General features: G+C 39.3%; 3 protein-coding genes across 5 annotated transcripts; 1 reads left to right on the top strand and 2 right to left on the bottom strand.

Moving 5' to 3' along the window:
• Positions 1-100,471: 100,471 nt before the first annotated feature.
• On the bottom strand, positions 100,472-101,814 carry FANCF (FA complementation group F). Its single transcript, XM_005155181.3, has one exon. The coding sequence runs from the start codon at positions 101,812-101,814 to the stop codon at positions 100,711-100,713; it is 1,104 nt and encodes a 367-aa protein (XP_005155238.3). The 3' UTR covers positions 100,472-100,710.
• A 16,902-nt stretch (positions 101,815-118,716) lies between these two features.
• Positions 118,717-211,183, top strand: GAS2 (growth arrest specific 2). The gene is made up of 8 exons (XM_005150574.3): positions 118,717-118,838; positions 128,219-128,380; positions 135,823-135,947; positions 153,905-154,046; positions 162,952-163,015; positions 167,569-167,713; positions 169,958-170,065; positions 209,918-211,183. The coding sequence occupies exons 2-8, from the start codon at positions 128,239-128,241 to the stop codon at positions 210,134-210,136; spliced, it is 945 nt and encodes a 314-aa protein (XP_005150631.1). The 5' UTR covers positions 118,717-118,838; positions 128,219-128,238; the 3' UTR covers positions 210,137-211,183.
• A 4,236-nt stretch (positions 211,184-215,419) lies between these two features.
• SVIP (small VCP interacting protein) lies at positions 215,420-221,545 on the bottom strand. 3 transcript variants are annotated; one of them, XR_004080810.2, is made up of 5 exons: positions 221,396-221,545; positions 220,163-220,213; positions 218,091-218,204; positions 216,056-216,909; positions 215,420-215,671 (listed from the first exon to the last, which is right to left on the bottom strand). XR_004080810.2 is itself a non-coding variant. In XM_005150575.3 (4 exons), exons 1-4 carry the CDS (start codon positions 221,456-221,458, stop codon positions 216,895-216,897), a joined length of 243 nt encoding a protein of 80 aa, XP_005150632.1. In that variant the 5' UTR covers positions 221,459-221,545; the 3' UTR covers positions 215,420-216,894. The 3 variants fall into 3 exon arrangements, 1 of the variants encoding a protein (XP_005150632.1); XR_004080811.2 differs by having other exon boundaries at positions 215,420-215,668; XM_005150575.3 differs by having other exon boundaries at positions 215,420-216,909.
• Between the last annotated feature and the right edge of the window lie 49,710 nt (positions 221,546-271,255).

The raw sequence follows: 271,255 nt of genomic DNA, 5'->3' as shown, positions 1-271,255 counted from the left end.
AACCCAGCACTGTGGCTACTATATTAGATAACAACAAAAGAAGAGCTGGTAACACAAAGTGCAGGAGGTCAAATGCTCAAAGTGGAGTGGCATACTTCTGGCTGTTCCTACTTCTGACATGTGTCACATCCTTCATTTATGATTCCTGGGAGCTGCCAATCTACCCACTCTATGTCAAGTTGATCAGATACAGAATCAAATACACTAAGGATGGGAGCTTGGTATGACAGCTATGATTTTCCTTCAGCAAGCTGAATTCCTTTCAAGATTTTCAGATAGACTACACTGGTATGAAGAGAAATAATACCCTGACCTAAACCTTTAAACACAACAAAACATCAAATATGGACGATGTGTGGAGTTTCACTTGTATTTTGTCACAAGCACATGTTCCCCTTGTATCCTAAAAGCTTATTAAATCAATTATTTCTCCCTTTTCTCCATTTCAAAACCTTACTGTCAGGACTCTGGCATAAAAAGATCTTGCAAATCCATAGCAACCTAATTTTTTATTTGCACCACCAAAAATAAGAGCTCACACGTGGCTGCCTCCCCCTTCCCCCCCTCAGTCATCTGCTCCACCAACAAGCCTAGCATTTGGAGGGGAAAGGATTAGTCACTGGAGCAGCAAGGGAGAACTAAGGATTCCTTATAAAAGAAGTGCCTGCTACTCATCACTCCCATCACAGGAGAATTCAAAAATACTTGGCATAGTTTATGGTAAGTTGCCTTTTTAAAATAAAATGATAATAAAGGGACCCCTCTGACAGCTGCCCTGTGGTTTGGACTATGAATATGGGTCCCAGTGGAGGCAGAGTAGAGGCAAAAGTGCAGATGAAATGGGGAGAGGTGAAAGGTCATTGGCTTGGGATGTGTCTCCAAAATGTAGATCTTCACCATGCAGCAATACTGTCAGATTTACATTGCTATTTTAGTTATGGTTGAGTGCCTTTTAAAATGGAGTATATATAAAAATATAGATTACAGAGTCACTATATACCTGAAACAGCATGTAGCAATCTTTAGAAAATATTATGAATCATAATCAAAAAGAGAACTTTATGATTATTATGCTTTATAATTAGTTAAGGCATTCATTACACAAAGAGGAAATCTTCAGACCAATTATTTTTCTTTCATTCATGAATTATTTTCCTATTTCCACAAAACATGTCCTACTACCAAATCATCATTTTTCTGCTTTAATTTTTGCCATTCAGGAGGAAAACCTGACAACTACCAGTAGTAATTAGTCAACTTATTTTACTACATGGACAGTCTAGGAATAGGTAGGCACTATCTCCCCAGCAGCATCAGATATCGTACAGAGAAGCTGTGGAAACAGCTGGTAGCAGCTGCTGAGACTGTGAAATGAGATTTGCCACTAGAGTATCAAGAAGCATTTATCTTGTTGCCTCATCTGATGTAGCCCATGGGCAAAGCGGCTCAATTCTTACCTAGTCCAGCAGAACACAGTTCCTTTATGAAGAAAAAGCAAGCTGAGCATCTCTTCGTTCAGGCTGAGCCCCTCTTAGGATAACAACAGAGAGTACATAAAATCATAGAACCAACCAGGTTGGAAAAGACTTTTAAGATCATCAAGCTGCCCAGCACCACCAAGGCCACCACTAAACCATGGCACTGAGGGCCTCGTCTACACAGTTTGTGAACACTTCCAGGGACAGTGACTCCACCACTGCCCTGGGCAGCCTTCCAATGCCTCACTTCTGGGGAAGAGATTGTTGCTAATATCCAGTTGACACCTCTCCTGGCACACCTTGAGGCCATTTCCTCTTGTCCTGTCACTTGTTCCTTGCTACTTGTTAGAGCTACCATAAAAGTTTTAGTGGCAGCTCCATACTGTCTAAGGATTTAAAAACCACTGACACTGCAATGAGAGGTCTGCTAAAACCTCACATAATATCATCTAAGTTTATTTTTTTCATTTGAAAGATACCTAATACTAAGTAAATAGATACAAAATTATTCTCAAAAGAGTATTCTAATTAAGCACTTGACATCTGGGAAATGCATAAGCTCTAGAGAGAAATTTTAATCTCTGATCTTTCTGTGCATGTACAGCAACATTTTTTAAGGATTTGACACATTTTGCATTCATTTTGCACATACACAATGTACACAAGGACACTGCTAAGAGCTCTAAAGCTATTTTAAAGGTTGTTTTTCAAACAGTTTAAGTCCTAATTTATTTGTTACTTAACGGCATGCTTTTAATACAGTTTTGCATGAGTTTTTGTGATATTTTCCACTGATATTCAGTAAAAGCTTTTACATCCAGAGAAACAGTCTTTTATCTCCCTGAACATGCCAAGAGGTCCCTGCAGCACACAGAGAATGATCGATACTGTCAGAAACATCAGACACATCCAATTTCCTTTTCTCCTTAAAGCAACAGCATGTAGCATATGCAACTTGATGTTCAAAACTGTGGCAAAATATCATGTCCCCCCACAATTCAGCATCATATCTGGCAACTTTCAAAAGCTATAGGAAATGCTACTTGAGGGGGAGAAGATTAATATTAATAGCTCAATAGCAATATCTGTTTCTCTAAACAAAATTCAGAGCAAGTTTGGACAAAGAAGTATATTTTGGTATTAGACACACTTAAGTAGAGCCAGTTACTGTGTACAGCAGGCACTGTCAATGTAACTCATTTAATCACTGGAACCAGCTCAATTAAAAACTCAGTTAATTGTGGTCTTATATAAGGAGTGACATCAGTCCATGTCTCAGTACTGGAAAATAATGCAGCTTTGTGAGGCTTTTAAATCTGTCAGGTGGCAGACTGAGGTTGAAAAGGAGAAAGACTAGAAGCAAGAGCTACTTTGTATTTGAAGCCTGAATGCTCCATTAAAGTCAGGAGAGATATGATATATATATATATTTTTCTGTTTCTTTGCCCTCTGCCAGTTTGGACCTTACATGGAGGCAGTTATTCCAGGTTGCAGTGTGGCAGCTCTGGAACTAAGATAATTTAAATGTTATTATTATAATTTTTATAAAGCTGCAGATTCGAAATTGTGGATTATCAAAGAATCCCAGACTGGTTTGGGTTGAAAGGGACCTTAAAGCTCATCCAGTTCCAACCCCCTGCCATGGGCAGGGACACCTTTCATTAGAGCAGGTTGCTCCAAGCCCTATCCAACCTGGCCTTGAACACTGCCAGGGATGGGGCAGCGACAGCTTCTCTGGGCAACCTGAGCCAGGGCCTCACCACCCTCACAGGGAAGAACTTCTTCCTAATATAAAACACTAATACAAGCACAAATCGCTGTGAAGCATTTTCCCTCAAAGGAATATTCAAGAAAAATATAAGTAGTCTTTATTTCTTTATACTGGTTTATGTACTGGGAGATGAGTAAAGGTCCTGGTCCCAAAGACTCACTTCTGTGACCATCAAGAATGGGTGACTCACTTGTCTGGGTCCATGACAGTGGGAAGAAGAGCAGATAGCAAACAAGAAAGATGTGGCTACAGTACGACTGATGTAATATTTTGTTTCATGAAAACAACAGCAAGGCTACTGATTATTTATATGTTGCCAGAGTGGTCTCAAAGAGATCTTCACAGATAAAAAAAAAGTGTTATGCTCTCTTACATGTAGCGAAATCCAGGTGCCACAAACTGAAAAGACTAGGACGCATTTACCCAGTAGGCTAGTAGTCAAGCTAGAAATCAAACCCAGTTTCCAGCTGTAACGTACTATTGAACTATACGTTTTGGTGAAGAAGAAAAAAGTAGACACAACTTGAATTAATTGGATTGGACTTTGATTAACTTCAGCACAACTTAATACTTGATTCCAGCAGAGCAGTGACTCATCAGAATCTGAAATTGTGGCTGAAGTGCTGGGAATGACACTTAACAATTCTTTACTCTCATTTCTGTAAAGGAGAATTCTGTAATATCAGGCTGTGGGCACAGATGTGTTTTTCCACTTCTAAAAATTCCATTGTTCTCCTTTAAGCAGTGAATTGCAAGAAACCAAATTTTATGGGGCACTTCAATAAACCATTTTGAGCTTCCTGGCTTTGCAGGCATACAATGAAGGAGTAACAAATGCTCCTGGAAGGATCAGAGCAATTGCCAGTGAATAACATTACATGCCATATCCACTCACACATAGTAACTCTAGCGGAAGATATTAGAACTATGTTATTGGGGCATATACATTTCTAAATTCAACTATTATCTCCTCAAAGCCAATATCTGCATTTCAGGTTCTACACCTCTTAATGTAGCATTTGAAAGAAAATGTGTGAGAAGCACAGCAATCTCATGTGAAGAAATTCAATTTGACTGAATTTTCTGCAATCATATTTCTGAGAAAGCTTTATATATCTTCCTCAAGGAATAGCAGCCTGAATTTCTTTCTTTGAGAAATGTGTTCATTTCTGCACTGATGTAACAGAAGCATACAGAATGCCTAATAGTTTATCATTGAGATAAAGGAGTGAAAGGCTCTTTTCTTTCTCATTTTTAAGCATATGCAAGTATATTTCTCTGTGCCATAAATCACAAATACACAAGAAGTCTAAGCAATTTTCCAAGAAAATATGACTCCTTTGGATTTAATGGATAAAATATATGAATTCTATCCTAAGACAATGACAATGCTTTTATCACAGTGAGTGACTGAGTTACACAAACCAAGGGCAGCTGTAACTTGTCTTGCCCCAACAACTTCTGCAGCTTTTCTTGCCTTTTCCTCTTGCTGTGCAGTAAAAAATTCATACAGGTAGTTACCATGGTAATTCCTGCTTCACATGGTAGCCAGAAGCTGTTGCAGATATATAGAGCATCTTCTTAAAGAAGCATGCATAGGTAGCAGATAATAAATGTAGATAATTCCTCTTGTTCAGCACATCTTAAATTAGCACAGGTGTAAAAACCTTAGCATGGAGAAGATCATGTCATGACTTTACAAGCCATACAACTATAACAGTAAAAACACATCTGCTTGAAACTTGTTCAATGGGCACAAATGATCAATAAGATTTTATAACCTTAGGCAAAAGTTGAATTACTTTCTTGTACAGTACAAACAATATTACATATACTTTGTACATAATCATAACAAAAATAGGGGATTCTTTGCTTTGTAGTATAATCCTGAAAGCACTTGACAGATACGCTAAGAGCTCTATATTCATTACACTCATGCAGTCACACAGAAACAGCAAAATTAATCTGATTTTGAAATACTGTTTTGTTTGCTTCTGGTGGGTTTTTCCTTTTCAAATATGGAAGCAACAGCTTCCATAAGTTCATAGAAGCATAGAAGCCCAAACTGGTTTGAGTTGGAAGGGACCTTAAAGCTCACCAGTTCCTACCCCCTGTCGCAGGCAGGGACACCTTCCACTACACCAGGTTGATCCAAATGCCATTCAACTTCATGTGTTTTAGTCTTTGTTCACAACCTAAACACCAATTCCTGAAGAAAATATCCCAGTTATTCAAACAGAAGAAAAAGTATGCCCTTGTCTCACCTTCTACACCTGAAAAAAGAGCTCTTGCTTTTGATGCTGCTTGTCTTTAACTGTGAAGCAATCTCTCTCTCGGCAGAGAACTCTCTTGTCCAAAATTCTCACTGAATTTGATCTAAAGCAATAACTGGTGTGTGACTAGGGAAGGACATGAAAGGATGGATGAAACACAAAATGCTTCATTAAAAGATGCTTGCTTACATATGTGGGGGTAACAAGAAGAGGAGATGGAGGAAGTAGTTTATCTGTCTCATCACTTTTCCTGTTCTGGCAATGCAACTACTGACTGTTCGCATGGCAAACAGGGCTTCTTCATTTTTCTATTTCACATCAGTTACAACTTGTGGTGATTTCTCAGAATCTCTCTGCACATTGGGCCAGATGTACAATAAAGAACAGAAAGATGAGCTTGGTGCAAAAGGCTTGCCTCTTTTCCATTGCCAACCATACAGAAATAACACCAAAAAGCTAACGTGATATTACCACTACTGTCTACCAGCAGAATTTATCACAAATTTGGAAGTACTGAAAATGGAAGTAATCTGGTGGACTTCTCCTGATGAGCCAGGAGTTGCTTCTGAATCCCAAAGACATTGGCTCCTCAGCTGAATTAAATAAATTTATCTCATGCCTCTACAACTGATGTTTGAATCTATCTGGGAAATCACACTAGAGTTCTCAAGGTCTAGCAGAATTTCTATAGCAATTTTGAATGTATTTTATAATGGAAAATTATTAAAATGATATTTAAAGCTACTAAAATCTTACAATCACATTACTGCACACTGCATTTGTGCATTCCACCTGAATTCTGCTTTTGGCAGTACTTACCCCAGTCCCTGGTTAAGAACAATTGTGATGAAATCTCACCACCATAAAAGACTAGGAAAACTTGGAGTTTCTCTCTGAGTGGAACCAAAATTACATAACTATTCTGCTAAACAGCCTGCTTTTGACTCTTTAAGGCCACATAAGTAAAAGTTAGCATCTTGATCTATTACAGCAGTAACAGGTTTAGTATGAGAGCACTGCTGAGTAACTTTTTCCTTCATTTTTCCTCAATTTTTAGGTGATTTTAAGAAAAAAAAACCAACGTACAAAATGGGTTCTAGATATAGCAATGGGGTATGACTGAGAGACTGTGGGTAATTTCTAACTGATACTTTTTGACAAGTGAAGGTAGAGGAAAATAAACCAGCTCTAATTAGGGATAAAAATTAATGACACTTGATTCTGTTTACAATGAATGGAGAACTTCAGCTTCTACCAGCATCTGAAGACAAAGAGGGAAATCATAAGCACTTCACAAATGCTTTTTCCATCTTTTGAAACGTTTTTTTTTTCATATTTTCTTTGTCTACATTCCACATCAGAACATACCCTATTTCTCTTGTTCATTGCCATAAGCTACTTACATAAGCTAATGAAACAGTCTCAGGCAAATGTCAAATATAATGAAAAAGAAAGCAGAAAAGTTGTGAAAGAGAGAAAGTTGGCAACAAATTCTCCTATGGGTCACATTCTCACAGGTTTGGCAAGTTCTTCTGTTTCATTCACTAAAAACCATGCTACCACCTCGGCTGCTTCTGCTGCTGCCATTGCTGCTCTGGTTTGTGTCACCAGGGTATTGTCTATAAAAAGAACACCTCCTGAAGCACTGCATAATGTCAGTGCTTGTTGACAAGGTGGAAAAACACGTTGACCCTTAAAAAACACCAAACATGAACCACTGTGAGTTTCCCCCTTTTCTTTTTTTACCATGAATCAGACTGTGAAAGACATGGAGAGCAATGATGTTGACGAAGAAAGAATAAGCTGTTTATTATCATAATGTGATATCCAAGGATATTTTTGATAATATTAGAATTCATGATGGATCCGAGCCCTGAGTAGAGTCTAGAAAAGGTTTTGAGGTCCTCTAATAGGAACTTCAACACTGAAAACTCTGGAGAAAGAGGAAATGCCACTGATTTGTCAGTCAGATGTAATCAGTACATTGGATTTTGTTCTAGCTCTAGTAAAGACAGAGAGACATGATTTACTAGAGTAAAAATTAATTATGTTTCAACTAGGAGCTAGTGGGCAAATATAATAAAAAATAAGAGAAGGTGTGTCAGAAAGTTTGAAATACTTCTTGTTAAATTGCCTGTTCATCCTGTATGTTGACAGCAATTGGTTTACACCTTGAGCAAAATGAATTCTTAACAGAAAGGAGAAAATCACCTATCAATCAGCCAGACCCCTACAGAGATACATCTGAGAATCTGCACAGAGGTTCCAAAGACTTGGGGGATTATAACTATCACAATGAGACTTTCAAATAAGCTACAGTCATCATTAAGGTACTAATGACCATGGGAAGAAAGTGGTGAAATATTTCTCTTAAAGATGATGTAAATGGAACCCACAATCCATCACTCACTCATGTTTATTAATATATCCTATAGTTGCAGAAATTTGCAAATATTACTTATCTTGATATCCTTCAGTGACAGCAGGACTCTGGGAGTGCCTGAAGCCTGTGACCATGTAAGATAGGGACTAAAGTACAAACTCATAATTTATAAAACTTAGGATATCAATTGTCTAACCATCTGACCAATGAAATCCTGGAATATCTTTCTGCATCGATGCTGAGAGAAGAAAACTTAGTACTTTTAAGATGAAGCTTGCTCATTTTATGTAAGTGTGCATGCAATGTAGTCTGAATAGCAGCGGAGTACACGCACAAGTTATTTGCTAGTCCTTGTAAAATGTAAGATTATTTTTAAAGACCAAAAAAATCCCCTCAGGAAATATTCTTAATGTGGGTGTCTCAACATCACTTCACATCCACAACATGATGCTATTATTTTATTTTAAAGAAATGGAATTCAGTTATAGAGCAGTGTCCTGGGTTCAGCAGTAGCAGTCATTCTTAGTAGCTGGTGCAGTGTTGTGTATTTTGACTTTCAGCCTGGGAACAACACTGATAACATCGATGGTTTTAGTTGTTCCTCAGTAATGTTTACTCTGATCAAGGACTTTTTGAGTCTCATGCTCTGCCAGGGAGGAGGGGAAGCTGCCAGGAAGCAGAGACAGGACACCTGACCCAAAAAAGCCAAAGGGGTATTCCATACCACAGCATGTCATGCCCATTATATAAACTGGGGGCAGTTACCTGGAGGGGTTAGATCACTGCTCAGGTCAGGCTGGGTATCGGTCGGCGGGTGGTGAGTGGTTGTATTCTCTTCCCTTGTTATTTCCCTTATCATTATTATTATTGGTAATAGCAGTAGGGGGTTTGTGTTACACCTTAGTTACTGGACTCTTCTTATCTCAACCCATGGGAGTTATATTCTTTCGACTCTCCTCCCATCCCTCCGGGAGTGGTGCGAGGAAGAATGGGGGGAGTGAGTGAGCAGCTACGTAGTTTTGAGTTACCAGCTGGGCTTAAACCACGACAGGATATTAGTCTTTGGTTTTCTTTTACAATAAATCATATCATATCAGTAGTGTCATACCATATCATATCATATCTAGAATGGTTTGGGTTGGAAGGGACCTTAAAGCTCATCTAGTTCCAGTCCCTGCTACAGGCAGGGACACCTTCCACTAGAACAGATTGCTCCAAACCCTGTCCAGCCTGGCTTTCAACACAGTCAGGGATGGGGCAGCCAGAGCTTCTCTGGAAAACCTGTGCAACCGCCTCACCACCCTCCCAGGGAAGAGCTTCTTCCTAACATTTCATCTAAATCTCCCCTCTTTTACCTTAAAGCCATATTCCTGAGACAGTATTGCTGATAATTAATCATTGAGCTGCATAAAGGTTGCTCCAAACATTACTGACTAAGTGGTTATTACAATGTTTTTAACTGGGTCTGCTAGTGCTTTAAAGTTAACACATATGTCTCAATTTGGCTTTCAGGTCTAGACCAAGTGTGGCAGCATCCGGCAGTTTTCCATAACTGCTCTTGCAGACTGACAGGTACAACATTATCTGTTCTCTTATTACCCCATATGTCTTCCGGTTGTGAAAAAAACATGTTTTCATTCTCTAAATAACCAAATGCATCTTCTAACTTTCAAGAATATCAGAAAGTCAGTGAGGATCAAGATGAATCATTTGACATACACATATTTCAATGAAGATGTGGGTGGACACCTGAATGTTTTATCCCGACTGCTGTTGACTTTCAGACTACAGAATTATCGGATATCAAAATTATATCATCGATTCCACAGAATCTTCACTAGCAAAACCTGACAGCTGATGACTAAAGAACTATTCTGAGATTGCAAAGATTTAAATTGATCCCCATGTTAGGATATAGGCTTCCTGTAGAATCTCGTGCATGGTAGGAAAGTCACTCAAGTATGATGCAGAAAATCTATTCTTTCTCCACTGAGTGAAGGGATTTGTTTCCAGTGGAAATTCTAAGGTTTGGGCACAATCTTTTAACTCATCTCAACTGCTGAAGCACTTCCACATGCAAGGAAGGATTACAGAACACAGGAATTGTCACACTTGCTCAGACAACAACTTACTGCTTTGCCTCCACCAATATGTAGAAGTGGGCACCTATGGCAGGGTACGAATACGGCAGGTGTATGCAGTATTTCCACCTGTTAATACTCTCCCAGTCTCCAACAATTACCAGCTTGGAAAATATCCTCAAAATACCAAAGCCTGCTGGTATCTGTCTATTAAGTAATGCTTGACGAGTCTCTCTTACAAATACTTATTAATCCCCTCTTGACACAATATACTTTGTAATCCAAAATGTCCTAAAGTAAAGAACTTCACAGATCTAACAGGACTTCTTGGTTTGTTTGGTTTGGGGTTTCATTTTGGTGTGGTTTTTCTTCTTTATTTGTCTGTGAGTTGTTAGATGTTTTTTTTTACTGCCCTGATCTGATGGTCTTGATTTCTTGTACTGGAAAAGACAAAAATGACAGCATATCATGCTACTCATCATTTTTAAGGCTTCTGTCTTGACTAAGTTCGATGTTGAAGATCATAGAATCATAGAATAGTTAGGATTGGAAAGGACCTCAAGATCATCTAGCTCCAACCCCCCTGCCATGGGCAGGGACACCTCACACTAAACCATATCACCCAAGGCTTCATCCAACCTGGTCTTGAACACTGCCAGGGATGGAACATTCACAACCTCCCTGGGCAACCCATTCCAGTACCTCACCACCCTCACAGGAAAGAATTTCTTCCTTATATCCAATCTAAACCTCTGCTGTTTAAGTTTCAACCCGTTACCCCTTGTCCTATCACTACAGTCCCTAATCAAGAGTCCCTCACCAGCATCCCTGTAGGCCCCCTTCAGATACTGGAAGGCTGCTATGAGGTCTCCACGCAGCCTTCTCTTCTCCAGGCTGAACAGCCCCAACTTTCTCAGCCTGTCTTCATATGGGAGGTGCTCCAGTCCCCTGATCATCCTCGTGGCCCTCCTCTGGACTTGTTCCAACAGTTCCATGTCCTTTTTATGCTGAGGACACCAGAACTGCACACAATACTCCAAGTGAGGTCTCACAAGAGCAGAGTAGAGGGGCAGGATCACCTCCTTTGACCTGCTGCTCACGCTCCTCTTGATGCAGCCCAGGATATGGTTGGCTTTCTGGGCTGTGAGTGCACACTGCTGGCTCATGTTCATTTTCTCATTGACTAACACCCCCAAGTCCTTCTCCGCAGGACTACCATGAATTTCCTTTTTGCCCAACCTGTAGCTGTGCCTGGGATTGCTCCAACCCAGCTGTAGGACCTTGCACTTGGCATGGTTAAACTTCATGAGGTTGGCATCAGCCCACCTCCCAAGTGCGTCAAGGTCCCTCTGAATGGCATTTCTTCCCTCTAGTGTATCAACAGAACCACACAGCTTGGTGTCATCAGCAAACTTGCTGAGGGCACACTCAATCCCATTGTCCATGTCAGTGACAAAAATATTAAACAAGACCGGTCCCAACACCGATCCCTTAGGGACACCACTCGTTACTGGTCTCCAGCAGGACATTGAACTGTTGACCACAGCTATTTGAGTGCGACCATCCAGCCAGTTCTTTATCCACCGAGTGGTCCACCTATCAAATTGATGACACTCCAATTTAGAGACAAGGATGTCATGTGGGACAGTGTCGAACGCTTTGCACAAGTCCAAGGTCTAGGTTTTCACAGTCCCTGTGTCTGCCTTCCAAGTCTCGGATGCTGCGGTCAGAGGCTTTGCCAGTGAAGACCGAGGCCAAGAAGTCATTCAGAACCTCAGCCTTCTCCAAGTCCTGTGTAGCCAGTTCTCTCGAAAGTTTCCGGAGGGGGCCTACATTGTCCTTAGTCTGTTTTTTAGCTGCTTGTCGTGGTTTAAACCAAGTCCCCCAACTCCTGGAGAGTTAGGAAGGAGAATCCAAAGAATGTAGCCCCCACAGATTGAGATAAAAATGGTTTAATTGCTAAGGCATAACACAAATCACTACTGCCATTACTACTACAAATAATAATGATAAAGCCAATAACAAGCAAAAAGAATACAACACCCCACCAGCCACCGACCCATAACTCACTCCACCCTGCCCAACCGAGCACCGCGTGCTCCCTCCTCCATTTTCCTCCAGCGCTCCACCCTTCCAGCTCTCTCTCCCAGTTGCATCCTGGGCATCACGTGCTATGGTATGGGATACCTCATTGGCTAGCCTGGGTCAGGTGTCCCGTCTCTCCTTCCTCCCGGCCTCCCCTCCTCCCCGGCAGAGCATGTGCTCAGAAAAGGCCTTGAACAAAAACACCCTCAAAACATGCTCGCTATCAAGTAACTATTCCCAGCCCAGAAGTCAAAACACAGCACTGCACCAGCTACAAGAAGGAGAAAAAATGACTGCTACTGCTGAACCCATGACACCGCTACATACCCATAAAATCCCTTCCTGTTATCTTTAATATCCCTTGCCAAGTTTAGCTCCAATTGGGCCTTAGCTTTCCTAACTTGGTCCCTAACTACCCTGACAACATCCCTGTATTCATCCCAGGTCACCTGTCCTTGTTTCCACCTTTTATAAGCCTCTTTTTTCTTGTGAATTTTTCTCAGCAGCTCCTTATCCATCCAAGGAGGTCTCCTGGCCCTTCTGCTGCACTTCCTTCTAGTTGGGATGCAACACTCCTGAGCCTGTAGCAGGTGATCCTTGAATATTAACCAAGAGTCTTGGGCCCCCCTGCCCTCTAGGGCTATATCCCATGGAACCTTGCTAAGCAGGTTCCTGAAGAGCCCAAAGTCTGCTCTCTTGAAGTCTAGGGCAGTGAGCTTACTGCATGCTCTTCTCATTGTCTTGAGGACCTCGTATTCGACCATCTCGTGATCACTGCATCCAAGACTTCCCTGGAGAGTCACATTTCCAACGAGCCCTTCCCTGTTGGTGAGCACGAGGTCAAGCAGGGCACCTCTCCTCGTCGGCTCCTTTATTTCTTGCAGAAGGAAGTTGTCTTCCACACAATCGAGAAACCTCCTGGATTGCTTGTGCTGGGCCGTACCGTCGCCCCAACAGATGTCAGGGTGGTTGAAGTCCTCCATGAGGACAAGGGCCTGTGAGCGTGAGGCTTTTCCTATTTGTCTGTAGAGTTCTTCATCCACAGGTTCCTCTTGATCAGGCGGTCTGTAACATATCCCCACAGTAGTGTGTCCTGTCACCGATTTCCCCTTAACCCTGACCCACAAAGTTTCTGTTAACTGATCACCTGTCCCCAGACAGAGTTCCACACTCTCCAGCCTATCCCTAAGATAAAGGGCAACTCCCCCTCCCCTCCTACCGGGCTTGCCTTTTCTAAAAAGCCTATAACCCTCCATTCCAACCCTCCAGTCAAAGGAGCCATCCCACCATGTTTCGGTGATACCTATTATATCATAGCCTTGTAGATGTGCCTACATCTCTAATTCCTCTTGTTTATTCCCCATGCTACGGGCATTTGTATAGAGGCATCTGATCCGAGCTCCAAATGAAGCCGGCTCAGTGGCTGGAGCGGCTAGAATATTACTACATTGCTCAGAGTATTTATTATAGGTGCTGGCAACTGACTGGGTGTGTTGGGATGGAATGATGCCCCCCTCCCCCAACACAACTAGTTTAAAGCATCCTTGACAAGTCTGGCAAGCCTCCCAGCAAAGCCACTCTTCCCTTTCTTTATCAGACCAGTTCCACCAGCCCCCAGTAGGCCTGGCCTACAAATGTGGGCCCCATGTCCAAGACACCCAAACCCTTGACTATGACACCACCCTTTTAACCATTTATTAACCTGTCCAATCCTCCTTGCCTTTGGAAGGTTCTCCCCTGTGTCCTGGAGAACTGTCGAAAAGACTATCTGAGCTCCAGAACCCCTGACCACCTCTCCCAGAGCTCTGTAGTGCTTCTTTATACTCCTCAGGCTACTACTGTCTATATCCCTAGCACCCACATGTATCACTAGAAGCGGGTAATAGTCCGTGGGACTTACTAGAGCAGGCAGCCTCTCCACAACATCCCTGATCCGTGCCCCAGGTAGGCAACACACTTCCCTTGCGACCGGGTCAGGCCGACAGATGAGCGCTTCTGTCCCTTTCAAGGCAGAGTCCCCTACTACTACAACCCGCCACTTTTTCCTGGTGACACCAGTAGAGATCTTCTGTACCAGTGCACCAGCCGACTGTTTCTGATGCAAGTGCATTTCCTCATCAGCCCCTGCAGGACAGCAATGCGATTCAGTGTGGGTACAGCAGATTTAGGAGGAAGCCCCTTGCTTTTAATTGCTCTCTTCCTCCTTTTGTTGTTTTTTTTTTTTTTTTTGTTACTAATTCCCAGCTTCCCTGATCAACAGCCTCCTTCTCTCCTCCATGAGTTAGAGGGGAATCTTGAGGCCCCTGTGCTGTTTGGTCCTGGAGCAAGCAGTCCTGCTTCCTCTCAGCTTCCCTGACATCTTGCAGCTTACTGACAGCATCCTGCAGCTCAGCCACCTGCTGCAGGAGGACCTCCATCAGGGAGCAGCGAGTGCAGCCCTGCCCATTCTGCACCTTTCCCTCACCAGACCAGTGCAGGCACTCTCTACACTCCGAGCTCTGCACCGCAACCTCCCCACTTACCGCCTCTGTCTGGGTGCCTACGCTGGGCACCACCGGGGCGGTTGGGGCAGAGCTCCCAGACCGGACCCTGGTCATACGGTGAGTGCTCACCATCCCTCTCGCCTGCCCACGCAAACGACCCGCTCTGTTTGCCTGCTCTGTTCACCGCGCTCCTGGTCGCCGCGCTCCCTGGGCAGATTTTTAACCACTCACAGTTGGTGCCCCTCCTCCTGTCTCCAACCCCGGTGAGTCACCTCCTCGCGGTAGCTGAGCTCTTTGAAAGTCCTGTCAAGGACTTGAGGCTCCCTCCTCAGTGGCTCTTGTCGCTCTGTGGTGAGGTTTCTGGACGCTGATCTCCCCCGGCTCCGCTCCGGTGCCACAGGTGTCCTTTCTCAAGATCACTAATCTGTGCAGTCATCTTCTGTGTGGAAGCCATTCTATTCTTTTGAATTCCTTCTCTCTGGAACATTGGTTGTAGTATATATTTTGGGAGGTCAGAGGACCATACCTGTCAGTGATATTTCTGGTGTCAGCAAACCATTGATGGTTTTAGTGGTTTAATGCAGTTTTCTCTTCATTATCTTATCCTGTTCTAGTCATTCCTAATGATTGATTTTATTTTTTTTTATCTTTGATGAGCACTGGGCCTAACATGTGCCTCTATAATATGATTCCAATGCCTTGTTCCTAAATAGTAACTGTCATCTCAGAGTCCATCATATTACAGATGAAGGTAGGACAGTCTTCCCCCTATGTAACACATTACAGATAAATAAACCCAAATTGTCTTACATAATTTATATATAAATAATTTACTCCAGAAATAGTAACACAATCAATGTCACATGGAAAAGAGAGATCAGATTCCTAATACCTACTCCACTAAATAATTAATTTTTTTATATTACTTATTGATTGGGAACAAGAAGCAAATCTCACCCTTCCTAACTTAATGCTATCACTGTGCTGTAGATTCTCTGCCTTGTCTCAAACCTGCCTTCTCTCCCTTGCAGACCTCTATAAATATTTAATTATCAAAGGCAGTCTGGGACAGCTTCAGGCAGGATGGACTGACAATGTATCATTTGGCAGTATTTTACTGGCTGATGGCTAAAACCAGAAGGAAGGGAGGGAGGGAGAGAGAAATGGAAGGGGGTGGGAGGGGAGAAGAGGAAGTGAGGGAAAAAGAGAGGGAAAAGAAAAGAAAGAACTTTTGCTAGAGGAAAGGGAATTGAAATCAAGTCTGTAGCCCACATTAGTCCTTGTCCTACTGGGTTATTAGATGAATTTTCTAGCATACTTTGAAAGAAGATTAGTCTTACCTCAGAAAAAAGCAGAAATGTTTAATTCCTAAGGAAAGTCAGAACTGAACTGATGAAAGTAACTAATCCATATGCCTGACAGCCTTTTAATTCCTGAAAGGAGATGAGTTCAAGCTATGCCTTTCTCATCGTGATTTCCTCCTTCTATTCCACAGTTCCTTGGTCAGTCCTCTAGCTGTTGTACAATATGTTTAGACTAAGCCTGATTTTTCTTGTGTTGTGACGTAGGCTGTGGTTTCCATGCAGTGGAGAGCAAAGTAGTTGGGATATAACTGGTGTGGCATTATGAGACCTAAGGCCCCTAACCATCATAGTCTCTATGCCTAACTGAAAATCAAACGGGTTTAGGTTCAACAGGGTCTGAAGCCTGATCTTCAAAGTTATTAGATTCCTATTCAATAGAAATAAAATGGTTAACTATTTTTTTAAGATCTCAGAGTAAATAATTGTTTAACATGACACTGAAATTCCCAAATGAGGTAGACAGATACTGATATGAGGGATAAAGCCATAACAGGATATTCTTAATATGTAGCACTTCAAGAGCCCCCATACCAGTTCATTCAATTTCCCATGTGTAAGGTTATATGGAAATGCTTTCATTCAGGCTTCATTTCCATGTGGATTTTATGGTTCTGGGGGAACGTGGATTATTTTCCCCTGTATGTACAATATCTAGTGCAGTGGGATTCTAACCACAGTTAAGAGCTATAGTAACTTTGGCAACAGAGTAACCATTTTTTGCATTTATATAGGAGCCTTTTTTAGTCACAGCTATCTGCTTTTATGATGTCTTACATGGAGAGAAAAATACTTTTAAAATCATGGTCACAGTCCACCACTGCTGGCATACTCACTTAAAATGTTGCCTTCACTAAATATGAAGAAGAAACCCAAATAACATCAGCAGTCCCTCAAGGTGCTTTGGAAAATCCAGGCCTATGGGATTTATGTGTTTATTTCCCATTGAAATAAAAAGGAAATAGTCCAATACCCTGTGCAACTCTGAAACCATCTCTTAAGATTTATGGCAATGCTTAAAAAGCTAAAAAGGAAATTCTTTCCCCAGCAAGAATATATATTATTGATTTCTGTATTTAGCTGTATTCTTATTCTTCAGGAAAAAAAAAAAGAAAATATTGGTAAGACTACTGATTTTGGGTTTTAGTATTCCTGCAAATTTATTTCATTACTGGCCAAACTACTTTTGCTAGGCTCTGCACTGTGCATTCTATGCTAAGCTACAATGCAGTCTAAAAACTTTTCTTTGGTATGAAAAATAGCTTATTATTGCTTACAGTTACACACAACCAGGTTTAGTTGAGGAAATATGGCTGGATTTAGAGGGCACAAACCCTCAAAAGACCTAAAAATAATGAATTCTTTAGGGGGTTCTGGAGCTTTTAAAGATGTTTCCTCAGTACAGAAATCTGATGTGGATTATAAAAAGAAAACAGTGAACTCATAGCTTACAGTAGTATTTTACATCACATAAATGCAAAATTCAGTGTGTGCACTCCATAAGACAAGGCCAAAATCTTCCCTTCTATGCGTCCCCATTTAGTTTTAACATAAACTAAATAGCATAAGTACAATAGCATAAGTAAAGCTATTGTAAAAATTTTTAAGCTGGAACACACTTAACTGTAATGATCTATATAGTACTAGCCTATACTGTGCAACACAACAGAGTTTTAACATGGACCATGTCTACCTCTGACTCCAAAGGTGTAGAGACCTCCTCACAGTGAACCAGGGCAGCTCTACTAAATGAGGGATTGCTACACTGGAGAACTCAAGTTAAGAATCACTATATTGTAGTATAAATTTGGGCACATGGAATCTGAGGATCCAGAATGCATTATCTTATCTTTACCATTCACAAAGCATTAGTCAGGCCTTAAAACCAAACTGTTTAGGGGGAAAAAAAAAAAAATCATAATTTTCATGTGTTAAAATTTAGTTTAATCAGCCGTTTGCCTGGGTGGTTTTTTTTGTTTTTTTTTTTTGTTTTTTTTTTTTTCTTTTTGCTTTCGGAATCATAACAATATCATTGCATGAAAAAAGAAATTCTTCCCTGTGAGGGTGCTGAGGCACTGGCACAGGTTGCCCAGAGAAGCTGTGGCTGCTCCACCCCTGGCAGTGTTCAAGGCCAGGTTGGACGGGGCTTGGAGCAACCTGGTCTAACGAAAGGTGTCCCTGCCCATGGCAGGGGGTTGGAACTGGATGAGCTTTAAGGTCTCTTCCAACCCAAACCAATCTGTGATTCCATAATTATGCTGTCCATCTTTCCTCCGTAGGCACAAGGGCTCAAAATTGTTTTTTTCTTTTTTGATGAAAGTTTGTGTTTCCCACTGAACCCTGGATTAGGAGGCCAGTCCTTAGGCAAAACAGCTAAGCATGGATACACCTTTGCTAAAACAATGACAGTTCAATTAAAGATAGATTCCTCAATGATGCCTTTTGCAGTTTCACAAAGAGGATGGGCTCAGGCTGTATTGATTACACATATTAGGGTCTCACCTCTTCTCAATTACCTGACAGATAACTGAACCCCATCCAGTTTAGTAGTTCACAGAGCTGAGTCTAAAGAATGTAAAGATGTATTACCAAGTCTGCCACCAGTGTGGATGTCTGATACACTGTGATCTGTAGGAATGCCAGGACTGGTAAAATATTTTTACAAAGGAAAATTCACTGTTTGCAAAGAGTTATACACAGATGCTTCAGGACTACAGCATTGGGTATGCAGGGAAAAGGAAACAATACAGAGAAATTAATCCACTGAAAAAGCCTTCCATAGAGCTTTTCTGTGGAGTAACAGCCAAAGGCTTTTCAGTTATCTTCTAATAGCAGAGTCCTGCCATTAAAGAGAAGGGAAGTTTTTTGCAAGGAGAACTAAACTAAATAAAAATTAACCTGCTGCTTAGAAAATATTTAACTGACATATTTTGCATAACAATGCACTTCACCACCAAAAGCTGAACACTGATTTAACTGAAATGTCACGAATAAATCACCTTGGTTTGGCACTTCTGAACTGAAAGTCTGTAGTTTTTCTAACACAGAGAGTTGAAGAAAACAAACTGTTTCAAGATGTCTTCAACTTTTTTCTAAAATTTTCATTTTAGAAATTCCCAAATTTAGGTATTTTTCCTCTATTGGAACTAGATGAGCTTTAATGTCCCTTCCAATCCAAACCAGTCTGTGATTCTATAAAAGGAATAGGAATAAATGCTGAAATCTTATTTTTTCCCAGGCTGCATCTTCTCTGTAGCATTCAGAGTGTTCCACATTCATAGTAGAAAGAACAACTGCCTTTAGTCTACATCCTCATGGAACTGGTGAGAAGAAATTAAAAAACTGCATTATTGAGCTGTAATTTCTACTCCTGGAAGTGGAAAAAACTACAGTGCCATTTGAAGGCAGTACACATCCATGGTATGACTTTAAGTTTCACCAACAACCTCAATAATGCTTTCAAAAATGCTGTCACATAAGGCAGCATAACATCTGTGCTACATTATATTTGATGACTGTCTTGTTGTTCAGCACTCCCAAGCTCAGAGAATAAAACCAAACCAACCAACATCTTGAGATGTATTAAAATAACAAGACAGTCTCAGTAACCTGAATAAAATAACTGTAGCCTCACAGTAGTTTACTAGTTAGTTCTTGTGTGTCTTCAGCTCGCTCACATAATTAAGGGAAGGTAGCATAAGGTGATGAAAGGAAATCTCAGTGTACAAAGAAAACATTTTGATTACATATAAATTTATTCAACCAGCTTGTTTGACCACACCTATGAGTTCATTTATTTACTACCGATGTAAAACATACATAAGGAGAATAAAGATGTGTGGATGTGCACACACTGCATGGACATGGCTAATCAAAAGAGATTTGTGGTTAAATATAATTGCCACATATCCTTAAAAATAAGTGTAGATTATTCTACAAAGATATCCCACAAATTTTTAAATAACTGCAGGTCTCCCACATCTTATCACTTCCTAGGGAATCTGTTTACTAACTGGAACAATGCTAGCATAAAAAGGTAAATGAATGTTAAACAACCTTCTTGGTTTTGTGGAAAATCAAAAGAAGTTCTTTCCATTAGGCAGAGAAATTTTGGCAATATTTGCTTATCCTAAGTTTTCTGCTCCAGAGGGACAGGGGAGCTGCAATGTACTAGAGCCCTTAGAATTTATTCTCCTAAATAAAGTGATAGATGCTGGCAAGCGTGGCTTATTTGCTCTGCTTGGTTTCACAGTAGCTGTGAAACCCGTCTCCAAAGCCTGTGCACACCATTTATGCATATAAAGGGATGGCAAGAAGAGAAAGCTTTCAGAGGCAGAGCTGGCTGCTCCCATCTGGAGCTCTAAATGTGGAACTTTATCCTAACCCTGCCCCACAGGGGACACACACACCAGGGCAATAAGGTTTCTTATACATCTTGTTAAGCCAGCATTAGATTGAAAAATGCCAGTTTTCATCCACACACCACCATCTCCTGACACTCAAGCTTGTTCTCAGGTCTCATGAAATACTTGCTTCCGTCTGCTTCCACCAGTATCCCCTATAGTTTACCAGGAATTTAACTGTCTGCCAATTTTTATGTCTGCTTAAACTACAGGACCTTTAAATAATTTATACCCTAATTACTGCTCATAATTTTTTAACGGGAAGGCTCAATTGCATTCACACAAAAGAAAATTCAGGGGATTCATTCTGAGGAAATACTTTCAAGGAGCCATATAAAAATGGCAAGCATGATCATGCTTTTGAAAAATGAACTTAAATTTACTCTAATAAAATGTCATAAAAATATTAATCATTCCCTCCTGAAACGGAACATAGTCATTTTAGCACAGCTTCTATTAAATAAATTCATAGTTCATGTGAAATGTAATGCCTCAGATTTCTGGGAGATTTTATTTATTGATCATCTCATTCAGGATTACCATTTTGCTTGCAATTTATATTCTTATATTCTTCAAGCAGCAGGATTAAACCCAACTGATGTTTCAATCAATCTCAACTAATACATCCTGAGGCTATCAAATTCATCTATTGTAATTCGGAGCAGAAGCCTGCAATGCCTCTGGGCCACAGTTCAGAATGAAACTTCTCTTTTTCAGAAGGGAGAGTGATTTTTTTCCCAGGACTACAGTATTTTCAGGTACAAACAAGTAATGCTTCAAGCTGCTCTATGATTTGCAGAAGGGCATCTCAGGGAGAGGGGAAATCATTCTAATGGAGTGTTATAACTTTCTGGAGTTCAACAAGTTAATGGAAGACATATGTCTAGAATGATTTTGCTGTTAGCATTTTGTCTGAGAAATATACACAAAGGAAAAACAGAAGATGAAATTATAGGACAAGGGTAGACTAAAGGCTTTTGAAGTTTTACTGTCGCTACCAGGAATACCTGTAACTCTTTTACAGGTTTATGGTATTTCTGTTAAGCATATCCTGGCCAATACTTGAAAAAGCTGATTGTGTAGCCATGCATGACTGCTTCTTTGCTTTTGCCCAACTGGGCCTATTTAAGAGAGCAGGGGCCCAGAATTCCAATGGTCTCTGCATCCAGAAGCTCCAGTAATGAATTCCTTGTGAATTTGAAATAGACATGATTATGCAGACAAAATTAGGAGTTACAGGAGACATTGGTTATTAAAATATTTACTTAAGGAAATAAATTTGTTAAGTATCGACCACTGTGGCAAAAACAAGAACAAAACTGACATGACTGCTCAGACATGGTTTATGCATAACTTCAATGAGTAAATTTGTCAATATGTGGATGTCCAGCCCCTGGACAATCTATTGGCATTGCACTTTGCTCAAAAAGGTCAGGTAGACCTGGAATAGTTGGGAAAAAAGACAAAATCTTCAGGTGAATCCACCCAGTTGTGATCAGAAGTTACATAGGAGATAAAAAGCTTTCCACCTAATTTTCTGTACACCTTCTGGAGTAAAGGTGCTATGCAAAACAAAATCCCCAAAGCCCAGTACGTATTTCCATGTTTAGCTTACAGAAGCAATTTCTCAGGTGCCCACATTTATCTTGTTTTACTTGAACAGCTCATTGCATCTAAGCTTTGGCTAGCTTAGACTCAGGAATCAGAGCTAAGTTTTCTACCTAATACTGAAAAGGGTGACAAAAACTTCTGATCTGACTTTCTTCCCCAGCTTCCTCCAAAGGCCTAGCAGATATTTTACTTTTTCCCTTCAGAGGGGAAATACATGTAGAAATAATACAGGGCAGATCTTACTCCTTATGCTCTCACAAACCTGATTGTTCAGGCAGTGAAAATATTTCTTGACACAAGTGCTCTCAGCCACTATGTTCTTGTTAAAGCAGTTAGCTGCTTTCAGGGTAGAGAGAATAAATACAGTGACCCACACTGTGGCATGACAGATCCATCTCTCCCTGTATCACCAGTTGCGGCATACCATGCCTCTGTTGGTGTCTGTCAAGAAACCAGCATACAGTTGCCGGCAGTGGCTCAATAGAGTGCACATTCTTCACACTGAGTGACGCTGAAGTCTTTTAAAGATAGCTTAATGCTTTCCACTTGTTTGCAGAGAAATCTAAGTGTGTCAAAGGTACAATCAGAATCCCAATTTCATATCTTCTGCCCAAGCTTGGACATATCACACCTGTAGAAGAATATCTTGTATGACTTCAAAGACACAGTGGAATACTGGGGCAGTCCTTCAAGCTGAATAACGAGTTTCATACCCTGCTCAGATACACTTTTCTGATCTTTTGTCATTACTATTAGAAGGAAAGATCTTTGTTGTCAAATTGCTTCAAACAGAAGCATTTTGTTCTCACCATATCTCTGGTTCAAACTCAGATAGTTGTATTCAGTGCAGTCCTGTGGAGAAGGACTTGGGGGTGTTGGTCGATGAGAAAATGAACATGAGCCACCAGTGTGCTCTTGCAGCCCAGAAAGCCAACCATATCTTGGGATGCATCAAAAGGAGCGTGACCAGCAGGTCGAAGGAGGTGATCCTGCCCCTCTACTCTGCTCTCGTGAGACCTCACTTGGAGTATTGTGTGCAGTTCTGGTGTCCTCAACATAAAAAGGACATGGAACTGTTGGAACAAGTCCAGAGGAGGGCCACGAGGATGATCAGGGGACTGGAGCACCTCCCATATGAAGACAGGGTGAGAAAGTTGTGTCTGTTCAGCCTGGAGAAGAGAAGGCTGCGTGGAGACCTCATAGCAGCCTTCCAGTATCTAAAGGGAGCCTACAGGGATGCTGGTGAGGGACTCTTGATTAGGGACTGTAGTGATAGGACAAGGGGTAACGGGTTGAAACTTAAACAGCAGAGGTTTAGACTGGATATAAGGAAGAAATTCTTTCCTGTGAGGGTGGTGTGGTACTGGAATGGGTTGCCCAGGGAGGTAGTGAATGCTCCATCCCTGGCAGTGTTGAAGACCAGGTTGGATGAAGCCTTGGGTGATATGGTTTAGTGTGAGGTGTCCCTGCCCATGGCAGGGGTGCTGGAACTAGATGATCTTGAGGTCCTTTCCAACCCTAACTATTCTATGATTCTATGATTCTATTCATTACTGGAAACATTGATGGGAATTCATAAAGTGAAAGTGACTAGGGGTCCAACAAAGATGCTGGAGAGGGATTCTTTATCAGGGATTGTAGTGATAGGACAAGGGGTACTGAGTTCAAACTTAGACAGGGGAAGTTCAGGTAGGATATAAGGAAAAAGTTCTTTATTGTGAGGGTGGCGAGGCCCTGGAACAGGTTGCCCAAGGAAGTGGTAAATGTTCCATTCCTGGCAGTGTTGAAGACCAGGTTGGACAGCGACTTTGGGCGACATGGTCTGATGTGAGGTGTCCCTGACAATGGCAGGGGGGTTGGAACTTGATCTTAAAGTCCTTTCCAACCCAAACTATTCTATGATTCTATGTGCAACCTGATTAACAATGCTGATACTGCTTTGCCAAATGTTTCATTCCAATAATTTTTGTATCAATAAGGGAACTTCAGAGAATGATGCTGTAATAAAAGATTTTTCTTGAGAGGGATTAGAGTGCTCTGATGGTGCCCCATGTTTTGTAATAACCCTGGGCTGCAATAGTTTCATCATGCTGTGGTTTCCTTCGTTGATTTGTTGCTTAGTTAGTGATCTTTAGAGGGGAGACTTGCTAAACATTTTCATTCACTCCACATCCAGTTCAACACAGATAGCATTATGTGCACCATCACGTTGTGAACTTCTAACAGCCCAAAAGACTGACCAAGTTGCAGGCCTCATTCACAAGGAAATCATCAATATCTAAGGTGAGGATCCTGTTCAGACAGAGGGATCCCCATCATGATACATGGCTTGTGTCTCTTAAGGAGACAGACCTTAAAAATCACTTAGCTTTGGTTTACAGTACATAAGATTACACACCATTCCTCACACAGAAACAACAACAAACATCTAGCTACCTTGTTAAAAAAGAGGAACCTTCTATTGATTATAACTTAAAAACAGGATGGAAAAAATCAGTTACCTACTTTATTGTGCCTACCAAATCTTTTCTTTTTCAACAGAATTGGTCACGGAATGTTAGCTGCAGAATCTTGATTTCTGTGAATAAAAGAAAAAAAAACAACAAACCAAAATAGATATGTACTTTACACTAAAAAAACTGTTGTGCCTTGAAAAAAAAAATTGTCAATTCATGCAACACATCTAAGGAAAGGGGTTTTCATTTTCCTCAGGTGAGTTGTCTTTAATCACTAACTAAAAAACACTTCTTGGCTGTTGGAACACAAGCTGGCTTGTGTTCAGCTCTGTCAATCAGCACCTTAGGTCCTTTTCCATGAAGCAGCTTTCCAGCCACTCTTCACCAAGCCTGGAACATTGCATGGGGTTGTTGTGGCCCAAGTGCAAGACCCAGCACTTTACCTGTTTGAACTTCATACACTGGCCACAGTCCACCGATCCAGCCCATCCAGATCCCTCTGCAGAGTCTTCCTATCCTTCAGCTGATCCACACTCCCACTCAACTTGGTGTCACAGAACTATAGAATGGTTTGGGTTGGAAGGGACCTTAGGGCTCATCCAGTTTCAATTCCCTGCCACAAGCAGAGACACCTTCCATTAGACCAGGTTACTCCTTGTCACTTGACCATGTTCACTCCTTGGCCTCTTCACTTCTGTCATACACTAAATACCCAAAAGTCTTATGCATTTTATGAGGTTAATGGGTAGAATATATTCTTGCCCTGAATACTCTCTGCTTATACTATAGAAGAATCCTAAGATGTTTGTCATGCAAGATTGTGCAAGTACACAAATGGAACTGGCAGCTATTTATGACCATGAAGTTTCAAAAGTACAAGAGATCAGAATGGTACCAGCCCATAGTCAATAGCAGCAGAATTCAAGAGCTGGACCAAGATAAAATAACGAACATTGAAATAGTCCTTACACATCTCATGAACTCCTTAGTGAAATAGCAGTGTGCTATGTGTTGGAAACTTCTTAATAGATTTCCATTTTTGTCCTCAAAATTGCAAAGTTTTGGTAATTGCAAAGGTAATGGAAATCACAAACTTTCTCTTTTTTTTTTTACTGAATTGTCCCTATTTTAAGAGAGAATATACTTTCAAAACCCTGTTAAAATTTCACGAGAGATGTCACAGGCATCCAACTACCCCCTTAAAACATTACCTTCTTCAGCTGAATACCAAAGGACAATAACACATTTTTCTTACAGTTTTCATGCTTTCATAAATGGATGCACCTGGGGGTGCTAGTCGATGAGAAAATGAACATGAGCCGGCTTCAGTGTGCACTCGCAGCCCTGAAAGCCAACTGTATCCTGAGCTGCATTAAGAGGAGTGTGACCAGCAGGTCAAAGGAGGTGATCCTGCCCCTCTACTCTGCTCTCGTGAGACCTCACTTGGAGTATTGTGTGCAGTTCTGATGTCCTCAACATAAAAAGGACATGGAACTGTTGGAACAAGTCCAGAGGAGGGCCACGAGGATGATCAGGGGACTGGAGCACCTCCCGTATGAAGACAGGCTGAGAAAGTTGTGTCTGTTCAGCCTGGAGAAGAGAAGGCTGCGTGGAGACCTCATAGCAGCCTTCCAGTATCTGAAGGGGACCTACAGGGTTGCTGGTGAGGGACTCTTGATTAGGGACTGTAGTGACAGGACAAGGGGTAACGGGTTAAAACTTAAACAGGAGAAGTTTAGACTGGATATAAGAAAGAAATTCTTTCATGTAAGGGTGGTGAGGTACTGGGAAGTTCTGAATGCTCCATCCCTGGCGCTGTTCAAGGTCAAGTTGAACAGAGCCTTGAGTGACATGATTTAGTGTGAAGTATCTCTGCCCGTGGCAGGGGGGCTGGAATTAGATGATTTTAAGGCCCTTTCTAACCCATACTATTCTATGATTCTATGAAAATTAACAAAGGGTGAACAGCAAAATCCAGTTGTCAGCTGTGTACACAAGAGCAACTCACTATGCTAAGTGCTAATATGGCACAGATCCTAGTAGCTTCCCTTGGGTATATGCTATTTTGTGCCCTAAATACGAAAGAATTTGTCAAACTTAGATTTGTGGCTTTATTTTTAAAACCAATCTTTCACTATTAGAGGAGGGACATTCTTACAAGTGATCATGAATTCAGTGATACAACTGTTGTGAATAAATACTAACAAGTATGATGTTGCCCTGTAGAAAGGAAGAAAATATATAGACTTGTAGTGATATAGATTTCAGTTTCAAGTTAACAAAAAGGTAATTTTGCTGATGTGCATGAATCTGTCTGCAAATAGCTCAAAAAATCCATTGCCTTTAAAGGGCACCCAGACCCAATGACCACTGATTGAAACAAATTTGGCTTCACTAAATGCACTGGGTTACACTCTAAGTTTCACAAGGAAATCCTGCATTTTATCTAGCTACTCAGATTTTAAAGAAAATACTGAAACCCCTAAACCAAATAGTGAGAGTAGGCAACAGCACAACCACTACATGTGACACATTTGAAAACTCTCATAGAAGTTGCTGTTATTAGAAACTGAGTAATGAGGATTTAAACATCTATTTTATCAACTATTTGTCTCCACTGAGGGAAAAACAGCATCACACCATTCAGATGTTCTAACCTACTTTGCAGGATAAATCACACTGGAATTATATTTAGGTCGACGAGATAGACATCTTTATTCCCATTCATTTCAAGTAAAGGGTACAGAAGACTAAAGGGACTACTGGGAATTCTGAGCATGATCAAAATGATGTTAGTAGGGCACATTTGTTGTCATTAATGCACATAACTATATGTGCATAACTATATGCACTATATGCATAACTATTATGCACATAACTATATGTGCATAATGTCATTATGCACATAACTATTGCTGCATATGACATAAAAAAACCCTCTTGTACATTTAATCTAAGAATGACAGGAAGAATGCTGAGAGAAAGACACGAGCTGCGTAATTCCTAATTATAAAGAAAATACAACAGAATTAAAGAGCACATCTAAAAAATAAAAATGAGATACTGATCTTTTCTGCTAGAAATCAGTTATATATCTTTTGGGGATTTTCCCCAAGAAAATCAGTGAGTGAAAAATTATTTAGCTTGCAGGTCTTGCTCTGCTACAAAAGTAGGCACAGACCCAAACACTAACCATATATCTAAACTTCAAAATACCCATCTAGTAACAATTTCTGATTGTTTTTCCTTGTCATGCAAACCAACCTCGTGAATTTGCAACTCGTTTTGCCCAGCGGTACAGAAAGAACATTATCCCTTTACACAGATGAAATGAAATGAAGCAAAGGACAAAAAGTGGAACATTTTATTGCTCAAAAGGTATTTCATAATTGTCTGAGGCATTCAAATTTAATCAAACCCACCGAATGTTGTTGCTAGCCTCAACCCGTGTTGTTTTAATCAAACTGATATGGAGCAGCTGAAATCAGGGTCTGGTTCAAGTAGCTTCTTCAACTATAATTTATTTTCCTGAAAGCTGGACATATTAATTTTCCAGACTTTGACACTTCTGATAATGAAAACATCAATAGCTTGGTACAGTTGTAATGAACAAGAATGAATAAAAGCCACAAGATCAGCCTTTCCATCTGTTACAGGTACCCGGGAAGACTGGGCCACTTTTGAGTGGGACACAGGAATCTGATGCCAACGCAAAGTTATACTGCTCGGATGGAATATCCCAAGGTGATCTAGGTTGGCCCCTACTGGCTAGAAAGGACATTTGCAAATTGAGAGATGGGGGTTCTGGTGGACAAACATGATGTGAACTGGCCGTGTGCTCATTCAGCAACACAGGCCAATGACATTGGGTTGTGTTAGCAAGAGGGGAGCCAGAAAGCTGAAGGAAGGGATTTCCCCCTCTCTTCCCCATTTATTAGATGGCATCTGGAATAGTGTCTGATTTTGGATTTCCCAGTATAAGAAAGATGATGACATACTTGATCAAGCCTAGTGGAGAACCATCTATATGGGCAGTGGACTGAAATATGTTGTGTACTAGAAGAAGTTGGATGTATTCAGAAAAATGGGTTTGGGAAAAGGCTAAGGGTGGATCTTGTTGCTCTCTTCAAGTGCCTATTGGGAGGCTAGAGTCAGAGCCTTAGGAGTGTACAATGGTGGGACTAGAGGCAACGGGAAGGGTTGTAAGAATGGAAATTGCCATCATATATTGAGAAATTTTATTGCACCACAGAGCTAGTTAAATACTGGGAGAAGTTTCTCAGAGAGCCTGTGAAATCTGTCTTTGGGGATATTCACAGCTTGACTGGACAACCTTCTTCAGCAGCCAGAGCCAGGTCTAAAGTGACCCTGTTCTGAGGGCAGTGGGGTTGCACTCAGCAATCTCCAAAACTCCCTTCCAGTTTTGGATTCTTCTGTTTCTATGATTGCAGTGGATTACATCTCTAGTTCAGTGTTTGGTTCTATTGCAGATATGTGATATGACCATCAGCTTTATTTCAATCATTGTTTTCACAGAAACAGTAAAGAGCACTACTTTTTCTGTCAGTTTTGTCTCACATTGTATGTTTGATGTATGGATTTCTCTGAGTTTAAATTTGGGGATTACTAACTAGAACAGTGTTGAAATAATGATTTAAGATTTTCTACACATCACAAAATTTTATTTGGACCCAAAAGAACTATCAAGATAAAAGAACAATAACAGATGATTGACTTCTTAACTGTTCCATTCAGCTAGGTGTCTATGACGTATCTAAAGTATTTCCATTTTGGTTGTAATATTTGTTTTGAAATAACCATGATCAATATGTTAGGAAAATCATGCATTTGTTGTTTGTTTGGTTTTGTTTTTTTTTTTTTTTTATAGAGTCAATGAGGAAGGAGTAAGGTAAGACAATAGCTAAAAGGAACAACTGATTGAGGAAAGTTCCTCTAGAAAGATGCAATAGGAGCAATGGCCAATAATATCAACTGAGTTTAGCCTCTTCAGTTCATGGAATATTTTCAGGAAGGTTTTGATATTCTAAAAATACTTTTTTTTTTTTACCTGATCTAAAATTCACTGAAGTTAATAGAAAGACTTATATTAACAGGAACACCATGACTGTTTGGGAGGTAGTTTTGGTGCTAGGAATTGGACTGACATATCTGCAAATAATAGAATTTATAAAAAAGAATGGAAGGTTTATCTTCTAAGATGACATTTATTACTGCCTGTGTCCATGCATATCAAATCAAAACAAATACTACTAATTTATACTAACACACAGTCTTTTTTCCTGGAGATAAGGGGTATATTCCATATGTCATGCTACATTCTATGCTTGTTATGCTCTTTTGTTTTTTGTTTAGTTGGGTTTTTTTTTATTGTGGCACAAATGCTGCCTTGTAGAATTTTAAACTTCAGTTTCTACTATATAATATCAAGAGTCTGAAAAATCTTGTGCCAATAAAGCTCTGTTCTGTAAAGTTGCTCCAAAAGGTATATGAGCTTGGTTAAATGTATTCATTTAAAGACCAGAGAGGACATTTACATGAAGAGCTTTTACACTGTTATCATTCTACCCATTCTTATTTGGATCTCTTACATATGACAAAAGAGTGTACAGTAAATCTGTAAGAATGTTAACTACTTTCAGTAACATATGTTCATCTTGAGTGTTTCTTCAGCCTGAAATACAACATTCAGAAAGATGCTTTGGGTGAGAGTACTCAGTAGTACCAGAAGTAAAAGTCATCTTCAAGAACTGGTGACAGGAAGGCAAACGTTAGCTCTCTGTTCTTCATGATGTGATGCACAGCATTGGGCAGGGGTAACTCATCAGGCCAACCAAGCCAAGGCCACCTCTAAAGGGAGGAACACAATCTAATGCTGTAGAGGTGAAGCCAGCTGTGCCAAATAATGTCTTTGTCACCTCCAAAGGAAGAGGGCTTCCTTTTTGATGAGCTCTCCAAAGGGAATGTCTTTATTTTACTGAGAACTCATCTGCTAAATAATGCTTGAACACACTAATTTCAGTACAAATGAAAATAATCATCTTTACTAATCAAGTAAAACACTACTTTTACAAGTGAGCTATCAGTGAGCACTGCTCTAAAAGTTTCAAATGAAATATTCATCAGAATTTAACATTACAGTAAAATTGGAACAGTAATATTGACTAGCCACAACTGAACACTAATTGCTTGTCACATTGTGATGGATGTTTTTCGCTATATACATAATTATATATATATAATATGCTCTTGTACTACTGTTCTGTAATGAATCTGCAGTGAAGAGTGATTTTCTGGTGTAATACGTTTATAGCTTAACAGTATGAAACTCCAAAGTATTGATTATTTTAAAATTGCAGCAGAATTCTCCCCTGTGACTAATTGTGAATTCTGATGTTCTTCCAGACTTCCATCCCTCTGCAGAGCTCCCATGAATCTTTAATTCCCTTCTAGCTCAGTGATGCCAGAATCCCTTTTCATCATCATACTCACTCAGCTGAATTCAATGATCTCCACAAAACAGTATCAAAATAGATTTCTGAGATTGATTGCTTCACAAGTTATGGGCTAAAATAAAAAGAATATTCAGTTTCACTACCCCACACATCCTGTTTAGAGGGTTTTCAAACAATATTTCCTCTGATTATTTCACATGCTTGTGCTTATAGCAAGATGGGAAAATAAAGGACCTTTCAACATCAAAACAGATCCTTTGGAAAAATCCTTTCTATGGAACTGATAATTTTCAATATGTTCTTTCACCTTAGAAGTATTACACTAAAATTGTAAAAGGACAGGTTTTTATACATTACATTTCCCCCTCACCCCCACCTTTGATCAGCTTTATCTTCTGCTGGTCATAACCCTTCATTTATTATTTAGTTCTGCAGCTTTTTCTCCACTATTTTTGTGGCATTTTTAGCACTGTGCTACATTTATATCTTAATGTTAATGCATCATGTCTATGCAGTTAATTTCTGCTTTCTGACGAACTTCACTGCCGTTTTTCTCAGCCTGCATTGCTTGTTCCTTCTTCATGTTGGAGAGAAGTGAAAGACAGATGCAATTTTAGTTTCTGTATTTTGCTATGTCATTGAAACCAATCACTTTTAAAATTAAATTTTTCATTTTCCTCATACTATATTGGTTTCTTAAGCATCTTCTATTGGAAATGAAAGTATTTAAGTTTTAAAAATCTAGAGGTTTTGCAATTATTTTAAATAATCATAATGTATTAGAATGTTTATATATATTTCTACTACTGATAGAAAACAAACTATACCAAATTATGGAAAATAGATACTGTATACATTGTGCATTTTATTTTATATAGAATCATAGAATAGTGAGGGTTGAAAAGGACCTTGAGATCATCTAGTTCAACCCCCCTGCCATGGGCAGGGACACCTCACACTAAACCATATCACCCAAGGCTCTGTCCAGCCTGGCCTTGAGACTCACCAGGGATGGAGCATTCCAAGGACTGGCTGAGAAAGTTGTGGCTGTTCAGCCTGGAGAAGAGAAGGCTGCGTGGAAATCTCATAGGAGCCTTCCAGTATCTGAAGAGGGGCTGTAGGGATGCTGGGGATGGACTAGTCATTAGGGAATATAGTGATAGGACAAGGGGTAATGGGTTAAAACTTAAACAGGGGAAGTTTAGATTGGATATAAGGAAGAAATTCTTTACTGTTAGGGTGGTGAGGCACTGGAATGGGTTGCCCAGGGAGATTGTGAATGCTCCATCTCTAGCGGTGTTCATCCCTGGTCCTTTCCAACCCTAGAAAGTCTCTTTTTTTCCCTCTAAGTTTCCTCAGTAGCTCCTTATCCATCCAAGGAGGTCTCCTGGCCCTCCTGCTGCACTTCCTTCTAGTCGGGATGCAACACTCCTGAGCCTGTAGCAGGTGATCCTTGAATATCAACCAACAGTCTTGGGTCCCCCTTCCCTCTAGGGCTATATCCCATGGAACGTTACTAAACAGGTTTCTGACGAGCCCAAAGTCTGCTCTCTTGAAGTCCAGGGCAGTGAGCTTACTGCACGCTCTTCTCACTGTCCTGAGGACCTCGAATTCGACCATCTCATGATCACTGCATCCAAGGCTGCCCTGGAGCGTCACATTTCCAACAAGCCCCTCCCTATGGGTGAGCACGAGGTCAAGCATATATTAAAAATACATAGACATAACTAGCCCCCAATGATTATTCTTTCCTCTTCATGTTATTTCTACTTAAACCTCTTATTTACCACTTTGATTGCTACAGCATGACCACTGACTGTAAGGCAGTACATGATAGTTGCCCTCACAAGTTAAAATTTATTGTCAGGTCTTGGTACTGGTTTTGGAAATGGTAAAGCTGAGGAAATGCAGCTTTGCTGAGTGATCTAATACAGTCGGTGGAACCCTTCTTCTGAGAGGCAGCAGGAAAAACAGAAGAATAATAAAGGAAAAACAAACCAGCAACTTCACTGTGAAGTGATAACTTGATTCCAGCAGGTCTGTAGGAAGTGAGGGACAGCACAAAACCTCACTGAACCTGGGAGAATTACTCCTGAGTTCATGATTCCCCTCTACCACCTGCCATCCATCTCCTAGTGGCAAGGCAAGCAGCATATTCCTTCCACAGTGGCTCTCTGCACTTGACCCACATGGGATACGGGAGCAGTTGAGCCCAGTTCCTCCCCTCTTGTGCTACAAACTATGTACACATCAAAATATGTACATCAATAAGCAATAGAGACTAGCTTACAGTATGCTGAATGCTTCTTTTGCAAGGTAGCCTGCTCTCATTACTGTCTACTATTTTCTTAACCCCCTTCAGCTCATTTTTTCTTGGATATCTACAGAAATTACTGAAAATATTTTTTGTATCACACAAAAGTAGCACTCTACTGAACTATGCCATACATGAGATTAAAACCAGAAATAAATCCCAACGTTTCTTCATCTTCAACATTTCCTGAGATATTTTTATTGGAGTTGCAGCTAATAAACAAATTTTTCAATATGGGGCAGTGGACCCTGAAAGCATGGCCTGACCAGATGGGTACAAGCATACAGACAAATAAATAATTCAAAATAAATGAGGCTTCACGGCCCCTGCAGGAAAGGAGTGACAGATCTCATGCTCAGAGCATTAACATGACATGAATTCAAAAGGCTTGAAATTTATGTGGACCATTAACACTGCACACATGTGCACAAACACATGCAATTTCTTAATCAGTCCTGGCTCTGTTTTCATGTACCAGCCCCAGGTCAGAAAGGGTGAATGCTTCCAATCAATATCCAGTTGTTAGAGTAACAGCCATGTCCGTTCTGGATGGCTGAGTGGGTGAAAACATGTTTGTTCTACTTAATGTGACACAGTCCTGTCAAATTAACAACCACGACAGCAGAAGCAGGCTTGCTTAATGGGCTGAAGTCAGTTCCACAGAGAATTTACTATCAACACTCAACCAATAGATCTGAAATCTCATTACTAAAGGTTTATTTGCAGATAATAACTAAAGGCACACTTTATGTACATAGGGGTTGTCTGATTTTAAAGATAAAGCATGCTACACTACTTAATAAATGGATTGTCTTTAAATTGACATAACCTCAAGGTAACATCTGTATGTTAAGTTAGTGGTAGAGTTGTTTAGTCAAGCCCTTTTTGGGCTTGTAGCACCTACAATAGGTACTGACATTGGAAATGCAAAGAATCTCTTTTTCCTTCTGTGTGAGCCTCAGGCAAGGTCTGAACCACAGATTTTGGCTTCCCTGTATGTTGCCACACTGAACCCACTGAGAGCTTCAGTCTGGACCAGCTCTTTGCCACAGACAGCAGAACTCCTTGGCACACAGTGGTAAAAGTTTGATAATCACATTACTGGATTCACCTTCCTTTTCCAGTCCTGTGAGAATGATGTCTAGGGGAAACAGACAGGAGAGTCAATCACAGTCATTCACAAAAACTCCTTTTAACAAGATATGACTGGAATTTGTCTTACTTGAAAGTGCTTGACGCTCAGCTATGAGAGAATAAACTGTAGGTAGCTTCTCAGTTAATCTGCTTGTACATAGGAAAGGATTTTTCTTTACCTGACTCAAACAGTGGATAGAAAATTTTGGATAGGAATTTCATACTTTGAACCACAGAATCACAGAATCAGCCAGGTTGGAAAAGACCTTTAAGATCACCAAGTCCAACCATTCCCCAGCACTGCCAAGGCCACCACTAAACCACATCACTGAGGGCCTCATCTACACAGTTTGTGAACACTTCCAGAGACAGTGATTCCACCACTGCCCTAGGAAGCCTGTTCCAATACCAGAACACCCTCTCAGGAAAGAAACTGTTCCTAATATCCAGCCTAAACCTTCCCTGGTGTAGCTTGAGTCTGTTTCCTCTTCTTTCACTTACTCAGTATTACAGAGTCTATATTGCATGAGAAATATTTTTTTGCCAAGTTTTCTGTTTCCCGAAATCAGTATTCCTTCTCATCTGGAAAGCAGTGTGCTGTGGAAGCAGCAATGGGGTGGATGAAGGTCTTGTCAGGGTGGTAGAAGGACCTTACAGTGCTAAAAGAACCCATGCCCATGATCTCAGGATAATCCCAGCACAGGCTGTGTGGCATCTGCAGAGCTGAATTCTGCTGCCGTAATAATGTGGGCAATGCAGCTCAGATACTTCCACTATGCAAAAGAAAGAGGAAGAAGAAAGACAGAGCTCTAGAGCTGGGTTTACTTTTCCTATGGAAATAGAAAGGCAAAGATGACAACTGATATTAGAGGGGGAATTTTTTTCTTCTCAAAGGGGAGAAGCCTGGTTTTCCTCTGCTCTCAGAATTTTGCTCTCCTTCTCCTTAGCTATCTGCCACCACAGCCAAACCTTTACTTTGCCTTCATGTAGAACTAACCCTGAGCATTCCCTTGTGCAAACGACAATTTTACATAGTTCATAGCCTTGACCATTCCTGGTTGATTTCCACTGGGAAATCAAAATTCAGCAGATTGAAAGATTAATTCCCTGCCACATTTCAAAAACCCATACTGTTAGCAACAGAAAGGCTTAGAAATTCATATGGGAAATCTTACTATAAGTGTACCTCCCCCTGACATTGCTCTCAGTAGTTCTCATTTTTGCTTCTAAAAATTGTAGATTGAATTAGTAATTCAACACTAAAAAATCAACCAGAATGAAATTTCAATGGAATAACTTGTTTATGAGAAGATCTAATAAAGGAAAATTTTAGGCCCCCATATTAAATTCCCCTGTACATAGGTTTGAAGAAAGTGTTTCATGAAAATTATCCAGTAGAAAACCATCCAAGTCGTTCCACAGTAGGTTTTATTTTCAATTATTTTTATTATTATTATTCTATCAAAAGGGTCAGCTTTCTACAGAGAGCTCAGAATTGTAGCTGAAAGGAAAACCTCAGATGCTCAAAACAAGAAATATTTTGGCTGCAGCTGAACATTCTTTGATGCTGTCACCTACGAATGAAGAGATTTGGAGTGCAGGTGTTTGTTTTGTGTGGCAGTAAGTAGGATGAGACAGAAAGACAGAGATGATAGTTACTTAGTGATCTCTGTACTTAAACAGGAAGAGCACAGATGACCAAAGGGCCTGTAAGAAGTCTATGGTTATTCCAATTTCTTTATGTATTGGAACAAAACTGCTAAAATGTTGCAGTTCTGCAAAGTATGCTAAAGCAGGCATCATTTTGAAATCGCAAAAAATAAGGTGTGAGAGGGTTTAACCCACCTGCGTCTTACCAGCATGGTTTGTGTTTCCATCACATAATTTGTTTAAAATACAATTATAATAAAACAAATTAATCTTACTATCAATCATTCAAATTAATCAGTCAAAGCTTTGGCAGCATCTTGAATTTACCCCTAAGAATAATGAAGAATAGCAAATTAAGCTTTATTTAAGAAATAAAAATAATTATTCTAACATTTGGCAGAACTCTCCAAGGGTTTTTTTCCTTAAATTTTGCTGTTAAAGTTCTTATATCTCCTAAATCACAATTTAATTATCTCTCTGCTTGCCAGACCTTGGAAGACATACTCGAGTCTGTTTTATTCAATTTATAGTTGCCTTTGAGTCTTTTCAGCAACACCCCCCTGCAGTATGTGTCCACTGGGGAGCTATGAATACTGCCCATTGAATTCAAACAGAAGGCAGACAGGAAAAAAAAAGAAAAAGAAATGAAAAAAAATCCAAACCTTAATCTCCCTGATTTGGGACTTACTGTGTGAACATACGGAGGTGGGCACAGTTCATGTCTGCATTTTACAGCTAGCTTTCATCACTGAAGGGTAATCCACATCCAACAATTTACAGTGTTCCGTGTCTCATGCTAACCTTCCAGCTCACCAAAACCTCTTTTATATGGATTTAAGATTTAAGAAGGTGAACACAGAAAAACATAATGGAGTTGGGGAAAAATCCTGTCCCATGAACTCAGATTTTGTTGACTTGGTGCAGAAACAGAATCTCATCCATTCTTGTCTGCTGTTTTCTCTTGCTACAGCCTCAGACGCACCCCTTTTCAGGCATCACAGCAACAACCCCCCACAATCAGAAATTGTTGAATACAATGGAGAGCTTCAAATAGTGTAGCCAACAGGATAAAAAAATAACACCTTGGGATTTCATCACAAAAATGAATGATGAAGCACAAAGAACTATGAAATGGGCCAGGAGGGTGTCTAATTTGGAGACAAGTGTGCAAAAGAGCTTGCTGTTCTGTGACATCTGTCAGTCAAAAAGGAGGACTTTTTTAAAGGGATGACAGATGCTTGGATAAAGCTGCTTGGTAATAAAATCCTCTAAATCTATCAGCACTGACAGCTCAGCTGGAAACAAGATGGAATCTTCTTTTGGAATCTAGCACCTTCTCCTTAAAAAGAAGGCATAGGGAAATGTATAAGAAAAGCATTTGTAGGGTAAGAGAATAAAAAGCATCAAATTAATGTGTTTTACTAGTTAGCAGTTTTGCATATTTTCCTTATACATTTAGTAAACTATTTCCTGATGAGATGTCTAAACTGGTATTTCATTCTAAGATTGGTTGCATTATGAGGAGTGTCACCAGCAGGCCAAAGGAGGTGACTCTTCCCCTCTGCTCAGCACTGGTGAGACACAACTTGAGTGCTGGGTCCAAATCCAGGCTCCCCAGTACAAAAGATATGGGCATAACTGGTGTGAATCCCGTGAAGGGCCACAAACACGACTGAGGGATCGAAGTGTCCTTCACATGAGGAAAGCTGAGATCTGGGGTTGTCCAGGCTGGCAAATGTTCTTGGGGGTTCTCATCAATATGTGCTGAGTGATCGGGAGGGGAGGGGGGAAATGCAGTCAGGTGTAACCCAGTACTGCCCAGTGGCAAGAGAAGAGTTGATGGAAACAAATAAAACCACAGGAAATTAAACATAAGAAAAACCCCTGTTTGCTATGAGGGTGGTCAAGCACTGCGACAGATTACTCAAGAAGGTTGTGGAGCCTCCATCACTGGAGATATTCAAACTGCAGCTGAAAAGTTCCTGCTGTAGAGAAGGTTGGGCTAGATGATTTCCAGCAGTCCCTTCCCACCCAGCCATTCTGTGACAGTGATTTGTAGGGTGTTTATAACCACCTTTTGTGTAACTGCTGTTGCTGGAAGGAGGCATGGACTAGACACAGACTGAATTTAGATGATCCCAGGTTCAGCGTCTCCAGTCAGATGGAAGAAGTTGTCTGCTCCTTAACTAGATGGAGACACAGAAACTCCTGCTGTGCAGAGGATGTTAAAGCAGCACAAAAGAAAGTTGGATGAAGTAAAATTGCTGACACCAGGATAGAAGACCTAGGAAGCACATTCAACTAATTTAATTTTAATACAGAAAAGAACTGCCACTGATTCTGATTTACAGGTTATAATCATTTATTTATTTGTTCTTTTATATATACATCTAAAAGCTGGTTTCCTCTCTTGGCTGCTTCATATCAAAAGGTCACGAAAGCCTCAGCTGCTTCTGAGTACACAGGGCACAGGTGTGTATCAGTTTTAGCAGTCACACAGGACAATTCCCTGGCCCAGAATATGTGGATTCATTATATGTTGGCAGGAGATTGAAAGGGGAAAGGAAGGATGTACATATCTACAAGAGGGTACTTGGAACATACATCTGCCATCCTGATACAGATGAACAGCATCAGAGAAAAACAAGACAATGTGATATATCTTCAGACATTCGTGCTTAAGAGAAGGAGCTCTTGAGAACCCCATCTGCAGCTCTGAATATAAATTGTTTTCTAGAAAAAAATAACCACTCTTTGCCTTCCCTAACATCACAACTTATCCCTTGGAGAGGTGAAAAGCAAGGGCTGTAGCCAAGCAACAACAAGACTCCTTCTCTCTTCAAAGCAAAACAGAGCCTCAACCCACACCACCCCATCCGTTCTTCATCAACATACAGCACAGCCTGCAGACAAACAAGCCTATGTGCTGCTTTGTTTCTCCAAAATAAATAAACAAGATTTACAAACAGATTAAGCTCTTTTAATATATTTGGAAATCTTTTTATCAGAATCTAGCAAGGCTGACAAGTGAACTGCTAGAAAACAGTCTGCTCACACTGAAAGCACTTCAGGCAAGCACAGACAAAACTGGTGCAGATTCACATGCAATTCTCCTGTGCAGTAAAATTAGGCCTGTACAATTGAGTTGCTGGTTTACTAAAAAGTAACAAGTTTTAATAAAAAAAAAAGATTAAATTCTCAAAACAGACAAAAGTCCTCACAGAGTGAGGACTTGTTAGATTTCAAGTCAATTAATTAAGTGAAACAACAAGACAAGACAGTCTTCGCAAAAGTCAGGTTGTTTCTCACCTTACCTTTTCTCTCCCTCTTTGGTTAAAAGACCTAAGCAAAACTACATGCGAAGACACAAAGCATTTCCAAATGCCCACTGGTAATTAAAAGAGATTAAATTTGCCCTAGAGCAGTTGTACTCTTCCCTATCCATGCAGGAATGCTTTGTTTTTCTAGCAGGCTCTAGTGCTGGCACTGTTCTAAGAAAAAAGTCTCACAGAAATACATTTCAGGGAGATTATGTAGCATTACCTGTTACGTCTTGCCTTGCCAAACACACGCACAAGATATTTCCCATTTAACTGTCTGCCCTAAACCATTAGTGCTGCTGGCAAGACATGTTCCCCCTTCTCCTTTCACTCCTTTCTCATTGGATAGCCTTAATAACATAACTGGCATTAATCCTTCAGAAAAAGATGGTCAGCAAGAAAATGTGGGTTTACCCAATGCTGCCAACTTGCAGCAGATGCTCAAGGTCAGAAGGCATGCTGCTTACCTCCTCTTGCCTCAGCTTCCTTACTTGGCACATGGAGGACAATAGAGATCTGAATTGGGAATGGTATTGAGAACTGTTGATGACAAAATTTTATATATAGATATATGTACTTATGTATGTGTGTGTGTGTATAAAAATCATGTCTTTAACAACAGTGGTCAACAGACCAGATGAGAGTGGGCTTTACAGCTAAATGTTCAAGTCTTCCTGCTGTACATGAAGAGGAGAATGCTGTGCACACAAAAACTAGTACAGACCTTGTTGGCAGAAGTGTATTTTGCCATCAAGGTTCTATGTAGAAAAATAAATAGCTAAACCACTTAAATAGCATTTTATGTATTTTTCCCAGATGCAAAAAGCTGCTATTTACCTTGCAAATCAGCTGTGCTTAAAGTGGAGGAAAGGTAGGACAAAAAGAAGGGAGGAAAGATTCAATTAATATTAATCTGCATAATAACTGCTTTGTTTATAACCTGCTGACTCTCAGATGGGTGCACAATAGCAGCTGCTTCCAAAGAACCACATTCCTACAACTGAATAAATTAATGCATCTAAGGAAAGAGAAAAGTGCACCCATTAGGTAGCTCACACACTAGAATCATTCTATTTCCACTGCAGTTGCTGAAACACTTCAGCTGATTTACTAGGTTTTGACATTCCCTGCTATATAATAAAGGAAGGATGTAAATCTATTCAATACATGAATAGATGTATCATAAATGATGATCAATACAGACTGCATTATATTTATTCAACAGTTTGCTATAATAACTCTATCAATTACTGAAGTGGCATTTTCCTCCTCCTACAATTTACTTCTAAGTAACACTGTATGTCACAACATACTGAGCGAGCAATTATAATGGGAACATCAAAAAACACCTAAGACAAATGTGTTATTCTCAGGGTTTCAGTATACCAAAATAAAAGTTGTTAGGAGAAATCTAACATGAAAGGCATTTTTTTGTTACTTAAATTCTCTCCCAAAGGACTGACACAACTTTTCACTGGCAGTGAGTAGAGCTGTTGTGACGAATGACAGGCCAACAACTTAATTTAACTAGAGACATAAATTTGTGATTGTCAGATATGTGCCTTTACCCAAGTCACTTCCAGCCCACACCTTATCTCAGTTAATCACTTGAATGATGTCTCAGGTGAAATATCTCTTAATCTTCAGAGAGAAGAGAAAATTACAACTAACATATACTGCAGATTTTTGCAGTGCAGGTTCCACAGGATATAACCTGCTTGCACTGTGTTTCAATCAATTTAAATTGATTTTATGAAAGCTGTGTGGCAAGCTGTTGGCATATGGCAATTCTCTTTGAGGAGATATATTCTACCCTGGTATACCCTCTTTTTCTTTTGCTGTTGCCTTTTTGTAACATTCTACAATCAGGAAATAATTAATGGCAAATAATAAACTTGGCAGATTTAGGCGATACAGAACCCACACAAGGGCATAGATTCTATCTTTTGGGAACAAACAGGAGAACTGGGGCTGAAATACAAACAGCAAATTTGTTCACAGACCTGTAAGCGTGCTCATTATTTGAAAGTATAGGCTGATGAATTTTCCTATGGCCATCTAAAAGTACAACATTGAAAAATGAAATACTTTCTAAGCCTGTTGAGGGTAATTATATCTATTCAAAAGAAATCATTCTTGTCCCTCAGGTAGATGGGTAGAACTTCAGAATCCAGGCTGGACTTTAAAAACTTGTGCAGCTCTACTTACATATATGTTGATGTCAAATGGGTGCTTAAGGATTTTGTAGGCAGACTTGTGCTAGATGTGAACTAAACACCCATGGCAATGTGACTGAGGAAGTGTTGAATGCAAAATGCATTGCAGCTCTGTGTAGTACATGATTCACCCAAGTCTGGCTGTGTGTGTGATAGGGTCTTCCTACCACAGCATTCAATCCAGAACATCTGAAATTGTTGCTCATCGTGTGAGCATGCTCTTAGAATTTATCCGAGGAACACAGCAGCTTCGTGAGAACAAAGAGGGTAAAGAACGTGAGTAGCTTTTCACACTCCCTAATGAGGGTTTTTTTCTGGATGGTAAAATAAAACTCAAACTAGAAGGCAATTTTCTGTGGTTGCTGTGCTTCCCTGCCCACACTGCCTCAGGCGGTATCTGTGGGAGATAGCACTGACTCATTCCCTCATTCCCTGCAACGAGAAGAGGGAGTTCTTTTGCATGACTAATGTAGCAGAAATATAATAATTTGAAAACAGTATCACAGGAGATCTTCCACCCCAAATGTTAGCTTTAGTTATGTATGTGCAGGAACTCCAAAATCTCGATCTGGTGACTGCAACAGATGCTTTTAAAGCCGATTTTAGATTCAGAAGATATTACCTGCTTGAACTTAAGCATCAGTGGATATGTGAGCTTTACACTTTAGTTCACCAACCAAACCCACATTCACCTATATTGTCTTTCCTATAAGCAAGAATGATACTCAGTGATTGCAGTCTAAATAAGCTTATAGGCTCTTTAAAAGTGGTATGATGTTACTGTTGAGTAAGGGTGTGTCAGTTTGAAAATCATTTATGTAGGTATTCATGCACCAGAAACTAAATGAGTATTCTAAAGACAGAGAGAAGAGGCCACAGCACACTTCCCTAATTCTGGGTCCAAGATGGGGAGGAAAGGACCTGTGTAAAGGGGCTCATGGGGAGAAGACTGGAAGAGGGGATAAAATGGAATAAAACAGAAAAATAATCCTTAGCTCGTTAATATTCTATACCATCTTTTTTGCTTTGGTTACAAATTTCATTTTGTAGGTGTGAAGATGACTAATATGCATCCAGTTAAGCGTAACAGATGGTACAGATTTTGCACAAGGTGTCTTAAAAAGATGATAGTGATCCTGAAAATAAGATGACTAAATGTTTTGGGACACAAATCACCAGATAATGGTCTCCACAGGAATCAAGATACATGAAAATTCAGAAGCGATACATGCATTTTGTCACCAGATACTTACTCTCATGGAAGATCTTATGCCTTTATTTAGGCACTGTAGATATGTAAAATAAGACAATTCTTCAGGTTATACTTGGTTCTAGTGAAGAAGCAGCTACCTTCAGAGAAATGTGGTATACTGGGGGATGCCTGTCACTGGCTATACAGAGCATCTAGAGAGCACCAGAAGCTTCTTGCCTTCTAAGGAGGGCTTAGCCACAGTGCCTGTCAGACGTTGTTCCTTCCTGGATTTCCCAGAACTTTCCAATATCAGTAGAAAGAAGACTCACATGACTACACAATCATAATTTGCCAAGAAAATTAATGCCCCAGACTTAGGGCCAAAAAATACCTACAAATACTGAGAACGTATCTAAATGCTCTAACACCTCTGGAAGCAAAGCTACATAAGAAAAGCACCTAATTATCTTTGGTCCTCACAGCTCATTTCTGCTCCCCAAACCAAGACAGTTTCTGCAAGGATTTGCAAGACTGAGTTCTGAACTAGATCTGTGAAGTGATCCAGGTTTAAAGAAGGAAAAGTAAAAGAGTGGGAGGACATATAGAATAACATGATTTTGTGAATAGGACACTGACTTAGGACTCAACTATCTATTTTTTTGGGCCTTGCCAGTGGCCTGTCTTGTGAATTTTGGCAATTTGCTTCCTCTAGGTCTCAATTTTCTGTCTGCACAATATTGAGAATTACTGTGTTTTGTTTCTTTTTTTTGTAAAATGCTTCAAAATCTATACCTGAATGCTTTCTGAAATCCCAGATCCCATTTTCATGTATTTAACTTATACTTAGTGTTTCTTCTAAACTATTTCAGAGGACATTTCAAAATAATTAATGCCAATGTTTAATTATTTATTTTAACTGATGTAAGTTCTCAAATAGATTTCTTTTTTCTTTCCATAGTATAGAAGGAATTTTTTTTCCTACATATGTTAGGTACACAGAAGAAAGTTCTATTATTCCTAATTTTCAGGATAATGAAACCAGCCAACCAGTAACTAATCGATAAACTTTTTGAGATTGAAACCCATGTTTTTTTCTGTATTGCAGCAAACTAAATAGAGCCATGATCTCAACTGGGAGCTTTGTCACTTTATTAAATAGTAATGAATTACATGCATAATAGCTAATTTAATATTCTATTTGGCTATCAGGGAAAGAACATCTTAGTTTTAATTAGCTTTTATTTTGATGTCTTGAGGTAGAAATGACTATTCTTTTCTAAGAGATGTTAGCATAAATGTAATAATGTAGTGTTGGGAAGAAAATGTATTTTTAATCCCTTCGAATTCAAATTCAATAATTCCTGACCAATATATTCCAGTGGGTAAAAAAATACAGGAGAAAAAGAGCAAAGAAAATGGGATATGAAACAGAGTAAGTCCTGAAACAAATTGCAGTGTTTAAGCTAACTATAAAACTTACAAAGCAGAGTTATGAAAAAGTCCCCATCTTACAAAATCTTATTTATGCATAAAACTTTGACTATATGAGTAGTTTCATTCCTGACTGAAATTAGATAACTTTAGGTGAAATCCACCCTGAATGCTCTGCACATTGCCCTTCTGAAAACCAGAATTATTATTAGGCAATGCGTGCAAAACATGTGCATTCATTTGTTGAACATATCACAGACTGGTTTGGGTTGGAAGAGACATTAAAGCTCATCCAGTTCCACCCCCACTGCCATGGACAGGGACACCTGCCACTAGGCTAGGTTGCTTATATCACGGAAACTACAAAATCATTAAGTTCTTGGTAGTTAGACAAGACAAGAGATACCTAACTCTAAGTATAGCATGGAACTGTTTGCAGAATTTTAAAAGTAGATATTTTTCACATCAAACAAGCAGAGACAGAAAAGGGAAACAATTCATGATAAAGCTATATGAAATTTGACTTGTGGGAAGTGCCTGCTCTGCTGCTCAAAAAAATTGAAAAAATGCTGCAAACCCAATAAAAACCTGATTTGGAACCCCCCATTCTAAATCTCACTTAGGACTTTCTTTTCTGCCTGATCCTGATTCCTTATTCATAATTGCTTGGAATGGATGGACTGGCTAATCAAAAGCCAGTTTAAGAAGCATGAAAGGGAAGTATTTCAGTATTCTAATTTCCATTCACACAATCACTCACCAAAAAAAAGCAAATTAAAGAGAGATAGATGTGCATTATTTGGCATTGTCTTTTATTTTTCCATTTTTTGAAAAAGACAGTTGTTCAAGAGAAGAAAAAATGTCTTAAATTACTACTTCTATACCACTAATAACAGATTGTCAAACAGCAAATTCTCACAGGCTGTAAGTCAAATTTATTCTGTGTATATTATAATGGTCAGGATGTGCTCAGTGAGAATAACTTACAAACAATATACTAAAAACATAATGTAGATAGTATCTCTATCTGATAACTACTAGCAGGTGAGAGTCCACTGAAGCTGAAATCAGTTCACAAAATCTATGTTAAAAACCAAACAGGCAAAGATGACAGGAGGCATTATTCCAAATTAATCACTCAAACAGATGTACTTGAAACTAATATTCAGATCAAAAAACCATACCAAGTGCTGCACTGACTGCCTTAAATGTGCTAAGGGCAAAACCTGCTACCAGTGACAGTTGGTTGAATAAATTTAAGAAGCAATATAAGAAGAGAATTACAGAGAGAAAATCCATTCAGGAACCTTTCAAGGAATACAGAGGAACACTGTGCAGAACTGCTGTGATGATATATTCTTATTTATACAAGTGTAGGACCAAGTCCAGCCTGAAACAATTAGCTGTCAAAGGTGGAGAAATGCAACAGTTTTGCTGTTCATATTTCTCCCCAAATTGCATCATGTTTTCTCAATTTAAAAGTAAACAAACAAAAGCAAACCTAAAACTGTTTCCCCTAAGTACTAGGAGCTAATGAAATTTTGAGAGACCTTGCGATGCTTTAAGGGAATGGAGAAAATATTTGTCTTCTCCATTTAAGCATACCTCAATGGATAAGTTGCTAACTTAAAAATCATAAAATCACAGAACAGTTTGGGTTGGAAAGGACCTTCAGATCATGCAGTTCCAACCCTCTGCCACGAGCAGGGTCACTTCCCACTAGACAAGGTTGCTTCAAGCCCTGTCGAACCTGGTCTTGAACACCGCTAAGGATGAGGCAGCCACAGCTTCACTGGGCAACCTGTGCCACTGTCTCACCACCCTCATAGTAAAGAACTTCCTTATAAATAATCTGAACTTCCCCTGTTTGAGCTTAAACCCATTACTCCCTGGCCTGTGACTAAAATGTCATGTCTATGGTGCTCTCAGGCCTTTTATGAACTTTAAAGCAAAGTGAGAGAATGTAAACTCTGGTCCTTGCCATAAGCATTCATGCTATTGGACCAACAAGAGGTATCATGTTTGAATAAACAACTTTCTGCAGGCTGAGAAGAGGATTTTGACAGTCAAGACCATTGGCAAAAGTTCCTACCAGCTCCCCTTCGATGTCCTGTAGAAGAGAACATGAGCAGAAGAGAAACACAACATCACATCTCAGAAAACACAAAGATTGAACATGCCACTGCACAGAGCAACTGCACACAAAAGGAATAGATGCCATGTTGGGTGATGCACGGAGACAAAAACAGAGAGGGGAGCAGTGAGCCTGTGTGTTCACTGCATTCTGTGATTTGGGGTGTCTGCCAAGAGTATGAATAAACTTGAAGGCCAACACCATTAAGCCATTTCTTGGAAAGCATTACTGTGGTTTGCTGTAGTAAGCCAAGTTTAGACTGTGCTGCGTTTGTGAGCACATGTGTTGTAGTAATCTTTCAGAGTAATGCATTGGCAGCAGCGGGAGACATTTTATTTTTATAATTGGTGGTGCAGTAGAAGCACAGTCATCTGCACTTAAATACACTTTATGGTTATTCACATTAGGGGCAAATTTTCAAAGAAATGCTAAGGTTTTTGGCCAGGTATGCCACTAGTTTTATTGGGAGCTGCATGTATTAAACTGAGCAATGTGCTTTGAAAAACACGCATACACTTTCTTCCTCTGAACATTCAGGAATATCTGACTTTCTTCCCCTAAATTATTAAGGCAGTTGGTATGACTGACAGTTTGAAACATGCTGGCAGAACCTTGTTTCTCTGGTACGGCTGAGAAGAGCTCTGTGCCACCTGAGGATCCTCTCCAGCCTGGGGAATCCTCTTGTGGGGTGGTGCGGAGGCCACCTGGCATCGCTGAAGCAGTGTGAAAGCCGACCAAAGGGTCAAAGAGCCAGGTCAGAGATGTGTTGAAGATTAACATGTTATCCTTTCCCCTTCCCTTTCTCCAAGCACGATGTTTTCCCCCAAAATACTAATTATTTCAGAGCGTTTTCTTTTCTAATTTGTATGCCTGAGAAGAATTCTAAGGCAATATTAAAATATCCAAGCTGGATGGCCCATCAGCAGCAAAGAAAAAAGTATATATTTCATGCAGAGCCTTCAGTGCTCCTGTTGGCTTGGGTCCTGCAGAAACCTGTCAACTCCAATATCCTGTCAGTTCACAACAGCAGTGCTAGCCAGGGAAGCAGAAGGACTGGAGCAGGGATTGTATCCTCTTGAACCACATATGGCAAAACAGCAGCCACCACACGTTCAGAATCCTTATTTTGCTGCCCAGGACCTACAGGTTACCTAGATTATGGGCATGTTTTGTGTCAAAGGAATATCAGATCTTGTGACTTCTCCTACAACAGTGCTTAGAAAATGTTTTAATACATAACAATTAGAAGAGTGATAAAAGCATAATGGATGTTATTATTTCAGTCTATAATTCAATACACATTCTGCAATCTGGAATTCAAATTGGCCTCCTTAAGATGTAAAAGTCTACTTAAGATATAAAAAGTGTTTGCCAGAAGATGTTTAAAATATATTTTTATACTTTTAGAAAGAATGTACTCATTGCTTGACATATTAAGACAACAGCTGTATTTGCAGAAAAAGGAAGGTAGTCACTATAAATTGTCCAAGGTGCTAACCCCACATTTTAATTACTTTTTAATGTGGATACAGATGTTGCTCTGGGCAATTTTCATCCAGCATTTGGAGGAAAAGTTCAGTTTTAATCAGAATTAAATGAGACATTATGTAAAACTGCTCTACAGCAACCATACCCTTCACTCAGTACACATGCAGGTGCTAGTATTACAAACAGAATAGGACGCGGGTAAGAATCTACTAAGCTTAGAAAATTACTTTTCTCACCAAAACCTAAAATGGCAGCAGAGAGTGAACAGGTTCCAAAGAAGCAGCAAAGAAGTCAATGCACTTTTTGTCAGCTTTGCCTTTTGATATGAATCAAGATTTTATCCACATAAGAATAGGGTGGAGCAAAGACCATTCTTTCAACAAGTGTTTCAGTTTAATGGGAAGATGGAAGAAATTAATTATCCTGTCACTGAGCTCAGAAAATATGCCAACCTGAGGCAACTCTGAAAGCTCTCCAGGAGAGCAGAATAAATGGGTTTTTTTCTTCCTCAAAAAAAAAGATTAAAATGAAAGCTACAGGGGCAGTCACCTGCAAAGGCCATTGATTCAATACAGAAAGACAAAAGTAGCTGAATTTACTGACTCATTTTTTTCCTGTTAAGGTAGTGATTCCTGGTTTAAGTAGATATAACTTAGCTCAAAGCACAGACAGAAGAGGCAGTTGAAGATTTTTGAAGTCTGAATTTGTAACAATCACATGATGCTAACATTTTGGATATTTTCTATCAGCCTGTAAAAACAGCATCAATATAACTAAGACATATGATACAAAGTACCCATATGCACTCATCTGAAGGATTCAGCAGTTCAGTTTTATGCTGTTGGCATATTTTAAATTAGCACTTAACCATTAAGAACTAAAAATAAGGTCAGATGAGCTTTGTAACCTTATCATGATGCTGAGACAGTAAATTTTGACAAACCTGCTGCTGTTAGCCAGTCAAGAGTCTCAAACAAAAGGTAGCAGTTTTCTATAGTGCAAGAACACAAATCCTATAATACTGTAAAGTGGGTTTGTTGCTGGAAAGCCAGATGATAGTGCTGAAAATATCAATAGCCAGCAATCTCATATAGCTGGACTAGCGGAAAAAAATAAATGGACATATCCTACTGCAAAAAGGCATTGCCATAAAGAAATATCATGGATTTCAGAAGACCATAAATCCGTATTCAGCTAAAAAAAGACACCTTTCCCAAGCAGCAGCAGTCTGCTGGCACTAGATGTGATCTATGCTCTAGTCGTGAGAAGGCAGCAGTGGTACAGAATAAGCTGCCACAATCTGAAAGAAAAGATTCTTGGCATATTTTAAATGCCCTTTCCTGCCAGCATTTCTGGCCTGTAACAGCTGAAAACTGTCAGCTATTGCGATCAGTACCTGGGTTTTATACACCTCCCCACTTTCCTAATTATACAGTTCATTATCTAGAATAATAAAACTTGTACCATGCCATATATGTTTCTGAGCAACCTAAACCTTCTCACCAAACCTACTTCAGCAGGTTAAGTTCAATTAGGAACATTCTTTATGGTTCATTTATGGTCTCTGGAGATAAAATTATGTGTTGTAAAGTTGTTTTAGATGAAGCTTTGAAGAAGGCTGGAAAGGTGACTGGTAGATCTGAATGCCTTCCAGAAATTTTGAAAGATTCAATCTATTTAAAGAGTTACGTTATACTGAGATCAGCATCAGAATCTGGTAATATAAGGATCCACACACACGTGACCTTGGTGCTAGTAGGCTTCATTTCTTTTGCACCTGAACTCTTCTTTTTGGACGTATTTTTGTATGCCCTTTGGTTTATCTTTTGGATTTAACTGGAGTGCTGTATTGAACATTTCTACACAGCATTGCATGATTTGTTGATTCAAGGTCTGTTTCTGTGTTGCTTTCTCTAGTTCTGAATTCCTTATTCATGTAGGCAGTGCTTTCTCTGAGCTGAGTGGCAGAATCCCACCACTTCCCTCTGACATCTGCTTCTGTTCCCCATGTATACAAGACCCAGCAACAAAAGGTGGTGCCTATTTCTTCACCTTTTTACCTGGCAGAATACTGCAGTGCTGGAGGGGCTCGAGCTCTGCCCTGCGCAGCAAAGAAACAAAACATGTTTTCTTCCAGGAACAGACTGGTGTTGAGATGAAGAGGGAAAGATTCGCCTGCACTTTGCATTTGTTGTGAAGGTAGTATTGCTTACTTCAAAAACACAGAAGGGCTTTTGTGAGCAGCTCTGGTTACAGCCAGGATGTCTGCCAGGATACAGAATACCAGAATTGGCTGAGTATGTAACTAACAGAAAAATATTTCCTTTTGTTTTTTTTTTTTTATTTGTTTTGGGGTTTTGGTTTGGGTTTTTTGTTGTTGTTTCCTTTTTTTTTCTCTTTGCTAAGGTAATGTATTTTTTCAGATACCATTTCTTAATAGCTAAAGCATTCTGATTGATTTAAACTGACAGATACACCCTGCACCCAAGCAGTGACTCAAACTGCCTATAGTTATGATATACCTGCAATAATAAAGCAACTGGCTGTAAATAAATAACATGGAGACTTTAAAAACAGCTTCAGCTTGAATGCTCTTGTCATATTTCATCCCCTCATTTTAATTCAATAGTAAGCAAAGCATGGAAATGTTTACCTTTGTCTGATCTTTAATTCCCTAAATTTATGTGGAATCATGCACAGATGCTCTGGAAACCAGCCTGGAAAAGCCTGGCATTTTAATTGATCCCAGAACCTCTTTCCTTGCAGCTCCTGCTGCTCCCAAGCCTGCTCCTCGCTCCAGAGGGGCTATGCGGTTGCCTAGCCACGGCGGGCGGCCAGGGAGGGGGGCAAGCTAGGGGGGAAGGAGCCAATCCATTCCTGCATTTCCCTGTGGAAACAGCAGCAAACCAAGCTGGGTTCTGAAAGCTCATTAGTGGGAAGTGAGATGCATAGTGTGCATTTTAACATGTGTATTAACTGGATGCAGTGGCTTGCAGACAGAAATTATAAACCATTGGGTATGTTTCACAAAGCTGATTTCAGAAGACAATCTGAATAAAAATAAAATAACATTTTCTTTTTATCATTACTCACTTATTATTACTATTATTCTTTTTATCATTATTATCTCTTAAGTTTTAATGTTTTCTTATATTGTGAGAAACATACTTTATATCAGAAAGGCTAAATATGGGCAGAGTTAAGAGGGTGAGATGCAGGACCAAATCCTGACCTCAGGAAGATATATATGCTTGTCCTTAAAGATTTTCAATTAGGGTTAGCCTGGCACACAAGTAAAAACAAGTGCAAATTTACCAGTGCCTTATTTGCAAGTCAGTGAGCTGTGCAACCTCCTGCTTAGCAGGATGGTTTGGGATTGGGTTTTGGTGTGTAGTACCTGGGAGGCTTATTCTTCTATGTCATTACAGAGATTTTTCAAGGTATTCATGTCTCCTGCTGTATCACCACACTAACTTCCATGGAGGAAGGATCAATGGGTATTTGAAAATACCAAGTTCTTCCTTGTGAGGGTGGTGAGGCCCTGGCACAGGTTGTCCAGAGGAGCTGTGGCTGCCCCATCCTTGGCAGTGTTCAAGGCCAGATTGGACGGGGTTTGGAACAACCTGGTCTAGTGGAAGGTGTCCCTGCTGACAGCACGGTGTTCAAAAAAGATGAGCATTAAGGTCCCTTCCAACCCAATCCATTCTATGAGTCTATGATTCTAAGATCTAATCCTTATACTGTCTAACTCCAGAGTTACTCAAAATGGAAACTAAACCATTCTGGCCATTTGTACACCCTGCCAGAGTGATGCAGAATGGTTATCTCTGAACACTACTGCATTTCAAATTCTTATTATTCTTATTAAGAACAGATAGAATATAGAATCATAGAATCATAGAATAGTTAGGATTGGAAAGGACATTAAGATCATCTAGTTCCAAGCCCTCTGCCATGGGCAGGGACACCTCACACTAAACCATATCACCCTAGGCTTCATCCAGCCTGGCCTTGAACACTGCCAGGGATGGAGCATTCACTACCTCCCTGGGCAACCCATTCCAGTACCTCACCACCCTCACAGGAAAGAATTTTTTCCTTATATCCGGTCTAAACCTCTGCTGTTTAAGTTTCAACCCGTTACCCCTTGTCCTATCACTACAGTCCCTAATGAATAGTCCCTCCCCAGCATCCCTGTAGGCCCCCTTCAGATACTGGAAGGCTGCTATGAGGTCTCCACGCAGCCTTCTCTTCTCCAGGCTGAACAGCCCCAACTTTCTCAGCCTGTCTTCATATGGGAGGTGCTCCAGTCCCCTGATCACCTTCGTGGCCTCCTCTGGACTTGTTCCAACAGTTCCATGTCCTTTTTATGTTGAGGGCACCAGAACTGCACACAATACTCCAAGTGAGGTCTCACGAGAGCAGAGTAGAGGGGCAGGATCACCTCCTTTGACCTGCTGGTCACGCTCCTCTTAATGCAGCCCAGGATACGGTTGGCTTTCAGGGCTGAGAGTGCACACTGCTGGCTCATGTTCATTTTCTCATTGACCAAAACTTTTGAATGCCCTTATTCACTTTTGTGAACTTCTTGATGAATTGTCTTTCTACAGACATCAGAAGCAAACTTAGTTTGAAGACTGGCAATAAGAAAAGATGATTGGAGAAAGGGCCAGAGCAAACTTTTCTGAAGCACTAAGAATACCATCCCCTTTCCTTACCCCCATTCAAGCTCACATATTGATTGTATCTTCTCTAGTGATTTCACTTCACACTCCATCACAAACCTGACTGCAGATATCTCCAGATAAAGAAACGACTAATGAGCCAGCAAGAATTCAAACAATTCCAGGACCCAAGCGTGAATGCGGAAGTTGAGACACAAAGCAAGTCAGGTGTTTCTGCGTATCTGGAAGATCTGGTTTATTAATATCCAATGCTAGCCAAAAACATGAGGTCTACAAGTGCTCCAGGAGTAAGAAGACTAGATGATCAAAATACAAATGAAAAGAATTTCTAAAAATGCCATTCATAGGGTGTGAACTTGAACTGAAAAAACCTGTCTGAAAACTGACGTATTAAAAGCCCTAAACTACTTGTTCAGACATTCAGGGGAAAAGTTCTGGATTCCAACACAGTGAAATAAAACCCAACAGACTGGAACTAGTCCTTGGCATTTATGGTCCTACATTCCATGTCCTGAAACCCTAAGACCTTTTAGAGGATTTAGGGATTTGGACAGAATTTACCTGCTCTTTTTAGATTTGAGCTTATCTAATGGCCAGCCCAATCCACGCCTCTTTTTCCAACAGGTGTGACACTGACAAAACTGAATTTGTTCATTTCGCTTACTGAAATAAAAGCCAGAGGAAAATTCACAGTGGATTATGGAGAACTTGTTACCCTTCATGTTGGCTTGTTGAAGTTGACTGGCAAATTCAGAACAACTTCCCAAATATTGAACAGACCCATGTCAAACTGTACAGCAAAGAATTCCTTCCATGGCCATCTCCACACTGCTTTGCTATTGCCCCATTTTGCCATGTAGGGAAGCTCACTCATGTTATTATGAGCTACTTGAAAACTGTTTTAAAGACCTTGAACAAGCCTTTGACAGAGCAATATTTTGTATTGAAAGTAGTGGTCTGAGTGAGCTAAAATTATCATAATAATTTAATCTATTCTTGATAATGAAATAACGAGAGACGAATAGCAAAAAGTGTATTATTTAGAGGCTGACATTATATTTACTTCTGTCTATTTTCATTGGAAAAAGTGAAGCACATTCAAATAATAGTAGGTGAATAAAGAGGGGGCATAGGGGTTGTTGGCTGTTTGAAGAGTTTTTTGTTTTTTTCTTTTGTTTCCTTCAGCAAAAATGCTTTTTGTTGTGTTAGGTCTTTAGATAAAATTGACATTATTTGCATGTAATGTAAGATGAAATCAATGAACCTAAGTAAACTTCCCATGGAAGGAAAAAGAAACAAATTTTTAAAGTATCAGATACAATCAGCAAAATCCTTTTGTTTATATTATTAGACTTGATTCACCCTTAAGGCATAACTTAAAACCATTACTTCCATAAACACAGACATTTTCACATCCCTATATCTCAGTCACTGCTTGGAGATTATAATGGATGTATAGGAAATAACACGAAAAGAAAGCTTCATTCTCCACAGGCTATTGTGTCCTTGGCTGCTTTGTTGTAGCCTCCAGATTGCCAACTATGAGACAAAATGATAATAATTTTCTCTCATAGATGAAAATCCAATAGGGGAAAATAGGCTGACTTGTAAGACTTACGACTTCTTGATTCTTCAATCACTATCAACTTAAACTGACATTCAATGTATAAGCCAGGTGAGCACAGTGTCACAAGGACACAGGAAAACTATTTTTAGTTTGTCAAGTAGATTTTCAGAACAATGGAGATATTTTTAAAATTAAAATCAAAACTTTAGGTTGAAACTGATTTGAAATAGATGAAGTAGCCACACTGGCTCTTAGTTTTTGCTTGAAAGTATTACTTTATACTGAATGAAAAAGGGGATAAAAATATCTTTCACTCAGAGATCACATGGATGTCACAGTTCAGGCATCTATTTTATCATCTTTTAAACAGCACAAAAACCTCTGATGTCTTTGATCAGTTCTAAGACTTGCAGTCCAACAACCGGTAAGAATCTTAAAACAGACAATTCATTTTAAAAGACTGGGGGTTTGGCACATTCATCTCATAAGGTCTGAGGCGCTATAATGAGGAGTAAAAACAAAACCAATTTTCTTAGGAATCAAAACTGCAGCAGTTTGAGTTTCTCTCTTTCTTATTACGAGACCAGCAATCAAATATTTCTTCTCTTCCACAACTCTTCACATCACTTTCCCAAATGGATTTTCCACTTCTTTACCTTTTCGTCCCTATTTAAAAGTTAATTTTCCTCCCATTTCATTGTGTGCAACCAGAGAGGTGAAATAATTGCGGATGTGCCCCTTTTTTCATTGTGGTAAATAGGATGACTCTTTTCATTCTGACAACATACTCACAAAAAGCTGGACCTGACTTCTTTTAGCAGACATTTGCTTTTTAAAACTCTCAGAGGGATTGACCATATGTTCAGCTCACATTTATACAGCCTGGTTAATTTAACCCATTAGAGTCTCATAACCGACTTGAGAAAGAGTATTTCATATGTATACCAGGCTTGTAATGTGATTCTATAAAACACAAATACATTTTTAGTGTTAGGACACTCAATCTGGGCTTTGTTTGAAATACCTTTTGTTTTATAGAAATAGCATAAAGTTTCAGGCCAGAAACAAAGAAGAAATCCATTTAAGCTATCTCAGAAACATTAGAGATCCTGTCCAGGCTTGACATGGTGACAGTGAAAAATAGATTCTCAAAGTATTTATACTGATCTTTTGGTAAATGTTGCTTTTCTCATAATGAGATATCTGATCAGGTTTTGCAGATGTGAAAAAGTGGCTTTTCTCGTGCCTTTACCACATCATTTCCATGGTCCAAGGCAGCTAGAGTCTCCAGAGACTGCAAAGGAAAGTGTTGATTCCTCCCCAGCACTGCTAAAAATATTTCTTCAGAGCAGAGGAAACGATGGTACTAAAGTTGTCCCTATTCTAGTAGTTTTGAGACAAAGTAAGAATGCTGCCAGAAAAGGATTCTGAAATATTTAGTGATTCCTGAACCTCCCTTTTCTATATGCAAAACCTTTTGGACTCCACTTAATGAAGAAATGAAAGTTCCTAGGCTAAGGAAGCCGAAAATAATGCAGAACGTCTAAGTCAGCTCCAGTGCAGACTGAATTAAACATTACAAGTCCTTCCTTGTGCACGGCTGTCATCATCCCAAAAGCAGGATTCTCCACTCCTAAGCTTATGTTGAAGGAAGCAGCCTACTATACTGGATCTCGTTTATCATAGTGAGGTTGAGATTTTCCAAAATGTGCAGTACTGGCCTTTACTTCTTTCCATATACTAAGTGGAAAGAGAATTCACTAACACCAAGTGCTTTAACCCTCTATTGATTTAGTTATTCATATAAGAATATGACTTTGTCAGGTAAAATTAAAGATAATGATGACTTGTTACTAGTTCCAGTAACTCCTGCAAATACTGGAAGCTCTATAAGATGGAGGGAAAGAACCATTCTTCCCTGGAAGGGTTACAGGGCAAGCAGGTGGAGGATAGGCCAGAGCATCTCTGACAAGATTCATTTTCTCACTCTGCTAGCAGTTAGGTAACAAACCTTAGGGCCACGTTCAGGTTACATTTCTTCTTACACATTCCTTATCCACTGACTTAGCCCTCAAAGCAGTTCTGCAAGCAGGAAAATATATTCTATCTTTCCAATGTATTTTCTCAGTAACAGCAGAAATACATGACAAGGATCTAATCCTAGCCACTCAAAGCAAATTCCAAATGTTTTAATTACACTAGTTCTTTTTTCTAGCTACAGGAGAAATGAGATGAGACATGTCATTTAGGTAGCATTCACACCACATGATTTTGAAGAACTGACTGCCTGTACTCCTAAGTGTAAAGATACATACTCATTCTAGAATCAATCAACTCAGTAGTTCTCATTTCCTCACTGGTGATATAAAAGCTCATGGAAGGTGCAGTTCCTAAGTGTGACAGCTGCATGCAGCTTCTTGAAACTTGGTAGCAGGGGCATTACCCCCACCAGATTCTTCCCAGGGACAGGAGCTGGCAGGAATCCTTTGCTTCCAGCCACAGATGCGAAGCACAGCACTCAGGATGCACAGCAGAAAGGCAAAGTGTGGGAAAACAAATGGGAACAAAATGATTCACCACTCAACATTTCCGTATGGATTTCTGGATATGTGAACATAATGGAATATAGATACTGTCTCTGATTTGGTCAAGATAGCCAAAAGGGACAAGGATGTTTTCGGAATGCCTTCAGAATCCAGGAGGAATTAAACTGTTTTCATTTTCACTTGTTGCAATATATAGTTATTTTTCTATTTAAACCAAAAAACCCTTATCCTTGCTGGTCATTCTGTTCACTGTGATCACTCTTTAATCCCGTAACAGAGAGAGAAGCACCATGTTGCACAAGAAGAGCTATGACTGGTAGCTACAAAGTCTGCTCCTTTGTTACTTGAGTGCAGTGGGTTATCTCCCCACTGAGTTAGGTACCATAATATCCCACAGCACTTAAACATTACTTATGGCCTAAATGTAACAGAAGTGATTCAACAGCCTGTTTTAAATCTGCCTTTCTAAATGCAGGTCACAGCTGAAATTCAATTCTACAAATACAACAATTGCATGCAAATCTTGACAGCTGCACTTTAAAGATTGCTTAGGAAATTTAAAATTAAAACTCTAATTCTGTCATAACACCTCCCAGTGACTTCAGCAAAGAAGGGTCAGCCCTTCAATACACACAGAAATAAACAATAAATCTACAACTGATTTTCTGATTAGCAGTCTTCATATGATATATACTGGCCTTTGTCAGAGAAAGCTTTAATGGGTTACATGTGTGCAACATTCTTATACATTACCTCTAATCTCTAGTCTACCTTTCGTGGGTGTTTTCATCAGGCCAGTTTTGCCAGCCATGCCAGAGAATGCTTTTGGCATCAGCAACCACTGTCATTCAAAAGCGAGAAGGTGACTCGCCTGCCTGAATCAAAACCCTGGGAAATGGCTTTGCTGATGAAACTTTTCCATGAAATTCGACTACAAATGAGCATCAGAGTCTATAAATCTAAAAAAGTGAAAAGTAAGGCAAAATCAGCTAGGCAAAAGTCACTAATTTGGAAAACGTTGAAAAATACAGGATAATTTCAGTACTAAAGTTTTGTACCCCTTTGAGATAAATTTTGCCCGCTGATAAAATAATGTATTTAGTGCAAGTCATAGGATGCCATTTCTTGAGTCAGTTGGTATGTTCTATTTGGAATAAAGTTTGGGCATTCTTTATTAATGGAGCAAAGATTAGTTTGAGACAACTTTTTATTCTTTGATAGTTTACATGTTGAGTATTTTAAATCACTGATGAAGAAGCAGGTGCAGGTAGGAAGCAATTCCACAAAGCCATCAGTAAATTAAATGTTAAACAGAGAAGCCTCAAAGCCTGATCAGACATACAAAGGCAATTCCAAATAAATGCATAACCATCACACCAACACCATTTCTAACTTTTCTAAAAAGTAAAAGGAAATCATCCATTCACTTATAATAACTTCCAACAAAGAAGTATTTGAAGAATATGTATCTTTAAACTTTCTTTTTCCTTTTGGAAGCCTTCTAAAATACAGTAGCGACTAGTATTTGCAGCAGAGGTCACCTTAAGTTAATACTATTTTTTACCTAAGATTGATGAAGCAAAATGAGAATATGTGGACTCCAACATCAATTTGGTTGATGGCAGTAGCATTGTTTGTTTATTTTTACAGATTCTAAAGATGATTTTGTATGTATTTGAAGTATTGAGTAAATTGGCAGTAGGTCTCCATAAACACCTAAAACAAGCACCACTGTATCTACCACTAAGGGTGGTAATACCATGCACTGGGGGGGCATGGCTAGAAAGGTGATGGAGGTCTCCCTCCTTGGAAATACTCAGACACTGTCTGGACATAGTCCTGGGCAGTGGATCTAGATGACCCTCCTTGAGGAAGGCCCACATGGCCTTCCCAACCTCAACCTTTCTGCAATTCTGTGTTTCCAGTTAGCAGAACAGGAGTAAATCCTGGTAGGATGCCTCCTCACCATTGCTCATGTTAGGGTATCATTACACCTGGGATTGTGAGAAGAGTTACAGCACTATTGCCCCCAAGTGAGAATCCTATCATGAACAAATGTCATAAAAACATGCTCCTTCCCAAGTGGCATCCATATTGCAATGCTCGGAATAGAGCAGGTCTGATCCCTCACTTGACAAAGGGATTCTACTTCTCCCTGAAGCTGAACTCCTTTCCAGCTTGTGGCAGGAGCTTGCTGGAAGCTCCTTGAATACTCAGCAGATTTTCTGCATTATTTATGAACTAAGCTTGCAAACCTAAATTGAGCATAAAACACATTAGCATTTTTTAAATTAAAATAAAAATTGAAATTCTGATACCAACACATGCTTTAGGGAATCAAGACCCAAGGTACAGGATTAGTGCATCTGTACATTAATTTGCTGCCTCTGCTTTGGCCCTTCTGTTAGTTAACAATGAGATTTTGCAATTCTTGCTGAAGGAAAATTCATTTGCTTAGATGAGTAAAAATTTCATCTGAAAGATACGTCTAAGGTAGAATGAAAATAGTTTTGGCATTACAATCTAATAATATTTAATAATCATGGACACACGACAGCAATTTCTACATTTGCCACTGTCTAGCAAAAATTTCAGATAATATTACAAGCAAAATTATGTATAACAAAATGTTCCATGCTTCAGAACTGTATCATCTTCCTCCAACATCTTCTGCAAGTGATTTAACATATATAGTTAAATTCTGATCCTCAGATCATGTTTTGTTTTTTTTTTCTGCAAAAAAAAACAGTAGCAAAAACTGCTAATGCAGACTGATTTTGGGGCACATAGTAATAAAGACTTTGGGATGGATACAAATTGTTGTCACAAAATGCACTTCTAAAACCAGTGTTCCTGCATGTTTGTGCAAATGTCAAACTATGGCATCATTAACATCGTGTAGTGTTCAATAATTCTGTTCTCCCCATGGACAAGAACTGTGCAGAAATAATTACTAGGCCATCACATGCACTTCATCACTTCCAAATTAGATTGCAGTAATCCACCGCTTTATTTCCAGAGTAATCAAATTACTACAATAGAGTTTCCTTCACTTTTTTTTCTTTTCTTTCATTTGAAATTTATTCCCACAGATGCAAACTGTGAGTTAAGCACAGTCAAGAGAAACATGTTTAGGGAAAAACACTTAGATAATGTGTTTTAAAACATAAATGGAAATGATCCATTAAATCTTCTCTATTCCAATGTAAACATATTCAGTAAATCAGTGGTCTTAAAAAAAACAAACAAACAACTAAAAAGTACTCGGAAGTAATTGAGATTTGGAGCAAACAACCCAAACTTTGATCACACAGCAATTCCTCTTTCACTTCAAACATTACTCCTGCAATGGAATTCTATGAAAAATTTAATTTAATCACCCTGGAAAACTCTGGGTGTCCAGAGAAGTGCAACAGAGCTGGTGAAAGGCCTGGAACTGATGAGGAATGGCTGAGAGACCTGAGGAAGCTTAGTCTGGAGAGAAGTCTCAGAGGGACCTTATCACTCTCTACAACTACCTGAAAGGAAGATTGGGCCAGGAGGTGCGGGTTGGTCTCTTTTCCCAAGTAAAAAGAAATAGGATGAGTGGAAATGGCCTCAAGTTGCATCAGGAGAGGTTTAGATTGGATATTAGGTAAAACTCTTTCACCTAAAGGGTTGTCAGGCATTGGCACAGGCTGCTCAGGGAAGTAGAGTCACCATCCTTGAAGGTATTTAAAAGATGTGTAGATGTGACACTTAGGGACATGGTTTAGAGGTGGGCCTGGAGCAGTGCCAGGTTAAGGGTTGGACAACATGATCTTGAAGATCTTTTCCAACCTAAATGACTGTGATTCTGTGATTTTGCTGCTGCAGTACCATCAGAAAAAGATCAAACCCATTTTTTTCTGCTAACAAATAATTGGCATGTGAGAATTTGAGCTTTTTCTGGAGTCTGGATGACTCTAGATGAGGCAAATGGCCCACTTTTATCAGGTCATGTCTATTCATCACAGTATTTAATCAAGGGCTTAAATTTAAGCACACAAGTCTCCTGCTATTGAAGGACATCAAAGAAGATGCTTACATAAAAAAATTATATTTAATAGATTTGCTTAAGCAGATTTATTTGAGTATATTTTACATGCTCAAGTGTTTTCATAATTTTTGTTCTTTATTTTCTGGATGAGGAATTGTTGCTGAATCCAACCTATTGAAACTTACACTTAGGTATACTTAGGTCTTACAGAGCCTCATGGTCCATGCAACAAGCTGATGCTTATTTCTATATTTTTGGTTCCTCTTTTTATGGGTCCTAAGACACATTTTTTTACAGACATTGTTAATCTTTATTTATTTCTTTCTAGCAAGGGTAGGTAGATTTAAAATCCAACAGGATCATCTATTGATTATTTGTTCTATTACCACTGATTATATCAGACCTTTAGGCAAATAGGTACCTGGATTTCACTAAAGTTTCACTATGCCTTTTAGGGATTACTTGAATTACTTGAATCTTGTAACACTCAGGACAAGTGTTTGAGTTCTAAAAAATAAAAAGCACTGTTATTCTTGATATACTTGCCATTAGAAGGCAGGTAGATGAAAATATTACTGTTTAAAGAGACTTAAAACCCCATAACATTATCTAGAAGCAGAGTTCTCTGTTGCTTGCTGCTGTGATATTAATGCATTGAAATATTATTGCAACTTTACTTGTGAATGTATAGATAGAAGTACCAAGGTCAAAGAAATTCCAAAAATCTGTATTTTTGATAGACTAATAGCCTGGGTCTTTATTTCTACAGTAATCCAAACCCAATGTTTAAAATTATAATTACAGGCCACTGGTATAGCAGAACTCACAAGTCTCTCTTTCACCACTCTAAAAGTCAAGAATATTTCTTCAGGGAATCGGTATCCCCAAAGTTTCACAAGTCAGGATTGGGCAAACAACCACATTTCACATTACTCTCCCCCAGTTTCACTGCATTTTTAGTCTACTGTCTTGCACATCCTCTGCCACACAAGGGCATTGTCTGGGATCCTTTGATTTAGGTTACTTACAAAGGGGATTTTCAGGCACTCTTAGGGGCTCAGCTTCCTCTAGTTCTAGATACCTACATGGTGGGGATCTGGAGAACCTTTCTGAATAGCAACGAAAAGATACGTCTCCTTTTGAAGCATAAGCTCCCTCCCCACACCATTACCTTTGTGTGAAAAATATTTCTTCTCCCTGACACCGAGGATAAAATCCTGACTCCACTAAATCAGCGTAAGTTTTGCTGTTGCTCTAAGTGGGGATACAACTGCATTTTGTCATGTGTTCTCTTATTTACAAACATAACTAGGTCAACATTTCCATTCAAACCTAGCAAAACAAAGCAGCAAGCAAGCAAAGGAGTCCCTACCTGAAACTTGCCCAAACCTTCATGTTTTATTAATGAGTATTTTTTGGCAGGAATAATCATGATCAGATTTTCATCTCTCAACTCAAACTCTGACACAATCACAGTAATAGTGATTTTGAACTAGGAAAACTGTCAGAATTGTGTCTCTAATCATACTTTGTGTTTTCCGCTTCATCCTTGTTCAGTCAAATTGTGTTAGACTGAAGAGCTCAAAATGTCTGTTAGCAGAATTAGCAAGTTCCTTTACTTTTTGTGGCACAAACTGCAGAACTCATTTTTAACTATTGAAAGCCTGAACTTCAAGTTACATCTTCAGCAACCATATACTTAGAAACAGGGTTTTTTTCTCATTTATATTGTAATTGGGTTAAAATCATGCAGACATTTTAGTAGAGCATAAAATAACAGTATTTTAAGGCAAAGGAAGTTACTGCAATCAGTCCATTTCAACCAAACCTTCTGGTGCACTCTAGTGGCAGAACATCAAGACGTACAGGAGCTTTGCTATTCATTTGCTTTGTAAAACCCTGCAAAAGACAGATTTATTTATTTTTTTCATTTGGGATATACAGGTAAGTAAAGGTTCCTGTCCTGTGTATAACTAATATTCTCACATGAGAGATATGTGAAGCTTTCCTGAGTGCTAGTAAGAGACAGATAATCCTTAGTAACTGATTTCCTGTAAAGCCAACAGGCTTCAGATTTAAGGCTTAATCCCAACACAAGCAAGGAACCACTTATATCCAAATCACATGGATTTGGACTTCAGATCTTTGTCCCCCGACTTGGAGCTTATGACCTCTCACTTTCAGAGTTCTATGACTGATGACAGCTACTGCACAGCTGATGCACCCTCATATACAGGCATACATGCACAGTTGTCCTGTGGAAGGAAAAATACTATACCAGCCGAAGGACTGGGACATGGGAAGAGAAAATAAGCTGGGAATGTACTCTGCCCAAAAATAACCCAAACATTTAGAAACTAAACAAGACAAAAACTTGGGAAAGAAAAAGAGGAAGCCAAAAAGGAAGACTTAAGATACACTCATTTTATATCTGCTCAAAAAGCAGCAAAACCAAATGCTGGTGTGATAATCTGAAGCTTAAAAATTAAAAAGCAGTGACAAAAATACACTAAAATATTATACATGCAGGAGTGTCATTGTTAATAGAATATAATTATTTTTACTAAAAAGGCACTTATTTCTCTTTAATGGCTAAATAGAATCATAGAATCACAGAATACTTAGGGTTGGAAAGGACCTCAAGATCATCTAGTTCCAACACCCCTGCCATGGGCAGGGACACCTCACACTAAACCATATCACCCAAGGCTTCATCCAACCTGGCCTTGAACACTGCCAGGGATGAAGCATTCACTACCTCCCTGGGCAACCCATTCCAGTACCTCACCACCCTTACAGGAAAGAATTTCTTTCTTACATCAAATCTAAACATCCACTGTTTAAGTTTCAACCCGTTACCCCTTGTCCTATCACTACAGTCCCTAATGAAGAGTCCCTCCCCAGCATCCCTGTAGGCCCCCTTCAGATACTGGAAGGCTGCTATGAGGTCTCCACGCAGCCTTCTCTTCTCCAGGCTGAACAGACACAACTTTCTCACCCTGCCTTCATATGGGAGGTGCTCCAGTCCCCTGATCATCCTCGTGGCCCTCCTCTGGACTTGTTCCAACAGTTCCATGTCCTTTTTATGTTGAGGACACCAGAACTGCACACAATACTCCAAGTGAGGTCTCGCAAGAGCAGAGTAGAGGGGCAGGATCACCTCCTTCGACCTGCTGGTCACGCTCCTCTTGATGCAGCCCAGGATATGGTTGGCTTTCTGGGCTGTGAGTGCACACTGCAGCCGACTCATGTTCATTTTCTCATTGACCAACACCCCCAAGTCCTTCTCCACAGGACTACCATGAATTTCCTTTTTGCCCCACCTGTAGCTGTGCCTGGGATTGCTCCGACCCAGGTGTAGGACCTTGCACTTCTCATGGTTAAACTTCATGAGGTTGGCATCAGCCCACCTCACAAGTGCGTCAATGTCCCTCTGGATGGCATTCCTTCCGTCCAGCGCATCAACAGAACCACACAGCTTGGTGTCATCAGCAAAGTTGCTGAGGGTGTACTCAATCTCACTGTCCATGTTACTGACAAAGATGTTGAACAAGACCGGTCCCAACACCGATCCCTGAGGGACACCACTCGTTACTGGTCTCCAGCAGGACATTGAGCCATTGACCACAACTCTTTGAGTGCGACCATCCAGCCAGTTCTTTATCCACCGAGTGCTCCACCTATCAAATTGATGTCTCTCCAATTTAGAAACAAGGATGTCATGTGGGACAGTGTCGAACACTTTGCACAAGTCCAGCAAATATGAAGTTATTAGGAAGAAATCTTAACTATTCTGGGGAGGGAGGAAATTCTACCCCACAAGGAAAACTAAATGCAATTTCTTAGCTCAAAGCACCTCACAGAGGTAGTCCTAGACCACTAGTACACACACACACACACACACACTGAGATGCACAAAGCATCTTGCCCACATTCATTTCACTGCCTCATGGAAAAGCTGAATTAAATCTCCAGTCTCTTGATCTCTTGTGTGCTTATCCCATAAAGAATCCCCCTTAGTAAAAATGTATATCTTTGCTTGAAATATAATGGAAAGGTGCTTGCTTTAGTGGAAACTACAGTTACTAGAATCACCCCAGTGCAGGTGACTTCTCTACATGATTCTGATATGAACTCTTGTTTTCAAACTGCTATATAGCACAAGATAGATGCTGGTGATTAAGGATATTATATATATATATACACACACACATACATATACACATACATATGTATTAACATATTTCCTCAGGAAAGTAGTTGCATTAACGATAATAATAATAATATAATTATGAATAAACTGTCACTCACCCTCAATATTAGAGAATCATTACACAACTTTTTCTCTCAAATACCAAGACCTGATGTTCTTTTCACTTCAGTAGCCTCTGAACTTCTATGGAGTTATTTCAAAGAATACAGGCTTCTCCCTGAAACTTACTGACAACTGTCTATGTATATAACTGGTGATTCCAAATAATTAAGCCAGAACACAGGACAAGAACTAAACAAAGATTCTCCACTTTTCTCCACCTGCAGGACAGCATAAAATTAATGACTTGCATACACAGAAGACATGCTAGGAATTTCAGGAGCAAACAGAAGCATTGCCACTTGTAGACCGTTACTTCTACAGATTATGTCTACTTTGTAGTACAGAAACACAACTAGAACTTCTGTTGGTGTATGTAGATTAGCTTTAAACTAGCCAATTTGTACAGATAAGAAGAATGTCAGTTGTTCCTGCCTGGGACCTAAGGTCTGTATTCCCTAATGAAAGCCCATGCCACAGCCTCGGCAGTGCTACAAGGAACCAGATTACCCTGTAAAGGTCTCTATCAGATTCAGCCAAATCTTTAGACTATAAAGTAGGTATTATCTTCACTCAACTTCAGATCCTTCCTGATTTAAAGTAATAATTTGCATTTACCCAGAAGTAGTTAGTTTCTGGCACCCCAAACATCACAAATGCTATCCTGCACCACAAACAAATCCACTGAAATCAAAGTGATTCCTCAAGCCATAGGAAGGTATACCATGTTTAATTTTAGGCCAACTAAAGGAATTTCATGTTTTTGTGCTGATAAACTAAGAGACAAGGTAAGTTTGTCATCACTGTTTCTTCACAGCATCATCATCTAACACATCAAGTTCCAAGTCTGAAAAGGGAAAAAATCTTCGTCAGTGAAGTTGCTTATCACCTGTGAGTCAGAAGGCTCAGACTCATGCATTTAGTCTATTAAACTGCAGTTCCTACAAATTGCTTGTCTGTCCCAGATTATCAAAAGGTATGAAGAGACAGAGTTTCAAGACAGTTTGATTCTTGAATATTTTTAAAAAATAACATGAAATCTGGAATCAGCAACTTCAAATCTTCTTAATATAAATTGCTATTCATACAGTTCCTGACCATGAAACCTATTGTGCTTTTTGCTGAGTAAAAAGAGCAAAAAACCAGATGTTTTCATTTCATACTCTCACTTTGTCCTACAGTAGTAATGTATTGTCCCCCATCTTCCATACAGTTTTGAAAGGGGGAGCAGAACAAGCTGTTTGTACAACTAGCCTCACATACCATTACCAAACCAATATCTTGGTGTCATCTGGACAGATTGGTGGCTCTCCAGACTGATGGGAGGAAGTCAAGCGCTGGTGCTGTACTAGGGGTTGTATGAGACAAGCTCTAAGTGCTTCATGCACAGAGAATTAACTATATATTAAGCCCCAAATCATCTGCTTTTAGGGAACGGGTTTCCCAAGCTGCACTGTAGGCTCTGAGAGAACTCATACACCAATCATCTGCCAGCCATAAAGACACAGGATTATGTCCTGCTCATGAGGGACAAACATCTTCACCTTAAAGTATCGAAAAGCAATCAGCTCACAGAATGTACCAGGAAAATTTGAAACACCAGAGAACGAAGAGGCTTTCCAGTTGTACCTGAGAAAATTAAGAACTTGCCTAGTCTTATTCAACAAAGTATTTGTGTTCATAGCTATAACTGTTTCAAACTATATTTAAGCACATTTGACCCTGGTTTGAGATTAAGCAGAAGAAAGGAGTAAATAGCCAGCCCAAGCTCTATTACCATAACTGGTTTTAACATAATTTCAGGGTGGGGAATGTCCACAGGATGTTAATCTGCAAGAGATGAAAGAGGGAGCTAGCAATTCCACTATGCAAGGGAAATCTGTCATTGCGTTACAATGGAACAGCACTGAAGAGAAATAGTAACCAGCATGGACAGCCTTTGGATGTGTGCCCTACTCAAAAACCTCAAGCCTTGAGTTTCTCCTGCACTGAAAATGTCTCACCCTCCAGCCAGGACAGTAGATGAAAGTAAAAATGAGAAAAAGGATTCTCTTGACTCAGCTCCTCTAAGGCTCTGAGGTGTGGGAAGGGAAATCTGAAGACCACTGATACCAGTTTTTACTCTCTGAAGTGGTTTCAAAAAGGAAATAAATGCCAAAAGTCAGCATATTTACTAAATTGATGAATAAACAAAGTCTTTCCCCCCCCCCTCCACTAAAGCACAGAAATTATTTCATTTAAATATACTGGGAGCATGAGGCTTGGGCCTTGGTGACAGATCCAGTGTTTCAGATACATCAAATCCGCTAGCACCTAATGTGAAAAAACAACTCAGGAAAAACAGAGATGCAAACTTTTAATGAGCAATCACATCCCTAAATAAAAGGTGCCAGATGGTTACACTTGTCTTGGAATATTGAAGCAGAATAAAAATAAAATGAAGTTTTTCTTTTTTTTCCTTCTTTTAATGAGAACCAAAATAAACTTTTAAAGATACCACCTCCACCCCCAACAAAATAATTTAAATAAATGCATACGCTATGAACATTCACAATACTGCTTACAATTTTATCACGAGTTGGAACATGCCTATTACATGGTGATGCTGGAGAAGTTTTTTCTTCCCTTTTCAGACATGAATTCAGTGGAGGTGTGAACTCTGTTCAGACAAGGTAATGCCACTTGGCACACCTGGGGGTTGGAACTACATGATCTTAAGGTCCTCTCCAACCCAAACCATTCTAGGATTTGATGATGTCTGGTTCAGTAACCATTGCTTCAATCCACTCCCAGAAAATTTTTAGGTTACATTAGTTTTTACTTCATCACCTTGGGCAACACGGTCTTGTGTGAGGCACCCCTGCCCACAGCAGGGTGCTGGAACTAGGTGATCTTAAGGTCCTTTCCAACCCAAACCAGTCTGTGATTCTATTATGATGCTGTCTTTTAACTGGTCACTCTTTCAATTCCAAAATGCTTTGCTGTTGGGGTTTTAAGTCACAAATCTATTATCCAGCACAGTTGCTATTGCAGGTGCTTGTAATAGAATCCTACAGGCTCCATACAGCCTAATTTAATTGTGCTGGACAGGTAATCCAAGAGTGGCTGGAGCAGAGAGTGACTGCAGTCTGAGGAGCTGCAGGAGAAGGGAAGCCAACCTGTGGAGAAACCAGAGGGAGCTGCCAATCCCTGTTGGCAGCACCAGGCAGGCCAAAGATCAAGTGAACTGAGCCTTTTTGAGGTTTTCTGCCTAGGCTTATTGTACCATCTTCCCAAAGAGAGGGGGGAAAAAGTACCAGATATAGTATAGAATGATTTCTTGGCAATTCTGGATTAATTTTGACTGAAAACCAAGGCCAGGCTGAACAGAGCCTTGGGCAACATGGTCTAGTGTCAGGAGTTCCTGCCCATGGCAGGGGGATTGGAACTGGATCTTAAGGTACTTTCGTACTTTCCAACCCTAACTATTCTATGATTCTATGAAAACAAAAAATATATTACATGAAAATATCCTTATATTTATGATGCAGTCCAATTTATTTAATTACGAAATACTTTGGAATGCTTCACCCACTTGTGTCCTCTTACTAGAATGATAAGATATGTAGTACTTAGAAATAGCCAGGCAGAAAGAGACAGTAAGAAGTACAAAATCTAAAAGGAATATTAAATAAAACAATATAAAACAAAGCTCTCGGAAGTTTGGAGCTTAATGCCCATACAATTATGGCTTCTTTCTACTACTTCTTTCTCTTCCTTCTCCCACTCCACTAAGAATGAGCAGGATTTTGCTGGAACTTCTCAAAAACATTCACCCTGGGGAAGATACCCAGAAAGAACAGTTCAGATTTTTTACAGCTCAAAACACTTCAGATTTATTTGTGTTTTTAATGGGAAGTGTAAGACGAGTGCAAGCTGCAAAGAGCAATACAGCGACTCACATTCCCTGGATACAAGAGTGCAATTATCATCTGACACAAAAAGCAGGGAACATTGTTCAGACTGGTACTGATCTGACAAAACATTCCAAATAATTTTAAAATAAGGGAGGATGATCTGGAGCTAGAAAAGAATGCTGAAGGGCATAAACTCTACCAAATAACGCTATGTTTGATCTAGATCAAATATTTTGGATCATTTAATTGGATTATACACTTTTCAGGTTTCAAAAAACTATACCAAGATCCAGACTTTGTAATTTGAGATATGTAATAATCAGCCAGTCCAGAACTTTGAATCCAGACAGTCATATTTTACTAGGAAATTTACTAGGAAATATGGATTTAAATCTGGACTTATACATTGGAAGCCCTCTTAAGTTTGTGAAAGGCTTTGAGAACAACAGTGAAAGGTATTAAAAACAAAGTCCCTGGAAGATCTTCCCCACCACTGTGCTGCGTTTTCATGTTTCCAGCTGGGGCAGCTATGACAGCAAACTTAGATTTTGTTGCTTTCCTAGTTTAACTATAGATACTGGCACTTTCACCCATACGGGCTGGTGTTTTCCTCCTCTCTTGGCTTTAACACCAACAGCTCTGCTCAGCTTCAGCACATGGAGCCACAAGCAAGATGCCAGTGGGTAAGCAGAGGGTAGCAATTCATGTAAACCTGGACCCCTAAATATACAAACCCTTCACCAGAATATATTTTTCTGATGGATATCTAAGACTTGAAGCTTTAAAATCTATAAAATCTCTGGAGATGTTAATTTTCTCTGCCCTTTTGGTCTGCTCCCCTCATGCCCTCCATTCTTCTCCCCCATCTCAATTTCCCAACTTCCATGCAAGTATTCTTACTTTTGCTTTCTCTGATACATATTCTAAATTCCATGAAGTAATTTGTGCTGTGCTTATCATTGGTATTTCATGGGATAGATGTCATTTGTTTATTTCCATGTTCATAGTTGAACTTCTCTGCTTTGGATTCCCAGAGTCCTGTTTTTCAGATCTTTCCCTTTTGAATCCTGTTCAGCAATACAGTATGTCTGCCATTTGCAGTCTTTGAAAATGTTTTCAGCTACTAAACTCAAAAGTTAGATCTTTTCAGCAACTGAAGTAAAGCTTGTTTGCAACGTCTTCTTTGTCTTTGTGAATTATTCCATTTTCTATTTTAACAGATATGTCTTATGGGAAACTAATAGCTGAATCTTAACTTGTATTTTAGATAATCAGCTCCTCATTAAGGATTCCTATTGAGACTTGTTTCATATATTCAACAAAAACCTATGTGCTGAAATCTGAATCTGTTGATCACAGAAGTGACATTCATTTTCAATGCCATGATGATGATGATGTTCCCAAAACTGAGTTCTCTGCAGTTTCATATTCAATTTTCAAATCCCATATCCTGCAATAGTCTCTTAAGATTTCCTGTGTTAGTGAATAGTTATGTCATTAAATAGGGTTCCCACAATGTTTATGTCATTAAATAGGGTTCCCACAATAATGCCAGAAAATGGGAGCAGAAGGCAAATCTAATAAGATGAGTTGACTTTGATAGCTGAAATAATACAGTAATTGTTTCTGTCATTTGCATGTGGCTGAGTAAAAACATTTGTGCCCTGAACTATGAATAATGCTAGTATCCTTAAACTAGAAAACAAAGCAATGTGCATTAGAAATATGACCCAGTGGCTTATTTATACATAACAACATGCAACTTTGTTCAGAAAAAGTAAAAAGTGAACAGAGTTGAAGATATCACCAAAAGTTCTCTTTGACACCCACACAAAACTGTATAATTCTAAACATTAACTATTGAAAAGCAAGGCTTTAATCTCAGGCTAAAATACAACTAATAGCTAACTGTAAGAAAGGGAAGTCACAATAAAGTCTAAATGGTCTTCCAAATTCAAAATTTAATGTATATTAATCAAAGCCAGAGAGAATAAACCTATCTTGGTTTTGTGCTGGGTAGCTTCTTTAAAATTGCCAGAACTAAATGCAGACCATGTTTTCACACCATTCAAAATAGTTTTACAAGCAAATATTTGCAGTGAAGATTATGAGCTTTTAATTTTTTTTAAATCCTTTTTTTTAAATCCTTTTAAATTGCACCATTATACCAATCAATTAGTACCCACACACTTGGTTATTGCAAACTGAACTGAAAACCAGTGCAACTGAAAGAGTTGAAAGGTATAACTTATAAACTCTAAATTGAAAGAATTTCAGACAGCTCCTATTTTGCAGCAAAGTGGTCTATTCATATTTTATCACAACATCATGAAGCTATTACCATTGCTATTACAGCATCAAGACAAAAATATATTCTGTAAGTAACATATAGACATGTGCTATAGCCAATTTTCAAACTGAAACATCAGAGCAGCTTCAAGGCTTTAAAGACTATCTTCTGAGAGGAGTGCTGCTTGCAAAAACCTAAGGTTTCTTTAAGAAGCAAGGGAATGTTGGCAAAAAAAAGTCACACAGGACTGTCTTTAAATTACCTTTCCACACTGCTCAGTAACTAGAATATAAGATATTAAAACCATTTGGGACTTGAACTTAATGCCTTTGTGCTGAAAAGCTGACTAGTAAAGTTTTAAGCTCATACAATCTGAAGCAGCTGGGGTAAGATTCTCACAAAATCAGGTTTCGTAATGAGAGAAGCATCTCAGTCCCCATTATGAGTGGCATTTCTAGAGAAGCAATTGTTTTTCAAGGTGTCTGTGGTCTGACCACAGAAATGACTTTCCTGAAAGTCCTACATAGACTTTGAAAGACTGACCTCATCTGAAAATCCTGGCACAAGTTCTACGCAACCTGATGTAGATGAAGATGTGCCTGCTCCTTGCAAGGGGGTTGGACTGGATGCCTTTGGAAGTCCCTTCAAAGGTCCCTTCCAACCCAAACTATGCTACGATTCTGCACATAGACACACACTCCAGCTCTGATGACATTAAATAAAAGCCCTTGCTCAGTATTTTCAACCAAAATGCTGTTTCTCTCAGTCACACAGAACAGTCCCTTACTGCTTTCTAATATCTCTTTTTGAAATCTCCTTAGATTCAGAGCTCTATTAGTGGAGTAAGCTTGACAGTTGGGAAAAATAGCTTCCTCTGTTCCCAGCTCCTGCAGGACAACATTTGCTCTGTGTCTATATTGCAGCGGAAGGGTGTAATCCATTAAAGAAAGGTTCACTAGCTTACAGTAGTACTAAGTTATGCTGAACTTCCACTATACAGAATGATCAGGAAACCCTGACACTGTCAAGAACTCTGATGTCCCCAGTCCCAAGGACCCACTCTACGGTGGATGGGGAGCTTAGAATGAGCCCAGGACAGCACTGAGCATGGAGGCTGCTTCACGCCACAAAGAGACACTTATTGCTAGAAAGCACTCATCGCAAAGTGGAACGAAGTCCCAGTGCCCACTGATGCACATCCAAGAGATTTCTACCATTTGTATCAGTCAACAAGTCACAGAATTCATCAGAAAACAGAAGCAAGTGAGGTATACCTTCAAAATACACTACATGCGTACAAACCATCATGGAGATCATCATTATGCCAAGTGCATAATGATCCATGCCAAGTGCAAAGTCCTACAGCTGGGTCGGAGCAATCCCAGGCACAGCTACAGGTTGGGCAGAGAAGGACTTGGGGGTGTTGGTCAATGAGAAAATGAACATGACCCAGCTTCAGTGTGCGCTCGCAGCCCTGAAAGCCAACCATATCCTGGGCTGCATAAAAGGAGCGTGACCAGCAGGTCAAAGGAGGTGATCCTGCCCCTCTACTCTGCTCTTGTGAGACCTCACTTGGAGTATTGTGTGCAGTTCTGGTGTCCTCAACATAAAAAGGACATGGAACTGCTGGAACAAGTCCAGAGGAGGGCCATGAGGATGATCAGGGGACTGGAGCACCTCCCATATGAAGACAGGCTGAGAAAGTTGGGGCTGTTCAGCCTGGAGAAGAGAAGGCTGCGTGGAGACCTCATAGCAGCCTTCCAGTATCTGAAGGGGGCCTATAGGGATGCTGGAGAGGGACTCTTCATCAGGGACTGTAGTGATAGGACAAGGGGTAACGGGTTGAAACTTAAACAGCAGATGTTTAGATTGGATATAAGAAATTCTTTCCTGTAAGGATGGTGAGGCACTGGAGTGGATTGCCCAAGGAAGCTGTGAGTGTTCCACCCCTGGCAGTGTTCAAGGCCAAGTTGGACATCAGTGACATGGTTTAGTGTGAGGTGTCCCTGCCCATGGCAGTGGTGTTGGAACTGGATGATCTTAATGTCCTTTCCAACCCTAACTGTTCTACGATTCTATGATTATCATGGAGGACTCCTCTAGGCAGGCATTATGCACAGGTTTGAGGAAGTGTCCTGTCATCAATGTACACATGCCTTGATAGGCTGCAATAGCACTTATGGCAGCTTCTCCAGCAGGAACTACCATCACAGGGAGCCCAGAACTATTCCCTTGCTTTTTGCTTCATGCTATACCCGTGTTTAGCAAAGCAGCAGTGCTGTGCTCAACAGTAGCACTTCAAATTCCCACCTGCCACCACACATCAAAACATCAGCGGATTTCAAAGGGACAAAGACAGATGTGGTCCCACTATAAGACTATAAATGAACAGGACAGCACAAATACAACTTTGCACCTCGAAAAAAAAATGGAGAGGGGTTTTTAACAAGAGCCTGCTCTTGTTTAGGTTTGTCAGGTTTTAACCTGGCAAATGAGAGATTTCGGTTAGATATATAGGAGACGTTCTTCCCTGTAAGGGTAGTTAGGCCCTGGCACAGGGTGCCCAGAGAAGCTGTGGCTGCCCCATCCCTGGCAGTGTTCAAGGCCAGGTTGGACGGGGCTTAGGGCAACCTGGGCTAATGCAAGGTGTCACTGCCCATGGCAGGGGGGTTGGAACTAGATGATCTTAAGGTCCTTTCCAACCCTAACTATTTTATGATTCTAAGTCCCAATACAGAATAATTAGTGAGCCTAAAACAGATGCTATCTCATTTTTAGCTATAGGCAAAATGCCAAATGACATGACTAAATAGAAAAAAAAACCCTATAGTATTGCATTTTTGTGTGTAGTGAGTATGGAGACTGAAAGGCAGAAACATTTTTAATAACTTTTCTTTGACAAGCCTAATGCCATTTAATGCTGAAGCCTGTCCTCGACATAAAGCCGAGAGAATAGGATTCTAGAGAAAGCTCACTGCTGCACAGCTTCACCTCCCAACAAAACACATTATGCAGCAAAGCCACATAATACTTACTTTCCATTAAAAAAAAAAGCAACAAAAAAAACAGGCCCTTACCGGTTATCACAGCAGTGACCTTTCAATCCAGGCTTCTACAGTATTTATTGGCTGAAAAGTTGTTTCTATGAATAGCAATTGTGTGGCTTAGAACTGAAAATCTCGTCTGTTGCAGGAAACAGCATTTGTAAAGGCAATGGAGTCCCATGAAAAAGCAAAAGGTACCTAAAGGTAATCATAAGCCATGTACCAAGTGGCTCCTACAAACAACTACACATACTTGCACTGGTTTTGTAGCCACAGCAATTTTCATTGGAGGACCTTAAAGTAATTCCGAATACCGAGGTTCTCCACATGAAACCATTCCACGAAGGTTTCACAACACTTTTGACAAATAGTTACATGACATATGGGTAAATTAATTAAATGGAAAATTAAAATTGGAATTCTCAGCAATTCTGCCTCAGGAATTGGGCTTTAAAATGAAACGGGGGAGATTGAGATGAGCTCTTAGGCAGAAGTTCTTCCCTGTGAGGGTGCTGAGGCACTGGCACAGGTTGCCCAGAGAAACTGTGGCTGCCCCATCCCTGGCAGTGTTCAAAGCAGGGCTGGATGGGACTTGGAGCAACCTGGTCTAGTGGAAGGTGTCCGTGCCTGTGGCAGAGGGTTGGAACTGGATGAGCTTTAGGATCCCTTCCAACCCAAACCAGTCTGGGATTCTACAAAAGAGCAGGCCAGACTCTGAACTTCATTCTAGCCCATTTGTGTCTCCTTTGACAGTCAGAAGAGGCCAAAAAGCAGCTCAATCTTTCCACCTAGGATCCACCTGGCACTCGGAAGTATCCAGCTGGCCTAATTGGCACCTACTTAATGCTCACCTGGCACTGGTAATCAATGGGAAACCCAAATACCCACCCCTCTGCCCATCCCAAAGGGAAATTCTGCAGAAAAGTTACCAGTTTTTTTCACAGTGTTGTCTCAGCTGTACATGATAATAAAAGGCAACACATTTCACTTTTCAATATGAAAAGGATTTAAAATACCATTAGACATCAAGGCAGCAGAGCTTCACTTTAATGTGAGCATATATAAAAAAAATATGTTGTAATCAAATAGTTTTTCCACTTCAGTATATGTTATTGATCACTTTTCCCCTCACCTGCTGTAGTGGAAACTGTAGAAAATTTTCTAATTCAAATGACGATGCTTTATTCTGTTACTACTAATTCGCCTTTGATTCATTAAATTACATATGCATACATATGCATTGCACAGAGTCACTTTCAGAAGAGCTCTTTAAAGATCTTTAAACCATCTTTTGTCTTTCAAAATATAAAATAAGTTTAATAATGAGTAGCATTTGTTTTTTCCAAAAAAATACTATGACATGAATGTTTATGATGTACTTACATTTCTCAATATTATTAATGGTATAAATTAATATATTAGTGGCTACATTGTCTTGTGATTGAGAAATTGCTTTGTCTTTATAGATCCACAGAATGATATGGGTTGGAAAGGACTTCTACACATTTTGTCCCAGCAACTTGCCATGGGCAGGAACAACTTTCACTAGGCCACGTTGCTCAATAAACATAATGCAACTGGAAACTAATGGCAAAATGTGTCCTCTTTAACTTCATTTTGGGTAAGGTAAGCTTCATAATACACAGAATAAATAGTCTTACTCCAGTGGTGGAACATGAGAACAAATTGTGGCATTTGTGACCAAAAATGTATCAGACAGTACCCTCATTGCTGCTCATGGTATTCTGGCATGCACAGAACTGGCTGTCTCACTTCAGACCTGTTATTACCTCTGCTCCAAAGAGCATTCATTTTAACTTAGAATGCTGTTCCAGAAAGCTAACTAGCTTCATGTAGCCTTCTTTTTGGAGACAGCAGTTCCACTAGTTCTTACTTAAATACAATGGGAGGCTTTATTACAGAGAAATTGCGTAATAACTGGTTACCTGATGGGCACAGCAGCTCCCTTAAAAGATTTACTTTCTCAATAGTTCTTCACAGGTGAGAATATCAGCCTCTCTACATCTTTATGGTTTTAGACCAAGTGGTTTGAAGGTTTGCTTTTCCATGTCTTTCCATTCTAAGCTTGCTTGCAACCTCTACCACCTTTACAGCAGAGTAAACCCTGCTAAGATTTAACTGTAGGATATTCCCAATCATAGTAGGAAAATTTAAGAAAAATCATGTACCTGGAAGCCTTAAAAAAAAACCCAAACAAAAATATCTGAAATAAAAATTCTTGTAGGTAGCAGACCTGGCAAGAACATGAAGGGGTGCACAGTTCTTGCCAGCAATCACATGAACAGTAGTTTTTAGAGAAAGAGTAAGAAGAAACAGTACGAAAGATGGGCCAGGCTTCCACCCACCCGAGACTGATGAAATGACACAGCAAATAAGAGAAAGCATGACACAAGCTCTGCAAATACTTTAATGCTTGAATACAGGAACTGAAAGGAGTAATTTTGGCTTGCAGGCACTCCCACTTCTGTGTGACCCTTTCATCCATCCTTCAACAGTGGAAGAGGATAACAGGGACAAAATCCTGCCTCTGATGCCATGAATATTACAACAATAAAGAGATTAGCCCAGCATTTTATCTAATTTTCTACATCTTGAGTATTCAAAAGAAAAATTACCCTGTGTTAAAGGTATTGCAATTATCTATTTTTTCTTGTGTAACATTCTAGATGATTTATTTTCCTGTTATTTAAATGTCTCCACTTGGCCAGACTGAACTTCTAAAGTTACAAATGAAGCTTTTTAAGTACATTTTCCCCCCCTTTCTTCTTGAAAATGTAAAGGATTGTCAAATTCTTTTAATCCTTTGGGGTAGTTTTGCTTTTCAGATACGTAAAATCTGCTGGCTCTGTATTGCAGGGCTAATACAGTACAACAAAGCAAAGGCTGGCAAACAGAGGTTTTTAAGAAGGTACTTCACCTAGCCTAAGATTTTGGAGGCCCCAAAAATTTCCACTGGAGAACTGAACAATACCTAAGTGTCTTCTGGAATAGGAATTCAGGGTAAATATCTTGATATTGCCGAATAATGATAAACCTTTTCTATCTCCTGGTTTTCTGTATTATTTGTTTGCTTTCAAAAACAGCCACCATAAGCTTACACTGTCTCGGATAATTCCTGGTGGAAAAGAGCTGCAGTGACATGAGTTCTACTCTCTACCTCCTGGAATATAAATCTGCATTAAAAGTTCATCTAGCCTGTTCACTTAAAGTATAAGGTATACGACAAAGTACTCAGCAACCAATCTGGTAATTGTATTAGACAGCTGATATTCCCTCAAAATGGCTTATTTACCAGTGTAACTGGTAATCAATCTTTGAGTGATAAAACACAGAGCTAGATTCCAGCCAAGTGTGAACATCATGTTTATTCATCATGTTTGATTATAAATTGTACTAAAAAAGTTAAAAGGTTAAGAAGCTCAAACACAAAATTTAAATCCAGTCTTTCTTTGCTGAAAAAGTACAGGACTTAATTCAGATGTACCCAACCTTTTCCCACATTGAGCTTTCTCCCCTGAACTTCTGACCTACAGTTCCATTCTTTATAGAAACTTGTTCTTCCTTTCCCTGAAAAAGTTGAATAATTGCATTTTTAGTCACCTGTCTGTTTTTCTATTGTGAAAGAATTGAATATGCCTTTAGCTTAACCAAGACACAATATAAATCAGATTAGTAATGCCTACAAATACCTTTACTTGTCACTGAACACCCTTGCCACACTAAGTTGGTTTTGCTATGAATTCTTACACAAATATGGAAGTTCAAGGTCTCACAACAAGAAAGAGCTGTGTGTATGAAACCTCTCTTACCAACCACAGGTAATAAATTGCTCCGAACCCACGAGGGCACAGCATGAACAGAAAATGTACAGGTGTGGAACAGATTTGAGCACAGAGGGAGAATCAAACAAGTGGTGAGTGGAATTTTCTCTGCATTTGGCAGAATGTTTATAGAGAAAACACCATGAAAAGTGAGAAATATTCAGAATACTGAATGTATTTTCCAAGTACCTGTGCCAAAAGTAGTAAAAATTTTGATTATTTACTGCATAAATGCTTGTCATATATACAAGATGTATTGCAGGTCTGGATTTTAAGGATTACTATGCTGCAAGAAGGAATCATTATTCTTTCCTGTTTATTTCAATCTAATAAATAGTTCATCTCAAATATAATAAATAGAAACAAACTTACTGATAGACCACTCAATGAAATTAATGAATACATCAATAAATTGCTACATTTACTTATAAATATATGGATATATATACAAAGCAGCTCAAACTACTTCTTTTAAAATACACAAACAGCACTTTTTCAAACTGAAAGCTAAAAAATTAAAGCTAACTGAACAACTTGTTAAATCTGTTTTTCCTTATGTTTCCAAACCAAAAAGCAAATGATGAGAACTGCCTGTTTGCATTGTCTGAACCCAAAAGGTGCCCTATGAATAAGAAGAGACATGCTTGGTGATGAAGCCAGAAGAAAACAACTGCTTGCCAAAAGGCTGGGTTCTGCTAGTCACAAGTGGTGTTAGTCTACCCTTAGGCTTCCATAGGAAAATGAGACCAATACACTACCAACTAAATCAACCTCTACCTAAGTCAGAAGACTGACAGGCTGACACAAGATAGGGGTTTATATCTATATTGCCTGCAATTCATTTCTGTAATTCTGTGGCTCAGCATATTATCAATAACGAGAGTTATGAAGTAGTGCTAAACCCAGATATGAACATTACGCGAAAGAATGCCATTTGAGGGAGACAGGGAACCATAGTTTGCTAGCAGATATCTTGAGTCTCCCAGATGTCTGAGAAGGAAGAATACATAATCAGTCAAAACAAAAGCCGGTTCATGAACTGCTAAACCAGAAACTGACTGCTCTTGACTTCATGCCAGAGAGGATGCAGTTCATCACAGTTCCACATACTTAATCTCTATCATTGTGCTCAATACTATGAAACTTAAGAACAACTCTTCTGCCCCAAGGAGTTGAACATTAAAATTAACAAAAAGCAAGTCATGTAGACAATGCAGTTCAAAACTAACACACCATATTTTACCATAAACATACACTAAAATTGTAATTTGATATTCGAACTAAGCACTAAATTCTGAATCTGCAAAAGATGAATATTCTTTGATGTAGAAACATGCCAGCAGGTGGCTCCAAGGAAGTGATAATATGTAATTGCCATTGATTTTACCTAACTCACAGCTACTTTCAAGGTATCCATCCTTAAGGTGGTTTTGCTTTTTTAAGTGTTTAGCATTGTGCAAGAAGTCATGATCTTAGTGTGCACAGACCCTCTAGAAACAGGGTTCTGTACTCCCCAAGTAGGGTGTCACCACTGAAAAGTTCACTAGAGCATCCAGGAATAACACAAACATCATTTATTACAGCATTTTCTGTAACAGGCTACAGCTTGCTTTTTCTAGTTCCTCCATCACCTCCTGCTCTAAACAAGCAGGAAGTGTATGAGTTTATATGCTTGCTCTGTACAAAGGAGAGCACAGGATGACACACGATAACTATCTTGATACACAGATCTTGCATCACCAGCTATGAAGTGACAGGTATGTTAGAAATAGTGAAAACTAAATACGTCTCCAAGCCCTAACATCTTCACTTCCCTAACATTAGATTACTTCACTAAAAAGTTCTGATGCTATTTGCTTATTTTCCTTGGGTATAAACCATTTGTAAGTGTGCATTCACCCAGCTGCGTGTCAGTGAGCTCATAATTTAAGATGTTTGTTCAAGCACAGTACAGCTGGGAATCTTAAAGTATTTATAAAGCAGTTGAGATGAGAAGTTTTGCAGTTATTTGTGAAGCTGCAGCCTGCCCAGAAAGATGCCAGACAAACATCCCTTGATGACTGTGCCCTAGCTTAGTGGCAAAGAAGCAAGCACAGTGTTGGACTTCTGGAATATGGAAGGAATTATTCACCTCTTTCCAAAGTATTCCAACTTGAACAATGCAGTGTGGTAATAGCTAAATATTACATACATTTAAGGCTATTTTGTTCTTTAAATCAATGTGTTTATTATTTTATTCAAATAGAAACCTCAAAAAATAGGCTGAAGTTTTTCTTTTTCTATAATCTCAGACTCACATCAGGCCTGAATTTAGTCAGGAGACTTCAGAGGATTACTAAAACAGACATGACATTAGTCTACACAAAGAAGTTAATATGCACTGCCACACTTGTTTATAATATAATAGCATAGCTAGGAATTGAACTGTGAATGAGTCACATTTATACCAGATAGATACATACCAAACATCTGATACTTTCATAAGCTATTTCATATCACAAGTTATTAAAAAGGGGCATTAAAAGCTGGATTACACTGAATACTGTCCACATCACATCTTAATACTAATTTCTATCAGCCTTCTTCTGTGACACCTTATTTCTTACATAAATAACTATCCACTTTTTTGTTCCACTTTTCACCAAATGGCCCAAAAGCATGAGCTTGAAAGATACATAATGATTTCCTGGAAACAAAGAAATCCACAGCAGGTAAAAATGCAAGAGGATCGGGTCTGACAGGGACTGCATCACACTGCAACATGCTCCGGTAACTCCCACATGGGGATTGAGCTCAGCAAGCCCTTTCATTTTTCATTCCCACATGCCAAACTACGACAGAGAAACTAATTCACAGCTTCTCAATTTTGCCATTGTGAAACAGGGAAAATTTATTCATGAATCATGTAGGGACTAGGCTTCAAAATAAAATCTCTGAGCACCCATTGCCATAAAGCCCCACTCACAGATTTCTGTTTATACCCCTTTCAAAACCTGAGGCACTCAAACCACACCAGTTGCTCTCAAAAGTTTTTCCAACAGTTGCTCATGAATTGTAGCACCTACCATAACCTACTGATAGAACTCGTAGGTTGCAGTAAAAAATACACCTGTAGACAGTAAGACAGTAACATATGTGACAGTAACATGCCCCATCCCTGGCAGTGTTCAAGACCAGGCTCAACAGGGCTTGGAGCAACCTGGTCTAATGGAAGGTGTCCCTGCCTGTGGCAAGGGGGTTGGAACTGGATGAGCTTTTAAGGTCCCTTCCAACCCAAAACTTGCCAGGGTTCTATGAACATATCCCAATCCTAAAAATGCATTTCCTGCTATTGAAAAGTTTGGGATTGTGAGTTTATCTGCATAGCACTACCTGAGATTTTTCAAGATAAGGAGACAAGGGTATAGGATTTTCTTATTATAAGTGCCCACAGTTATCAACTATCTATACATAATAATTTTACCAAAGGGGTCACAGTGTTTCTGGCTGTGGTTGGATGGACAAGGTGGCTTGTCCATCACCACTCTTTGGGGTTATTCTGTAATTTTTATTTTCAATAGGCATTGACCTTTTTTCCATTTATTAAATCACTCCTCACAGTACAAAAAGTTCTCCCTTTTCTGACATTCATTAAAAAACTTGTTGCAGCAAGGGTTTTTGTTCTACAGGTGAAGACCTCTTCCTGTATGTGTAACATATGACTTGTCCCATAATGGTTTCCGGAGCAGACTTAAGCTACTGCTAAACTTAATTCATCTGCACTGAAGTAAGCTACATCTGCACAGCACGGCTCCTTGTGGCAACATGCATTCTATTATCAATATTGAAAGCATATAAAGTTCAATGCTCATTAGGTCTTTGTTTATAACATTCTTATGGACACATCTCTACTTCATATTAGCCTGGAAGCTCTCCAGTCATCTCACACTGGTTTGTGTCCCAGCAGGACAAAACCTTTCTGAAGCTCTCCAAAATACTGATCTCAATCCTATTTAAAACAGCTGCAAACTGCCAGAGCCTTCTCATCAAGACTGCCCATAAACTGAGCAGTGAAAACACTTCAGGAATACCCAAAAGACTTATTACATTATGGTACCCAGATACAAAGGAAGTAATTTAGAAAGAAAAATAAAAATGCAAAGAAATGAAAACCCTTTTCATTTTGCCAATATCAGGAGGAAGCTGAAAGATGCAATCAATATTGAGGATTTCTATACTTGATTTCTATTTTGTAGACTAGAAATAAATAACAGTGAGTACTACATACAAGTCCGAGTGGACATAATCCACAAGAACAGAATTCATAATGATCCAGCACTTAAACCTGTGAGGAATTAAAAAAGAAAAAAAACCCAAATAAAAAAATCCACAAACAAACCAAAACCCAACAAACAACATCCCACAAAAAAAAAAATCCACCCACAAACAAACCAAACACCAAAACCAAAAAATACCAACGTGTGCATTGAGAAGTCTGAGAACATGAAAACCGAACACCGATGGTTAAAAACATGCAAAGGATTCCTCTGGTCTACTCAGATGAATTAGCCACTCTGAACTAGTTCTCATTTTGCTCAGGAACTGGCCCAAAATACAACACATCAAGTCATAAAAAAATACAGAGGCCATTTGTGAAGATCACCAGGCATGCTGCTTTCCTCAACAGTACAGCAAAGCAGCTTCCCTGAGACAGCACCCAGAGCATAGCACTGAGGCCGCTAAATCTCTGCACAGCACAAAGCTGCTGCTGTCACCAAATTATATAGATTGCTTTAGGTTGGAAGCATTCTTGAAGCTCATCTAGCTCCAACCCCTGGCCATGGACAGGGACACCCTCCACTGGAGTAGGACACCTTCCTCCTTCCTCTTGCTAGCAAATCTCAGCCCCTCACAATAATATCAGCCATCCTGGGAACCAAATTCTCAGCATCCAAACTAATAATAGAATCAGCTAGGTTGGAAAAGATTTTTAAGATCGTTAAGTCCAACCAAGTGGTGTTCCAGCCCACAAGTTACCTGCAACAGGGCCCAGGAAATATAAAAGGCTGCATGAGCTTCAGCTTGCACATTAAGAAACTGTCTGCCCCTGATTTTTGTCAACTTGATTTCAAACATAATGAAATGCCATTTCATTATATTTGTACCTCTAATAGTTAAATAATCTTCGGATTTGAAAAATATTTTTTCAACTATTGAATGCTTAATAAAAATTTAATATAAAAATTATATATACTTCACTCTCTATGTAAATATGTGCAAAAATATTCTCTGAAATGCTACAGAATTAATAAGGAAAATATTATGAGTTTAATAAAAAGTGCACTTAAAATTGCATAACGCTGTCCCTGTAGGCAAGTAGGAATATGAGGCCCAGACTGCATGGTCCCTCCATTCTGCTCCAGGGATTCTCATGTTACACACAACATTCCAAAAGCCTCGGCCCCTCTGCCTCTTAACCACTGATGAATACCTCTTTGTTTTCCAGAGCCAGGAGAAGGGGATTCTTTTTTAAAGCACCTAAACTCTCAAAATTAGGGGATGCATCTTCATGAGCTCAAAGAACCGTAAGAATTTTTAAGAGCAGTGCTCCTCACTGCTACTCCATCTCTTTTGCAGAACACCCAGCTTTATCATTCTTCATCTGTTACTCATGATGGCAAAGCTTGGAAACTATTTCTTTTCTTCCTCCCCCTCTTGTTACATTACAGAGAACAGCATTCCATTACAAAATATTTTTTTAATCCCAATCTTACGATTCAAGTAGTATGATACCGTAGACCTGGCCACTGAAATAATTTCAGAGAACATCCTCAGAAGAGCCATAACTTTGCAAAGCTGAACCATAAGTCTTCAAAACTCAGGCAAAAGGTAATCAACTGTGTGTCATTTTAAAATAAGCAGAGAAGGAAATATTTTAATTCATCAACTTGAATGTTTGAATTCATCACGGGGCTTACAGAAAGCAAGGTAGGAAAAAAAGACAAATTACTGTTCCAAATAAAATCCCCAAGGAAATAAACAACATTTAACAGAGTTCAATTTTCATTTGTCATTGAAACAATGCATACTAAAATAATAATTAAATGCCGTAAAGATTTCTGTGGTAGCTGTTAATAACCATACCATGAACCATGTAGTAAATTTGTGCTTCAAGATTCCTTAGCTGTAGGTATGTTGGTTTGTTGGCCTGAAATAACCACAGTACAAACACACAGTTATTTTTCTGCTTGTATATCCGTTGTACATGGCTGCCTGCAGGATGACTTGAGGATCTGCTGCAGCTCTGAAACTGCAGTACCATCTGTCATTACCTTCAACTGCACAGTTTTCCTCTGCTGTGCAGGCCAAGCAACCCATGCAATCCCTGCAGCTAGCTTGGTGCCCAGACCAAGCTACTAAGCCCTACCAACACCTCTGGCTAAAGATCAGCCTGTCCTAACACAGGCCTTTTTCCACACTTGGGAGCACACAAAGACCAAACTTGTAGAAAATCATGACCAACACTCATAGCTGTGCAAGTGCTCCAATACCAGATGCTCATTGCATCTCTCCACATCACAACTGGGACTTTGAGGCTGGGTAAGAGCCAACAGCACTGTGGCAATACAAGTGACAGCAAAGGAAAGCTTAAAATATTGAGAGAGAGAAAATGAAAACCTAACCCAGCATTTTGCTGGCATCACCCTCCTGGCTTTTATGGGAGTGACAGAAATTTTTCCTTAGGATAGTTGCTGAGTTTCACCATCACTAATGATGCAGTTTTCTGCCATGGCATTTACCTTCAGTAAAATGACCGTCACTCATTCTTTAAGCTAAGTTAACATTATGCTCTTAAAGGTTGGAACAGAAATACTCCTTACGTGTTCTCAGCAGTGTAACTCAATTTTATTTTAAAGTTGCCTTGGAATAACTTTTTTGATAAATTAGTTTTCTTTTTTTCATCTGTAGCTGTGAAAAACTTATTGCTTAATCATAATGCACAGGTTTTGTATCTAATAGTTTTATGGAAAGCAATTAGGATGCTCTATTTAATACTATATTTTGTGCATATTAAGAATATTTGCATATATTCTCACCAAATACTGTGCCAATTACTGCTTTCTGCTTGAAGAGCAGAGCAAGAATAAATTGAAAGCATTTGAAGATGGGTTTATATGTTGATTTACTCTTCGTTTAAACAAATTCACCCTCGGAAGAAACAAAAAGGTAAGGAAAGAAAATAGAGATGGTACTGACTGTAGTAATATAAGGAATGACAAAAAGTCAACATAATAAAACAGAAGAAATCTTAGCTACAATGTTATAGCAGGATAGATTCAAATATATGACATAACCAAAATAATCCAAGAGTGGAATGTTAAGAACATATACAAAAGTCTGTCCATTTAGACATTCTCAAAAGTCCAGTTCAACACTAAGCTGCCACATTAGAGCTTATTTTAATTCTAGCTTAGATGTTTTAAGTAAGAAAAAGGTGTGAACAGACCTTATGTTGCCTTTAGCACAAGATGAATTTCAGCCTTACAGCAAAATGTGGAGAAACTGGCATTCTTTAAAATGTCATCCTGCTCATCCTGCTCGAGACAGCCACCACCTTCTGTTAGGAAAAAAAAAAAAAAAGGTGAAAGAAGCCAAAAAAACCCACCAAAAGCTACATCCAATTTTTGCAGGTTTTTATTCATGGGAGGAAAGGGAAGTGTAAATCAGTAGAGTAATTAAATATGTTAGAAAGAAAGGTAGTATAATGAGAATGGCATTCATCCCAAGTAGATGCTAAGTTGGGCTGTCTTGGAAATCCCTCTTTCTTCAGCCTGTGTTGTGGCAGGTCACCCACTCTCCCCTGGCTCAGCCTTTCATACCCCTGAGCTTCCCACTCCCTCAGCAGAATCAGTTCCATTTGCTAACTTTCTCCCCAGTAGTGGGGTAAAAGCTGGACTGAGAAAGTAGACACTACTCTTCATACACAGTTTCTTCCATGTACAAATAGCATCCATCTGAAATGCAATTAAATAATTCTGATAAAACTATCTAAACCCAAGTGTTCTGAGCAGCTTAGTTTACATAACATAACTGTTACCAATTACTTTCACTGGGGCATTGCAGAATTAGTAATCTCATTTTCCAGACCATACACCCCCTTCCCTCCCCCCACCCCATCCCCGGATTGTACAAAAAGAAATACTTGCTTTACTCTCTCCTGGATTCCTTTTGCACTTGCATCTGTGCACCCAGCAAACATTGCAAGGCCAGTCATGATATTTCAGAACAGAATTTGAAGCAGAAATGCATCTTGGCTCCAAATAATCTGACTTCACTGATAGTCTGACCTTTCTTATTTGATGTGGCAGAAAGAACAGGGTAGTGTCCCAAAATACAGAGCCTGGATAGAACAAACTGCAAAGGAATTCACGTTTAGATGACCCCCTCAGCAGTCTTATTCACAGAGAGCTACTCTGTGAAGTCTGTACCTTCCATTGTCAAAAGCGCACAGACGAGGAAATTTTGACCCTAAGTCAATAGATGCATTGCTGTGATTCAACAGTGTTGGGATTTCACTTACAATTTAGGTCTAGATGTAGTATTGTTTCTGACACACAATAACAAAATACATGAAATCTAATGAAAGCAGTTACTTGCCATTATTGGAGTGGGGAGAAGACTTCGACCTATCAAGTCTTTCCCATACTGGTCTATACCAGTAACAGCAGAAGAAATGGAGTTCCTGCTTAATATTTCTTTTCTTTGAAGCACATTCTACAAATGTCAATTTTGGAAATGGTACTATTACACATTACCTATAAAGACCTACAACACATGAGAAAGTGATGACCCTGCCTGCCGATTTCCGAAGCCATTGGGGTAGCACACATAGAGGCAGCATTCAGACACAATGAAAAACCTGAGGCCCTTTCTGTGCAGGAATACTCAAGAAATCAAGGCACAGAAATCAATGAGAAGACCCATCAAGTTCCCATGGTGATTTTCACACACATCAGTGAAATGGCATTAAATTCCTACAACTTTATTCTCTTTACATCTCCTACCGCCAAGAATTCTTTGTGTTAAGAAAACACGATAGGAAGGCAAAATGTGTCTGCACAGTCACAGACAATACTTGCAAAGTAATTTATCTATCCAGTCTATAAATTCATGTTCATATATTTCACGTAATCAGGTGGTATGACTTACGCAAATCAACATCATCTTAACACAACCTGGGTATTTAATATAATTTAAAAAAATAATCAAACCTACCTTTTACCCATTTTATTTGTGTGGAATTGATTTTCTTGGATTTTTTTTTCAGTACGATAGTTATTGCAGAAAGATCTAAAACCAATATGCTGTTGCTGACAGCAACCACCTACTTTTACAGCATGGAAAAGTTTTAAAACACAGTTACTTCAGAACTCCGCATGTGGGTGTGTTTGTTTAGGTGTGAGAGCACACGTGGTTCATCAGCTGCAAGTATATCAGCAAACACACCTGCTGCTATTAAATCCTGCTACACATTCAAATTAGCAGTAAAGGCAGGAAGACTTCACCTTCACCAGGCAACACCTATTTCAGTTATTGTAGCACAACAATGCTCAGAAATCAGGTTTTAAAATACTACTCTGAAACATAAGTTTTAGCAAGCATCAGTCCTAGAAGTCTTGAACAAATCTCGGACCAATGCCTTATGTCCCAGGCAGTTCCATTGCTCAGGTGTGAAAGAGGCAGACTCGTTCTCCACTTTTCTTTATTAGATCTGTATCTTTCTCTAGCAATCTCATCCAGTAAGAAGTATTGCTTCTAAATAGAAAAACAAGCAACTTGGCTTTCAAATTATGAAATTGAATTTTGAAAAAGGAAAAGGACTCAACACTATAAGCACAATCATGTACTTTTCAAAATATACTTAAGCTGATTCAAAAACCATAGTAAAGTTAGTTCAGACATAGTCACATCTGAAATGACTACATGAATAATCTAAGGCAGGCCAGTACTTTTGCTATGGAATAACATGAAAGAAAAAAAATCCATTCCTTTCTAATGCTTTTCACCTGATCAAAATACCTCCCATTTTCTAAACTGTTGGTTAGGAATAAAGAAAATACCAAAGGGCATACTCAAGGAAAGCATAACACACTAATGTAAAAGAAAAAGCTGCTGCAGATATCCCCTACCCCAGCCATATGTCCTCACATACGTGATAACCACCTTTGCTCTAGCGCACACACGCTCTCAAGACAGCTTCTGGCTGTTCTGATTTGGTTAAACTACAGCACTCACCACCTAACAACAGGACCATGTAAGTGCTTGGCCTTCGCCCAAGAGCCAGCAGGCCGGCCAGGCCACCTCCTTCAGCAGCAGCAAAGGCTCACAGAGCTGCAGAACCAAGGCACTGCTAGGCTGGAAGTGGAGCAGATGGAAAGCACCATTCTCCTGAGCAGAAGAGGAGCTGGGCTGCTCCGCAAGAGCACAGGAGGTTGCAGAGAACAGATACTAAAGATGCCACTGGGATACCATAGCTCAGCACCAATTCCCAGGTGGATGAGCAAGCTGTGCATCACTGTCCTCCTCAGTGTCTTGGCTCCAGCTCTCTAGGCCCAGAAGCAATCCCAATAAAATGGAAACAGTCAATCTTCTTGGCCTTTCATAAACTCCTGGAAAGATTTATTGGTCTTGATAAAATACTTCCAAGACCAATGCCAAACAGCAACTCTTCATCAGGGACTTCAGCGATAGGACAAGAGATGATGTATTTAAACAGGGGAAGTTCAGATTAGATATAATTAAGTTATTTATTGTAAGGGTGGTGAAGCACTGGCCAAAGAAGTGGCAAATGCTCCATTCCTGGCAGCGTTCAAAGCCAGGTTGGACAGAGCCTTGGGCAACAGGCCTAGTGTGAACTGTCCTTGCCCATGGCAGGGAGGTTGGAACTGGATGATCTTAAGGTCCTTTCCAACCCTAACTATTCTATGATTCTACGATTTTGTACCAGCAGAATGCCCTCAAAAAAGGAAGCAACTCCCCTCAAAACAAAGAAATAAAGCCCTAATGGAATGAAATGGGCCAGTAATAGGTTTGTAAGGAATTTGGAAAAATACAGGCTGCCATTACAGTAATAAATCCTGATGGAACAGTAAAATGCCATCTCAGAAAGTGTACTTAAAGTTTTCATCTTTATTCTCTTCTCTCAAAAAGCCTGATTCTAAGTGGGTTTAACTTGTCACAGCTCTGCAGCAATTCTATGTTAGCTGAAAATTCAGTCCTTGAATCCTAAAAATTCATGCCTGAGAAGGAGACAGTAGAATGGAATTCCATATATGCCTAAGATCACCAGCATTCTACAGAGCTGGTTTGTAATGCTGCATTTCATTAGTAAAGCTAAGGGAAAAAAATAAAACCCAGTGACTGCCCCATGAAAAATTAGGAGAGAAATATTTTATAAACCTTTGTTAGTTTAGCTGTTATGAGGCTATTGCATAAGTATCCCATACTAATTTTATTGGCTCACAGCATATATAATTTGAAAGTATTATGTTACCTGCATAAACCATACATATGGTTCACAATGTCAGCATAATCTGTCTGTGGGAACAGTAATGTATGGTTCTAGAATAGAGATGGTGTACATAAATTATTCAAGGTATTTTCTAATCCCCACAATATTTCAAGGAATGGGACAGCCATTATGTAACAAGAAATGTCTCCTACACCTTTCTGACAGATGGGACACGAACATTATTACTTTTCCCTGTCCCTTCAGGGCAGGTCACTCTCTCAGTTCACTACAGTAGTGTGCCACTAGTTCTACAGGTTCCATCATTCATTCAGATTTCAACATTTGACTGTGATGGAAAAGCTACCATTCTGCATTTGCTTCATGGGAACTTAATTACTTTTTACTATATAAGTGCCAAAGGAGTAAGAAAGTCACCTAGATGAAGCCTACAACAGTGCACATGATGAGCAATTTTGTTGGTAATATCAAATGGCTACTTGCTTTGTCTGAAAAGTTGCATTCAAACTGCTGTGAAACATTCAAAACATTTTGGTCTCCTAATTAAGCAAAGACACATTTGTGAGAAGACACAGAAATATAAATAGCTGCATCGAGCAGCCAAATGCCACAAGCTCCTCTACCACTCTGCACAAGTCATTTAATTTCTCTGTAACTCAAGTTCTCCCTTCACGGACTGATAAGGCCACTGTTTACTTTCTCTAGAACTTAATTCGTTTGGAAGATACAACTTTTGGCTGATAACTTTCAAGTGAGTGTGCTTTACATTTAAATCTAATTCACCATCTAGAAACACAATTCTCAGTGAAAATGCTGTAACACTCTTCTTTTTCCTTTAACAACATTTGTATGTCCAGAAGTATAGGCAGGCTTATGGACTGAGATTTGGTAAAAATAGATTTTGAAAGTATAGCAAACAGCATGGCAATAAGAATATGAAAATCCAATTTTTACCATTACACTTCAAGAAGCCTCTTCTTGAGACCAGCTGCTCAAGTAGGGCCAAACCATTTTAGTTATGCTGTATTATTGCATAACTCAGGCTCAAAACGGGACACAAAAGAACCACCATTGTTACCTTTGCAGTGACAATTCACACTACAAAATATGCAGAGAAATAAAAACCTAAGATCTCTTCTAACCTTGTTGGGAAAAAAAGTCCTTCCAGACCTTAGTAAGTAGCTGAACTTTTTCACTCAAGTACATGTATAGTGTTCACCAAACACTAAAGTCATGATGTGTACCACAAAGAGGGAAATGCCACTGTGCCTGAAGCTTTTGTAGTGACAAGGATTCATGATCATACAATCGTGCGTCACAGCTGCCAAGATTACGAAAAACCTTTGCATTTTAAGAGGCTCTGTATTTTAAATTTATTTGGATATGCCTTCATAAAAGCTGAAGGAGGAAAAACTTAATCCAACATATGAGTTATTTTTCTGTGACTAAAAGACAGCAAAAATATTTTACCTTTTATGGTTTTTATCAATTACTTTTAATTACTGATGGAAGAAAATTAAAATATGAACATAAGGACATAATCCCCACCAACACACACGAATTCTAATTAGCTTCTGAGAATCAGAACACATTTAAAGCTGTCTCTTCTGCTAACTATGACATTGTGTTAAAATAACAATTTCTGGTTCAGCTAACCCATTTCTTGGGGGAGCTGTATGTAATAAAGGTTTTTCATCCCCACCACAGGTATCTTCTAAAGGGTGATTTGTTCATTTGTATTCATCATTCTCAAAGAGTGATAGAGAGATAACAATCATGCTATCATTTCTTCCAGTTTATAAAGCAGAAGTCAAATTATGCTTTCTATCAGTCAGGGTCTTGTTTTGCTGTTGTTTATCATTTGCTGAGTCTCCTCAGTCATCACAAATCAGCCATAACCTTAGTTATGCAGTTATGCCATGTATTTCTGGTATTATACCTTTGCAAAGCAAATGTAAAAAGAACTGAACAAAGCTCATGCCAAAAGGCAACTGGATTCCATGAGCTCAAAGAGTTTAAGAGATCATCATATCAGTTAAACCGTGGTAGAACAAAACCACATGCAAGTGTTTAGAAGCCGTGATCGAATACAAAGCACACATACACAGAAAAGAGGGCCAGTTCACTGAAGCATTACAAATCAAAATGCAATCACTTTCTTGTGCTTAAAGTGCTCTATGATGAACGGAAAGGTTAATGAGCAAGGTGGTTTTAATTGCCTTTTTTTCTACATACCTGGCCTATAAACTGAACACAACTGCCTTTAAAAGCCCTGTATTCAAAAATTTCTATAGTAAATGTTCTTCTGTTGGAATTTTCTATTCGTGGAACTGGACTATAAATAGGGATATAATATCTTTAATAGGTTGCAGACACTATACTCTTTTCAAATATCCTGACTTTGCTACAGGCTATAATGACAGCAGCAAAATAGCTTAGATACCACTGGGAGCAATTTGTCAGTGCACTGCACAGGGTCCAGGTTTTCCTGCTGTAATTAGTGGCTAGTGCATTCTCACAGTTACCTGAAGTTACTGCAGTAATTCCAGATGCAACCAGATGTCCACTGACGACTGAAGTGTGCCCATGTCTATGGTTGGATAATGCACCTTCTGTAAATTGCTCCTGTTAGTCCTTTGCAATCTATTTCATGTTTCCAACAACAGTCTTGAACTGGCAGTGTCAGCAACACATGGTTTTGACATTACTGAGAACACAGGCAAGGAATGATTTATGCCATTTTTCCCCTTCACAAAATGAACAGGTATAAAAACTGTCATATGTAGAAACTTAAAAGACAGGGAGAAAGTTTTAGAAAACTCAACTGAGATAGAAGGTGTGAAAATAAGGTTTATGTTACCAGAGCTAATACCTTAGGAATCATTCCTCAGTTACTTAAAAGAAACAACCATTTGTTCACAGTATAAATTCCTTATCTTGGAACCCCTGCCCTACATGTTCGTATGGTCTTTCAAACACAACTGCAGCATTACCTTCTGCTTTGGTGGCAATGCCTGTTACATTTCACATCAAAATTCATACTTTACCTTGCTCAATCACAGTCAGCCACAGAAATCCAATGACATTCCAAAGGAAGCACTATTAAACCTGATCTAGATAGAACTTCTTTTCTCACTTTTACTGGATGGATTCCAATAGTCCTAAAGAAATGATCGCTTCAAAACGTTACAATAAATTTCATCTTGAGGAGCAATGTGCTCTATGCTACACTCAGCGCTTAGAGAAGATCAGGGCCACGAGGTGCAACGAGCAGCAAGTGCAGAATTCCGGGGCATGCACTAGTACAGCACCCAACCACTTATTTGGGTGAGATGTTCTGCTGTGCAGATAAACGCAGGCTTTTTGTCAAATCACAAAGACTGCTGTGGAACAACAGTGGGTGAAGGCAAGATGACAGCAGCTTGCACTCAATAGTACTGCCACAACTCTGTGAATTCAAAGCAAAAAACTCACACATCACACACTGTCCTATCACATGCTTCAGCATTTGTTTACTCTGAAATGAAGAGCAGGACATTGTCTCCAGGAATAGCAGCAGAGCTCCTCTGGCAATATAAACCATTTCTCTAGCTGTACCTATCTCCTTGGGCATTTAAGGTAAATACCATTTGCAAGAAAAATGATGACGTGCCCAGTTTAGACCTGCCCTCTGCACCACCTGTGGAGTTTGCATGCCTGCTGCTGGGAGCACAGCCAGGCTCTGTCTCTCACAGCAAAAACTTACACTTAGCCCCCCTGCCCCCCCCCCCCCCCCCCCCAAAAGCATCAAAAACACTATAGGGTACTAACAGGAGGACCGTATTCCTGCTCATCTCAGCTCTGCACTGCATCACCACCTCATGCATCATCCTGGACATTTTAGGAACACAACAAATCCCTGCAAAAGACTGCAAGCAAGCAATGAAAAAAAAAAATCACAAAAAGTGTTCATAAATAATTCCATTAAGTTGACAAACCTAACATTACACAAAACTGAATTTTTAACTGCTTCAAGCTTTTTTCTTGCTGCTGTATCTCATCTCTGCTTGTGAGGTTAAATGATAGCTTGGAAGATGAGTAGAAGTTATGGGGGTTTTGACACCTTGTTGAATTTTGGCTCATGCAATAAGTGGTTATAAAACTCTTTTTAAACTAAAGCAAAATATTTGACTGCTGCAATAGCAGAAATTTGAGTTTCACATAGAAATTATTTTCTGCACTAGGGTCACGCTGCCATTCCTCTAAGCTATATTATCTTTTAACCCAAACAGATTTTTGTGCATGTTTATGAGGAATAAAGGGAAAGATGCTTGTGCATTTGGGGGAAACCAAACCTGTAAGCAAAAAGACGCAAACTGGAAGTAAATTCAGTGCTCAAACTAACTTGAACTAAATAAACAAATGATGGGTCAGATTATTTCATTGGTAGAAGCCAGCATAAAACATCACCTTACTCAAGAGTGAGTAAAAAATAGATCTAGACATTAATTAGATGGTATTTTATTGCTTATCACTTCCAGTGCCTAAAGATCCCAGTGTAGCTGTCAAGACCCTTAGTTTCAGATAAAAACCTTTCCTCCACCCCAGCAGGAAACTCAACAGAATGCTAAGCACATCTTCATGCGCACCACCAACCCTCCAAAGTTATGAACACAACTGCTTGGGCACGACACAAAACCTGGCCATGTTTCTCAAACATTTGGGCCAACCCAAGCAGCTGTCACACTTGATTGTTAAATTTAGCTTTCTTCACACATTAGATTTCTACTACATAATATCAACTTTAGCTTGAAAAGGGATACCATTTACAAGGCAAATTATAAAATACCTGAACTCAGCAACTTTCACCTCAACATTAAGAATGATGAGGCTGCAAGAGGCAAAGGTACACAATTACTTGTCAATAGCATAATGATTTAAAAGCCTTTTCCCCAGGGCATGGCATCTTTCCCTGTTTGAAAGGGCAAGCTTTGGGTATTGCAACATTAAGCAGCTGATGAATGACCTTGTTGTCATGCTTGTTTTAGGGATTGATCATGTCCAATTAAGTCCCAGAAGAAATCAATTGTTCTTACCTGGCTCCTTCACATTAATAAGGAAATATTAATGACTTCACTGCCTGTAAGTATTGGAAACAGCAGCTACATTTACATTTTAGCCTGCTGGTATTTCAAGAGGATTCATTATCTCCTCCTACGAGAGGAAAACAAATAAAACCACACAATTCTTCCCAATCATTCAGCATTAAAATCAAGTACTTCTCTACACATTTAGCTGACAATTGGATCATATAACAGTAAGTCTTGTGTTGTAATTGAGAATGTAATATTTATCATACACAACAGACAGCACATAATCTTTTTCTTCTATTGCTAAATTTATGTTGAGAAAGACTATGTACAGAAACTCAAGACCACAACTATGATTTCCTGCTCAGTCATAAAGCCTAACATGCCACAAGTGGAACACGGATACAAATGTGCAGGTAAAAGCAGTTCATATAATTTCATTTCTGGAAATGATCCCTAGGAAAACATTCCAACTGAATCTTTGTGGTGGGATTTAAAACTCATGGTGACTGCCAAAAACTTAAGTAACGCTTTATCAGGTGCTGGGATTAGCCTCTGTGAGCTACACACTATGAATAGCCTATGTCTGAGCATTCATCCTGGACTTTCTTCCCAGAGGGAGAAATATAATAGGAAGGTGCATTTTAAGATGAAAATCAAAATTTGATTGCTATATTCTCTGCTCAGTGCACACCACTATCATTTCTGGTAAAATGTCCTAGTTAGGGGTTACAGTAAATTGATCACATAATACTACAGGAATTTATCATGCAATAGAAAAGGAATTTAAGAGCTGAATATCTAATATTATTAATAAAACAGGTCTGTGGATAGAGACAGTTAGGGGATACGGCTTATATTATTACCTGATCCTACATTAAAGAGCTGGTAAGATCAGAACTGCAGAGACAAAATAGACAGTGAGAGTTTTCAAAAAACTTCTGAGTGGGTAACACAACAGTGGGTATTTACTCCCTGCATCTCTTCTGCCTCAAGAAAGAAGCCATGAGCTTGGATTTTCCCCCAGGATCAGGCGTCTAGGGCCATCTCTGCAGAGACCCTGCTGCCACCCTCTGTGGTAGCAGAGATGATTCAAAATACTAACTAAATAAAATGCCAATCACTCTAATTAAAATTCTAGGGGCAAAGATCTCTACTCGTGAAAGAACTTCCCCAGTGAAAAACTACTAGGATATAACTAAATAGGGAAAGTAATATCAGTGATTTCTAGGTATTGGCACACAAGGAATTAAAGTGATATTGGTACTTGAAGCAGTAGCTATGTTAACCAGCCTATTGTGGCTACATCTGAAAAGCGGTAAAAGAGAATGCACCTTAACTATGTATTTATCTCTGGTAATAAATGTAGTTCATTGCTACAGATACCTTTTTTTCTGATATGTTTAAAGAAGTATATAGGTAAGGGAGAACAAAAGTATTTGTTGTGAGGTTGTCATCTTAATCTGAAACTCAGTACAGGCACATAACTAATAGCTGCATTTGGTCAAAATTATGTTTCATCCCTCATGAGACAGATAAAATACTGAGAGCAAAAAGCTTCTGAAAGGGGTTTCTATTAATTATTAACTGATTAAAAGCTACTTTTCCTGACCACACTAGTAATTCAAGTCTATTTGAGGGAAAATAGGATGTTTGTTCTTCTGCTCTCACCTCTGTCAGAGCAGCCCCTATTTAAATAAGCACCATTTCCTACCCTGCACAATTTCATTTTTCATTCACAACCCTAATATTCCTGCCTGTTAAACCATTGATGGCAGTGGTCATCAGGGAACACAGAGGCTGAGTGCTGTAGCAGAGGAGCCAACATCTAATCAAGTATCTTGGACTTTTATTTTTATTTTTTTTTTAATCACAACATGCACAGACCAAGTGCTGTCCCCAACTGCAGCAAAGGCTCAGTTTTGGTGAATGGGAAATCTACCCTTTCTCCAGGGCCTCCACAAGGCAGCAGTTTTCTGCCTTTTCTTACCATCTCCACGTCCATTTTATTTATTTTTCTCTAACTCTACCCGTCAAACTACATAAGCTTCTCAAGCAGATGATTCTCATGCCATGTTCTATGCTGCCTTCTGCATGGCAGTGGTATGGAAGCCTTCACAGGTACCCTATAACAGGTCATTCATCTAGACCGGTCACAAGAATTAGAATTTATCTTTAAATCTTCCATTTTTCAGAAACAGCAGAAAATAAACTAAAATCGTAGAATGGTTTGCATTGGAAAAGACCTTAAGATCATCCAGTTCCCACCTCCCTGCCATGAGCAGGGACATCTCACATCAGACCATGTCACCCAAGGCTCTGTTCAACCTGCTCTTGAGCACTGCCAGAAAGAACATTTACCACTTCTTTGGGGAACCTGTTCCAGTGCCTCATCTGGAAGTAAAGAACTGTTTCCTTATGTCTAATCTGAACTTCCTCCATTTAAGTTTAAACCCATCATCCCTTGTCCTATTGCTACAGCCCCTGATGAAAAGTCCCTCTCCAGCAACCTTGTAGGCCAAGCAATTTCAATTAGCTTTCTAGTTAAACAGCACCTGGAAATACTACTGCCATGTGATCAAAATATTACTCTGTTTTTATCATCTAAAAAGTGTCACTCAAAAATAAGATAAATAAAAATCACTCATTGTCATCACTGAAAACCAAGAACATTAGATCCTTATTCACTTAGCTAGCAGGTGGGGGAAAGAAACCTGCCATGCAAAACAAGAATTCATTTTAATGCCTTAATGGACTTAACATTTCAACTGGACATTCTGATTTTCACATGTGTTTTCAGTCACAATGGGGATCATATATTCATCTGAACAGTATCAATCTTCTTATTTTTCCTAAGCGATTAATTTAGTCTTCACCATTTATCCTCATTCAAGTATCTGGATACATACTGTACATACTGAAAATTACTATTAGAACACAAAATTAGTTTTCTTTTACATTTACCTTAATAGGGTTATTACAAAGTAAGAGAACTTCACAGAAGAAATAGGAAAAAAGCAGCTTAGTTCCCTGACATCTCCTAGCATACCACTTGCAGAGAGTTACAGTACTGTTTGCAGAAAAGGCAAAAACTTTTCCTTTATTACTGAAGGAAAAAAAAAGGGCAAAATATATCCACCTTAGCAAGTAAAATCCTCCTGATTCACTTCACAATCCTCACCAACAACAAACAGGGTTAAAACAGTTAATCATTATTTTAATAGAGAAAATAGAGATCTGCTTCTCTTTATTAGTACCAAGGGAAGAAGATGATAGAGGAAGAGGCTGTAGTCTGTCATTTCTAACATCTTCCTTCAAATGACAGTTGAGATGGTACAGGTCAAGAGTTTTCAAATTTGGACTGCAATCCTCAGCATACAAATATGAGCTGAAGAGGAAGGAAGTTACAGACATCACACATTTTCCTTTTCTGTTAACACTTTTATTAAAAACTGAGTTCCAAACAATTTTGATTGTCATTTGCACAGCTACCTGTCAAACTCAACCAGCATGCTGAAATAACAGGCATGTGGACTGCTGTACTTATTTCAATAAATGCCATATGGATTTTGGAATTTGGTAATCATGGATCTGGCACCTCTTTTATAATGTATATGGGACAGATTGGAAAGTTTTTATGAAATTCCTGTAAGTAGGTGCTTCTGCCTCACTGAGGCTAAACTACCTTTTACTGTTCAGTTTCCTGTAAGGAAGATAGAATTGGAAAACAAGCATGTTTGGTCTAAGCTAGCCCATCTCTTGCCTGCCCTCCCTGATTATTTCTTTAATTTCTTACTAAAGTCACACTGAAGAGCCTATTACTTCCTAACTACTCCAGTAGAAGATTCCATAGTTACATTAGATAGTGAAAGGTGTTTAATAATATTGTAAAGAAGACATCTGTGTTCATGAACTGAATTTTGTAAAAGAAAGCTTAAGTTTTTTAAAAGCAAGACGTGAAACAGTGCCAGTACAACCTCCCTGCAAGCACCAGATTTATCCCAGAAATAATTACAAGCTGCTAAGAGACTTAAATCATGGTCAAAATGCCGGGTACATTAAGAAACCTATCTAGCCTGACAAGCAAAAACAAGGTTTAGCTCTCATTGTAATTTGTCACAAACACTCAAGTACCTGGGAAAAAGAAGTTTTTACAGAGTTGTGATAATTATCCCTTACTAGGAGAAGGAATGCCAGCAGCTTCTACCCAGTTTTCCCCATTAGATCTCCACAAAGAAGAAGGAGCACTGATAAGGTTTGTTCTGTTACTGTAACATTTGTAATGTTACTGCAATATTTGAAATTCAATCTTAACACATAGCCAGGGAGAAGGGAATGATTTTGACTAGTGCCTTTGGGTATATCATTCACCAGGAACCTCTGATAGCAAAAAGTATTCTGAGACAGAAAATCTTACGCCTGTTAAAAGCATTAAGAGCAAGCTCAAATGCAGAGTTTCCATACCAAATGCCAAAACTACATCACGCAGGGAACTGTGGCTAGACAACCCAAATTCAAACTTCATGCTTTATACTTCTGGGCAGTTTTCAACACCTATAGACAGCATTCATATTTCTTTTGATACCACAAAAATACTGACTCAGTCCTGAGGACTACTGCCATGGTGCTGTCTTTTAAGCTGACCACCAAAAGCAGCAGAAGGGGGAACATCCCTGTTTAAGAAAGAGCAAAACAACTGACACAGCTGTAGCTTTTAGAATGAGTTCATCTGCAGAGTTTTGTAACTTCATCACCTCACTGACATGATGCAGCAAGGAATCCAAAGTAAACAGCCATATATTTGATGGGAGATTAGCAGCATGGTCTTCTATCTAAAGTGTTACCCTTGAATGCCTCTTTTGTTTTAGAAGAGGGGATAGAATAAGAACTTATTTATGACTTTAATTATTTCCATACATGTTAGAATTGGCCTTTTCTTCTCCCAGATAAACAATGCTCATCCCCTTATAATTGTTCCCAATTGAAAAAAAAACATAAAATCCTTCCCACTCTAGTTTTGCAGAAATACCTGCCATAGCTGTATGTACTATTTTATGTTGCAATACAGACTATTATTCTAATGAGCTTCAATCCAGTTTACACTTTTCAATGTCATTTGCTTTTTTAAATTTCTAAGCAGAAGCACCTTTTAACTCCTCTTAAAGGAACTTCAGGAACAGAAGATGTCTCAACTGATCTTGAAACTAAAGGAATATGGGCCACAGGAAATCTGACAGGTACTTCACATAAAAGATTAATTAAGACATCTTTTTGCAATATTCACATACATTTCCCCCATCTTCCTAAACTATTCTTTTATCACACTGTTCAATTTTGTTCATTCAGAGCTAAAGATACATGAACATGTTACCTCGGCATTACAATACTCCTTTTAAATGAAGATAACATAGAAACTACCATGATCAAGTTCTGTTCACAGAAACTGATTAAACATAAAAGAATGAAGAAAATAATCTAATAAAGTTTGCTGTCCACTCACTTTTCTGTAACACAAAAAACCCAAACAAAAGTACAGCAACAAGCTATGGTAAAGGGGAAAAAACCACACAGAACACCCTACACTTTACAACAGCTTTCTTAGGAAATATTTGTATATTATAATATAACAACGACTAAAGCCTTCTAACTTTATAAGTTTTCAGTAAGATTTCCAGTTGACTCCTTCTCACCTGCACTTACACAAAGGGGCTGAGTCAAATGCAAGAGCTATAGAAACATGAAAGTGGCCACCACAGCAGACAGGCCAATGAAGACAACCACAACTAAATTAACCCTTAATTACGGGTATTCACATTTCAAACTCCACCTTCCCTTTGAGATTTTAGTCAGCCTCCATCAGCTAGAGACAACTATCAAGACCATGTCTCAACTATTTTCTAAACAGAAAACTCTTCAATATATGAAAAGGAAAGCATTTTCATTTTATTAGGTGAGCAGCAAGTACTGAAAAGGAAGACATTTCCTGTGGTGATCAGAATTAACAGCACTATTACAAGAAAGTACCAAGCTTCCCTGAGAGAGTTCACATGCAATCAGGAATGCGAGATCAGCAGTCACAACAATGCTTGGCTTTCAACACATAGAGAGGTACAGTTTTCTTGTGTTTCATATTAAACAGAATTAAGCAGACTTCCTGAATCTCAGAAGTGTTCATGTTGCTTTTGCATTCAGGTATTAACATTCTGCATCTTTCCTCAGACATTCCTCTACTTCCATAAGTAAGTCAGTCCACACACTTAGGCCACGGACTTGAAAGTCTCCATCTTGTGCTTTCAGGAGTTTCAGAGCAGCCTGTGTCTGTCCCTTGAGTACTGCAGATACCTGACAAAGGCAGGTGAAGCGCTCCCTCAACTGTTCCCAGGACAAGACAGCTTTGTTAGGACAATTAATAACCCACCGTCCCTGCAAGGGGTCATAGAGCAAATGGCTTCCGCAGCCAGTTAAGAGGTCCAAATAAGGTCTGCTTAACTGGGAATAGTGACCAGCTAGGGAAGCAAGAAGGGATCCTGGGAGGAAAAGGCAGAAAGCATAGAACCTCTCCTGGTTCCCCAGCAGCCAGGAAAGCAGGGGTCCAGCAACGCACTTGTCTCCTATGGCACTCGCCCAGTTTCCTTCTAGACTGCTCCCAGCCCCATCCCCGTCTCCAGCCTGGTCAGCGCCGTTCCCCTGCCCCAGCAGCGCCACCGCCACCACCTCGAAGGCCCGTGGCAGGGGCAGCTGCTCCAGCACAGCGGACAGCCAACGCGGCGGCCCCACGGACTCCCCAGCAGGCTCGCCCTCCGGCCCCTCCTCCCGCAGCCGGCCTAGCAGCAGCTGCGCCTCCGCTTGCAGCTGTGGCTCCATATCCGCCGGGGACCGCGGCAGGCCGCTGGGCAGAGCCAGTAACCGGGAGGCGGCTTTCCGGCGGGCGAGGAGTGCCAGGCTGTGGGGCTCGGGGCCGGCCTCCTCGCCGGGAAACTGCAGCAAGCTACGGAGCAGGCAGCGGCAGGCGGCGGGCGGCAGAGCGCGGTTCTCCAGCAGCGCCAGGCCCAGCAGCTGTGGACAGCGGCCCAGGTGAGGGAAGCCGAGCGGAAGGCTCGGCTGAGCCCGCCGCAGTCGCCGCCCGAGGACCTCCCGGAGCCGAGGCCGGGTGCGGAAGCGGTCGTGGACATGCTGGAAATACCGGGCCCACTCTAGAGCGCGGTCCAGGGTCAGGGAGTCCCAGTCTCGCACCAGCGCGGAGCGGGCGCCGACCAGAAGTGCGGGCAGCTGCTCCACCTGCTCCAATACGGCCTCCATAGCGAGCAAGCCGAACAGCACTCGCGCCAACCGTTTGAGCAGAGGTCCTGCCTCCCCCCGGAACTGGGACCAATCCGAGCCGGGGAGGGAGGAGATTTGTAACTCTATTGGCTCAGTCAGATGTCAATCTGATGCGATTTGAGTCTCGGTTAAAGGAGACCTTAAGCGAGTCTGAGCCCTCAGCGAACAACGGGAAAGTTCAACCGAGTTAAAGCGTTAAAACCGAGGTAGGACTAAGTTAAAAAAGTCAAAAGAAATCACTAAGAGCCTTAGAATAAACTTTAGAATAATATCTGTAAATGCCCTTTAAAAAGCCCACAACTCTTCAGGAGCAAATATCCCCTGCTCTGCGTCTTGGGTACATTTCCTGATTTCTGTGGTATGCCCTGTCACTGCAAGGCAGCCGTGACAGAGCATCTTGTGGCACTGGGTTGCCCCCCGGTACTGCCCCCAGCTCAGCACCCTGCCATGGCACAATCCAGCTATGCCCACACAGCTGGGCTCACTCTCCTGATGTACCAACAAATGGCGTTGTAGTTCGTTAACGATTTCTCAGGGTACCTGACCTCCCACTCCACCTGTTCTAGTCCTCTGGTTGATGTTGGTATAATGGCTAACACCCACCAGGGCCTTCTGGGCACCCTAACCCTTTACCACACAGACATCATGGCAGACATGCACCGTAACTGTTCCTCTCTATAGCCAGGAAAGGTCACCCCTTCTCCCTTTCCTGCCTTTGCCAGCTGAAGGACAGTTTTACACTGTGAGCTATTGGTATTGTGTGCACCTCACAGGAAGTGGCCTACCTGTTGTAGTGACCATTCCTGGATGCTTTTCTCATGTCCATTAAGTCCAGGATTTCTGCACAGCTGGGAGATGTGTCCTTTGTGTCCTTCCTCATCCCCATGACAACCCTGCTATGCACAGCACTCCCTCACAGTAGGCAACAGGCAGCAGGGCTTCTAGAACCTTACACAAGTACCCTCTGTGCTCCTGAGGGGATGAGGGAGCAGCAGGGCCTCTGGGAGCTGCTGCCTGCCCCTCTGGGACTACAGAAGCCCCCGGGGTATAAACTTGGACACTCCACAGGTATAGAGGGAGAGACCCAGTGAGTCCCTGGAATATTGCTGGGCCTGGAGCTGGGCTGCAGCAGTGCCCAAGGGAGGAGGCAGTCACCTGAACCGGGCTGCACTGGGCTGGATGTGCCCACATCACCCTATCACAATAGTGTTCTGTGCCCTTCTGGTCTATAGAGCTTGTAATAACCTCTCCATGGCTGCAAACTTACATTTCCAGGTATCATTCAAATAATGAATGTGTTCCTCTTGAAAAAAATCTGTTTCAAGATTTCTGTTAAATATTTCTGGAGTGATAAACATGAAATTGGCTACAAGTGGCTAGAAATTTATTGTATTGTTAACAAATTACCTATTACCTGCCTTGTCACCATATATTCTAAAGCATATTATAAACTAATACGTATTGAAAAGAAGATGGAACATGCAAACTTTTCAGTTACATGCAGCTGCATGCAATGCTTTGGGACATGTTACTTACACAGGTAAGTGACAGAAACCTGAGGTGGTTGGAACATAGAATCACAGACTGGTTGGAGTTGAAAAGAACTTTAAAGCTTATCCAGTTCCAGCCCCTGCCACGGACAGGGACACCTTCCACTAGACCGGGTTGCTCAGAGTGTGATTACATATTACATACTTTGGCCTCTCAGTTATGTTTAATCCAGCATCTCTTGAGTTCAGTGGCATAAAGGAAAAAAAAAAAAAAACAGTTCAATTCTATTTTAGCGATGAATATTTCTGGAGTATATGCTTCATGTCATAAAGAGGAGAAATTTCCCTGTACACCAGAAAACTTTTCACAAGAAGTCTTCAACATTAGTGTTCTTTTCTTTATTGGATAAAGTATATGGGTTTATATCCTGTGAATGTCTCTGTATGTTCCACTTGAAATAAATGAAATAACCTCATTTGCATCACCAGGAAACTCACAAAACCAAGTTGCAGAAATCTAACCAGACTAGAAGAAACACTGGATAGTATGGTATATGCGATACTGTTGCATGTGAAGGCTTGTGTGTTCTAATGGATCTCTGCAGACTTGCCTAAAAAACTGAATTTCTGTTCTGTGAAAAACTCTGAATATTTCAGCGTTTGGTTTTGTCTCAAGTTAGGGTGAAAAGTCTAAATATCAGTACTTTTTCTCACAGAGGTAGAGTTTGATATCTCTGTAATGAAATGGTTCATGCAAAAAGACTTCTGTATTTCTAAATATTGAAGTTGTATTTGGAGTCTCCAGTCACGATGGAGAGACATAAAATGAAAATAGAGCCTAACCTGGAGAATCAGCAGAGTTCTCCACTAGAAGACAAACTTGCATTAGAAGCATTAGAAGACAAATTCAAGAAACTAAAGTAATAAGGATAATACTGAGACAATTCTGTTTCATACAATGAATTTTTACAAAACAGTAATACTTAAAAACAGTATTTCTTTTTTTTTCCCCATGCTTAACATTGAGGAAATTTCTTTTCCACACTGAGTTTTGTATTATTACTTGGGAGCCTAGCCACTTTCAAAAAGCATTTCAGAGCCTTCCACTGCAAGACTGCAATCTATTTATCTGTTGACTGATCTGCTGAGAGTGGTGCCATGTAATAATCAAATTAAATTGAAGAAATGTGGTTTGGTGGGGGTTTTGTTTGGTTCATTGGTTGGTTTGCTTTGCTTTGGTTTTGTGGGTTTTTGGCTTTGGTTTTTTTTGTTGTCGTTTTGTTTTGTTTGGATGGTTTGGTTTGGTTTTTTTTTGTTTTCCCTCACAGGTGACTTATCTTCATGGAGCCTTTAGATACTAGTACACTTTTTTTGTGTGAGCAGTCTTAGTTTTAGTTAAGCAGTAGCTTGTGTAGCCATGTGTTTCCTGTTATGAACAGCAAGACTGCTAAGTATCAGAATTCGTATTTTGTAGTTACTATCTACTTCTGTTAACTCTCTTGGTACCCAATAGTTATGCTGAGTAGTCTAGGCATTGTTTAAAAGTGTTTGTACAGAGTTGTTTTTGTACCTGAGGAACATCTATAGGATAGTGTGGAGATATTTAGGAGGTAAATACTGCGCAAGATTGAGGAGGTGAGGTAGAGAGTTAATTTTGGGGAAAGGGATGGGAAAGGTTGGGTCAGGCTCCAGGGAGACACAGTAAGAGTATAGAGATGGTGGGGATAGAATGGTGAGTGGATTTTCAGGTAGATTTGTGTTTTCTATTTAAATTGACACTTTATAAGAAAAACCTTAAAAGTCCATTTCCAGCTCTTGCTCGGGGTGTATGAGGTATATGAGTTTGCTTCCCTTATTATGAGTCTTTTACTATTTCCCTGCTGTTCTAGGTGTTTGGATGTGTATTTCATTCCGTGTAAACTATGTAGTTTCTTTTATTTTTGTTTTCATAACAAGAAGTGGAACCTATGAAGATATCATAAAAGGAAATTATATAGACTGTATGTATGAGTACAGGAGACTTTATGCTATGGAGGATGGGGAAATATTTTAAAGTAGCATTTTTTGGGTATTTTGAAGACTACTTGATTACACAGTCTGAAGAGTCATCTATTTGTTTTGTCTGAATTAAAAGCAAAGAAGAAAATAGAAGAGAAAACAGCATATTTTGTATGATAGGCTAGAGCATAGATTTATAATTGCAACTGTATTGTTTAAGCTCTGTTCTATGTGCTTCTTGCAAGTAGCTCTGAGAGTGTGAATGGGAGTACAATGTTTTTTGTTTTGTGGGTTTTGGTTCTGTTTGCTTTGTTGCAGAGGGTGTATTTATTCCCAATGAAGTCTGATTTTTATTTCAATGTCTAAAATAAGCATTAAAATAAGAAAAGAGAATGTGAGAGTATTCATCTGTCGTTGTGTTAAGCTGTAGTAAATGTTTCCTCATTTGAGCTTTTGATTGATAAGATACATGGCAAAGAAAGTTGTTGAGCAAGTATAGAAAGTGTCTGTTAGACACGGTATCTGGGAAGTCATTTCCACAGCTCCTTGAAAACAAACTTACTTTTTAGTGAAGCACTGCAGAGTGGTTTTGCAAGCCCTGCATTTAGTATGAATTACTGCACTGTTTTATCTAAGCTGAGAAGTCAAGTAAAAGATTCATATGAAGTTTTATGGAACCTAGTGAGTTTCTTCACTCTAGTTATGGAGCCAGTAAAATTCACCCTGGCAGGGAATGTAAGTTCTGAAGCAAAACTGGTCAAAGTAGCCAGAAGTCTGGATTCCATTGTATTTTCCTTCCTCTCAGAAGCTGTACTGGCTGTAACATGGTTATACTATTTTGCCTTAATAGACATTTAGGATGTTGTTTACTCAGTATCTAGTATTACAAAACTCCAGAATGGTGTTTTCTTAGGTAGGAGGTGTTATTTCAAATTACAAAAATGAATACATTGAGAGATATGTTTGATCATCTGCTAGGTTTCTGGCACTAATGCTCACTTTTCAACTGTAAGAAGGTTTGTTTAGCTGCCTCAAATTGTATGCAAGGAATAAAGTTGCCACACTTATTGTACTGTATATTACGTATGTTGAAGACTTTGAACTTGTGGACCATTCTTGTAGAATTTCTTCCTGCTTCTGTACCAGACTTTGTAGAAGATGGGTAATTAGTCAAGCCAGTACCTGTCAGACTGTATTACCCCCTCCATAACCTATGATGAGGCTCTTAAAACTTCTTGTCAATGTAATCTCTCATAGTTTAAAAACTAGCAAGGCTGTCATGGGCTTTTGGAATGAGAACAGATCAAATTGCATAATAAAGGTATTATGTTTGTACATCAGTGTGGGTCACAGGCTTACAAAGAGATGTATCTGTGGGAGGATTTCATATAATCGTAGAATCATAGAATAGTTACGGTTCAAACAGACCTTAAGATCATCTAGTTCCAACACCACTGCCATGGGCAGGGACACCTCACACTAAACCATATCACCCAAGGCTTCATCCAGCCTGGCCTTGAGCACTGCCAGGGATGGAGCATTCACAACCTCCCTGGGGAACTCATTCCAGTACCTCACCACCCTGACAATAAAGAATTTCTTCCTTATATCCAATCTAAACCTCTGCTGTTTAAGGTTTAACCCATTACCCCTTGTCCTAACACTACAGTCCCTAATGAAGAGTCCCTCCCCAGCATCTCTATAGGCCCCCTTCAGATATTGGAAGGCTGCTATGAGGTCTCCATGCAGCCTTCTCTTCTCCAATCTAAACAACTTTCTCAGCCTGTATTCATACAGGAGGTGCTCCAGTCCCCTGATCATCCTCGTGGCCCTCCTCTGGACTTGTTCCAACAGTTCCACGTCCTTTTTATGTTGAGGACACCAGAACTGCACACAATACTGCAAGTGAGGTCTCACGAGAGCAGAGTAGAGAGGCAGGGTCACCTCCTTCAACGGGCTGGTCACGCTCCTCTTAATGCAGCCCAGGATACAGTTGGCTTTCTGGGCTGTGAGTGCACACTGCAGCCGGCTCATGTTCATTTTCTCATCGACTGACACCCCCAAGTCCTCTGCAGGGCAAATTTCCCCTGAATCCTCTGTGTGCTCCAGTTAGGATAGCACAGGAAGTCCTGCAAAGGCTGACTGTAGCCTATCAGCATGTTAATAGCAATGCCCAGTTGTGATGAGCTAGACCTGTGATTTCAATAACCAATGCAGTGACCAAGCAGCAGTTTTATTATGTGCTAGAGTGAAAATTGTTTGAAAATCAGTGTGTTGAAATGAGTCCCGTATGTGACTTAGATCATTACTGAGAACCTAAAAAAAACACTCCAGGGATTATGCCTAGCTATATCAAAACTGAATTTTTGGGAAGTTGTTATAAACAGACAGACTTCGCTCCCTAGCCCCATTTTTATTTTAACACTATGAGTCAGCACTACACTCACAAAGCTACTAAGCTACAGTATAGCTCTTGAATATTAGAGACATAAATAAAATCAAATGGCAAATTGTGCCACCTACTTCTGTAAAATAGTTTGATTAGAAGTGGTGAGGTTAGTAGATATTTACCCTCTTGTCAGATAAGCCAAGTTAACTGCATCATGTGTGCACTTCAAAACCAGTTGTAGTTAAGTGTGTATGAGCTACAACCAGTTTTACCTTATGGTTGCTTGAACTACTGCATTTTAGGTTGTGTTTGCTGTGGGATAAGAGCATGCAGACAGTCAGTTAACATCACTCAGCTGATGAAAGGAAGGATATAAACCTGTGTGAGTTGATCATTTGCTGTTTGTGATACCTTCTAGAGTAGTTTAATTTGCTGTTTTGTGGTGGTGGGTTTGATAAATCACAGCATGTACTGGTAAGAGTATTTGTCTACATGCCTTTTTCTGGGATTCTTTTCTTTAAGCCAAGAAAATACTTAGTTACTCATGCAAAGTACTTTTATTCTTCAAAGTGCACAAATTCAGCCTTCTGTGGCAGTTTGAACCCACCTGCCCTTTTAGGGTACCTGTTATGTAGTATCTTAGAGCTATCTGTTTCAGATCCCATGTTATCAGAATCCCTTAATAATCCCTGGATAATGTCATGTTGATATGTAATGCTATGGTACTTGTAGGAAGTCAAGCATACTACTAGGACTAAGATTAGTCTATATTATGGTCTTAGTATTAAACAATTAAGTGTCTTGAAAAGTATTAGGTGAGGGGGGAATCTGTGTTTATGTAAGGATAGCAACTAAAAATTCTTTCCTACTCCTAAATTCTGCGTGTTTCCAATTGCTGTCATTCACAAGAGTACAGGGAGATCTTATAAACACACTTTCATGCTGGAATTGGTTATATTTTTCACTTACATAAAAATATATATATAAAACTCAGAGAAAGATAACTATGTATAGAACTATTTATACATATGTCTGGGTTCTTGTAATGTAAGTCACTTTGATTATTTTACTTTCATTGCCCTAATGTCCTGAGAACATATTAAATTATCAGATACACTAATATTGCTCCTTCATAGCTCTGTACAGTGTCTTAAGAATAATAGCTGTCCATGTATGTAAAGATAGCTGTGTTAAAGCACACACATGCACATGCTGGATAGATATTTCTTTTCTTGAGAAATAAGGCTTTTAAGTATCTGTTGTTTCCATTTTCATGTCTCCAAAGCTTTTATGTGAATTCTTCCAGCACTTTTCTCATTATTCTCTCAACCCTTCCTCTGCTGAGTGGCTGGGGCTTCCAGACATATAACCTGAAATGTCCTGGGAGGATTTACATAAAAACAATAAAGCCAAGGAAATGGAAACGACAGAATATATACATAATTTTTTTTCAGTCTTTGCTAAGAAGCTCATTGGTTAATATTTACAAAGAAATTGAATTTTCCATATTAACATCCCTTTCACTGTGAAGCAAATGTGGGATAGTGGGATGGTAAGAAGCATTACTTAAGTGAATGGGGGTTGTATGTTAACCTCATTAATGATTAAAATATTTTATTTTTCTCCATTCCAGTATATAAAGAAGAACATTCCACGAAGAAAAAAAAAATCATATAAATGGCTGGATCCAGTCAATGTTGATGTTAAATTTTGAAGGGATATTTCTTCCTATTTAAGAAAAGATTAATGAATTGTTTGTTTAGCTAAACAGATATTAAGGAATACTAGTTTCTGTTACCTATGCTCATAGTATCCCCTGAAAGCAAATCAGTAAAACTGATACTGCTGCTTATAGGATTAGTAGCAGAGTAAAACGATTTCAGTTTCTATTGCGGGCCACTTGATTGTGTGCCTGTCTCTGGGAAATGCTCCTGCCAGGTTTTGTCAGAACCTTTCTGATGGTAAGCTCTTCATATCTCAGAAATTACTCCCCTAACTGTTATATTGTCCTAATATTGATGTATTCTGCAGAGCAGGCAGACTAAATAAACACAGGCTTATTTTTTTTTTCCTAGTTCCAGATTTTTTAACTTAATGGTGTTCTTTAATTTTTCCCACATTTTACTAAAAAATACAGGTATTTAATTAGTAAAAGGGTCCAGAAACGAAACCACTTTGATCTGGTGTTGCACATTTCCACAGCAGTTAGGATTTGGATATTTCAGATTAATTCCATGTTATTTTGGTTTTCTGACTTGGTTTGTGGTCCAATGCTGAGCTGCACTTAAGCATTTGTGCAATGGCAGAGGTCGGAGCCTTTGTGTAGATCCAAAAAGTATCACCATACAGGTATTACATGTGTGGGAACATTGTTGTTCATAGCTGACCCAGAGACATTGCCATTAGCTTTCTCGAAGACAAGAAATTAGCAGCGCTATGTTAATGAATTGTATCTGCAGAAAAGAATGAGTTTTTTTTTTTTTAAAAAAGTGGCAAAGATTCTAGCACAAAGGATATTTGCATAAACCAAAAAGCCAGCAGAAAAAAATTGCTGTGTAGTTCATAGCTGTGGATGGGATGAAGGTGATAGGTGAAGATGAATTCCTAGAATTATCGAGAATAGGCCTAAAAGAGAGGTCTTTATTAAAGATCCCTTTTTTATTAAGGAATTTGTATCAATCACCCAGTAGTAAACCTGAAAATAATCAAAATCTTGTTAATTCGATTTGTTCTAATGAAAACAGCAAACCAATCGTTCTTAGCTGAAACCACTACTATGAGTGTCTTCATATTTCTTGATATTACAATAGCTTCTCTTAGTTTGAGAGAATTAAATTTTTAACTGCATCAAGCACTAATTACTTTCTAATGAATGTATTGGAATTTTATACTCTGCATGAAGAAAATAGCACTCATGAACAATGAAATTTTTCTTGTGTCCGTTTTTGTCATGCTCATCAACACCAGAAACAGTGTGAAGTTCTGTTAACTGATAATTTAAGATTCTTAAGGATTGGCTCCCTTGTTTTTTGTAGGAAGAGTTGGATCTAATAGTTCTTAGAAACTTTGTCTTTCCAGACGAAGCTTGCCTATGATTGACTATTCCAAACCACCTAAGGGAGTCAGGCACCTTGCCACAATAGCAAATCAATGGGAACCAGATGCTTGAGAGTCTTAAGAGCTCTTGAAAACTTGTGTATTACCGGAGATGCTTGTGTCCAAGTTAGAGCTCCTCATTCACCTAGAACAAGTGTTCTGTGCATCTGGCAGTATTCATGATTGAAGCTGACATGTTTAACAGTTTAGAATTGGGGTGAAACTCACCTGAATACTGCAAACCTAGTGGACAGATGTTAAGAACTATAGTATAGAAGTAACTGATGCAAGAGAATACTCCAGAGCATTTAGGTAGGGGTAATCTGAGTCATCCTTTTAATCTCAAAATTAAATTGGCTTCTATTTTCTTTATCTTTGCTACTAAAGGTAGCAAACAGTGATTTCACTTGGAATGAGGAGCTGGAATCTTATACTGAATTAAGTTATCAAATGAAGCAACTTGGGAAGAAATCAAAATGTTAGTTCATGTAAAACCACTATGTTTTGGTTAATATTTTTTTGACTTAACCTTTAAATGAAAATTTTCAATTAAAATATTTTAAAGATTTAAAAAGTGAAACATTTGTTCAAAAGATTTTTCAAAAAGTATTTTAATTCTGTAGTAATATTGAGGAAGGAGGGTTGCTTCTACATCAACAAACCTTTAAGCAGAGAATTTGTTTGGGAGGTTTGACTTCAAGTAAGGCACTTTCCAGCTTTCCAGTTAAATCTTTGGAACCTTCTCTCGTTAGTTTGAATAGATATGCACTGGTTTGAACTCTTCTTCCCTGACGATCTATTGAAAGGACTTGGAAAAGAAGGCAGGGCCTTGTCAGTCCCTGTCCTGTTGACAAGATGGAGATACATGGTTTGGCTCAAAATCACCCTTTCCCTTGCTGGTTTGGGAAGAACTGCAGAAGACAAAGAATTGGAAACGTAGAGGCTGCCTGGTAGGATGCAGTGGTTCCTCAGACAGTAGGCTGAGCATGGGTTGATAGCCAGATGGAAACTATTCGTTTTTCCTTTTGCTTACATTACATTATTTTGTTGTTTGCTTCTCTGGCTATATAACTGTTTCTAATAGCATTTTGTTCTTCCTGGTTTCCAAGTCCTTTTCTTTTACAGTTTTTGAAAACTTTTCAGATGGGAATGATTTCAACATGTGTATTTAGGCTTAATACTAAACATGTAAGGTTCAAGTTATACACAGCACACTGGGTCTAGGTAATTTGTCCTGCAAATAGATGCATTCTGCCTAACTTGCTACTATGGCTAATGCATCACTATCTCAGGTAATTTGAATTAGCTAGTTTGTTGGGAAGTACTGGCAAAGATATTGGTCAAAAATAACAATATGGATGTTATTTCATTATTTCCTTACATGCTGTTTTAGTTAGGATATTACAAACAGTGACTTAAGTCCTGTTCCAACTGTTCCTCTAGTTATAATATTAATGGACATAAACATGAAGTTGAATCCATCAGACCTGGTCATGGATTTCCCATTATATTTGTTCCCAGAGTGATTCAGTGTCCCAGTTCTTAACAGCTCTCTGAACATACCCAGTCAGTTGTAACTGGTCTGTATAGAAATTACTGCCATGTTCTGTGAAATCCATGGAATTGTTCCAAATCCCTGGGGATAGTTTTGTTGAACTCTGCAAAACTGTGAGTCTTTGTTAGATTTTATTTTTTAGTGTCTTTTCAGGGAGAGATATTCCAGACTCTCTCCACCATCACCCCCCAGCCCCAGCCCTCCCAATTTACACACTGTGGGCCTGGCATTCTTTGTGTCTGCTCCACTTCCACAGCAGTGAAAATCTCCTGGCTTTATCAGCTTTTCTCCCAGTCTCTGCCTTTTATAGCATTTCGTGAAGAAGCAGCCAGTGAACTCAGTTTGTCACTAAAAAATATGATCATCTGTTCTACTTAGGCTACCATATTTATTACTAGGTTAATAATCTTGGTTTTATTATTAGAATAATGAAAATTAAAGTTACCCTTTAAATGTTAGAATACTTATCCAGTAAGCCTTAGTGAATGTTACAGTAGATGATGTGTATCACCAATTATGTCTTGGTAGATCACTGCATATGTTTGTGTAATTTTTTTTTTCCTACAGATCAAAACATCACATGCATACCTACTGGGATGGAAACAGAGAGATCCTTTGGATGGATTTAGACCCTAGTACTTGCATATACTAAGGCTGAAGAGTTTCAAATTACTGTCTTTCCCATCTTGGTTTTTGTTGAATGAAGCCTGAGGGCCACAGATACACAGTACAGTATTTAGTAGTGAATTCCATCTGGAATTACCAGCAACTGAGTATCTCCTGCTATCATATCCTTTATATAACTGATCTCTTTGGCCTACTTTGTTCTTTATTCTCATTTACCAGGCCCATGATATTTTGCACAAGTGGGTTTTCTTTTTTCCACATTTGTTGCATTATTTCTTGATTTTTTTATTATTCTGTGGGCTCTTTGGGCTTGTGACAGTTGAAGAAAAACCAATGTATTAATTAAGATCACACTAAATGATATTTAATACTGAAATTCTGACCCTGGATTTCTTTGCAAGCATGGGTATAATGTTTGCAAGGTTAACTTCTGCCCCCCCCCCCCCAAAAAAAAAAAAACAACAAAACCCCAAAACACAAAAACCAACCAACCAACCAACCAAAACCCAAAAAACCCCAAATCAGAAAAAAAAAACCAACAGAAAAAACAAACTATCTCTAGATTTCTCATTATTGGTTTTGGGGCATCTGGTTTAAGGGCTGGTCTGAAATTTGATCTTGCTCAAATTCTCTCAACGTGTTTCAGCAACATGTGTCATTAATGAAGAGAGCTGGTAACCAGTCTCCCTGTTGTTTGTAATTCAGCCTATGACAGGCAGCAGGAAAGCAGAACAGTTTCGGCCAGCCCCAATTAGGAAAACATGCCCAAGGCATAGGCTGTAGCATAAACAGAGGTATGTCAGGCTCCTCCCCAGAGGAAAACCAAAAGTGTACACTTGGCAATGATACTTAGCTTTTATTCTGAACAAGTTGAATTTTGAACCTATTGAACAAAACCACGTCCTTATTTTGACATTGGTATGGTTAATGGCAAGGATAAATAATTATTCCCAGTGGAAAGAAAGATCAGCTAGGTAAGGATGATCTGTGCTTGCAGGTGCTGAAATAATATGTGGGCAAAATAATAATGAAAAATGTACAGAATTTGAAAAGTATTTTTTTGTCTGAAAGAAACATACTAAAAATATAAGCACTTGGTTTTGGGCACCAATTAGAAATATCTCTATCACATTTGATATTGTAATGCTGTGAACTGGAGATTCTTCTGAAGGAAACTGCCATTCAGCAACATGCCCTTACATGAAAAATAATGTCACAAGGATTACTGGAATTGAGCAACTTCTTCACAGCAAGAATGCTTGCAAAAGAGGTAATATATTAAAAAAGCAATGGTTACCATCTGTGTTGAACCCTCAGTCTGTGACATCAAAATGCTGAAAAGGTGTCCCCTACCTTACAACCCTCATGGGATATACTTAATAATCATCTTGTAGATTGGAAATCTGACGTATCCAAAAGATTAAGTAACTTTCCCAAGATCACACATAGATTTCTTGTTTGGTTATGACAGCAAGTGATAACTACAGCCAAGATGCTTCCCAAATCACTGTACTGTACTTCCCTTCTCTAATAACATATTACTAGATACGTGATTTGTGGGATAAGGAAGAAGGAAAGAGAAGGGAAATGTGTGCAGGACTCTTCTATAAACTGAATTAGTAAGTTGAGCCCATCTTTATACAGTTCTCACTGTTCATTAACGTCAGACTACTTTACAAGAGGGTTTTTATGAATATGCCTATTTTACAGGTGGGAAAAATGAAATAGTGATTTGATAAAACTCATACAACAGATGACTTTGCAGGGCTGGGAAAAAGAACTGAATCTCCCAACCCCCAAGAGACAGAAATAACTTATTAAATTAGCTGGCATTCACCCTGTTTCATTTGGCAATATAATACAGTGCAGAGGGAATGGTGTTCTTTCCATTAGGAATGTTTCAATGATGCCATTTTAATAGAAGAATGAAAAGGAATGTTGGACTGAAAGCATTCCCTAAGGTGTAAGACTGACTCTTTGAACTGAGCATTGCAGAGAAAAAAACCTGGAAAAGAACAGCAATAGACGTAGTATCTCAACAATAGCTTCTGAGGAAAAATCATTTGAAATGTTGATGCATAAAGTGTAGGGGTGGGGGATAAATGCTGAAAAGCCATGTTGGAAACACAGGGACAAGGGCAAGGAGAACTATGTGAAGTTGATATGGAAAGAACATCAAACTCAGAAACCTAAGTGAGCGCCTGCTTTCTGCTTATAAGGACCAGTGTGCGTCTCTCCCTTTACAACCTACTTGAAGTAACGCACATTGACAAAACATGCAATTTCTGTTGTTATAGAGGCAAGTTTATTACAAATTGCATGTTTTGTGAATGTGCATTACTTCAAATAGGTTACAATTATTTTTTTTGCCTTTTTTATACTTCATGGAAAGAACAAGGTGAGAAAAGTAGAGCTGAACTTGAGATGGCCAAAGATTCTGCTGCTTTATGGAATTTCCACATGGATACAGGATCCTAAATTGGACTACAGAAGTTGTTCCAGTGTCTAAGCTCTATGGAATTGTTGTATTTCACTAGATAGCTAGTAGGGAAGGAAGACATTTGACTCACATAGGTCCCTCTGTACAGAAATACCTCTATATGCCACATATTTGCTGCTGGGTTAGCTTAGCATTTTCATTTAGATGTATCTGATCACTAGCTAGCTTATTGAAACACTTTTCCCCCCATTCAGTATAATATTATGATCATGTTGCTGAGAAGTATAGACTAGTGTGGGAAAGTTGCAATACAGATATGATGAAGTTATGAAGACTTTGAGATGAGTCCCTAGGACTGTAAGAAGAGATTGGAAACTGTATCTGTAGTTATATTCAGCACTCTCAGATTTGGAATAACTGCTAATACTCTAGTTCTTATAAAAAAGCCTCACCTGACTTCATTACTGTTAAAGGGAGTTTCATTATGGGTGACATCAGGTACAGAACTGGGTTAAATATAAACAGAAATTCAACTAAATATGCTCATACAAAGTCCAGTAACAAAGGGGGTAATTTAATGGGAAGAGAAATTGAAGCAAAGACTATTAATACTAGTGTCATAGAATATGAAGTTGGAAGGGGCCTCAAGGATCCTCTGGTCCTACCTTTCTTGGCAAAATCATGGTCTTAAGAAGATGTCCCAGCATGATATCCAGCTGAATCTTAAAAGGGTCCAGTGCTGGAGAATCCACTGCTTCCCAAGAGCTATTTTTCCATAGCTGATTGTTCTGATTGTGAAAAATTTTCCTCTTGTGTCCAACCGGAATCTCCCCAGGAGTAACTTGTGCCCATCACCCCTTGTTTGTTCCATGTCACTCCCTGTAAAAATTAAACATGGTTACAAGGTCTCCCATGAGCCTTCTTTGCTCTAGGCTGAACAAAAGCAGTTCTCTCAGCTTTTCCTCATGTGGCTTCCTAGTCCTTGGATCATTTTGTGGCTCTTCTCTGGATCCTCCCCAGCCTGTCCATGTCTTTTTAGCTTAGCAGGGGACCAAAACTGAACACAGCGTTCCAGGTGTGGGCTGACAAGCTTCCCACCAGTACATATGCAAATGCACATCTAGGATTTTTTTACATGATAGCTCAAAACACCTCAGCTTAACTCCCTGTGTGGAATTTCTCCTAAAGCAGGGAACTTGTAACTTGAAGAGGACACATAACCTTTGAGAAGCTTTTAATGGAAATATAATTAGTGCTTAGGGGAATGTTTTCTAAGTTCTTTATAAAGGGGCAAGACTTTTAGGTCTAGGGGACACCTTAACAGAATTGGTCTTCTCATCTCAAGCTTCTTCTTATACTGAGGTGACATATGAACTCGACTTAAATTGCTATTCATTATTTAAAAAAAAACAAAAACAAAAACATCTTTCTCAAGATCAGCTAAAACCTGTGTAAGATAATGAAGTGTACATAGGAATCTGCTCATCAGCTCAGCATCTGATTCATCACAGTGCATTTTTAAGATATTTGAGGGCTTTTGTTCTCCTTTTTTTTTTTTTCTTTTTTACTGTCCAAGAAATTGGATGAGCCAAAGAATACCATGCTCAGGGCATCTGAATTTTGCTAACAAGAACAAAACTAGGAGTTCATTTAATTCTGTGCTGTTACTCACATAGTACATGGCTAGAGCTCATCCTAGTTAAATACCTTGGCATGCTGATAAAGTGCTCTCATTGAAGTAGCACTCATCACAGTAGTTAATAGTCCATCAGAACAGTATAATAAGAGTATGGAATACAATAAAGAAAGAAAGATGTGTGTATTCTGATTGGCTAGAAATGAACATCTGCTACTCAGAGAACAGGAATTTGCTTACAGTGCAATTACTGAGAAATAGCCCAGCATTAATTGTGCAAATCAAGTTTTCCCAGCAGATCAGAGCACAAAAGAAATTAATGTAAATAAAAACTAAGGGTCAGCTTGATGTGCTCTTCAACAATCAGGTTAAAACAATTCTTTTAGTGTAATGACATATAATGTGCTTTGGCTAGAACACCTTAATTAAGTGGATATATTCTGTGAAAGATAAAAAAATCAGTGTGCTGTTTGACTGGAGCACTCTTCTGGAAAGTGCTAACATGATACCATTAGTAAACTCAACCAGACAATCTACATGCATGCATTAGGAGAAGCAGAAGTCTGAACATCTGTTTCCCACTATTGAATTCATGAAAGGGGCTTCTCTGTGCAGGGAATAAGTGAATAAACAACAGTTGGAGAAGGTTATCTCTGGCGTTTAACAAAATGCTGAGATGTCACAGAAAGGACATAAGGTGAGAATGAAATGGCTGAAACAAAAATGGTTGAAGAGTCAACTTGGCAAATGAAATACAAATGTACAAACAAGAAGGAGTAAAACTACCCATCACCCTCCTGAAAAAGCAATATCAGAATGCTTAATTTCTGAGCAGCATACATTTTTAGGTCATAGAACAGGAAAGATAATTGAAAGGACCTTAAAACTAATTTCCAACCCCCTGCCACGGGCAGCAACAAAACATACCAGCAGGGGCGCCTTCCACTAGACCAGGTTGCTCCAAGCCCTGTCCAACCTGGCCTAGAATATTGCCGGGCAACATGTGCCAGGGCCTCGCCACTCTCACAGGGAAGAACTTCTCTGCTTAAGTACACTACAATGTGATATTAAATTGTTTTGGAGATAGATGTGATAAAGCAGAGTTCCCAGTTCTTTTAGCTTGGGGGGGGTGGGGGGGTGGGCAACGTGACAAAGATGTGCTGTTAAGTGTTAAAAAAATTCCCACACTAATCAAAGAAAAAGAAAACTTTATCTTGGATGAGAATTTTTAATTTTTCCTTTCTCCTTTTACTATTCTTTTTTCCTCCTTCTACAGTCAGGAGTCTTAGAAAGGGAGCACTAATAATAATAGAAACGAACCCAAGCACCAATTTGCTGCCAAGGGCTGTAACACAATATCTCAGGATTTCAAGGGTGAATCAGTACAAACTGCCTCTGCCGGCCCTCTGAAAAGTAAAAAAAAAAAAAAAAAGTAAGCACTGCACTTCCGTTGGGGCTCGGTGGCTGCTGAAATATGGGACAGCCGGGGGAAAAAACAGGGAAAAGGAAAAAAAACCCAACACTAAAAAGCCCAGGGTTTCCCCAGGCGAGCCCCGCTCGGAGTGGACAGAAGCATGCGGAGCGGCAGCGCGGTTGCTGCCCGTCTGCTCCGCTCCGGGGTACCGCGGCGGCTGTGGGCTGGTGAGTGGACCCCGGGAGCGAGACCCGAGCTGAGCACTGCCCGCCCCCGCGGGGCTCGCAGCTTGGGCTCCTTTAAATTGAGGGCTTTCGGTAGGGTTAAAGAGAAAGGGGCAAGGCAGCGGAGCGGGAAGGTGAGTGTCTGGTGGTTCTGCGCTGTCGAGTCGGTGCTTTTGTGTCTTTCCCCCACCCCTTTCACTTCTCCAGGGAGCGGCGGGCACCGCGTTGCGGGTATCTGTACGGCTTTCTTCAGGCTGCGGGGTTTCATGGTGGAGCCCTGCGATCGGTTGGTTCCCGGGGACCATCCCGCTGCGTATGTTGCTTGGTCCTGCCCCCCGAGGGGGCAGATCTGGGAGCAGCGCCTCCAGCACTGATGGCAAAGCCATTACTAGTTTAGCCTTACAGCAGAGGGGCCCCGAGGAGGACGGACGCGTCCTGGCGCCTCGCAGAGCAGGGCTCCGCGGTGGGTGAGACGGGGGGCGGCTGCCGGACTTTCGGGGCGAGGTGGAGGGGGGGTCCTCCTGCGAGGCGGTGTGCGCGTTTCCAGACCAGCTTTCGCGGGGGGTCCTACTTGCTCTGTGCATCCCTCTCCTCAATTTCAGGCTTATCCCGCATACCCATGGGTTGCTGGGTCCGAAAGGCAGGCGGGAGGAGACCCTCTCTCAGACCGAAATCCGCCCTTTCAGGTTGTTGCTTTCTTCTTCAGGTTTTAGATTTAAATCTCAAGAGGGTAGAGTTTGACTGTGAGAGGACTCTTCTTACTTAATAGTGCTTTCATGTAAGAAGTGAAGCTTGCTGCCTTGCTTATCCTTGTCTGTCTTCCTGCAATGGTGGGTGTCAGTGGAGCCCACTGGTTTTGTGAGCTCCTAGGGGAGAAGGTTGCCTAGGGCACCAGGAAGGATGCACTGCAGGTTCCCCAGTGCAGTTCCAGCACACTTCTGAAGTTACTTGGAAATTAAAAATGGTCAACAAAAAGTATTCTTTGGTTTCCATCTGCATTAAATTATGAATGGTTTTTTCACTGTGTAGTAGATGTGGTGCCAAGTGTCATGGCTTTATGATGGTTTTGCGATGTGGATTATGATTTAATAGGAAATTAGCTGACATTCCTCAGTTAACATCATATGTTACTGTAGGCCATCTGATCGGCATTATAGCGTGGTGCCCTAGTTGGAACCACAACCAAACCATAGACGGAGGTGGTGAGGTGAGGAAGAGGCAGCACTACCCTCAGCTTCTTGCACTTACTAACTACTAACTTATTTGGTCATTCTGTTTATTTTACCCACAGTCTTATTTAAATTGGCACACTTGCTATCCAGAGTACTTCTTCAGCTCCACTTTACACCTCTCAGTTAAGCTTCACACTAATTTCAGGACAGGATTTAGGAGCAGAACTTCATGATTAAAAGCAAAGCTGTTGATTTGGAGTCCGCTTGTACTACTGCCTGCATAATGTACTTGCAGCAAGAGACATGCTTGTGTTCCTTGTATGATGTGATACATAATTTTAAATATATATTTCCTTTTCTAGCCAGGACATGGTAGAAGTTGAAATTTCTTTTTGTACTCGTTTTTAATGGCTATTTTGCTTATCCAAGCAGAAAAACATACAGTAAAAGCCAGGCAAAGGAGAAGTCAACATGAAATTTTTTGGGCTGTAGTAGGAATCAGGCTCAGCTTCCAAAAGTTGTGATTTTATGAACAAATTAATATTGAACATTCTTAAAGCTTTGTTTTGGTTTCAGTGAGAAGGACTTTTTGCTTTTCTTTTGGTAGAGGAGATGTTATCAAGGCAACAGGATTATTTCTTCTAGGCATAGTCCTGCAAATGTCTAGGCTTCCAATCATTAGCTCAGATTTTTAAGTGTGGTTAACTCCAGTTTGTTCTGGCCTCAGACTAAGGGCCTTACAGGTCTAAAGTATCACTGAGCTCTTGTGCCAGGTTCTCCATCCTCCACTTGAAGTACTGCACACATTTGTAACACGTATATTCATAATGTAAAGGACAAAGGCTTCTTGTGATGAAAGTTTACTTTATCAGTATAGATCGCGTTTTGATGTAATCCCTTAAAAATTCTAATTGATTAATGAGTTTCAGATGGTGGTTCCCTTCCAGTGCCCCTCCCCCTGCTCCCAGCATATACAGTGTGCTCCGAGTCAAGCTGGGAAAGATCCAGAAACCTTGGCCTGAATTGGTTGTGGTGTAGTTTATAAGGATAATAAAATAACTAGAAAAATTGAATTTCCTTAGAAAAATATGCTTGCTGCATTTGTGAGCTGATGTTTTATCTGCTGCTTTATAACAGTGAGAAAACTAAGTTACAGATGCCTGTATTTAGGGTGATGAAGGTAAGAATGACCTATGGAAAGGAAGGCTCTGTAATAGCTTTTTGAGGAGGAGCTATTCCATGTAGTAGCAAACTCATTTGAAAGTTTGTGTTTGGGTTTACATATGTAAAAATGAAAAACAAATGATTACTGTTCTGCAGTAAACTGGAAATTGAAGGTGATAATTGAGTAGCATCTACCAGTGAATGAGAGGTCTCTAATTTTTTTTTTTGTTTTTGTTTTTTGGTTTGTTTATGTTGGCATCTTCCCCCCCCCTTCTTTAGTCCATGTTAAGGATTTCAAGGAGGGGAGCTTTCCTGGTTTCACCTGGGGAAATGATTTCACTGTCTAGAAGATCTCACCATAGGGAACAGTTTCCTGATGTTAAAAATATCAATTGCAGAAGCTGTTAGTTACCCCTGTGGCTCTCTAAGGAAGCCATTCATATATCTTTTTTTTTTTTTCCCTTTTCTGTATATGTATTTGTGTATGCATATGTATATGGGTGAAGGGTGGAAAAACAAGAGCAATCTCTAGTCTTTTCTAATCTGAAAAACATGCTAATACTGATACAGGAAAGCTGAAATCAGTTTTTGACACAGCTACGTGTGTCAGACTAGCACTTACTGATGTGAAAGTGGTGATTGCAAGTATGGGTACCAGACTGTGATCAGCCTCAGTTCTGCTTGCACAAATGTGCATTTTGTTGCTGCAATTTAATGTGTTTATGAATGTTGGGTCTTTTATTTAAGCCTCTTTTGCACCCAGCTTGCACTTCCAGTGAATGAATGCTTCACACAGTGCACTTAAACTCCAGTAAAGTTTCAAAAGTTCTGTTCTTTTCCATCTGCTTGAGGTGATTAGAACTAGCAGGGAGATCCAGCAGAGACCCTTGCCAGATACTCATGAGCTCTGTTCTGGCTTTTGATCCTCTCTCTCCTCTCTTTCCAGTATGGCTTCTTTCCAATAGCATTACCTTCTCTCTAAGACAGCAGGAGATTGTCTGCAGTTATAGCTGATACCCCTCTGTCAAAGCCAATGTACAGTCTAGTGCTCAAGTTCCAGTTCCTTCAGAGAAAAGCTCTTGCTGCTCTTGCCTAAGTCACCGTCTGCTCTCTCTACCACTGAGTAAACTGTGTGACATATACACAGTTGTGTGCATCATGGTTTGTTTCGTCTGCAGCTGGTATCTAATGCACTGCCTCAGTGGTATTACAAAGGGCCTAATTTCAGAAGCTTAGAGCCATCATCTTCCATGGGGTTTTTATGAAACAATCTTTGAACTTGGTATCCAAGACAGAGATATGCCATCTTCTTGCCAGTTGTTCCAGCTTTCTGGAGCAAGTAGGCTGCTGAATTGGCACACATGCAAATCTTCAGTCCTGGAGGACTCTGTTTTGGCTGCGAAGTGGACAGAGCCACTGGATTAGCTAACCTAGTAAGAGGCAGTACCTGAGTGGATCAGAGCAAATGTTTGTCACACAGTGTCACAGTCAAGCTGGTATATGGTGCAAAGAGTATGTTGTGTAGGACTCTCTATACAGAGTTCTATATGTGCTTTATAATTTATTTATTTCCCCTCTATAGATACTTTTAACATTGTTCCAATCTTTTCTAACTAAATACAAATACGAAGAAAAACAATTGTTGGACTAGATACTGAATTTCTATGCTAATTCTTAAACCAAGTCATCAAGAACAAGTGACTGAGCAAGACTTCTTCATCCTTGACCTGGAAGGATTATATCTAGTAGCAAATTAAAAGGAGCTCTCAAGCCTCCTTTTGGTTGGGAAATAACACTCATGTTGTAATGAGGAATCAGGCTGCAGTGACAATGAAACTTGTGTAATGCAGAGAGCACTGCAGGGCCAGCAGCTACTCAGTGAAAACCACTATGTCCATATCCTGGAACTGAATGGTTAATTTGGAGTAAAAACTCAGTGTTTTGTATGGTTAATTCAAAGGGTGGAACATGTGTGTTTTCTATGTATGTGTATTCATGCATACATGCACACTTTTCTATATATGTTTTTATTCCTCCTGATCATACTTGGTAAGAAAGGTGGTTGGAATAGGAAATGGGATTGAATCCATGGATCTGCAACTGTGAGTGTCTAACTGTGCAGCCAGTTTTGCTTTCTGGGTTAGTCCTTTCCTCCTGTGTGTTTTGAGGACAGAGTGTATCATTCTTCAATCTTTTTGTTCTATCAGTTAGCCCCAACAAAAGGCAGTGGAATTACAGAAGATTACTTGTTTGATGCTCTTTGCTTTCTCCCGATGATCACTGACAACAATCAGCAGGTAGTGTAAGTTACACCGCTGGTAAAATAGAAGCGGTGAGCTACAATACACAGAAAACTAAATGTATTACTGTAAAACAAAATAAAAACTTCAGTGTTTGGTAGGAGCAAGCAGAAGCAAATACAGTCTTTCAGTGTGTCGAGTCTGTTACATGTCACTAGGTGTACTGTAAACTATCCCACACTGAATTCTTCAGTTAGACAAGAGGTCTAAGAATTTGAGATGTCATCCTCTTACTTAGAGTGGTGGAAGAAAAAGGGCTGTGCTGCATAAATGTGGCCTGTGACAAAACAGAATGAGAAGTAGTTGAAGACCTTTCCTTGTCTGCATTTGGAATACTGGGGGGTAAGAAGTTGCTTTTTCAGAAACAAGGCATTCAGAGGTAAGTTTTGAAAATGGTTCTGCATATCATGTCACCCTGAACAGTTTGTAGAGGAGTGTAACATTCTGTGAAATACTTGATGTGTTTGTGTTGGCTAGTTTCAAAGAGCCGTATATATGATGATTTGATGCTGTTAGAAAGTAGTGAGATTAGGTAAACCAGTATTTTTTGGCTACTTAATTCATTCTTTATTCCTGCCAAAATGAAAGGATGAAATAGTTGGAGCCAGAGGTTTGCCTCAGCTGTGGTGATGTGTCCTTGAACACTGTCTACCTCTGTGGCAAGTTAAAAATATGACCAAATTACTCACTGAGAAATTGTTAAACTTTTCTTCAGCTCACCAGAAAATAAATACTTTGTGACATTTTAAGGAAGTGGAGTTGATGGTATTTGAGCAAAGAATCAAGAGCCTGGCCTTGACTTCAGGCTGGATCTTCAAAGAGGTCTTGAAGCTGCTCAGGACCCAGCTTCTGTCACCTTCACCTAAGCCAGTTCAGCTTCTTCACAGATCCTGGCTAGTACGTGATGGAAGTTTCAATAGTTAATGTATGGGCTATTACAGTTGATGAAGGAGATGAATGTTTTTAATGAAGCTTAGGTATTTCAGCCCTGAGGTGTCATGGGCCTAGTCCCAGTATAGAGATGCTGGAGTAATTTTTCAGCTTCTAGAGATTTTTGTCACCTATTTGCCTTTCCTTATCTTTCCTAGTTTCCTGTTCTGAGAACTTGTGTTCTAGTAAAACTGCATTAGAATATCCTTCTTGTCTCTGTATCTTCTCTCTTCCTACTACCACAGTTACTATGAAACTAAAGCACCCATCCATCCACTGAAATCCAAACTCTTTGTTCTTCCACTTTTCTTCCTTTGATTAGTCTCAGAAGTTCCTTGAGACTTTCACACAGCCTGGTTGCTGAGTTTTATGGAACAAGAGGTAGGCCAGTATGAAATATATTTCAAGACAGCTTGTATTTTAGAGACAAGCTGAAATAACATCTCGGATCCCTGAATCCTCTGTGCTGTGTCACCACAGAGATCAGTCTGAAGCGTAAACAGACTGCAGTGCTTCTTTCACAGCCTGATGGGGAAACCCAAACTGCCTCCATGTAGCTGTTCCAGCAGCCTTCCCTGTCTTTGCTCTGGTCTCAAAGAAATGCAACTTTCAGACCTTCGAATTACTTCAGCCCCACCAGTAGCAGCGTCCTGTATCAAATCTGGCTGGCTCTCAGGCATATTATAATGTTGTTGGTTATTAATTAGCTCCATATTTGAAGTGCCCTATGGAACTTGTAGTCTTAGAGTGATAAGGTAGGTGGGCCTTTCCTGAGGTGGAAGAAAAAGATGTCTCCATAGTTTTCCTCTTAACACAACCTAGCTCGGTATATGTGCCATGTGTGGTATTCTTAGCAGGGCAGACTCTGCATAGGGTCCCATGGTGGATATTCCTGTGTGCATCTTTGAAATACAAAATTAGAGAATAACTTAGGTGGGACGAGACCTCCAGGGGTAATGTAATCTAAAACACACACACACACACCCCCGTCCGTCCGTCCCCGCTGCCTTCCCAAAGCATGTATGAACTGTGAAATTATTTCCAGTAAAGTGGTGCAGTGTCTAACTGGTTCCTTTATTACAGTGGTGCTGCCTTTTTTTTTTTTTTTTTTTTCTCAGGTGTATTTTTCCCATTTGTATGTCAAAAGAAATAAATGGCAAGTTTCTGTTTCCTAAATGTTTAGGTACATAGGTATTAATAAACTGAAAAATGGATGCCCAAAAAGGATGTATTTTTACCTTGTGTCTTGTGCATGAAGTGAACATTCAGGAATAAGTAATTTTTTTTTATTGCCTTTCCATATTGCCAGTATCATTTCCGAAGTGATTCAAGAGAATAAACTAGTTTCAGTTTTGGCTCTCACCATATCAACAGAGTTGCTACAATCCAGAAATCAGACAGAAAAATAGTAGCTGTGGGTTGGTTGGTTGGTTTGTTTGTTTGTTTTTTGTTTATTTTTTCTGGAAAGAAATTATATGACAGATATTTATATTTGCTTTTTCCCATATAACATTTGATGACAAGGTGATGCCAATTATCCATATTGCCTCTGTTTCTATCCAAAATGAAGCAGTGCTTTGAAGCACTAAGGTGCATGGTTCGGAGTGACTTACAGCAATCTTAGACATCCTGGCATTGTAATCCCTTAGCTATTAGTATTATCTAGTCTGAAGGTCTCTATTTTGAGAATGACTGTTAGCTCTGCACAAATCAAATCCTTCTCTCCCCACCCCCTTCTCCTCCCCCTGCCCCATGTGCAAGTGAACAGGTATGATTGTATGATTTGTATTTATTAACCATGAAATCATAAATTAAGTTGACATTTTTACAAAGTCAGTTTTCAGAATGAAGTTCTACTTAAATTACATACTTTAGACTGCCTTATACTCCTTAGCTTTCAAAGGAACTTTGATGCATAAATTTCTTATTTCAGAGCTTAGGCAGATGAGTTTGCCAACAAGGACTTTAGTTACTCAGGGTATGGTTAAAAACTGCCAGAGTGTTTTAATGTAAGCATTAAAATATCCCAAATAGACTTTCATATGTTTGGAAATGTTGGTTACAGCACAGTTTTATGGAAAAGCACTTGCTTTTTACTTTTAGTAAACATTTTCCTCTTTCTTTGGTAAGGGAATTGTTTTCAGTATTCTTGTTCTTTCAGGCCACAAGGGAATAGTGTAACAAATTGTTTGATTTTTGTTGTTTTTCAAGCCACAAATGCCTCTTACCTGACTTGGAAGATATGCAGAGGACAGACAGAAAAAGTGTTTGCAGAATATCGTAAGCTGAAGCCAGTCGATGTATATAACTACAGCTGGTGTGGATCAGTCAGTTCATAATAGGCAAAGAACTGTTGTTTATGGGCCTCCCATAAAGTCTGTCCCAGTTCACGCCTGTCTAGTGCCACCTATCTAAGACCTTGGGAGTGCTGGTTAGTGAGATGGATTTCAGCAGGCTACAGCCAGCCAGGCAAGAAAGTATGTAGGCTCATTACTACGAGCATCAGGGTCCAGGTCTGAGGTTTTTTGCAGAAAGAAATAACTTTCTTTACTTAGCACATTTCTGCCACAGGTGGAGGAATTAATCCTTCAGGAGCAAAGATACAGGTCCAGTGGGCCTCAGGTCTCTTGCTGCTGCAAGACTCACAACACTTAACTAATATTTAACACATGACATACTGTCTTACTGAAACTTGAGCTGCAGGTAAGTCCCGGCTGAAGCAGAAGAGTATTTGTGTTAAAGGCGTGAGAACCATGGGTGACAAGCGCTGCCTGTTGTACTGCTTTCTGAAGAAATAATAGAATGGGCTGCATCAAAAGGATCGTGACCAGCAGGTCAAAGGAGGTGATCCTGCCCCTCTACTCTGCTCTTGTGAGACATCACTTGGGAGTACTGTGTTCAGTTCTGGTGTCCTCAACATAAAAAGGACATGGAACTGTTGGAACAAGTCCAGAGGAGGGCCACGAGGATGATCAGGGGACTGGAGCACCTCCTGTATGAAGGCAGGCTGAGAAAGTTGTGGCTGTTCAGCCTGGAGAAGAGAAGGCTGCGTGGAGACCTCATAGCAGCCTTCCAGTATCTGAAGGGGGCCTACAGGGATGCTGGTGAGGGACTATTCATTAGGGACTGTAGTGACAGGACAAGGGGTAATGGGTTGAAACTTAAACAGCAGAGGTTTAGATTGGATATAAGGAAGAAATTCTTTCCTGTGAGGGTGGTGAGGTACTGGAATGGGTTGTCCAGGGAGGTTGTGAATGCTTCATCCCTGGCAGTGTTCAAGGCCAGGTTGGGTGAAGCCTTGGGTGATATGGTTTAGTGTGAGATGTCCCTGCCCATGGCAGGGGGGTTGGAACTGGATGATCTTGAGGTCCTTTCCAATCCTAACTATTCTATGATTCTATGAAATATATTTGCTGTGGCTTTTGTCTTATATTATTCTGAAGTTGTAGAATAGACTGATTCCATTTGGTAATGGCATTTGTTAATTGCTACTAAGTTTGCTGTAGTAGTGTAACTCAGTTATTCCTGTATTTTTCTTGGGCCTGATCCAAAAATCTCTGAAGCTTTCCATTCATTTTTAGTGGCTATTGGATTAGGCACTGCAGTGAGTTGCTAGCTTTGTATAAAATGTTTATTTTTATTTGATTTTAATCATGCCTTGCAGAATATGTGGTTACGTGTTGGCAACACGTGTAGCTTGGCAAGTACAGTTGAAGTTGTCATTTATCTGTATGATTTAATCGTCTGTAGTGTGATCCATAACAAAGCAAAAGTTCAGTCATCCTTGATGTATGCATGTGTTAGGTCCACATCTGTTTGTCTGACATCTGATTTCTTGGACTCATAGTTACTGTTGTTATCTTCTAAAATTCTTAAAACAGAACCCATGAAACTTTGGTATAATGGCATATTTTGTTCTTTTTCTCTTTTTACTGTATAATAAAACAGGTACAGCAAGTGGATAAGCGATGTGCACTGCTCTGAGCCCCAAGGCACGTGGGCCTGGCCTCTCTGATATGCATCAGTACAGTCAGTGGCTTGCAAGTAGACATGAGGCCAACTTGTTGCCGATGAAAGAGGATTTGGCCCTGTGGCTCACAAACCTACTGGGTAAGATACAGTTGGATGGAATGCAGATAATGAGAGTAAGAAAACTCTATACACTGCTAGCTGGGAATTCAGTCTTTCAGGCTTATTGGTGTTTCAGAAATAAAGGTTAGGATTAGTCAACTACCTCTGCATAGTGTGACTGTTAGCAAGGGCAGAAAAGCCATTAAGTAATTTGCCTCTACAGTGTTTCCGTGAGTAGCTTAATTGACCTTTATTGTTCATTTTAGTTTATTTTTCCTCAAATTTCCCTTTAAATGCTCTTTTGCATGTCTTTTCTGCATTAACACTGAGCGGTGCTAATTATTGCCATCCACCTACGTCTTCCATTTTGTGGTCCAATTGGTAAGCATCCTAAAAAGTATGGGTGAAATGACTGTGGTAACAGAAGGAGCCATTAAATAGTCCTTTGTCAACCAAACAGTCTAGTGACTGGTTATTGCTGTCCAAGGCAATGCATACATATATAAGCTTGTGTGTAGAGGGGTCTGACCCAGTGGCTGCAGGTGGGACCTGGGCATTTACTGGTTGCAGCTGTGTGTGAAGCCAGGACATGTTATTGATGAAGGAGGATGCAAACCAAAAGCCAAGAAAAAATATCAGGTGCACATGAAGTGGAGCAAATGAGAGCATGTCACTGGCAGGAAGGAGACAGACGTTTCTTTAGGATATGCGACTCCTTCAAGAAGGTGGAATTTAGAAACTATGAGCCAGGAAATAGTATGTTGTTTTTCGAGAATGTTGAGGGGGAAATGGCTTTTGTGTGATCTCTGTAATTGCAAAGGATTCTACCAAAGAATACATGACTTGCACAACACCTTAAGGGAAACGTAGCAACATAGCAGCACTTCCTCTCATTAAACAAAGAGGAGAAAATATTTCAAAGGAGATGATGTTTACATGAAGCTGCTGCAGATGTTATTTTGAAGGAAATCTGGGGTGCACATTTTTAAATTTGGTGTATGAGGTTTTGTGGTGGTTTTTGGTTGGTTGGGTTTTGTTTGTTTGGGGTTTTTTGTTTTTTTTTTGTTTGTTTGTTTTTCTGGAAGTCTGGATGAGACATAGTATGTTGTCTTGGCAAATATTGTAGCTGAACCATCTCAGCGATGTCATACAGTAACAGTGTATGTAGTACCTTTCATCTGCATGTCCCTTTTTTAGGAGGAGAGGATGTATCCCTATGTTTGGAGAGGTGTAGTCAGTGACTACAGTTTTCAGTAGAACACAAGAGCACAGTATTTTGCAGGTAGGCGATACCCATTTAGGAGCTGGAATAGTTATGAATCCACAACTGCAAAAGTGGTACTTGTTTTAAGTTATGTCTTTGTGTGGTACCTCCATTTAAATTAATGAAGTTTGAATGTAAAATTGTCTAAGCAATGCCAGAACAAAATCCAGAAATCCTGACTTTTCATTCCAATTACTACAAGACAGCAATCCAAAAGACTGTTTTTTGAATCAGAAGCACATTACATTAAGGATTGAATATATCATTTAAATGTTTTAAACAGTGCATTTTTAGTGAGCCCCTTTCCAATAAATAGAAGCTTGTCTGCAGTTCGTAACAAAGTTCTCGTAGTGAGAAGTTTAGGAATGAAGTCACTTTTTTAGCAAGAAAGTGGCAGTAAGCAGGAGGTTCTGAAATGCCAACTATAATTAAAGATCTGATTTTTCATATGGCCACCAAATTTTACACTGCAGAACTAAATGGGCACAACTTTCTTTTAATTAAGCAACATACACAGTTCATTTGCTTAATGCATCCCTTCCACCTTCTCACACCAGGCTCTTCTGCTCTCAGAGGTTGTTCTAAAGAGCTGAAATTACAGTGATTTGTTAAACTGATTTGAATTCCTGTGTAGACATTGTTCAAATTAATAATTCCGTTAGATCAAAACTCACATTCAAAATAAGTGTAGCTGAATTTAAGCAATTAATACTCATATAAATGTATTAACTCAGAATTCGAACTTGGCTTAATTACATTTGAGGGATATTGCACTTTATAACATGAATGAAGGGCTTTGATATCAGATGGAAATTAGGCACAGCCAGAAGTTGACCTTACATAAGTGATAGATAAGAAGACTGAGATACATGGTGCAGATGGAAAATAATCCTGTGATAATTTTTAACCCTAGGGCTGGAGCACCTCCTGTATGAAAACAGGCTGAGAAAGTTGGGGCTGTTTAGATTGGAGAAGAGGAGCTATGAGAAGACTTCAGAGCAGCTTCCAGTATCTGAAGGGGGCCTACAAGGAAGCTGGGGAGGGACTCTTCACCAGGGACTGTAGTGATAGGACAAGGGGTAATGGGTTAAAACTTTAGCAGGGGAAGTTCACGTTACCTATAAGGAAGCAGTTCTTTGCTGTGTGGTTGGTGAGGCCCTGGAATGAGTTGCCCAAGGAAGTTGTGAATGCTCCATCCCTGGTGGTGTTCAAGGCCGGGTTGGACAGAGCCTTGGGTGACATGGTCTAGTGTGAGGCTTTCCTGCCTATCGAAGGGGGGGTTGGAACTTGATGATCTTAAGGTCTTTTCCAACCCAAACCTTTGTATGACTTCAGGCATTTCATTCTAATGTAGCATGAATGTTGTTGTAGGCTTTTTGAGGATTCACAAGTACTTTTGTATGCATTTTGCTAATTATTCTTGGAACTGCATCAGAGAACTCAAGAGTTTGAGAGGTCAGTTTGTCATTTCAGTTCCATTGCTAAATAGATTTTAGCTGCCTGTGTTATGGGGGCTAGAAAAAGGACATGGCAGATGAAATCAATGTGTCAGATGGATTAACTCAATAATGTGCATGATGGCATTCTCAAAGTGGGACATGTCAGTATTGCAGAGGTTAGGGTTTGCATGCATGAGAGGAAGATTGTAGCTATGGATATTGTATCTCTTAGTCTCACTTCTCTCTTTAGAGCTCTGGTGGCACAATTGAGAGATCTTTGCACTGACAAAATTATGGAGATGTTTTGACCCAACTGATTTGCAAATTATGATCATCTCTTAGCCTTGTTTTTATTATGCATAGAGCCTCATCACCAGTCTCTTGTTTAGGACAGGTACAGAGGGATGGTTTCTGTTTTCCCCTTTGGCTCTGATATTTTTCTGTTCCCAGAGTGTGGTTACCAGCTGCAGTGCGTTATATTGTTGCTGATTCCATCCAGCTTCATTTAGCACCATGGAACAGTCCTGCAAGATGTGCATTTGGCACATGTCTGGGCTCCAAGTTTTCAGTGCTGAGGCCTCTTCCTGACAGAGGACCCAGAGATTTCTGGGCTTCAGAAGTTCATGGGTAAGGAGCTGGAGAATGCAGGATGCTGAGGAATTGGACATGTAAATGTTCAGTGTTGTAGGAGGCATTTAAAAGTTTCTTGGGTGCAAAAGTTAAGCAGGTGGAGAGAAAAGGAACAGGGAGGTGAGGAGGTTAGAAGAGGTACTGAGCTGAAGACCAGACTTGGAATTCAGAGATGTGTGGAAGGAGATACCAAGTTTGGGGAATGTACATTGGGAGGTCTTTTGCGAGAAAACTGTCTGTCTTTGGTTCTGAATGAAACCAAAACCTGCTTTACCTTGGTGTTCTTGCTCATCTTGCTGTCAGAGAGGATTCTATATCAGTACCTTTATTTTCAGCATCAGCACGTTCAGCTCAAGTCAGTGGGAAATGCAGGTTTTAAATGTCTGAATATAAAGTCATTTATGATACTGATACTTCTAGTGATTCTGCTGGTACTGATGCAATTCCTTTAGTGGAGTGGCTTTGCAATTTTCTTTGGTATCAACATGCCTGTGGGATTGTTTATATGTCCCATTTCAAAACAGTGATAAAGTCTCAATGCAACCAGAACTATTCCTGTCAGCTATTGTAGGAAACAGAGTAGCCTTGTCAGAAAAGAACCAGTTTTGCATGTGAATAAACTCTTTGGGCCTTTGTTTTCTTTACTTTTATGGTATTTTGTTATTTTGGGTTTAGATGTCACACAGTTTAAGAGGGTCAGGAAGTGTTGTTCCACTCGTTCCTCAGTATTGTAGAAGCTCATCCTACTGATATGTTTCAGAGATTCACCTAAATGAAATGTTTCTATGTGGAAACTAGTAGTTTTGTGTAAGCACTAGAGTGTACAATAAAAATAATAGTAAATAGTTATTAAACTAAGTATGGAAAAGCTCAGTGCAGTAACTCAGTGCAGTAACAGAGGAGGTAACTAGATTTTGGTACTTGTATTTTTTGATTTCCTCTACCTTCTCCTAAAGCTCTCCTCTGAGGTGACCCATAGGGAATGCTTCATCTTCAGCCTCTTGGGCTCCCATCCCTGGGCATGGGCTCTTTTTGATTAATCTTTCATAGCCTTCCCAGTGTGGTTGCATTAGGACCCCCAGGACTGGGTGCCCTTACAAATAGATGCCCACAGTTTTAAAGTGGTAGGTGCTCAGGTGTAAGAGTTGGTCTTTGTAAGGGGCATCTGTTGATTGCGATCAAAGACAGGGTGAGCAATGCTTGTAAGGTTTGGAAAAGCTTTCATATTCCTGTTTGTTTTGCATACTTGCAGTGTTGGTTTTTTTTATTATCCTTAATGTTATTGCCATACTATAAAAATATTGTGAGGGCTTTCTTGTAATTATAGTGGGAGTTATACATTTTTAATGGAGTTTAATGTTTTTTCCATACAAATACATAGAACCATTTTTTTCCTCAGGCTATGAACATTACTCTCATTTGAATCAATACATTTCAACTGTTAAATATGTCAGAGTGTCTGTTCTAGCAAAGAAATGCCACCTTTTGGAGCCATAAAATACAGTGAATTGAAAGCTGACACCTAATATATTTTTCATTGGATACAGATGTTCAGTGCAAAACTCATTCTTTCAGTTTTTGTAAATGAGAACAGAACTAAAATACTCTAGCTTAGTGCACAATATGCAGTGACCAAATTGCTAATGCTGTTTAGCATTTAAAAGAATATAAATGTGTTGTTAAATAGCAGAATGAAATAGAAGAGCTTTCCCATGTCTGTGAAAGGAGAAAATAGCTCTAAATATGTTTTAGGCTTTTTAATGTTTGACTAGTGAAGTAGTAAATCTGCAAATCATGGGACAGAATAGATATGTAAAACACTTATTTTTACCTCTATGAAAACTTTTTATTTTAGTTTGGTAAGTATAATCTTGAGGAGGTTAAAAATACTTGAAGTATTATTTTTAGAAAAAAGAGTTTATTCCAAAATACAATACTCTAAAGTAAAGCAGTTCCTCTATCTGTAATCATTCACACTGAGCTTTCTAATGGCTTTATACCCCTTGCCAAAAAATGCTGATGGGTAAATAGGAAAATATGTAGGCTAGAACGGTGATAAAGGCTGTTGAGGTGCTGAGATGGGCAGGGTTTTCATCTGTGGGCTACTATAGTTTTGAGTTCTGGCTTCAGCTGAGTTGGAGGCACTACTGAAATATTGGCAGTTATGCACAAGCTGCCACTGAACGTCTGCAGTGTTGCTACTGCTCTTATGCCTGGAGAAGTCATTTAGGGATCCAGGAGCTATGAAGTGGGCTATATGGCAGAAAGAATTAAGGAAGAAGAAAAAAATAAGGAAAAAAAAGGGGAGAAAAAACTTCACCTTAAAGATATTTCTGAAATGGAAATGTGTTAGGGGAAAAAAAAAAAGCTTCAATTAAACTGAAAATGGAAGTCTACTGTTGTATCTGATGAGGGTTTGATGCAAAGAACTTTATTTTGTTTTTTCTATTTTAACTGACCACGCTGAAAAGCTAGCAGTCTCTAACAGTTTTCAGGCAAGGGACTTGAGAAATGATAGGATGGTTAGAGTTGGAAGGGACCTTGGAGTTCAGGTAGTTCCAACTCCCCTCAACTGTCCTTTAGCATCTTTCTAAAAATACCGCTTTGTAATGCTGTGATCTTCAGTGTTGTGTCACTTGCTGTAAGATTACAATGTACCAGCAGTATATTGCAGAAGTAGAATAATAACTTTTGATTATCTGCCTAATATTTGTTACCTTTGAATGTTAATTTTCACCTCTCTTCTGAGTGAAGAGCTATGGAAAAGGTTTACATTTTTTTCACCCTTAAATATACTTTCCTTAGATTTATTTTTTTTTTGACAAAAAGATACTGTGAACCTGTTCTAAACAGACTCATGCTCTAAGTTTCCAGGCATCCCGTGGAAAACAAATTTCCCCAAACAAACCGTTTTGCTGGTTTAGTCAGGCAGCTTCTTGCTGGTTAAAAATCTGTGGCAGAAATACCTGACCAGTAATGGACAGACTTTGGCGAGTTGTCCTGCTCCAAAACAAGTCAGTTTGGAGCAGCAAGGGTGGATCTGGATGGGATCAAGAACTACAGTCATAGAATGGTTTGGGTTGGAAGAGGCCATAAAGATCATCTAGGTCGCTCAGTTTTTCAAAGTTTCAATTTTTTCCTTTTTTTTTTTTTTTTTTGCAGGGTAGATAGAGTTACTGATGGTTAGTGTGTAACAGCCTGTGAAAAATCATAGCATCAATTAGGTGGAAAAAAACTTTCAGATCATCAGGTCCAAGCATTACACCAGTACTGCCATGTCTACCTCTAAACCATGTCACTAAGAGCCTCAGTGAGTTGATAGTGTTACTCTTGTCCCTGAATGACATACATAAATATCACCAAAAATAAAGCTTTGTTCATTGGAAGGTCAAGAATTAGTCCTTGATGCTCTCTTGAAATTAGAAGAGGCAGAAAAAATACAGCTGGTAGTCTAAAAAGTGTTCAAAGAGAAGGCAAATTTTCCAATAGAAATGTGAAAATGGAAAACCTTCAGTAAGAGAAAGGAATATTTTTACATGGAAATGCCGTCAAGATCCTAGAAGTTTAGGCTAGGGTGGTTAATGAGTCCCATTTCCTCTGGATTGTCCAGGCTGCTCAGAGTGCACATCACATCATGGGACTCCTGTGATCACCTCCACCAGGAGGAGGTAATTAGATCTAGTTGAAAGTGTCCCTCCCCACGGCAGGGGTTTGGAACTAGATGATCTTTATGGCTCCTTCCAACACAGTCTAGGGTTCTGTACTTCTTTTGCAAAATAAGCTATTACATGTTAGCAACTCTTCCCCTATAGCTGTCCATGCACACAGGTGTGAACTTTACTCTCTCATCTAAAGCAGTATATTAAAAGCGCTGGAATTTCATAAGTAAAATGAGATCTGTGGAGTCTGATGTACTAGAATTACTTTTCAGATAGCATGTGCGTTCTCAAAGGAAGCATATAATTTCTGAGAAATCTGCTGTATGTCTACTGGTAAAATAGGAGTGAAGTTATTCAGAGTAATGCAAGTTTTTCAGTTCAGGCGTATTTCAAATTGCTGTCAAGAATTCCACTGATCTCTCTTTTTGCACAGATGCAGTTATACTTTTGCACACTTTCTGCCATCTTAACTTTCTCTTTGCTGTTCAGGTAGAGAAATAACAGCAGAAACCTTTCTGGAGAAATTGGATAATGGTGCCTTGCTTTGTCGGTTAGCTGAGACCCTACAGGAGAAATTTAAAGAAAACAGCTTTGATGCAAACAAGCCTGGCAAAGTAAGTGTTGGTAAATGTTCTAGCATGTGTTATCAGTATCTGAGCTATCTGTTTGGTACTGAAATTTCTTGTGCAGTTGAGAGATTTCATTTGTGAAGGCTCTGCAAATGAGCAGGGAGGTAATTGCTCTGCGTAGAAAAATTATAATATCAAATTGCAGGAATTAATACTTCTTGGGTATTTATTAAAGTAACTATGAGAGGCAAGTACTCCAAAAATTACTTGTGTGAAGACATAGAATGAAGTCTAGCAGTGTGATGTGGTAGCTAATCAAGAAAATGTGATCCTTGTACGTATTTGCAAGGGGAATATTAAGTAGCTGTGAAAGGTACCTCTTCCTCCATAAACGGCTCAAAGGAGGCCAATAGTAAAGTTCTATAGTTGGTTCTGGTGGCTAGAGTTTACAGTTCATGTTGGTGTACTGGAAGATTTTCAGTCAAGAGCTGCAGGGGATGATGTGGAAAGTGTGACCCTTCAGAAGATACCCAGGATCTTTGCAAAAATCAGGTTAAGATCTTGCTTGATCACAATCACCCTTTCACTTCAATAACTTTCACAGGACAGTGTTACTGGGAGAAACTCAAGAGTGCAACAAGTTTTTTCCTGGGAGAATTTGTGTGATTGACATGTTAATGCATGTATTGTGAAACTGTTTTTATTTTACTTGTTCAATACAGATACATCTTCCTTGAAAGGTGGAACAGGCAAATAGGTAGGAAAAAAGCCCAAGAGCAGAAATCACATACTGCATCTTCTATTCTTGATGTTTTCAAAACTACTCTGCAGCAGAAATTAGGCCATAGCCTAAATTTCAGCAGCAGTTCTGAGAACCTACAGCCTTCTGTCAGCTGCAGCTAAGTTGTTTTTCTTGGTTCCAAGCTAGTAATTGTTGCAGAAGAAATTGTCTGCACTAAGATAGGCTTTAATCATTGTTAACTTTCTGTGGACTGGGGAGTGTCGGGAGGTGTGTTTTGCTTGCTTGGGTTTTCTGTTTATCTGAAGAAAAAGGAAGTGATAGCTGGGAAGAAAGATAAGTAAAGTAGAGAAGGAAGAAAGTGTTTCTCCACAAAGGAGGAAAAGACAGCTGGGACTCATATTTCATATTGCAAATTATAATCAGGGTCTAGTTAGTAGAATTATTGGATGACTTGAGTTCCTCTTTGTAATATGGTTCAGCCTGTCTTCACCTAAGGGGTGGCCTGTTAGCATCATGGTAGTTCCCAAGCTGCAAAAGCACTTATGGCAGTCTTCAATTGAGCCTAGGGACTAGATAGGCAGAAAGAAATGTTACTACTTGGTTTGTTTGTTTGGGTTTTTTTTCCCCCCTCAGCAAGCAAACAAACAAACAGAAAGTGCCATTATTGACAAAAATGACTAAAAGCTGACCTCTGTCATTCAACCTCTATCAAAATAGATAAAGTGCTTTTCCACCCATATATAAATTTGAATTTTGTTAGATAGAAGCAGACTGATAGCAAATGAGTGGCTGCCAGAAGGATCAGCTTGCAGGCGGCACCAGGTTGCAGCTGAGTGAGTCAGGATAAGGCTATAGATAATGATGGAGCTGTAATCCTATGAAGTCCCTCTGCAAGCTTGAAGATTTGGTCTGTTTTTCCTAAGTGAAGTCTTTCCTTGTAAGCGATCTACTTCCTAGATGGCAAAGCTCCATAAAATCTTACAAGTTTAGTTTTGTCTTACTGGAAGATGATGTAGTCTGTTCCGTGTGATATGTGCTACTGATCATGAATTTACTTGTGAGCTCTTGGGGGCTGTCTGGCCGGTTTAGCTGTTCTAGCAACACAAGTAAAAAGACATTAAGAACTAATATTGCGTACAGTGACTCATCAGTTGTTTGCATACACTGACTCATCAGTTGTTTGCCATAATTCCTAAAGTTCATATTGCAGTACTCTACAGAATGGCAGAGGTTAAATCCTGTTGCTTCTGGGTTAACTGCTTGTGCGACATGTTTCGAGTCACTGTAGGCTTTGCAGTTTGTTTCTGAACAGGACTTCATCATTCCCTTTCTTATTAAGGACTTAACTGTCTTCAGTTTTCAGGGACCCCTTAGGTCAGCATCACCCTTTTTTGAGTGTGAAATAAATCAGGAAAGCATAAACCAAAGAAGTTGTGCCTCTCAAAATACTGTGTTTTCCAAATCCGGAAGAAAGATGGTGATATTGACATAAAGACTTCCCCTTTGTGTCATGTGGAGACACCTGTGGATGCTGGGGACATTTTCAGAAGAGTTAGGAAACTACCGGTAATGCCTTGGCAATACAGCTTGAAGAAATGAAAAAGGAATTAAAAGGTGTGTGATGCAAAACCAAAGTCCTCTTTCCTTAAAAGTCAGAGGAAGGCAATGAAAGAGTAACCTTTTGGAAATGGAGGAGATGAGGTAGCTTTTTATGAGTGAGTGAGTTCGGTTAGGATTCTTCAGTGTGGAAGGAGATGGCATGGAGGCATATGGTGGAACTTGCAATATTGGAGATGACGTGGTAGATGTTCAGTATTATCTGTAGAAAACACATGGGATATTGAATGAATCTAGTAGGAACCAAGCTTATTTATGAACTGGTTGGAAATATCTTTCCAATGAATGTTAAAATATACCTGGGTTCAAGAACACAGCGAGTAAGGTAGTGGGAGAGACATCTCTTGAAAGGCTGAGTGTCACAGGAATCACATCTAGGTGAGGAGGTCTCTAGCTTAAAATAGTTGGAGCTTGAGAAAGTACTGAAAGGTGTAATATGTTTGCTATGGTCTTAAGTTCTTAGCTAGATACTTACGGCTGGTCTGCAGCTGGGTTAGGTGAACCTTTAGTTGGGCTCATAAGGTCACTCTTATGTTCTGTGCATTATTGGTTCTTGAGGATAAATCCCTTGCTGGTTGTGCAGGTGAATAGCAGCAAATCTATCCTTTCACAAGGGTCAAATTTCAAAGAAGTTATTTTAAATTAAGTATGTACTTTTTCTTTCTGCCTAAAGATGCCTGTTTAGGATGTTAGTAATCCCTGCAGTTAAAAATAGCACCTGACTCGCATCGAGCTTTGGAATCTGTTGACCAGAGGGAGTAATGTGTGATTGAGAACACTGGGGTTTGGCAGCCTCTGGTGCTGTTTGTATCATCTCTCCTCATTGCCATTGTAAGCTTAATGCCATAATAGGCACTTTTGGGTATTATCATAGATGGCCTGAATATGTCCTCCACCAACCTGCCTCCCTAATCTTGTGGTCTTTGATTTGTTAATCATTCAGTAAGAAGTTATTAAAAGCATTTCAGTTTATAAATATGACACATTTAATAACTGTTCATTTCAAAGTATCTTATGCACTAGGTTCTTCTGCAAATCCAAGATGACTGTAATCTTCATTGTTAAAGCAGCAAAACCATATGATTGTGAAAACACTGTATTTGTTCCGTTGCTTCAAACAGACAAAGCTTTGAGTTTGAAATGGAAATTTTAGAAAGGGAGGGCAGCATTAGACTGGTGTGGCTCTATGACATATTTGTAAAGAAGTCATCTTTTCCCTTTTCTGGAGATTTTATGATCATAAATTGATATGGTCATGTATGTTTATAAAATGACAAGGGGATGACAGATATCAGTCTTAATAACTGCTCAAGATTTGTATGGTACTAAGTTGTTAGAATTACCTGTGCTGCTGCTGCTAATGGTCTACTATCTAGAAACTAGACTTATTATCATAGCAGGAGTTATTCCAGAAAAGTGATTTATCAGGATGGTATTTTGTAATTTTCTCCCATTGGCTTGGATTTCGTCTCTGTGCTCTCCAGGCAGTATTTTAATTTTCCTGACAGACAGCTAATTTGGGAATTTCACAGCTGTACAAACAAATACAGAGCATCAAGGCATATGCACTATGCACAGAACCCACATTTGTTTGGGCTTAGTTTTGTAAGCCTATGAATTACGATTTTTAAAATAAACATAAATAAATTTTGTTAATAGTTATCACCATTTTAATAGACAGGGCATAGTAGTATGCCCACCATCCTTGAAGCTGCAGATACTTTTATGAACATTACACTGAAAACAGTGTTTTTATGGCCAATGAATACAACCTGGCAAACAGTTTGAAGATGAATCATCCTCTTTCTCTGCATTCTGAGAGGTTAATCAGCTAAATCTCAACTCCAATGTCATTTAGAAATACTTCAGAGTAATTAATTGGAATCTCAAATTCAATCTTATCTTCAGGAAGCTGGGATCTAGGTTAAATCTGGCCTATAAAAAAATAGAAGTACAAAAGAAATCCAGATGCAAATATTTGATAAGTCCTAGGATGTTTCATTCAAATATGCATTTAATTTTATTATTCCAGTGGGATCTGGTTTAATAAGGTTGAATTGAATGTGCAGTGAAGCAAAGCTGTTGTGTGGAAAGCAGAGAATGAATTTTGTTCTTGTATGTGCGCACGCACTTCCACTGAAAGTAACTGTGAAACATCCATTTCTGTGCCTAACATTCAGGTATTTGCTAACCTGAAGAGGTTCTGCTCACATCTTACCCCAAGTCCTAGTATCTGAAGTGTATTTTACAGTTATTCCATATCCAAAACTTTCACTTGCTCCCAGGAACTGTATTGGTATTTGGTTGGTGTAAATCACTGTCACAGCGTTGGCTTCTCAGAGTCATGCAGCTTTGCCTAAGGTGAGATATTTTTTTTGCCTTGTGAGTGCAGTTTCGAAGTCATGTTATGCATGTTGAGAGTTAGAATTAAGAGATCTAAACTGTTGTTTGTGATGGAACGGTTTTTGTTCTTAATTAAGCTTAATGTTGAACCTGCATCTCAGGGGTGAAACAATTCAGCAGTTTCACAACTGAAAGCTCGTGGTTTGTTTTAAATGTCAAGATATTTATGCTTCTAAGGACAGTTATATCTATCCGTGGAAGTAGATGGTGAAGGACTTGTGTCTTGACTTGTGAGTTCTATTAACTACTTTGAGCACTTTGACTACACTATTGCTGGCCCATTTGATGAGCTGTGATTAGTACCAAGTAGCTTCTATTTGGAAAATAAATTGATATTTGACTCCATTTTTTTACAAGAAACATGAACACTCATGGTTCTCTAAATGTAAATAAGAGACAGACCTTTGTTTGTGAATCTACTGCTTCAGAGCATTGTCCCCCCTCTGCTGTAGGGCCATAAGCAAATGTAGGGAAGCTGGTCTTCCTAAAGAAGAGAATCTGGACCAATGGTTTAGCATTTGAGTCATCTCCAAACTAGTGAGAGTCAGAATGGAGTAACAGCTCTGAGATTGCTCTAACAATTTATAAGAACAAAAGGTATATTTATGCTTGTTCTGTCTTTTCCATCAATGATGTGAATGGAGAAGCTGGCAGAATCCTGGAGATTCACAGGGAGTAACAGGTGCCTCTGAGTCTCCAAGACATGCACTGTCAAAGCAAGCTGAGTGTTTGGCAGCACTTTAGAGATGAGGCAATTTTTTTTTAGAAAAATCTTATGAATCTACATTATGATACATTATCACATGGGTAAAGTGACAAATGAACATGATGCTCTAACTCTCATTTGTAAGTAATCCAGTAGGATCCGTTCAGGTCTTGGACAAGGTAAGCCACTTGTACAGGTACTGTAGTGTTAAATTGTTATTTTGGTTTGCAGAAGATCATACACATAAATGATAGAAGGTATAATATATATAACATGATGTTAGTGTACTTTCATAGAATTATAGAATTTCTCCTAAACTGATGAATGTCAAACCAGGAAGGGAACTAGGGAAATGTTTAATACTGAATATTTAATATTTAATACTTCCCTAAGACAGCTAGCTTGGCTGGTGGTCAGCAGGCAGGCTGTGTTTGGCAGAATTCAGGAGCTGGTTTAAGATCTAGCTAAACCTGAATAAAGTAGTAAAGACCACAGTATTTTGGAGCTCTTAAAAATGAGGAGGGTAGTAGAAAGCTGTTGAGGCTAAATATTACAGTTAACAAAATCAACACTGAAGCTCTTTGAGCTTTATTTAATGGAGTTGTCAGAAAGTACATTGAAATCATTCAGGGTAGTAAAATGCAAAAAAATAGGCCAAACCACAGAACTTTTTTGTTTCAAGTAGAAAAGGTCCTGCCCTAAGGACCTCTTCCTCTTGACAAATGATTGAGGTCCTGTGCAATGAAAATTAGGAAGTTTATAATTTCCTTTTACTTGGTCTTTCTGGAATAGAGTAATACTTTTTGATTACTTACTGCATCAAAGTATTCTCAGTTAAGAGATTAACATTCCTAAACAGAATCAGATATGTGTGATTGCTATTAGACCATCCATAAGTACAATAGAGAGAATTACTTAAATGTTTTTTAAATTTGAAAAAGGTATGAATTTTCGTTCCTGGAGGTGTAACTCAAGTTCAGATGTAAAGGGCTAAGAATTAATTTTCTCTTTGGACAGCCTCTTCTATATTTTGTCTGCTTTGAAGTATTTGCCTTTGAGATATGTGGATCTTGCTCTTCTTAGACAATGGATGGCCAAGCTGAAAATCTAATCTAATCGACATGATGGTTTTATATTTACTGTAGATTTCAGTTTCTCAAGGTTACCTGTGTCTTGTAGGTGGGATGGATTCCCAGCAAATACAATAGTCTGTAAGCTTGGCACCTTGAGCCTGTCCAAGGTGAAGAATCCTCAGCTATAGCAGAGCTCTGTGCAGGTGTTCTCTAAGTTATAAATCTGTGTTCCCATCTGAGAATTGCATGAATGTGGTTAGGCTATGAACAGATTCTTTGTGGTCTGGGGCAGCAATTTGCTTGTCTGCAGACTTGTCCTTTCTGGAGACTTTTGTTTTGCAGGAAAAGCCAATGGAGCCAGTCTCTAATCATATACAATATAGATATGGCCCTCAGTTCCTTGGGAGGGGAAAAAAATAAAAGTACAGCATTGTCTTTTGGTGCATTAATCTTTATAGTGGCAGACTGATGTGGATATGAAAGGAAAAGACTCATCTTGCAAAATGACTCTCAAGTGCTAATCCATCTGGAAGAAATCATTTCCACAAGACTAGAGCTGTTTGTGAGAGAATTCCTTGTACCTTTCTCAGACATGTCACTACCTTGCTGAGCTCATGTTCAACTGGATTGCTACCAGGTTTCTTGCAGATATTGTAAGATTTGCCTGCAACAGGTCATGTGGACAAACCTGGTATGCCTTACCAAATAATTCTTACAGCTAAAGCTTTTCTGCTTGCAGGAGGATTGCCCAGTAGGATGGAGTTTTGTGCCCCCCCTAATGCATAAAACGGGATTTATGAACAAATTGAGACTATTATGTAGTGGTCTGCTTGGCACCTGCCAGGTGAATACATTGAAGAAGTTCTTAGAAGCTTTTAGGTACACTTTAAGTCTTGCACTGTGCTGGGGGCAAAGCTACATAGTCCTGCAATGAGCACTGAGACATCATGTCTCTCCAGATTGTTCTTCCTACTGATACTCCTTGTCCTATGGGAAGTGTGGGTTGTTCCTTTGTTTGGATGGAGCACAATTAATCTGTGTGAACTGGCCTTGCTTACATCAGTGAACCTGAGACAGGGATTCTCTTGCATACCCTCCCTGCATTCCTACTTGACATAGCAGAAATAATCAGAATTTGCATTTCAAGGTAATTGTTGTGGAAAAAGCAACACTATTGAAGCAGCTAATTCTTATTAGCTTCTGCTTTGGAAAAAATCATAATGACTCAGACTGGAGATCAGGTTAAGAGAGAACCAAACTTTGATTCCTAATATTTTAACTAGAAGACATCTCTAGTTTCCATCACAGATTTAATTAACATTGGTTTTGTCTGGAATACTAACACCTGGACACTAATAAAATTTGTATTAAACCTGCAAGTTTTCATGACAATTTTACCATTACTTCAGTCTGGATATTCAAATAGGGATACCATATTTTCTGAGAGAAATACATAAACAGCCATTCTGAGATTTGCTGGATTTTCTCTTACGTGAAATGCATTAAAACATTCCTATTATTTATTTTGTTAAATCTTTAGAGCAATCTAAAAATACTTTGTCTAGATCATATAATCACAGATTGGTTTGAGTTGAGCTAATCCAGTTTCAACCCCCTTACATGGGCAGGGACACCTTCCACTAGACCAGGTTGCTCCAAGTCCCATCCAACCTGCCCTTGAAAACTGCCAGGGATAGGGCAGCCACAGCTTCTCTGAGCAACCTGTGCCAATGCCTTGCCATCCTGAGATCTCATCTCTATCTCCCCTCTGCCCGCTTAAAGCCATTCTCCCTTGTCCTGTCCCTACAGGCCCTTGTCCAAAGCCCCTCTCCAGGTTTCTTGTAGCCCCTTTAGGCACTGGAAGCTGCCCTAAGGTCTCCCTGGAGCCTTCTCCAGGCTGAACCAGCCCAGCTCTCTCAGCCTGGCTCCAGAGCAGAGCTGCTCCAGCCCTCACAGTGTCTCCATGGCCTCTTCTGGACTCGCTCCAAAAGCTCCACATCCCTCGTGTTGTTACCCCCAGAGCTGGGCACAGGATTGTGGTTATGGCATGGGGGGGAATGGTGGGAGGGGTAGCTTTCTATGGGGCTTTTTATTTTGACTATTAGGAGTAGTCTGGAACAGAAAGGTAACAAAGGAAACAGGAAGGTTGAAAAGAAATTAGCATATATTTTTAAAAGCTTGAGAAAATGTACTTTAGATCAACTGTCTTCAGCTTAATTGTGGAATTCTTAGGTCAAACTTAGTTTTAGTAGTTCTTAGGGAATAATGAATAAGCAAGAGCTACAGAATTTAGTCCATTTACCAACAATGAGTCTTGAACTTAAGATAATGAGCCGAATTTTCTGAAACAATGGGAATAGTGAATATACAGCCATAAGCAATGACTGCAATGCATCTGGAGAAAACAGAAGTCACTTGGAGGCATAGACACAAATTTATAGCTATCATAATTATGTCTAATCTGTTTATTTAAATAAGCATGTATTCCCATTTGGGCTTGTATATGTAAATTGGCCCCAAATGCTTCAAGTATACAGTAAAGCTTTGTTCACAACTTTAGAGGCTGATTTAAGGCTGGTTTGGAAATTTGGCTGTATGGATTAACATTCCAACATGTTTTTCCAATCACAGACAATTTAAAACTCTATGCCAGTTTAGAATTCTCAGGGCTCTGGCAGTTTCCTTGTGGTTTCTAATTGGCAAACTCACAGAAAATTAGATTCTTTATCATAAAGGAAAAGAAGAAGTTCTTAAAAAAGAACATACACTGCTTTGGAGAATCAGACTTACCTGCAGTGAGCTATGTGTGAATATTTTCTGCTGAATGTTTTCAGCATCTTTGTTAAAACATCTGCAAATCCATAAAGCAAACAGATAAAGCATCTGAAAAAATCTGACTTGCTTTAGACTGCCTGAATCTTTATCAGTTTTCCTTGTCAATTGACTTGGTGTAAAGCAGAGTTTGGAACTTATGTTGCAGGAAGGGCTGGGAACCTTGAACTTTGGAAGGTCACAAAATGTGAGGTTGATCATTGAGAGAAGAATAGGAGGAAAAGAGGCATGACTATAATACAGCAGTGTACCCAGCATTTAGAATTATGATATCAAAGAATGTGGATGGCTTCTTACATTTGTTAGTCAGGCCACCAGGGGAAGCTTATCCACTTTAATGCCATAGCTGAAAGAAATATGTTGGTTATTTGAACTTTGTTACACTTCACTTAGAGTGAAGTGTAATAAGTATGAATAAATATGAAATTTTAGAACCTGTAATGTGTTTTGATGGACTTCAGCTATTCAGACATAAATGTTGTCCTCAGCTTGTGTTCTGGAATGATTAAGGGGAAAAGTGATTTTGAAATTTGAGACTAAAATGAGTTGGTTTTGACAATGTTTAGTATTTTTCGTATTGGTTTCAAGAGAATCATATCCCCTTCAAGAATGTGATGTTTGATAAGATGATTGTTGGTTAAAAACTCTTTTTGAAGTGTGTCCTATGAAACTCCACACAGATTTGAATAGTTTATATCTTATGGAAAAAAATGCTATTTAATTCATGTAGTTACCGTGTTCATTCACAGGTCATGCTGTGTGACAGTGAGATAGCCACAAGCAACTTAGTGAAATGCAGTCCTTCTGATTTTCTCATTAAATTACAGTATAAATGAGGAAAATTCAGAAAGGAGACTTCTTCAACTAACCCTGCATTGATTCAGCTCTGGCTTCTGTGGTTGTGGTGGGGAAAAGCTCACGATCACATACGAAAAAATAAGGTGTAATTGTCCTCTGAAAGAGCAACTGTGAGAATTGCCCCATTGTGTTCTAATGGAATTTACCTGAGAACCTGTTATGAAATGCCAATTTTATCAATCCTCATCGTAACATAAACTCTGAAAACTAGAGGTCTAAGGACAACACATTTATTACATGGGAATGAGCTACTAAATCCCAGGCTTTGCCTATTGCATTTGTTTTCAGGAGCCCAGCAGGAGGTCTTTGCCATGACTAAGCAGGCATAGCTGTGTTAGAGAGCTAGATGTCTTGAAGTTTTGAAAGTTAATTTAAGACTTTCCCAAGATTTTGGACTACAGTGACTTAATTCCATCCTCAGTTACATAAATTGAGTGGGCAGGAACAGAGTCAGACACTTCTTTAAATGGGCTCTTGGTTGTCAGCTTCTCTTACAATCAGCTGTTGGAATAATCTCCGCAGGCAAGTAGTGGAGTCCCTAGTGTTGGATACTTTTAAGATTTGGCTAGGCAGACTGCTAGGACACCTAGTCTAGGTCATGCTTTGGAAAGAAAGGTTGGACCAGATCATCACTGAGGTCCCTTCCAACCTGGTATTCTATGATTAGTTATGTCTCACTTGCTTTCCAATGGAAGATTCCTGGCTGTTGGTCTCTGTGTTATACAGCTGCTCAACAGCCAGCCTCTCTTCAGTGTCCAACCTGATTCTGGCAGACTTTGTGATTTCTGTCCTCATATATTGAAATGGGCATGTCCCTTGACTACATTTAAATTACTTGTTAGTCAAACAATCGGATGTGCTTAAGCTGGTGAATGAAGCTTCTGCCTTGTCAAGTTCTGACATGATTTACTTCTGGGTCTCCCAGTTGTCTGATGCATTGTATGTGAATTGAATAATCTCTTGTATTCCTTGGTTTTCTAACACTACTAGGAGTTGTAGTGTTTCAGTTACATTAATTTTTCATAACTATTTATTAACCCCATCTTTTTCAGGTTGATAACCAGTGTGTTCATTATTCTGTGTGACCAGTAGAGCACTTAGAAGAACAAAGCCATGAATCAAATCTTGACTTTAAAAACTATGTTGTTGTTAAATTAACCTTATTCTCTATCTATGCTTACCCTTAGGAATATAAAACTAATTCTATGTGGAAGAAGTGGGAGATGCATTCTACTTTGACACTAACTGCATTAATGGTTAAACCATTTACTTGGTTTTGCATTTATTTTAACATTGTAGTTTATATGTTGATATAAAGCCTTGATTATATTAATTATTTTTATTTGCATATCATAAATCTGTTAGGTATTCCAAAGGATCACAAATGCTTTCTTAGAACCTAGGAAATTGACAGAGTGACTTCTGTCTTTTGATGATCTCTGCAGTGATTATATAGTGTAAAACTCTAACCAACAGGTGATTTTTAAACTTGAAATCCGACCTGCTATTCCATTTAATGGTCTCACTCTACAGTACTTAATATGACAGTGCAAAGACTGTATTTCACTGAAGGAAAATATTTTGCCAGTTGTTAAATTAATTGCCTAGGGATACTTTATTTGTTGCAAATGCCATGTCATTTTTCGCTCACCTGGAAGCTGTGCTTGGTTCTGTGTCTGTTGAAAAGCTTGGCAGTTCTGATTGATGTCTCCTAAGCCTGCAAAACTTCCATGTTGAGTTTTTGGTTTGAAATTTTTCCTGGATTTTAACTTTTATTGAAGCTTTGGGAGGGTTGGGGGGGGGACGACACACAGTTTATTTTTTTTCCTTAGGGTTGGTTTTGTTTTTTTTTTAATGGGAAATGGTTAATTGTAAATTCTGTGCATGTATTTCCATATGCAGAGTTCCTTCTATCAATTTTGAATATTCATTTAGCAGATTCTTTTGGTTGTTTCTCCAGTTTTTATATTTGGAAAGCATTCTCTCCCATAATAAATGGGGTAGGGAGAGAACAAAACTTGACCCACCTTGCCCAGGAGTAGTTATTTTACCTTGTGGGTATTACAGTTTCATTTATTTAATGTCTGATGCATACTTGTCTATACTTTATGGCTATTGACTAAACCTGAGTTTTGGCACTGCGAAGTAGGTTAAGGTAAGCCTAATTTTCCTTTGCTGGAATGAGTGCTTGGGCCACTACTTCTGTGATTCATAAACAGCATCTGAAACTTTTTTGGTTTGAGCTCCTGAAGAATTAGGAATAGCAACTAAGTTGACTATATTGACAGTTTGTGGTGAGGTGAATTGAAGCAGCTCAGTAAGAGTAACTTCTGGTAGCGATGATCTTCAGTTCTCTTAGGTTTAATACATTAATAAAAGGGAGAAAAAAATCATTTCTAGAGAAAATTGTGGCAGAACTTCTTTGGTATTCCCTCTCCTAATGAGCTAATTTTATAAGGAGGAAGAGGGCTTTTTCTAAAAATACCTGAGCAAAATAAGGGAAGAATTGAGGAAGAAAAAGAATAGCACTGAGGTCAGTAGCAAAAGGCGAGTAGTAAAAGCAAAAATGTAAAAAGTTCTGAACCAGATACCTGGTTTTCTAGCTGATATACTCACATTTCAGTATGAATTCATGCTCACATGGCACTAAATAACCACAGAAGAGACACCACTGCAGTCAGGTGCTGCAGTCTCCACAGAGTAATTTCTCCCCCATTTTTGTCAATGTAGGACATCAGGTGATAAAAGCAAATTTTTCCTATCAGAAAATGAAATAGGCTGGAAAAGACCTTTAAGATCATCAGGTCCAACTGTTACCCAGGACTGCCAAGTCCACCGCTAAACCATGTCAAACCTATGAGTACCTACCTAACTGTAACACTCTTACATGACAAGCAACATTGCCAATCCTCTAATTAAAGTGAAAGTGACTATTAAAAAATTTGTAAAGTCACAGAATCCCAGACTGGTTTGGGTTGGAAGGGACCTTAAAGCTCATCCAGTTCCAACCCCCTGCCACTGGCAGGCACACCTTCCACTAGACCAGGTTGCTCCAAGCCCCATCTCACTGACCCTTGAATACTGCCAGGGATGGGGCAGCCACAGCTTCTCTGGGCAATTGGTGCCAGCGCCTCAGCACCCTCACAGGGAGGAGCTGCTTCCTAATATCATCTATTCAAAGAGGGAAGTATGATTAGTAATCTTCAAAATGCTCAAGTCTGCTATAGAAAATGGGGGCTTTAACATGTGTTTGTTGTCTCTCATTTGGAAAAACGGTACAAAAATTACATTTTTCCATATGATTTCAGAGCATGGGTGTAAGAGAGTACCTTTTGGGTTTCGATGTGAACCTGACAGCATTTTTCCAGGATAGCATCATATGTTTCACTCACACTTTCACATCCTGCATGAAACCACATGCACACACATCAACAAGACAAGATTGTAAAAGGAGTGTGGCTGGGGAATTGTTTTCATGCTATTTGATAGGAGTAATTGTGGATACTGCTGTTTCAAAGCAACTGCAGTTATATTATACTATGTCAACAAAAGTCACTTTTGCCATATGGAAACCTAATAACTTCAGAATGATCTGTTAGAAAGTACTTGTGAGATAGTCAGGCCATTTATACAAATCAGTAAAAAACATTTGCTCATGATGCCTTTAAGTAAGAGCTTTCCTGTGTTCTAGATTGAATGTTACTGTGACAGTTTTGGAAATATTAAAAAAGTAGACTTCTGTTTAAAAGGTGGGAGGGAAGTCTATTAGGTGATCAGAAAATACAAGTGTTTCCCTGTGATTTTTGTGATCAACCTGATTGTGCTGTTGTTGAATAGAGAAGAGGGGTTTTCTTTTGCTGTTCTCTTCAGCAAGACCCTAATACTGTGGGAAATGTGATGAAATATAGTACCCTATATTTTCGTAAGGTCATGTGAGGCCAGGGATATTTATCTGTGTAGTATTTGTTTCATTAAATGACTTAGAGCTTTTATTTTTATTTTCCTTAAATAATGTAAGCTTTTGTCCTACTGTAGTCCGGGACAAGCCTCATTTTTATGTTGGGAGTTTCACTTCTGAGTTGTTTAGGGCACCCATTATTCAGACAGTTTTCCAGTTGTCTGAGCTTCATGGTGAAGCTGAGTTGCCTGATGTGTTCAAAGGTCTATCGTAGTTGTCAAGCTGTAGAAGTGTAATTTATAGATAGTTTGCAATGGTTTATTTGCTTACTCTAGCTGCATAGATCTCATATGATTTGTATGAATCATATGAATATATATATATTTCATATATACACATAAACCATCTATAATGAAATCTATATATGAAATATATGTGTATATATGAAATCTATATAGATTTCATCTATATTTTATAGATTTCTATTAAAATATAGATGAAATCTGTATAGATTTCATATATACACATAAACCCTCTGTTTTGAGTTGCTTTTTTTGAAAGCATTTCTATAGTCAGTCAGTATGATCTACATAAATCAGAAAACATAAAATATTTAGAGCCAGATTTATTCATGTGTTAGTACTGGTGAGCAGCAGTGACCCAGCAGAAAATTAGTTTTCTGTGTTCCTGCCAGGCATTGCAAAGCCTTCCCAAGAGTCCTTTAAAAGAAAAGCAGAGCAGTTTCTCCCCGCTATCTCCTTGCTTCTAGCTGCTTTTGTAGTGATGAGGGCATTTCTGCCAAGGAGCGCAGCTCCTGGTTTCCAGGACTGGTCTGGAAATGTGTTACTTCAAATACTCAAGCATTAATGCATTTAATTTTAATGGTATTAAACTAGTTTATAACTGCTGGTAGTTTGGTTCTGTGAGATGATGAAGCAGCATGTTGTATATACAGTGGATGTTTTATGTATTTAAGATACACTACTATGAAATGGCACCTCTTTGAATTTATTGACAAGACAGTTAATTATAAACTAGCTACCTATTTCTGAATGGATTGAGTCCAATGAAACACTACAAAACACAGAATACTTGCTGTTAGGACCTGAGGGGACCCTAACAGTGATGACCAGCTTCACCTGGTACTTCAGCCTGCCCTCTATGCCTGTGGCCCAAGAGCTACCTTTGTCCTTACCCCCACTTTTAGCCCAAGCTAAGCTGTGGACAGACCATCTCCAGCCTTCCTTTTAGCTGACTGGCCTTTGTGGCTGAAGCCTCAGCTTCTGCCGTAGCCTTGCCCCGGCCTTATGTTCTGTTTATTGATCAAACAGCCTTGGCAGTGGTCAAGACCAGATTGTACAGGGAACAACCTGCTCTAGTGGAAGGTGTCCCTGCCCATGGCAGGGAGTTGAAACTCAGATGGGTTGGAACCCAGACCATTCTGTGACTCGGTGACACTAGAACCTGACTTGTCACCTTATTTTGTCACAGGGCAGCTGGCTAAAGCTGTTATGCCACCAGCAGTGCCTGACTTGGGTGCCGTGGGACTGCTCCGTTGCCAGTGAGGGCTGCCACCACCTGTGCTGGGGTTACACTTGGCTCCTGGCTCATCTTCCTTCACAGAGCAACATAACTCTTCCTGCTCCTGGCCTGTTTCCCATCTTGCTCTGTGCTGCTGTTTCTTAGCCAGTTGAACATCCCTGCCCACACTGCTTGTTCCTCTCCTGCACTGGAGGAAGTAAGGTCAGGTTAGACCTTTGCTAAGGAAATTATTTTCAGGAAAGACCTTTTTTAATTTTCTGCAACGTTTTGTGTAAGCTTTTAGTAGAAAATCATGAAACAAAGGGCTTGTTTTGACAGCTTTTCTCTGAATGCAGACAGGACTAGTTGACCTTCCTCCCACACTCTGCCAGAGAATTTTGTCTGACTCCTTTTAACAGCAGTGGGTGCTCTTTTAAGGTTATTAAACTTGTCCAATTAAAGTCTCCTGAGGAAGGATGTAGGTGGGACAGAGTTGGACAAATGCTGCATTATTTCTGTTAAATTGCAGTTCAACATGTGAAGCAGTCTGTGGAGTATAATGTGAATTTACCTCTGGGTGCAGATACTTGTTGTTTCTTTGAAGACATTAGCATGATGTGAAAAGGGTGCTAGGCTAGAAATGTGTCTAGTGCTACCAGCTTTGGGTTTTATTACTGCCTTTTGAAAAGAAAAGAAAAAACCAAAACCCTGTTCTGTGAGGAATTGAGCACCCCCACTCCCAAAGGAACGGAAAGGGATTTAAAATACTGGCTCACAAGTTGCTTGTGTTTTGATGTGTAAGGTTGTTCCATATCTACAGCCCCTTGGAAGAATTCATGTTTCACTGGGTTTTATTTATTCTGGATTTAGTGAATAGCTGTCTTCCTTTCTCTGCTTCCTCCTTCCTTTCTCTCCCTTATTCTGAATAGTCCAGGAGATGATGTGATGTCTGTGACACAAGGTTTACTTGTATTTTTCTATAAAATGTGATGTAAAACTGGTCAGTGTTTTCTGCTAATACAATACAGAAAAATATTACTACCTCCTCAAGTTTGCAATTTATTTGGTTTATCAGGTGTATAGAGGTGAGTAGTTCTATGCATCTAGGATACTCTATGCAATTACATTGCTGCTGTCATGTGTCTAATACAAACTCCTACAGAAACCTTTTCTACACTGTCTACAGTTTAAATACTGACATTAGTATGCTACCAGCAGCTGTTATAAGGGCAAGCTTACTCCCGTATCTTTTTCCCTGTCCACATTTCCAAGAATTATTTTGGACTGTTAAAACCAGATTTTTGGACATAGATCTAGGAACTAATAGAGACCCTATTTTCAGTTTTCTGCTTCTTAATTCGCTTGCCATCAAGTAACTACTGACTTGAGAAGGAAATAGTTCATAAAGCAGCACATTCAAATGGACTTGGGGTCTGAACTCCGCCATGGTTTAGATGTTCCTAATGTTGGGTAGTAACGATACTTCATTCTTTAATTTTCTTCATTTTTGCCCTGGATGATGACTACTTTTCATTTGAGGAAAAGAAACCTTGAATGAGAACTAAATGCTAAAGTATTCTTTTTACATGTTTCAGTAAACGAACCAGTGCAAGCAAAAAGGTTGGTGTCATTACTGTTTGCTTCAGATACTGATAGGCTATATGAGTAGCATCTACTTCAATATCAAAATCATGTAAATTAACTATTCTGGAACAAGCTGAGCATGTCTCCACATTAGACCTTGGTCTCATTGCTGTTAGATTGCATTTTTTATTGCTGATAGGGGGCATCCATGTGTTGTTAAATGGGAGACTGTGAAGTTTCTGAAGTACTTAATGGCCTCAAGACCTGTTGCTTTAGACCGTGGTTTTCTCCTAATATACATCTGAAACTAATTAACCCTTAATTTTGGGAAAGTTCAGCTCCAGGTTTAAAGTCTGTATTTATAAAGTTGGTGTGGGTTTTTTTTTTTGTTGTTGTTTATTCAGTGAACTGGACCAAACACTAATTCCCAAATTTGTAGTTGCTAATATTCTGAAGAAGTTGCTAATATTTATTCAGCCTACGATGCTTTTGAAAAGACTGTAGTTAACAACTTCATCACTTCTCATTCTTCCCTGCTTGCAGTTCCTTAGTGGACAAGGAAATATGTTGATGGCAGTCACCCATCTATACAAAACCTGCATACTGATTTCATAACACTTAAGTATTGCCTGGTGGAAGGTGTCCCTGCCCATGGCAAGAGGATGGAACTGGGTAACCTTTAAGATTACATGAACCCAAACCATCCTAGGGTTCTATGATTATGTGAAAATGTATCATTTATCTAAATAGAGAACTTCTGTTTTTCAGACCTTACCAGTACGGAAGATTCCATGCAAAGCCAATGCTCCTTCAGGGTCCTTTTTTGCACGGGACAACACGGCAAATTTCTTATCCTGGTGTAGAGATGTAGGGGTGGATGATACCTGCTTGTTTGAATCCGAAGGTTTGGGTATGTATTTGTTTATATAGCAGTTGGTAATTGTAAATAACTTTTGTGTTTGCCTTTGAAAACAGAAATCTAGTAAGAGCCTGACTCCAAATCTGACCTGTGACCAACTACGTTTTGTCCCTTACCTGAAGCTTGAACAAATAAAGTACATATCCCCTGAAATTCATAAGTACACAAAGCAAAAAATCTTGCTATGATTTCTTGCACACAGATGATTTTTCATCCTACACCCACTTTTTTTGACCATGGAATGTGGTTCTTTAGTTGGCTGTATAGGATGGTGTATTTATTTCTGTTTCAGGAGAGTGGGTTGTCAGTGCAGGCTCAGTTTTGGCTGGAGACATTTAGCTATTCATGGAGCTTCAGTGGGTTGTGCAGGAGGCAAGAAAACAGGAAATTTTTCCTGCTGCCTATACTGATCTTTTTTCCACCAGATTCTCTTGTGCAGCTCTGGATAAAAATTATCCAACAATAGTGCTTCAGAGTGTTCCAACAAAAGAATTGGACTGCTTTAGGAAATCACTGTCCTTCATGTCTTCATGAAGAACAGCTACATGTTTTCATTATTTTAACTTTTCTCACTTCAAAGGAAATCTTACAGCAAGAGTTTTTTAGCCAAATACCATGAAATGAAGAGAATCAAATGTTTGTTTGTTAGTTGAACTCCGATAAAAGTGCAAAGCAGTTGTGATGATAGACAGCTCTATTTCTATGGAAGACAAATGAGCACACTGTGATGAATCAAGAGGCTTCTTTGTTCTGTTGCTTTAAAAGGTCTTTGCCAGTTGAAGTTCTTATCTGTGTGATCTGTTTCCCTTCTTTTACAGTCTTACTCTTCTAGCACAACTATTTCTGAAGCAGGTTTTTTTCTTCTCCATTTTTCTATTTTTCTTCATTTTTCTGTTATTGCATCCTGTGAGGGTTTTAAATTATTTTGTATGTCCAGGAGAAAATGCTTGGCAGAAGAGAAATTAGTATCAGTCAAAAATAGGAGGATATATGTATTGTGTCTGTTTTGTTAATTAAATCCTCAAGTTGAATTTCCTATTGGATGTGGTAAATCATGCAGAAGATGAACAGCAACTGTGTTTCCAAAGAGTTGACATAATGGAGTAATTGGATACTACGTAGGACAAACAAACTTGCAAACACAAGAATGAAGGAGACCCAAACCTCCGATGTCTGAGATAAGTAGAAGAACCTGTGGTTAATAAAGCACTTGAATTAATTTATACTTTGTACTGCTATGGTAAACCCAGCAGTTTGCCATTGTTCCAACAATAGGTTAACTGCAAAATTGAGAGCATTTTGTATTAGGAATTTGCTTGTGCATCGTTAAGAAACAAGTTCTTGTTTAGAGACGGAATTGGCATAGCTGATATTCTCTGGATAAGTTAATTTTTACACTTACACCGTGCTTTGCTGCAGTAGAACCCAGAGTGCAAATGCACTTGGAAAGTTGATATTTAAGATGAACATTGTCTCTCAGAAAAGTGAAATGAGATTGCAGAAAAACATGTTGTGCTCTATTTGATTTGTCCGATTAGTGACTGACTTTCTTGTCTGATTGAAAGAAACTAGATTCTGTTGTCTTCCTTCTCCAAGTGCTACTGCTTATGTGCTTGTTGAAAAGACTTATGGTGCTGGAAATAGGATTGGACTTGGTAATATTTTGACTCAATTTTCTAGTGTTGGGAAGGGGGTAGTAACCATGCCACTTCTAAAAATGATAAAAACAGAAGCTCCTCTTCTCCCTCGGTTTGTGCTAGAACTCGTAAAAGTGTTGACCTCACTTGAGGATTTTCTATGGCATTAGAAAGAATGATGAATCGTAACAGTTGCCAATCTAAAGCTTTTGTGTTCCTCTCTCTCCCACAAATCACTTCTCCACTGCATAGGGAATAAAATTTCAGCAAAGGTAAGTAATATATCAAGTGATGAGAAACATGTGTGAATGACATCTCAGTGTTGGCACTGCCTCAAGGAATTTTTTTTTCTTTATAATAAGTGTTGTGAAATTATGATTTTCAGAGGTAACTGTTTTTTGTCTTTCCTTGTGATTTTTCTCCATGGCTCATAAACTGTATTGCTATGTAAATGGCTAGTGATAAAGCAATAGCTTCTGTCTATATTGAGGAACCCCACTGTGTTCATGTTCTTAATTGACTTTTACCTTTCTTTTATATTCTGTTCCTGCCTTATGTATTTAAATACTGTATTATTTAATTAGATGCAAATAGTGTTGTTTTCTTCATGCCATTGTATCTCATAAGGCATTCCTGAGGCCTTTTTCTGTCAAATTTGTGTTCTAACGTTGCAAGAGCAGTTTTGATGAGTCTATTCAGAGGTCAGCAAAATTAGATATGTGCTAACTAAGAAATGAACTGCTATTATTTCTCATTATTTAAAAATATATTCTCATCCTGATGAGTTCTGAAGCCTTGGAAATCATGTAAGCATAACTGCGCAAAAATACTTCCAGCACTCCCACTTTTTTAGCATTCAGACTAAGCATGGGTTCAAATGTTTTGTTGCATTTGGGCTATTCAGCTGAGCTAAACAAGGAAATGGGATCAAAGACTTTGTTCAGAATAAATAGAAGGGGAAAAAATACAAGTGGTGTTAGCTGTGCTGGTAGATAAAATTATGTCCTCTGATCAGTAAAGTTACTTTAAGGGTCCTTGAAAGAGATCAGTAAAGAGCTCAGAAGTTAAAAACAATGCAGTTAAGAGATTACTAACTATAAGTTAGTAGTGCAGTAGGATTTATTTTCTGTTGCTGAATGTTATGATGTGTTAACATAGCTTAAAATAAAAACAAATTAGAAATATAGTTTTCTGTAAAGACTTACAGGACAGCCAGAGCTGACTGATAGCTATCTATGTGTCTTGCCCTTAGCTTCTTGCAGAGACCTGGCAGGAAAGTCTCGAGAGTTAATGCCCTTGCAAAGAAAAGGTGGGTGGTGTAACTGCTGTATCAGTTGCCAAAAGATAATAGAACAAATACAGCACCACAGTATGTAGGTATCATCTAGAATGCTGCAAAAATAAAGGGAGACCCTGATTGCTCCCTGCATGCATTGGCCAATTCAGTGTGCTTTTCATATTTTTTTTTAGTTGGTGTATTTAAAGAAGAAGGAATAAGCTTTGATATCAAAAACTAGGATCCAGAGTCCAAACTTATATCATCTGGGAAAATCTGGTGATGCCTGTCTTTGGGGTTCTCTGGATGTTTCAGCAGTCTGAATTTGTGCCATATCTAGGACTTGGAACATGATGCATTATCTCTTCGCAGTCTAAGAAAAGTAATACTGTCTGTAACGCCTCTGTTTGCATGCTATATATATTTTGTAAGTTCCTCTTTGTAGATTTTAAAGCAGCAGATCCAGACAGCTATGGTAGTAACATTCCTGGAAGCATTCTAGATGGAGATATTTGTAGTTATGGTGCTCAAGCCTGAAGAGTGTAATGCTCAAAGAAAACTCTTCTTGGCCAAGTAGTAAGAATGGTAAGAATTTCTGTGACTGCTTTACTTAATATGAACTTAAAGCATTAAATTATGAACTCTTTGTTGGCAACAGTGTTGTTGGATGGTTGTAGGATTTGGAAGCAATGAATATTCTGCATCTCTTCTATGACAGAGTCCACCCATCAAGACAAGGGTTTGCCAAATGGATCAGCATGTTAATGTGTGTCATTTGCTTTGGGAGTTGTTGGATGATAGTGTGGTATTAAGGTTTTGTGCTTGTGTATTCTGTAACTTTGTGTGTACACACAGTATGTGATACAGTATGTGACATGGACTTCTTTTGGTGCAACTTTGATTCACGTTTAATGACAGATTCCCAAAACAAAAACATCTAGTGCCTTGGTGGAAATAATTGACTTAATCACAAACATTTCTGGTACCTATTCTGATGTGATGTTTTTAAAGGAAAAAAAAAGGCTTTTTTTTTTTCTAAATTATTATTTTTGTTTATCTAATTTCCTTTCATAAATGGAAGTATTTTGACCATTCTTTCACAGTGACACATTTACAGCTTGTAACAGCATGTTGAATTTTACACATAGTTGCATCAGAATAAGCCTTTGTCCTGCCTTTCACATTTTATTAAACTTATAGTCTGTCTTGTTTTGAGGATTGTAGAAGCATCCTGGACACTTATTACCATTAGATTAGCACCTTAAGTTAATGAATTTCCATAAATTATTAATGTTTATGTGATTTCTATAGTCATTCTAGAATAACTCATTACTATCTGTAGTTTTACTGTGTTTGAAACCTTAATTCTTTTGAGATTTACATAAGTGATAGTGCTGAAATGGGGGACGGAGAACACAACTCCTTAAGTATATCAAAGTATAACTCCTGGATGCAGAAGTGAGGCTATGTCTGGGATATGTTGAACAGAGTATGTTTTGTCAAACACTGTTTAGAAATAGGAAAAAAATAAAAAAGAAAGGGGAGAAAGACAACATGAAGGATCATGGCATCAACCTTTTGAAAATCTTCCTTAAATGTGTTGAATTCTGATTGGCAATTGGAAAACAATGATCATAAGTATTAAGCTTCTTTGGAAGATCTCTTCACTTTTAGTGAGCTAATAATGCTTCAGAAATATGAACAGTAGATAGGAAAGAAATTAAGTACAAGGGAGGAGAACAAAATGTGATTGATCAGGAGAGAAGGACCTGTAAAATAAAGAAGGGGCAGCAACAAGATGGAAACATAATGGAGAAAGAAGTTATAGCCAGAGAGAAGCACAGATAAAAGCTTGCTAGGAGTCGCACAGGAACTATGGTTAAAAAAAGAGCCCCTTGAAGTAGCCTAAAAAGATGCAGGCACTGAGGACAGCAGATGAGAAGTAATTGAAATGAATGAAGTGTGAAGCAAAATGGTCTGTAACTGTGAGGACACTTAAAATAAGCTGGACTTGTATGCATGATTTTTAAATCTTCACATGGCTTTCTTGTCAAGCAAATACTGTCAATGAGAGTCTCTGGCAAGGTGGGTATTTCCATTCATTTTATGCAGTAGATCTGTGTAGCGTATGTCTTCTACATTTAGAATTTGCTACATGCCTATGGTTACTTAGTTGGTTGATTCCTCTTGTTAATGTTGGATAGGGGAGGTCTGACCAAGGTTTCACCATGAATATTGTTTTCTTCCCCCTGTGGAAGCTTGAAAAATTATATGAAAGAAACTCATAACTGGTATGTTATCTGGTATCCTGACATGCTTCATTGTTATAAAAACCTGAAGGTGTTTGGAAAATGGTGCAAGATGCAGGACAGTATTTTGTTGGTGCTACTGAATGGCATTAGCAGAAGTGACTGTGGCACCATCATGTAGCTCCCACATGCAGCCAGAGCAGCCATATCAGACTTTGTAGTGGGATCACTGGTTGTGTCGGCTTTGAATTCATGCAAAATACAGGATTAGGAAACTCAGCAGTACCCTAGAGAACAGGCAGTAAGTATTTTAGAATAGCATCTATATAAATGTGCTTTTTAAAATATTTAATATCTATACTTTAATTCCATATGTAGAAAAATCTTAATTTTAATTTTTTATTTTTCTTTGAATTCTTTACAGCACAGAGTAGTACTGTTGTGGAAATGAACTGTTGACTCTCAAATTTAAAGGCTGCGCAGTGAGTTGTGTATGTGGCCATAGGTGGAATGAAGTTGGTTTCTCAAAATCCTTTTTCAGCTGCCAGTATTTACTGTGTTTAGCTGCATATAAATTACTGCAATTACAGCAAATGTGTTGCTTAGCAAATGTCTGTCTGCCATGTGAGATACCTGGGATTAACTAAAAGAGTTGAGGTGGTGCCTATTACTGAAGTGCAACTATTAACGTAGATGATAGTAATTCAGAAAGTGGTAGCTGTAGTTCCCCAGGTACAATAGAATGCCATGGGTATAGGTGTTACTTACATTTCAGTCTGAGCTTCAGAATGGTGTGTAGTCATCAAATTATGTTAGTTATTAAAATACACACATATGTACAATTAGATATTTTTAAACCTGGATGTAGTGTAGTTAGCCATGAACTCCAGTATAGTCAGAATGCAGATGTGAATTAAAGCAGAGCACAGCAAGAATTAAAATATTAATGCATTTTCTTTAGTCGTGTACTTATTTTAAATAATAAGAGATTTTGACACTGCGTAGTGCTTCTGAAATAGTTTTTGCATTTCTTCTCTCAGGTATCTTGAAGTGCTTTGAAAACATGAATTAGCTCAACTTCTGTAAGTAAAACTAGAGAAGGAAGTGTAAGAAATGTTGCTCTTTCTGTTTTCTAGATGGAAAAGTGTAAAGGTAGCTTTTTTTTTCCTCAAAAAGTTTAAAAGGCAGCCTTTTGAAAGTGAGTGTAAATATTGAGTTCTTTCTGGCATTGCTGAATAGTGCCAAGCAAAAAGTATGTCAAGATAAAATAATCAGAAATCAAAGCCCTCAAAAGTGCTGCTTGTTCAAAAAGGCAATGATCTGATTTGTTTGCTCAAGGTTATCCTGAACTTTTGGGACCAAGATAATGGTCCAAGAAATGCAGTCTGGAATCTGTCTGACTTTTGCTTTAACTCCTGAGTAGTTTCTTGTGAGGTTGTAGCCCATTAAAAAGACAATCTCGGGGGGGGGGGGGGGGAAATGCAAATTTTGGTTTGAGAATCTAAATTATTTCCAGTGGGTATTGCAGTACACAAAATGACATTTGTTTGTCTCTGAAATTCCAGAATACATAAGCTGGTATAGTCTTCAGGAATGCTATTTTTTTGTTGTTGTTGTTGGAAGTGCTGTGTCACCATCTTCTTATTGGGTGATCAGATGTTGTGGTTCATTGTTGCCTGCAGAGTTCTTCATCCTCTCACGACTTTATCATGTCATGTTGTGCTATGTGAAATGCATGAAATGTGTCTCAATTATGTCAAGTCAAATTTGCTAAAAGACTTGGAATTTTCTTTGGGTAGAATAGCTTTAAGTATTGAAAGAAAACCACTTTACTTTTCTTAATCAAATCTTCCAGTTCTATTTGTGGATTTTTTTTTTCCCATAAGGTATTACTTGAGCCTCTTTTTCTCCTCAGATGTGCATATGTGTGAAATGAAATTCAGAAATATTGGGCTCCTCTTGACTATTCCAAAACTAGTTTATTCTATTTATATTTTGGGAGATGCCTTATTTTGTAAGGTTTATGTAGGGGCAGTCCCGACTGGTTTCAAACTAAAGCAGAGGGATACATTTCTAGGGTCATGAATGTATGTAACACTTGAAAAATACTGATTAATAGTAAAAGTAAATATTTTATAAAATTATTGCTATGGCAAGGAAGAATATTGAGCATAGCTGAATATCCAAGTCTGCATCTTTTATATTTGTAATAACAGATACTTGAAGGATAAAAATATTTTCCTACTGCAGTGCCATTTTAGTTTTCATGCCCTGAAGTTTCACTTCTGGAAATACAGTTGGATGAGATGAGAGAGGAAAAATGCACACATCTCTCTAGTAGTGGGATGAGCATTCAACTCAAAACTTGCTATGCATTTATTCAAGTCAGTTGAGCTTGAAGTTGAAGTTGCAGAAGCTGAAGATCTGCCCCAGGGTGTTAGTTATTTAGAGATGCTTAAGTCTGGATTCCCATTCTAGATCTCATACACACAGCATAGGATGAAGTAATGACTTTGAGAGCTTTAGCTAGACACTGCAATATCTTTTTCAGGTATGGTATTTTTTTTTTCCTTTATGCATTTGATTTAGATGAGCCTTTAGATAACAAAAATATTTATACAGCAAATGTCTTAACCTTAACTCATTGAAGACAAATCAATTTTGTTGCTGTTTCTTTTATATTATACAAATATTTACACTTTATTTTTTGTGTCAGTTCAATCTGAAGTATAAAGTACAAATGTCTTGATGATTGTGGAAATTTATGAAACCTGAATTTTATCCACAAAGTGAGGCTGCAGTAAGTATTTCTGGAGAGAAGATCACAATGACTCACTCCTTTTTTCTTCTCTTTTCCTTTCTTCTTCTGGGGAGTTGATTATGCAGACAGCCATAGGCCTTACATCATTTGTTGATTTTTGTATTTTGCTTATGTGTTTTGATGGACTTCTCTATAGAACATTATCGGAATTGTGGGGGAAAATAGTAATAATAAATATAAAAAAAGAATTCTTTTGGATTATGGTGTTACTTCTTAATAAGAAGTTCATGTTGTGTTACAGCTGCTTCTGAAACTGAAAAACTCCAGGTCTTGTGTAGAATCCAGGCATGAAAACTTGCATATATTGATATATATACATATACAGAGGAAAATGTTTTTGTTTGGTTGGATTCTTGTCTCTGATGAACTTAATTAATGAAATATTCTACTTTCATATTTAGTTTAAGAGTGGATACATAAACAATTCAGGACCAAATTGAGGGAGATGTATCTTTGCTACTGCAATTTTCTTATTTTGGTGATTTAAATAGGCTAAGAAAAATATTTATCTAAAGGACAGCAATTACCTTAGCTGGTAGAAAGAGAAGTATCACTTTTGTGTTATTAATTAATTTTGGTGTTCTGCCAGAGCTCTTGTTTAGTTTTAAATAGTTATGAACTTCTTGCAGGTTACCAGATAGCCCAAATAATTACTCATGGTTTAGATTTAGAGTGCTATTTTCAAAGTAACTAAAGGATAACTAAATAGAAACTCCCTATATCATCTGCACTTGAAGAACCACTCCTCAATCTCATCCTTTTTAATTCCAGTAAAACTCCACTGCAAGCCTAGGAAACCCAAGTTTTATCTGAGTCAAACGCTACAGATGTTGATGATCAGGTTCCATTCATCACAAAGATCTTTAAAATAGCTTTTATTTTAATGTTTTCCATCTTTGCTTTACTTTTCCAGTTCTCCACAAGCAACCAAGAGAAGTGTGCCTTTGTTTGCTGGAACTTGGGAGGATTGCAGCAAGGTAGGTGAAAATATTTACAGAATGAAGAGAGATTTACATTTTTGACAGCAGTGGCTATTGAGAGATTTAATAAGTCAGCACATCTCAAGCTTTTATGCTCATCAGATTCAAGGTGAATGCTTGTCTTGATGTCATACAAAAATACCTTGCGGGTAATTGTTAACAAATATGAAATCTCTGTGCCATCACTCAATTAAGGTATTTGTTTGTTATCCTTGTATTGGGAGGGAAAAAGAGAATGATTTTTTTTTTCTAAATAATTCTCAGAGCAATTTTTCCTTCTAAGAGTCAGATCTCTCCAAAAACAATTGAGCTTTCATTAACATTCCTGATAATAAATTGATACTTATACAGCCTAAATCTGACCTCAGCAACACTGACTTTTATCTGATTTATTGAAATAAAATTAGCTCTGGCTTTTACCCACAGAAGCAATACGAGAATTGAATTAATAGTTTGTGCTCTCTCTCTCTGTCAGATGATTCTACCCAGGATGGACATTCAGTACACTGTAGCATCTTTGATGTTAAGACAATCAAAATGCCAGGAATTAGAATGTGATTTTCCCCTTCTTGCAGATGAAGATTTAACCACAGAGTGCATAAGATTTGCTACAAAATATGTAAACTGCAGTGCTGCTGCCCAGTCTTGCATATAAATTGCAGGTGCATTCATCCATGTGTATCAAGTGAGGGTGCCTTGCCACTCAGTTCCATTAACTAATGAATTCTCTGTGGTTGCAGTCAATGCAGAGGAGGTCCTTGCTTATGCTTAGCATAAGAATTTGTATTGTCATGTTATAGTTGCATTATGGGTCTTCATATTTTTGCTTGGAAATCTGCTTAACTAGAAATTTACCTCTTGGTCAAGTTTGTGAAAAACCCTCACTGTCAATGGAAGCTTACAAAGGAATAGGACTGGCCAGAAAAAAGTTGATTTACAGGTAGCAGGAATTTTCTTATCTCTAAAGCTTGGATTCAGTCCAACATGGCCAAAAAAACCCCAAAAATCAATTTAACTTTCCATGAATAATAAAGAATTCTGATCTGCAGGTGCTTAGTGAAATTGGTTTTCATGATTCTTAATATATCTGAACAAACAAACTGCTTTCAAGATCCCCAGCTTGGAGATAGACCTCCCAGCATCCCAAGACCATGTGATCTGGTTGTATCTGTCAGGAATGCCTGCTGTACCCCAGGTTGTTACTTGGTAACATCCAGCTTCCTTGGTTAGATGGGATTGGATCCTGCTGAAGTTGGTTGAGTTACATTAGGCTCACTTTGTACTGAAATTTGATCTCTCCACAGATCTGCAAGGGAATTAAGGTAGTATTTTACCCTTCCTAGTTGTCTTTTTCTCTTAAGCTTCCATATCTCAGATGTTTTCCGCTTCTGGCATGAAAATGAAAACTGAAGCAATGAATTAAAAATGTTTTCATTATTATTAATTTACCTTTAAAATACTTTTATTTTGCTGTTTACTTATAATCTATATATATTTCCATATGTCATTGTTATATTTTATCTATTTATGTTACAGTATTTTATTTTTACTTATAGCTTGGGGGTCAAATGATAAATGTCTGTCTACTTGTGCCTGGTCTAATATCTCTGAAAACAAACAAAACCCTATTTATAATATTGTAGGTTTCTAAGGTGCACAAAAGCTGTTGAAGGGGAACATCAAGTTAAAATAACTGAAAATTAAATATGGGATGCCAGTTTTGCCTGAGGTGTGGTAAACAGGAGCTATATGGAAAAGAATAGGTGGTTGCCTCCACTAAGCATAGGAAAGAGGATGTTGAGCTGAATTGTGCTGCTTGAAAAAGGAGACAGGTCAGATGTACATTTGTTTTGTAAAGCAAAGCGGGTCTCTTGACAGTCTTAGGGGTCTGCTTTCCAGAACAGGAGCTGCAGATATCTCTGAAAAGGTGCCTCAGTATGTTTTTTTAAGAATAGAAAGAGTACAAGATGCTGATTAAGTTCATACTTTTCTTTGTTTTACAAGCAGAGCAATATGTTCAGAGTGGCCTCTCACAAGGAGCCAGATCTTAGCATGCTTTGCCCAGCTAGATTACTCTTATTCTTGAGTTTATATCTCACATAAATCAGCCTGGGCCTTCTTAATGAATGTAGTGGGATTGAGGCATAAGTGAGCAGGAAGGGGAATTGCTTGAGGAGGGGAGAGAACTGAACTCTGTTCTGCTAAACCTGAACCCATTCAACAGATACTCTGTGGACGAGGGGAGACAGCTGATCATTCAGCTAGGTTGCAGCAACGCTTTTAGCATATTCTCTCATAGTGTCCTTGTAGCCAATTTAGAGAGTGAGAGTCTGCGTGAGTGGACAGTGAGGGGAAAACTGATGTGACCACTTGCCTCAAATGTGGGAGTTCCAAGTGCAGGCACTAATAAAAATAGAATCATCTGATAAACTACCCTGGATTTCAGTTGTTTCTGAAAACAAAATACTGAGGTCATCTGTGAAATCTCAATAGCTAAAATGAGCCATTGTGTGCACCAGCAGTTATCACGTGGGTAGAGTGAGAGCATTTATGCAAGGGGGAAGCATCCTGTAAGATGAAACTGAGCAGTGTCAATACTTGGGGCTATTGCAGTGGATTGCACAGGTCCAATGTTCTCCCAAAGTATTTTGAAGTCAGAGATTGTACAATGGAAAAGAGCTTAATTATATTTTTTGCAGAAAGAATTATATTCTTGGATAAATACTAAACTCTGGGGTGGTTAAACAACTCCCACAGGTCTTTTGAAATTACTGTTGAGCACTTTCAAGATCTTTCTGCTATTGTATTCACTTTTTCCTTGTTAAAAATGGGAAGTGGTGCTCTGAGAAGTCTGTTGGAGATCATGTTACAGTCCAGTGCTGCTTCATTTCTAGTTATGAGAAGGCAAGCTAGAAAAGAGCAGGAAAGGAAATTGTCAGCATACATTCCAGAAAAGAATTTGCACTTTTACGTCTTCCAGAAAAAGATATTTTTTTTTACCATTTCAGCTTTCCAGCAACTTTGCTTCAGGCTGATAAAATATGTGGGGGAAAAAAGAAAGTGTCTATGTTTGTTTGTTCATTGGTTTTAGTTTTCAACTCATCACGGGAGGAATTCATAATGCTGGAAGTAAAAGGAACTTGAAAAGCCTGTCACAATGACAAAAGTTGGAGATTATGAAAAGCATCAGCATTACTTAGAGTGGAGGAATTTTATTTGATGAGTAAGGCTGCATGCAGGTGTAGGATCTGAGCCCAGTGGGAATTTAATGATTTACAGCCTGTCGGCATCTGCAGACAGACAGGAAGTAAATGGATTGTGTGTAAGTGTTTGCTTCAATGTTGGCTGACTTTTCATTAGTCAGACTGCACCAGTTAGAAGCCAATACTAGCACAGATTTGGTTCTTGGGTTTCTTTATGTTAATTTACTAAGCAGTAGTGTGAGTAAATTAAGTTACCAGAAAAACACAAAAGGTAGTATATGTGCTAATGCCCTTTCTCTTACATTTTAAACATTTTTATGGTATTTAGCTTAGATTTTCATATTACTGCACAGTATTCCAGTGTCCAGATCTTTACCTAGGTAAGTCAGCATTTTTCTGCATCTGTGCTATGGGCTTTTCTACTACAAAAGAAAATACAGTTTAATTTTTGGAAGTAGTTTGCTATTAGAAGCCTACCTGGCATAACAATTTTTCCGAGCTGAAGTGTTTTCTGGGGTTTGTTCAATGCTGGCAGATTAAAAAAACAACAGAGGAGGATTATCAGCGATTAGGAAAATGGGATGGCCGTCTAGATTTCTGACATCTGGCCAAGCTCTGCTCCTTGCTGTGAGATACTGACTTAATCACTTGCCATAAAGCTTTCAAAAGCAGTCATTGTTTTCAAGTGTTTTGCTCTCAAAGTGCTGTGCTTGAGATTCCCCATGCGAAAGTTGCGTGCGTTTTTGTTTTGCTTGGAGTTACAAGTGTTTTGCCGCTGTCAGTAGAGATCTATGAAGACTGGCTGTCAGAGGGGTTAGAAAAAGTATTAGCCCCTTCTGAAAAATATTTGCCATGACTCTTTTTATCTACACATTCAATGCAGTAGCTGAGGCCAGGATAACCTTTAATTCCTTTACATCTGGATTTCTTGGAAAAATACTAACATAGAAGTTGTCAAATAACTTGATGTTGGTTGTCGAGGAGGGAAAAAAATAGGCAACTGTAATGAATTTATTGAATTTGAATGTTCTACATGGGATAGCAGTTTTTGAGGCCTGATACTGCTCAAATTCACCAACATATGTGTTGCCAGACAGACAAGTTGTTAAAACCCCGTGTTTCCTGTAAATTTTATTAACTGAGAGCTTCCATCTAAATTTAGTTTTTGTATTCATTTGGAGTGATGGCGTTAATGTTTGATGCATTTAATACACGTTTACTAATGGACATAGGATTTTATCACTGCACAATAGTGCAATGCAGAAACTATAAATTCTTTCCACCATTTTGTTTTAAAACATGTAATACTTCCTAAGGACTACTAATATGTTTGCGTATTTCCAAAAGGTTTGGGGTGGAGCCTCCTGGATTAATAAAACTGGAAAAAGAAATTGAGCAAGAGGAAACACTTTCAGCCCCACTTCCATCTCCTTCACCGTCACCAACAAAGTCTCCAGGGAAAAAGAGCACAGGGAAACTGTTGGACGATGCTGTAAGTTGTGGGAGGAAGTTTCCTCCTCTCTGACCCATTTTGGTATGCACTTGCAAACTTGCAAAGCACACAGCCGCTAAGTTTAGCCTTGCTTTGTGCTGAAGGTCAAGCTCCCTTCTTATTATTCTATATTCTTTTTCTGTTCACTTCTTATTCATCAACTCCCACACTCAGTGTTTTGTCTGAGAAGGGACTGAGTCAGGACTAGATGTGGCCTACACTGACTTGTACAGAATGTTAGCAAACAGTTCTCTCAGCCTAATGCTGATGATGCTGTCCTGTATGTGCCTCAGGTGGCAAAAACAAGAAACTTTTTTTTCTCCTCACTGTTAGAAAGAAACTACCTTATTTGGAATTTCACTAAGCTCTTTGCACTATGCATTTTTCATTTCTCTGTTGTAAACCCTAAAGGAGTGCCTTTGAAACAGCTGGAATCAAATGAAAAGGACACACTTTGAGACGAGGAAGAGGTTAAACTTGAAAAGTACAAATATATTCCTTAGAAAGGAGCAGTTACCATAGTAACCACTATATTACAAGGTGGATGTGCCACCTGGGAGTTACAAAGCATTTCTTGAAAAACCCATGTGCCACTTTGTTGTTACAAAAAGCAGATGGAATATCATGTTGGTTCATTTTATTGAAATACTTTTTATTATTTGATGCAAATAAGTATTATTTTCCCATCTTTATGTTTTGTATTTCTTCCTTAACTTTGCAGAAGCACTCATGTTTCAACAGAATTGAGAAAGAGCAGCTATGTGTAGATAAAGTTACCACTCTTCTTGTAGGAGCAGAACAGAGAATATGAAGGTTGTCTCCAACCACCTCATTTAATTTAGAAAGCAGTAGGGATAGAAACAGAATGGAATTCATCCAGCTAGATTCCTGACCTGCACTGCCCCAGACATTCACACCATAAAATAGCAGCAGTGCTCATGTAGTCCAGACACAAAAAAGAATATGGTTCTGCCCTCTGCTTCCTTATTTGATTTCCAAATTCCACTTGGTAGTACTTCTGTGTTCTTTGGGATAGTAAGGTATTGGAAACCTCAATAGCAGCGTCAGAAGTAAAGGTTTCATTATGCTCTGTTTTACACGAGTATAAATCTGCTTTTATTCTCCATAGGCCCAAGATGGCTCTGTCTTGCTTACACAGTTCAAAACAACCTAGAACCTCCTAGATCTGATTACTCTGGCTTTTTGCTTGCCTAGATGACCCCTGGTCAACCCAGCTGTCAAGGCATAGTTCACACTATCCATTTTCAGCTTCGAACTTTAAGAGTGTTTCCAGAGGTGATAAACATTGTAAGAAATGTTGTAAGGAATGGGGAAGCTACAGCTTCTCTGGGTAATCTGTGCCAGGTCGGCATTCATCCAAGAGAACTGCAGTATATGAAAATGCTGCGCTTGTTATTACTGCTCCTATGCAGTTCTGCAATTTAATATTAAATTAGATTTTCTCAGCCAGATCTATTATTCTGGCGTTCATGCCTCTGCTACTTTCAGGATCACTGAAGAGTATAAAATATGCTTTTACTAAACATAAGTGCCTTTGGTCAAGCTGAAAAAGCAGCCCATGTTGTTAGGGCTATGTACGTATGTTGGCAATGATGGAGTGGAGTAGAGTAGTCTTGAGGCGCCTTTAAATTACCCTTGATAGCACTAATGTCCTAAGGTGGAGGTCATGAAAGGGTAGTTAGCAATGCTGGGGAGCGTCTTGGCATGGATTTGTGATTGTCATTGTTTTGTCCATATATGTTTGGTTTTAAGGTGTTAATGCACTATTTGAAAGTGCCAAGTGGATGTATCTGGCAGGACCTTTTGTTGACAAGCAATATGCTTCTGTATTTATTTATGAGGGTAAACATATTCTTATGACATTTTCATTTTGCCTGTCAGCTATATTGGCACTTAGACAGCTGAGACACTTGACCATTAAATAATGAGAACTAATCTACAAAACCTTGATGCTGAACTCAAATTAGCAAATTTGACTTAAATGGTGCAAATTTTATGTTGAACTGTATAACAGTTGTCTCTGTTTCACCTCATCACGGCTGGAAAAAAATTATTGATACTGGAAGAGCACCATAGTCTGGGATTACAGAAATATTAAGAAAAACTAAGAAAATATCATTAATGCAGACATAGTGATATCATGTTATAGCAAATGTCATGTTGAATGTTCTGCTACACGTGCTACTTTAAACAGTTTCTATTAGTAATGTCTGTGTGTTTTAGGTTAAACACATTTCTGAAGATCCACCTTGTAAATGCCCTACGAAATTCTGTGTGGAGCGTCTTTCTCAAGGAAGATACAGAGTTGGAGAGAAGATCCTCTTTATTAGGGTAAAGGTTTTTTTGTTTGGTTGGTTGGTTTGTTGGGTTTTTGTTGTTGTTGTTTGGGTTTTTTTGTAGTGAATTGCTAGTATCTGCTACCTTCCACTTGGCAAATACTGGCATTGATCGACAGGAGAAAATATTTTCGTATTAACCCACTGTAGTATATTTAATCCATGACAGCATCATAAAAATGATTCAGTCTTTGTTAACTGCTCAAAGGGATTACTAACATGTAATAGATCCTTCTAACTTTAGGTCATTGAATTTGCTCTTTGATCGATGGCAACCAAAAATATTCACAAATGGAGATGGTGACTTCCTCTCAGTTTGTCTTGAAAGAACATCCACTGCCTTAAAACAGCCTTTCTTCCACTTGATTTTGACTAGTACTGTTTAACAGGTCAGGAAACAGATCAAAAGCTTCATGATCATTGAATTGCCAAGTCATGATGAAGACATATTGCTAAAGTAGGGTGAGAAAACATTAATATCTGTAGTACTGCATTTGATTAACAGGCATTTCCAAACCCTTTGATTAACAGGCATCTCCAAACCCAGGGTTTTATTTCAGGTTTCAGATGTAGTATATGAACTCACATAGAATAAAGTTAATGGTTAATATAAATATTTGCCAGCGTTAGTATGAGGCTGAATTTAGCACAAATATATTATCCAAACAACTTCAAACATCTTTATTTTCTCTATATATGCTCATGGTAATAATAATGAAAATATGCTAATCATATTATTCCTCTAATAGTAGGTTAAGACCCTGGTTAATGCTATGCTTCTTTCCATTTTCCTCTCCACATGTACTGTCCTTGAGTAGTGACTTGAAAAAACAATAGCACTTGCTCTCAAAGAACTGTTGCCCCTATTTTGCTAAAGGCACACAATTGTGACCTGATAAAACTGAGGATTTAGCACTTGTGAGAACAAAAGAAGTCAGAGGGAATATTTTCCATTGATAGAAATCAAATTCCTAGTTCAGCAAAACATCAGAGTGCTGCTTCTGTAATAAACTTATGCTTAACTTACAATGAAATCAAATTTAGATAAGGATTTAGGTATCCTTATCATGTGTATCAAGTTGAGAAGGCGTTTAACTGTTGTGCTGAATGGGGATCGAGAGCTCACAATTAATTTGGTAATAGCTCAGACAGAAGAAATACAGGATTTGTTACAGTTTGTGATTTACCATGCTAGTATGAAGGATTAATAGCTTTTCACTTTCATAGCAGTGAGACTTTTTTTAAGTTCTGCAGTATTTTTAGGTACAAGCTTCAAATGACTTTGAAGATGTTAATGATCATGAATCGTAGAATCATAGAATAGTTAGGATTGGAAAGGACCTGAAGATCATCTAGAACCTAAGATCCTGGTAATCTGGCATAGTTCAAGACTTATATTTTCTTCAATATGATTGTAATGTTAAATAACAATATGAAAGTATTTTTAATCTTCTAGTTTTAAGAAACTTAAGTTTTTTTTTTTCTGCCAGAATAGTGAGTGTCAGATTCCCTTTTTCTGGCTTCTTTATTGTGCAGTATAGTCCAAGTCAGATTTCATTCCAAGTTTGCAAACATAACACCCTTTTCATATCACGCTACTGCATTCCAAGTTGAATTGTGCCAAAAAATACCAGTAATATAGATTAGACATTAAACTGCAGCATTAGAGATCATTCCTACTAAATTGATTCCAATGGAAACTTACCATGAATGTTAGTGGGAGCAAGTCAATATTCCTGGGTTTTAAAAGTTGTCTTTTGCTTTTGCTTGGTTTCATCCTCATTTTGGAACTCTTCACTGGATCACAGTAAGTTTTTACTCTTCATTCTATTAGCCTTTCTTTGGAATCCCTTGGACACTTGTAAGAAAATACAGTTGAGGTGTGTAGCTGGCTTTTGATTTTGTTGATGTTTGGCACCTCATTTGATGCCACTGAGTTAGTGCCTCCTACATTGTATGTTGTTTATACAGTGTGAATCAACCAGAAATCATAGAATCACAGACTGGTTTGTGTTGGAAGGGACCTTAAAGCTCACCCAGTTCCAACCCCCTGCCATGGGCAGGGATGCCTTCCACTAGACCAGGTTGCTCCAGGCCCTGTCCAACCTGGATTTGAAATATACCATTTGTTAATAACCCAACATGCTCCAGTTGAACTGGGATCAAAAGTTTTACTGTTTTAAGTTGGCTTAGTATATCCATTACTGTCACTATGAGCTTGCTCCAGTAACCTGTATCAGGGAGCAAATCTGTATAATTTCATTGATGCTACAAGTATACCATATGATGAAGCATTCCAAGACCTAAGTTTAAAGTGGAGTTAACACCTATTAATTGCTGGTTATGATTTTTTTAGAAACAATAATAATATCCATAGCAAATTTATTTATTAACAATAGCCATTAAAAAGAGTCAGAGTCCCTCCTTTTGTTAATTTATATCTGTATATAAAACAATTTGTATATGAAACATGTATCTATATATGAAACAAAGATATATATGGAACAGCAAAGAAAAACAACCTGTCAGACCATAACTTCATGCAAAAAGAAAAAAACTAACAAAAAAACACACAAAAATTTACACGTGTCAATGTAAAGTAATTTCAAGGAAAAAAAGGTTTGGACTATGTAGCAAAATATGGGGGGACAGTCCTTCAAAATTTCTTTTGTAGTGACTACTTAAAGGTAATGGTCCCATTAAAATTACTTCCATAAAGAATTATGTTTTTTAAAGAACATAAAAATGGAAAAGGTTTACATTTGAGACGAAAATAAACCATGGCAATCCATGAAGTAATGGAAATAATGAAAAGACATGAAAACGCTAAGAAAATAAATGGAAATAATGAAGAGCCATGAAAATACTAAGAAAATGAAGTCTGCTGATAAAAATGTGTGTCAAAAAAGTAGTTTTTTTTACGTGGAAAGTAGTTCCATAATCCTAAACTGAGCATGCTTCCCATAGTGTTGTGGTGGCTTAGATGCTGAAATTTTGTTTTCAATAAAAACTTACTTGCTTCTGAATACTTTTTCTTTCCTGACATACAGGAATGAGAGAGTCTAAATTCTGCTTACGCAAAAATTGTAGATGTGTTTTACAATGATGGATTGTGTTAATAACTTGCAGTAAATGAAATTACTAGCTTATTTAAATTGAAACCTTGGGTTAGAATAAGTCAATTATTTGCCTGTTCCCTCTTAGATCATGCCATTATGCTATGAAGTGATTTAGGAAACATAAGCCTCAATCTTTCAAAGTAGAACTGAATTAATAACCCTATTTTAATGAATAAAGAATAACAAGTCATGAAAACTTACACTGCACAAATGCATGTTTTATAATGTGGAAAAAAGAGTTCCAGTGTTTCAGGTGTTTCTTGCAGAAGGCAGTAAAAGAGTTGTTTAGATTAATAGATTTTCATAGTAAGAAATGTCAGTCAGGCATTAAAGAAAGGTATTTTTTTTTAAATAATTTAAGTGAAAATATCCTTCTCAAGCTATCTTGTCTGTATTGCATTGTAAATACATAAAGATGTGCACTTTCCACAAACTAGCAAGTTTCTCTCAGAAAGATCTGTTCTATTGGTCCAAACCAGTAACTTTGAAATCATTGGGTTCTGCACAATGGAAAAATAATTTTTGTGCAAGTAGATTCAGATTAGATCATTTATTCGATCCTGGCTCTAAAACCTGTCATTTTTCTTATAACTTGTAGGTATTCTATGCCTTGCAGACCAGATGACAAGCATGTGTTTGCTGCTGTACTTTTTGACTTTCTACTTTTAATCATTAGTATCACTTAGCATTAGTTTGCTGCAGTAATAATAAAATGGTTTTTTAATACTTGCATTCTTTAAATCCCAGGAAATTAAAGGCATTATTTGCTTCCTACACCACCTATGTAGAATCTTTATTTTGGGATTTGCTATCAAAATGTGTGTGTAATCCATATGTATACTTACATAAAATCATTCTGCAGACAGGCTGATGCATGTTATTGCCTCTTCCTGCTGCAGAAATGTGATTGTGTATAAATATGGAAGCATGTTTTATTCCAAACATCCAGGTAGGGATGATATGCCATCTATGAACTGGAAATAAGGGAAGATGGAAAGCAGATAGACTCTACAGCTTTCAAGATTCAAATGTCACATGGCTTTTGCTTGGTGTTCTTCTGCTTTTTGATTTTGCTTCAGTATCATTTACCTGGTTTTTATCATTTTCCCTATTCAAAGAATTTTAACAACTTCTCCCAGGCCTGTTCACATCTAGTCTATAAAAGTTTACCCTTTTAGCACAGAATTCCTTCCCTAGAGATTTACCCATGTCAGGTAACTTTCAGGGATGTTTAAAATTTCAAAACCATAAGGAGTTTTAATTGAATTAACTCCAAAGGAGATGTAGTGGGATTTCTGGGAATCATCTTGTAAATGAATTCTGAAAATACATCTTGGGCTTTAGACAGGGACAGTCATTGGCCTCTTCTTTGGCCTTCTAATCTGTCTCCTCATGCTTTTTAGACAAACATACTAATTCTTAAATGTAGACTGCAAAAGACACAGGGAAAGGCACGTCTAAAGTCCAGCCCTTATTCATCTCCCAGATGTAAGGTGTGTTTGGAGACCTTCTGGCAGTGGGTGGCTGGACACATTTTTACTACGTGCCAGTTCCTCTCCAGCTGCTTTGTGCTTATAGAGTAGTTGGCACATTTCAGTCTGTTTTATGCCAGTGAAGGTGGGATTCTTCCCAGCATTCTTAGGCTTTAGTTTTTGTTTAAAAAACCTCAAACATCCTTAAAGGGCCAGTAAAATTCAGTCCCTAAGAAAAGTTGTTGGGCAAACAGTGATACTGAACACGTCAGTGGGGTGACTGGAGCAGTCTTTCCTATAGGACAGAAAACTGTTGTCTTCTTTACTGTGCCATTAATCTGTTGAGTGACATTGGGCAAACCCCTGCCCTCCCCAAATTAAGTTACAGCTCATTTGTTCTCCTAGTTACAATTTCTCTCCTGCTTCCCCTTTATTAGTTTTATTTTTCTCATTTATTTTTTGCCTTTTTTTTTCCTTTATTTTGCCCCCTTCCTGCATTGAGCCTTTGTTATGCAGGCAGATAAACCTGTGGCCATCTTTCTGTTTACTTTCTTGTTGATGGTGCTGTGTTTGCACTGGGCACAAGAGCAGCTACAGGTCCATGAGGACTTGACATTTCTAGTTAAGTGATTTGCAGACCTTCACTGAGGATTAGACAATTCCCTAAAGTACATGAAATTCATTATATTTTTTCCTCCTCTTGATGTAATTTCCTGTATTTCTTCCTTGACATTCTTCTTTTGCGTAGCCCTTCATTTTAATTTAGTGTCTGATGTGTTTGGAAGTTAGGAAGCCAATTGTGAGCAAAAATGCTTTGAAAGGATTCATTATAAAGTTATTGACAACCAGCTTTGTGTCCATCAAATTCTTAGCTGCTAATTTAATGGAAAAGTGTTTGAGTTACTGCTTTTTACTTTCATCCAAATAGTGTTCTTGTTAGTCTTGGTTGAAAATGCTTTGACAGAACATATCTCCAATGCAATACTCTGATTCAGTGGAACTGACAGACTGTGCAATAGATAAGCAGTTTGCCCTCACTAGCTTAAACCTGTTCATCTCAGCAACCTCATTCTGTGGACAATTCAATGTGGGGTCTTTAATTCTCAGTATCTGCCTCTATGCAATATTGCACACTGAGAGATCGACTTGGATGTTTGAGAAATCTTTAGCAGATTGCATTGTGCACTTTCAAGCAATCCAGGAGATTTCTCGATTGTGTGGAAGACAACTTCCTTCTGCAAGCAATAAAGGAGCCAACGAGGAGAGGTGCCCTGCTTGACCTCGTGCTCACCAACAGGGAAGGGCTCGTTGGAAATGTGACTCTCCAGGGAAGTCTTGGATGCAGTGATCATGAGATGGTCGAATTTGAGGTCCTCAAGACAATGAGAAGAGCATGCAGTAAGCTCACTGCCCTAGACTTCAAGAGAGCAGACTTTGGGCTCTTCAGGAACCTGCTTAGCCAGGTTCCATTGGATATAGCCCTAGAGGGTAAGGGGGCCTAAGACTGTTGGTTAATATTCAAGGATCACCTGCTACAAGCTCAGGAGTGTTGCATCCCAACTAGAAGGAAGTGCAGCAGGAGGGGCAGGAGACCTCCTTGGATGGATAAGGAGCTGCTGAGAAAAATTCACAAGAAAAAAAGAGGCTTATAAAGGGTGGAAGCAAGGACAGGTGGCCTGGGATGAATACAGGGATGTTGTCAGGGTAGTTAGGGACCAAGTTAGGAAAGCTGAGGCCCAATTGGAGCTAAACTTGGCAAGGGATGTTAAAGATAACAGGAAAGGATTTTATAGGTATGTAGCGGCTAAAAAACAGACTAAGGACAATGTAGACCCCCTCCGGAAACTTTCGGGAGAACTGGCTACACAGGACTTGGAGAAGGCTGAGGTTCTGAATGGCTTCTTTGCCTCGGTCTTCACTAGCAAAGGTTCTGACTGCAGCACCCGAGTCTTGGAAGGTGGACACAGGAACTGTGAAAACTTAGACCTTGGGCCCACTGTAGGAGAGGATCTGGTTCGAGACCATCTTAAGAACCCGAATGTACAAGTCCATGGGACCTGATGAAATCCATCCGCGGGTCCTGAAGGAGCTGGCAAATGAAGTTGCAAAGACACTGGCCATCATATTTGAAAAATCATGACAGACAGGTGAAGATCCTGATGACTGGAAAAAGGGAAATATAACCCCCATTTTCAAGAAGGGGAAAATGGATGACCCAGGGAATTACAGACCAGTCAGTGTCACCTTTGTGCCTGGCAAAATCTGGGAGCAGATTCTCCTGGAAGGCATGCTAGGGCACATGAAAAACAACAAGGTGCTTGGTGACAGCCAGCATGACTTTACTAGGGGGAAATCCTGCCTGACCAATTTGGTGGTCTTCTATGATGGGGCTACAGAACTGATGGACAGGGGTGGAGCAGTTGACGTCATCTACCTGGACTTGTGCAAAGCGTTCAACACTGTCCCACATGACATCCTTGTCTCTAAATTGGAGAGACATCAATTTGATAGGTGGACCACTTGGCAGATAAAGAACTGGCTGGATGGTCGCACTCAAAGAGTTGTGGTCAATGGTTCAATGTCTGGCTGGAGATCAATAACGAGTGGTGTCCCTCAGGGATCGGTGTTGGGACCGGTCTTGTTTAACATCTTTGTCAGTAACATGGACAGTGGGATTGAGTGTGCCCTCAGCAAGTTTGCTGATGACACCAAGCTGTGTGGTTCGGTTGATACGCTGGAGGGAAGGAATGCCATCCAGAGGGACCTTGACACACTTGTGAGGTGGGCTGATGCCAACCTCATGAAGTTTAACCATGACAAGTGCAAGGTCCTACACCTGGGTTGGAGCAATCCCAGGCACAGCTACAGGTGGGGCAAAAAGGAAATTCATGGTAGTCCTGCGGAGAAGGACATGGGGGTGTTGGTCAATGAGAAAATGAACATGAGCCAGCAGTGTGCGCTCGCAGCCCAGAAAGCCAACCGTATCCTGGGCTGCATCGAAAGGAGCGTCACCAGCAGGTCGAAGGAGTTGATCCTGACCCTCTACTCTGGTCTCGTGAGACCTCACTTGGAGTATTGTGTGCAGTTCTGGTGCCCTCAACATAAAAAGGACATGGAACTGTTGGAACAAGTCCAGAGGAGGGCCACGAGGATGATCAGGGGACTGGAGCACCTCCCATATGAAGGCAGGCTGAGAAAGTTGGGGCTGTTCAGCCTGGAGAAGAGAAGGCTGCGTGGAGACCTCATAGCAGCCTTCCAGTATCTGAAGGAGGCCTACAGGGATGCTGGTGAGGGACTATTCATTAGGGACTGTAGTGATAGAACAAGGGGTAATGGGTTGAAACTTAAACAGCAGGGGTTTAGACTGGATATAAGGAAGAAATTCTTTTCTGTAAGGGTGGTGAGGTACTGGAATGGGTTGCCCAGGGAGGTAGTGAATGCTCCATCCCTGGCGGTCTTCAAGACCAGGTTGGATGAAGCCTTGGGTGATATGGTTTAGTGTGAGGTGTCCCTGCCCATGGCAGTGGTGTTGGAACTAGATGATCTTAAGGTCCTTTCCAATCGTATTCTATGATTCTATGTAATACATCTTCAAGGAGTGTAATGTTTTAGTTCTTGAAATGGCTAATACATCTGCAGTAATTTCCTGCCAAGATATTTATAATTTAGGCTCCTAGAGTTAAAGTTATAACAACTCTATTTAATGGAAAGAGAAATCTCCCTTAGGAGGTGGCTCAGAACAGGAGGTTAGGGTAAGGTGTTCTGAAACTGTATGTGCAATATCTTTAAAAGCATCACCTCAAAATTCAGCTGAGTTCCTTAGCAATGCGCTTCAAGGGCAAGCCTTTGGGGTGTGCTCTTAATGCAGCCAGTATCTTCAAGAGCTGAAGGTGGCAAAGTGAAACCTCCCTGGGTACCAGCATTTCCTTTCTGGCAGTAGTGTGCCAGCATGTAAAACCACCTTGCATGCCAGTATCAGCAATTCACTGTGTGTTAACTCCTTATGCAAAACATTTGTCAGTACTTTAGAGGTAAATAAAGATGAGAAACAAAGCTAGATAAATAGGATATGTATTATAGATCTCATAATTTCAGCTTTTTTTTTAACTCACTCTCTCCTCCCCATCTCCTTTCTCTTATTTTTCCCTGCTCCGCTGACTAGTTTTATATGAAAGGTACTGTATCAGCACCTGCATATCTTAAGAGCACAGAGAGACTGCTAATCTCCTCCACCATTAGTCTACAGATAAGATTTGGCAAATGAAAAAGTTTTTATAGTTTATTGTCAAGATTGGGTCCCCTTACTGAAAACATTAGTAGGGGAAAGTCCTTTTTGTTTGGTTATTTTTTTTGTGTTATGGTTCTGTTTAATAGATTAATCATTTTGTAAGAATCCATAGAACACTTCCTAGATGTTAGAATGTTTTACTGTAATGATGAGACAAAAGTACATGTTTGCAGTTTGGAGCTAGTAAACCCGATGCATTAGAACTGGTGATGCAGCTATTTGTGGTGTTGCTCTTGAAAAAGGATAGGACTGAGCTTTACACTTCCTTGTCTGAACTTCTTCCTTGCTGAGGTACAAAGGTGTTGTATGACAGCAATGTGAATAATATTTAATACAGTCAAGATAAGAGCATGTATCTTTGATAGGATAATGGTGCATATTTTACAGGGTGAATTAGTTGTTCTTTACTGTAGCTTTAGATAAATAGTATACAATGCTATTTAAAAAAAAAGCCGGTTCTTTGTTGTGATATACTTTTTGCACAGTATACTTTTACACTATAAATATAACTCATGCTACCCTCTAGAGAAATGACAATAAATGAGGCTTATGTGGTGGCATCAGTAAACCAAAGTTTTTGCACTGTTCATCAGAGGTGCTCATTGAATGTTTAGGATACAGCCATAAATGTACATTGATGATATTTTGCATGGTTCTTTAGTTTTAGTGTAATATTCTTAAAGAACTTGCAGCTTACATGGGAATTTCCAGCTGCGCTTTATACATTGACTCAGGAATGATAGTTCTACATAGAACTGAACTGGCTGTGATGTAACAAAAAAGGTATGTAGGCCTTTTAAATACTTAGTACTGTGTCATTTGGCTTTTCAATTCCTGAAATAACAAGAAAATGTGAAAGTGCATTTTAAAAGTGTTTTATTTTTTTTGTTGTTCTGTTATCAATGTGAGATAATGGGTTTTCCTCCCGTTACTTCAAGTTATACTTTTTTTGCATTCGTATTGTTCACTAAAAACTATATATCTGCTGTATTTTATTCTGAAGCGCCATCACACCTCTGTGGCAACATGAAAGATGCCTGTAAAGTACTTTTTATCATAAGTAAAGGCAGCAGGATTTTCTCATGTTTATTGACGTTTGTCCTTTGTGTTACTTTCTAATTCTGACCAGTAGAAAAGTAGTAAATACTCCATTTCCAAATCTTCTTTCTCATGTTGAAATATAGGATATTTTATTTTTATGAGTATTCATGATTTGCATTCCAATGAATTTATCAACCAGTCTGCTCCATTAGGATGTTTTTCCCAAGCAGAAGTTGAGATGCTGACTCTCACTAAAGAGTCAAGGGGAATTAAGCTTTTATTTTGGTGGGTTTTTTTGTTCTCTTCATGAATATTCTTACATAGAATCTGAAGTCTGCATTCATCTCACCTAAGATTGATGCCTACAAGTTTGTATCAGTGTACAGGACCAAGCAATTCCTCTCTATTTTTATTATGTTAAATGGGTTGTTAACCAGTTTACAGAATTACAAGGCATTTTAGGTTATTTATCTCTTGGATTAAAAATACAAAAAATAAACTGTCAGTTTGAGAGATTCTTTGTTCTGAATTATGGGAGGGGATTACATTTTTTCTTAAAGTTCTAGTTTGAGGTACTCTGTTCCAGCTTGAAAAGAAAATAAAATTCACATATATCTGTGTGAGTCAAGAGGAATTTATTTCTCTTTCAAAAACCAAAAGAGTATTTATCAAGAATGAATTCTCATGGTAGAGAATGAATAAAACAATGAGATATTTATCTGTAACAGTTGCATTATTGATTTATCTTTCTAAGAGCTAAAGATTAAGAAACAATCATGATATGTTCAGTGTGTTTATCTTATATATGCATTAGCATAGAAGTAATATTTTTAGGATATTGAGCAATGCTTTTTAAGTGCAGATTTTTGAATCTAAGAATCTAAATTTTTACTTGCAGTGAGTGGCTGTGTGGTTCTGCATTACTGGCTGGGCTTACACCATGACGTATAATTACAATGTAATGAAATTTTCCTTTGAAGTGTAATTTCCTGCTAATAATTTAGCATAGTATTAATAGTTATTTTTATTTATATTTTAACTTTAATTTGCTGATTTTAATATATCATTCCATTTGGTTGGTAAATGTTCTTACGTAGAGTAAGAGAAAATTGAGGAAAGAGTGAAAGAGGTTTTAAGGTTATGTGCACTCAGATTTGATTGCGTATTTTGTTCTCATATAGTGGTAGCTTGCCTGTTCAAGCTGTTTGTGCCAAACATGTATGAAACTTGGTTTATGATCAAAATATATGAACAGGCTAAAATACAGGCTTTACTAGTTCTTCACTAGCCAAACCCTAGACTAGAGTGTGTCAGTTACTGTCTCTATGTGTGACCCCTTATGTCACAAATGGGAATAGCTGCAGCAAATGACTCCCTCAGTTCCCCTGGGACCAAAATCTACTTTCCTGGTTCATCCAGCAACAGAAAATTGTCAATGTTCAACCAAGGTCAACATGTGAGCTTGACTTTATTTTCTGTGGTTTTATTTAATTTCTTAGCATTAGAAGTAGCACTTTTTGAGGCCAAGTCTGCTTATATGCTTTGTACATCAAATAATGAATTTTCATGGATGTTTTCTATGTAGTTTTACTCCTTTAGCAGTGGAATATTAGAAAGGTTATAACTACCACCTTTTTGCCTTGAGAAAAAAGATAAAAGCTATAGCATTCATCACATGAATGCTATAGAGTAAGTGCCAACATAGAGACAGATGTAAGCTGGTAAAAAAACACCACAGTCTATGGTAGTCCACAAAAGCCAAGGGATAAAACTTCTAGCTTCTCCAAATGTGAAATTTAGAGATAAAACTGGATATGACATTCTCTTAAAATATATACCCAGTGCCATTTTATTTTTTTGTATAATCACAGAAAGGTTTGGGTTGGAAGGGAACTTAAAGCTCATCCAGTCCCAATCCCCTGCCATGGTCAGGGACACCTTCATTTAGACCAGGTTTCTCCAAGCCCTGTCCCACCTGGCCTTGAACACTGCCAGGGATGGGGAAGCCACAGCTTCTCTGGGCACCCTGTGCCAGCACCTTAGCACCCTCACAGAGAATGATTTCTTCCTGAGATCCATTGTCAATCTCTCCTGTGTCAGTTTAAACCCATTCCCCTTGATCCTGTCCCTACAAGCCTTTGTCTAAAGCCTCTCTCCAGGTTTCTTGGAGCCCCTTCAGGCATTGGAAGCTACTCTAAGGTCTCCCTGGAGCCTTCTCTTCTTCAGGCTGAACAAGCCCAGCTCTCTCAGCCTGGCTCCAGAGCAGACCTGCTTCAGCTCTTGCAGCATCTCCATGGCCTCCTCTGGAGTTACTCAAGCAGGTTCACATCCTTCTTATTCTAAAAGCAATATTGTTTTCTTTGTTTAAGTCCTGGAGTGTTTTCTTGTGGTTCTTGTGGTAATGAACCATTTCCTGAGGGAAAGCTGTATACAAAACCAAATTCTCCCATATATGTTGATTTTAAAAATGGTGAATTAACAAATTTATAAAGCTCTGTTAAGACTTTTTTTAACATCTGCTTGTTATGCAGATCTCATAGAGACCTAATACATGTAAAACTGATTTAACTTTTAAAACAATGTGCATGTTTTAACGGAAATTTAGGAGCATCTCTTCAGCTTTTTTTTTTATTATTTTTTGAAACTCAATCTAAACAAGAAGAATCTGCTGCTGTACAGAAGTGTTAAATCCAGCAAACACTTTGTTTGGCAAAGATGAGTAAATTCTAGTGATACCAGACTTAACTAGTTACATGAAGGGTATTTTCCAAAAAATAGTGACTATTAACCTGAAGACCAATATGGATTGTTCTGCAAGTCATTAATCAGCATCAGCTCATTCAGGCTTCTTGGCTTCTTTGTGGTGTGCTATTATGCCTTGTCTTCAACTCGCCAGAAATGGATTCAACTTCGGGCTTGAAAAGAAACTCAGAAAAAGAAAAATCCCCAAACCCTCTGTACCAGATGATAAAAATGGTATTGTTTTATCAAGTCAGTATTTCAGTCATGTCATCAGATGCTAAAATGCTGTAGTTGTTACAAACACTCTGTTTACATGCTGAAATTGGACCCAATTAGATAATTTTAGGTTTTGCACTCAATGATATGCCTTTTGTCTACTCAACTAGATGCAACCATAACTGCATTTTTTAAAGATCAAATGAGAGCCAGAAACATTGCCTTTAACATGCCATTAACTGTTAATTAATAGATTGTGATTGTTTTTTGTAAATAATGCCGAAATAACATCAAGTCATTTGTTTGCATAAAGATCTTCTTTTAAACTCTTACAATACAGTCTAGGGAAAGGGAGCAGCTTGATTTACTAACTAAGGCCCTTAACAGTCTGGCTTTTCTCATATCATCTTAAATATGCGACCATCTAAATTTCACATGAACATTATTGTATTCAAGAGTAATTATTTATTCATAAGGAGACATTGTTTATTCAGGAGCTACATAGCCATAATAAATTCCTGTCTCGCTTAAAGGAAGATTTAGAAATCTCAAAGACTTTCTAAATATAAAGGAAGTAGCTTTGTTCTCCAGCCTCAGAGTTTTACACGTTAGACTACCTATGCTTTATGTGAAGAAACTGGTTTCTACTTCATCTGTTTTCTGCCCCAGCACCCCTCAGTCTGAAAACTTTCCTTTTCCTGATTTTTTAATGTTTCTTTTGAATGAGATAGAGGTATAATACTTGATCTCTACACATCTGAATTTCAGCCTTGCTCCCAGGCACAATCTGAAATGCTTCCATTAGAGCAACATGGGTTTAAATAACCCTGTGTTTATTGTTCTGGTGTGACAGGGCGGCCCAAAGACATGACATGTGGCTAGGGACTTTTGTCTTATCATCTGGCAGAGTTCCTGGTCACCTTCTACTAGCACTATTTTAAATGGAGAATATTGACATACCACTTAAGATGACCCAGCTAACTCACAAAAATGAGAGTGTCGCTTATTTATTTCTCTTGTTTTTAAAACTGACACAGGTATTTTTTAACTCTTTGATACCATTTTGTTCTGAGACATTGCTTTCCATGAAGACATTTGAGCTCAACTGATTTGGTTAAAGTTTATCGCTTCAGGTTCCAAGAAGCTCTTCAGGCTCCTTGTTTCTTCAGGAGAACAGATTCCAAAAATAGTTTAAAATGTAGTAGTTACTCTTTTTACAGTTCCGGTTTCTTTTTTAGTACTGGACCTGGGAAACATTTTGTCACTAGCTAGCCTGTTATGCAACCAGTTAAACCAATGTAACTCAGTTTCAATCACTGTAGTTAATCATAGTATATGAATGTTGTTTTGAAAAGTGAACTGAATTCTTTTAACTAAATGATAAGATTTTAAAGTTTCTAGCATTAATTGTTTCCTAAGTTTATCTAACATAATTTTCTAAGTTTATCTTGCTGCTGCTTTTTATTTTTATTACCTAATCATCAGAACAATGATCTGTGTTGTTTAATTTCTTTTGCTGCCTTCAGTGATTTGGGCAAGACTATTTAATTTCTTTTAAACAATAAAGAAAAGCAGAGAGTATTTCTGTGGAACTTGACTGATATGAACAGAAACTAATTCATAATGATTCCAACTTCATTACCATTTTAAACCATCTCCCAGAATTAATGAATGTTTGATATTCTGTTTCCTGGCATTGGTTTGGGTCCTGTTCTCCATGCATTTAAATCATTGAATCACAGGCTGGTTTGGGTGGGAAGAGACCCTAAAGCTCATGTAGTTCCAACCCTCTGCCATGGGCAGGGATGCCTTCTACTACACCAGATTGCTCAAAGCCCCATTCAGCCTGGCTTTGGACTGCTCTTGTTTTAAATCCTAGGAAGGAGGGAAGCAGTCATGAAGAGCAGTAGTTGGATGAAGCTGACTCTTTGTATGGTTGCACAAGCAACTGAAAGGAATCACTTTGTTCCCTGGATGCTCAAAAGTCAGATGCAGAATAAGCTGGCCAGAGTCCACAACAGAGTCTTTATTGCTATTTCCTTGTCATTAAGGTTAGTGAACACATTCCAACAAATTAAGGTGGATGTTGCTGAGATCCCCAAGTGCTGTTATGTAAGGACCAGCAGGCATGTAAACTGAAATGAGAAGAAAGGAATAACATATTTAAGTTTTACAGCTTCAACATAGATCAGTAAAACTTAGTATCAAAAGCATGGAAAAAGTGAGTGTACAGAAAATTCTTACATGGGGGAAAAAGTAAAATCCAGCATAAATCCATCAGGATTATCACTATTCTGGTCCCATACTCTGCTAGCTGCCTGATATTTATCAAGGAAGTAGGGAAGGTAATATGCATTGGGAATGTTTTAGTTAGGCAAAGGTAATGATAAAGTGAACAAAAGCAACTCTTTTTCCCCCTTTTTGTTAGTGTAACATTTTCAAACTGTTTTGTTTAGCTCCTTCACGTGGTTTTTGGTTTTGGTTCTTTTTTTTTTCTGCTCTGGGAAAAAATAGTTACTGTGGAAGCCAAAAACCAGATATTCCTCATTGCCAAACACATGTCTGTGGATTTTTCTAACCAGGCATTGATTAGACTGTCTTTAATTGCTTAATCTGATTTTGCTTTAGAGGGAAAAAGCATAACAAAAATTCAGAACTGCAGCACATTGACTTTGGGCTGCCTAAATGTTGCTGGCTGGTAGAGCAGCCTATTAAATGCCAAGAGGTTATAATTTCCACTTGTAAATAAGGTCAGCTTCCCACCTTTGGCATGACTGGAGCAGAGTCCATTTTTGATGTTTCACCCAATATGTTTCCAGACTGTTTCCTGTTTAAATTTCAAAAAAAAAAAAAAGTAGTGAAACCCAATGGGATCTGTGAGTCGGAGGTAAAATTAGCACCTAAAAGTAAACTCCAAGCCAGTTTACAGCCTAAGCTAAAACACCCACAAACTCCCACACCTGCTGATGTCAGGGCATAGTTACTACTATGACTTCTTCTCTGTATGCATGTAAAACACAGGCATCTGTGGGGGGCGGGAGCACCTCCTGTATGAAGACAGGGTGAGAAAGTTGGGGCTGTTCAGCCTGGAGAAGAGAAGGCTGCGTGGAGACCTCATAGCAGCCTTCCAGTATCTGAAGGGGGCCTACAGGGTTGCTGGTGAGGGACTCTCCATCAGGGACAGTAGTGATTGGACAAGGGGTGAGGGGTTTAAACTTAAACAGGAGAAGTTTAGATTGGATACAAGGAAGAAATTCTTTACTGTAAGGGTGGTGAGGCACTGGAGTGGATTGCCCAGGGAGGTAGTGAATGCTCCATCCCTGGCGGTGTTCTAGGCCAGGCTGGACAGAGCCTTGAGTGACATGGTTTAGTGTGAGGTGTCCCTGCCCATGGCAGGGGTGTTGGAACTTGATGATCGTAAGGTCCTTTCCAATCTAAACCATTCTGTCATTCTATCTATTACAAAGAACATAAGGATAATTCTGGCTGGTCAAAAAAACTTTCTTTACAAAAAGCATGTATTTTAAGTAGCGATATTCTGTTGTGTCTAAGGTGTAATACCTCAGTGGCATTCAGAGTTCTGTGTTAATGCTTCTAATCAGAATTGCATAAATCAGGGAGAATGACAGGCTGGTGGTTTAGTTAAACCAGCTTTTCAAAAATTACTCTGCAGTTTGTGCTCATTTTGTGGTTCATGCTACTGAGCCACTTCCCAGTGATTTACGGAGAGGCAAGAGGGAGAAGGGGTCATGTGGTGTTTCATGAGGGTACAAAGAACCCTGTTTCTGTTTCCTTTTCCCCTCCTCAGTCTCTTAAAGTATATACGTTACCAAGCCAAAGAGTGATATCATGGCACTTTCATGCTGAAAGTGTACATTGTTCTCAAGTCTCCCTCCTTCTCTTTAGTCTGCTTTGGTAGAGTGGTAGTATTTTTATGGTTTAAATTAAATATGGTGTTTGCAAAAGGTGCCATAGAAAGTCTTACGTAAGACTAACTCGGAGCACAAGCCCTAATTTTGAAGGAGTCAATGGAAGCCTGGTCTGTATGTATTTCATTATCTTACAGGTTCAGGTGTAATGTAACTGATTTGCTCAGGATTACCCTTACTGGCCTAATTTGCCAGCTAAGGACAAGTAATAGTAAACTGTGTGTATGGGGAAATGTGTCTGTTTTGAATTCTTTTTAATCAGATATTACACCTTAAGTATTTATTCTTGACCTAGCCCTGCTTCCCTTGCAAGAAGTGCAAAAAAACCCCCAAAATCTCCATGGAGTTAAAATTGATTCTTGGTGCTTCAGCAAATCCTAGCACTACAAAAAAAGCTAGTAAAGATAAAATACACTTCCAGTGGGTCAGGAGTACCTGAGTATGTTTAGAAAAACAGGGGAAAGACCTTTTCTCAAATGTGCTAAGCATCCAGATCCCTTCTTTCAGCTGGTGAAAAGCATTGCAAAATGTCCTTACCATAATGACTAGGCTTGTGACACTGCTTTTTGAACTCTCCTGTCTTTACTGTGGCTTTAGTTTTGTCCAGCAAGTTGGCCTGTGGGTTAAGCCAGATGAGATGCCTTCAAGCTCAGTGGTTGATACTGTGTAATATAGTGTCTGTGGTATGAAAGCTTTGCTGTAGGAAACTTGGAGATCAAGTGTTTGATCCTGGTCTGGCAATGTATCTATTTCTGTATAAAAAGTTGGTTCTGTGGAGCCAAGAGTCTGGCTGTATTTGTAAGGAGTCTGACAAAAATGAGACACTGTTGTTGATGAAATATTATGTTGGTGTGAAAACAGGAATAATGACATTTTTACACTGTCATCTTCATAAGAGGAATTCATTCATGTTTCTTAGCTATTGAAAATTCATCATACCTGCTTAGGAGAGATTGTGAGCAGAAAGGAAAAAAACCTAATTTCTCAGAGCTGGTGCTTAGCATTAGTAGTACTAGTCTCAGGGGAAGTTCTCTGTAGCTTTGTCTCTTGTCTGCTTTGGGGTTATTCGTGACCAGATAAGTCAAACCTAAGTCTTACCCTAACAATTAGTTTCCACCTTCAGTATTAACATAATAACAAAAACTGGTTTAAACATAGTCTTTTTAGAATGAAAGCTAAAACTAGCTGAACAGTTTCTCCTGTCTGAAGAATCTTTCTTTTACAACACGTGATTCTTTGGCTTTAGTCATTATGCAGAAGTGAAAAAAAAAGTTAAGAAAATATTTTGTGAACCGTATGACCTACCAACTAAATACACATGTTTGCATTTAGGAACTCCTGTCTCCTTTATTCGTGGTATTACCTGGCCAAAGCGGGTTTGATGTGTATTGGGGAGTCTTACACACCTACAGATGGGTGTGTAAAAACATACACATGCCACACTTTGACCAGTGAAACAGTAGTCCTCTAAAATTTATAGGACGCCCACTCAAAATACATCAGAGTGGAGGTGATAGCTTGATTTGCTCAACAGTTACTGCAGTTCAGATCGAAGGACAAAGCAGATGCTGATCTGGAATTGTATATCAGACTACAGCTTCACTTACCATGGGCACACTTCTGTGTACTCCCAGGTGTAATACCCATTATCTGGGTGGTTCTGTGTTGGCATTCTGTGCTGTACTTTGGTGGACGCAAGGTCTGTAGGGCCAGTTGTGAACTTTGTACAATTCAGGATAAGAAGATAAGTCAGTTCAAATCTAGAAATACTCCCCAGCTTGACATTCACCACTCCTCCACCAATGTTTGTCACTGACTTGTAATTCCCTCAACCTCTCAAGGTTAGATATTTTCCTTCTGAGAAACAGCTCTTAATTCATCATAAGGGCAGGCTCAGTGACCTAACTGCTCCACAGAATACCTGTGGCTTCAAGCAAGTTCAGGCTAGCTGACCTTCTGCTTCTACTCATAAGCTGGTTGCTCGAATGCATGGACTGAGCCGAGTGTATCTCCTGCTCTTGCTGTTGTCTGACCTTGCCATATCCCCACCTTGCAGAGCAATCTATGCAGTGGCACAGTTTGGTTTTTAGGATTTTCTCTCTTTCACTTCAATATGCCTTTTAAAATATTTTACATTATTCAGGGGCAGTGACATTCAATCTGCCTTTCTTGCAGTTTTGGGATATGTGTTATCTCAGTGGGTGAATTAAAGGGGAGAACTGTGCTCTTTAAATACTGCAAATCTGAGAAGGCCATGTTGATTAAATCTTCTTTGTTTTGGCCCTGAATTGGAAATTTATTTGTCTATATGCTGCTTTCTGATCTAGTCAGACTGTTTTGCAGAACATGTACACTATAGTGAAAAGAATCAATTAAAAAAGCATGTGGTGAGAGATGCTATGAAGACAAAGGTCAAGTGCACAAGGGTTCAGTAGGAATTAATCTCTTCAGTAGCAGCTGGGGAAGCTGATTTGTCAAACAGTACCCTGGAGTGAGACCTGACTTTTGTTCACAAGGTATAAGCCATCATGATCTGCTTTCAAGGAGATATGGCTTAGTAACTTGTCATCCAATGGGTTTCTTTTCAGGACTCTGAGCATGAAGACTTTGACCTTTAGCACCTCTTATGAAAAGATGCATTCATACATTTTCACTGTTTAATAAGTTACATTCATACAATTTCAGTATGCAATTTCAAGAAGTTAAGAACTGTCATGGTTTGTGTTTAGATTATATTTAATAATAACTTGTTTCACTGCAGGTGGACTAAGGGATCATAATAAGGCTTTAGGGATTTAACAGACCTGTAGATTCAACTAAGATTTTTTTGAACTTCAACAGTTCCTTCTAGTCCCTTCTGACTATGTTTAGATAATGAAGTAGATGCAAGTTTGGACTCATGGGGTTTCTTGAATGTCCAGTTGAGTGTGCAGCTAGAGCTGTTGTGCCTTGTCTTCTGTGGAAACCTGAAACAGGAGACATAAGATTAAAAAAAGTCATAGATTCTTATGGATTAAGATGTGACCAGGGTGCACTATACAAATGTAGAACATTGTGTGTTCTATCCTACAGTTCAGATGTGGCAACAATGAGTGAGAGAGAATACTTGAAAAGGAATTTTAGACAGGAATTTTGAGCCAAGAATACTTCCATAGCATTCCAAAGCTTTTTTAGGCTTTACTGGAACATTACCTGATTGCCTTAATAAATGGCAAGTTGTCTTGTAAACATCATTAAATTCTTGATTGGAGCATTATCAAAGGAAAATCAGGAAAATCTATTATGCTGACAGTAAGCACAAAAGCAGTTTTCTGAAGGAAGTGAGATCAAAGGATGGAGTACTGAAGTATAAAACTATCCTTGCATGCTTTATCTTTCCATATTTGATTTGTTAAAAAGTAGTTCTTCCTTTTGTTAGACTTCTTCTTAAAGGAGTTTTCCATAGTTCCTGCTATTGAAATCACAGTTAAAAACATGCAGGCAGTAGCGGTACTGTTTCTGTCCCTATCTATTTCCTGCAATGTAGGACTACATGGCATAAAATTTATTTGTACTTCCAAGTAAGTGAAACTTGCTTTGCATACTTTAAGGCAACAGAGTCACATAAAGTCTTGCTGCACATGAACTAGCATTGAGAAAACACCTTTGCCAGGAGAGCCGGTTCTAAATCAGAAACAAGTTTACATATTAAAAGGAAAGGATAGAAACTCCAGGCTACTCTGTTACAGTAATCAGTGCCTTTTTGGCAACTAGCACATTTTCCCATTCCGAGATCTTTGCCAGAACCTAAAACGATCTTTCTTTTGGTATTTGTGGAAAGACATAAAACTGATGAGTGCAAAGAGATCCAACATACTAGAATATATACAACAGGGGATTTCCATGTGACTAAATCTAAGTGCCGTCAGGTTACAGCTGGCAGCTATCAAAACTAAACTAAATTACTAATACTAACTTTAAATAATTCATTCCTGTGTCAGGAGACTTATCAGAGTCCTAAAATTATTAAATATACCAAAGAAAAACAGCACATGAGAAACCTGTGCACTGTTTAATTCTGACTGCTTCTCTTCTTGACTCCATCAGTTTTTCATCTTCACTTCAACACCAAGGAAGTGGTTTTTGTTGGTAGCACTCACAGCTGGATTTCAGGGCTTGGCAACTGATCAGCCAGTCACAAGTGTCATAAAAGTACAGTACAGTAAACTGTTCTGGAACACATTCCAAAGATAAACTTGGAATTCTGCAGAACAAAAGTGATAGTATTACCAGGATTTTTCCTGGATCTGCCCCATGGAAAAGTGAGGATTAGGCACAAAGTTAATATCAGATGTGCTATCAAAGTGTGGAGCTGAGGGGAACAGAAACATCAGTATTTTCTCTTTTATCTCCCAAATTTACCAAACTGGTATCTTGACAGTTTCATGTCCATGTAAAATGTATTGTCCTGTGTCAGCAGTTAAAACATCGACATCATCTCATGTAACACATGAAATTAGATGAAACTGATTTCAGCTGTGTTTCACTTTGGGCTAGGCTATTTTAAAAGAAAACAAAAATCCAAACTCAGATGATTCATCTGTGTACAGGTTAGGATATAAGAAAGATTTCTTAATTGTCCTGAGAACTGAAATCACTGTAACTTGTATGTCCAGTTATGTTCAGTATTACGGAGTAATAGCATAAGACTATATATGGGGTGCTGGTAAGAAAGTCCAAAAATGGGTGAAAATACGGTGACAAAGGAGTTATATGTGAAATGGTCAACTTCAGCATGCAAAATTCATGCGTTTTGTAAGCTGAAATGCACATCCTTCATTTCCCTATGGCACTAATTTCAGACTGAACCCATTTTAGGTTCAGATACATTGAAAATTTGATTCAAGATGGTAAGTCTGTTAATGTGATCCCCAAAAGAAAGGAAAAAGGTGGAGCAAGAGAAGTTGGTAATAGTGAAATACTGTGCAGCCATGCCATCATATGTTAATTGTGCTCTTGCTGCCCTCATCAGTGCAATTAAATTGCCTGATTTTCATTTGGATGCCTGTTTTTTAGAAGCTGGGAGAGTGACTAGATGTGGATCTCCTGCTTCCACATTGTATCAAGAATAAATTTTGTCCACTTAACCTGCCAGTTAAATTTCTCCAGCCATTTGTGCTCATCTCTATTTATACTTGGTATGTAATTTCCAATATTATTTATACTCTGAACAAATTCGTCTCAAAGACTCCCATGCATGCTGCAGTCACTTGAACTATGGTGGATTTGAATTTAGGTAATATACTACAGATTGTACTTGACTAGATTGGGCTCTACAGCCAAATACATATATGGATCTGTAGTCAAGACTGATGATTGCAGTCTCAGATAAACAGTTTCTGGTCTGAAATATCTTAATTTAATGCAAAGTTATTGATTCCATTCAGGTTGTTGTCACAGTTTGACACATTAGTAGAACTTTGGTTACTTGCAGTGTTGCTTTCTTACATTTGCAGTGACATAATTTCATTCCAACATTGTAACATCATACCCCATAGACTCACACTGACATAATTTTAAAAACTTAGAGAGGATGCTTTGTCCTATTTGAAGGAAATTAAGCCTAAGTATAAATATTAGTGAAATCATGCTACCCTCAGTCTCCCCTCATTACACCAGTGTAAATTAGAAGACATTTTAATGAAACCCATAGAATTAATTTCAGACCTGTTCGTTTAAAAGAATAATCTCTAGTCTTAATTCAAGCAAGATCTGATAAAAAATCTCTCTCTAGATACTTTCAAAAATGTAATTTTCTTGGTTATGCATGTAGCTCTGCTGATTTAAAAACCAGGGGGTGGAGGCAGGAGGCAGTTTCCAAATCTCGGCCTCTTACTTTGGGACATCTGTGACTGTTTTCATAATTTTGGTGTTACCTTGAACTGCTCATATGTAACACTGTGGAAAACAGATATTGGGACCTTTGTGTTCTTTGTCTATTAGATCTAATCTGAAAACATACGGACTAAGGCTTCCAGCAAAACTAAGTATCACAAACCAGAAGGAATATGAAGTATTTTAGAGGAAGCCAACCAGTATCATGGGCTGTATGTGCTTTGCACAAGTATCTTAGAGAATCTTGAACAATTTTTGTGAATAAAATCAATCTATGATGATTGCAGGAATGTTTATCTGAATTTTGCCAGCTCACTGATATTTTTATTATAAGCCTTTTATCTCTGTTATAAAATAACCAAAAGATAATTTTCCCATAAAAGCTGTAGCTGTGGCACTTGGAGTCGTAAGTCAGGGTAAGCAGTTGTATTGCAGGTTAGATTTGGCATTGTGTTCTTGGGACCTTAAGTTTCTTGGGACCTTAGGTTTTGCAGATAATGTTTCTTCCATTATTGTGTTACTTAATTCCAATTTACATCAAACTAAAAACTGTTTCTATTTAGACAGTACCACATACCTAAAGACAGATTGAGCTGGAATTTGTCAGTGAGAACACAGTGCTGCTAAAAGAGATAGGGATCAGGTTTTTTTTTGTGAACTGACATTGTAGTGAAGCCATAGGACGATTACAGTGGAGAGACTTGCTGGCATTCAGGACTAAAATGGAAAGCTAGTGTGAAAGAGAGTGTAATAAAATATACAAAGGATGCATTTTCCAAAGACAACTGCTGTACCAGTAAAAAAGCCCAGATAAAGCTGGAATTAATCAAGTATGTATGATTGTGTAATATATTCATGTTCAGTATAATTAAATATTGTTAAATATCAGTTGTTAATTGTTTATCCAATAGATGACAGATTAAATAGAGGAGATAGAGACATATGCATATCATGACCTTTAATCTTAAATGTTGGTCAGCTCATGGTTTTTACCTTACCATGCTCTGCCTACAAGGTTTATGAATGTAGGAGGGCATTTTTTTAAAGAGAAAAGGATACCTGGTTGAATGGAGCTGTAGAGGTGGAACTGTATAAATATGAAAAAAGAAAGAAAAAAAAAAAAGTATTTTTCTCTTCTTAACTGTTCTGTCCATTATTTGGCCTTCCATCTACATACCTATTTCTGTATACATGACCTACCCCAGATGAGGCAGGAGTAGCACTGATCTGGAGCTCAGTGTTCCCTACTGCTTCTGGTAAGTAGTAAGGGTATAAGGTGCTTAATACAATGTGGTGCTCTCCTGCAATTCACCAAGGGAAAGAGGCTGGAAAAGTTTAAACATTCCTACTGGAGAGAGCATGAGTGGGAGGATATAGGATTACAGCTCCTGCTACACTACACCATGGGGGGAAGCAATTGGAGGCCAAGCCTTCAGTCCATGGTCCAGAACTTTTTGGAAGAGAATTAGACTAGAAGATCTGTTTCAGTATATTGGGAATTAATTTACATCTCTATGGAGTTAGATGATGCTACTTACATTTTTGGGCAAATTAACCAAGTTACTTCTAGGATGTGAGTTAGCAGCATGCCTATTACTACACAACATGTGCAGTCTTTCACTTCAAGGTAAATGTTAAGCAATAGTCCCTACTGGACTGGTACTAACATTATATTGTACCTATTTAAGGAATATTCTGGCTTCAAAAACCAGTAAGGTAGGAGACTGAGGTGAGGACAGTTTTCTCTTTTCTCCGCCTTGCATTTTGAAGTACTGTATTGCCATGATGCACTTGCAAAGGGAAGGGTTGCACTCTTCTCTGTTCATGTACTGTGTCTTTGTGCTTCCATTCTTTGTGAGGTTTTAATTTTCTGTTGCCTATAATGCAGAGAATAAATTTCCCTAAAGCTCGCAAGCTGTGGAAAGTGCAGAAAAAAAACCCAAACCCAAACCATCCTGTAAAGAAAAGATGGAGGAAAAATAGATGGGTTAAATTATTTAAATGTAACACATCCTTAAACATGATAAATGTACCTCAGTAGTGTTTATTAATTCCTGTTGCTATTACAAGAGCTCTCGTAAGCGGTATCTTCAGTGTATCCACATTTTAATGAGTCGTTTTCATAAAGGATAGTATAAAGGAATAGTTTCCTTGTAACAGACCATATTGTAACGTATATTTGATGATAAGACTAAACAACAGCATGTAATCTTTTGAATTAGTCAGAGTAAAGGCCCAGTGAATTTCTTTACGTCTCTATTCTAGGATCACTAAGCAACCAAGGACAAACAGCCTTCTGTCTGGCTGGTATATTGTATTGCTTGTAAAAGATTTTTAAAAGAACATTAGTTCTTTGTCATAGGAATAAATGGATTGTAAGCATATTACAGCTCCTCTTGAACAATGTCTGGGGTTTGGCACGTGATCTCCCTGGTCTTCCCCAGTTTTAAATGCCCCACTTGAATTACGTTTTGTAGCTATTATCATTGTGGTGCATTGTGTTGGTGGTGTTCTTTTGTGTTTATTTGTAGATTATTTTAATTTAGTATTTTTAATAAGCTGCAGTTGCAGTGAGATGTGGCTTAGTGAACGTGGAAATTGTGTGCTATAGTTGCTGCATCTTCAGGTACATGTAGGCAATTTGATAATTAAGACAGACTAATTTAATCTGAAAGTATTCAGTGAGGAGCTGTGATGATGCATGTGTTAGTCTTCTGCTTTTAATTTCAAGCAGAGGTAATGTTGGTGTTTTATCCACCTATATTCAAAGACCCTATCTTTGAATACCCAGCAAGCCTCTACACAAAAGAAATGGAAAAAATAAGTGTTGTTATGCCCAGCCTAGGGACTTGAAATACAGAATTACAGTATATTTACTTATTGAAGATCATGTGAAATGTCTTGGAGCTTATAATTAAACCTACATCTCTCATAAATTTGAGGAAGTTAAAAGTTATTATAGTCACTGTATATTATTTACTCCTATGGATTGGATCAAACACCCCAGCACTCTGCCAGTCCTGAAAGTAATACTACAAATAGGCTGAGTAAAAAAGGTATTATGAAACTTTTAATAAAAAAAAAAAATAGGCAACTGCTGCATCTGAAAGTGTGAAGATTATTCTGCGAATGTCCAGAAAATACAAATCTGACCAGCATTCTTCTGATGCGGCCTTCACTATAGAGTGCTTTGTAGGGTTTATATTCTAGTCTTAGTGTTGCTTTCATGAAAAAAGATGTAAAACTTCTATGTAATTTCCAAAGGCCATGTCATCTCAATATAGCACAGATTGAAGGTGACAGAGCAACAAGCTTTTCATTGTGGATATCTAAGCCCAAACATGCAGCAGGAGCTGTTGCCATCAGCTTCAAGTTCAGTACAACAGTTGTTCTGTGCTGCTTGTGACATGATTCAGCTTTTGGGAATCAAGTATGTGGATACAAGAAGAGAGAAATAATATTTTTTTTTTCTTAAATCTCTTCTTACTGAAGGTAAGCCTGAATGGAAATTGAAAACAGGGAAATGCCTACCCTTTCAGGTATCTGTGCTTGTAATTATGGGTATGTACTCTGGCTTAAATCCAGGTACAAGATTTTCCTCTGTTTCCTGTGAACCATCAGAAATGATATTTTGAGCATACAGTCTCTGTGGTCTCTATCTCACAGTTAAGATAGACTGCATGCTGCTGTAACGTAGGCCTCTTCTCCCCAAGTTATCAAACTTCTCAGACTTTCATTTACTTGCTAGTGTCAAACCAAAGGAGGCAGGTACTAGTGCTGGTTATTCTGATCATTGCAGAAGACCTCTAGAGTGTCAAGTATTTTTATGTTCTTCACAAAGATAAACCTGCAAATGTGAAACAGCTGGCATTCAGTTCCTTGTAATCTGCTCGATATTTTTAGTTTTAATTAGTTTTCATTACACAAGCAAGTGAAAAAGTTCTAACCATCCTTTGAGAGATCTTCACTCTCCCTGAACAACCTTTCTTGTTCGTTTTCCTCACGCGTTTAATTGATTGTGGTGTTTGTCTGCCTCCTTGTGATTTTCTTTGTAATTGCAATCCCGATGGGTTCGGTGTGTTTGGTTTTGAGTTGGGAGGGGTTTTTTTAAATAGGTCATGCTAAGCAATTGTATTGTGATGACTCTAGGCATGCCTTTTCTTTATCTGTTTCTCAGAAACTTATGAGAGTGATGCCCTTGAGAGATTTATGAATGAACAGATAAGTGTGATCCCACATTTGGTCATCATTTTTCCTTCATGTGAATGATAGCTGATGCTGTCATACCTTCTGTTGCTGACTAGGTTTTTAATCTTGTGACTCAGTAAGCCTTTATAGTATCCTAGAAGGTACTTCATTTTGTGCCTGTATTTTTGCTACTCTAGGCAATAACATTTTTTTAGTGTTGATTTGTAGCATAGGATGCATAGCTATGAAAAGCAGCTATTTCACTAAAAAAGGGTTGAAAATAAACTGGTTACAACCAGATCCAACCACAAAAAAATCCTGAAATTTGGAATTTCTGACTAAATTATTCTGTTAGATATCTGTTTGTTTAAAGGTTGGGACAGAGTGATGCTGGTTTTACAAATCTGACTCGTACCGTAAGAAAATGGGGTAGTTCTGTTTTATGACTTTATTAACATTATGTGTTCTATTCTGCAGTGAAGTCTGCAGGACCTAACTAAGATCAGGTCTCTTATGGTAGATGTTGTAAAAACTCATACTAAAAGCTGATCTATATTTCCTTTTCAGATGATCACATTAGACAAATTAAGTGGAAGGGTAGTGTTAGAAAAAAGAGTGCATCCATGGAATTAATATCTCAAGATCATGGAAAGGTCAGTCATACAAACTGGAGTAAGTGACAGCCACACATCCCGTTCTTGATCCACACTGTCTCAGTGATCTGCTTGAGCCTGAGGTCTGTAGTCAACTGGGAAACATGTTTAAAAGTGCCTATCAGGGTTATGCTTTAATTCTGGGGTTTGTGGTTTGGGTTTTTTCCCCCACAGTATTATGACTTTGGACTTAACACATTAAACTGAAATACTAACAGCCAACTCAAGGACATTTCCATTTCTTTCTCAACTGAAATGAATTTTGGATGCTGGGTACATAAAAAATATCTTAAATACACACTAAAAAGTTATGGGACACATTTTTTACCAATAAGGGACCTGGCAGCATCTTTATTTTAATAGGAGGCAAGAAAAAAAGTGGCTTACAATCACTTTTGAGACAAATCTTACAAAGATCACAACTGCAGGGAAGTTCTTGCTGGGTCTGCTGTACTGGTATCCGTGAGGATATGAATACACAATGAAGGAAGCACATTAAATATTTAAAATCCAGCTTCTGTATTAATCTGGCATGTACTTGGAAGTAGCTGTTTGAAGCAGTTTGGAACATTGAGAAGAAAGACTCCAGGAAGAGTTAGGGAAACATAGACATTGCTGCAGTTGGGTCCATGTGATGTCAAATCAAGAGGGGCCAGATGTACATGTCTGTGTCACGTGCACATCACTTCCATTGGCAGGCAGTGAGAAGAATTCTGAAGCTAAAGGTGGGTTGTTTTTCTTTTAACCTGGTTGCAGGCAATAGTTTCTTTTGACTGCTTAGAGGCTGTTATTCCGGGAACTAGGAGAGACAGAATGAGCCTTGAGAAAATAGCTGGAAAACAGATGGCACTTCAGGGTTCAAAAGAACATTTTTGTGTACTTCGGCAATTCTCTAACACAAGTGCATTCTCGTGCAGCCCACACACATTTGCATGGTGAAACCCAAGATTAGCTGAATGCAGTGGCAAAATTTAAACAGATGATCACTCTGTGCATTAATGCACTCTGTAAATGACTTAAAGGAATGTAAATTGGGAGGATCTTAAAAGTCCAGGTAAAATTAATTCCTTTTGTACTTAGGGTTCTGTTTTAAATTTGTGTATTTTTATAAGGAATTTTTTTGTTTTCTAAATTTCTTATTAGATTTTCTCTCTACTGTTGGTATATCACCGTTCCAAGGTTTTGGGGGTTTTTAAGAGAGACTTTCCAAGGCTCCAAATACTAATTGAAATATTGATAATCTACAGTTAAGAAAATGCTTTTTTTTATTTTTTTTTTTAATTTGAAGGTGAGAGTAAAGTCTTTTTCTCCCTTTTAAGCAATCAGTCATAGATTTATTTTGGCAGCCTCATGCTTGCATTTTTTAAATGTTTCTTTTTCTGAAAGGCAGTCTTCCTGTCCCCCTGTTATTTGGTCTTAGTACATGTGGTTTTCTGTGTCTTCATTGCCAGTTTGTGCTTTCACTTCAGACTCATAAACTCTGATATCTTTTTCTATATTTAATGCTTGCCGTATCATCTCTCCTGCCAGGTGTTGCATAAAATATTTCTTCTGAGTCAGTGCTATAATTAGAAGCAACTAGATTTCTTTTCAAGATCCCACACTTCAGTTGATAGAGAATAGGTGGTCTTTGTGGCTGGCCCACACAGACATGGCTGAAGGGGAAGTAACAAGTAAGTGTCACCCTTACTGCTCTCAAAACTAATCTGGCACAGAATCACATACAGAGTGCTTGGAAATGCATTGTCCCTTTACCTACAAATGCAGTTCTGAACATGACTCCCACATCAAATTGATTTTCCTTGACACTGTTTCTCCTTTTCCAAGAAATAAAAGCCTCCGCTTGTCAGGAATTCACTTGTTCCTTATTGAATCAACAAGCGTGTTTACTTCTGCGTGTGTTTGAGTCATTTCTCACACACGGTGCTCGCCTACACAGGATGCTTTTTTCAGACAGCAACCAAGGTCTAGTGTTAATTAGGCACCAAATGTGTACTGTGCCCAAATTCTATCAAATTGTGTCAGACAGAAACTAAAAGTAAGATTTGAGGGAAAGTTTAACCAAGGGTGAGAATCCCAAATATTCAAACTCTCATGTTATTTCTATCAGGACACATACAAAGATGCGTCTTGATTTCAATTAGTTAGGCAGGGACATTTTGAGTAATTATTTTAATGTCTGCTACTTTCTGAAAGTATAAATGAAGACTTCAGGTTCATTAACTGTAATATTTGTGATATGGAGAGTACTTTAATTTGACCTTCTCCAGTGCTTTCTCACTGTAAAAATGTTTGTATTTGCAACTTTGCCTTTTCGTAACTTCCAGAGGTCAATAGGCTGTTCACTCTAAGGTGTCTGCCATGCCAGATTTACATGGCTGTGGTTTCACCCTCTAAGCCAATTCTGGGCTTCTTGAGGTAAATGAAAAGTAACTAAGCTCCCAGGCATTAGTGTTTCATGCCATTTTACCAAGCATATTCACTATTTCATATTTCTTGCCAAGACGAAACAGAGGGAGGATGTTGCATTTTGCAATGTGAAAGGAAAAATTTTCAGCTTTCCCACTTGATTATTTCTTCCGCAGAAGATGTTATTTCATGGGTTCTGAGTATCTTTAATGGTAGAATGACTGAGGAAATGCTACTTTTCAAGCTGGGACCTCTGCACTGATCTGCTGGTTGTTCTTCAATGCATCATGAGATTTTTCATTCACTTCACTGTTATAGTAGACCTTTCTTCTTTCCTAACCCATTCCTGCAGAATACTCAGTTCCTCTGACACCACCTTCCATATGTATCTTCGTATGCATACCAGATGCTGATGTCCAGTACCATGTACAATTATCTTGATCATTGCTCATTGTCTACCATCTCTTCAGATGACTGGGTGTCAGCTAAAAATCATCTCTATGCTAGATCCCATAATTTACTGGGGCAGTGTTGTCAGCCACTCTTCACAGTTTGTCCTTTAGATTGGCTTTCAATAGTTTCACTAATTACTGCTGGTTGCCCTGAGATCTCCTCCATCCTTCAGTATTTCATGTCTCACATCAGTTCAGGGTTTCATTGTGCTGCTTGATTCTTGCTTACTGTTAGATGCCTGCTGAAAAGAAACTTACTTTGCCCTGGCCTTTAAGAAATGCGTTCTCTGACATTTCAGTGGGTGTCTCTGGGTCACCCATTTGTTATTATCTTAATCATTCCCACATCCTGGGACACTCAGTTTCCTACTCTTCCATTCTGTCACCACTCTGTTGTTACTGTATTTCTGATAAATCCACAGTTGCTGATACTCATTGTTACCAATGTATGCTGTTGGATTAGATATGCAAGACAATTGTTTCTAGCAGTTCCTGTTGCTCTTTTTGAGAGGCTGTGTACTCTTCTAGTATGATCTTCTGCTGAAGTATCATTTGGGGAAATTCTGGCACATCATACTGGTACCAGCGTAAACATGCCTTTTGACTGTTCTCTGACTGCTTTCACTAGAGGTCATGGTCCTAGTTGTCTTCTGTTATTTCCCTTGGATTGTATGAGGCTTTAGTCATCTAGCATTCTATTAACTATGTATAGAATCATAGAATAGTTAGGATTGGAAAGGACCTTAAGATCATCTAGTTCCAACCCCCCTTTCATGGGCAGGGACACCTCACACTAAAGCATGCCACCCAAGGCTCTGTCCAACCTGGCCTTGAATACTGCCAGGGATGGAGCATTCACAACCTCCCTGGGCAACCTATTCCAGTACCTCACCACCCTAACAGTAAAGAATTTCTTCCTTAGATCCAATCTAAACTTCCCCTGTTTAAGTTTTATCCCATTACCCCTTGTCCTGTCACTACAGTACAGTTTTCTTAGACACCGTTTGTGTTTATGCTTAAAGACACATTTCCTGGCTTCTTTCAGACCTTTATAAACTTCTGGAAGCTGTTTGTTGTACACCAGGATGTAACTAAGAAGCCATCTCAGCTTTTATGTATATGTACCTCCACTAGGGAGAGGGTCTAGGAACAATTTATAAACTTCCTAACCTGATTACTTGTTAGTTTTCTGAGCTGTGACTAGATCTAAATAAATGTTTGTTTTCACTCCCTATTGCTGTGATGCTTGGTGAAAAGGATTTGCCTTCTGTATAAACAATAACAGAACAGCAGGATTTAGCTCTGTGTAAAGGTGAAAGGCAGAGACTTGAGATACTTGTCCCTGGATTTTTAAAGGATTTTGCTAGTTCCTCTTGGCTTCCTGCTAGAGAGAATTTATGTCATGCATGAAGGATATGTCACTTAAGCAGTGTTAGAGCATTTTAATTTGCTTCAGCAGGTCACCAGGTAATACAGGTCATACCACCGAGGTATGTTAATATGTGGCGCCTTTGGTTTTAAGCAGCAGTTTAATTTCAGTGGAACCACTAGGCACTTATTTTTATGCTCCTCTATCTTCATCAGGATATAGATCTTTTCAATCCCCCATTACATCATCGTCCCTGTGCTGAAAATGTGACTTCTTATAATAGTGTTTTCATAAGCACTATAAAGAGAGTTTTGAGTGATAAGGTAGTTTAACAACTTCGGTAAGTATTGGAAAAATAAATTGAAGAGTTGTGAGGTGGACATCTCAAATGAGATCCACAGATCCTGTAGAAAGAACTTGCAAATGGAATAAAGAAGATTTGAAAAGAAACTGAGTCGCAAGAGGCAAGTGTGTTCTCATTTGAGGCCAGCTTTTATAACCCTCCTTTTGCTTCATTTTTTCATGGAAAGGAGTGATTTTGCAAGTGGAAGCAGTTGATGAAGGAACAGTAGTACCAGTCTAGAAAAAGGAGAAAGCAGCCTGCAGTCAAAATGACTAACTGATCAATTAAAGATGAGCTGGGTGAAAGCAGTTCACTTCCTATTCTAAATAGAGTTCTCCAACAGTGAGAGTTAGGGACATAAAGAAGTTGATGTTCTTACGCATATTTTCATAGAAAGGTCTATGGGATGAAAAGGAGAATGAGAGAGAAAGCAGCTTTGTAAGGAGTGGATTTCATTAACAAAGGATGTGGTGGATATAGTTTTAAAGCCCTTATTCGTGGGGCTTTTTAAGGAAAAATAACAAAAAAAAAATTACTTATTTCTCAAGTTCAGATTTCATAAAAACAGGACCCAAACACATTTTGAAGAATTGAATAAAGTCCCATTGATTTCAGTAGGAGCTGGATCCAGTCACTTGCTGAAAATGTGTAACTGAACTTATTCAATTTTATTACATTTCATTATGTTTCCTCTTGGACCTTTTGATGCATATGTCAGTTAATCTGCTAGAAGACCAGGATTTAACTTGCATCCCTCACATGGATCATTTTAATATCAATTTAAGTATTTTGAAGCTTACAAACATTGTGCTGTAAGTATTGTTAGTGAGCCGCCTTCTTTTGTGGCAAAGTAGTAATGCTTGATCATGTGTCAAACACACACGTCACCCTTCACCACTAAAAGATTGCTATTTTCATGCTGATGCAAAACAACCCTAAGAAGTCAACTTCTGTTCTCACAGGAAACCCTGTGAGCAAGGGAGGATACATACATAGACATGAAGTCTGCTCTCTCTTTTGAACTCAAACAAACTGTGAAAATATGACTCCATGAATTATAGGAGGCTTCCGATTGATATTTAGTGTAAGGCCTGGTCTTTATATGCTTTGAAGGCTCTACTGGTGTGTGCCTGGGTGGCTGCGTCACCTAGAAAATCTATGAGGCTTCAGTGTATCACCTTTTTTGTATCACCTATTTAAATCAAAACTTCTTTCAGTTCCCCCCCAGCCTGTATGTCAGTCAGTAGGTATGGACAGGGTAGGTGTGGTGGTGTTGCTGAAGACATTGGGAACTTTATTAGCTTCTACATGAAAACTGAGCTCCTTTCTCAGTGAGAAATACCACTTGATACACAGCTTTAAGTGTTATTCTGCCCCAAAATGGGGATTTAGGGAGTCTGACAAGTGCTTCCATTCAAGTTTATTTCCCACCATTGATGTTTACTATAAAATAGGAATGTTTGCATTTAATTTGTTTTGGGAATATATTCTTGAACAAGTGAAGCTTATAAATAATTCGTAAAGTATCATTCCATTCCATTCTTTGTTATACAACATAGTGTAAGAGGTTAGTTTGGTAAAATCAGTAGATACCTGTTAATATGTTTGATACCGCCTAAGATATAATGTTAAAATAATTTTCTTTAACATTCAGAAAGCCTGTTAATTATGAAGCCCAGCTTTAGCACTAAAAATATTGTGACAAGCAGTTAGCGTACACTCTTGACATCTGTTTTGTGAGCTGAGCTTTTTTACAATGCTTTTTCCAGCTAAGTGAGATTTATTTAGTGTGGTTTACTACATATAAATCTCTGAAAATGAGAGGGAGATGTTAATCCAGCAAGCTGTCTATTTTCCATGTCATTATCATGGTGTATGTAGAGAGGGGAAGTGCAGGCTCTTTTAATGGGGTTTCAGAACAACAACAGAGAAAGTCGGAGGAGGTCCCTAAACAAATCCATATGTAATGACTGGAGTTATGCAAGTTGCATCATTTGGAACCTTTAAAACTAGTAGATGTAATTCAAAACAGTTTTGCATAATCCTGTATCAAGAGGGGAGCTAGGCAAAATGTGATTTAATGAGGGATGACAGGGAAACATGAAGAGTGCGTTTTTCCTGGGTTTCAGGTGGGGAAAGATTTTTTTCTTAATACAGTTGGATCGTCGGATAATTGAGGTTGGAAGGGACTGTATATTGTTGCCTGCCAAAATACACATTAGTATACTTTAAGTGAATTACTTCAGTGTGGATGAATAATTAATAATTGGAATTGGCTGCATAATTTGTGCTCTTTCTGATTTGCGGAGTTAATATTTGAGTTCCTTAGATGTGCACTTAAGCACATAAATGAGTTCTTGAAAGTCTAAAATAAGCTTTATGTTGTATTAGACTCAAACTTTAAGAAGAAAACACAAATTCAATGGCAAAATGAGAACAAAAGCAAAGAAAAAGAAAAGTTGGACGGAAGCTTTCTAGCTTTCCAGCTGGAAGCTGCTTTTCTTCCATATCCTCTTGGGAATTGCTTCCATGATCCCTTGTGTCCATAAGGATATGTAGCAGTAGTAATGCCTTTTATAATAGGTATCATACAGTGGCTGTAAACTTTTAAAAGTAGGGATGTATCTGAATCTAAGCTGACTGGTGTTCAGATCTGATGGTGCTGCAGGATTTTGCTATAGATTTTACAATGAACTTTAGGATGAAATTGCATAATCTCTGCTAATGAGGCATTTTTACATACCTAATTGTGGCTTGCAGCAATTGATCAGGGGACTGTGACACATTCTTGATGGTATTTCAGGTCACTGAATTCTCAGGTAAGTAGAAAAACTCCCTGTGGCAATAGTTACCTACAAGTTTCTAAAAATACACTTCCCTGTTTGAAGGTATTTAAAAGGCTTGCTGTACATACCTACTACCACCTGCTACTACTGCCTGACTGCATGGGCGTTTACTGTAAATTAGTAAAGTGCCAATAGGATAATAGTAATGATTATGGAAATACGATGTTGCTAAACATCACTATTCAGTCATGCTAATCCATGCTTCCAAGGGCAGCCCTGTGGCTCTTCTTTTGTCCAAGGCCCTTGCACTTGCTCATGCCAGGTCTCCTCAAAATCTCCATGGACCATGTAGGAATCCCAGCTCCAGCCTGCTGCTGGCTATGCCCTGTGGAATAATTTTTTGTTACTTGGGAATACCACAATCTAGATACAGGCCCAGAGACTCACCGGGAAAGGCTGGCTACCCAGATGTGGGTCTTGTTCCTGATCTGGGCTTTGTACCCCACTATCACCTTGGTTTTTGCTGAGAATGGTTAGTGAAGATTCCTAAATAGCATCAGCCTGGGTTGCAGTAAGATTGTAGAGAAGCCGTGTCTGAGTGTACTCTGTTTGTATTCACTTCAGGACTTGAAAAGCATGCAGTGATGGTGGTGAGGTCTTCCAACTTGCTACGGGTAGTGATCCGGCACAGTGGTGTGCTAAGTCTTAACAACATTGGAGTTTCCTTAGTGTTGGGCTGAAATATCTTGGCTCATGATGAAAATATATTGATCTAGAAGCCTGCTTCATAATGTAGTTCTGAACGCCTCCCAAAGAAAGCCCCCTAAATGCTAAGATATGAAAAACAAGGGTTATATCTGCTGCTGCTGCTGAGTCTAAGTGGTTCATGTTCAGCAAAAGTTAATAGAAGAGATTCAGTTCTTCTCTTTCCCAGTCTCATTAATATTACACTTTGGGAATGCAACATTTTCTTTGCACAGCCACTGGTGTGATGCACTGTGTTAGTTGGCCAAACACCTTTGGATTTTATAGTCAATATTCTCTCAGTATGTAGCCTACATTGTTTCTGAAATTGGCTTAAAATCACAGCAACTAGCTTCAGGCTGTGATTCGCTTTAGGTTGCTGCATTTGGCTTCCAGACCCCAGCCCAAGTTCCTTTCGAGTTAGTAGGATTCTTTCCATTGATTTTTGCAGTACTTGGATCAGATCCACAGTGTGTAATTCCTCCTCTCGCTTCCCCTTCTCTCCCTGAAATGCTCTTGAAGAAAATTATAATCTGAAGAATAACAATATTGGGCCAGATTTTCAGTTCCTATAAAACAGAATAGATTTTTTTTTTCAAGTCAATAAAACTGTGTTCATTTACATGAGCTTAATATCTTCACATATACCCTAATATCTCTTTAATAAGACATAAAGCTCTCAAAACTTATGTGAAAACCAGAATTGTGCAGACTATATTTCACATTGATGCCAAAGAGCTATGCAGTGACAGCTTAGTTCACCTAACTTCTATTGTCTTATTTTTTGTATATTTCTTGATACAGCCTTAATCCATACCAAAACAATCTGGAATTTCTTCCTCTACGATTCTGTTGCCTGGTGATCTGGTTTCTCATATGTTTGCTTCACCATGGGTTCAACTGAAACATAGGTGCTAGAGAGAACAGCTTTAGTGACAGCTCTGCTTCAGACACAACTAAAAATATTGTGAGGGTGCTGAGGCCCTGGCACAGGTTACCCAGAGAAGCTGTGGCTGCCCCATCCCTGGCAGTGTCCAAGGCCAGGTTGGACAGGGCTTGGAGCAACCTGGTCTAGTAGAAGGTGTCCCTGCTCATGGCAGGGGATTGGAACTGGATGAGCTTTAAGGTCTCTTCCAACCCAAACCAGTCTGGGATTCTATGATTTACAGCAAGCCTAAACATATGCTGGATTTTATTTCACAGAAAGGGTTTTCTCAATTTCAATTGGCTGGATAGCAGTGTGAAAATAGATACGTGGGATGAATTTATTTACATCGATAACTGAATAATATACATTGTTATTGTAGGATCCAACTTCTTTCTCAGAGATCTCATGCAATGGAAAAACTGAATTGGGTGGATCATAAAATCTCAAAAGTTTCATCTTCTGCTGAAGTGTGTTGGGAAGGAAAGTGCTTTTTTCAGTTAGAAGGTAGAGAAAGTTATTTTATATATATTTTTTTTTTAATTTTACCCTTGGTGAGAAATCCTTTCTACATCTGTGAACCTGGAGCTACTCTGAAGCTAGCAGAATCACTCTGAATTTGTGCTGGTGTCACTACAGTCAAAATATGGCCGTAGGAATAAAATGGTACTTTTGTGGCACAGCACAGCATGAGCAACAGCTATATTTAGAATGCAGCAAAACCCAGTCTCTATAGACAATGAGCATTCAATTGATTTTATAATAGTATAGTAATACAAAGAGAAAGAAAAAAAGGGGAAAGACAGAAAATGTACATTCAGCCTGAGCATCAAGAAATAACATACCAGTGGTAGATTTTATTTGTCTGCACAGTAGTCCCTAAGGGAAATGGAACCAAATATGCTTTCTGCTAACTTTCCATTCCCAGCTCTTAATCAAAAGTGCAGATTCGAGCTGCTCTTGGAATGTGAACCCCCCATGACAATATGTGGAAGCTGAAATTCAGCAACAGTTAACTCCTTCCTGCAGCAGTCTCACTTGTAGTGGAACCGATGGGCTTAAAATGTTTTAATATAAGTTTTTGGGATGTTTCTCAAATACTCTTCTAGGCATTCAAAGAGAAGAAAGTTGCTAAATAAAATTTTGTAGACTGTTGTCTAGGCTGAGGCACCACTTGAACTGCAGTTTTCAAACTTGATGTAAAAAACATTTGCTTCTTTCATGATACATTGTCCAGACTAAAGACATGAGTCAGTTCTCATTTTGCTAAAAGCTGATCATACCAATGTCAGTTCAAAGTGAAGTCTTGGAACTAAAATACAAAGTTTGAGATGGAAAAGTGTGGTTTGTGAAGATGTGAGGCTTATTCTGCTCCCATACCCATACAAACCAAGAGTAAAACCTCATGTGTGTATAGCTATTGCAGAAGTTGAATGCTCCTGCAACTGAGAGCAACAGCACAGTCTTAGTAGCTAACAGATGTTAATTATACTAAGAGTACCTGAGTGTGTTCTCACAGGGATAGATCAGAAGTAACTATTTTTCAGTATCTCTAAAGCTGAATTGACTTCCTGCTGTGCTCCACACAAAAGACAAAATGCAGAAACAAGTATTTCCTTGCACTCACATGTTTTAAATGAGAACTGTCAGACCAGATTACACCTGCAGCTGCTTATTTGAATAAAGAGTTTGATTCCTTATAAACTTATCCTGGTCTAGTAGCTTTGACCAACCTGGTCTAGTGGAAGGTGTCCCTGCCCATGGCATGGGGCTGGGACTCAATGAGCTTCAAGGTCCCTTTCAACACAAACCATTCTCTGATTTTTTGACTTCAGAAAGCTGTACAGCTTTCCATGCTTTCTTCATTCCAGATGAATCTGTCTCCTCAGGTAACAGAAACTGAACAATGCAATTTTAGGCTGAGGTGGGATGTTTGTTGGTTGGGTTGGCTTTTTTAAATTCATTTTTGCCTTTTATTACCTGTAATTTTGTTGGTTGGGACTTGATCTTATTTTGTTCTCTATGCTCGGTGTTCTAATCCGAAATATGTTGTGTTGCAAAAGGCTTATGTGCCATGTAAGTCTCAATTACAAATACTGTCAGCCCACAAGGAAGGTTTGAACATGTAGAAGATACACAGCACAGCCATAAATCCAAATGTCATTACCCAGACTCCATTAAACATCTTATAGCCTGCCTTTTACAGGGCCAATTCTTAATTTCTGGCACTACAGCTAAATTATGTTGAACATTTCATGGGTTGTACTAATGAAAGTGTTTTTTAAAGCATGATTTAGGATGTGGCCTCTATAGAATATGCTGCTTTGTGATACTACACTGGTATTTGATTGTTCTGCATGGAAAACCGGAGGAGATAAATTAATGGAACTGCCAGTTGAAGTCACAGCTGCTGCTGACATGGGAGAAGACACATTTGTACTTGGTGAAGAGAGTTATTTCAGTTTAGGCAGAAAATGAGTGTGGATCTGGAGGATATACACTATAGATAGGTGCCTAATTTGGCAGTCAGATCCCCCTCTCCACCTGAAATTCCTGTGTAGGTCAAGCCCTAGGTTTTCTGGTATATAGGCAGTGAACATAAGCAGTCCTGAGCTGTCCTGCTAATAAAAAGCCTGGGGACTTCTCTCGTATTTTCTTTCACAACTCAGCATAAATTCAGGTATCTGCAAACAGTTCCAGATGTCTTCTTTGTAATGTCCCTCGTTAGACTGATTTAATTACAACATCAGACTATTTTAGGTAGAATTTATGTCAATTGTTAAACTAAATGGTACTTCATTCTCTTCAATAACTTTTTTGGTATTTTAGGAGACTGTTTTAGTGGTTTGCCCTTCACTACTCCTTTTATATAGCTCCCTAGCCTAGAAAGAAAGCCAGTTTCAAGACATATAAAACGGTCTCTTTATGAACATATTTTCTAAAAATTAATCTGAAAACCATTCATATTCCCTAACATATTTATCCTAAACCCATGAAGAACAGGATCACTGGGCGCTGCAGGACTAGGAGAACATGTAGCATTGTTTCCATACAATATGAGAATCTTTAAATATTACCTCATTTTCTTTTTTTTTAATTGACTTATTAAATTCAAATAAAAACTATTCTATTGTTTCTTTTCCTTCTGTTTTAAAGCAGACTACTAACACATTTCTATGGCTTTTAATTGAAGCAAACACAGCTTTTACAGTCAAAAAAAATGTTGTTTTCCCAGTGAGTGAATCTTTCTAAAGAGTTTGTGTTTGCTTTTCTTTTCCCCTGTATATGCAATTTCAGATGCTGCACAACAAACATGTGATGGTTCGTGTTGGAGGAGGATGGGAGACTTTTGCAGGTTACTTACTGAAGCATGACCCGTGCCGAATGCTGCAGATCTCCCGAGTGGATGGGAAAACTTCTCCAATCCAGAGCAAGTCTCCAACCCTCAGGGACACGAATCCAGACAATTACCTGGTGGTTTCTGCCCATTACAAAACCAAGAAGGAGATTAAGTGAAATAAGCTTCTCATGTGATTGGGACTCTACGTACGTAGGTCCAAATTATTTTCTCAAGTGTAGTAAATTAGTTTATGCTTTAAAAGGACTTTGGAAAATATAAGGCAGACTGGAAATGGCAACACATTTTGAAGATCTTTGAACTGTAGAACTATTTATTTCTAGTACTGTATCTTTTATAGCAAATTACCCTTGATAGGCTAATTACTACAGTCAGATAAGAAATAGACATATATTTTTAGCCAAATTATTACTCTTTTAATATGTGAATGTATTCTTAGAGTTACATAAAGGAGCGGATCCTGTTAATGGAAGAAAATACACAATACAATATATTTGTATGAAAATCGTATTACATTGAATCCTTGACTGTTAGACTAGTTGAAAAATAGATATGCAGATGGAAAATGAATAATTGTGGAAATTATTTGGTAATGCCTCTTGAAATGAAAGAAAAATTGGCTATTTTTTATGGTTTGCAAGATTTTCTTAACCAGTAGAATACAAAGATTTACTGCATGCCAAACGACTTCCTGAAGTGATTACTTTGAAAATGAAAGCTCAAAAAAACCCCCAACAACCCCACACCCTACTCTTTAAAGCTAAAGACAATGCTGAAGGTTAGATCTGTGTGTAGATCCTTCCTGTTCTTTCCAGGATTGCCTGATAGAGAAGCGTGGGGAAGCTGAGAGGTTGCCCCTTCCTCTGGCAGACAGTAGAGGTGTTAGTCATGCTCACTGGGTGATGTTCTGCAGCCCCTGAAGGGCAGCAGTGCTGCAGGGAAGAGCTGCAGAAGATGATGGTCCCTCTGGAGTCCCAGATTTGAGCTTTCTTTTCCCCTTATCTTTAATGTTGTTGGTCCTGCCAAATGTGAAATACTCATTGACCTGTCAGTGGAGTGATTCACATTCTTGTAAATCATTTGCACACCTCAGAAATAGCTAAAAGCATACAGGGGCTTAGTTCATTATTTTGTCTACTTTTCTGTGTTTATATTTGGTAATTTATGTCCTTGCATCATCCTAGAAAAAATCATTTTTTAGGATTATTTCACTGACTGTATAAATTTTAGCAGAACTCAGTTGTTTCATTACAAATGAAATAAATTTTTTTAAAATACTCCTACATTCCAGAAGCCTCATTTATCATTTGTAATCTGTGTTCTTGTGCTTTGCTGCTGCTGCTGCCTGGGTGCCTGTGACACACAACACTGCTCACTAACCAAACAATGAGCTACCCAGTGGACAAGGCAAGCATTCATCTACTACAGATAGCACAGAAATACTGGATGTTATTGAAATTTAATTTTCCCTTGCAGGGGAAGAAAAAAATCGATAGCATTCTTGAGATAATTTTATTGGTGCCAACTATTTTTCTGTATGTTTTGATGTTCAAAACAGCCTCATGCTCTGCTCCTGTGGTCTTTAAAATTAACAGCAAAATATCTGCCGGCTAGACATGATCAAGACCACCTTCTTTCATGTTCCATGACTTGTATCCTGTATCTCACTTGTGGAACCACTATACCTAAAAATATCTGCTCAATACCAGCAGTTCACAATGCTTTTGTGCACTCTACTAAGCAACAATACATCATTTGACCCATGTTTTTAGCAGGAAAAATTGCAGCCTTTTTATTCTTAATTTTGAGATGTTTTATAGAAAGATCAAACATGTACTTAAGCAGTAAATCCTTTGAAAAGCCACAAGAAGACCTGGTTCTGGTGGAACCAATGGATGTAGCCATTAGGGGAGTAGAGACCATAAACAAACTGTAAAAAATCCAACACAGCTGAAAAAAACCCTCATGATGTGAAATCTGTGCACTGAGATCTGTTTCCAAATGGAGAAGGAAAAAATACCACTTGTGAAAGGATCAGGTGTTTATTTGAAATAAGTCACTTTTTCAAACAGAAATAGTTGCATTTCCATTATTCAACATGAAGTTGGCATTACTGTCATTTTTTTTTCTGTAAAATGTTTGAAGGTTTTTACCTGTTAATAAATCAAGAGCAGGTCATTATTTAAAAAAGTCTTCTTAGGTTTGCTTTAATATTATACTTCAACAAATAATCCTGGTAAATCCAAATGATGATTTTAAGTTAATCATGAACTGCTTTATGTGCTTGCAGTGGAGCTATCCAAATAATTTTTTCTGACTTGGTGTATTCAAGCATCGTAAAAAGAAAAATCATATTAGAACACTTCCTGACTTAAAACTTCAACTTAGGTCCAGATGGGAGACTTGCAAAGGACTTTTAAAAGTTCTGCCACTGCCCTTTATCTGGGTAAAACTTCCAGGTGCGACTTTAACTGCATTTGGTGCAGCTGGTGTGAGTGGGGGGAGCAGAGGAGGAAATTAAAGCAGAAGCATCATGAAAGGAAACAGGCAATTAAATATGTCAGGCTAAGTACCTCTGGAGAAAGGGGCTGGAAGTATGCTATTCAGATGGTTAAGTGTTATTAGCATGCTACATAGTATTTTCTTAATGTAATGGATTCTGTGGCCATGTAGGAGTTGGGATATTTCTTAGTAGCCTAAGTCCCAAATTACAAAGCTAAAGATTTTGTTAAGAAATCTGTAGAGGGTTTTTTTTTTTTACAAGTGCATATAGTGACAGGACAAGGAGGAATGTCTTTTAACTGACAGAGGGGTGATTTAGATGAGACATGAGCAAGAAGTTCGTCCCTGTGCGGGTGCTGAGGCGCTGGCATAGGATGCCCAGAGAAGCTGTGGCTGCCCCATCCCTGGCAGTGTTCAAGGGCCGGTGGGATGGGGCTTGGAGCAACCTGGTCTAGTGGAAGGTGTCCCTGCCGGTGGCAGGGGGTTGGAATTGGGTGAGCTTTTAATGTCACTTCCAACCCAAGCTATTCTATGATTCTGTGTGCATCACAATCTTGCTCAGAGGCATGGCCCTTGTTGCAGTGCTGGGGCAGAACAGCCTTCATGTAGGAAGTATTTAGGCAGGAAAAAACCCTACTGTTTGACCAGCTAGCTAAAATGGGTGGTACTTGAAGTTTCTGTGCTAAAGTCTGTGATAGTAAGGTGTCTGTGTAGATTTCTAGAAGGCTGAACTGAATTTCAGAGTACCCACAAGGATGGCCTGCAGCTCTTGTTCCCCCGAGTGACGGAAGGTCTGCTGGGACTGTGGAACAGTTTCTTGATAAAAGAGCAGGAGGTGAGATACTGAAATGTTGACCTAGGCATGGAAGATTGTAGAGAAGAGTGCTCTGTAGTAATTTTAGCTCACTGTTGCAGTGTAACATGACTGAATTTGAGTTTTGATGAGGCTGAAAGTCATCAAAAGTTGAGTTGTTATGAGCTGCAGCAAATACTCTTAGAGCCCTCATTGGGTCATACAGCCGAGCGATACATACATATATCGGGTCATACACCACTAACCCTGTAACTGTGCTGAAGCTCCATGTGGTTGGGCTCTGTAAGATCACTTACAGAAACTATTATTCTTGTAGAATGTCAAAAAAGTATCACTATGCTGGTAGCAATTCAGAATTATGTTGGAAATGTAACCTTGGTAATTGGTCATTAAAGGAGGTACCTTCTGTCACCTTGCTATTCATGGATTACCTGGAGTTTTTCTTCCAAGCAAGATTATTTACATAACTTATTAACGAGAGGGTTTTTATCTTTCTGATAGTGGTAATTGTGCCTTCCTTTGTGTTACTGCCTTTTTTCCAACAGCAACTTAGAGATGCTACCTCTATCAATGGAAGCTGTTCAAGGGCTGCTGGTGGGGAGGAGTGAAGTAAGGAAGTGTCAATAGGTGGGTGGGAGAAGGTATAGCCACACACATATATAGCTCTATATTGCATAGACTATATAATATAGAGTGTCTTATAACTTAAAATGAATTCATTACCTGCATTTTAGATCGGGGAGACGAGCTGTTTGCAGAAGCAGCTGCTGGAGATACTGACAGGGCTGACTGTTGAGCTTGTGTTCCATGCTGCTCTGTGGTACCTGACAGAGGAGGTGGCAGAGCACTTACTCTTTGCTTTGTGTTTCTCTTCCTTTCTTGGCCTGTGCTACATTTAGAATCCAAAGTAAGGTGAATGAGACACATGGGATGATGTGAATGTTTATGGGGCTGGAGAAGGCTACTGCCCCTGTGGAGATGCAGCTCCTGGGTCCTCCCAAACCTCAGGAAGTCATGCCTCAAACACTCCATGGCATTGTGTGTTTTAACAACAGGCTGTAGCAGATGGCTTCATTTTCTGTTACTGCAACAACGATGCTACTATCGCAGTCACCGAGTCAGCCGTTTCCTTTTGGCTTACAAGCATTGGCCTCTGCCTGTCAGGAGTTGTTCAAGTGAGCTGCAAGACAGTGCTTTCAGAAGGTAGAGAGAAAAAAAGGTACAGTTCTGCTGCTGTAAAGCAAACAAAATGCCAACTGTCTTGATAATCTGTGTGAATGAATGTGTTTTGACAGCCTTAAAGGTGAAGTAAACCTCTTGGATGGAGGGAAATAAGGACAAAATTCTTACTGTGTTTCATACTTAGTGCAGTGCTGACAGTAAGAGAGGGGAGGCACCTGTTCCTACAAGGACAAAGCAGCTCTCATTTACACAGCTCTCTGTTTTACCATTTAATGGTACACTTCACGTACCCATTAGGTGTATTTAACTGAACTGCAGTATTTTCTGCTTTAGTTCTCAATTGAAAGTATTAGAAAAAAATCCCAAAGTCTTAAACCATCAAGAGGTGTTTTTATTTACCCAAAGAATTTCTCAGATTCAGTTCAGACCAGTCATGTGAGCAGTGAGATGGGTATGGCATAGAAACATCTTCATGAACAGCTTTATCAAGCAGAGGTGTGTAATGTACAACTACATGCCCCAAAATCCTCCGACATCCTTGGCTATAGGAGTACATTTGATATTGAGAGTAAGTACTCTTAAGAAGCACAGATGTATCTGGCTTTTACTTGAAAGGATGGAGAGGTAAGAGCAGGTTTTTTTTCTTCTATGGTAATTCTGACTTCCACAAATCACCTCTTAGGTCCATCTGAGATGGTTCAGACCTTCCCCAACCCTTGCAGAGAAGCTGGCAGGCAGGCCCACTCAAGCCACTGTATCTGCAAATGGGTACTGAGCAGTGTGTGTGTGTGTGTGTGCGTGTGTTCAGACAGGGCAGCAATCCTTCACTTGACCATAAAGAACCTCCACTGGTGAGAGAACCCAACAGGCTAATGAACAAGGATGTACAACTGCTTCTCATTGCAAACTCCTCCAGGTCTGACAGCATCAAAACACCAATGGGTGATGTTTTTAAGAATATATTTTATTATAATTCAATGCATGTTTTGTTAAGACTTAAAAACCCCCAACTTGCTATGACCATTTAATTGCCAGCAACCAAAAGGAAACTGAAGACATTGATCTGCCAAGGACACAGTTTCTTAGCCCAAATACCACTATGTTAATACTGAAAAGTCTCTCTTCTCAATTCTGAAGGCTAAGCCAGGAAACTCATCGTGTCAGGACTGCGCTCCTAAGACAGCATGAGACTCTACTGAGGGAGATAAAAGAAGAAATATTTAGTTCAAGGGGGGGGGGGGTGTGGGGAAAGCCTCTATAACCTAAACTAGGCCAGAAATGAGGCCAGTAAGATACTGAAGCCAAGCATCATGCTCTCTGGGGAAAATGAGAGCTAGATTCAAGTGTCAAACATGCTGCAACAAACTTCGCTCTATCAGAGCAGTGGCTTGAGGCTACTAGTTTGAAAGTCTGGTTTTAACACCAGGGTTTAGGGAGCAATAAATAATAAAAGGCAGCTTCATGTTTGGGAAAGGGACCACAGACATTGCTGAAGACAGGGAAAAAGTCACAGAGTTTTGGATACTTGGCAGACGTTACTGCACCATAAAAACCCACCCATACAGGACAGGACACAAACCTGAGAAAATGAACCATCCAAGGGGTGATGAAGTCATTTGCCATTTGTTTTTCGAACTCCTGTGAGGTGCAGCATTGCCCTCTTGTGGTAATAAAGGAGAAAGACTAATAGTATTAATGTAATGTTTAACTTCCAGCATTCACTATATTTAGAGTCTCCAAGGAAATGCACATCCAAAAACGAGAAGAACAATTATTAGGCTCATAATAAAACAGCTTTCTTCACATAAGTACACAAGGTTTAGAAAGGTTTCTATTTTTTTTTTACTAGTGTCACAAAACACTTCTATTGGCAAGGGCACACTGTGAATCTGCTTTCTGTTTTGAACAAGGCACTAAATCCCTAAGCAGTTCAAAGTCATTAAGAAACTGAAATGTCATTACCCACATATTCAAATATATGTATTTATGGACAGCTTTCTACATGAGGACTTAGAAAATAGTTTGATGGGAGAGCTTGAAATAAGGGTCACCTGAGCTATGTTTAAGCCAGTCACAGACAGACAAGACACCCACTTGACCAGACAGCATCCATGTACTGACTCACTACAGGTACATGGAGGCCACTTCCATGTGAGAACCCACCTCACTCGTGTGACAGGGAAGCAGTAAAATATGCACACAAAATAAACAAAAATTGGCCAAAACTTAGTGCTCAAAGCTACTTTTTAAATTTCTCAGTGTGTTTCCACCCCTGCTCTTCCACAATGGCGAAGTATTGCTGAGTCTTCATATGCAAACAGCAAAAGCCACAGGATGAGTAAGTGCCACTCAGCTGCAGAAACTGGCAAATTACTGGCAGTAAACGTCAATCTTCTTCTCTTTGTAAGTCATAATTCTTTATCCAACCTGCCACTAAAGAACAACATAACACACCACAAGTTTGTATGAAGGGAGGGGAAAGCAAGAAAAAAAGCCAAACCAAACTAACAAACCTCTCCCCAAAAAAACAACCCAAACACAAAGTTGTCTAAATACAGTGAATTCCCCATTCCAACACCGTTTATACCCAGCAAGTGAGGGACGTGTAGCCCACCAGCACCAGTTTGTCTAAAATGCCTGCAGTGACGGTAAGAGGTGAAGGCTTATGAAACCTGTGTTTTGATAACCAGATGTATCTATTGCTTTGGAGACATTCCTAAAGAATCTCTTTTCATAAAGACAGGCTGAGAGAGCTGGGCTTGTTCAGCCTCAGGTAGAGAAGGCTCTGGGGAGATCTTTTAAGTCTTCCAATATCTAAAAAAGGTCTACAGGAAATCTGGAAAGGGACTTTTTATAAGGGCAGGTAGTGACAGGACAAAGGGGAATGGCTTTAAACTGACAGAGGGAAGATTTAGGTTAGATAAATGGAAAAAGTTCTTCCCTGTGAGGGTGGTGAGGCTCTGGCACAGGTTGCCCAGAGAAGCTGTGGCTGCCCCATCCCTGGCAGCGTTTAAGGTCAAGCTGGACAGGGCTTGGAGCAACCAGGTCTAGTGGAAGGTGTCCCTGCCTACAGCAGGGGGTTGGAACTGGATGAGCTTTAAGGTCCCTTCCAACCCGAAACATTCTGGGATTCTATTTCTAAATTAAATCTCTGCCTGGTCTGACACAGTTTACATTAGAAAACTAGTAGTAACAGCAGTAAAGTTGATCAGTATCTATGCCAACACTGTATGCAGAGACAGACCCAGGAAACCTGAAGACATTACCCTAGTTGGTTCAAACATTTTCTGTAAACTCTGAGGGAAGTGAGACAGTCACAGATGGTACTGAAAAGAGACACTGAGTACAGGACAAATCTGTGAGAAGGTCCCCAGTGCTGAAAGTACAATGGAGAAACTGAGGAGGAAGAGATGGGGAGCTCTCTGCCATCCTTGCTGTCTTTGTGTCCCAGAAATGAAACCTCACTGAGAACACTGTGTGAAAATGACCCATGCTTTCATTTCCCTTCCTCTTAGCTTTTCCTCAAGTTATTAAATCTTATGGACAGCAACAAAGCAGGACTTTCTCAGTAAAATACAGACAGTTGCATCATGTTGTTTCTTCTTTAAACTTACTCTCAGTCCTCCACCTCCTCCAGAACCTGAAGTTGTCATTCTTTTTTCCATTTCTTCCTGTTTCTTTTTCTTTTGCTCTACAGAGTAAGCGTTCTTAATACCTCGAGAGGAAGCCTGGAAGAAGACACATTTGGGTAAGACCAGTCAGCTACTTTTCTGAATAGAAACCAAACTGCAAGTCTTGGCAATAACATTTTGTGAATTCTGGTTTGTGTGAAAAGACTGAAATGTTAAGTAATGCTACTATTACCTAAATATAAACCTTTTGGGATGCTTCTTCACACTGTGAGCTCTTGGTCCTGCAGGTATCTGTGAGGGGTTTGTTTCATATTGTTATTACATCCAAGTGAACATATTTAATGCAGTTATATGTACCTGCTTTGCATACTAAGAAGCAGAATCAGAACCTCCCTTCCCAAGAGTCCAATAAATCTTTAGTCTATGAATTTGTCAGTGTCAGGGCCTACTCTTGCCCTCAGAAACTGGGAAGAGATGATGCAGGCAGACAGAACTTCCAAGAACTTTAGCTGTTTCATCATGTGGTCACTTCTTCAACTCTTTTTATCAAAAAAGTTACCTAGAGATAGCATATAGATGATGGAAATCATGACAGTATTCTATTCTAACAATAAGCACAGGAAGTCACAAACTCTGTACAGCTACTACCGAAAATGATGAGAACTTTACATGCAGGGGAGGGAAAAAAAAGCTTCTGTTGGTAGTGCCCAGGCTGTAAGAACTTCTAAACTGTGATCTGAGAAATAACCTGTGTGCCAGTCTATCCTTCAAACTTCACAGGACGTATGGACAGCAGTAATACCTAGATAAGAAACCTGCTGTCAGCTGCCTACTTCACATCCCCCTGGTGATGGTCTGATGAGGAACTTGACTATATGGCAGGAATATCAGAACTATGAACACTTAACACTGTAAAAACAGAAAAAAAAGGTGTTCTAAAACCTGATTCCTAGCTATGTTTTGGGTTATGATACCACAGCTACACAAAAGATTTTATAATCTACCAGAGGAAAGTAGCAGTGCTCTCGCCTGAAATTCAAGGCCCTGATGAGAAGCACAACTCTCAACAGGCTACTGAGGCAACTCACTGAGCACCCTGGTCTGGTGAAAGGTGTCCCTACCCATGGCACAGAGTTGAAATGAAATGAGATTTATGGCCTCTTCTAACCTAAACCATTCTGTGATTCTATGTAGTTTGACACAAAATCAAGGGTTTTTAAAGGACTCTGAAGCATCAATCAACTGTGGCTTGAATTATTGACCAAACTCCCTTAATACAGGTCAACATGGTCCTCATCAATAATGGCTGACGTTTAATTCAATATGTAACATCAACAACACTCATACAACACGTTCCTTTCTCTTGCTAGTTCAGCTGTGGTCTCAAACATACACTTTTTACTTACAGCACCTTTTGTGTGGTGTATGTTATAAACTTTTTGAGGGGTATGGAAAGGTAGAAACAGGCTAGCTAGTTTTACGTTCTGTTAGTATGTTTGCATCCTACCTCTTCTAGCTTGCAAGGATATTCAAGTAATTAAAGCTTAACAACCTTAAAAAGATAGAAGAGTAACTTAGTACTTGTTCTCTTCTGGAACTATGAGCCCAACTGTTGCTACACTGATAAACTGAACTTGCAAGTGCCCATATTCTGCATTTCTAAGTGAAATACAAGTGCAGTACCACTTGAAATTGCCAGCACAACAATTGTTTGATTCCGGTTTGAAGTATTTCTCAATCTCTTGTTATCAAGTCATGGCGGGGAAAAAAACACCCAAAGTTCAACTTGCTTTTCCAATTTTCAGGTTGTTTTCTTAACTACTGCAAAACTTCTCCCATCCAAACAAGCTCAGTTATCTTGCAATGGTCTTAGAGCACGTACCTAGCTGTGAAACACTACTATAAAGATATATAAAAATGGTATAAGGTAAAACATTATGGCAATTCCCACAATCCAGGCACAATATCCAGTGCTTCCAGAGAGCCCTGGTTTTTCCCTATAAATCTGTTACCCTAAATATATTTTGAATAAATGGCACTTTATCAGACCTTACCTCCATCTGCCTCTTTTCAGCAGCTTCTGCTAGCTGTCTTCTTTTTATTTCCTAAATAAAAAGTGAAAGACAGTGAAATTCTCTTCCAACAGTCTGTACATTCTTTTGAAAGTCTCAATTTTTTTAGAAAATGACTCAACTCTGCAATGCAAGCTGCCACAAAATGCCAACCTTAAGCCAATTAGCATCATCTTTCCCTGCACTGCCAGTCTGCAAGAACAAAGTGTTTCTAGTGACTCAGATGCTACAGGAGCAGCTGCTGACACAGCCACAGCCAACCCCCACCAAAAATCTGTATTCAGCTGTCAGTTTTACGCCTTCATTCTGAAAAATTCCAACTGGAAGGCACGCAGGGTGTGAAATGGGCTTCTGGAGTTTGAGCAGAGGAAAGCTCATTCCTCCAGCCTGAGCTCCTTTCCTTCTCCCCCCACAAAACCCTCAGATAAAGGGGTACAGAAACATGCGGATGGGTTCCTACTCGCCAGAAGAAATGCTATCCTACAAACCACAGAATCAAACGGGCTGGAAAAGACCTTTAAGATCAAGGCCAACCGTTCCCCAGCACTGCCAAGACCACCACTAAACTACCTACAGGGTCTGTGAACACTTCCATGGACGGTGACTCCACCATTGCCCTGGGCAGTCTCTTCCAATACTTGAACATCCTTTTGTAAGATTTTTTTCCTAATATCTAGTGTAAACCTCCCCTGGCACAGCTTGAGGCCCTTTCCTCGTGTCCTACCACTCGTTACCTGTGAGCAGAGACCTCCCCCACCTCTATATAACCTCCTTTCAGGTAGTCGCAGAGAAGGTTAGTTAGAAACGAGCATCACTGTGCGCTAGATTTCACTGCTTCTAGTTAAAGAGCGGGTCACCATGGCCTCAACTGTGGCTCGGACGCCCTCGACATGAAATCGCTGCCTCCAAAGAAGAGCTCACGGGTGAGGCCTGAGGCAGAAGAGGCCGGGCGAGGGCGGTCCCGTTTCGGGCAGCTTCCCCGTTACCGAGGCGCAGCGGCCCGGTCTCCACAGCACACCCGCGGCCCCTTCGCTGCTCTAAGGCTTTCCAGCGACAGCTACCGGCGCAGCCAGGCCCCTCCCTGCGGCTTGGCCGCCATGTTAGCTAGGGCGGCCCACGTTCCCCACCCCGCCCCGGCGGGGAGGGCCACAGCTCCCTGCGCTCGTCCCCCACCCAACACCCAGGCGGAGCGGAGGAACCTGGCCCCGCACTCACCGGATCGGGTGTCTCCACCACGTCCTTCACGGCGCCCCCCATGCAGGGCAGACACAGCCCCATGGCAGGCCGCACCGCCCGCAACCGCTGCCGAGCCGGTGGAGAGGCGGTGGCGGGCCCGGCCACGCCCGGCGCCGCTCTCTGGCAGGGCCCGCCCCGTCATGGGGCCGGCGGCCGAGGGCGGCTTGGCCTGGCTGAGCCAGGAGGCCCGCCGGGGAGTGGAAGAGGAAAGCGAAAGATACAGCAGTAGACCAGCGCTAGTTCTCCTTCCCCCGGGCATTAAACTAAATTAGATTCGTTCTATTTTAGGGCTGAAGGTCGATAGTCTCGCTAACGTCCAGCTCCCTCCGGGAAACTGGCTACAGGGCTCCATCCAACGGCGACCTGTCCTCCCGTTCCCGAGCCGGTGCTGCCACCGAGCGGCGCAACCCGGCGGGCGGGAGCGGGGCCGCGGGGAACCGTGGGGTGGTTTGGGTTGGAAGGAGCCTTAAAGCTCATCCAGTTCCAACCCAGGTTACTCCAAGCTGGCCTTGAACACTGCCGGGAATGAGGCAGTAACAGTTTCTCTGGGCAACCTGTGGCAGCGCCTCAGCACCCTCACAGGGAAGAGCTTGCTAAGATCTCAGTGTCCAGTCAGTTTAAAGCCCTTTGTCCTGTCACTACATGCTTTTGTAAAAAGACACAGGAAGTTTCATAGAACCATGGAGTGGTTTGAGTTAGAAGGGGCCTTAAAGCTCATCTAATTCCAGCCCCCCACCACAGCCTGGCACACTCTCCCTGTCTGAAGCTCTGACACAGGTCCGTTGGTGGTGGAGCTGCACAGGTTCTTTTGCTGATTTGCTTGTAGCCAGACAAGCCCATGGGTGCTCTGGCACAGCCTAAACTCGCAGCCCTCTCATTAGGAAATACTGGAAGCTCATGCATGCACCGCTTGTCCTGGAGGAACAGCACACTGCCACATCGGAGAACATGAGGTCTGGCTGAGTGAGGACCTGTGTAGCCCATGCCTTGCACTTCTCATGGCAGCTTTTGGCCTTTTTGACTTGCACAGTTTGACTTTGGAATGCTTTGCTATAGCTTACTGTCAGGAACTGCTGTGCAGCAATTGCTTCCCTTGCTGGCATTCACTGGAAACTCAGTAAATAGAGGAAAGCAAAAATCTTTCCCTCTTTTCTGTCTCCCTATTTCTCTTCCTTAGAATTTTGCCACCTTCTCTTATTTATACTAAACTCCAGCATTACCCTATTCAGTATATCCTGAATGTGCATGTTGGTGTATACACTCATCCCCAAGGATTATGTAGGAAAGGAGTTATATGTATTCCTCATAAGCAATGAACATCTCACTCAAATTCTTTTCTACCTCTGTGATTCATTACAGAGTGTAGTGACAGGATAGCGGGTGACAGGTTCAAACTTAAACAGGGGAAGTTTAGATTAGATATAAAGAAGAAGTTCTTTACTGTGAGGGTGGTGAGGTACTGGAATGGGTTGCCCAGGGAGTTTGTGAATGCTCCATCCCTGGCAGTGTTCAAGAGCAGGTTGGACTAAGCCTTTTGTGGCATTGTTTAGCGTGAGGTGTCCCTGCCCATGGCAGGGGGGTTGGAACTGGATGATATTAAGGTCCTTTCCAACTCTAACTGTTCTATGATATCTTTCTGCACCACTGTTCTTCCACCCGTGTATGCCATGGGCTTGTAATGTCAAACACTATTGTAAAGTATTAATTTAAGTTCTTGTATTAGTTTCCAGCCATCAGGTAAGGTTCTTGCGTTGCTGAACTAAATATTTCACACAAGTCACAACTGAGGTTTCTGAACTGGACATTGAAAGTCTCCATGTCCTGGTGGGAACCTAATGAGGCTTGTGAGAGGGGGAGCTGGAGGAGGCTCGTCTACTGCCTGTCCCTTCCTAGTGAGGCTGAGATTACCTGCAGGAGTGCACAAATGCTCTTGCAGAGTAGCTTGGTTGGGTTGTCCTCTCCTAGGAGCTGCAGTAACTTTTCTGCTGTGTGGTGTAGTGTGTTATGGTTTCACTTTCTATATTATAATAAAAGCATTTATTATTCTTTATTTTAAACTATGAAGATGCTATTCGCTGATGGTTATTTGGATTATGTGCTTCATGTGTGTCAAGCTTCAGGTTACAGCTGAGGAGTTCTTGGCTGGTTGCAGTCTCCTGCTTGACCCATCAGATGATAACTCCTGAGTGCAGCTGAAATGCATTTTTCTGCATCTAAAAGGTTTAAAGAAAGATTCAGGTACCGTTGAACAGAACTCTGCACAGGGAAAGAGAACACAGCTTTCTTTAAAGATGCATAAATGAAAACATGAGTGGTTCAAGCACAGCTTCAGTTCTTTCCAGGAGCCTGCCTATGGTAGTCAGAAAGTTGTTTCTTGAGAAACAGCAGGAAATACGGTAATAACTTCTAGCAAAAAGGGCTTGTAAGTTATCACTGAGGGCTTTCAAGGCTGATGTTTTTACTGCTGAAGTTTTAGGGATAACCTTTTAGCAGTGTCAGTTCGATTGAGGTCTTCTAACTCTTTCCATTTGGGACTTCCTGGAAGGAGATTAAAGAAATTGTGAGGATATGTGATTTGAAGTGATCAACAGGATCTTTGTGTGTTTAGATGCACTGATAATCAATGATAGCTTGAAAACTAGATAAAAAATCAGATTTGGAGGTAATCTGGACTCAGTATGAGAGAGAAGTTAGCCTTGCTGTGTCTGGGGAACAAGGTGGGGGTTGATAGAAAGCTGTCACACTCATAGCACTCGGCAGCTTATTCCCTGGGGCGGTTGCGTGGTGTGTGGTAGCACTGGTAAAACATATACCTACCCTGTGGGTTTTGGGTGAGTTCACCTGCATTGCTTTGGGAAGCACATCTGAAAACATGCTGTAGCAGTTGCCTGACTTTCTTGTCTTGAGAGAGAGATTCTCCTAATCCTTACTGCTCAAATTTCTGCTTTCTGCTGGAAACTTAATTCTTGTGTTGGGAGTGAACAGTGCAGAGCATCCCTCTGTGTTTCGTGGTGAATTAACTTTATAAAGTTTGCAGTGATCACTTGACATGGCGAAATGTCTTCTTCTCCATTATGTGTTTCAGTGCTCTTTGTTTCATGGCATGCTGAGTATTTCTTGATACTATGAGATCAGAAATAGTACTACGTCGTATCAGTAGTAAAGGATGATAGGTTGGTTGGTTTGTTTGGTTTTTTTTTCTTTGCATATTTTAGTGCATATATTTAGGGCATTTTTGTTCAGTATCCCCACCCTGACAAATACTACCCTAGTGGAAAAGCACATTGGTTTTGGAGTTTTCTCCGAATCACAACTTAAAAAAAATATAGAAAGAAACTATATTCAACAGTGACATTAGTAGTACCACATTGCTTTTATTGGGGTTGCAGTGAGGTTTGAATATCTGATTTAACAAGAAACATTGAAAATGCCTCTGAGCTTTCTGTGGGGTGTTGGCAGCTCATTAGACGATCGGGCAGTTTGTTATCCACTCATTTGTAATGGTTTAGTTATGGTGGGTGACATTTGTACAAGAGCAGTATTGAATTGCATCTCCATCTGACTTCTGTCAGTGCTGCTTAGTCTCCAACCCTATAGTCTCAAAATCCAGCAGGTGGTACTATTGACACAAAAATGTCCTGTATTTCCCAAAGCCATCACCACACTTTGGATTTATTGTTTTGTTTTGATGTTGCAGGCAGTGTGGCTTTGAATAGGAATAGAGATGCTACCGTATGCTAGATTTCTGGAAGGATCAGAAAGCTTTTCAGCACAACTGGCAAGGACTTTGGCGTTGGGAATGCATTTATTTACCCTGCAGTACTATGTGTTCAGGATAATGCAGGCAAGAGGGAAATTACTTCAAGAACTCTGGCAAGTGACTCACAGGTTGATGACCTTAACTTCCAGGGTGAAAATCAGTGCTTATATATACTTGGTCTGCCCCATGTATGCCTCTTTCAATACGTGTCTTCTGAGACATTTCATACACCCCTCCAAATGAGAATCTGTCAAGTACAAAGTCTAAAGGGGCACAGCAATTGTAGCATTAACCTTTAAACATGGGGACTTAGTGATAATGGAGGATTCATGTTACTGCTATTGCACATAAACCTAGAGAAGAAATCCATTTCTGGTAGATTAGAAAGCTATCATGCTCTATAATTATTTAAAAAAGAAAAGTAAAATTCGATAGTGAATAAATCATAGTTGGTATTTAACTTGTACGTGTTCAGTTACTTATCATACTTTCCTTCCAGCTAATGAAAGTTCATTTGAATTCTCAACTTCTGTTTTTTCTTGAAGATAGATTCATAATGTCTGTAAGAGTGACTGTAAAACAATCAGAACTGTGGTTTGGGAACCAGCAGTACTTGCTTTTGTCATAGGCAGCTTTTCATAGAACCATAATCATAGAATCACAGAATGGTTTGGGTTGGAAGGGATCTTAAAGTTCATTCAGTTCCAACCCCAGTACCATGGGCAGGAACACCTTCCACTAGATCAGGTTGCTCCAAGCATCGTCCAGCCTGGCCTTGAGCACTGCCAGGAATGGGGCAGCCACATCATAGAATCATAGAATAGTTAGGGTTGGAAAGGACCTTAATATCATCCAGTTCCAACCCCCCTGCCATGGGCAGGGACACCTCACACTAAATCATGCCACAAAAGGCTTAGTCCAACCTGCTCTTGAACACTGCCAGGGATGGAGCATTCACAACCTCCCTGGGCAACCCATTCCAGTGCCTCACCACCCTCACAGTAAAGAATTTCTTCCTTATATCTAATCTAAACCTCCTCTGTTTAAGTGTGAACCCGTTACCCCTTGTCCTATCACTACAGGCCCCCTCCCCAGCATCCCCGTAGCCCCCCTTCAGATACTGGAAGGCTGCTATGAGGTCTACGCAGCCTTCTCTTCTCCAGGCTGAACAGCCCCAACTTTCTCAGCCTGTCTTTATATGGGAGGTGCTCCAGTCCCCTGATCATCCTCGTGGCCCTCCTCTGGACTTGTTCTAACAGTTCCATGTCCTTTTTATGTTGAGGACACCAGAACTGCACACAATACTCCAAGTGAGGTCTCACGAGAGCAGAGTAGAGAGGCAGGATCACCTCCTTCAACGGGCTGGTCACGCTCCTCTTAATGCAGCCCAGGATACGGTTGGCTTTCTGGGCTGTGAGTGCACACTGAAGCTGGCTCATGTTCATTTTCTCATGGACCAACACCCTCAAGTCGTCTCTGCAGGGCTGCTCTGAATCTCTTCTCTGCCCAACCTGTAGCTGTGCCTGGGATTGCTCCAACCGAGGTGTAGGACCTTGCACTTGTCATGGTTAAACTTCATGAGGTTGGCATCAGCCCACCTCACAAGTGTGTCAAGGTCCCGCTGGATGGCATTCCTTCCCTCCAGTGTATCAACAGAACCACACAGCTTGGTGTCATCGGCAACTTGCTGAGGGCACACTCAATCCCACGGTCCATGTCACCGACAAAGATGACATTTCTGGGCAACCTGTGCCAGTGCCTCACCACCCTCACAGGGAACAACTTTTTCTTAATGTCTCATGTACATCTCCCCTCTGTCAAGTTAAAGCCATTCCCCCTCATCCTGGCACCACATGCCCTTGTAAAAGCTCTCCAGCTTTCCTGTAAGCTCCTTTAGGTACCGAAAGGCTGCTATAGGATTTCAAGTAACAAATGCATGGAGTGCTTTTGAGGAAAGTCAGGGAACACCTTAGTGCCAGGCTGTGTACTGCAGAACTGAATGCAGTGTCTGTGGACATTGTCTTTGTGGCCATGCTATGTTACTCTATAGTAATTCAAAGACATCAGTTTAAATATTGATAGCAAGGGACTGAAGCTAATCAATGCCTACACTGTTATTGATTTCCATGGGAGTCATGGGCAGCAGGTGTCTGTCAGGTTTGGTTACTGAGCCTCCAGGTCTAGCACTCTCCACAGCAGTTCTACTAAGTCAGTCCCACTTAGGCTGTTTCTCCTCTGGCTGTATTGTTACATGGCACCATCCTCTCAGAACAGTGGATTAAAGGGGAAAATCAGTTTGTGGTTGTGGAAGATTTCTTGTGTCTCTGTAAATGCCACTTGCAATGGGGAGGAAAGTGCTTCTGGAGTCTTGTCACTTATGGAGCAGCAGGTCGGGCTGGAAGGGAGTGTTTTCACCTTTGTCCTGTCATCTCCAGGGCTGTTCAAGTGCTACGCTTAATCCAGCAATACCTGGTTAGCAGGAAGAAATGAGCAGGCTCTGTTGTGCTTCAGGTACACTGATTGTGCTGAAGTTGGCAGTAGTGCTGGTTTTAGATCCTCAGCTGCTTCGTTGTGGCTTCTTGGTTCGGGGGGGGGGGTTAGGGTTAGGTTTAGGGTTAGGGTTGTATGTTGTATTGATTTATAGGGAGGCTGATTCCCACTGCAGATATCATGCGCTATTAAGATGTAAATTCATTGCCACCCTAACTTTAGACAAAAGATATTTGTATGTGTGCATAGTAGAATATTAGCAGTGAAATACTAATGAACTTTAATTTCCCTCTACTTAGATGTATATGATTCTGCCCAAAATGGCAGGGCAGGAGATGGCTGGACTTTCAGATATCATACAGAGCTTGGATGTCATGTAAGGAATAGTTAGATGAAAACATGCAGTTATTACAAAATACTTTGGTATATTTAAAGTACTAGTTCTCAACATCATTCAAGTTTGAGCATTTGATTCTAAAGAATATAGCAAGGCTGGGTTTTAAAATTTATTTTTCTAACTCATTCTAGCCTGAGGTGAGTGAATATGGTGTAGTGCTTAATTATAGGTTACAGAGATGGATATTCAGTGTCTGTTTCATGAATTTCATCAATTTTCTTTTTGTATTTCAGTTTAGGGATTACTGTGTCATACTGCAATCCAAGCTCTGTATAATCCTTGAGGATTCAGCTTTTGTTGAGGTTCATGAATGCTGAGCTTTTTTTAAGCTGTGGTTTAACGTACTTCATAAGCTTTCAGCTAATCTTGGCAGTTTCCCTTCATTAGCATTGAGTCCCTTTCCATCATTTTCACACCTTTCCCCTTGGATTGTCACAGTCTGCTCTGCAGAAGCAAGAAGCTTTTTGGGCTTAAGGATGTTGCTAGTGACTAAAAACTTGCTTACTGCATGCAAGCCTTCTGTCTATACATTTTCTTTCTGTGCTATAAAACCATATGGACGAAGCACTAAAATTTGTGGGAAAACTGACTGTACAACTCGATTAAGGGTAAGTTTGCATCATGAAATAGCTTGTGCTGGAGTGCAAGGGCAGTTAATACTGAGAAGGCAGATTTGCACTCTGCCTTGGTACTGCTACACAATTTGAAAAAATCACTGTGCAATGGACTTCTTCAGAAGACACACAGCAGTGCATACGCTTTCTCCCTCTAGCATGTTGACAGAGATAAACAGGAGTTCCTGGGCATAAAATAACTTCAAAAACAGGTAACATGCAGACCATTTTTGCACAATTGGGTAAGGATGGGAGCAGATGAGTCTTGGCCTGTGTATGTTCTGCTTGGTTTCTTGATTCTTGTATGTTCCTTGGTTTCTGTAGGCACTTGGTAGTCACCAGCCCTGCCTGGGGCACCAGTTTCATATCTTGGGTGCAGAATGCAAGTAAGCCCTCACACATCTGGGTTCTATGTGTTGAATAACACTCACCAGTTTGACAGAGAGGTTCACAATCTGTTCCTGGGCAGGAACAGTGCCTGTCTTCCCAGAGATTGATACAACATTAACATACCCTATTGGAAGATAATTGCAGTAAGGATATGTTGTGTTGCACAGAACTGGCTTGATAGAAGTTCTGTAACACTTCCTTGTTTGAATCTTTTACTGGTTGACCACTCACTAATGAGGATCATAATGCGAAATTGCCCCTTCAGACTTGAAGAATGCTTAGGGCCTCGCAAAGGGTATAGTGTGTGAAGAAGAGGCCTGTCAGAGCAGGGACATACCACAGTCTTCTACAAGGCTGTGGTGTTTTCATACATAAATGCACTTGTAGTATGTGTGCCTCTGTCTTGTTTTGATTGTTCGGGTTTTTTAAACATCTTGCATCTGCTAAGTGGGGAACACTTAGATCACTTGGAAAGGGACTTCTTACAAGGGTATGTAGTGGCAGGTTAAGGGGGAATGGCTTTAACTTGAGAGAGGGGAGAAGAAGATGAGACTTAGGAAGTTTTTCCCTGTGAGGGTGGTGAGACATTGGCACAGGTTGCCCAGAGAAACTGTGGCTGCCCCATCCCTGGCAGTGTTCAAGGCCAGGTTGGACAGAGCTTGGAGCAACCTGCTCTAACGAAAGGTGTCCCTGCCCATGACAGGGGGTTGGAACTGGATGAGCTTTAAGATCACTTCCAACCCAAACCACTCTATGATTGATTCTGTGACTAACACATTTTAAATTGGAGTTAGGGGACAACAATGATGACACAGAAGGTGAAGGACGGAGACACGCATTTCTTTTTTCTCATCCTGAAAATGTGAGTTAAAAATTAAGCATTTACCTTAAGAAAAAGTAATGTGTGCTTCCTGTACTAAAACAAAGCATTAGAAATTGATGTTTGAAGTGAGCAGATGCTGGCATGTTTGACAGTGTCCTTAGCTGAAATCTACCTTTTTTTGTCATTCTCTTTTTGTGTAGAAAATCAGAATAGATCTTAAGGATAAAACTTAGTGATATGTAAATTATTCTATCAACAACCAATACCCATGTGTGCATGTTCTGGCATGTATTTGCAGTGCTGATGTTTCATGGTCTCTTCAGTCATATGGCAACCCATCTGTGTGATTCCATGAATGGAATAATATTGCTTTTCCTTACTTATCTCCCTGAAACAAAAGAAGAATGATGCTAAATTTCACTTAGACACATGGGATATGTTTATCCATAAATTCAGGAGTAATTTTAGGACTTAGTTTATCTTGTAACATCACATCAAAGTCCAATAAATAGGAATTGGAAAACTGAAGATAAAAATCAATTCTATAACATTATAATGGAATTCAAGGAAGTTCTAGTAATTGCCCTTGTCAGAGCTATATGGAGAAGCAAAAACATCTGCTAGGCCATTAGAGTAAATATATATCATTCTAATATGTCACATAACAATAAATTTACTATATAATTTCTTAATTATTCCCTTTGCAATGGTGTGTTTTATAGGAAATAATGTATATAAACCTTATCTTCTGTGTTTCTGTGTGACTGACTGTATTTAACAAAGGCTTTAGGAATAATAATTGAACAGGAATCACTGTGCAGGCCGCAGAGGTTGCATCCTGATAACCACAGTGAATTCAGGAAATAGTGAAGATGTACTAAGCTCCAGAATTTTGACTCTGTATTGTATTGCCAACAAACTGTTGCAGTAAGTTGTCTTTATTCACTGGTGTTTCCAGAATTGATTGCCATAGTTTTCAGGACACATCAGCCTCTGAGACTCCTAATGTTTTAATCCCATACTAGAAGTGAATGGCAATGGGAGGAAGATTTCATGTTCCTGTCCCTTTACTGACCTCTGATATACATTCATGGTGAATTAGGTGTTGTTACTAGCTACCAGCTGAAAGGCAAACAAGCAAGCCACGAGTCTTTCTGGGGAAACACTTTCAACTATAGCAGGAGCCCATAGAATCACAGAATGATTTGGATTGGAAAGGACCTTAAGATCATCCATCTCCCATCCCCTGCCATGGGCAGGGACACCTTCCACTAGACCAGGTTGCTCCAAGCCTTGTCCAGCCTGGCCTTGAACACTTACAGGGATGGAGCATTCAAAACTGCTGTGGGCAGCCTGTTCCAGTGCCTCACCACTCACAGTGAAGAATTTCTTTGTTGTATCTAACCTAAATCTCCCCTCTTTAAATTTGAACCCATTGCCACTTGTCCCATCACTACAGTCCCTAGTTACGTATTTATAAATGCACATAAATGCTTAGTGGGCACAAAGTGAAAAGCTTGCTTGAAAGATAATGAGATTTTTAATTACTGTAGAAACACTGAAAATTTGCTTTGTCTTCTAGGTAGAAAGTTTGTTGGTTCAAAACAAGCTGGTTGAAGCACAGTTACTTGGCATTGGAAAGGACAGCTGAACTGAACAAGCAGTCTCTTGCTTAAGAGTGCTGACCACAGGAGAGGCATGGGTACCCCTTGGCAGAAGAAGCTAATGCAGTAGTGTTCCGCCTGGGACATTTTAACATTTAGACTTTTGTGTCTCACCAGCATTTCAACTTGCATGTCATTTTCTCTCAGCTGCTTCTTAGAATTTCACAACTACTTTTATCATGGATAGTCTTGTAAAACCCTCTGTCCATTCACTGAACCTGCAGAAGGGTACTGTCTCAATTCTGCATTTCTACACGTGCCTATTAGGACACAATTTGGGTTTCAGCTTTTTCTTATGCTGCCAGACTTGAGTTACTTAGACTGAAAATCTTCACGTGGGTGTTTACCTCGGGCTGTCTTACTTTGAGGAGCTTCAGCGAAGTTGACCTACTACATGTAGAATTTGCGCAACACCAAGTCAGATGCTTAATGCAAACTTCCCTGAGATTCTTGTGTGCCAAAGCTCTTTAGCAAAGGCATTACCCTGGTTTCAGGGTGTGGCTAGTGCAGGGATACGATGCCAGCTCTTGCCAACTCTAGATATTGGTCAATATTGGGAACACATGGGGGTTTTGGTGACTGGTTCTGGAGAAAAAGCTATGCAGGTGGAAGAAGTGGAAGAGTGAGTGGGATACAACTTCATGCTGGACCTTGCTTAAGTATTCTTGACTGTATCTGCAGCAGCAGTGCTCACTGTCTGCAGCAGTTAAAAAGTCATGCTGTCTCTTCTGTGAACTTGGATCAGGTTTGAATCTCATTAGTATAATGTTTCCATGACAGCATTTTGCCTGTTTATTCTGTAGAGCTGAATGCAGACTTGGGATTCAGACAAACTTTACGTTCCATGCAAGAAACAACTTATCATTTAAAAAACTGAATTAAAACATTTATGCAAAGCTCCTGCAGATGATATATACTTCTTAGTGGTATGTGGGTCTTAGCACTGAATGTGAGTCACTCTCAATTGCTAGTTGATTATAAATAAGTGGGAATTATGTATTTCTCTTTCAGCTTGCCCAGTTATCAGTCAGATTTTCATGATGAGCAATTCATCAGTCTACAAAAGAGAAGTTTCGCTAAGCACTGAGATGACACATGCTCTGCTACAGGTCATGGTGATAGCATCTTAGACCAACATGCCTTGTGGAACTAGCATTCTCCATATCCTTATGGACTCAAGGAATCTGAGTGAAATCCAGGCTGCAAATTGATCATTAATATACATTTAACATAGTGGCGAGTTTGACTTTTATCCCAGTATATTTCAAACCATGTACAAATTGAAGTTGCATGAAGTGTGAATCTGAGTTGCCACTGAAATATTAGGCTTAATTATCAGAGTCTCATCTCTTACTACAGGAGCCACTGAACTGCAGCAGTATTGGATAGAGGTGGGCATTACCAGAACAATCAAGCACTAATGTGGTCCTGTGGAAATTAAATCCTTAGGTTTGTTTGTTACTGCACCAATATACTGAAAACAGACAAATTTACAAAGAAAGGACAATAATAAGTACATCATCGTAGATGAATTCTATGAATTGGCTGTTGCAGAGCATTCATACTACTGTCTTCCTGAGTTCCATTTTCAATATTGCTTTTATGCTTCCTATTTATCTCTGGTTTTGGTTACTAACTTGTCAGCAACTAATTTCAGCTGGTAATTTATATATTGTTAATATGAGAGGTATAACTTATAACTGTGTTTAAGGAATTTATGAAACCAGAGACTGATTTCACAGGTATGAACTGTACTCACAAGGTGGTAGTTATGCACCCCATTAATGAGAGGTATGCCGCTGTGTCTTCCAAGGCAATGTTATTAATATCCAATATACATTGAAAATGATCTTCCACAATATTTTCAACATACTGCCTTTTAAAATAGTGTTCTTAATTAGGTTTTAAATGGAAATATACAAATACTGTAAGTAATCTATGAATCCTACCTTCTGTTTCTTTCTCTCTGTGTGTATACATAGACACACATGCCCACATGCACATACAATGCAATTGTCAAGTGTGATGTTATGAGAAGTGCTATTGTAGCAGCACATCTTCTGTTGGGTGCTGGTAAGAGCACAGTTAAAAGAAACCAAGAAGGATGCACTCCCCAGAAAGCCAAGACATGAGTTGGGAAAATACCAGTGGAAATTATATTTCAACCAAAAAAGTATAAACTGGTATGTGAGGAACAGGAGAGGAACAAAATGGTACCATGAAACCTCTGATTGTCTGCAACAGGATCTAATGGCAAGCAAATGATCAGTGTATCATTTGAACACAGATGTTTTGAGTGTCTCGGGAACTACATCTAGATACTTGAAGAATGGTTTGTATTTCTGTTCTTAACATGTAATTCTAAAAGCCAGCAGTTGATTGCTTGTGAAAAATATTTTTGTAATGAACAATATCCAAGAATTTTACTTGTTTTTCCACAAAATAAGCTGTCCTGGGGACTTCAATATGTAAGACCTGTTATCAAGCGTGAACAGCAGCACAGTCCACATATCATTAAAGTAACCATTAATGTATTTCCTTATTTATTTGTGATCTCTACCTGGTGGCTTCTTTTTCCTCTCAAGCTTGCTGTTGTCTGTTTACACACTATGATTGCCAGAAACATAATTGAAACCTGAAGGATGTACTATTCTGTCTTAAAATTAAGCAGATTAAAAAGCTTGATGCCTTTTGGTGGGGAGGATCTCATCATGTGGCCCGAGTGTTTTGACATAAAATGAGACAATTCATGGAGCCCCAGTGAACTTTGGGAACTATCACATTCAGTATTTGATGGGGTGGAGGGAAGACTTTGCAATAGCCTCTATATTTAAGTTGCATATGAATTACAGAGTTCTTCTCCAGTTATGTAATTTGCTCTTTAATGGTATCATTAAATTTAGGTGCTTTTGGTGAAGAAATTGTATTTAATCGTGGTTTTACTGTGTTCACCAGACTCCCTAGTTCCACCAGAGCTTTCTTTTCTAGTGAAAGAAAAGTGGGTTACAAGCTAAAGAAACTTTGACTGCTACTCTCCTAATGAAATACTGCAGCATATGCTATTGAGCATGATCTTTTGTATCTTAAGTCCTCTAAGTAGAAATGTCTCTTGACTAGTTCATGTAGCAACGTTTAAAAGCCCAGATCTGCTTGATAAATTCTGTTTACTTCTGTCAGCCACTTAAAGTCATCAAATAAAAAGGTACAAGCTTTTTAGAGGCATTAATTCAGCAGTATTGAAGAATAATTCTGGTTGATAATGACTTTTGGAGCCTCCAAGGTCAGTGCTTTGCTTTATGCTGTTCAGAAAGTTTCACTATATATAGATGCACATTCACAGGGTGGAAGTTGCTGATAAATTACCCTGAAAGATAGCATTTGCAGAATTTCATCTTCTTTGGTTGCTTCGTGCTTAGTGTCAAGTAGCTTGTGATTAGACATCTTGAAATTACAGGATTTTTAATTTCTGTACTGTAGAAAATTGCATGTTTCTAGAGAGCTTGGATGCTCAATGACAGTAATATGTTCTTATTCTCTAAGTCTGCACTTCCATAAGCTCTCTTTTTATCTCCCCATTAAACACAGGGGCATTTAAGCCATGAGACTGGCCTTAGTGATCTGAAATAGATTGAGGTTCTGTTGTACAATGTCATTTATGTTGTTACTGGGAGAATATCACACCATCAAGGTTTAGAGCAAGGTCAAGGAAGCGCACATAGAGCTTTATGGATGGAGAAATGGCACTATAGATTTTCCCAGACTAGGCAGAAGCTTTTTTGTGGTTTGTATAAATGTATCATTCTTATTAAGGACAAATGACAGGGTTTGAAAAAAGCTCATTATATATATACACATATATATTTATGTGCATTTATAATGTGTTTGCATATATATGTAAACATAAATAACATACTTTTAAGATTAGATAATTAAAAAATTGGAAATTTTAACTGAAATAGAAACAGGTGATATTGTTCTCTACCACTTCTTTGGACAACCTCTTCCAGTGCCTTACCACCCTCATAGTAAAGAACTTCTTTCTTATATCCAGCCTGAACTTCCCCTGCTTAAGTTTGAATCCACCACCCCGTGTCCTATCATTATTGTCCCTGATGAAGAGTCCCTCTCTGGCATCCTTGTAGGCCCCCTTCAGATACTGGAAGGCTGCTATGAGGTCTCCGTGCCTCTTCTCCAGGCTGACCAGCTCTAATCTTCTGAGCCTTTCATACGGGAGGTGCTTCAGCCCCTGATCAACCTTGTGGCCCTCCTCTGGACTTGTTCCATCAGTTCCATGGCCTTCTTATGTTGAGGACACTAGAACTGTACACAATAGTCCAAGTGGGATCTCACAAGAGCAGAGTAGAGGAGCAGGATCACCTCCTTTGACCTGCTGGTCATGCTCCTCTTGATGCAGTGCAGGATACGATTGGCTTGCCTCCATCCCTGGCAGTGTTCAGGGTCACGTTGGACAGAGCCTCAGGTGACATGGTCTAGGGTGATGTGTCCCTGGCCATGGAGGGGTGTGGGAGTAGATGATCTTAAGGTTATTTCTAACCCAAACCATTCTATGATTCTAGAAATATTGTCTTGAGATTTTTCCACAGTGTGTGTCACTGCTTTAATATGGCTGTCATCCTACAGTTTTATGCGATAAACCATCCAAGATACTTCGAGCTTTACTTTTCTTTCTAGAGCTCCTGTTATTTTTCCACTCAAGATGTAAATGTGAGGCAAACCTCATTTATCGAATCTGTTAATCTCTGGATTAAGAGGAGTTTAACTGATTTGCAAAGCTTGTTTTGAGAGCTGTTAAGTTTCACTTCTTTCCCCATACTTGAATGAATAGTGAGTGTTTATGGGTTTTTTTTTAGAAATACTGCATAAATTTTTCTTCAATGTAGAAACCATTTTCTATTGTAAATAGAAGCTGTGCTGTGTTTCTATATCCTTGTAAATATTCAGAGTTTATGGAATACTTTTATGTCCAGTATTCCAGAAGAAATTTAACTTAGAGGCATTTCAGCATGTTAGAAAGTCCAGTGTTTATGTGAATGAAAAGATGTGGGTCTGAGTTGAAGTTCATGTCTAATGTTGTAGGTCTAATTAAACTAGCTATATAATTTTACCAATGAGTGAAAAAAAACTCTCAGAAGAGTTGTGTTTTCATTTTAGGCAGCCACATCCTGTTTAATGTAGGTCAGAAAATGATGTTATTAATTTATGAAGCTAATAAATTTAAATGGTATTTTTCCTTCTGAAAGTAATTCCATTTTGGAGAGTCCTATTGGCATTTTACAGAAATTAAACCAATAAGGTTTTTTTACATAAATTATCTAGAAATACACATATTTTGAGGAAATTATTTGCCTTTGTTTAGAGGGCTTCTCCAGAATCATGTTGCAGGGAGAGAATTCTTTCTTCAGTTCCAGGAGATACTTTAGAATGACTGTTCCTCTTGCAATATTTGAATAAAACCTTCCATAAGGGTTTCCATTATCAGATCTTCTGCTATAATGCAGTTTGTGACAATTTAATTCAAGTGAGTCAGACATTCTGCAGATTTGAATTTAAACATGAAGTGGAAAAGGTTTGTTTTATTTTAGTTAAACCACAGCAGGGCAGAGAAGGAATTACTTTTTCCTTTTGGATGTTTAAGATGTGCATGAGTCACATCTTTGCTGGCCATGACCTGCTTTGAACCACACTGGGCTATGTGGAAAGTTACTGGCTGTGGGCACGGTCCTTCAAGTACTTAAACACAAGAGTGAACGGTAGCCTGGCACTCTCTCCCTCACTAATAGGCATCCAAACACATATCAAAAATGTCTTTTGGAATTTCTGTTAGATTACAGGAGATGCATGCATATATTAAAATAAAAATATAGTCATATTTTTATAAGAGAGGAGCTATTATTCTTTTCTTGTTCATGGCTATATTTCACTTTACCATGTCAACTTGTGAAAACAGCTTTACTGTCTTCCTGTTGATATCACAGCTGTTGTGGTTTGGCTGAGACAACAGCATTAAAATGATTTCGATCAATGCATACATGCTTAAAATTTTAAGGTTAGCTAACAGCTTGGACTGTTCAGGATAAAAGAGCATAAGGTAGTCGGAACCCCCATGAGTAAATGAGCTACTTACACCCACTGCTTGGGTCTGTGAGGATGTAATTTCTGGGGATTAGAAAAAATGTGATACCTGGTAGGTGTAATGGCAAAGAAGGGATGAGCTTTGGTTCTGCTTTTACAGTAGAGTTCTGATTGTGCAGTAGAATCCTGCTAATTTCTGTCCACTGAGATAATTCAGCTGAGTTGTGGACAGAAATGACCTATTTTGTATGATGGCTCTGGGTCACAGCAGAAGCACTCTTTCTGAGAGAAGATCCTGAATATCAGTGCTTCCTCTCATATGTACCCTTCAGAGACCTGGTGGAAGAAAATAATCCTGAGAGGTTGGAAACAGTATTTTAAATCATAGGAAGAAGAAACTGAATCATGCCTCAGTCCTGGTCCATGCTTAGTGAAAGGGTACATGGTGCTTGCTGTTTAAAAATCCATCCTGCCTGTACCCTTTTCTTCCTTGCTCTCTTGAGGAAAAAATATAGCAAAACCAAAAAAAACACTATAATTCGAAACCTCTAGGGAAGACTTCCTGATCTTTTGTCCATGAAAAGCTGAGAGTATGATGCTGAAACTCCAGAGAGCAGAAATCAACATATGCTTAATCCCCATTTTATTAGTGTCCTGGTTTGAGCAGTAGCAGTCATTTTTCTCCTTCTTGGTAGCTGGTGCAGTGCTGTGTTTTGACTTTCAGGCTGAGAACAGTTGCTGATAGCAAGTATGTTTTGAGTTACTGCTCAAATGTTTGGTTTGTCCAAGGCCTTTTCTGAGCTCACGCTCTGCCAGGGAGGAGGGGAGGCCGGGAGGAAGGAGAGACAGGACACCTGACCCAGGCTAGCCAAAAAGGTATTCCATACCATAGCACGTCATGCCCAGGATGTAAACGGGAGAGAGCTGGAAGGGCTGGAGCTCTGGGGGGATGGAGGAGGTATCGGTTGGTGCTCGGTCGGGCAGGGTGGGGTGAGTTATGGGTCGGTGGCTGGTGAGGTGTTGTATTCTCTTCACTTGTTATTGGCTGTATCATTATTATTTGTAGTAGTAGTAGCAGTAATGATTTGTGTTGTGCCTTAGCTATTAAACTGTGCTTATCTCAACCTGTGGTAGCTACATTCTTTGGATTCTCCTTCCTAACTCTCCGTTAGTTGGGGGGAGCAAGGGGGGAGAGTGAGTAATGAGCTGTGCGGACTTGGTTTAAACCACGACAATTAGTTAAGTCTCTTGCCAGCTAAGTGCCTAGCATTCTGCTTGCCAAAGTCTCACTACACCTTTACTTAGTAGAAGGCTTAACACCCTGGTTCCAAGGTGACTAATTTTAGGAAAGGTACTGCATTGCCATTTCTGGTGTCAAAATCATAGCTATAGTCCTTATACTATATAAAGACTGGTTACTGTTTAATATAGTATTCACAGATGACATTATGAGTCTATAATGACTCCAACATACATGACAGCCTGCAGCTGTGGGCCTTCATCAAATATTATTTTTTTTATTCTAGTGAGTCCTCTCAAAACAACTTCTCCCAGGTTCTTTCTGGTCACCAATTTTGGGATAAAAAACTGGAGATAACAATGATTTTCTGAAACTTGTCTATTATTAAAAAGCCAGCAACGGGTGTTGAATATTCAGCTTGTATGGAATTTTAGTTTCCACAACATAATCATGTGAGAACAGCACGGTGTAAACAGCTGCCCTGGGTGCTACCATACTACTCTTTCCTTCTTAGAGAGCCAAGATGCAAAAGATAAGAATAACGCCTGAGTGACAGCTCTGTTAAACATCTCTGGAAAGGTTCCAGGCTAAAGGAAATAGTAAGCTTTGAGCCCTGCCAAGCAACAGCCTTGGAATGAGGAAGGAAAGTTTTGTGGCCATCAGGATGTCACTGGTCAGAATGTAAAAGAGGAAAGCTTAAGCTGGGGCTTGTGCCAGGCACCAATCAATTCCCAGAGTGCTTGATCAATATCTGATGTTACTCCCTGTTGTTCATTGCATAATAAAGCTACAGGACTCGAGCAGTACACTGATCTGTATTAAGAAGCTGAAGTTCATATTCATGAAGTTGGGAAGACTGAGAACCAAATTGAGCACTTGCGGTCTTAAGGTGAATTTGGATTATCTGTTTACTCCTGGGTTTTTTTCTGTTGAAAGAGGGATGTTCTTACAAGTACATTACTGGAATTCAGCCTACAGACCCAAGCAGTCTGTACTGTTATGGAGTAGTTTGTAACAGAGTAGGCCTGTGTCTAGGATAGTGGGGAAAACACCACTATACCACAGCCAGACCAACTTGTGATTTGTTGTGTGGTGTGATGTATGGTGCTAGAAGAAGAGGGCTGACTTGATTTTTACTGTGGGCTTGCATGCCTGTAAACCTGGGAAAAGCACTGGTCCAGGTTTCTGTGTGCCCCTGCCAACATCCTGCTGCAGAATCCTACTGCCTTATGCATAGACCGAGTCACTACCCATCTTTGTCACTGTGATTTCAGCAGGAAAACCTGGAGAAGTTTTACATACTAAGCACTTGTAATGATTAATAAATACAACATCCTCTAGTTGCATTGACACTACTGGGACTCAGCTTTTTGCTCCTCATGCAAAGCTCATTCAATTTGTGAGACTGTTGTTTTTCTGGCTGGATTTGGTCCTGTGTTAGGTTGATTATCTTTTGTACCTGAGGTGCCCTGATTTAGCACACAAAATGCTGAGTAAAAGTTTTGAAAGATCAAGGTACACAAAAATGTGTATCCTGTTTTCCTTGAATATTGGAGTATTCCTTGCCAGGAATGCTGAGAAGTGTTCAGTGTGCTATTTAGTTTTGGCTGGTAAATAGAGGAGACATAGCAATCCCATCAAAGGATTACATTTAAAACCCCAAAACCAGTTAGGAATTTTCAGAATAGCTTCACTACTAATTTTCTCTCAGCCTAATTTCTGTTGGATGTTTTGGGTATTCCTAATGCAAAATATTTTGTCTATACGCATGTGTGAACAATTTTTTTGCAGTTCATTGTTCAGAGCAGATGTGTGTTAGCCTTTATCAAAGCCGAAGGTTTCATTTTTAGTTTTGAGCAATGTGCCCTTAATATGGGATCCCGACCTTGTACACTTCTGTATGCTGTTCTGTGGGGCTGGTTTTGGTGCAGTTATGTCCTTCACAGACTTGCACTAACCTTGCAGCTAAACTCATATTGATTTCTTTCCCTGAGGTTTATTGTTTGCAGCTGGAAGTATTTTTCAGATTGGATGCTACACTAATTTTTCACTGCAAAGGACTCACAGTGTGTGGGTTGCTAGCTGAGATGATGAGAACAAGAGATCCACAAGTGCCCCAGGCCTAAGGTCTGCATCTCGGGTGTGAGCATTCCTGAAGTATGTCACACTTCTTAAGGCTCTAAATAAAACATAAAAGTAATTGGAAGATCAACATATTGCATCAATCATCAGTCAACACCAACATACTTATTGAAGCAGTTCTGTTATGCTTTTAGCATGAAAAGTGAGTTGTCTCTTGCCTGGAAAAGCTTTAGGGGCTTGGTGGTAAGCTAGAGGCCAGAAAAAGCTATATGGAGTCTTTCCATCTGTAACAGAGCTTGCTTTTCAGTCATAGTACTTCTTGAGTGTATAATGTAGCCTTTCTGGAGGAGAACTAGGTATTTTATTTCCCATTTCAATTACTCCTTAGAATGCATCATCCATCATGGTGTTTTAGCATGTGAATAGCCCCAGTGATTGCAGGTTGAGTCAGATCAGGGTTTACAATAAGACATCTGTCAGAAAAATACACTTTCTGACAATGTAAATGTTGTATTCAGATACAAATGAGAATCCTCTTGAAATTATGCATTGATTTAGAACAAATGAAATTATGTTTATCTCTTTTCGCTCTCTTTGCACTGTATCCTACAATATAGGGATGCATGCTACCTCCGTTATGTGGCCCTAGGTAGCACCTGCATCCTAGTCAACTAACTAGGCTACCCTGCTTCACAACAGAAGTACTCCTCTTTTTTCTTAGTGGAAATCACCTGTGGCTACAGGAGATCAGCTGCCTAACATCTAGCATTTCAAATAGGGTATTATGGCTTTCCACTGTGTTCCTTTTTGTTCACTCCCCCAGCAGAAGGCAAGAATAGACACAAGAACTCCTTTTTCCTGGAGGTGAGTGGAAATTCACTGGGTGGTACATGTCAGCCTTCTCTTCTCATGCAGTGCTGTGTGATTGCATTAGGTGTACAGGCATGCAAGTGGTATTCCATTGAAGCTGTTTCTGCTGCTATTCAACCCTCCACCATTATAACCTTTATTTTTATGCAAAAAGGAAAAAAATAGTTCCTTTTCCTGTCTCCAGCAGAAACACTTGGAGGGGTCTCTTTCCTATGATATCCTGTGCCTGGCAACTGCTTGGCTCCTACCTTTCTGGTTGGTGAATAGACAGTCAATTTGAAAGGTTGGTGCTGATATGGTTTTATTAGAGCAGAGGAGCTGTGAGATAGCATACAGGTTTTGAAAGGCTGCAGTAAGCCTCAATGTGACTATTCCTTTCAGCAGCTCATTTTTTGGTTATCTTTGTGGATGATTGTTTTTTCCTATTTCAAGAACATCCCCCGCAAGCCAATTCCGTGACAAGAAAGGTGACCCTTAGGATGAACGTGGAGACTCGCTTTTCAAAATGTTGCTCTGAAACACCTGCTGAAATGATTTTTCTACACTTTCGTGTGGGTCCTTCTCCCACCTTTTTCTGTGAAATGTAATGTTTCAGTTGGTTCTGTCAAAAAACTGGAACAGCTATGTCAGGTTTCTGCCTTGTGTTGATAAACTCCAGCTTGACAGAGTTAAAGGTAACAGAAATAGGTTTTACAGTCAAAAGTCAGAGAAAGCATATCCATGGTTACCTGAATGTGGTTTTATATGCATGAAAAATTAAATTAAAAGAGAAAAACAACAAATGCTCCCCTCCAAAAGAAAACCTTCTGCTACAGCAGAACCGGTCCCTGCTTAGGCTTTTCTGTTTAGACAAGCATAAGCTGTGCTCACAACCACTTCAGTTTGTGGAGAAAAGGCTCTTTCAAGCATGAATCCCTTTCTGGAACCCTTCTATACCCTGAAAGACAGGGATTAAAGATGCCAAATCTCAGTTAAAAGGTTTTGAACAGTATCAGTGCACTTTATGCTGCATGTTCACACTTGTTCTGCTAAATTCAAAGCTTGGAAGTACTTCCTGTGTGTTGAGGATCCTTGCAGGGTCAAGGCAGCAGGGAGCAGAGTCAAGGGAGCAGCATCATGCTGGAGCAGGGAAGTCTCTAGAAATCTGGGGAGCAAAATGAGGATTCATTTGACCATTTATTGAAAAGCAATAAACGGTCTTCATCTACAGCATTTTCTCTATAGCTGTTCCATATAAATTTATATACATAATCTGTCATTAAAAAGTCAAATAACTTTGCCATCATGATGGTTGCTTTTTGTCAAGCTATTTGCTAAGCTCTACAGTGTGTTGCAGCATTACAAGTTGTTGGGTTTTTAATGATGCTGTTGTGTTAAACAACATGAGCTTGCAGTGATTGCTGACTTCTGTAGCAGCTGTGTGCCTGTAGAGCTGTTTTCCAAGCATTGAAAAGGTTTGTGTGCATTTTGTGCTCATGCACGTTTTCAGTCTTTTACTGGTTTTAGGCAAGTAAAGCTTATAAAATAGTCTTACATTCAAATGTAAAGGCCAAATCCTAGAATTGTTTTACACCTAAAGTCAGCCCTTATTCAGTGAAAGGTTTGCTTATTTGAGGCTGGATCCATCCCTACATTAGTTATTTTCATTCAGTGGATGTACACCCCCTTCCTTTCTTTCTCCCAAAGGAAATCTGGCAGCTTGTCTCTTCCAGAGGCTGTGAAATATTGGCAGGTTTCAAAACTAAATGTGTCAGGGACTCTGACAAACAGTCAGTCAAAGGGCAGATGCATTTCTATCGCTTTCTCTGAAACCAGCCAGCTCTGTGCTGGAGAGAAAATGGCTTTGTGAAATAAGAGTTGCAACAAGACATTTCCCAAAGCGCAGCCTGTGAAAGTGCATTCATGTTGGAGACTGCTCAGGCTTCACCTCAAGCATACTCTGCTGCTTCCAGGAAAGGAGAAAAAGGATTAGACCTGTGAGGCTGCAAGTCTTTATGCTAACGAACTCAATGCTGATTGTCATGCAGCTGCCTCTGGAATCAAACAAGGAACTGGGGTGGGAAGGCTCCTGATGTAGCTCCCTTTGTCTTGGCTCTGGAGGAGCAGACTGGTCCACTTTTAAGTTTTTGAGTTTGCCAGTGTTTTAATGAAGGATTTAGAATTTGAAATCAAAAAAAGCAGGAGTTTTCAGAGAAAAAAATTAAGCATGGTCTTTAAGTGCCTTAAGTCATGCATATACAGAGACAAACATATCTAATGCAATCATAGAATGGTTTGGGTTGGAAGGGACCTTTAAATATGATCCTCTGTCAGGGGACACCTTCTACTAGACCTGGTTTCTCAATGATGATGTTGGTTGGGTGTAAACTGTCAGTCGCATGTGTTTGCAAGAGTGTGACATAGATATGGCCCTTGGGGTCTCAGTCCAGGGCTACAGTGGTGTGAAGAGAACAAAACAGAGAATTCAGATAGTGCTTATTGGCTTTTTCTGTGGGACCTGGACAGGCCAGGCATTTAGGATTCTTTTGAGATGAAATCAATTGCAAATTACAATCTTTTAAGCTTTAGCTTTGGCCAGCTGTCGGTACTTCACCGATAAATTGTTTGATGCTATAGGTGTTTTTTTTCAGTTCTCACTGATAGACCATGTGCCCGGGGGTTTCTAGTGATATGCTAGTAATAATTCTGGCATGACATCATTTAATTGTGCAGCCCCTGACTTAGCTGTTGCATTTTCAAAGCTGTGAAAAGATCATTTTTTTGGAGATTCGCTACCTCAGCAGTGATGTTACTTGGTTCACTTGCCCTGTCCTTGCTACCTTTAAGACAAGTTCCAGTGTTTCCATTAGGTGGAGGATTTCTGCCAGAGATTATTTTAAATCTGCTGTGGAATGAACAGTTCATTAAACTGGGAGATGATTTTTACGTGTTCAGGAGCCTGAGGCTGTCATAACAATCAAGGTTGAAAATGGTCCCCAGCTCTAATGCATACTTCTTACTAGTTAGAAGGGTTAGGGGACTTAATACTCCTTTGCAGCTTTGCAAACTCAGTGTTTTAGCTTTGAAGTTGTCCTTCAGTGGTGCTTCCATTAAACAAACTAGTAGGTTTGTTCAACTGTACTTTCTGAGGATGCGAAGAATCTATGTCCTTTTCTAAACCAGTTGTAACATGCCTCACTATATTAATGTACTTTCATGCAGCAGAGGAAAAAGTACTAAAATACCAGTAAGCAGATTGTGTGTATTACTGGTCTGCTTGCAAGCAGGAAAGGGAAATGTTTCAACAGATTGTTCCTGTGAGACTGATAGCCAAATGCTACAGATTTTCAGAGCTCTGCTTTAAATAACAAGTGCTCTAATTGAGGGCATGTTCTTTTTAGTGTGGGGTTTTTTTCAAGACAGAAGTTGATTTTTAGACTTCCATCTGTAAGCATTTGGATTCATCACCATTTAAGTTGTGAAGGGTACATGTAGGACTTTGGGAGCAGCTAGTATGTAGAAATAGATGATAAGGGATATAAAGGGCTGGGGCCTGGAGGTGAATCTGCTGAGTTATTGTGATGCAACCCTGAAGTAATTCGCTGAAGTTGGGAGGAAGTGTGATAAGTCATGTATATCTGTGGCTAAATTGATGCTGTGTGTCGTGCTGTGTCACAGTATGTTTGTTGCTGCTCTTTGAATGTAGAAAGGGAACTCTGAATATATTTAAAGAATCCTGATAAGTATCTTGCTAATATAAATGTGCCTTAAGCATGAAACAAGATAGAGAAGGGCAGCAGGGATGTCATGAACAAGTCTTTCCAATGTTAACTACAATGATTGCAAAGTATCAAGACTGATTTTTAGGGAGTTCCATTATTGTCATAATTTAAACCCACACAGCAACTAAGTACCATGCAGCCGCTCACTCACACACCCACATCCCACAGTGGGATGGAGAGGAGAAATGGAAAAAGGTAAAACTCATGGGTTGAGATAAGAATGGTTTAATAATTGGAACAAAGTAAAATGCAACAGTAACGATGATAGTAACAAAACTAACAACAATAGTTATTGTAATGAAAAGGAGAGGGAAGGAATAAAGCCCCAAGAAAGACAAGTGATATCAATATAAATGCTCACCGTCCACTGATCAGTACCCAGCATCCAAGCATTGATTGGACCTTACCAGGTGACCCCCAGTTTCTCTACTGGGCATGATGTGCTGTGCTATGGAATACCCCTTTGGCTAGTTGGGTCAGGTATCCTGTCTCTGCTTCCTCCTGGCTTCCCGTGCTCCTCCTCACTGGCTGAGCATGAGACTCAGAAAGTCCTTGAGCAGGGGAAGTGCTACTGAGCAACAACTAAAATCATGATTGCATTATCAGCACTGTTGTCGGACTAAAGCCAAACCACAGCACGGTGTGATTAGGAAGAAAATTGACTCAATCCCAGCAGAAATCAGGACAATTATATATGAGATGTTTAAAAAGATTGACAGAGAATAGTATTTTTCACTAAAGAGAAAAGTAAGTGACACACATTTTAATAGGGAAGAGGGAAATTTTGGGAAGGAGATTGTTCTTTCCCTGTTAACACCAGAAAAAAAAATCTAATTATTTCAGGAGAGGATGAAATTGGATTAGAGTTCACGATCCAGTTTTCAGACTGAACCTCACTGGTGAATAGGAATGTGTTACATCTTTCACCTTTCAGTTCAAGGAAAACTTGCCAAGGTTTATTCATTGAGACAAGAATCACCATAGATTTGTATTCAGTGGGTGGTGAAAGGGTGCTTGTTTCTCCCATTGTTCAAACTGATGCAGAAGAGTAGCTTTGCTGTTGAAGAAGTAATATTCTTCTTGAATACTCTGTACTTAGATATCATGTTCCTTAAATCCCAGAGAGCAGTTTGCGTACATCAGAAAGCTAGAAGACTTCTTGATCTAAATATTTTTAATACTTTCATTAACCCACAGTTTTACTGCAGTTTTGATAACTTGTTAGTTTGAGCTTCTGACTGAAACAAAATTGTTGGGTTTATCTTCACATGTGTCAAGATAATCAGTTTTTCCAGTGACTGTGCAGAAGCTTTTGATCATACTGCCATTTTGCTTTCCTTTCTTGCAATGAGAAAAATGTTCACACCTTGGAAGTCATGATTATTTTATTTGTTTTCTGTTTATAAATGATCACTGGCCGTATTTTCTCTTTCTATAAGCTTTTTACTTTAATATGCTCTTAGTGCATTTGTAAGCCCTGGCTATCTGCTAGGGTGCAGGGTAGATGATGTATTAGTGCAGTGATACAGTGCATGCAGCTGACTCAGAGAAATACAGGGTTTTTAATGGCAGGGCTCTGTCTTGAAGGATCTAACTTGATCTGCTACGTGCACTAAGAGCACAGTACAAATGAGCAAAGCCAGTTCAGCAAACTTGTTCAAATACAGTGTAGGTACTTATTCTTGCACATAATCTCCGATAAGTAGAGGAGATGGTATATTGATGTAGTATTTACTGTAGCCCAGTGCAAATCTAAGGTGTCTATGAATTGTGAACTGAAATAGATTTATTGTGAAGCAATGCTCTTAGTCTCTATCAAAGTGACATGGCAAATATAAATCATAGAAACTATCTGCTGACTTCTTGTTTATTTGCTTCAGGGAAAACTTTCCTGCTGATCATTATCCTATATTTATCATGTTTTTCTGATACTTTGTGGGCTCCTAGCTCCAATCTGTGATCATTATGACAACAATATTTCAAAGTCCTGTCTGAATGTAATGCCAGTGTGGAGTAGTTCAACAAGTACAACATGTGAAGGTCTAAAAAGTTACTTTTATCTCTTCCCTGAGAAATGTGAGTGTAACTATTTTGATTGAAGCAAATGCCATTTTAGCAAAAGTTGAACAAGTAAAATAAAGTTTAAAAAAAGCAAACTCTTTTCCCTTGTCAGCCAGCATTTGAATAAACACTTCAATAGCAATAAATAGGCTGATTTGTTGATGAAAGGTCATCATAAGGCCTTTCAGGGAAAATAGTTGTTTAAAATATGATTCAAAGCCACACTAAAGTCCCAATAAAGATGAACAGTATTTGGAAATAAGCTGTATAAGTTATCTTGGGTGGCAGAAATTGCGTGCAGTGGCCATTGCATCTTTAAAATTGAGCTATCTTCAATGATGCCGCTTCTGCTCCCTGTCCCAAAATGTTAGTAACTGTAAAGAACTTTAAGGAGGTGAAGAACAATCCTCTGTAAGTAGGCTTCATGAAATCCAGCTGCTATTTTGATACACTGATAGATAACCTTCTATTTCCTGACAGCCCAAGGGAAATTCGGTATACATTACCATGCAGAGTAATGAAGTGTCTTTTCATGCTGGATTTCTTAGACTAGGAGACATTTTGTTTGCAGTAATAGCATGGGAAAGGAAGCAAGTCCCAAGTGGAGGCCCAGGGCTCTGTGCAGAGGCAGACTGACTCTGTTTGGGAACATGTTTCAAGTTACTAGAAATTGTTTATAAGTTCCACTATCACAAAAAAACCCCACCAAAACTATTGCAAAGACCAGTTCAAGATTACTGGGGTATTAAGGCACTGCATTAGTTCCTTTGTTCTTCTATAGGCAAGTCTTTCATCAAGCAAAATAAATTATGTCAATTCAAATAAAATACACTCTGCGCAGACGACTTCCTACACAATTCAGTTTCCTTAAACATTTAATTAACAAGCATTAATATTATCTCTTGTCACTTCAAAAAGCTTAAATCCTTTATTGCTTTCTTTGTTTCAAAATGACTTCAAGTAAGGAAGGCAGGAATAGTGTGTGTCAAGGGCTGAGCTGAGCTTTTCTTTGCAGTTCTGCCCATGGATTTGCTGGATGAGATGCTTTTGCTGAGCTTCAGCTTTTCCCAGCTGCTGAATCATCTGCGATGTCTACTTTGAGACTTGAGTTGCTTCTGTCACACAACACTGTGGTAGCCTTGAGTAGGCAGTTCTGTGGCAGTGCCAATGAACCCATAAGATGTTGCAGTGATAATTATAAGTGGCTTTGACAAAGCATTGTGTGGGGCAGGTCAGAGAAGGATAGCTATAAAACTTGATCATCAGTGCTGGACTGGCACCAGCTCTTGTCAGAATTAGACTGCTACTGGCTCAAATACAGCAGTCAGAGGCTGGTAGGAGGTGGCCATCTGTGAGACAGTGTGTAATGGGAGCCCTTGTCCTGATTCTCTTTGGTTATCTCCCATGCTCAGCAGGCCAGATGATGAATTTCTCTTCGATGAGAAAGCCACTCCTCTCTGTTTGTCATTAGGAGACTTACTGAGATGCTGCTAATGTCTTTAGGATGTGGCACGCTGTGCCTGACACTGTCCCAGGGCAGTGCTTGGCTCCCTTGGGGAGGTTACTCTATTTCATGTCCTCTACTCACTGGGTCTGTAATATCAGTCATCCCCACAGGGGTGACTGGGGACTAACATAAGAATGATCTTCCTCACTTTCCCCTTTACCCATTTCATGGCTTCCTCTTGTGACAAAGCAAGTCCATCCAGCTTGAAATCTGCAGCTGTTTGAAGGAAGTTAACTCAAATGCTTCTTGTTATTAACTGTGTAAGACTAGTGTCAGTTGGGGCCTGGATAGGCCCTTTGCCAATGCTGACATGTGCTTTTGGCAGCCTAACTTCTCATGGTTCATGCTTCTGTTCCTCATCCATGTACCTCTATTGACTGCACAGTAGAGAGTTCCCTTGCCCTTTATTTTACAGCAAAAATAATGTACTTCCATACTTGAGAAAGTTGGATTGCTGCTTCCTCCCTCCTCCCAAACTTCCACACAAGTAATTTTATGTACATGCCAGACTGGCCTTTCCTTTTCAGAAGTGCTGTAAGCTCCTGGTCTGATGGATGTTAACAGTCCCCAGGAATCCAGGATAGATTATACGGAACCATCCTATTAGGTTTACCACAGCTCAGCTATACAGTTTTTGCAACAGTAACTATAAAATCAATATAGAGAAGATGTTCAGATAAATCAGCGGTTGAAAGAATGATAAATAGAGGTTCATTGAAACAGAAATAAGCTTTAAATGACCAATGTAAAGCGATCCTTATAAGGAGTGTGAGCTTACTTCAAATGAGAAATTACCCTGGAAGGCAGCAATTATAAAAGTACCTAGGGGTAAGAGTGTGTGAGCAATGGAACATATGCTCTCTGTGTGATGCTGGAATCAAACACGGTGAGATGCTCTGCAGGGGGATAAATTAGGGAGTAGTAAGTAGGAGTCAGCAAGGAAGAGATTTGTCTCTTTGCAGCACTAATGAGAACAGTGATACTGGTATATGGCACCAAGTTTTCAGTAGGTTTTTATAATGTTGTGACATACAGCTAATGATCTAAAAGGAAAAAAAAGGTCCAACATTTCTGAAGGCAGATGAAAATTTGTTGTTGTGAGAGAAGAATCAGGCTAGTGCTTTAAAATGCAAGGAAAAAGGAAAGAGGAAGTGAGAAGTGACACAATATCTGTGAATCCGAAAGGAGCAAAACCAATAAAAACTGAAAAACCTACCCACAGGTCGCTAAACCACTTCAGTCTGGTGGTGCCCAGCTGCTGGAAGCTGCTGACAATCACTGGCAATTTTGTCTCACAGTCTTTTTCTTATGCTGTGTTGTTTTGTTTTGGGGTTGTTTTTTTCTTAACTCTCCATTCCAACGTGGTAATCAACCACTGGAGCTACTTACCAGGGAAGTTGAAATTCTTTCCATAATGTCACTTGTTTTAAATCAGGACTGATGACATCCATGGAAGGTGGGGTTTAGCAAATGCACATTACTAGATTCAGTGCAGGAGCAAATGTATGAAAGACCAAAGCCTTTGGCCTTGCAGATTAATGAACTTCTCAGTTTTTTTGTGCATTCAGGGCCTGCATGACCTTTTCTGTCACATTCGGCTTTGTGACCTGCCCCTTGTTGCTCATAGTTCAGGTGTTTTGTAGAGTATCAGCTGATTACAGGAATCTATCAATTCTCTAAATGTTGGGGGTTTGTGCTACCTTTCTGCTTGTAGTAACTGTCTAGAATGATGAAATTAATTATATATACCTTTCCCTGTTAAGCTGAGTGGACAATAGATGTTCTCATGACTACTTGCTCGCAGTAGTGCAGAATAACTTCACATGCTGGATGACGGGGATTGTAACTAGATGATCTTAAGATCCTTTCCAACCCTAACTATTCTATGATTCTGTGCTGCTTAAATGTGCATATACACACATGTATGCTTCTTAAAAACAGAGATGTGAAAACTTAGGAAGGTTTTTAAAAACAGACAAACTATATATATATCAGTAGACTGTAGGGGTAAGGGCAATTATTAAACCACCTGCCTCGCTTTTAGCCTGACTACAAAGTTGAGTTCTAGCTTATATTACCTAATACTTTTTACACATCTAAAGCATTGCTAAGGGTGCCACTTCTCTGAGTGATGCAATTCCTGAATTCCTGCTGTTCTGTACTCTGCTCTTGGAGGCCTTAGAGTCCTCTGAGCACCAGATATTGTCTGTATCATCCTTAAAATGAGGCTTTGAGTGAGGCATAAAAATCAGGCTTGTCATAAAAATCACTGTTTTAGTCCCTTTATTTCAGCTGATTTTATGCACCAGTGATCCCTGTCACTGTTGTCCTTCCACTTTTGGGGTTTATATATTAATCTCAAAGCAAAATTCCTGTTAAACCGACAAGTTTCAAGGACAGCAGTGAATTTTTTACTGGGCTTCATGAGGCTGCTCAAAGCTTTGTGAACTGTTTAGTGGCCATGAGCCAGGCACTGTAGATGAGATCCTTGGCTGGTGTAAATGACTTTCACACTTACTGCATCACTGATATGAATGGAACTCTGATGCTTTGCAATAGCTGAGGATCCAAGCTCTCTCTGTAAATCACAGAGCCTGAGAAATGTTAAAGTTATTGGTCTGAAAAAAGACTGAATTGTATCAATCAGCTTACTGTAGCTCTTTTGAAGTGCTGCCATGAACTAATTACCAAATACCATATGCTTAAAGTGAGTGGCCCAATAATTGGATTGATCATTGAATTTTTTCTTTAATATGTATGAGAGGAGGAGTCCTTTGTGTCCCTCCAGTTGCTTTCCTCACTGAGCTAAGCATTGCAATCTGTGCCATACAACAGCAGAGACAGAAACAGTTCTTAATGGGTTTGAGTCCGTAGTCACCATGGATGAATTTCTGGTTCTCTGGAGATATTTTGTAAGGAAAACAAAGGCACATAGTTTCTAGTTTGTTAGTTCTGTTTCACTGATATGATATTGCCTGTTTTGTAGAATCACAGAATGGCTTGGGTCGAAAGGAACCTTAAAGCTCATGCAGTTCCAATCCCCATGCCACAGGCAGGGACACCTTTCACTAGACCAGGTTGCTCCAACCCCCACCTTAGTTTGCTTATGCATGCAAAAAGGAGGCACGAAAATGACATTTATTGGAAATGTGTTGACTAACTTGATAAAATTTGAATTCCAGCACACTGGCACATTTTCTGGTCTGTGCACAAAGCTGATAGCTTGGCACAGGTTCAGCCACTTTCCACCCAAAAATCCTTTTCTTCTTCTTCGTCTAAAAAATGCTATTTCTATAGGAAATGGTTACTATAAATTTGGATAGCAAGCTACTATGGTTTTTGTTTTTTTTTCAGTAAACATGAAGTGAATATTAATGGAAACTCACTCATTGAGCTAGCTACTTGTGAACAGCTTGCAAATACAGATAATGGGAACTACTGCAGCTCCAGCTTTTTATTCAACAATCTGGCCAGTGGCAAAACTTATTTTGTCGTAGAACTTAATTTTCATTGTATGCATCACTAAAAATCATCCCCAAATTACCATTTTCTGAGCAAGTCCTTAGGGATCAAATCTACTGAATTCCACCACCAAACCAGAAATCCATTTGACCATCTGACAAAGACAGTGTACATTCATTATAGCAGATCTTTTTTGCATTCAGCTAGCCCTGGGAAAATAATTACATTGGCTTCGGGTTATAGCATAAACAAAGACTTTTCTCTTTTTCTCCTCATTAGTCTAGTAAGGGAGTTTAAATGTGGCTATTCCTGCTGTGACTGTATGGTTAGTGGTTCATTGCTGCAAGAGGGTTTTTCTAACAGATCACAGGTAAGTTTATTGCTGCTAACTTGAAATTTGTATGGACTATTCTGAGATTTGTAGGATACTGTTATTTCTATAGACTGCTTCATAGAAAATTGTGTCAGAGTCTGTGTCATCCACTGCTTATAAATAGTATATTGTGGTAATAACCAGTCACTTGCCAGAGTTGCAGATAACACTGTTTTTTAATTTGGGGTAATAAAAAAACATAGACACTTCTCTACTAATTTGCACTGTAACAAGATATGCTCACTTTTCTTAAGCAAACCGATTCAGTTTGTCTGGGGGTGTTTTTGTTGCTTGGTTTTGTTTTTGAAACGTTTTGGCTTTGTTGGATAAAAGGGATATTATACTCTGCATCATTGAAAAACCTTCATAGATAGAAAGAGCTTCAATCTCCTTGATTCCCTTTGTGCAGAAGGGTTAAATATTTGTTGGTGTAGCAAATAGAGAGCCAGCATGACTCTCTAAGCCTAGATACCTAGTTCTAATAGCCTGAAGCTCTGGTGGTTAGCTAGGAGATAAGGAAACATCCATCCCCCTGTCTGTGCTTTTCAACACTTTCTTTAACATTAAGCATTCAGTGGAGCAGCACAGAAAGCTGTGTTTCCCTGGAGAACAATCAGATACCCAAACCAGTGGTCTGTGAATCCTTTTTCTTCTTTTCTTGGCTCAATGCATACTTAATTCATCCCTGTGAAGCAGTTTAACTTCAGTAGAAAAGATTGATACCATTGCCTTTCTTACCTCAGGCTGTCCTATACCTGGAGGTTGAAACATTTCATGTGGCAGCTTAAACAAGACAAAGGATGGAACTGAGCTAGTCTGCAGTATCTTCTGTCACTGGTTTGATGCTGGCAGTAAGAGGGATGAGAAAACAAGAAAGCAGCACCTCTGGCACCTTGTCCACTCAGTATACTTGTAGGTCAGCTGCCAAATGGGGTCCTGCAAAGGCAGTGCATGCCAGAGGGCCCAGTTTAGCCAAAGCTGGCTTTAAAAACCCAGGCCCTAGTTTATAGACACTGTCAAGACTTGTGTAGATCCTAGAAATGCTTAAGGCAAGGTTTTATGTGTGTGAAGAGTCTTAATATGGAAAATTAATATGGAAAGGTGGAGAGAAACCTATGCATGGATTCACTCTGTAGTGTTTGAACCTTGTTTCTCTCAAACTTAACCAGGGATATTTAAGTTAGATAAAAGGAAGAATTTCTTTCCCATGAGGGTGCTGGCACAGGTTGCCCAGAGAAGCTGAGAGTGCCCCATCCCTGGCAGTATTCAAGGCCAGGTCAGATGGGGCTTGGAGCAACCTGGTCTAGTGGAAGGTGTCCCTGCCCGTGGCAAGAGGTTTGGAACTGTGTGATGTTAGGGTCCCTTCCAACCCAAACCAGTCTGAGATTCTATGATTCCATGCCAAGGGAACTCCTGTCTCTGTGTGCTTTAGGGAGAAGAGGAAAATAAGACAGCAATGTTGAGACTATCTTTTGCTCTGTAGTGCACAATAAACTGGGCTCTAATTTGGGCTGGCTAGTGTACTCTAAATTAAGTATGTGATACTTGAATAACTATAGTAAAATGTGTTGTAAAACCATTTGCAAGTTGCATTGCTTTTTCTTAGCCATGGGAGGAGAGATTGTTTTGAAACCTGAGACTTGGAATAGAACTTCTTAGCATAAACTCAATTGTTAAATGGCCAGGGAAGGATGTCACAAGTTTATCTAGCTGTAGTCACTTTGGAGGGGTGACTGAAAGCAGATGCTGTGTATGGACAATGAGGACCTCAGAAGGGCTGTTTGATTACAGCACAGAGGTGAGTTCAGAGTACACAAACAGTGAAGAAATGTTCTCATTTCTCCTGTGTAGTTCAAGAACAAAGCCTTTGCTAAGTCAGAAGTACAGGTTCCAAGAGGAGGATCCAGAAAGGACAAGCTGGAGCTTTGCTGACCAGGAATTCAGCTTAGATTTCATGTAATCTGTGTTATTTTGTCAAAACCATTAATCTCAGGGGGGTGGTGTTCAGTATACTCTCATTCAGTACTTGTTTTGTAGCTTTACCAGTGTTGCTGTCAAAGCTGAGAAGTAATACATATTTTAGTTTTCCCAAATGAGGGGAGGATTATTATTCAGATTCTGTTTGTGTAGCCGTAGAGTTACAGGACATAACACCTCTACTTGTACTCATTTGGGATATTAAACAGAGGAAAGCCATTGGAAAATTCTCATACTAAACATCGATCTTGTTACGATTATTTCATGAAATGCTTGTATGCATTCCCCTTTAGGATAGGAGTGCTGTGCTTTAATACACATCATACGGTAGCAGCTGTCAAGCAGGTAGGCAGATGCTGTTTGTGTAGGCTTTGAAATATTCCAAGAAAAAGGCTTTGAAATATTCTAAAAATTAAGTGGAATTCCTTCCCTAAAACTTTTTTCTATTTCTGGTCAGGGTTAGTACCCAGCTGGCTGGGACATGCTGAGGTATTTTTATGTTATGAAAAATCAGTTTGAATTACTTCATTACTGTGTGGTACATGTGAGCTGTAGAGAAAAGAAAGAAAACCTCACTCTCTAGCAGAGTGCTGTGTGGAAATCTGGAGTGCCAGGCATCTATATTCTTCTCTGCCTAATCCCATGGCAGTCCATGTTTGCAAGCTTCCATACAGTAAATAATATCACTTGTACCTCATCCTCCCTCCCCCCAAAAGCCACTGTAAGACAGTAGCAGCAGAGTGGGGAGGTTTTGAGCAGTGTTACCCTCCCTGTCACCTAAATAAGAAGTCACATACATGTGATCTTAGCCATTTTTCTTTTCTGATATTCTTTTGCCTAAAACAGCTGGTTTAAGTGTTTTTCTCTTAGTATCAGTGTGGAGTTTCATGTTATTTAACAGTGCAAATGAACAATGTAGACAGTAGAGAACATGCAATATAAAAACTTGGATTCTAGAAAATAAAACACAGGCCTTGTTCCAAAATACTGACATAACCAGTTTATATAGCTCAAATTCCCATATACTTGTGTGTGTGAGCCTTTTAAAAAAAGTGGCAGCTTGTATCTCCCAGTGTATGTTACTAGTTAAACACACTTCTTCAGGCTGCTTTGCAGACAGCTTTGATTCAGCAGTGGATCAAAACAGACAGAAACATTCATTCTGGGTGTTTGCAGCGCCCCGATTTCTCTACTCAAGGCAAGAAAATAAATGACATCAGAGTCCTGGAGCTTAACTGTGAGACATTAGAAAAATCTCCCTGGAAGGTCTTTTAAACCTGTGATATCCTTACCCCCGCTGTGCTGACTTCTGTTACCAGCTCATTGGGCTGTCTTGTTTGTTTCTTTGGTGCAGTTTCACATATGGTATTATATAAAGCCTCTTTCATGGACACCCCCTTGTCGTGGGGAAAGAGCTTGCGTGCCCTTGTGAGGTTGGGAGCTATGCTGGTGGTGGCATATGCCTCTGGTAGGATCTCCCATGCCAGACAGGTCTCAACTGAAGGGTCAGACAAAGTGTGTCCATGGGCAGGATGGGCTCACCAGCCTTTGGGCAACCAACCTAGGAGAAGGACAACTCTAACTTCAAACCCAGTCAGATGGAGCTTGGTTAGCCCTGCAAGGCCATCCATCTGAGAGAAGGACACTCTAATCAAACCTACAACCTGAGGACATTTCTGTCACCATCCAAGCTCACTAGGCCCTGGCAGTTAAACCTCAGGTGTAAAGGGTGAGGCCAGTTCTGCACATGCTGTACCTCACCCAAAACCTGCACTGCTCAGGCCTAAAGGGTTTACCCACATGTCCTGGTTTGAGCAGTAGCAATCATTTTTCTCCTTCTTGGTAGCTGGTGCAGTGCTGTGTTTTGACTTTCAGGCTGAGAATGGTTGCTGATAGCAAGTATGTTTTGAGTTACTGCTCAAATGTATGGTTTGTCCAAGGCCTTTTCTGAGCTCATGCTCTGCCAGAGAGGAGGGGAGGCCGGGAGGAAGGAGAGACAGGACACCTGACCCAGGCTAGCCAAAGAGGTATTCCATACCATAGCATGTCATACCCAGGATGTAACGGAGAGTTATCCAGAAGGGCTGGAACTCTGGGGGGATGGAGGAGGTATCGGTCGGTGCTCGGTCGGGCAGGGTGGGGTGAGTTATGGATCGGTGGCTGGTGAGGTGTTGTATTCTCTTCACTTGTTATTGGCTTTATAATTATTATTTGTAGTAGTAGTAGCAGTAGTGATTTGTGTTATACCTTAGCTATTAAACTGTGCTTATCTCAATTCGTGGGGGCTACATTCTTTGGATTCTCCTTCCTAACTCTCCATGAGCTGGGGGAGTAAGGGGGGGGAGTGAGTAACGAGCTGTGCGGACTTGGTTTAAACCACGACACCACACATGATGATTGTATAAAGCAATGCTTTAGTAGCCTGGGGTGTAATATTTTTGTAACAAACATATGTATGCTTCTATGAAAACATGTCATACAAATATTCAGATATTCATGTGAAGTAGGGTTGATGTGCTCCACATGTCCTTTCCTACAGGAGAACACTGCTTCTTGGATCATGTGCATTTAATTGAACAGGACACCTTTGCGAGCTTTCTCTGGAAAATGTTTCAGATGGGTTTTGAAAAGTATTAGAAATTTGCATGATATCACCTGCAGAAGATTTCTATTAAGCATGCATTGCGCTCTGCTTGGAAGCAATCAGGGATTTTTAATTACTCTACAGAACAGTAAGAACAGATCAATAATTTCTCGAAACATACCTGAACTGAAAAATCCATTGTGTGCAGCTTAAGAAAAAAAAAAAAAAAACAAAGATAAAAGAACAAAGAAAAAGAAACAGGTCCAAATTCATGCCAAAGCACTTTCTTGGAAGTAGAGAGATTTGGAAAGTGAATAATAGCATACAGTAGGTTCCACTGGCAAAACACTACAGAAATTCACTCCTCTGTTTTCTGCAGGCTTGTGAAAATATCCATGACACTAGCCAGGTCCCCAGTCTTCGGTATATTTTATTTGCTTGTTTCTTGCAGACTACAGAATCCTTTCTTTTGCCTCCATGTTCTCCACAAGCATCTTTCTGACCTTCTGAAGTTTGCAGATGACTTCTGCATGTAAATGAAACAGTAGTCATCAAACTGTTTATTACCTAACAAATGAGAAATTCAGTTACACCTAATAGTGAATGAAGTCACACTCAATGTTTAAAGCTTCCTCTTGTGTGTTTGTTGCAAAGAAGCAATAAAGAAAGAAAAAGAATGTATATTCCAGCAGAGGATGCTTCAAGGATACTATAGAGTTGTTTCGTCCTTTTTGGGTTCTTTAGTTCTGGGTTTTTCATTTGTGTAATGACCCACCCCTCTGGTTTTCAGGAACTTGGAAAAAATGTCATCCCATTTTGTCTTGTTCACCAATTTGATACATTACTCTATTACAGCCACAAAGAGGTACTGTTCTGTCAAAATCTGCTGTGCTCTACAAAAATAGACTCTGACCCAGAGGTATCACAGTCTTAAAAAGATTTTGAAGCAGGCTGCAACATATGGCTTGCCTCAGAAAGGACACACAATTTTCCACATCTTCTCCTTCACTTTTATATGGATCATATCTGGAAGAGGCCAGGTGCCTAAGCAAATCTAGCCTATGGATATGTGATGCTATCCCTGTTGTATTTGGATTAGTTTACACTGATTGGCTGGGAATTTTTGTGCATTCAATTACAGTGGCAATTTATTTTCTAAGTTACAAGAATAGAAGACAACTGACAGGATGTTGTGGGAAAACACACTGCACAGAGAAATAAAGTCTGTTAAATAAGTTCTTGTCTGGTTTCTCATCAATTTTTATCAAATAAAAATATTAAAATGAATGCTAAGATGTAGGTTTTGTGTTGTCTGTGTGCTCCCAAATTTACTGATCCCTGTACTAACTCCACAACTAATATTCGTCTTGGAAGATCTTCTAAGGAAATGTTGATGTACTTAATATAAACGATGGCTCATATTGAGACTGTTAGAATCACAAGGTCTCCAATTCTCTTAATTTTTAAATCAAGATTTAAGGCACTTAATGATGTGCTTTAATTCAGTTAGGAATGATGGCAAACTGCAAAAAATATTGGGTGAAGTTCTAGAATTCATGTGTTCTGCTGGGAGTCAGAATATCTAATACCCCTTATTTCTAAGATAGCCTATGCTTGAAAGGTGTAAATTAAGAAAACTGTTTGAAGGCCCGTCAAGAAAATAGTTATTTCTGGGAAGAAGCCTGTCTGCATGAAGTGCACTGTAGCTGGACTTGGGTGGGCTAAATAGTAAATTAATGGTCCTGTGGATATGCCCAAAAACTGTAGCAAATGAAATTGCTGCAGTTGCAATTGCACAGCTGTCTGTTCTGTAAATAATATCTGTGATTTCTTGATATTGCAGCTATTGCTTGCTCTGTCAATTACCATGCTGTTTATGCACATATGAAAGATGCAGAATTTTTTTCCTATCAAGAAAGCTTCCTTTAAATATGGCCTTGCCAGGCATTTATCAGCACAGGGTACAGGAAAAATAAATGACTAATATTAGAATTGTGTGTCTTGCCTATCTCCTTGAAACAGCATAGTACTGCAGGAGGTGGTAAAGCTAAGCTGCCTGCCGTTTTTCAAATATTATTCTATATGTGGTACATGGGCTTTTCTGGTTGCAATGCAAATCTGGTTTCTGATAAATACAACAACTGGAAAAAAATTAGAGTGCTTTTGCTTCTTTTCAGACAAGACTCAGCAGTGTATTAGCATGTAAACCACTCTGCAGTAGTAGGAACTACTCTGAGAGGTCTGCAGTGATGTTCAGAAACCTTATGTTTAGGTGAAAGCATCTTCCTTCTGTATTTGCTACATATGATTAGTGCGGTTACTGTAATGAAACAGTATAATGACTGTTACCTAATGTTCTAGTTAAACTGGTCAAGTCTGAGTGTGAGCTGAGTATTTTCAGATCTTGTTTTAGGAAAAACCCTGAAATACATGTAATGATGGTTTCTAAGAGGAAAGGCTAAGTTCAGGGTAAGTCAGAGTGATGTTGTACAGATACACGTTTCTGTGAGTAGGTGAGAGTTTAATATATGCAGGTCTTGTCTGAAAAACAGAGGGGAATAAGTTCTCAGCCACTGTGATTTTCCCGTGAATCACCTGAACTTATCATTAATTTTTGACTGAATTTGCTAAACGGTGCTACCTTGTTTAAATCTAACACAATGACTTCTTTCTTGTACCCTTCCCCACCCCACCACATTTTCCTGAAGTAGCACAAGATGTCTCAAGGGCCTGTATTGGGATAGTAACATTAGTAGTGATCTTGAACTCAGTTATTTGTGAAAATAAAGGATTTGATTTGGATGCTGTAACAAATATCCTGGGAACTATAGTATCAATTGTCTAAATCAATGAATATGCACTTATTTTGTTACTAAAATTGTTAGAGGTGTAGGAAACCAAGTGAAGAAAGCTGTCTTTCAGATAAGGATATAAAAAACCTGGGTGCAAAAGCATATTTGAAGAGGTTATAAAACTGACAGAACCCTGAGACAAACATTCTGCATTCTAACAGTGCTGGAAGAGCTGAGGTTGGACTGATTTTTCCTTCGTGCTCCTGCAGTTCTCCTTGTGCTTTGTCCAAGTTATGTAGTATATCAATATTGTTATTCTTTGACAGGCAATATGTATGAATGAGGCAAGATCTGTCAGAGAACTAATATCAGGGCTGGCTGGAAAACCAGTTTTGTTTGTATGAGGTTGAATTTAAAAAACTGAGCTGGTAAAAGTATTTTCTCCGTGTATCAGCATAAAAAAATACTACCTAGTCCTACAAACCACTCTGTTTAATCAAGTTTTTGTGTCAAAGGATTTTTAAGAAAATCTGTAGATAATCTGTGATAGATATGTAAATAACAGCCTAAGATATCACAATTTTGATCTCAGTGGGTCTTAATGATTTTGACAGCTGGCTTCAAGTTACAATGCAGATACAGGTATACTACTGAATCTATATACCTTTCTTAAATAAAAGGAGAGAAATAACTGCCCATCCCAGCTTCGAAAGAAGGGTACTGTGGCACATTTTCTGCATTATTGTTGTTTTGCTGGTATAGCATAATGACTTTGAGGGGCTGGGGTGTAAAATTAACTTTGCCTTCAGAGCTTTTGATTTGAGATGTCTTGCATGCAATATCTGAACAATATACTTAGCCGTGGTGGTGTACAAGGCCAGGTTGGATGGGGCTTGGAGCAACCTGATCTAGTGGAAGGTGTCCCTGACTGTGACAGGGGGTTGGAACTGGATGAGCTTAATGTCGTTTCCAACCCAAACCAATCTATAATTCTAAGTGCTCTAATATCTCTGTTGGCTCTTAGTGCTTGTAGCAGGAAGTCTGTCTTCTGGTAATAATTTAGTTTTCATAGAAAAGGAAGAAAATGTGTGAGAGTCCCTGTGAATAAGGAGTGAGCCAAGTCTAACAAATGCCCAGGAATGCATAGAAGCAGCATGTGCCAGCTTACTGTTGTGACTCAGCTCACTTCAATATTGATTGTGGGAAGAGCCTGAGTTTAGCTAATGTGTCTGTTCCTTTGTAACACAATTTTAGCCCAGGGCAACAAAAAGGAGAGTAAAATGAGAGCGAATAAAACTGTCTCTAATCAGTCCCATGCTGTTTTCCTATCTGCAAATGTTGGTGAAAATATCTATGTCAAACAGTGAGAAAGGACCTGCCTTCTTCATTATTCCCCTCCTTTTTCCTTTAAGGGTTTAAATTAACTTAGGGCAAGAGGGGAAAAAGCTTGAGACAAGAAGTAATGCTAACAAAAAATAGTCCTCTGACTTAAGAAAGTACCAAGAAGAGCAGAGGAGGTGACCACTTTTCTGCTGCACCTACACAAATTTTCCCATGGTAGGTCAGTATGAGGAGAAGAAAGAATATTTGTTGTTTATAACTAGCTGCTGGCTATCACAGCTAATCAATATGAATAGCCCCTAATTAATCTAGCCCCAAATACAGGGTGAGAACTCAGTTTGCAATCTTTTCATGAAGCTGAAAACAGGCAAAGCAATTGGATTCTATGATGGCATAGGATTGAATTTCTTACCAGGATCAGAATGATGTAGTGCCCTACATAGTGTCCTACTTCCGTGTCCTGTTTTATACATTGTGATTATTGTAAGAGCTTATACATTCTTCTTCTCTGCTTATTTCTAGGTGTTCTGTGAAAACAGGAGGATTATGGAGCTTTGTTTAGAGTTCCCCATATGAGCAACTTCCTGGAACTGCTGTTAATTTCTTATGTGGAGGGCTTTTTCCTTATTAGTAAGTGAAGAATAAACAAAATAGTTATGTTAAAACCTTACTGCAAAATCAGGTATAATTCCACAAAGCACTCTCTTAAAGAAGACATTCAGGTCATTTAGAGGTTACTGTGAGGATTTCTTGTTCCTGTAGTTATTTGGCATGAATACCTGAATCTCAGGTTTTCTTTTAAGATTCCAAAGGAAGATAAAATTCTTCATTAAAAAAAAATCAATCTGTTGGGTATCTGAATGTTTAATTCCTGTGTCTTTTCAGCCATGTAGCTTCTGCATTATTTTTGTATCAGTTGTCTCGCTCGGACTTAGATGAGCATACAAAGTAAATGTAGCAAGAAAAGCAGTATTCTGTGGAGACAGAGCTCTTGAGTCCAATATCAGAACTTTTAAACTCATTTTCTCTTTGAATTGGAAACCAATGAAACTTTCACTGGTTGTACAAAAGCAAATTTGTTTCTTTTTGTGTCTAAATTTATCATCTTAGGGCCATTTTTTTTCCCTAGCCTATTCTTCTTTATCTCTTTCTCTTTGTTTGTGGCTTCTAAGCTTATTATTTTTTTAGCTCCTGGCCTCTGCTGGCCTTTCCAATCCTCCTTTCATTTGGAAACAGCAGCACCTTCCAGTGAAATTATACTGAGAAAAAAAAACAGCTCCTGTCACCTCTTGAATAGATAAAGGTTTGGCAATTGACAGGGCATGTTAATTTGTAGTTCAAGGGTGAATGGATATACTATAAGTACATTTGAACTTCAGTTTTTCCTCCAAGAATGGTGGTGGTAAGAAATGTGCTATAACCCAGGCTTAAGCTAAAAACACCAAGTGCCTGGAGGAAACACTTGTAAATATCCCTCATTTCCAGTCAGCTTTGAAATCAAGCCATTCCGTACGCCTGGAGCTATCACTAATCTTCTAGCCATTGTCTCCAAAGGACTTAAACTCTCCTAGTCTGATTTTCTTTAAACTAGAGCTCTTAATGCTCCTCTGCATTATATGTAGTACATCTTCCTTATCTGCTTGAGATGCTGTCTAGGTGCTACTTGGTGCTTCAACTGGTCTATTTAGTGTGGACTTTTTTCCCCCTGCCATCTGTACCCTTAAAAAGATCAAATGCTTCTGTAATTATTTATTCTTTTAAGTTATTCAGTCTTTTAAATGATTAATGTAAAGATGCAGTGTTTGCATCTGCCTTCTGCATGTGTGTGTATATGTATGTGTATTTTTTTTGAAAGGGAAATGAAATGTACCAGCAAAGGCATATATAGAAGGAAAGTAAGTCAAGCAGCTTGACTGTTTGCTTCCTGTCTGATCTCTCCCCTTTATGTCCCCTTTTTTTGGTATATCCAACAAAATAATTTCTGGGGACCAGTATCATAAATAATTATCATGGGGCTTCAACCGTGAAGCTCAGTTGTCATAATCAAGCCCTTAACCCATGGTCCCTAATAAACCTAGTGAACTGAAATTCTTAGAGATATCAAAGTGTTACATGGGCCATGGAGAAAAATGATTGAGAAGGACTGAGTAGAGGAATTCATGAGATCTAACTTTACTGTGTTGTGAGGCATGTAATTTTATTTGATTTAGCAAATTCACTTTAAAAATGAACCATATCTTGCTGTATCTATTGAGCGCTAAAAAGGTATTCCCACATTTCTTTATACTGAACTATGTTCAGAAATCAAGACACTATTATTAGATACAGTGCTCCAGGAATGTCTCAGTGAAGATATGTCATGGCAATAACAGGTTTTTGTTTGGTGGTGGTATTCTGCTGTGAACTTGTTGAAGGATTACATTTGTCCTGGCATCTTCTTAGTGCTTAACTATTCTTTTGGCTTTTGAATTCTTAACCTTACCTGTGATGGTTCCTCTTGGTTCCTTATGCCAATTTACATGGAATTGTATTCCACATTTGTTTTTTTGGTTTTTTTTGCCAAAGCTGAACATACTGTGCAATATGAGTCTTGTGAAATAACTGTCCCCTTACTTCTGCATCACTGAAATTAAGGTTGAATGGGTATTCTTTAGTGATTAGAACAAGTTGTGGAAGCTAAGTAATTTTCTTGAAAGCTTGTTTCTTCCAGGATAAGAACAGTGAAATTTTCACTGATTGGAGTTAAAAGTAAATTAGAATGCCCTATTCTGAATTAGCTTCTTTTGGAATAAAACCTCATTTATGGTTTTAATTATAATAAAAATTAGTTGAAATAATATTCTCTAAAAGACTCTCCTACTTAGGTTACTAACTCAGCAAAATAATTTAATTAATCAAACTTATTTTAGAAGAAAAAAAATCAGCTTTGTTTGACAAAACCTGTTTGTCCTAATTTCAATCAAATCACTTAAGTGCTTAATTTTTTGAAATCTTATCATATGCCTAGTTCCTTGTAAATAAATCAGAAGGTTGAAGATAAACAATGAAACACTGTTTAAAACTGGCCCTGTACTTGACTTGATGTTTTCCTCAGCTCCAGGTATTTTTTTTCCTGTTTAATAGCTGACTATAGCTGAATGAAAAAAAACCACACCCAACAAACAAAACAAAAACCAAAACATACAGGCAAATTGATCTGGTGCCTTTCTTCCGACATATCTGGCTAAGAGCCAGGGGAAGCTCTGATGAAAATTCATCTTACAAAAACCAGATCCACTACTGTATTTTATATTTATTATAGAGTATACTCTCTTTCTCTCTTCTTTCTTCTAGGTGGAAGAGCCTGCTGCTAAGGGCCTCGTTAAATGAAAGGAAGGCAGGACTGAGATATAACTGTTGAGAGCTGTTGGATTGCTCTGGCAGGATAAATTTTTGGGCTCCACTTTGCGTGTGCTCTGTGAAGCCTAAGAATTTGGTTCAGGGTATCAATGGGTGTTCAACTGCGTTATATATTAGTCATAATATAATTGAAAAGTTAGATTTTCTTTAGAAAAAAGTGAGATGCTGATTGGCCTGTCTTATTGTGTAGGCTTCAATATGCCTTGTGTTTCTATTGAAGAATGTGACATTTTGATATTGATAGGATCATTGCAAGACAATTAAGACTTTTTGCTCAGGAAAATAGAATGAATCTGTCCTACATAGCAGCTTTTTAAATTATTTTTTTATTATTAAAAAAAGCTTTTATGAATTTGTCTCAGTTAATTTCTCACTATGCACTATTTGAAATAGGTTACTCTGCCACTCATGCTAAGAAAGTAAAATGACCCTTCCACCTACTTAATGAGTTATGATATCTGTACTGCCATTAAACAGTAGTTTTACTACTACATGTAGTAAAATACAGGTATGCTTGTGATCATATTTCAAGCTAAAAACTCTTAATAAAGTTACTTTGAGAATATAAGTTACATAAAAACATTAACATGCTTCATAAGTTTGAAAAAGGTCTGCAATGGCAAATAGGTGAATATGTAATTTTGAGGGAGTTTCAGTAAATGGATTTAACTTTTAGGTGAGCTATATGGGATTTCAATAACAGAGTTTATGAGAAATTTGCATTAGTGTTATGTTCACTTAAAATGTAACATAGGAGTAGCTGATGGAGAAATCCTTATAGTCTTATTAGTCCTTATTAATTTCTTTCTTGAAACGAACTGTGCTGGTCATGAAGGTCAGCTTTATCTACTTTCAAATGACTAAAATTCAATGAAACATGCTGTTAGAATCAGAAGAACAAGATGTGCTTTCCTTTTCCTAGAATCCTATCCTGTTCCTAAGAAAGAACATAGTTTATAACAGAAATAATTAACTGTTATTGTCTCTTTTAAATTCAAATTCTTTATGAGATGATTCGAGAGGTTTATCATCTGACACTTGAACAAGAAATATAAAGTGAGTGGGACCACAGCCAATGAAGGCAAACTAGTCCCCTTATATAGGAGAACCATCTTGGCTTATTACCCGATTTTTTTTATTCCACTTATTTCTTTCTGCTATTATTGAGAGAGAAAATAGTTGTAAGCAAAACAAAGCAGTTCAAAAGAGAAGGTGTCTTGGCAGCAAAGCCCCTATGAAAGATACAGTTCAGAGCAGGTTTATTGTTTGTTCTGCCTCAAAGAATATTTTAGGAATCAAAAAGATGCTTTCCTGTGTGAAATTGAGAGCATCTGGTAATTTTTAAGAACCAAACGGATCATTTCAACATGAGAGATGAGATTTCTGTCTCAGCACTATCTAAATGAAGTAATATTTTTGTAATTTTGGTGACATTTTAAAGATCAATTAGAAATCACAAATCATAGAATAGTTAGGGTTGGAGAGGACCTTAAAATCATCTAGTTCCAATCCCTGTACCATGGGCAGGGACACCTCACACAAACCATGTTACACAAGGCTCTGTAAAGAACTTTCTCTTTATATCTAATCTAAACTTCCTCTGTTTAAGTTTGAACCCCTTACCCATTACAATTAGGCACACATTGTTCTCTTTAGACTTAGTTGGAAAACTAAGTTACAGAAACTTCAAATCTTTTGTGTACTGGAGCATACTGATAAATAGAAAGTCAAGGTCAATACCGTTTCTGGCAAAATATTGCAGAAGTATTTATGAATATTCTGGAATTGCATAATAACCTTAATAATGCTGGTGACTTCCCTTTGTAAATCATGTTAAAGCAAATTATTGAATAGGAGATTTGATATTACCCATACAGCTGTCTAATATACTCACTTCAGATCCCAACTGGAGCTATGGCTATTTAGGACACTAGGGGAGAAGAGAAAGTTCTGGCCTTTGGGAAAATTATTAACCATTTTGGTAAAATTAAGCCTTATTTGGACTATATCTTTTATTTTTTATTTTATATAATTTTCTGAACAAATATCAGAAAACTGGTATTGGAAAAATCTGTAGAAATGGCTACCAAACACTGCAGTGATTCAGATCTAATCTGGTATCCATATTTTATCTCCAATGTTCTTCTATTTCATCATTCAGTGTTCTTATATTAAGTGTAACTTATGCTGATGAGGTAAAAATAGTTATAAAGAAAGATGCTAGAGTTGTTAATACTGAAAAGGTACAAGCTCATGCAGAGAGTCCTTGTGTATTTCCAGCTAAGACCTTCCATGCAATGTAATAACTTTGAATTATCTTACACTAAAGAATGCCATCTAGATTATCAAGCATAAGGAAAATTATTCAGTCCAATATCTGGTTTCAGTAAAAAAGCTGGAAGCAGCAACAGATGTGTAGTAGCAGTATGTTTCTTGTGTGCATAAAAAAAGGCACAAGATTACTACCTAGAACAAGGCAGCAATCCCAAACTGCTATATGATGCCCAGTGCAGTTGTTGATACAAAACACCAGCTTAAAATGGACAGTTTTTCATAACACAGATGAAGTATGCAAAATATACAGTGATCAGAGTTCTTTACTACTCTGGTGACTAAAGGAAAAGGAGATATTTCTGCATCTGCTTTGAAAAGCCAAAATAAGAACCAAGCTATGAGAATTCTGGAAAAAATACAAGCAGAAGAAACATTTCTTCTTGTCTTGAGGCTTTGAAGATTAAACCACTTTGGCTTGAAAAAGTTTTCTTCCTCTGACAAGCAGGCAGACAAGAAAGGGAGCAACAGCTGTGATGGCCTAATAGAAACTGAAATGCAGCTACATTTACAGTAGGCTAGGAGCTGCTGAGAAACTAATACAATGACTGTACAGAACATTGCTGAAAATACGCCTGGGAGCTGCAGTCAGCTCCTCCACTCTAACTTCTCTGCAGAAGAAAGGCCAAAGTGTTATGAATTTGAAGTCACTAATGTTTTTGCCAGTGCTTTGTGTGAAAGCTAAGAGGCAAGAAGAAACTGATGGATTTGGGATTGCTGACTTGCTTTCCCCACCACAGCAGGATGAAATGCAGAATCTGAAACAGAAAGGGATGCACCCATGTTGCACCATGCCAGTCCTAGACTGAAGTCCATAAAGCCCAAGACCAAGCTTTTCCAACTGCTACAATGAGGCCTGTGCTAGTGTTGGTACAATTGTACTCTAAGAGCTGGTAGAATTAAATATCTGAGTACTTGGAGCAAATGGGAAATTCTACAACCCAGACAACTAACACTTCAAACTTGAATAAATTTTGCATGCTTCACAGAGAATGATTCAGCTATGCAGGTTTTGAAGTGAAAGTGTTAGATGAATTGTAGATAATGGGACAGGAGAGATGTTTCAGAATACCTGTAATGGCTTTCTTCAAATTTGCCTTTAGTGTCTTGATAACAAGCATTTGGGAGCTACTGTTTATAAATAACCAGGAGCTGAAAAATGTGTCTAAATGGGTTGGCATCTTCAGAAAAACATTTGTACTTCTGTAATCAGTCTCAGACATGTAAGACGTGAACTCATCATTTTCTTTGTATCTCTTATAATCATCCATCAGAAGAGCCTTCCCACCCGCCTCTCTCTGAAATGTAAAAGGCTCATTTATGCACCATAGATGTGTACTTACTTGTGCTTCTCTGACAGTTTGGCACACAGCTCATATTCCCTGGATCACTCCCAAGGGAACCAGAGGGTGATCCAGTGGGAAGAACAAGGTTGAGGCAGTTCACTTGCCTCCCACATGGTGTGGCATGGGAGATGAGATGTTCAGCAGAAATGGGGATAAAACGTAGCTGCCTTCACTCGTGGATCTCTGCATCATTTGCAATATCAGCACACACATAGGAGCATTACAGACTAATGTGACTGGCAGTTAAAATAATCCACTGATTTGCAGGCAGGCATTCAAGTAATGTATTGGTCTGATGGGTCTGAAATTTAACACATTTAAAAGGTTTTTTCCTTGTATTCCTCTACTCCCCCCTGCCTGCCCCAAGGCTTCCAGACTCCGTCTTCTATTTCCAATTTACTACTTCCAACATCTATTGAAAGCAGCTTAGATATTTATTATGAATGAACAGTTCTGGGGACTGGGAACAGCCTTTGAAATATTTCCTCTTGTATTCATTTAATGGACAATATTTCTGGCTGTGCTGGCTGAAAAAGGACATTGTGTGTTTGATTAAATTTTGTGAGAGAAATGCAAAGTATTTTTCATCATGTGTTCCTTCCAAAAAAAACCCAATAAATTGGAGTGAAGTAGACTGAGTCGGATAAATTCTTGGCTGTGCCTGAAATGGGTTGGAAAAACAGAATTTGGGGATGAATAAAGGACCTTCCATATGAGTGCTAGTCCTTGGCCTGTTTGCTGTAGAGAAGATGAGAGCAGTTTCTGGGTTAAGGTCCTTTTGTTTCTTACTGCTCAGGTTTTGGGATCCCTGAAGCACCCTCCAGACTAGCCAGAGCAGGATCTATGCACAGCTGGCTGGTTAAATGGGCTTTTCATTCAGTTTGCTTGCTGAGCATCTAAGAAGCCATCATAGGGTGAGTAGCTGGCCCATTAATTCATCACATCTTTACTGGAGTGTGCACCTTGGGTTTTTAGAGACGTATTAATGATTTGCCATTTTTCATTATGATAAATGAAAACCCTCTACATGTAGAGCTTGCCTGAAGGGTGAGTCTCTGAGGGAAAGCATAACTTCTGTGTTTCAGATTTATTCTTCCTCACTGACTCTCAGATAAAAATCTATTGAATTACACTACAAAAAAAAGTTTTGTTTCAGCTGTGAGCTTCACCTGAATTTAAGAATCAACCCCCACATCTTTGGCATTGCAGGGTAATGATGACAATAAGGACTGTGGTAGAAGTATTGTTAATTCCAATAATCACATTAGAAAAGAATGAGACCAGCTTGTAATTCTTCAGCTAGTGTGGCTCTGCAGAGCAGACAGCAGGAAGAGCTCATTTGTGGTTTTCTATAAATAAAGATATTACAGAAGGATTAGAATGATAACTTGCAGTGACTAACAGATTCTAGTGTATATATATAATCTTTCTATTCAGAAATAATCCACAGTTCCTATTTGGGGGTTTTGTTTATTTGGTTTTGTTATGGTTTGGGGTTTTTTCTTTATTACTTGCAAAATAATTGACCAATTCTTGGTTTGCTGACATGATCTCAGAATAAGGCTTAAACACAGAGATAATGACTCTGCACCTAATTTTTGCAAGCATATGCATAACAATTTGATATAAAATGCTCCAAAGGAGTAGCTGAGATTATCCTGGGCCAGATAAGGAGAGATCTCCTGCTGGTAGTCGTAATATTGATTTGTCTTGAAGCTGAAATGAATTATTTTGTTGAGCAAAATTCTGTATGTTTTATAATACTATTGCAGCTGCAGGAATGTTATCACATTGTATGGAGAATAGATACATGTGTATCTGACAGGTTGGAATCCAGTCAATGCTGTTAAATGTACTGGTTAATACTTTGCAGTTATTTTTCAGCAGATGACCACACCTTGCTACACTTTTGAAGCATTAATTTTTTCCAGAAAGCAGTGATCCAAATGACAAACCTGTATGACTGTTAAAAATACTGGGCTGCGACTCCGGAGAACTGAATGCTTTTCAGACTGATACTGTCCTGAAAACTAAAATCATTCTCCGTTGTGAACCCTTTAGCCACCTATTGATGAAAAGTGGTTTTTAAGGGCTCACGATTAAGACTGCTAGAAAACTGTAGAATTTACAGTTTCTTAAGACAAAGTTTTTGAGCTAGTAAAATCTGTGATATTCACAGGCATCACAAACTGGTGGGAATGGGTTTATAGAGGTGTTTTATTACAAGGTAAGCTTTCATTAATTTGTGTTAGCCAAGTAGTTTGATTGTAAAAATCCTCAAATGATGCTGACTATGCAGCACAGCCTCATTTTAATGGGCTGCTTCAGGGACTTGAGTAAATTGCCCTCTTGTACTTCATTGTGATGATTTGCCCTTTATTAGCTTTGTCACTTCATCTTGATTTCTGTCTTTCTGTCTGCAGATAAAATCAATAGACTTATTTTCTCCTGAATTTTCAAAATATCACAGGTAAAATTAATT

This window comes from Melopsittacus undulatus, chromosome 8 (assembly GCF_012275295.1).
Source record: "Melopsittacus undulatus isolate bMelUnd1 chromosome 8, bMelUnd1.mat.Z, whole genome shotgun sequence".
Lineage (NCBI taxonomy): Eukaryota > Metazoa > Chordata > Aves > Psittaciformes > Psittaculidae > Melopsittacus > Melopsittacus undulatus.
Note: the sequence above shows the minus strand (reverse complement) of the source record. Positions and strands in the feature narration are given on the sequence as shown.

Coding starts and splice junctions, on each gene's coding strand:
- FANCF (XM_005155181.3), bottom strand. CDS start 101,814: ATGGAGGCCGTATTGGAGCAGGTGGAGCAGCTGCCCGCACTTCTGGTC.
- GAS2 (XM_005150574.3), top strand. CDS start 128,239: ATGTGCACTGCTCTGAGCCCCAAGGCACGTGGGCCTGGCCTCTCTGAT. Junction 154,047..162,951: donor GTTTGAATCCGAAGGTTTGG/GTATGTATTTGT, acceptor TTACTTTTCCAG/TTCTCCACAAGCAACCAAGA. Junction 163,016..167,568: donor CTTGGGAGGATTGCAGCAAG/GTAGGTGAAAAT, acceptor TATTTCCAAAAG/GTTTGGGGTGGAGCCTCCTG.
- SVIP (XM_005150575.3), bottom strand. CDS start 221,458: ATGGGGCTGTGTCTGCCCTGCATGGGGGGCGCCGTGAAGGACGTGGTG. Junction 220,214..221,395: donor TGGTGGAGACACCCGATCCG/GTGAGTGCGGGG, acceptor CTTTTTATTTAG/GAAATAAAAAGAAGACAGCT. Junction 218,205..220,162: donor CTGAAAAGAGGCAGATGGAG/GTAAGGTCTGAT, acceptor GTCTTCTTCCAG/GCTTCCTCTCGAGGTATTAA.